The 283,597-nt window shown below is 43.2% G+C and overlaps 6 protein-coding genes across 16 annotated transcripts; 2 read left to right on the top strand and 4 right to left on the bottom strand.

Moving 5' to 3' along the window:
• Positions 1–5,370: 5,370 nt before the first annotated feature.
• Positions 5,371–19,382, bottom strand: ASB16 (ankyrin repeat and SOCS box containing 16). Its single transcript, XM_083145483.1, has 5 exons — positions 19,073–19,382; positions 16,068–16,335; positions 9,557–10,049; positions 8,054–8,167; positions 5,371–5,669 (listed from the first exon to the last, which is right to left on the bottom strand). The coding sequence occupies exons 1-5, from the start codon at positions 19,380–19,382 to the stop codon at positions 5,484–5,486; spliced, it is 1,371 nt and encodes a 456-aa protein (XP_083001609.1). The 3' UTR covers positions 5,371–5,483.
• Positions 19,383–40,408: 21,026 nt separating this feature from the next.
• On the bottom strand, positions 40,409–52,278 carry HROB (homologous recombination factor with OB-fold). Its single transcript, XM_083147390.1, has 10 exons — positions 52,142–52,278; positions 50,870–50,923; positions 48,981–49,823; positions 47,844–47,927; positions 47,522–47,662; positions 46,922–47,030; positions 46,707–46,792; positions 45,627–45,728; positions 42,334–42,763; positions 40,409–41,079 (listed from the first exon to the last, which is right to left on the bottom strand). Exons 1-10 carry the CDS (start codon positions 52,142–52,144, stop codon positions 41,030–41,032), a joined length of 1,902 nt encoding a protein of 633 aa, XP_083003516.1. The 5' UTR covers positions 52,145–52,278; the 3' UTR covers positions 40,409–41,029.
• A 28,903-nt stretch (positions 52,279–81,181) lies between these two features.
• Positions 81,182–186,796, top strand: HDAC5 (histone deacetylase 5). 5 transcript variants are annotated; one of them, XM_083147382.1, is made up of 27 exons: positions 81,182–81,631; positions 124,607–124,774; positions 143,896–143,967; positions 151,709–151,974; positions 155,048–155,216; positions 155,324–155,435; positions 155,650–155,780; positions 159,248–159,379; positions 159,497–159,609; positions 160,350–160,451; positions 160,569–160,746; positions 161,014–161,204; positions 161,285–161,497; positions 166,313–166,445; positions 170,439–170,572; positions 170,848–170,968; positions 171,397–171,446; positions 171,621–171,728; positions 172,032–172,087; positions 172,368–172,455; positions 172,720–172,839; positions 172,927–173,024; positions 177,363–177,481; positions 178,719–178,852; positions 178,965–179,049; positions 181,239–181,386; positions 182,459–186,796. In XM_083147382.1, the coding sequence occupies exons 2-27, from the start codon at positions 124,726–124,728 to the stop codon at positions 182,496–182,498; spliced, it is 3,162 nt and encodes a 1,053-aa protein (XP_083003508.1). In that variant the 5' UTR covers positions 81,182–81,631; positions 124,607–124,725; the 3' UTR covers positions 182,499–186,796. The 5 variants fall into 5 exon arrangements, with proteins under 5 accessions (XP_083003508.1, XP_083003509.1, XP_083003506.1 ...); XM_083147383.1 differs by lacking the exon at positions 143,896–143,967 and having other exon boundaries at positions 81,183–81,631; XM_083147380.1 differs by lacking the exons at positions 81,182–81,631; positions 124,607–124,774 and having other exon boundaries at positions 143,524–143,967; positions 160,353–160,451.
• A 529-nt stretch (positions 186,797–187,325) lies between these two features.
• G6PC3 (glucose-6-phosphatase catalytic subunit 3) lies at positions 187,326–217,822 on the bottom strand. Of its 6 annotated transcripts, none has more exons than XM_083147389.1 (8): positions 217,802–217,822; positions 198,803–198,924; positions 197,917–198,134; positions 194,562–194,662; positions 194,334–194,412; positions 190,396–190,514; positions 188,166–188,307; positions 187,326–187,780 (listed from the first exon to the last, which is right to left on the bottom strand). In XM_083147389.1, the coding sequence occupies exons 3-8, from the start codon at positions 198,132–198,134 to the stop codon at positions 187,420–187,422; spliced, it is 1,020 nt and encodes a 339-aa protein (XP_083003515.1). In that variant the 5' UTR covers positions 198,803–198,924; positions 217,802–217,822; the 3' UTR covers positions 187,326–187,419. The 6 variants fall into 6 exon arrangements, with proteins under 6 accessions (XP_083003515.1, XP_083003510.1, XP_083003514.1 ...); XM_083147384.1 differs by lacking the exon at positions 217,802–217,822 and adding an exon at positions 208,691–208,842; XM_083147388.1 differs by lacking the exon at positions 217,802–217,822 and adding an exon at positions 208,705–208,833.
• Positions 217,823–229,737: 11,915 nt separating this feature from the next.
• Positions 229,738–241,026, top strand: LSM12 (LSM12 homolog). Its single transcript, XM_083147377.1, has 5 exons — positions 229,738–229,991; positions 235,577–235,710; positions 238,190–238,299; positions 239,672–239,798; positions 240,331–241,026. The coding sequence occupies exons 1-5, from the start codon at positions 229,871–229,873 to the stop codon at positions 240,421–240,423; spliced, it is 585 nt and encodes a 194-aa protein (XP_083003503.1). The 5' UTR covers positions 229,738–229,870; the 3' UTR covers positions 240,424–241,026.
• Positions 241,027–270,806: 29,780 nt separating this feature from the next.
• LOC146007098 (uncharacterized) lies at positions 270,807–275,958 on the bottom strand. 2 transcript variants are annotated; one of them, XM_083145482.1, is made up of 2 exons: positions 275,861–275,958; positions 270,807–272,227 (listed from the first exon to the last, which is right to left on the bottom strand). In XM_083145482.1, the coding sequence occupies exon 2, from the start codon at positions 272,157–272,159 to the stop codon at positions 271,065–271,067; it is 1,095 nt and encodes a 364-aa protein (XP_083001608.1). In that variant the 5' UTR covers positions 272,160–272,227; positions 275,861–275,958; the 3' UTR covers positions 270,807–271,064. The 2 variants fall into 2 exon arrangements, with proteins under 2 accessions (XP_083001608.1, XP_083001607.1); XM_083145481.1 differs by lacking the exon at positions 275,861–275,958 and adding an exon at positions 275,432–275,565.
• Between the last annotated feature and the right edge of the window lie 7,639 nt (positions 275,959–283,597).

Genomic DNA, 283,597 nt, shown 5'->3' with positions numbered 1-283,597 from the left:
TCCACCTTTTGACTGTCGACCTAGCTTGTGTCGACCTTGACCGATGTCGACCTAGACCCATGTCGACCTTCCTGCCTGTCGACCTAGTGGTGTTGACCCAATGCTTGTCGACCTAGTTGGTGTAGACCTAATGACCGTATCCCATGTCAACATAGACCTCCAATAGGTGTAACACATTCCCTTACAAAAATCACGAAAAACTTGTTGACTTTTTTTTATTGTGTCGACCATTGGCATGCCAACCTTGTGCATTTGTGTCAACCTTTCGTTGTTGACCTACCGATTGTCAACCTTTTTATGTGTCGACCAATAGTGGTTGATTTATTGACTGACGACCTATCAACCGGAACCAGTCGTTCCATAGCATTTATGCTCTTGCACATCAGGCAGAGGAACTGGACGGCTCACCCACTTCTTCTCCAGATGTGCAAGAGCACAGAATGACATCCTGACTCAGTAATTTTGGCTGAATATAATTATACTTAACTTGAGCTTGTGAATGCTGTTTGAAAACAAGTGCAAAAAGCATAATTAATGTATAGCGCTAAATATACAAGGCTGGATTGAAAAGTAATGCCTCCGTGGCTACATTTTTTTTATTTGTGAACACATTTGAACACTTATTTGTACATTATAACACAGTTTATCCTCTATGTAATGTGCTATTCACTTTTCAACGTAGTCCCCATCCCTTTCCACGCATGTGCGTCAACCTTTGAAGAGTTGGGCAAAAACTCATCGGAGAAGAAAGCTAATGGTTGTTGTCGACACCAGGACAAAACAGCAGCTTTCACCTCCTCCTCAGAGTTGAACAGTTGACCTTTCTGGTCACAAGGTCGAGGCTGTACAACGGGTGTGGCAATAACTCCTTGAACTGCAGGTTCTGCAACCCTCTTCCCAAAGATTGTCAACACTTTAACTCTGATGTGAAAGCTGCCGTTTGGTCCTGGTGTATACAACAACCACTAACTTTCTTCTCCGACAGGTTTGCCCAACTCATCAAGCGTTGGCGCACATGCGTGGAAAAGGATGGGGACTAAGTTGAAAAGTGAATATTGCATTACATAGAGGATAAGCTGAGTTATCGTATACAAAAAAGTGTTCAAATGTGTTCACAAATGAAAAAAAATTATAGCCATAGAGACATTATTTTTCAATCCATCCTCGTGCGGCACTCCACGGACTTGAAAAAGTATTTTTAGTGATACATCAAAAGGTAGGATAACGTTTCAAGACCACTAGGGTCTTTTCATCAGGTCCAGAAAGACATAAGTGGTATACAGACAACAAACAATGGCCCTTATTCTGGTTGGTGCGGTAATATCCGCGTGCGTTCGTGCCGCCGATGTTTTGTGTCTGCTCATGTGCAGAGGCGTCTCTGCGCATGTGCGAGCGGGGCGTACGGCCAAATCCCGCATGAAATGTGAACACTCCGAACAGGGGGTGGAGAGGGGCGTGAAGGGCTATTTGGGCTCATTACCATATGCATACGCCCCGCGTTTCATGGGCGTTCCCATGCAAACGCTGGGCGTACGTATGGTAATGCGGCCGTGACGCATGTGTAGGGGGCGGACATATGACATCGCCGGATGTCAGCTGCCCGCCCAGATCCCTGCTTTTGCACGGAAAAATGTCCGTGTGGTCTGAGGTTGCGGGAGCTGGTGGACCACTCGGTCCTGCGTTCGATGGTCTGCGACCATCGAATGATGGGGGAGGTTCCCTGAGATGGAGGAGGCGTATTCCATGAAAAATACACGTGCGGTCCGTTCGGCCAGCTTCTTACCGCGTACGGACGGAGTTGGCGATCCGTATGGAAGGCGGGGTTTCGCACGCACGGTCCTGGCCGCATATTCGGATCTGGCCGCACCGATCAGAATAAGGGCCAATGAGAGAATGTGACCACAATAAGACAAATTAAAAAAATTAATCTAATAAACAATATATACACTTATTAGATTAATTTTTATTAGGTACATTTTTTTAATTAGTCTTTTTGTGGTCACATTCTCTCATGCACCCTGCTTTAACCTATAGTGCATAGCTTATGTTAACCATTTCCCTAGATGATTAGTGACAGGTGTGTTGGTAACTGCTCACCTATAAAAGCACAGTCTGCTGTGAGCTTTAGACCAGATAGCATGCCTGGAATCAAGCATTGATGTGAAAGCTATGTGCATTGTAGCCATTTTGAGCGATAGTGTTAAGACCTGCAGAAAAGTGGGGTCCCGTAAAGGGGGCTGCAGGCTTAAATGCATTGATCAATTCATGAACCAAATCTCCACTATTTATTATCAGTTAATTTAGTGTGTGCAGAGCCCCTACAATGTCTGATTAAACAATGTGGCTGAAATGCATACACAACTGTCATTGTTCTAATGTTGTGAATATAACAAAGTTAAAAGACTGGTATTCCGTTCCCACTTATTGTCCACTAAAATTTTAGTGCTAACCCTATGTATTTGGGCCTGAATTTAGATTTTTTTTCAATACTCCTTGAACAAGTATTTCAAAAAAGAATTTCTATTACAATGGGGCTTATTATATTCAAATATCGGGCATCGCGATAGGGTTGAATGTGGCCCATCATTTGCAAATGCTCTTATGTTTATGGTTGAGAATGAGGACTTTTTTTCAGATCCTTTATTGGCAAATAAGATTGTTCAATACTTTAGCTTTATAGAGGATGTGTTGATTTTGTGGAGTAGTACTGAAGATTAATATTCTAAGCTTACCGAATCCCACTATTGTAGCAATAGCCCTGTAAAATTCCCATACTGTATTAGTAATGAAGTTGAAAATTATTTGGATGTGACTATTTCTGTAATGCGGTGAGATTTCACATTAGATTTTGACTATATAGTCAAAATCGGATGCAGATCGCACAGGATTTTTTACCGTGCGAACCCGATGCATCACAGCACAAAAGAAACCCAGATAGACAGGGCAGCAATGGCTATATAGTGCAAATCTAATGCAGATTGTATGAATTGTATGTAAAAATTACAGAGATAGTAAAGATTGCATAGCACTCAAATCTTAAGTCGAATAGCAAGGGAATCTCACCTACACACCATAAAGGATAACAAATTTTATACAACTTTATTTACAATACATACAGACTGTAATATTTTTACTGGCACTGGCTTTTTGCACATTATATATAGCACATAGGACACATCCCACAACCTATGCACTTTCTCCTGACTAACTAAGTTGGAAATTGCGAGGGCGGGAGGGGGGGGGTTGGCAGAAGTTTTGCCTAGGGTGCCAAGAAACCTTGCACCTGCCCTGGGTCTTCCCAAGAACAGACTCACCACTGCAATTTATTTTGAATGCTGCTGCTAGGCTGATCTTCCTAGCAAGACGTTCATCGTCTGCTGATCCGCTCTGCCAGTCCCACCATTGGTTGCCCATATTCTACTGTATTCAATGTAAAATACTTCTACTCACATATAAAGCTATTAACCATACTACACCAACATACAACTTTTTACTTATCTCTAAATATCTCCCAACTCGACCACTCAGCTCTGCAGAAGATCTGTGTCAGTCTTCTATATGGATCACTAGCTCCCATCTGCTATTACAGGACTTTCATTGGGCTGCCCCCACCCATGGAATGCCCTTCCACACACAAGACTCCACTAGCCTCCAAACTTCCAAGCGTTCCATGAAAACTCAGGCAAGCCTATCAAATTTAGGTACTGCACACATAACTCTCAGAGGCACTAATGTATTATTTAACTTCCTTCTGGCCTTGTAACTTTGTGGGACTGCTCTGCTATTACTGATGCCTGTCCTTGTGTTTCACTCCTATGTCCCTAAAGATTGTAAGCTTGCAGCAGGGCCCTCCTACCTCCACGTCTGTCTGTTTTTACCCAGTTTGTTTATCACTGTCTACAATTGTAAAGTGCAACAGAATCTGCTGCGCTATATAAGAAACTTACAGATAGTGGTAGATGCTCAAATTAGTTCAGTAAAACTTTTCAGGGGCATGCAAGGGAGGGGTTAATACTTAGTAAGTAACAAGACATTGGTTCCCCCGACACACTGAATAGTTTTAGCAACCAAACTTGAACACTACATGATAATAGAATTCAGAGATATTGGTTACATACACCTGCGCAGGTATATGTAACCAATACCTCTGAATTCTATTATCATGTAGTGTTCAAGATTGGTTGCTAAAACTATTCAGTGAGCTGGGGGAACCAATGTCTTGTTACTTACTATATAAGAAACTGTAAATAAATAACTAAACTGTTAAATTGTTTTGTCTATTACTAGGTAACAGGGGTGCATGCTGATAATGTTGTTTTCACTGCGACTTGACTGTGGTAGGAAGCTGCACATTAAATAACTGTTACAATTCTGTACAAAACTGTTACAAATCTGTTTCATAGAGGTCTGGGCTTTTCTTTTATTCTTCACCAGTTAAGCATGAAAAATGTATTGAGTTGATGTAAAGTGTGACATTTGCATTTGGAAGCTGTTGCTGTGAACCCACAACAAGTGGTCAAACGAGCTCTCAATGCAATAGGGTGCAATAACAAAATCCATCATAGCGGGAACCTTAGGGGTGGCCATATCAGTTCCGAAACCGCATTCTTTCCACAGATCAACCTGTACTAGAGTAACCTGTACCAGAGTAATGGAAAGAAACAAGTATAGGGAATACTTGGAATGGCTTATGATAGCATCCCACATAATCTGTCAAAGGTTGTGGAGGATGTGTTCCTGCATGGCTTCCATTGGCAGTGGGTCACTTGGGTTTCTTGTTGATGTGACAGAAGAAGGAAGCAGCCGGATGAATTCGGAAGTGTTTAGAGATATTGGGGTATATTTACTAAAGAGTGGGTTTATAAAATTGGAGAAGTTACCCATAGCAACCAATGAGGCAAAAGGATTATTGACAAAGTATTACAAATAAACATTATATTTATGATTCCGCTAATCTGTCCAATTACACAAGCCTGTGAAAAGGACTGTATATAAAAATGGCAATCCCTAAATATTTCATAAGATATTTTAAATTGAAGCTGAAAGTCTGCACTTTAATTGTCCATTGTTAAATTTTAAATCAATTAAGGTGTATTACAGAGCCAATATTAGGAAAATTGTCTCAGTATCAAACTATATAGAACTACAGTAGCTGTATGTGTATGTATATAACCCTAATTACCTTGTGTGGCGGTGCTCCTCACTGTAGTTTTTTTGTACTTTATTTTTCACTTAGATCTTCTCAATACCATAATAAATTAATTTAACGCTACAACAAGAATACTATTGTTGTGTCAGTATTCAAAAGTCACTAACAGATTTGTGAAGTACTCTTTATTTTATAAACTGCACAATTCATGTTTAATTAATACGAAATGAAAAATGAATAATCTCACGCTGGTTTCCCATTAGACTTTGTCCAGCAGATATATAGAGTGGAATCACAGAGTACAAAACACTACTGCATCTATGCTTAACCCTGTTCAGTGGATGAGACCCTCTGGATGTAGTAGGAGGTAGGTCATGAGTGCAGGTGGTAATCCCAGATTTGATATTTTATGAAGACATTGTCCACTGTATTGACTCCTCACAGCACATCGGGCAAGGTGCTGAAGACGACGAGGTTGATTTGTAACTTGCAGTACGGACTCATAAAAGCTGCAATGTTCCTACAAATAGAAAATAATAATCAACTGTAAAATACAAGAGTTTCTTCATTACATTATTTGATGCAAAGTTTCCAACACTTCCAAAACTATCATTAGTTAAGCTGTGAATATCTTGCTACTTTTGTAGAACTAAGTTGGAAAAGATAAATGTGCCTATAAACCGCCTAATAAATAGTGTCACCTCACACAAAAACCAATGCAAATCAATATAAAAACAGATCACAGGGGTGCCCACAGGCAATAATAAAACTGACCAATGTTCTCTGAGTAAACAATAGGTTTGTTTGTGTACCCAATAAAATAGAGAAAGAGAGACACACAATAGTGTAAAACGAAATATAATAAAAACATAAATGCTAACAATTCAAGACTCTATTTTGATGGAGCTTGTACCAAAAGAAATGGTCAACTTAGTAGGCAGACAGAAGCGCATAGAAACATAGAATTTGATAGCAGATAAGAACCATTTGGCCCATCTAGTCTGCCCCTTTTTTATCCTTCAGGTAATCTCAACCCTTTTTGATCCTTATTTCTTTGTATGGATCTTCATATGCCTATACCAAGCATGTTTAAATTGTTCTATTGTCTTAGCCTCTACCACCTCTGATGGGAGGCTATTCAATTTATCCACTACCCTTTCTGTGAAGTAATTTTTTCTAACATTTCCCCTGAACCTACCTCCCTCCAGTTTCAGTGCATGTCCTTGTGTTCTATTACTTTTTTTCCTAGGAAGAAAAATTCCCTCCTGTACTATGTTAAAACCCTTGATATATTTGAAGATTTCTATCATGTCCCCCCTTTCCCTTCTCTGCTCCAAACTATACATGTTAAGATCTTTTAGTCTTTCCAGGTAAGTTTTGTGATGTAGGCCATTCACCATTTTAGTTGCCCTTCTTTGTACAGTCTCTAATGTATTTAAATCCTTCTGAAGCTATGGTCTCCAGAACTGGACACAGTATTCCAGAGGCTGTACCAATGACCCATAAAGTGGCATTATTACTTTTTCTGCTACTGATTCCTCTCCCTATGCAACCAAGCATCTGACTATCCTTCCTCATTGCTTTGCTACATTGCTTTCCTGCCATTAAGTCACTTGAAATAGTGACTCCTAGATCTCTTTCCTCCTAAGTAGTTTCCATTTGAGTACCCTTGATACTATATTGTGCCTTTGGGTTTTTGAGTCCCAAGTGCATAATTTAGCATTTTTTTAGCATTAAACTGTAGTTGCCATGCTCTTGACCAATTCTCAAGTTTACCTAGATCATCCGTCATTTGATTTACCCCTCCTGGTGTGTCTACTCTGTTGCATATATTTGTGTCATCTGCAAAAATGCATACTTTCCCTTCAATACCATTTGCAATGTCACTAACTAAGATATTAAAGAGCACTGGTCCAAGTACAGATCCCTGGGGTACTCAACTGGTAACATGTCCCTACATAGAATGCACTCCATTTACTACAACTGTCTGTTTCCTATCCTGCAACCAGCCAGCGGACTACTGGCTCCAGCAATCCTTTGCCATTCTAACTACCAGAACCAGCCTGAAAGGACCGAATATCGTCTTAAACCAGTTTCATCCAACACCAAGTGGCAAGCCCCACTCCTACTCTACTCAAAAGGGACTTTGGACATATCAAGGGAAATTCTATTCCATCAGGATCCATTCTCCCCTCAATTGAGCAAGGTGGACGGTAACTATAAGCTCGCTCTGGTCACAGAGGCGGTCCTATTACACATTTCCAGGCATTATGGAACGGACAGCTATTACAGTGTATCCGAGTTCTGCTACTGCACCCATGCATTTTTATCTCCATTAGTATATGCATTATATGTGTGGCCATGTGGCCTATTTAATTGTGCCTATTCTTTTAAAAATATATTTTAATATAAAATTGTGAAGTCAATCCAACTGGTAATTGGTTTTTATTTTCACCAGCGCTGCAAAATTTGTTTTCTCGTTTTGTATATTCTCAGGTTTGACACACCTGATCCTATTGCAGCTGCTTCCGAGCAAAGCAGGTCACACCTTGCGCCCCTAGGGGACTCCTCCCTTGCTATTTCAGCGAGTAGAGGGACCCAATCCTTTTTTCATTATAGCCAATAAGAACCTGTTTTGAAATCCGGGTAAATCCGGACCTGCACATCTCTAGTTGTAGGTGATATTATCTATGTCTATTACCATATGAGCCAGGTGTCTTAACATTTGCAGCAAAATCATTCTAGCCTCTTAAGTCTGGGTAAAGTATTGACAAACTCTGCAGTAGTGGTAATCAACAGTTAAACAGCTACTGGTGGAAAAGTCCTTTAATATTAGTTACCAATGGAACTGAATAGTAACAATAATGAAGTGACTTGAAGAAGATAATAAGATGTATTTCTTACCTCCCATATATCAGTGGGCACAGATTCCACCCAAACATCTCCAGATGGGATTCGGTCATATGAATTGAGAAGGATCTCAAAGGCCAGGGGTGAAGCAGCACAGAACCGCCACATCTGGGGGTAGTTAATACATATGTAAAATGTATCCATTAAATAATTTCACTTCATAGAACTCTTCTTGAAAAGGGAACTCTGGGCACAAGGGGACACACAAAACTGGTATGTTCTGTTATTTCAGTTGCCACATATAGGCTAGAACCCATGTCACGGAAGGTATGTTCATTGTAGTCTCAAAACTGGATTACTTATCTCAGTCACTCTAGGGTTACACCCCCCATGTCATTGCCAAACACTTTATAGCTACTTGCAGGAGAAATGAACCCTTGCCAGGCCTAATTTTAATGAACCATAGTACTAGATTTTTCCTGTTATCTCCTCTTCAGGATCTCCCTTCATGGACAATTTTGTGGCACTTTTATGGTACAAAAAAAAGTAAGAAAGAATATATATGATTATAAGTGAGGCTGATGGTACAAGAGGGAGCACTCTGTCATGCTGAGAGCAAGTCTGGATTAAGGGCCTAATGGGCCTGCAGCTGAGAATGTTCAAGGGCCTTTTATGAGAAGAGGAGGAAGTGAGGCCAATGCCCTGTAGGAATGTAGACCCCCATACACTATATATAAGTTGTTTGATTTAACAAATTTATCTGAACAATTGTTTTTGTCCATTTTCCAGCGTTTTGGGAGCAGATGGTTGATTTTTTTTTTTTTTTTTTTTTTAGGAAAAGATTTACAAAATAAAGAACAAGGGCACCCATTGGATCATAATGTATGAGAATAAAAACAATCACAGTAAAGCTGTGTACACACGGAGCAATATGATCGCTGGCAATACATTGCTAGCAATATATTGCTCAGCAATCATACTGCTCAGTGTCCTGTTTACATCAGCGACCAAGAGATGGTCGCTGATGTAAATGTCACACTGCCGGGAGAAGAAGCAGGGGAAGTCGCTGGTCGGAGGAGCATGCTCCTCCGACCAGCGATCATTCAGGGGCTGAAAACGGGAGCGTGCACCTGGCGATTTATCGCCGGTGCACACTCCAATCGCTGACAATATGGTCACTCAGCAACCATATTGCCAGCGATTTATGCACATGTGTACACAGTTTATAACTGATATATGGATGTACTCCACTTAATCTATGAACCATTAACTCTCTGCCACACATACATATAAAAAGAAGCATTTTTAGAGTACAGATTTCACCATTATGAACTACAAAAGAACCCAGAGTAACCCAGTCTCCTAGATTACAAAAATTCTCCATAGGCAATGCACCAATATGACATCATAGACTGGCAGATACACCATACTGAGATTTAAACAAGTCTGTACCATTTTCTGACCATGTGATCTGATCTAAATAAATAAATGATTTATTATTTTATATTAACATTAATGTACTGGTTCAGATGGAATACTTATATTTCTCACACTTACCTTGACACTAGGGGGGGTGGAGCCATGATTCAATAGTGTCTGTATCAATTGGTGAGGCTGACACTCAGGATAATCGCTGCACACCTGCAGAGCACAATCCAGGGGGGTGAAACCAGCACTATTTGTCACGTTAACAGATGCCCCGTGGTCCAGAAGCATTTGCACTAACCCCAGATGGCAGTTAGAGCTGGCATTGTGCAGGGGTCCATGACCTTTTTTCCCTGGAGTGTCAGGATTGCCTCCTGCCTTCAAGAGCATCTCTGCCACCCTCAAAATTGGGCCAAAGTACTGTGGGGAATCGGAAGCAGCACATGCTGCATTGAGAGGTGTCTCTCCCTCACGGTTACGTGCACAGGGGTCAGCCCCTAGGCTCAAGTATAGCGCCACATGTTCTTCCAGGCGATGTACCGATGCCACATGAAGTGGAGTGGCGCGAGTGTAATGGCAGGGAAGATTGACAAGAGCACCAAATTCCAAAAGCTCCTTCACACATCTAAAACAGCAGATAAAGAAAGCTGAAACATTTTTGAGATGCATTAGAGAGATATATATACAGCTTATTACATTTTGTTGTATTATCTCATCAAAATATACAGTAGATATAAGACAATTATATATAATAAATACAGCATATGTGCACTGTACTTAAAATACAGTAAAAGGCAATTTTCTATTTTTTGCAGGCTTCATAAGCAGGCCATGCTTCCATCAGGACTAACCTGCTAATAGACTTTAGTGCATCATAATCAGGCTCTGATTCACAAATAAAATGGGTCAATGCCACCAAGGTAGCTGATGTTCCCCTTGGCATTAGCCACCAGGATTGTGCACTGTGCCCTTCTACGCAATGGCATAATATATAGAGTCTTAAAAAATAGTTACTGCAAGTTTAGATCAAGGGCTGAAGCAAAGCTTTATGTTGCATGGGGCAAATATTCTGCTTGGCCCCTTATCCCCTATATATAGTATAACCCTTGGCTTGCTAGAATACAGTTGGCAACATTGTATAAAGGGTAATATGTTTGATGGGCGAGAGCAAAACTCATTATTAGTCCTTTGACATTAAGGTGTCAGCAACTGCTGCATTCACTTTGTTTCTGGCTTGTCTTTACTTTTAAATGGGGCATGCAGGCTCCACTGAATGAGCCCCATAGTACAGAGAGCATAATTTGCCGCCATATACCAAGTCGTACATTGCAAGGTGCAGGTTTACTTTTTCATCTTTAAAAATTATACTGATGCAGAACAGTATTGAATAGGAGAAATCTCCCAACTCTTTCTCCATGGAAAGACATGATCCTTATTGTTAGATTATGTGTATTTCTTTGCAACAAAATACTTTAAGTTGAAGTACAAATGTAATTCTATTTGCAAAAAAAAAAAGAATAAACCTTAAGACTGGTTTCCAATGTTTGAACATTTTTACTAATAAGAAAATGTGTTGTCATCTGTATAAGTATAATTGAACCATGTTTGTGTATGCGTGTGTATTTGTGTGTTTGTGTATGAATATTCCTCGATAACTCTCGAACCCTTTAACTAATCGTCTTCAAAATTTGCACACTACCTTATTATGTCAAGGGATGATCTAAGTTTGAAGATGGGGTTAATCGGATGAGCCCTAAGGGTGCTGTTATAAGGGTCCATGCTACTGTATTTCTGTTGTTCTCATGTATTGTGATATGCCGTTGGAAAGATTAAGATTTCCTGAATACAACACAATAAACAGACTCTCTTAAGTGGACCCTTAAAGGACTATAAGGGTCCATTAAATGAAAAATATTTTCACTTTACAAAACTTTTGACAAACTGAAATTAATAAGTGACTCATGGGCAGAGTGGTCTGTGAATCGAACACCGTAGATATCATTGTGAAATCCATGTGAGATCGATCCTCAGTCAGTTATTTTTTCTCTTGATTGTTTGCTTATTCATTGAGAGTTTTCGTGATCTTCTTTACCTGCTGCAGCAGCTCCTGCTCTGCTGTGGTTGGAAAGGGAAGGTGGATAGTTGGAGACTTGCTCCGGCTGCTGCAGCAACTTCTGCTCTGCTGTGGTTGGGAAAGGAAGGTAAGATAGTTGGAGACCTGCTCTGGCTACTGCAGAAGCTTCTGCCCTGCTGTGGTTGGGAAGGGAAGATAGATAGTTGGAGACTTGCTCTGGTTGCTGCTGCTGCAGCAGCTTCTGCTCTGCTGTGGTTGGGAAGGGAAGATGGATAGTTGGAGACTTGGTCTGGCTGCTGCAGCAGCTTCTGCCCTGCTGTGGTTGGAAAGGGAAGGTGAATAGTTGGAGACTTGCTGTGCCTGCTGCAACAGCTTCTGCCCTGCTGTAGTTGGGTAGGGTAGGTAGGTGGATAGTTGGATACTTGCTGTACCTGCTGCAGCAGCTTCTGCTCTGCTGTGGTTGGGTAGGGGGATAGCTAGAGACCTGCTCTGGCTACTGCAACTGCTTTTGTCCTGCTGTGGTTGGGACGGGTAGGTTGGACAAGAATTGCATAAGCATAAACTTTCGCCCATCTGTCGGACAGGCCTTACTATAGCGTACTATATGTAACAGTTTTTTTCTTCTTTCTTTGTTTCAAGCCATTAATAATAATGTAGCCACCAAAAGTGGAGAGTGAGCAGTAGATTACATGGTGAGTCTTTTCTGGAGATAATACTTCCTGAAGCAGGGGTGTGTAATAAGTGGCCCTCCACCTGCTGTTGAACTAAACACCTGCAACAGTTTTAGCATGGACAAATAGCAAAACTATGTCAGGGCATGCTGGAATATATAGTTCTACAGCAGCTGGAGGTCCACATATTTTTTAACCCTAGAGGCATAATGCAGAATTGTATATCAGGATCTTTTTGACACCATAACTTTGGGGTTTTCATATTTTCACACCAGGCATGAGCTTTTACAATGGCATGTATCCAATGAATGCCAGAGGTTATCTAGAGAAGATTTATATGGTGTTCAATCAGCATAATGCTTAGTAAATATGTGATTTGAAACCCATTCTGATGCCGATGCCTGAGCCATCACATGCTCATGAAGCTAAACTGATACCCCTTTCACATCGAAAATGCCATGTCGCACCCAGGATTTGGACACAGGTCCTCTTGGGAGAAACCTGACATTTGGCGAAGCTCCCCGCAGCGACCCAGGAATATGCTGGGTCGCTGATGTCATTGGGGGGCAGCCAGGGCCGGTGCAAGGCACCGGAGCACCCCAGGCGAGTCGGGGTGGGGGCGCCCCGGTGGCGGGGGCAGGGGATACCTGTTGCGCCGTCTGGGGAGCGGGCAGGGGGGCCCATTCTGACGTCTGACAGGAGCCTGCAGTGGTGTCCTTGCCGCGCGGGTACCTGCGGCGCTGTGTATAAAGCTGGCGGCTGCGGGGGGGTCCCTGCAGTGAATAAGAAATAACTAGCGCTATGCAGGGGCACAGGAAGCGCTTCTGTTTTGAAAACACTAGCTGCACGCTGATTGGCTGAATCTCAGCCAATCAGCGTGCGGCCAGGGTTTTCAAACCCGGCAGCACTTCCCGCGTCGCCGCATAGCCCGGCGAATAGCGCTAGTTATTTTTTATTCACTGCAGAACCCCACACCGCCACCAGCTTTATAGACAGTGCCGCAGGTACCCGCGCGGCAAGAACACCACTGCAGGCTCCTGTCAGAAGCCGGCATGGACCCCCCTGCCCGCTCCCCAGACGGCGCAGCAGGTACCCCCTTTGCACGGGGGCGAGGGGCGAACTGCCGCCCTCCAGTGGGGGGCAGCAGCGCATGATCGAGGGGCGAGGAGGAGGCAAGCTTAGAGCTGACACTGCCTCCTCCCTATAATGTGAATGGGACCCTGGTCGCTTGACCCGGGTTACCTGTTCTCACTACCTAGCAACCTGGGTCCAATCTGGGAAAAACCCTTATTTTAACTCAGACTGCCGGGTTGCTGCACCGGGATTTTTCAAAATGTCCTTTCACAACACACAGTGACCCGGGCCAGACCTGGGTCTAATACAGCATAGCTGATAGTACATTTTGGATGCACGCCGCTCAGTACTGCAAGAGGTGCTACGACTTGCAGTCTAGTTCTGTGATTTGTGCTCTATAAATATGTTTATCCTTTTCAAACAGCAGTTCCTTACAGCCTGCAGAACCTCTCTTTGTGACAGTTCCAGGAATAGTGGAGGCTGAGAGGGCCCTTCCTAGGAAGGAGACTGGGAGCAAGGAAAGGTAAGGAGCCCAGGACAAGGAGCTGTATAATACAGTAATTTTGCTGGAGCTGAGTGGTGTACGCAGTACTTGCAAGAGCAGCAAGGTCCTTTTGACCTTGTTGGGTGTTGCCCTATTGTTGTTGGGTGGAAAGGGGACCCCATAGCAGTTCATCCGTGGCAGTACAAAAAGTATGTGCAGCACATACTTTTTGTACTGTGCGATGCCCGGGGGAGCGTGCATCGCATTGCGCTATCGCACCGTGTATGGGCACCTTTACTCTTTTGACCAAACTAAATGAATCCAGAAAAACTACTTTAAGCATCATGTACTTTCTGCAGAGGTTCCAAGGTAGATGAAATGAAGGCATAAGGATTAGGTTCAAATCCCACAGAACCACGAAAGAACTTTGGTGAGCACAGTTTCAGTGAAGTGAACAAGCAGAAGACTGCTGAGGCTTGAAAATAGAGTGGGTGGAAAGAAAGAAGTGTGGAAGCAAAGGGAAGTAGACAAGTGGCCCAATAGTTGGAGAGAGGGGAAGGGTGAAGAGGTTTTTTTATTATTATTTTTAGAGGGAGAGACATAAGATCACAACTGAAGTCAGAAATGGTGAAATAGGTATAATCGTTTCCAGGGGACATGGTAGGATATTAAGCAATAGAGTTGGGAGGAAGTAGGGTTTGGGTTTCAGAGGAGAGGACAATGAGCTCAGACACTGAAACATTAGAGATAGAACTGAAGGTGACAAGGTGGATTGAAGAGAATGATGGCAGTGGATGGAATACCAAGTGAAATTTCCTGATGGATGTTGTATATTTCTCCTTAATAGGAAATGGTGGAATCATTAGAGCTGCAAAATAAAAGTTTGTGGTGGAGGAGGACAGAGAAGAGATATGGTGATAGCACAGAAGTGGCAAGAATTGTAGGAGATATAAGAGATTGGGTAACTGATGTAGATTTGCTTGATGATAGTAAAAGCTTAATAATAGGAAGACCAGATACATTTGATGAAGTTAAAGTGGATGTAGCTAGGCATTTGGCAGATCTGGAGCTCATTTGCTGGAAGTGAATAAGGAGGTTATGATGGCTTGGGGTTTGGGTCGCCAAGATGCTGTGAAACCGCTGGGGCTGCTTTGTCAAGTACTGAGGAGCCCAGACAAAAAGACAGAAAGAAGTCTGAAATAGACATAGGAGAATATGGTCAAGGCTATCAATGCTGCAGTGTGAACATTACTTAGGGTGTCCACAGACGCATCGATCCCGGCGTGCATTCTGTGCTTAACTAGCACACATAGCATCGCATCGTATGCCTTGTGCATGCGATGCGATGCTATGCGATAAAAAGCTAGTACAAAAAGTATGTGCAGCACATACTTTTTGTAGTGTGCGATGAGGTGCCGCAGGAGCGCGCACCCCATCGCATAGCATCGCACCGCCAGGATCGGTGCGTGTGTGGGCACCATTAGGGTGGAGGTGAGGGAAAAAGGAATAAAGTAAGGAAGAAGGAATGGTGTATAACAGGACGACAAAGCTTGGAAATGTCACAGAAATAGGAGAACAAAAGTCCAGGGAGTGTCCATTATGGAGCATGGAAGTTGGCACATTGGGTGTCCATAGTGACTTGTAAATTCCCAAGAATAACAGCGGGAATGTTATGTAAGAATAAATACAATTGAGGCTAAAAAAAGTCACCAAATATGACCATAGATTTAAAACAGCAATACCTTTAAGTGCAAGATATGCCTAGTACTTTAGTTCATTGTTGGAAAATCATATGCATAACATAGGGCCTTATTTTGGTTCATTCTTTCTGACAAAATCCTTCTTAGATGGACAAAACCATGTGCACTGCAGGGGGGCAAATGTAACATGTGCAGAGAAAATTAGATTTGGGTGAGTTATTTTGTTTCTGTGCAGGGTAAACACTGGCTGCTTTATTTTTACACTGCAATATAGATCTCACTTTGAAGTAAAACCCACCCAAATCTAACTCTCTGCACAAGTAACATCTGCCCCCCTGCAGTGCACATGGTTTTGTCCATCTAAGAAGGATTTTGTCAGAAAGAGTGAACCAAAATAAGGCCCATAATACTGTATTAAACTGTCAAGTATATGTTATGCATACAAAGCATTTTCTTTACCTACCTGACACTGAGTCCTGATTCTGCTAAAGTTTAAGAAAGGTAAATCCCATCAAACCCATCAGTAAGCAAACAATATAAGCACAAATTCTGCAAATTCCAACAAAGGTTTTAGCTGCAGCAGAATACGATTCTTTAAGGATTCATATTTAGCCAACACTCTCCCACAATGAGTACTTACACCAGTGTTTCCACTGTGGTACAGAGGTGGAGCGGTGCCAGACCATCTTCGCTCTGTAGATTGGGATCTGCTCCACGGCTCAGCAACAGTTGGGTACACTCAGCATGGTGCCCCTCGCAGGAGTCATGCAGTGCTCCTCGGCCACCCACTATGGAATTGGGATTAGCTCCATGGGATATTAAGTGCCGTACACAGTCAGAGTAGCCCCGGCCAGCAGTGATACGCAAGGGAGTGGTGTGAGACTTTTTAGGCATTAATGACCAGAGTCCTGAGAAAAACAAATATGTTTTTTTTTTTTACATATTGGATGTAGTTTAGGATCAGGTACCAAGAGTTAGCAATGTCAACATATCAATTTCTAGTCAGCAGATTCACTGTATAACTACCGTGACTTCCGGTGTCCCAAGTAATATTTTTAGCTTTGTGGTGGGGAAACTATATACACTGGTCACAGGGTGAAACCAACTAACCAATAAAAGATATAGATGTGTTGAGTATAACTTCAGATTGGGATAAACAAACACATGATAGGCTGAAAAACAGGATAGGCTACAATCATTTCATTTCTGTGTCAGAGAATCATTAGGTATGGTTTCTGCTGTAAAAGACTGAGAAAATGTTTCATTCACAGATTCATGTCATTCCATCAGAGGACATACTGTATAATGATGGCATATAATTATACAGGCATCTTGTGTAGGCATAGAGACAGAGATCTGGATGGCAACAGTTTGTCACTCAGCTTTCTGACACAATCCTAGATATAGTCATTCAAACATCTGCTCATTTTCCAATATAGACAGAATAGGGTACTTGAGGAGGTTGCCCAGCACCAACAGCAACATTACCAGCATGGTGGCACTACAGTATTTTTAACACATTTCAGGTGCATGAAGTATTTACACATTATACTTTTCAATAATTTTGTCAGCATATCATATTATTAATATTATTGGTAGGCCCCCCCACCCCCCCACCCCCACCCCCCACTAATTATTTGCGCCGGAGCCCCCTAAAGTCCTTAATCCCAAACACTGGAAAATGCACAATGGTCCCACAGACAAATTAGTTAAATCTGTTTGATTTAATAAAGTTATACAAACAATTGTTCTGTCCATTTTTGCAGAATTTGGGAGCAAATGGTTAGTTGTCATTTGCTCCCATACATTACCAGATCTTTGTTTCCACCAGCAGATTGTACAGATACATCTTTAGGTGTGTACCCAGCTTATATCTTCATAACCTTCATTTGCCTTCTGTGTGATCACCATCCCAACTCATCCAAAAAAGAACATGTAAGTGACTCTTCCCATCTCATTTCATATCTTGGCAATGGCATCAGCTGCCCTTCGTTGTCTCTATCACCTTCTGCTGCTTTTGTCATCATCATCCTCAACCTTGGAATACCAGACAAACTTCAAATATGCTCCCTCTGTAGGAAATCATGCTATGCTACAGATCTCCAACACAGCAGAAAGCTCCAATGAAAGCCATTATTGTGGGGAAAATTTTACTATTTCCCAACATTCATCTCCCATCTTTTAGTCCAAAATGTACGTTCGCATTTTTTTTCACATGTTTTTTTTTCGCATGGACATAATTCTAGATTCAGGAACTTTCCAGTCCTATTGCCCATAGCTGTCACATCAATCACAAGATTGACACCACAAAACAGTAAAACTGTGACAAATGCTTTTTTAACAAATTATATTTTGTCTTGCAAAATAAAATGCTGATTTTGCATGACCTTACTTATCAATCAACACCAGCTCACCCAATACCTCCCATCAGATCAGACCCCCTAGATCAGTGGTTCCCAACCTCAGTCCTCAAGTACCCCCAACAGTTCACATTTTCCAGGTCTCCACACAGAATCGTAAGTGACATAATTAGCTCCACCTGTGGATATTTTAAAATGTGTCAATGAATAATGAGTGCACCTGCTAGGTGACCTTGAAAATGTGCTCTGTTGGTGGTACTTGAGGACAAAGGTTGGCAACCACTGCCCTAGATACTGCCAAATCTGATACAAACAAATCCATATACCACCCTGTAAAAACTGTGCATTCAGATGGAAGCAGAACTGACATAAGCACTATGGGAGATTTCTCAAACACTTTTATATTGACCCTTAATATCTTTTTGCCCTGGATAAAAGGTGGAATTTGTTTTGTGACATATGTCGCTATAGTGATTAGAACAAGAGCAGATTCCATCCTGGTTTTGCCTGATACTGATCACTTTTCATTAAAATACATTCATATCTGAATTTCACAACTACAGTATCTTTTGTCTTACCCTTGTCTGAATTAGAACAATTCAGGGCTTATGAAGGTTCTATTACATAGCCGACTATACTTGGCAGGATAACGTGTCTGATGGGTTATCCTGCCAAGGGTTATTGGGCAGCACAGACAGTGTGATGTTTTGAACTGAGGTTATGGGTTTGATTCCCACCATGGCCGTAACTATGTAGAATTAGTATATTCTCCCTGTGTTTCTATGGGTTTTCTCCAACAATCCAAAAATATCATATGCATTGAACTTCGAAGAAAACCTTCTATTGTTATAACAATAATTGTTAAGTAATAGCAGGTATTAGACTTGTGCATGACTTGCTACTGCAGTGTTTAGCTGCACATTACTGATTCATTTGAAAGCCAAAGATGGCTAATTATCCTGCATCTTCAGCCTGACCATTCTCACATCCATCACCTCATCTGACTTCCACACACAAAAAGAATATTGTTATGTTTTCAATACTTTCTTGAAAGCCAAATAAATCTCTTAATAATAAAAAAAAACTCATGGCCAAGCACTTACTAACATTTCCCTATAAAACCCTTATTTTACTTTATCAGTTCCCTCCTCAATGTCTGGATATTTTCCAGTCACCTTGCAGCTGCAGCTGGCCTGTTGTCTGTCAGTCCTGGTCAGGACAACAGCTGCTCAAGCATGCTTAGTTCTCATTCTAGAATTTGATATCACCAAACAGACCCTCTCACCCATTTCCGGAGACCACTGTAGTTCTTCACTAATTGTCTCCACCACAACTTCTGCTGAGCCATCTTCTTTGAATATCCTCCTGATCCTTTCAAAGTCTCCTGTATATAGTGCATTATGGATGACAGCATCTCTGCAGTATTGGCGTCTTCGGTTGGCAGGGGGGTTCAAAGGCTGGCTTTTTGGCAGGAATCTGCGGGTGAGACACTGCCTGTTCACAGCCCTTCTCCGATCCTCATTCTCCAGCTGTTCTCTCTGCCTTTGTAGGGATCGTAGGGTGGCAGCTGTGAAGGGAAAAGTCTCTCTAGACATATTATAGGGAGTTTTATCTTCACCTTAACAGCACTAGAATTGAAAGGCTCATCCCACAGTGCAAGCAAGGGGAGTGATGTCCTATTTATAACCCCTGGGTTTCTGCTACTCCACATGGTAAACATATTCTTGCAGTGTCACTTTCCAGCATATAATTATGCGGTTGCTTGTCCTTAACATGTCCCCTCCCTGACATAAAAAATGTGAAACAAAATATATTGCGTTAACTGGCACTACATACGAACATGAGCAATCAAAGCAAATTCTATAACCTTTGTTTGATGCAAGGCTCCTTTGATGCACCAGAATATTCAGGATGAGAATATGAACAAAAACTTCATCCCATACATATAAACACAGAAAGGGGGCACTTATCCTGCGTACTGTACTTGTGCAGCTATTGTGTATATACCTTTGGTCTCACGTGGACCAAATAGTGTGAATGTGCTAATTAAGGGTAAAGGAGAAGAGTGCTCATGGAATAAATACACACCCTGCTGGGCTCCAAAAGGAATGAGCTGGGCAGTGTTCCCTCTGGACCTTAAAAGTGCAATTCTGGCTTACAATTATGACTACATAGTTAAAATCATTTAGAAAGTTAGCCAACTTCTCACTGTTTTCCCAGCTTGTGATACCGATGTGCTGCCCCGTGAGTTCGGTATCGCTTAGATAAATAGACTGTGAAGGTAAGACAATTTTGACTACGTCGGTTTTTATGTATTTGGCCATAGGCCATATAGCACATAGTCAAAATCGCAAGTAAGGATAGTCAAGATTGTATGCTTCGGAGTCAGGACTCTGGGGAGTTCAAGGGAAATTGCATATTCAAAATTGTACATAGCCAAAATGGCGCCATGTGTACACAGCTTTAGTTGGGTCACATGTGCAAAGCCAAGGGGGTGAGTGACTGTGCTGACCATCCCTGCCCTGGGCCAAGGCAGATTTCATTTTGTCCCCACCCCATGTGGCATAATGCCACAATTCTCGGGCACATGGGAAGTGATTAAGCAACAATGATATTTGTGAATCACAGCATTACAATGCAAGGAGGGGGGGGGGGGGCAGGGTTCTGACTGTCGTAAGGAAGGAGGGTTTCTAGGTACTCAGAACTTTCCCACCCCCATACTCCGCTGGGCAGCATTCCCACAGCCTCCATACAGCTCCAGAACCTGACACTGCGCACATACAGTTAGTGCTTGCCAGCTCTTCTTTTTTGTTGTTCTTACCTGTAGTCAGGACAGCGTGTTGCATTATCAATTTACTCTATGTGCAAAGCCAAGGGGTGAGTGACTGCGCTGAATATCCCTCTCTCAGACTCTAACACAGCTTTTACAAAAACTCACAATATGTTGCCAGCATTGTATGGGAAGGATGGAGGTGGGTACTGTATGGAAACATTGCTATCTAGTGCACTCTACTACTGTTTTCTCTTTAAATCAAGTGAGGTACAGATGGCTGGATCAGGTTGTCAGCCCTATACACCTCCACTATCCTAAGGGAATTGAACATGGAAATATGGCATGTGTCAGTTCATTTTAAGGTTACAAAATCAATCAGACCATTGTTCCCTATAATAAAAAAACAGATGGCATATCCCCAAGCATAATGGTGCGTACACACAGGGGCGATTATAGCAAATATCGCTGGAAATATGGTCGCTGAGCGACCATATTGCCAGTGATTGGGAGTGTGCACCAGCGATAAATCGCCGGGTGCGCGCTCTTGTTTTCAGCCCCTGAATGGTCGCTGGCGACTTCCCCTGCCTCTTGTGACATTTTCATCTGTGACCATCTCTGGTCGCAGATGAAAACGGGACACTGAGCAATATGATTGCTGAGCAATATATTGCTAGCAATATATTGCCAGCGATCATATTGCCCCATGTGTACGCACCTTAAGTGATTGACTCCCGCACTTTTGCTTCCTGGTTCATCACTTGAAAAGTGTTCACTAGTAAGATACTTCCCAAATAACATTTTTAGCCAGCTTACTGCATATTTAAACACAGCTACTACTTTTACTCATATAATCCAATAAGGCCTTGGCTATCATTATATATATATATATATGTATATATATATATATATATATATATATATATATATATATAGATATAGATATAGATATATAGATATACTTAAGCACTTTACTTACTGATGCAGTTATGGCAGGCAGCACTGAGCAAGAACTATGCGATGCGCTGTTACCCTCATCTCCTCGAGTACCGATTCTATATACCCTACCTAAAATCCACAAGACCCTCGTATCTCCCCCAGGGTGCCCCATCATATCAGCATGTGGATCCCTGTTCCAAATAACATCAGTCTACCTGGATGCCCTGCTGCAACCCTGCATAAAGAATAACCCTGGATTCATCCTGGATATTGTGCAGTGTTGACATTTCCAGCCTGTACACTATTATCCCCAACAACGATGGCATTGCTGCAGTAGGCAACCTGATTACAGACAGTCCTTTATATTGTGGTCCCGACGTATTGATCTTTCTAAAATTGCTTGAGATGATTCTGACACACAACTATTTCTTATATGATGGACAATTCTACCTACAGGCATCTGGCTGTGCGATGGGATCGAATGTGGCCTCATCGTATGCCAATGCCTATATGTTGAACTCAGAGAAAGAAATCTTCTTTAAGGATGAGAATATATCAAGGAATATATCGTTTTATGCACGTTTTTTTTTTTTTTAATTTAAAATTCTTTATTTGGTTTTGTATATAAAAAAGACAAAAAATACAGTAAAAAAGACATAAATAATATCACAAACATACACATACAATTCATAATACATACATTGACATAACTAACGTACATTTAGACAGTAACAATTACAGGTCATTAATCAATTACAATACACTGTTCCACGGCGCATAATCCCCCCGACATTCTTTATAGATACAGACCACTTTTTATCATTAATTAGTTAAATGTTCTTATTTCCCACTCCCTTTTTTTTTTTTTTTTTTTTTTTCCTTCCCTTTCTTTTTTTTTTTTTTTAATTAGGCATTGATCCATGCAACACTTTATTATCAAGTCGATTTCTAACCCTATATATACCAAATTTAATAGTATACTTTTTCAAGTGCATTTACTTATAAAGAAAACTTTATTTATATATTTAAATTTATACCAGGTTTTATAATGTACTTTCCAAGTACATTTTACTTGTGAAGAGGACTTTATTTATATATTTAAATGTTATATTTTTTAGTGTTTTAGTTGTGTATACATTCATTTCTATTAATTTATTTTAATTTATTAATCTGTGCCTTTATTGTGTGAGAGCTTTCTCAAGCCTTTATCATATAGGATTTTTTTTTTTTTTTGTGTAACTATATTATTAGTGAGCATATATTATTTTCCCATTTCACACTTCCTCCCCCCTCCCACTTTCTTTACCCCTTTTCTTATGTTGAATGAATCAGTGCCCATCATATTGCTGTTCTTCTTCTTCGTCATTTATTTTATGCAGTCTGGAGTTCCGCCATCTATCCCATTTATCATGGAACCTAGTCATCGTGTTTCTTGTATAATGCATATAGTTCTCGTGCCTAATCACCTCTCTCACCAGGGCTCTCCATTTTACTATATCTGGTTGATTTGTTGCGAACCAAGTGCGCGCAATGATCACTTTTGCCAGAGTCGTCAAAGTAATAATATACTGATATAATTGTGTTACATTGCTTCCCCCTAACTCCAGTCCGAAAAGGCATACCCTGGGGCCACACTGTACTATATTTGGGACAGTTAGTCTAATATCATTCCATACCTCCTCCCAGAACTTATGTACTTTAGAGCATTCCCATATCAGGTGCCAGAACCCTGCTCCTTCCATGGTGCATTTTGGGCATCTAGTATCATCCCTTATACCTGCCCTATGCAGCATCATTGGGGTACGATATACCCTATGGAGGACATAAAAATGTATTTGCTGGTATCTAATGCTACATGTGGCATGTTTAATTGACCCCAGTATGCTTTTCCAATTTTCTGTTGACAGATGACCTATATCCATTTCCCATTTATTTTTTAATCTTTCCAATATCTCGGAGTGTTGGTTTGAATTAATATTAGCATATAATTTTGAAACCTGCGATCTCCTGTTCATAGTTTGTAACATTTTCTTAATGGGAGATGTATAGATCTCTAGAGTGTAACCTCCAAATTGCTTATATATGGCATGTCGCAGCTGAAGGTATCTAAAAAATTGTTTATTTGGTATATTAAATTCAATACTTAATTGACTAAATGGCTTGAATTGATCATTGTCATACAATTGTCCCATTTCCACTATACCACTTTTTTTCCATATATTATCTACTGATATTTTTACAAGCTCTTTATATTTCCCATTAAACCATATGGGGCATTGGGCTTCCATTCCCGTCCATTCCCACATCTCATGCACCTGTCTCCAGATCATTACCAGCTGTCGAAACAGTGGATGAATCCCTTTTAAGGGGCATCCAGACAGCAGGAAGTGAACTGGGGATTCCCACTGACCCAGCTGTTCTTCAAAGAGGGCCTGGGTGGTTTGATCTAATTTATTATTAACCCACCCCTGAGCGTATGTTAATTGTGAGGCCATGTAATAATTCCTAAAATTTGGCATAGATAATCCTCCTTTTTCTTTTGGTTTATAAAGGGTTCTAATTGCGACACGAGCTTGTTTATCTTTCCAGATAAATGAAAGTATGGTTTTTTCTATATTTGTGAAAACTGCCTTGGGGATATACATAGGTGAGTTTTGACAGACATATAAGTATTTTGGCTGCACTGCCATCTTAATCATGTTTATACGCCCAGTAACTGTAATTGGGAGTTTTTTCCATATATGTGCTTTTTCCTTAAACCAAGCTGTAATTGGCTCTAAATTTAACTGAGTAAACATATGCATTTTTGGGGTTATCCAAATGCCCAAATACTTAAATTTAAGGGTCCATTTCAACTGGTACGAGTCGAGGTACTCCTCAGGTATCTTCCCTGATATTGGGAGCATGCTCGACTTGTCCCAGTTAATGCGTAACCCTGATGCTCTCCCGAAGCCTTTTACTTGATCTAACATTGTTTGGAGAGACTTCCCTGGTTCTTGTAAGAAAATTAACATGTCATCGGCATAAAGTGCTATAACATCTATCCTTTCGCCTATCGAGATTCCCCTAATGTCTGGGTCTGACCTTATTTTGCATGCCAATGGCTCAATTGCCATGGCAAACAGGGCGGGGGATAGCGGGCATCCCTGCCGAGTTCCTCTCCTAAGTTCAAAGGATTCCGAGACATATCCGTTTACCGACATCCTTGCATGTGGGGATGTATACAACATCTGGACATATTTAACGAATCGGGGTCCAAATCCCAGTTTCCGTAGAACTGCCCATAGGTAGTCCCAGTCTACCGTATCGAAGGCCTTGGCTGCGTCCAGAGACACAACCAAGGCCTCCGTCTCCCCGTTCTGCTCCCCTTGTAGGTGACAGTACAGACGACGCAGATTTTGGGTAGTAGTTCTACCTGGCATAAAACCAGCCTGATCCAAATGTATTATGGACTCGATTACCTTATTTAATCTTATAGCTATTATCTTGGTCAGTATCTTTGCATCTGTGTTTAATAGCGATATTGGCCTATATGAATCTGGAGAGGAGGGGTCCTTTTCCTTCTTCAATATCAGAATAATAACTGCTTCCAGCATTGTGGGGGGCAGGGAGCCCCATTCTAGCAGTGAGTTAAATAGATCTGTCAAATATGGGACAAAAAAATCTGCATACTTTTTATATATTTCTGTGGGAATACCATCCCTCCCCGGTGCTTTCGCAGCGGGAAGGGAGGAGATGGCCTCCGCCACTTCCTCTTTAGTATATGGAGCTTCCAGCATATCCGCATCTTCTATCGTTAAAGAGGGCATTGTGATGTACTTTAGATATTCCTGAAGTTCCACATATGTACATTTCTCTCCAGATCCATATAGGTCAGCATAGTACTTGCGGAATACTTCTACTATCTCTTTCCCTGTGTAGCATATGTTACCCTGCTGGTTTTTAATGCTAGAGATTACATTACAGTTTTTTTCATCTTTAGCAAGATAGGCTAGTTGACTGCCCCCTATTTCCGATTGGTAATATTGACTATGTCTGCTAAATTGCATTTTCCTCTTGGATTTATTAAACAGGTATTCCACCCACTCCTCTTTTGCATCTATCATTTCTGTCTTATTGCCTAGTGTTCTAAAATTAATATAGATAGCTTCTAATTGCTGGAATTTAGTTTCTAGATCTTTCTCTTTTTTTCTACTGTTTCTCTTAATTTCTGATATTTTTTTAATACAGGATCCTCTTAACACAGCTTTCAGAGTATCATGGCGTATCCCTAGGTTATAATGCATCTTATTGTCTTCCATAAAGTTTTCCCATTCTGACTGCATTTCTTTATTTTTGTCTATTACCTCTAACCAATATGGATTTAATTTCCATGTTGTTTTACCCCGCTCCTGATTCAGATCAATAGTAAGGCATATAGGGGAATGATCCGATATTCCTTTAGATAGATGTTCTACTTTAATTATGGCCGGGGCAAGGGAGGGAGATATCAGAAATAGGTCTATTCTGGAGAAGGTATTATGCGTCGGGGAATAGCATGTGAACTGGAGGACATCTGGATTCCTGACCCTCCATATGTCTACTAGGCCCATTTCTTGTGTTAATTTCGAAAATGCGGTCATTTGGATTTTATCTGGAGGTTTCATTTGACTTCTATTGGCTTTCCACCTATCAAGTTCATTACTCATTATATTGTTATAGTCACCCATGCATATCACTGGCGTATCGGGGGATCCTGCGATAAATGACATTATCTGCCTCATTACCTCATTATTATAGGGAGGGGGAATATAAATTGCCAAAATGTATAGAGGTTTAAAATTTATGATAGCTTTTAAGAAAACAAATCTACCCTGGGGATCGATGACACTAGTTTCTATTTGGCATTTTATGGATTTTCTTATCAGCACCGTTACACCTCGAGCATTATTAGTAAATGTAGAATGGAGTGATGTACCCACCCATGATTTATTTAGGGTCTTAATTTTATCCCCGTGTAAGTGTGTTTCTAGGAGGCACACAACATCTGCTTTATATTTCCTGAGCTGAGACATCACTAGATTCCTTTTTATTTTATTGTTCAATCCCCTGACGTTCCAGCTCAGGAAACCTATCCCTTTTAACTGCTCAGCCATTTACTAGACACATAATACCTCCCTCCAGACATGGACTGATTTATCCCATTTGTGTCGGTCGCATCATGCGCCGTATTAACAATTTCTTTCAGTTGACCTGTTTTACACAAAAACATTTTTACATACAGATACAATACATATAACAACCCCTCCCCCATCCCTAACCCACCCTGTATAACCTCAACCCTTAAGGTATACCTATCTCCCATTACACTACACATATACCAAACTGTACTTTCCCTCAAGAGTAAAGGAACCTACTAGTTCCCATGGCTATATTAGCACATGGAGGCTCCACATTTGTATCCATGTCTACCCTAGTATATATATTCTTCTCTATTATTTCCTTTCTTTTCCCTTCTTTCTATCGGCAAAAAAAAAAAAAAAAATATTATAAATTATTAAAAGAAAGGAAGGGGAAAATTCTCAACTTTGAGCTATATTGAATTATATTTTGGCATACAATAATAACCATACTTGCTGGATGCATAATATTTCCTCCCATACAGTATCATATCACATATACAGAAAGGAAAAAAAAAAAAAAAAAAAAAAAAAAAATAATCTTGCCCCTTTTCTTTTTCCTTTCTTTCTATAGAGAGAACATATAGATTTTTAAAAGGATTAATGAGGGGGAAATTCTCCACTTTAAGCTGTATTAACTTGCATTTTAGGATACAATAATAGCCATACTTGCTGGAGACATGATATTTCCTCCCAAACAGTATCATATCGCATAGGCAAAAGGGGGGTGAGAAAAAAAAAAAGAAAAAAAGCCGTTTTTTTTCTATACAAACTTCCTCCCCCATCAGATTTTAATTTCGGGCATCAGACTTTCTTATATTTTTTCTCTCAAGCCAGTCCTCGGCATCTTTTGGATTTAGAAAAAAATGAATTTCATTTTCATAGATTACTCGCAATCTTGCTGGGAATACCATTGAGTATTTTATGTCCAGATCACGCATATGTCGCTTTATCTGTATAAAGCCGGCTCTACTTTTTTGTACGTCTGTAGCAAAGTCTGGGTAGAATGCGACTTTATGATTATCATGCATGATTGTACCCTTCTCTCTTGCCAGTCTCATGATGGTATCCCTGTCTCTATAATGCAATAGTCTGGCTATTAGGGTCCTAGCCGGAGCTCCTGGAGGTAGTGGTCTCAATGGTATCCTATGCGCTCTTTCAATGGCAAATTGCTGTGTAAATGCTTCTTTTGGGAATATTTTCATAAGCCACTGTTCGATAAATTTTTCTGGGTCGGGCCCCTCCGTCCTTTCCGGGAGTCCGACAATGCGGATATTATTCCGCCTGGCTCTCCCCTCCATATCCGACATCTTGGACTGGATGCTCACTATTTGTTGGGCAATGGTCTCTACCTTTTTTATTAAGGGAGCAGTAGTATCTTCTACTTGTGAGATACGGTGTTCTGTTTCTTGCACCCTTTCCCTGATATTTTGCATGTCTTGTCTCAACAAAGAAACATCTACTTGAACCTGGCCGATCTTTTCTGTTACACGTTGCTCTGAGGCATTAATTGCTTGTAAGATCTGTTGTGTCGATTGTGCTGGTTCTATGTTTGAGTCTTCCAGCTCTGTTCGAGAGGAAGGTGAGCTGGGGACACTCTGGGACGCCATTTTGGAGGTCTGGGTGTTGCGTGCGTATTTTTCAAGTTTGGCTGCCGCTGCGGCCTCAGCTGCGGTTTTTTTTACCATATTTCAAGAATAGACTAGATGGTTGGTGCAGAGTTTTGTACTTACTCTTTTTAGAGAATGAGGTGGAGGTGGAGATATTCAATTGGCAGTATTCTCTTGGTCTATTTAATGTATTGCACCATACTGCTAGTGGAACTTATATATGGTTCAGAATTTTTCATATACCATTAGATGCTCTGTGCCCTCTGTGACCTAGATATGTCCAGTAAAGAAGTTTCAGCTAATATGTACACAACAGTATACAACAGCTCTTTAAGGGTCAGGGTGCACAAACTTTAAGTTCCACACATCCATGAAGTGTAGTCGGTGTATGGCCAGGGGGCAATACTCCTCCTTATCCTCTATTGCAAGACAGGCAGGTCAAAGGAATACAGCCTAAATATGGGGCCTGGGTATATCGGGAAGAGATGTTTCAAGGCGTATGTACACAGCCGTATATATCAGCTTTTGGAGGTCAGGGTACGCACACTTTGAGTTGCACACATCCACAAGTACAGTCAGTGTATAACCAAGGAGCAGCAGTCCTCCCTATCTTTTACTGCAGTTAGACAAATCAGGGGCATGCAACCTGGGTGAGTAGCCTGGGTATATCAGATAGTGATGTTTTAACCAGTGTGTGCACAGCGGTATACAGCAGCTCTTTAAGGTCGGAATGCGCACACTTTAGGTTCCATACATCCACAAAAAATGCAGTCACTGTGTAGCCGGGGAGCAATAGTCCTCCTTATCCTCTGCTGCAGATAAATAAATCAGAGGTATGCCCATCAGTATCCTTATAAGCAGAGACCCATGTAAAATGCACAATGTGCTCTTCTCACCTCTGCAGCACGTCCACTGCACTGACCGTCAGAGGATCCAGTCCCCACTCGTACCTCCTCTCCTACTCCTGCCCTCCACCTCGTGCGGCTAACGGCAGGGATCACAGGCAGCGTTCTACTACCTCAGCGGCTGCTCTGTCCCTCCGTCACCGCCGCGTGTATTCGTCCGGCCGGAAGTACAATTTGCGTCGCCGGATACTCGGGTCCGTCTCTCTCTTTATTCCCCGCACTCAGGGCTGGATCGCTGGTTCCCAGCGTCTTCCCCGCCCGCCAGCCTCCTCTCAAACGGCCGCCGTACCGCTCCACACAACAGCGCCAGCAACACTCTAGCAGGTACCCGCACTTTCTGGTTTCTCCGGTGGGGGAATCGTCTTTGTTTTCTAGGGCTCAGGATATCATCCTAGGATGGGCTGTGGGAGCTGCAGCTTAGCGTGTGCAGCTGCTACTCCATGTTCCTCCAGGCCACGCCTCCCTCATCGTTTTATGCACGTTACATCGATGACCTGTTCCTAATATGGTCAGGGTACAAGGAACAATTTCAATCGATCATGGAATCACATAATGCCTCCAACAGCCCCATCAAGTTCACCTACACCACAGATGCAACATCAGTGAGCTTTCTGGACGTCAAAGTAACAGTGCAAGATGGTAAAATACATACCTCTCTCCATAAAAAAATCTACTGATCGCAATACTATCTCCATGCTTCCAGTTTCCACCCTAAACCTTTCAAATATGGTTTACCCTATTCTCAATTAATCAGAGCCAAGCGCATTTACAGTGACCATGTGATAGCTGAAGCTTACATCGACAATATGATAAGAGGTTTTCTAGCAAGAGGGTATGTGAGGTTATCAGACTCACAGTAAGACTGTAATTATGATATTTTATTATGTGTAGTGATTAATATACTTTTTAGTCCGTCTGTACCCTATTTTTCTCAGTATATGTCTCTATTCCCCATATGTGTGTGTATTTCCAGAACTATAGTATTAGCCTGTATATCATATAGTATTAAGGCCCCCATACACTATGCAATTTGGGCACGATTTCACCCGATTCGGATGAATCGGGCCATGAAATCGGCCCTAAACGCATGTTTAAACATCCCCTCCGATCAGAGTCGGGCAGTCGGACCGGCTGCACATAAGATTTCCCAAATCTTATGTGCAGCCTCCGGGAAGCAGGGTCAGTGGACGGGGGACACTGCGAGGGCAGTGAGAGAGGCGGGCAGTAACAGCGAGCGGGGGACACCGGAGAGCCGGGCAGAGTCAGCGGCGGCAGATGCTGGGGACCTGCAGGGGGGGGGGAGCCGGACATGGTACGCTGTCAAAAAGGCAGCGCATGGGGGGCACTGGAGAGCCGGGCAGGGGACACAGAGGCAGCGTGCGGGGGTACGCCGGTGAACCGACGAGGGAGCTGGGCAGGAGGTTCGGGGACTCACTCTGCAGCTGCAAGGATAAAAACAAATACAAATAAATGGGCAGCCAGTGATTGGCTGAGAGCTCTCTCAGCCAATTGCTGATTGGCTGAGAGCTCTCTCAGCCAATTGCTGATTGGCTGAGAGCTCTCTCAGCCAATTGCTGATTGGCTGAGAGAGCTCTCAGCCAATCACTGTCTGCCCATTCATTTGTAATGGTTTTATATTTTTCCTCCCTTGCAGAGTGAGTTGTTCACGATCCTCCAGGCCCAGCTCCCTCGTCGATTCACCGGCGTACCCCCGCGCGCTGCCTCTGTGTCCCCTGCCCGGCTCTCCAGCGCCCGCTGCCTATTTGACAGCTTACCATGCCCACCCCCCCCCCCCCTGCAGGTCCCCAGCATCTGCCGCGCTGACTCTGCCCGGCTCTCCCCCTGCCCGCATCTCCCACTGCAGCTCCCCGGGAGTTGCATATGATAAATCGCATGGCGATTTATCATATGCAAAACTTGGCACATCAAGTGCCTAATCGTGTGTTCCCCTCCCGGGGAGCTGCCGGGGAAAATCAGGTCCGACTTGTCCCTAGGACAAGTCGGGCTAATGTATGGGGGCCCTTACACTGTATATCAGATGCTGTTATGCTGTATGGTCATACAGGAAATATCCAGGGGAAAAGTGTATAATTTCACCAAAAGGTGATCACTCCACAGGGGGTAATCAGGACATAACCCAATTACCTTGTGATTGTTCCTTTTTATTTGCACTTCTTTGTGCATCTCTGAACTTAAGCAGACATGATGGAGCCTGACCCAGCAGGTGGGCAGCAGAAGATTGACAGCTGATGGAGGAAGGAGGTGTAAACCTGATGCTTGAATCCACCAATCAAAAACTTGGGCAAACCCACGGATGGTTTTGCACAGGCTTAAAATGGCTTGCACAGGCCAGCTCCTGTTGTTGGTCACTGTCCTAGGCTAAGAGGTAATACTCTGCCTAGGTATCTTGGACCGCATCATCTGCCCTGGGTGGGCCCTACTACGCTCTGGTGTGGAGCGTCTGGTGCTGTGTGGACTTATACAGGTTTCCTGCACTATCACAGCTGTGTGGAATACGTGATAGGGTTGCGAGGGGGATCCCTGTGGAATTTGAAGGACTAATCTGCTATCACGGCTGTGTGGATAAGTGATAGTTTTGTGATTTAGAACTGTGATGCTTCCAGGATATCGTTTATATGCTCCATTTTGCCTCGTGTTCCTGTTTTTATCTATTTGTGTGTGCTGTGGAAAATAAAACGTTATTTTGGTTTCATCTGCTCGGTGTCTAAATGATTGGGGAACCCCGGTAACCTCACAGGGTATAAACGACCAGCGTTATTAAAGGCCAAAACCAGAACCATGCAGGTTCCCAGAATACAACTTCTTCAACAGAATACCAGCAAGAATAAACAGGGCCAAGCTTCCATGGGTTAATCACTACAATACAGCAAGCTCACTCATCAGCAAAACCGTCAAAAGAGACTGGCCAATCATACAATCGGACAGGATGCTTAATCTAATTGACACCGATATCATGCCCTGCTATACACGGGGACGCAACATACGTGATTGGGTGGTGGAAACAGATAAACTACAAACACCAATCCAAAACTAACTTTCTAACACAAAGGGTGTTTCAAATGTCTAAACTGCCTAACCTGCAGATCTCTACGCACGGGTGACAGCTTCTGTCATCCCCACAGCGGCAAGAAATACTTCATCAGACACCGTGTAACCTGTACCACAAAGTTTCTAGTCTACTTACATACCCCTGTGGCATGAGTTATGTAGGGAAAACTGACAGAACCCTGCGGGAACGAATGGCAGGACACCGCTCTGCTATAAAAGCTGCCATTGAAGACAGATCCAGCGATCAACCTGTAGCCCGACACTTCATGCTACGAGGACATGGGATATCCACACTACGTTATATGATCATTGATCACATCCCAGCAAACGCAAGGAGAGGCAATCGCTCACTACAGTTGTTACGCTGTGAGACACAATGGATCCAGCGCCTGGCCACCCTGGCAACCAGAGGCTTGAATGAATACTAGGAACTACACTGCTTCCTCTAAAAACAGTTTCCCTGTTGAACTCGCTTTGTACCTGCATCGTAGGTACAATTACCGGCAAGACTTATGCTTGGATGAGACTTGATTCCATTTATTGACGTATTTATGTCACGGAGAACTGTTGTAGCATCGGACATTTAGTAATCTGTACCTGTGTGTGCACCACAAGATTTGCACATTGCATTAACCTATTTCATTGTTGCTCTCTGCACGGATCTACTATTTCAGTACTGTTCCGACTATTGTTGCCATTTGCTAACATGTATATAATGTATATCCTGTAATATATTATGTATAGCTACATTTTCTCATATTTTTCTTATTTATACACTCCCATACACTTAACATGTCTGTGTTTACTTATGTGGGCCACACCCCCTTGCACTAGTCCACACCTTCCACTGAACTGTCAATCAACACTGTACCTGAATCACCTGTATGACATCACTAATTGGGCGCCCACAATCCTCTCCCGCACTTTTTTCTGTTCACATGATGTTGTTTTTAACTATTTATAGACCTCATGTATTGTACATCACTTGTAACCTGAAGAAGTGAATAAACTTAGAAACGTTGATCCCGCATCTGCCGACTCACGTTATTATCTGATTGCCGCCTCCATGTGAGCTATATATATATATATATATATATATATATATATATATATATATATATATGGTACTTGTGACTTATCTGGGCGCCCGATTTTCTTCATCGCACCTAAAAATCGCGTCAAATCGCATTGCATACAATCAGACTGCATGCGATGCGATTTGCCGCGATTTTAATATGTGAAGGCACCCAGATGCCTGTTTAATATGTGAAATGGCCCCCCAGACCCCATTTTTAATTGTATACCCACCCTGATGGCTAAATGCCCCCCATTGTTACCGCCACCCCACTATCAACACCAACCCGAAGCTTGGCGAGCGCAGCGAACCCGCGAGGGGCGGCGGTACGCGTCCTCCGACCTTTTCATACCCCCACTATCCACGTCAGCTTGGAGTTGATTTTATATAGTGTGGCGAGCGCAGCGAGCCCGAAGCGTGGCGAGCGGACGCGGATACCTGTGAAGCCCTCGAGGGGACGCGTATAGCTGTGAAGGTATCCACGTCCGCTCACCACGCTTTGGGCTCGATATATATATAAAATCAACTCCACGCTGACGTGGATAGTGGGGGTATGAAAAGGTTGGAGGACGCGTTGCGCTCGCCACGCTTCGGGTTGGCGTTGATAGTGGGGTGGCTTTAACAATGGGGGTCATTTAGCCATCAGGGTGGGTATACAATTAAAAATGGGGTCTGGGGGGCCATTTCACATATGAAACAGGCATCTGGGTGCCTGTACATATTAAAATCGCATCAAATCGCATCGCATGCAATACAATAGCATACAATGCAATGCGATTTTCTCTTCAAGGGAATTTCAAGGGAAATTGCGTCAAATCGCATGCTTAGGGTACTGGCATACAATTTCAACATCGGGCGCCCAGATAAGTCACAAGTACTATATATATATATATATATATATATAATATATACACTTAACATCGGCACTCACCTTTCCTAGTTTTGGGGTGCCCTATGGCTTGTGACCACATTGTTTAAACAGACATTGTAGGGGCTCTGCACACACTAAATTAACTGATAATAAATAGTGGAGATTTGGTTCATGAATTGATCAATGCATTTAAGCCTGCAGCCCCCTTCTAGGGACCCCACTTTTCTGCAGGTCCTAACACTATCGCTGAAAATGGCTACAATACACATAGCTATCACATCAATGTTTGATTCCAGGCATGCTATCTGGTCTGAAGCTCACAGCACACTTTGCTTTTATAGGTGAGCAGCTACCAACACACCTGTCACTAATCATCTAGGGAAATGGTTAACATAAGCTATGGAATCTTAGTTAAAAACAGGGTGCATGAGAGAATGTAACCACAATAAGACTAATTAAAAAAATTAATCCAATAAACAATATATACACTTAACATCGGCACTCACCTTTCCTAGTTTTGGGGTGCCCTAGGGCTTGTGACCACATTGTTTAAACAGACATTGTAGGGGCTCTAGAGCACACACTAAATTAACTGATAATAAATAGTGGAGAATTGAGTCAGTCAGTTAATTAGGTTCCCCAGTAGCTCCGTCCTTTGCAAATGCCTATATGTGGCAGGTAGAGAAATCACTCTTTCTCGACAATGTTAGCGTGAACTCCTGCATGGATCTATACGTGCGATATATAGATGACCTGCTTCCTGCTTTGGAGAGGTCCCCTAGCTCCGCTAGCACAATAGGTGGCCACACAAAATAACTCTGTCCATCCCATTAAGCTCTCCCTGACTACCAACAGTAATACCATACCATTTTTGGATATATCCATCTCTATCACCGATGGGCATCTCCACACATCCCTCTTCGTGAAACCAACAGATCGCAATACCCTGTTGAGACACGACAGTTTTCACCCCTGCAACACTGTCAAAAGTCTGCCCTATTCCCAATTTCTTAGGGTTTGCAGAAAAACAGATACTACCATGGAGACAGAGAAACAACTCGACATCATGGTTAAAAAATTTTAGGAGAGAGGATACCCCACGAGTGAATTGTTGCAGGCTAAATCTAAAGCATTGTCACAAAACCGCAACAACCTCATAGCCAAGAGTAGTCCTAAAATTAAACCACCCAGCATATCATGGGTTAACGACTACAGCTCTACCAGTCTGGTCACTTCCCGCAAAGCAAAACAGTGGTGGGAAATAGTTAAGACTGACCCAGACTTACCCATTTTTAAAAATACTAAACTCATGCCCAGTTACAAGCGTGGCCCCAACTTGAGGGACTTACTCATCAAGACGGAAATCACCAATTTCGATGTACAGACACGGACCATTAGGCCAGGCAAAACAGGTTTCTATAGGTGCTTGAAATGCACCACGTGCAGCTATCTTGTCACTTGCCCGGAGATAGCCCATCCATTCTCGGGAAAGAAATTTAAGATAAAATGGCCCCTAACATGCACTACCAATTACGTCATCTATGTAGGCTCAATTACGTTGGTAAAACCGACTGTGCTTTCAAAGTCCGAATGGCACAACACCGTAGTGCCATTAGGGCCGCGCTTGTGTCTGGGAAGAGCGAACAACCGGTCGCCCAGCATTTTGCCCGGGCAAAACATAACATGGCCATGCTACGCTACAAAATTGTAGACCACATCCCTGCCTCAATACGTGGGGGAGACAGATCCAAAAAACTACTCCAATTGGAGTCTCAGTGGATTTTTAAACTAGACACACTGGCACCCAAAGGCCTGAATGAGTCCTTGGGGCTTCATAATATTCTCTGATTTTGTTATCAGAATTCATTTTAAGCCACCCCTTGCAGTTCCTTTGACAGATGACACCCTGTTTTGCTGCCACTACATTTACACATTTGGTGCTGTTTGAGCACATCTGGTAGCTGGTATATATCCAGCACCCGATTGGGTCTATTCTTGCCCACAGTATTGACATCCCGCAGTCCATTCATGCAGCTACACTTTACAACCTTGTTGGCAGTGCTGTCGGCACACCAAGGGTTTAAGCCAAACATGCGACACATGAAGCCAGAGCTTTACCTAGCTAGTAAAGCCAAGTTTTTAAACCTATACTCTTTTCTCTTTTTTCTCATTCCACTCATCATGTCCACCACTAGATGTCAGCACTGCATTACTTGTTGTTTTATCACTTGTGTGCCGTTTTTTTCACTAATGTTTGCATCCTGGATGCTATTTGCACAAAACTGACATGCCATTCCATGTATGCAATATATGTTTTTTATTCTTTGTATGTGTGCACTAATGCCTTGTATGCCCTCCACAGCCCGCCCCACGTGACCGCAGGTCAGCCCCGCTCTGATGCGCCTGAGGGATGACACTGTTAGTCACGGTGACGTCATCGAGGTGCGATCGATCCCGGAAGCCAGCCCAGCGGTCCCCGTGTGTGAGCGCAAGCTGCAGGAGGTGGTAAGTACCTGAGCCTTTATTGTTACACCATTTAATTGTCCTGACGAAGGGGGAGACCCCGAAACGTTGGCGTTGTATGACTGAATAAACCAGTCCACTTTTCACCATTTGAGAGTCTCTGAGTGCCCTTTCCTTCAGTGCATATATATATATATATATATATATATATATAGCATATATATATATATATATATATAGCATATATATATATAGCGCATATATATATATATATATATATATATATATATATATATATAGCGCATATATATATATATATATATATAGCATATATATATATATATAGCCCTTTTTAGGGTGTGTTTTGTTGTTAAGAATAATAATTTGATTTATATACCGCTCGTTCTCCAACAGGAATGAACAAATAGAATGAATGGAATACAGTAGAGAACAATGAAGTACATAAAAGCTTTTCATAAACAATACTTTATGGAATTACAGGAATGTCTTGAGTCTGTTTTTGAAGGATTCTAGAGTGGGGGTCTCTTGTATTGTGTGGGGAAGTGAGTTCCATAGAGTCGAAACCGTGTGGCTAAAAGCTCAACCCCCTGATGAATTATGGGAGTTTCTAGGTACTGCAAAAAGTCCTTCATCTAAACATCAAAGTAATCAGTGGGACAGTATGGAATCAGAAGCTGCGTCAGGTACTATGGGCCTTGGTCATGTAGGGCTTTGAAACTCAGTAAGTTCAGGATCTTCTTTATCTTTTGGGCCACTTTTGGTAACACGGTCTCCAGAAGAAAAGTTTAAGCAAGAGGAAACACCCAAGGGACCACCAACCAGATCTCTGGTTCTGGTACGGTAGTCCTATACCATGTAATTAAGTTTGAATACCATCAAGTCAATGTCTGGTTTCCCCCACTGGACAACTAGACCCGGACATATGCAAGCAGTGCCGGTTGAGATAGTCCACCTTTCAATTGTGTATTCTTGGGATGATAACTGTAGTGAGACTCTAAAGAGTTGTTTCAACCTACCTCAAACTTCTGGCCATCATCTTCATAATTGTAACACTTCTTGATGGCTCAGGAAAGCCCCCCATCGGCGGGTCTGTACAACACCCCCCGAACAGTGGGTCTGCAACCCCCCTCCCCCCCAGATCAGCAGGTCTGCACCGCCCCAACCCCATGATCAGCGGGTCTGACCGTCCAGCCCCCCACCCCCCGCGAGCAGTGGGTCTACCCGCACAACCCCCGCCCCCGAGCAGTGGGTCTGTCCACACCCTCCCCGGATCAGCGGGTATGCACACACCGCCCACCCTCTACCCCCCAGGATCAGCGGGGGTCTGCCCACACAACTCCCCCCTGGCTCAGCGGGTCTGAGCGCAGGGGGGTGCAGCCAGACCCGATGCTCATGGGGTGGGTGCGGGCGTAGCCCCTTACGAAGGTGTGAAGAGCGCCCAGAGGGCGCGATGAATCACCTAGTATAATTATAATTAGCAAAAGCTGCTTGTGCAGCTGGGAAACCAGCAAGTCACACATCAGATGATGTTTTATCCGGCGGGCACTCTCTAGATCACTAGTTTGAGGTTTTCCTTTTCTTTTGAGGTACATTTCTCATAACAGAAAGGATAGAGGGGGAAAAAAAAAAAAGGAAAAGTTATCAGCGCCAAGGGATATTGGTATTTCTTTTCCAACTCTCCAGATCACGTTGGTGCTGCGAAGCTGGTGTTGAGAGAAATACCTTTCTGCAGACTGCAGTCTACACACCTACAAAGCTGGCCTCGACCTCACACCCCTGGGGGAAAGCGGAAGTCATTATGCAAAAGTCTGTACTTTAGCCTGAATCTCTCTCTCTAAGCAGCATCCCAGTCTCACCCACAGTTCCTGTGACTACACTATGGTCTGTTTTATTCCTGAACTTGGTGGTGTGATAGCCACCGCCATTTTGCTGTGGTTCACTGTTACGGAAACTGGTCTGCTTTACATTCTTTGCTGATCTCCTGCTGCTGGATTATAACCATGGATATCTTCTTACAGAGTATACTTCGCAAGTTCTTACAGAGTATAACTTAGCAAGTTAACTGCCACATATTTGGCTACCCTTTCTCTTTATTGTCTACCTGAGCAATGTATCAGAAAATTCTAAGGATCTGTCTCTAAATTATATTTCTATAATTCCGGTTATCCCAGAGGCTGATTATACTGTACTTTGGACTTAGGTCTTCCGATCTGAGACATCTTGTGTCGTCAAACCTGGATGTTGTTCTGATGCCAAAGTTCCCTCATTGGTTCCTCCTCTGTCTTTGTTGAAGATTTTACAATCCCAGGACTTACTATGTACATTTGCTGGATGCTTCATTGTTTATTCAGGATCACCTGGTTTGGACCTGGTTTTATGTTTTTCTGTGTTGGGGAGCTGAACTTTGGGCGCACTAATAACTATCGATTCACCACCTTAGTATTGGAGACTCCTCATTCATCTCTGGGTATCCCTTTTTTCTTTTTTTCTGATGGCTGTGGTATATATTTATTCTATGTTTTTCTATTATTATACTACTATTTTCCTTGATTAGAAGAGTACATCATCCGATCTCTTGTAATTCTCATTAATGCCTAATGTATGCCATTTATTCTTTGTCTGAAGCAATAAGCAGAGTCCAATTTACTTACTTTGGGTTTTTCAGTACACATTGATACGAAATATTATTCTAATGTATGTCAGACTGATGTCACTTATTATGTGGGAAGGAACTTTATGTCCTTTACTATGAGTCCTAACCTACTCTAGTTGGAGCTATTATTTTACCCCAGGTAGTTATTTTTATCTTTCATTGGAGGTTTATTTTATTTTGGGTTATCTACTGTTTGACCACAGGCTAGTTTTCTAGTTTTTATTTTCTTTATAATGGCGGGGGGTTTTCAAATGGTGCCTTCGGTTAATCAAGTTACCATAATTCTGCAATAACATTATTATATCACAATGCACACAAGATTGAGTGCCATGTGAATTTGTCAAAATTGGAGTGAAAAGTGCCAAGCAAACATTTTTATTCATCATAATGACCTGTAATGTTTACTTTATATAGGAAATATCTTTTTTTTTACACATTTTTTTATTTGAATTCATATAACAAATGTGAGCGACGCTGGCCTTTTTAGCGGATATCTTTCACATCTCTCACAGATCTGTTGGCAATCATATTTTGCGCCTCTCTCACAGAGATGCTGACCTTTTTGGCGGATATTTTTGGGCATCTCCCACAGAGATGGCAAACAAAGGGTTAATGAGAAAAAAATTACACGTATAGTACAATAGCTATTTTGACGGATTAAAGTATATTTTGCATTTTTTTAAATGTTTATTACAAATATGCTGCAATTGTGTAGTTAAAAGTGATATTGAACATTGCCAATTATATCTTACCCAAACAAAAAAGAGCTACAATTTGTCTGACTTCAAAGAGCTGTTTTGTGTCTAACTTTGAAACTTGGCTTGTTGCATGTTTAATATGGCCAAAACATCTGGATCTATCTTTACATATTTGGAGCTGAATGCTTCAGACTTTTAATTGCCCAACTTTGGAAAAATAAATAAATAAAATAATAATAAAAAAAAAAATAAAAAAAAAAAAATCGGGCTTTCCACAAAAACAGACCAAAATCAGCTGCCATTGCAATTCGACCTCTGTATGGATTACACAAAGTAATGTTAAATGATAAACTCTCAAATCTTAAAAAAGATACAACTTAAGAAGGTGCACAAGTATTCAACTTTATTCATTAGGGGAATTAATGATTTCAATTAAATATAGACTAGACCAAGATGCTCTGTTTAAATTAGAAAATGAAATACAAAAATATCAGTACAAAGTTTTGGTAAATTCATTTTTCATTCCAAGTACTGAGCGGGTAACATTCACTTTCACCACTAGAACAGAAAATGGTTCTTCTCTATGAAGGCAACCAGATAGGGTAGTCTGAAAGTGTTATTCAAGTGAGCTGGTAACAGGCAATTTGCTAACAAGTGTGCTTTGTAGGAGACATTTAATGTGAAGCTACCAAGTGTGCTTTGTAGGAGACATTTAATGTGAAGCTACTGAGAAAGGGTATAGTTATTCTGGACCAGGTTTAGTGCCACATGGGCCACCTTTTGCTCATTTCAGCTCACAACCACCAGGGGGTGCAAGTTAAGATGCAGGCGCAGGAAGACGATCCCACAATTGAATAACTCCATTGGGCACCATCTGCTGGTTCTGGGCACACTGACAATCACATTCCTCCTTAGTGATAACAGCGGATGCATAGAAAGTGCACGGATGAGGATATAAAATGCATAGTGCGAGATCTGAAAATTGAGTCTTAAGTGCAAAATGGACATGTCAGTGCCCAGGGTCCTCTGGAAGGTCACACAACAGACCGTCAAGGTCATCTGCAAAAAAAAAAGTAAAAATAAAAAATGCATTGCAAGAAGATTTTGAAAGTTAACATTTGTGGAATATTAAAAAGGCAATATGTGATAGTTGATAGAATCAGCTGGAGCAGGGGATTGGCGAGTCAACAGATTAGATCAGTAGTTGCCAGGCTTTTGAATCATTGAATCACCTCACACTAGAGCACAGATGCAGAACCATTGACCCTCCAGATGTATAGTTCAACAACAGCTGGAGGGCCAGTTTCCCCATCCCTGCACTAGAGTATCAGGACTTTTTTTCACAGCACCCTTAGACAAAAAGTTTCTTATTGTAAACTTCAGAAAAATATATTAAAGTAAATACTGTTTGTGTCATTGTCAGATTCAGTTATATGTGGAAGGACAGAATTTGCTTCTGTCTGTCCACATAGTTTATGATGGGAAGTCACAAGCACTGGTTTTGCCTATTGCATGGACAATAAATAAATGTAATTTGTCATGGACCACCAACCCAGTGCACCCTTGTAACTATTTCAAGGAATGGAAGGCTTTATACTTTCTGCGCACTATTTAAGCTGAGAAGTCCCTAGCTGCCCTCTGCTGGCCAAAGAGAAGAGTAACACCCAATCTTTTGGAATTCACAGAAAAAACACAAGGTCTGCAGGAATGGGGCATAGGACTCTCAGTTAATATGTAAAATAAATCTGGACCCGTTTAGGGAATATGTTCACCAGATAAAAAACTTTTATTACATTAAAAAATCATACACAATAGAAATGCAAGTGCAAATCAACATTGTAAAGTGCAAATGCAAAAAAAAGACAAGTATAGCACGTACATTTAATAAGCTTATACCATTTGACGGGGATAAAATCAACAATTATCTCACCATAAGAGGTGGGTGCGGTGGGCTAGGTGCTCAAAAAGATGGTGGGTCCCGGGGAGCAGTATGATGCGCCACCGCACAAGCTTTGGTAAAGGTTATTGGAGATGTATCCTCCCGTCAGCGTGTTGGCATCCAGAATAACATGTTTCAGAGGTAACTCCTTCTTCAGATGTTCAGATCCACATCTGAAGGAGTTACCTCTGAAACATGTTAGAGAGTCCTATGCGCCATTCCTGCTCACCCTTGTAACTACCCTAGGGTGCCTGACATGGCACACAGTTTAAAAACCACTGGATTAGGTTATGATTGTGTTGAGTTTGGTGGAAAATATTGTATGCTGCTGAAAAGAAGAATGCTGCTGGAAAATATATAGTTCATTCACTCACCCATATCCCAGTCTGAGGAAGACACTGTGGAATCTGGAATTACTGGTTGTGCAGTGCAGGATTCTGGGAAAGATCGTGCTGGTTGGAGAAATGTTGCTTGTGCTTTTCTGGATGATGGGCAAGATGATGCTAATTGGGGTAATCTTGGCTGTGCTGTTCTGGCTGATGGGCAAGATGATGCTGGTTGGGGGAATCTTGGCTGTGCTGTTCTGGCTGATGGGCAAGATGAAGCTGGTTGGGGGAATATTGGCTGTGCAGTGCTGGCTGATGTGCAAGATGAAGCTGGTTGAGGAAATCTTGGCTGTGCAGTGCTGGACAGTGCTGTCTGGGAGACACTGGGCTGCGTCGTGCTGGATAAGGGATGATGTGGTGATTGGATTTGGTTGCCATTTACATCTACTACCTCTTGGGGCATTAATGAGACAGGCACCTGCATTTGATCAGAAATATTAATTCATACAAAATTAGTTAATGGCTAGACAAGCAGCTTCCGCCTACAAACAAACATAGTAGCCCATTCAGAGAATACAACATATACATATTTAATTATTTTGTCAATAAAATTATTCTACGTACTTAAGTCTATAGAATTTACAAAGCGTATTTACAAACTGTATGAAACACTCAGTACATGATTTCTTGTTGTTCCTAAATAATTTTTTATTGCACAAATATAGAATAAACTATCAAATAAATAACTTTTTAATAGTTTAACATACACAGTGATATGAAAAACAGGGTTCTAGACTGCACACCCTGATTGTAATGAGAGGTGATACCTTGCAGAAATTCAATAATTGGCAATGTGCAGGAGCCCACCATGAACTCAGTCGCTAAATACTGTCAACTAAATAAATGATTTGGCAATTAATTTCTGTGTAGACGATATGTACTATTTAATTGAACTGAAAAACTTGAGTTGCAACTTCTAATAAAACAATGTAAAGGCCACGGGGATCGCAGCGCTGTGTGTATCACAGTCACCAATGCACTTGGGGATGCAGCAATACTCAGCTTCTCCTTCTTGTATAAGCCTGCCCCAAGGCTCTTTCAGCAGAGTGAAGTGTCGGCCCACCTGGACAGTTAGCTAGGGTCCTCCAAGCTTCTAATTATTATTGGTCTAAAACTAGGACCTATTTTGTAATAGTATTTTTTTTTGCAATAGTATTTTGATAGCGCTCTCTTTCATAGAGTTTACTATGAAATTAATAAAACCAAAACGCACTTCTACATTTAAAAGGTGAACGTAGTTCTGACAGACCATACTACAAACACATGAAAAGCACAGGAATATTTATACGGGGAAGAAACAGTCATTTACATGCATTTTGTTAAGCATTATATTTCCTTTATATTCTATCACCGAGAGGAGCAGATTTATTTACAACACTCATGGGGCCTGATCCTGGTTCACTCGCAAAAGCAAATTCTCTCTCTAATGGACAAAACCATGTGCACTGCAAGTGGGGCAGATGTAACATATGCAGAGACAGGTAGATGTGGGTGTTGTTTTATTTCTGTGCAGACTAAATAATGGCTGCTTTAGTTTTACATTGCAATATAAATATCAGTTTGAAGTACAATCCCCACCCAAATCTAACACTCTCATAGAAACATATCATTTGATGGCAGATCAGAACCATTTGGCCCATCTAGTCTGCCCCTTTTTTTTTACCCTTCAGGTAATCTCAACCTTTTTGATCCTTAATTCTTTGTAAGGATTTTCATATGCCTATCCCAAGCATGTTTAAATTGTTCTACTGTCTTAGCCTCTACCACCTCTGATGGGAGGGTATTCCACTTATCCACTACCCTTTCTGTGAAGTAATTCTTTCTAACATTTCCCCTGAACCTACCTCCCTCCAGTTTCAGTGCATGTCCTTGTGTTCTATTACTTCTTTTCCTTTGAAGAAATTTCCCTCCTGTACTATGTTAAAACCCTTGATATATTTGAAGATTTCTATCATGTCCCCCCTTTCCCTTCTCTGCTCCAAACTATACATGTTAAGATCTTTTATGGGATTCTCAAGGTAGTCACAAGGATATGTGAAAAATAAAAGATAGAATACAAACTTCTCCTTGTGTAATACTGTTAACTTGTAAGGTATTTTAAGAAAACAATTATTTCTTTCATAGGGTAAAAAATATATATATTATATATATATATATATATATATATATATTAGACTCTTCCATTACTTTCTGCGGTTGGGACTGGCTCTGAGTGTGGACAGAAGGGATTCCTCTTTGGATTGTCGGGGCCCCGTCTTATCCTCTAAACATCTTAGGAACCCTGACCTCTAAAACTTTTGAAGCTAAGTGTACCCACCTTCTACGTTTTATGTAACTTTTTGCTGTGATTAAAGATATCTAAATACTTTACACAGTGCTTCCTTTGTGTATATCATTATCTAGTGATATTGCATGAGGAAGTTGGGAGAAAGCAAAAAGACTGGAAAAAGATCCATCAGATATGCAGTTTTACAAGCGACCGCTTGTGAGTAATTGGTTTAGTGGGTTCCCCCCAAACCCTTCATTTTCTGAAATAAGACACCTTTTGGAGTACAATCTTGTTCAATGCCTGTTTAAATATATAAGCCTGTGAGTGCATTTGAAAGGGGGATAGATCCCTGGAAAAAAAAAAATATATATATATATTTTTTACCCTATGAAAGAAATAATTGTTTTCTTAAAAGACCATACAAGTTAACAGTATTACATGAGGAGAAGTGTGTATTCTCTCTTATTTTTCATATATCCTTGTGACTACCTTGAGAATCCCAGGAAGGAACCACTGTATGAACACATTTACAGGGGAGTATTCCTAAGGATCATTAAATAATTGAAGCGCTATTGTTTTAAGTGAGATAATTGTGTGCATGCTCTAGAAATTCTTATTGGGTTAGGTGATACCCTTTTTCTCATAGAAACATAAGCGATTCACATCTGGCGCAGACGACCTTTAGTCCAACCCTCTTCATATCCAGATGTATGAAGTGTCGTTATGGGGGAGAAGGCGTATCTGCGCACTGATACCGCTTCTCCCCCATGTATGAAGTGAGTAGCGAGATCCCGTGCATGCCCAGTACAGCCAGCCAGGGTGAAGGAGACAGTGTGAACTGCCACGCTGTGTCCTCGAGGGGACATTAATACATCTTGTCGATGTCCCTTCCTGCTTTGCAGGAAGTGTTATAGAGGTGCGCCAATATAATACATCTGCCCCAGTTTAAGAAACAAACATTAAAGTGAAAAAAGACAGTGTAATTTTTTCATCTCCTCATTTTATTTCTTACCCCGGATGTCCCACCTTCCTCTGTAGGGGCGTAGATTTTTACTAGGTTGCTTGGGGTCACATTAAGATAATGGTTGCGATGTGATGGAGAAAAAACTCCAACCTGTGAATCATTAAAGCAAAAATATGCACGTTGGACTAGTATGATGTATGCTTTGTATCTTTTACAGGGTTTAATTATTCAATGATTAATATAGATTATAATATACAGATGACAATGTATGATAATGCAGGGGCTTTAAAAAATTAGGTTTCTGTTTTGGATTTTTTATTAACTCTGACACAATGCATGGTTGTTGCCTTGAGAGAAGTGCAACATATCCGCTGAAAAATGCACGGGGGAGGAGGGGGGGGGGGGGGGGGAGGGGCGGGGGGACGCACGCAATACTTAATTTAATTGACTTCAGATCATTTGCTGGTAACTAAAAGGGATTTATATTCCTCGACTACGGCCATGGCAATTTTTGTGGATATTTTGCACATCGCTCACAGCAACATTGTCACTGAGAGGGTTCAATTCAGATTGCTATACCGTAGGACCAAGAAAGTAGAGTGACCGCCAGCAACGAGCACTGAGAAAATATCCTGCAGCAGTCACAAAGCGTAAGGCTAACCAACGTGTAATTACTGCCAAAGGGCATACATAGGCAATTAGGGATATTGTACTCCAAGTAATAAACTGTGGAGGTGAGGGTTAGGGCAACCATTGGGTAAAACATATACATCCTGTTTCATGTGGCAGCAGCCTGTGGATGTAACATATATAGAAAATAGGACAAAATTATTTCTATAAACATTGGAAGAAAAGTCTATTTACCAATGAACACTACTAGGACTGGCTGTGGCGGTGTAGAACCAAGCTGGTATAATCTGTTGAGATTTCCAACTTTACAATAATTTCACTGGGAGTATTGTTGGGTTGTTGGACTAGCTCATCCGAACAAAATATATTCATTTTACTTTTCAGCAAATCAATGCAAGGTTTTACCTTTTACGGAACATATATTGGCTATATTTGGCATGGGCAGAGGAAAGGAAGCAATATGTGCAGGCCTTACAGAAACAGATAAATGCGGTATACCTGCTGCAGTAGGAGAACACTACCAATCTTCAGCTCACTCTCTCGCTCTTCTAATAACATATGATGTACAGTGCCTTGAATCTCCCCTAGAGAAAGCCAGAGACATTTGTACTTTAATTGGAATGACCGGAAAATACTATGTGAGAGATGTACTAGGCTTAGGTGAGCAGTGGAAACAAAGTGAGGGAAACAAAGAAAGCACTTCTCCACATTACCTGTTGGGTCCCTGAAGACAGCACTAGCATCTCCATTAGCTGGGGTTAGGCTCTTGAGAGCCACCGCCATTCGTGGTACTTTATTCCTTGGAAGTTGCTTCAGAGCTGCCTGGAAATATTGAAGGGAAAAAGGAAAGGTGCACTGTAAAACAGTCTTCCTCTTAAGACATATACAGTATGGACTCATTTGGGAGTTGCACTAAAGTTCAATTGGTGGACGGATTTTGCCTTTTTTTTTTGGGGGGGGGTGCATATGTTCCATAGCCGAGTACACGTAACCTGTAGCAACTACAGGCGGCTCAGAATTGTATGCATCTTGGCTGCATGTAGACTTGCAGCTGAGTGGGTGTAACCTAGCAACAACTGGGCATTAGAATGTAAGGATATGCTCCCTGTGGGCTATTCAATGTTGAGCTATATCCATCGAATTTCAGATGGAATGCTTACATCATGTTTATTGCTTGTGAAAACAATGGGTAGGGGAGCTGCAGCACCAAAGACACGTTCAGCACTTATTACTGGCATCAAAAGCTATTGCTGACTTCCATACTACTTTGAATCAGAACCCTAGAATGTACGAGTAAGTACTGCTATTTTTACCTTGCGCAGAACCATGACCACACTGTATGTTCTCAGGAAGCTGGTGGGGTCATTGTCATCCAATAAACAATCCGCTTTCATACTGGCCCAAGGACCCCTGATAAACTCTTCTGCCAATGGCTGCTGGGAGGATGTGTCTTCCTGCAAATAAAACAGCCTAATTCATGGTGGTTCAGACCATAGTAATTCAAATTGGGGAGGATAATGGCTGTGGAGATATTGAGAGGGAGTATCATAATAAGGAAGATAAAGCTGGAGGTTGAACATAACAAAGAATAATAAACAAGCTGTCAAATTCTAGTTCTGTGAAACAGAAACGTACCTTGCTGCGGAGCTTAGCACACGCCCCGTGATTTGGCGTGTGAGGAGTGGAAATTAGGATCTCATCAATCCCTCTGCTACTGCCCTAGGAACAGATAAACACAGAAGGTTTTATTATTCAGTGTAAAAAGTTCTTTAATTATAATGTACCCAAATCACAAAGCATATAAAGATATTTACCAGTACCTGCCTATACATCATTAACCAGCAGATGGCAGAATAGATTACCTTTTTTTTAGGTGCAATCTTTAAATGAACGTCACTGAATTGACTTGGCTGTATGTGTATTTATACTAAAAAAACAGTCGCTGTGAGTGACGCTGGCATTTTTAGCAGATACTTTGAGGATCTGTCACAGCAACGTTGGCACTCAAAGGATTAAAAATATCAGAGTTTAGATCCAGCAGTCTCATTACACGCTGACTGACTCTTTATAGTGGGTCTGTATTCTGAATCCCATAGCCAAGTTTGATTTATCACTATGCAGAGGAAAATCAGTTCTAGAATGCATGGCTGGTGGTCTCCATTATAAACATGCAATCACACCAGCTGTCCCTAATTGAATACAGATTCACCAAACAACAGAACATTGTAACTAGTCTCAGTTATAAGGAAAGAAAAACCCTCATTTTATAATCCATGTAGCAGGCGATTTTCCTTCAGAGAGGACCTATAATCTACAAATAGTGGAAGATGACATTTTGTGTCCCATCAATACTCATTAAATGTCACAAATTTAATGTCAGCATTCCAAAAGGTACATAATTATAGTGTTCATTCTAGCACCCGCTATCTTTGAAAACCTCTGCAGTTCCTGTTCCCTGCCTGGGGTGTTGCTCTCTGCTGTGGTGTTTCTAGCACAGGTCTGGTTTGTATATCAGTGCTGATATACAGACCACACTGTGCTAGAAGCACTACAGCAGACAGCGACACCCCAGGCAGGGAAGAAGAACTACAGGGGTTTTCAAAGATAGCGGTTGCTAAAATGAACACTATAATTATTTCTATTTATTGACTTATCCTAATATTTATTTTGCCACTGCATTTTTTTGTGATATGTCCACCTGGCTAATGTCCTACCGCTGAGTTAGAACTGAGCCAGAGTTCTGTATAAAAAAAAGGAAGAAAAAAAAGGCACCTGCTGTGGCAGTAGGCCAGCTGGCCCAGGAAATCTCCTCTCTTTGGGTGATGGCGTCTCCCACAACAACTTCTTTGGAGTCTTATTTGCTGCAGTCATTAATTGTAGAAGATGATTGGTTACCACAGGAGTCTGTAAAGTGCTGGGTGGGTGTGAGTGAGGAGAGGACAAGGGAGTTCTTGGCAACGGGTGGGTATTGTTAATTGGATTCTGCCATGAATTTGATGGCACTGATGGACTGGCTGGTGTATTGCAATGTGGATAGGTAAAAGTAGATGGGTAGGAACGAATTCCAGCTCTCATAGGTGTAACAGGCTGTTTTTCAACAGAAGGCCTTATGCAGGTTTTCTTGGCAGAGGGCTCTGATAATGGATTCTGTACCCTTCCCCCACTGCTTAGTTCAAAACTGGAAGCTGTAGGGGAGCTAGCACTGCAATTGTAATACCGTGGTTGTGGGGGATTTCCCCTTGTACACTGCCTAGCTTCCAGATCTTGAAAGAAGCCATTTCTAGAAGGACGCAATTGTAAAGAGGAAGAGTCATTTGAGTACGTGCTGTTCTTTTGTGAAGTCTGATTTATAGGCCTCAGCAACAGTTGTGGTTCTGGGGATTGGCTCTGCTCTTCTGATATCGAAGCTTCCAACTCACTGTATGCAGATAACAATTCTTCATCATCCACATCCTGGACCAGTGGAGGTGTTCTTATTGCTTCCTGCACTGATAATGGCTTTGGATCATGGGAATAGTTTCCTGCTGCCTCTGAGTTTTCAGTAGTGTTTTTTTTTGTTTTAGGTTCGTGAACAGCAAGCTTGGACTCTGTACCCTCCAGTACAGATAGAAACTCCTACAATCAAAATAAATCCACATTAGTTTACAGAATCTCTCTATTAAAGGAGGATTAAAGGCCCCCTTACACTTGTGAGATTTTGTCAGATTCGACGCAATTCAGATGGATTGGGCCAAATTATCTGACAAAATCTGATGTGCCTGTTGCTGTAGGACCCAATGCACATTCCTGTGAGCATTGGGTCTAACCAAGAGATTGATCCTCCTGCACATAGGATAAATCTCAAGTCAATCAGGTCCAACTTGTCCCTCAGACAAGTTGGACAATTGTAAAGGCCCCCTTACACCTAAAACTGAAAAGACTTGATTTAAAAATATTAAATGGTGTCCGGCATTCATGCTGTCCAATAGGTCCCTGGACCTCCTTCTCAACCTCGGTCCTCAATTACCCCCAACAGTGCACGGTTTCCATATCTCCACACAGAATCACAAGTGAAATAATTAGCTCCACCTGTGGATCTTTTCAAATATGTCAGCGAGTAATGAGTGCACCTGCTGAACTGTTGGGGGGACTTAAGGACAGAGGCTGAGAACCACTGCTTTAGAGCAGTGGCTCTCAACCTCGGTCCTCAGGGACCCCCAACAGTGCACGTTTTGCAGGTCTCCTCCCAAAATCATAGGTGAAATAATTAGCTCCACCTGTGATCTTTTAAAATGTGCCAGTGAGTAATTAGTGCACCTGTGTATCTGTGAGGTGACCTGGAAAACGTGCACCGTTGGGGGTCCGAGGACCGAGTTTAAGAACCACTTCTCTAGAGTATGTCCGTCTGTGCCAGCTCACTTTTACACACTTCTGCTAGCCGTGGTGGACAACACACAATGACTAGCTGGAAAAAGACTGGATAATAAGTAGCAGGGAGACATATTGCTCTGCTGCTATACTGGCCTTTTCCCCAAACAGACAGTATTTTGTCCATGGACAAACACATCATTAAACCTTTCCAACACAGTAAGACCAATTATTGTCTTGCAAATCTTCCTGGTTTATACATCACACAGATCACTAGCCCAGGGATAATGGGTTAAAGACAATGACATGCTTACCTCATCTTCAAAGTCTTCCAATCCAGAGCAGAAGAGGTTGCGGAAACCTAAAGCCTAGGAAGAGAAATGTTTAACATATAAGAAAGACATGTATAGCAGAGGAAGCCTTACTCTGTGGAAGTAGACAGCAGAAAGGTGGCAGAAATGAGGTAGGATAGTACAGCAGATTGATAAAAATGGCTCTAAGGGGGGTAGAATCAATGCATCAGGATTAAGGGCTTTGGAGACGTAGGGTGGGATGTTAAGATGAAAGTACACCAGTCAGTTAAAATGGAACTATAAATGCAAACTGGGACCACTATGACGTCATTAGATTGACAGTGTCTAGGTCAACACACAATAGGTTGACATGCTTTATGTCAACAATGGGCAAACGTCGACATGAGTTTTTCATGATTTTTTTTTTTTTTTTTTTTACTGACTTGTTCGTACTTAATCATCCCAGTGGGCGTCGAGGGGGAATATAGAAGTGTGCCGAGTGCAGAGAGGCACTGTGCCCAAAGCATGGCGAGCACAGCGGTACACCGACCCGGTGTCCATGTCGACAGACACCAAAAACCATAGAAAACTTGTGTCAACCACTCATGTGGCAATTTCATGTCATCCATTTACTTGTGTTGACCTATTGCCTGTCGACTTAGTGACCCCTACCCCGGGAGCATTGCTGATGCATACTTCATTTTTCAATAAATTAGAGAAAAGCATTTTAAGGTGAATAAACCCCCACCGTAGTTATTAGAATAGGAAATGATATGGAAGAAACAGTATATTAATATGCCATGAAAAAGACAAAAGATATTATGAAATAACTTATGAGTGTTCATAGATTTATCTGGAGATTGATGTTGGAAGTATTTGGGACAATTATTTAGGGAAAGACAGTAACAGGGGCCACTAGTGCAAGAGTGGGAAGAGAAGGAGCAATCAATTGCCAGAACCAGTACTGAACAAGGATTAAGCACTATTAGGTTATGGGTGAATGATTAGATCATAAAAGAACATTTAGATGAAGTACCACGTACAATTTATTTCAGTTCTAGTTAAAAGTATGTGGGTCAATCGTAACAAAAACAGCATTAGAGGGACTAATTGTAAAAGGTGATCTTAAGACAGATACAGCATAAAAGCAGATGTAGGAAAAGCTGTTTAATTGCAGGCTATGCTATGCTGGTTCCTCTTCATAACTAGACCTCATACAACACACATATAAAATGGAGTTACAACAGTACGTGGTAAGTCCTGACAAATATAGGAAAACAAGACCCAAATCACCATGTAACGCGAGGAACAGACGCCACGGCTTCTTAAACCGCACAGCCGGACAGTTCAATTCACTCTGCGAATGGGACAACGATCCCGGGTGCACATTTCCGGCGTTTGAAACGCACAATCTTTGCACATTTCCGGCATTTGGAACGCACGTATCTCTCGCAGTGCTGCCAAAATGCTGCCCAGCCCTCCTGACTGCTACGCCCAGTTATCCTAATGTGCCACGGATGGTGTAACTGTACTGTTCTGTGTATGCTGTTATAAATGCGAGGCTGTTGTTTATATTCACTTATCAGGCGTCCTATTTAAATTTTTATATTTTAATAGATTGTATTATACTTACCTCTCTTTTTCGTATACAGTAAACTGATCTTTAGGAAGTCTTGTGAAAGGTAATTATACTTGAACGTAAGCAATGTTCTTGCAGGTGAAATATGGAAATGTAATATTACACCATACCCTCCAACATGACCTATTCCATTAGGTACACAATGCTCTGTTCCAGGACTTCCCTCTTATATGATTGCCCTCACCTGTGTTGACACACCTTTTTTTTTTTTTATAAATGAACTAGTTCAACACAGGTGACAGCAATCATAAATTAAGAGGGAAGTCCAGGAACAGAGCATTTTGGGCCAGATGTATCAAGCTTCAAAAAGTGATTAGGTGGAGAGTAATAAACAACCAGCCAATCAGCTACTACTTGTCATTATTCAAACCCAGCCTGTAACATGACAGGTAGGAGCTGATTGGCTGGCTGTTTATCACTCTCCATTTTATCACTTTTTGGAGCTTGATACATCTGGCCCTTTGTACCTAATGGAGAGAGTCATGTTGCACGGGTAAGGAATAGGTACACTGTGTGGCATAAGGTGAATTGGACCTCCGCCTGAAAGTGGTCGGCAGCCATGCCATAGAGCAGGGATTCCCAATCTTTTTCAAATCACGGCGCCCTAGAGTATCAGAATTTTTCCACGGCACCCCTAGGCCCAAAATATATATATATATATATATATATATATATATATATAGACAAAGAAATTCTGCGCAACACTTTAAATATCAATGGCTTCACGTCTGTAAAAATCAATAGCTCAATATATATGCAGTGCAGCTCACTCCAAAAGAGGCTAGTCGGGCCTCAGGTATAGTGAAAATGTAGACAAAGGGAAGAAGGAGCGCACACATGAGCTGGATATAAAATATTTACTAGAAAGAAATAAACATATAAGCTCAAAGCATATAAAAATAGATAAAGCCAGCATGAGAATAGTCACCGACAATATAGCATGCTGAAAGGTACGGGATCTGGGGACTCCAGGCAATTCCGACCACGATGTAACCAGCAGCAAAAGTTCTCACATATATGGGATGTTTATGGCACGGGATCTGGGGACTCCAGCAACTTCCGACCAATGATGGGCAGATGGGTGACACAGTTCAAGGCAAGGCACGCTGAAAGACCGGGACCTGGGGACTCCAGACTCTCCGACCACGATGAAGCAGCGGCAGCGGCGGCGTTCTCAGCACGGCACAGAACAGACAGACACGAGTCAGCAGCGGTGATAGGATACGTCAGGAAAGGCACGCCCCAACGAAACGCGTTGGGGCGTGCCTTTCCTGACGTATCCTATCACCGCTGCTGACTCGTGTCTGTCTGTTCTGTGCCGTGCTGAGAACGCCGCCGCTGCCGCTGCTTCATCGTGGTCGGAGAGTCTGGAGTCCCCAGGTCCCGGTCTTTCAGCGTGCCTTGCCTTGAACTGTGTCACCCATCTGCCCATCATTGGTCGGAAGTTGCTGGAGTCCCCAGATCCCGTGCCATAAACATCCCATATATGTGAGAACTTTTGCTGCTGGTTACATCGTGGTCGGAATTGCCTGGAGTCCCCAGATCCCGTACCTTTCAGCATGCTATATTGTCGGTGACTATTCTCATGCTGGCTTTATCTATTTTTATATGCTTTGAGCTTATATGTTTATTTCTTTCTAGTAAATATTTTATATCCAGCTCATGTGTGCGCTCCTTCTTCCCTTTGTCTACATATATATATATATATATATATATATCTAGAAGACACAGAGAACAAAGGGGCGCTCCATGGTGCATGTAAACGATATTTAATAGAGTATACACACTCCAACACAGATAAAAGCAGTTGCTCGTACCATTTAAAAAACTGCTGTGGGCTGGTTACCACAAGATGTTAACAAATACCCGGGGCACACAGCTCCTGATGAAATGCTCACCACCACCGATGGGAGGGATACCGCACACGCTGGATTGCGCTGCCGGGACTCCTACGTCCAGCGATTGGAATGGGGCTGAAAACGGGAGTGCGCACCCGGCGATTTATCGCCGGGGCACACTCCCATCACTGGAAATATGGTTGCCAGTGACCATATTTCCAGCGATTTCAGCCCCTATCGCCCCCGTGTGTACACAGCTTTAGGAGCATAACTGCACAATAGACTGAAAACATTTCAGTCTTAAGAAAGGGTGTGCCCTACATTTCCACCCAACTAACACCCCAGGGACTTAATATATTGTTCCCTTTTTTATATACCCGTTTCTATATTATGTATGCTATTTTATTTTTAATTGTTAATTGGAGCTTGAATGTTATATATATCTTTTTACTTTGATATAATATATATGTGTATGCTTCATATTTCTCATCTCCTCTTATTCCTGGGTCAGTGATGACACGCAGGGCGGGGTAATGGTGCATCGAAGGGCGGGAAAGGAGGCAGCGCTTGGAGCTGACATCGCTGCCTCCACCATACTTTGAAGGGGACCCAGGTCTCTTGACCTAGGTTCACAGTCCATCATGCTGGCCAGTACCCCTTTAAGAACCCGGGAGCAACCCTGGTAGATACCAGAGTTGAAATGCCGGGACATGGCTCCTGGAAGTTTGGCCTGGGACCCTTTCCGGGACATGGCTCCTGGTAGTTTGGCCTGGGACCCTGGGTTGTTCCAGGGGCCAATCTGGGGAAAAAAACTGGTGTAAATGCGGTATAAGACAGCTTCCAGAGACAGTATACTTCTGCTTTTGTCAAAATAATATCCTGCATTTGAATCTCCCCATTATGCTTTTTTCCCACTTCCCCTTCATGTTGTGTGCCCCATCCCACACAGACTTTACCCTCTTGTGTCCCTCCAGCCCATACACCCATATCTCTGGCCTCAGCCCACACAAGTGTTTCTCCAGCTACAGAATGCTGTAAAAACAAGGTGAATAAATCTTCAAACCAGGTGAATAAATACCTGCTTACTTTGGCCCCAGCCCACACAATGGTCTACCCAGCTACCACACTTATCCTTTAATATCTTCTGGTTGCCCGCTGATGTCTTCTGGCTGCCCTCTGCTGCAGCTCCTCTGTATTATGCAGAGCTGCATAATGTCATGTTACACATGGTGTCGCAATGTACAAAAAAAATCCTTTGTTGCTCCAGCCACCGATCTTGCATTAAAGCTACAACACAATAAAGCTACAGCCTGACAATTGTTCATTAGAATTTAGATGTAAAGCCTGCCCAAATTTCCCATGTTTTTTTTAGATGCCCTAAGCTTTTGCTCCACTGTCTGTGCCTATGGCTGGAATGTAAATTATAACCTCCAGGTGGACCATACACAGTGGGTGCATCTCAAAGAAAGTCCAGTAATCATGAATGGGAGCAATGAATGTGAATGGAGGAGACAGTGGTGGAACTTGTGAGTGGTGGGCCCAGGTGCAAAAATATGCTTTGGGACCAGACCAAGTTCACAATATTATAAATGACAGGGAGACCATAAAGAGGAGAGGCACAGTGAGTGAAAGAGGCAGTGGGTGATGCAAGAGAGAAGGTGACAGGAAGTGGACAACAGGGAAAAGGGACATGCAACAGGTGAAGGAGAGACGTAATGAGTGATGCCAGGGAGAGGTAGACAAAGAGCGGAAGTGGTTGACACTAGGTAAAGGCAGTGAGTCAGTAGGTGACAGGGAGAGGATGTTGGAGAGAATGCTACAGAGAGACAGTGGATGACACCAGGGAGAAGGGCGACAGATAGAAGCAGTGGTTGATGTTAGGGACGAAACAGATGGTGGCAGAGAGAGGTAGGGATGGCCATCAGTGCAGTCACCATCGATGGTTGCCATTGATGGCAATTCTGCACCCAGCCATCGATAGTCAGAATCTATGTGATGGATAACCATCGATAGTTTTCGCTATCGATTGTTATCCATCACCTTTCACTGAATGGCCGGAGGACCAATCAAAATGTGGGGGCAGGGCTTCTGGGTGTTGGGGGTGGAGCTATGCTCCGTTTCCGGGACCTTGAAGAAAAAAAAACATTGTTTCTACTATGCCATCTCCCCAATCGATGGCAAAAGTATTCAACATCGGCCATAAACCATTGATGATTTTGAATCATCGATGTTCAATGGCCATCCCTAGAGAGATTCAGTGGTTGATGCTGGGAAGAGACAGTCGGGGACACCGGGGAGAGGGTGACAGGGAGTGGGTGACTTAGAGAGGTAGTGGGTTGCTCTAGTGTGAAGGTGACTAGCAGCAGGTGAAGGAATGAAACAGTGGGTGATGCTAGGGAGAGGGCGATGGAGAGAGGCAGTTGGTGAGACCAGGGAGAGGGTGACTGGGAGAAGCAGTGGGTAAGGCAAGGGAGAGGGTGATGGAGAGAGGCAGTGGATAACACTTTGACTATTTGTGTATTGAGTGGGTGTGAAGGAGAGAGAGGCAGTTTGTGATGGCAGGTAGAGGGTAATAGGCAGCAGATGATGGAGTGAGGCAGTGGGTGAAGCCAAGTACTAACAGTAATGCCCCTATGCTGCTTCATTGCCTCTTCCTGCCAACCTAAGTAACATCCGCAGCAAGTGGGTGGAACCAACTGCTTTGGGAACCACTGCTTTAAGGGCCTGATTCAGACTTGTTTGCTAGTGACACATCGCTAGCAAACCATCGATTGATTAATCGGTGGTCATCCATTATATAGTATGCTGCCGATGACCACTTGCAACATCGCAATCAATGTCAACCATCTATGGCAACCACTCTGATGGCCATCTCTAATAAGTCAAATGTCTATGGGAAGAGAGGAGAATGAGGAGCAGATCCTCAGCCACCAATATCCATGAACAGCTGCAACCTGTTATCCAGGAGAAGGGGGACACAAAATGGTGTTTTATTAATCAACTTATTGGGTATGTTGAAGGGGTTTAATCTCTGCAACGTTTATTAATAAAACACGGTTTCTTCACATCTGAAGCATCAGTGTGGAGCTGCCTTGTTCCATCACAGAAACATAAATACATGCAGACCATTATAAAGCCTTTCTACATATTCTAATCAATCACAATACTCTTTAGTGGGGTAGTGGGGTTCCTTGCTCTGTACTTTGAAGTTTCCGGTGATAGTACAGGGCTTTCTACTGTCATAAGGTAGCACTAGTGTCCTCTGCAGGTTACACTATGTAGCATTTAATATTCTGACATAATCATATGTAAATGTTCAAGCTTGGCTAAATTCAAATGCGGTATTTGATAGTGTGAAAGCCAGTCCCTGTACTGTGAGTCAGACTCTGCAGTGAGTCACTGAACATCCGACCGTCAGACCTCTGCTCAGGACATGAGGGGAATGTGTAATGCAGACATTGTCATTGTCTGTAGCTCTGCACAAGGCATTCGTTTTACATTTACCTTAACTGCAGTTTGAATGCAGCAAACACCTCTCTCTATAAAGATCATATAATAATAGGCATGTCTGTGCCTCACAATGCACACAGGCTTTCGATATCACTGCTAGTAAGGATAGCCGTATCATAGGTCAACAGTGTCTAGGTTGACACCATTGTGGTGATATGCACTAGGTCAACACTAAACATGAAGAAGTAATTAACTGCGCTTATATAGTGGGGTACGTGTACCTTTGCGCGGGCTGACATGAAAGAATCCACACAACAGAAATAATTTGAAAAAGTATAAATTTTTATATATACTGTATAATATTTAGTAATGACCGGTCATCAATCGAAGAATTAACAGAAATGACAGAAATGGCCAAAACCATGTGCACTGCAGGTGGGGCAGATGTAAGATGTGCAGAGAGAATTAGATTTGGGTGTTATTTTGTTTATGTGCAGGGAAAATACTGGCTACTTTATTTTTACACTGCAATATAGATCTCACTTTGAAGTAAAACATACCTCCCAACTTTTGAAGCTGGGAGGTCGGGACGTTCCGAAAAGGGGGCGCAGCCTCGAGAAAAGGGGGCGTGGCCTCACGGGGTGGCGCGAGCTCCGGCCACGCCCCCGTTTTCGCCGCTCGTCAGTGCTGAATAGACGCTGTGCGCATGCGCACAGCGTCTATTCTCAGCAAGCTGGGGGGGCTCCCAACTGTCCCCCCCACCGCGGGACAATGGCGGCCCCGGGCGGGACGCGGGAATGTCCCCGAATATCGGGACGTTCCCGCGGTAAGCGTGACAGTTGGGAGGTATGAGTAAAACCCCACCCAAATCTAATTCTCTCTGCACAAGTAACATCTGCCTCCCTGCAGTGCACATGGTTTTGTCCATTTGAGAAGGAATTTCTTGTGAGTGAACCAGAATAAGGGCCATAATGCAATAAGTGCTGCTGTTGATTAAATTAAAAGGTGGATCTAACCAGTACTATATGGCAATTATATGGAAAGATATTAAAAACTCTGATGAAAAAAATAATAGTACTGTCTGCAATAAATCCCCAATGTCAATACCGTGTTGTATTGGTATATGCTTTGCCTTTAATAGGAAGCTAGTGGTGGTGAACCTGAAATTCCATGGAGTATTTGGCCTCTGAATGCCGTAAATAATAAAACTATTTTGAAAAGGATAGGGGGTTGTGCAATTACTATGGTGCTATTCTCTGGACAGGTGACAAAAGGGAGAAAAGGAGGGTTTAAAAATGTGGGTGTGGTATAGGGGTCCGACAGTCGGGATCCTGACAGTCATTATCCCGACATCGTGATCCCGACTGGCCGGACCCAGACAGCATGGCGAGCGCAACAAAGCCCCTTGCGGCCTCGCTACATTCGCCACGCTGCGGGCACGGTGGCTTGCTACGCGAGCCACCTATTCTATTCTCCCTCTATGGGGGTCGGGGACCCCCACAAGGGAAAATAGCCGACGGCCGTCGTGAACCCGGCTGTCGGTGTTTTGACAGTCGGGATCCCAACGTCAAGATCCCGACTGTCGGAACCAGGGGTTAATGTGAGGGGGAACTGGGTGGAACTGAGTTCCAACACCTCTAATGGTGAGGTGGAACATTTTAACCTCCACATTGGCCCTGCGCAGTAATTCTCACAGGAAAGCATTCTAGTTTGCAGGGGATGCCAGAAATCCTACCACTGGCCCTGTCTTTGTAGGAATGGGAGGTATAATTAGGTGACATAGAGAAATGAGTTCCCCCACCTCTGCTTGACCACATTCAGCACTGGTCAGGACCCCGTCCGGCACCCTTTGATATATATAATCCGCTGGTCTCATCTGGAGGCTCTAGAGCGGAGGTCAGCGCCGGGGGAGAGGGGGAGCCGCTGCTGTCACATTTATCTGCTGGTCAGTGCTGGAGCTGGGACCAGCGCCGGGGGAGCAGCTGCAATCAACTGTAGACTCTGGAGCGCCGGGGAGAGAGGGGGAGCCGCTTGTGTCACATCCAGCGCTCGGGACGGCGCTGGGCAGTAGCAAGCAATTTATCCCCCGCTGGTCTTACGTTCAGCGCGGGGCTAGGGCTAGCGCTGTGGGAGAGGGGGATCCGTCAATCTCCCACTAGTCTCTTGATTAGCGTCGGGGCTGGGGCTTTAGGGGGGGGGGAGGGGGAGACGACACCTATTGCAGTGCCTTAGTGACAGTCAGGGACATGCTTTCTGTTTCTGGCTATATGAAAGCACGCCCCTGTCACTGAGGCAGCGCCACTGTGCCCAATCACATCTGCCTCAGTGACAGGGGCGTGCTTTCATATAGCCAGAAACAGAAAGCATGTCCCTGACTGTCACTGAGGCAAAAGCCTGTAATGCTTTTTCTAATGGGCATTGACAGCAGCTAGTTGTTCCCGCCCCCTACCCGCCCCATAGTTCAGAACTTTAACATTGACACCCGGAGGCACCGCTCTTGGTGCCTCTGTAACCAATTATAATAGTCATTTTACCACTTTTTTTTCTAATATAAAGCATATGCTTATGACACATATGTGTCATAAGTATTTTCTTTGTATGATTTTATTAATCATTAATGACAGGGGAGGCTCTGCCTCCCCTGACTGCACGTCCCTGTATATATTCCAAAAAATATTCAGGGCACTCACCAGATAGCAGTAAACCAATGCTTTTTTATTCCATCATAGTCAGAGAAAATAAGCCAACCTTTCGGACCTGTTTAGGCCCTTAATCATGGCAGTCCAATTCCCACACAGAAATGCAATGCATCAGTTGTAACTGTGAGTGCATTGGACATATGTCTACATATATATATATATATATTAGGGCGGAGTGAAAAAACTGAAATTGAGAAATTCAAAATCAGCTAGTGTGGAAAAGTTGTGACTTGACTTGAATAAGAAACGTGTCAACATCTTCTGTTCTGGCAAGAGGCCTAAAGTTTCACTTTTTTGGTGAAAATGACGAAAACTATGAAGATGCTCCGATCTAGTTAAAATTAGGTCAGGATGTCTTAGAGTGGTTCATTAATATACTTTAGCATAGTAAAAGAGAGTATGAGATTGTCCTAGTGCAAAGTGAATGACTTTGGTGGGAGAAAAAATCCCTAATAATTGAACCATTTTCATGGTCACAATTGTGAATATTGTGTGTTTTCTCCTGAACGTGTTTATAATAGAAGAAGCACAAATACTCTAAATGGAATTTCGGTGACACTGTGTGAAATATAACACTGCATAATAGCCCTTAATCAGAGCTGATCCCAGTACAAATTTGTTCTCAAAATGGGCAAAACAAATGCTGCGTTGCAGGTAGGGCAGATGTAACGTGCTGAGAGAGTTAAATTTGGGTGGGGTGTGTTGAAACTGAAATCTAAATTACAGTGTAAGAATAATGCAGCCGGTATTTACCTTGCACAGAAACAAAATAACTCACACAAATCTAAAGGTGGCCATACATCTACAGATCGATTGTCAGATTGGGCCGGTTGGAACAAACAGCTGGTAATATCTGAATGACAGTTTTCAGCATTTCAAAGCAAATGGTCAACTGTCATTTGCTCTCATCTTTTACCAGGATTTTGTTCCAACCAGACAGATCGGACAATAAATCTGTAGATGTATGGCCACCTTAAATCTCTCTGCACATGTTACATCTGCCCCACCTGCAGTCCAGCATTTTTTTGCCCATTTTGAGAACAAATTTGTACTGCGATCAGGTCTGATTAAGGGCCACTATGCAGTGTTATATTTCACACAGTGTCACTGAACTACATGAAATTGGATTTATGCTGCTCTCTTTGCAGTGCATTTACAAATATAGACAATCCGGTGTATATAAATAAGAAATAACTGTTGCAGCCTGTTATTGAAAAACAGTAACTGTTACAATTATACCCCTTTCACATCGCACTTTTAAAATGGTAAATTGCCGTTTTTTTCCCTTTTTAAAACGTTTAAGCCTGCACTGTGAATGCACCACAGCCGATTTACCGTTTAAAGTTAACTGGCATTTCGAACCGTGTAAAAAGCAGAGTCCTACACGGTTCCTTGCCGTTTTTTGTGCAATGTGAATGTGTACAATGCTATGCATTCACAGTGCAGACTTAAACGTTTTAAAAAGGGAAAAAAAAACGGCAATTTACCGTTTTAAAAGTGCGATGTGAAAGGGGTATAAACCGGTATTTAAAACGGTAATCTGCGGCAATGTTAAGGCTCTGACCCGTTTTAATTACCGTTTTAAATACCGGTTTTTAAAACGTGTCGGCGATGTGAAAGTGGTATAAGTATTGCAAGTAACAGTGTAAACTGTCTAATGTATCATTTTACATATCACTTCTGTTTATTGACAGAAAAACAGTGTTGCATCCTCTATACTGGGAACATGATTGGGCTGCATTACAGCATATAATTATGCCAAAGATAAGCCAATAACTGTTAAATACTTTGAAGTGTATTATGATGTAATAAATTGTAAGCTTTCAGCAGGGCCCTCTAACCCCCAAGTCTGTCTGTCATTACCCAGTTTGTTTTATCACTGTCTACTATTGTAAAGCGCAACGGAATCTGCTGAGCTATATAAGAAACTGTAAATAAGTAAATAAACAAATACATCTAATGTTTAGGGGAAAAAAAACAAGAACATTGATTAAAAAAATAACAGGTTAATCATTCTATGAGTGGTGTCCAGCAGTACATATATGCCAATCACTGTGTTAACAGCAGTGTGGGCACCTGGGCAAAGCAATGCACTGGGGCCCTTACCCATTCTCCCCTCCTAGGGGTGGGGGTTGGTATCAGCAGCAGCTTTGATGTCCCATGGGTGGCAGGGGGTGCTCTATCTTCCATTCAACATGTAGGACCTGGAGCAGTAACTTCTGCTAATTACTCCTTTACTGCACAGGTGGTGGGAGGGTGAACACTAACGTGTGGAAGGGGGCACTGAGCTGTATGAAGGGTCCCTTGTAAATGACTTCCAGGGAGGTAGGGGGTGTTTTATACACAGGGGACGGTTGGATAATGGAGTGGGCTTAATATTCGTCATTTTCCGGTGGAAGTGCAGCTTGTTTGACTGCAGATATCTCCATTATCTGGAAATAGATTTCTTAGCCTAGTATAAAAACCTAGAGTCCCAACTTTCAGGAGGTGCTGGGAACTTGGGTATCAGAGATCAGGAGCCAGAGCAATCCATTGACAAAAATATAAAACTACACCAGACGTTTGGAGCTTGAGCAGGGACCGGCTGCTTGAAGGATGATATCTCTGGTTCTGGGCATGATAGAGATAAGCCGCTAGTGTCAGAGAGAACCTGAGAAATATGACTGGAAATTGTAATTAACAGGTCGGATGTGGACTGCTGCTTTGAAGTTGGATATCTGCAGTTCCCCAGGGCCGATTTTCAAAATTCTGGTATCCCTGGAAAAAGGGGATCCTCAGCTATCAACATAGAGCCCTTATACGCCTTGAGCAAGTGCCCATTAAGCCCATACAAAAAGACGGCCCTGCTAGGCAGGATTGATCAGCAATACTTATTACAGCATAATGCACTTTAATGTATTTAACTGTTAATATATTGGCTTATCTTTGGCATAATTATATGCTGTAATGCAGCTGCAGGTGGGGCAGATGTAACATGTGCAGAGGGAGTTAATGTGGCCATACATCTACAGATTTATTGTCCGATCTGCCAAAAACTGTCATTCAGATATTACCAGGTATTTGTTCCAACCAGCCAGATCTGACAATCGATCTGTAGATGTATGGCCACCTTTAGATTTGTGTTGAGTTATTTTGTTTCTGTGCAGGGTAAATACCTGCTGCATTATTTTTACACTGCAATTTAGATTTCAGTTTCAACACACCCCACCCAAATTTAACTCTCTCCGCACGTTACATCTGCCCCACCTGCAATGCAGCATTGGTTTTGCCCATTTTGAAAACAAATTTGTGCTGCGATCAGGTCTGATTAAGGGCCATTATGCAGTGTTATATTTCACCCAGTGTCACTGAAATTCCATTTAGAGTATTTGTGCTTCTTCTCTTATAAACACGTTCAGGAGAAAACACACAATATTCACAATTGTGACCATGAAAATGGGTCAATTATTAGGGTTTTTTCTCCCGCCAGTCAGTCACTTTGCACTAGGACAAGCTCGTACTGTTTTTTTACTATGCTAAAGTATATTAATGAACCACTCTAAGACATCCTGACATAATTATAACTAGATTGGAGCATCTTCATAGGTTTCGTTATTTTCACCTAAAAAGTGAAACTTTAGGCCTCTTGCCAGAACAGAAGATGTTGACTCAGATCAAAATGCTTTTGCACGTTTCTTATTCAGGTCAAGTCACAACTTTCCCACACTAGCCGATTTTGAATTTCTCAATTTCAGTTTTTTCACTCCGCCCTAATATATATATATATATATGGATCTTGACAAAGGTCCTAGAGGTGGACCGAAACGTCGACCCTTTGTGATTGCCATGCTGCCTGATTATCTATATGTGACTCTGCTATAAGACTGGTGAGTGTCTCCAACACAATCTGTATATGACTTTTGGACCTACCATTTGGCCCTCTATGGAATGGCACCCCAGCTATTTTGACTACAATGATACGAAGAATATATATATATATATATATATATATAATTAGCAGGGCTGGTGCAAGGCACCGGAGCGCCCCCAGGCGAGTCGGGGTGGGGGCGCCCCGGTGCCGGGGGGTACCTGTGTAAAAAACTTGCATCCCCGGCGCCTGTACCATTTGGGAGCCTTACACCCTTCCGATACAGCAGCTTTGGCAACACTGAATGCAGGACCGAGTGGTCCACCAGCTCCCGCAACCTCAGACCACACGGACATTTTTCCGTGCAAAAGCAGGGATCTGGGCGGGCAGCTGACATCCGGCGATTTCATATGTCCGCCCCCTACACGTGCGTCACGGCCGCATTACCATACGTACGCCCAGCGTTTGCATGGGAACGCCCATGAAAACGCGGGGCGTATGCATATGGTAATGAGCCCAAATAGCCCTTCACGCCCCTCTCCACCCCCTGTTCGGAGTGTTCACATTTCATGCAGGATTTTGCCGTACGCCCCGCTCGCACATGCGCAGAGACGCCTCTGCACATGCGCAGACACAAAACATCGGCGGCACGAACGCACGCGGATATTACCGCACCAACCAGAATAAGGGCCATAGTGAGGGTGCAAAAAAGTAAAAGAACAAAACAGAGAGAGGGTTATAAGACACTATTCAGTTCTAGCACTTCATTTAGTCCATCCGGATGGAGACAGTTCAGTTTAAAAGTCCAATAGACTTCTTGTCGACAAAGTGTTTTGTACCTGTTTCCCCATTTTAAAGAGTGGGGGATATGTTCAAGCCCTGTTATCTGGAGGTCTTTGGGATTTTTTTCCTGTACATGTAGAAAATGCCTAGAGACACTATGGGGGAAATTTACTAAAGGAAATTTGTAAAAAAAATAGGTATATTTGTATCCAGAAATACACTTATTTTTGACATTTACTATCCCGAAAATATGGCAATTCATATTTGTATTGATGTGCTATCGATACGAATACGGATTGCCGTATTTTCGGGATAGTAAATGTCAAAAATAAGTGTATTTCTGGATACAAATACACCTATTTTTTTACAAATTTCCTTTAGTAAATTTCCCCCTATGACATAGAAGGCCCTTAAGGACATTCCGACGATGCTCAATGAAACGTACTTTCAAAGGGCGTTTCTTAAACCACACATATCTTAAACCACAGGTGCAGGTTAAGAGATAAATTACGTAACTGGTGTCACAATTAATGAAATTTTTAATAGGTATTGACTAATTGTCTTAAGTGATCTTGGTGGTCTTTTTTGCAGTATGCTGACACATTATGCAATGATTTTTGCCATATTTGTGGATACCAGGAGGTCTGGAAATTAACCAAGGGTTTACAGTAATAGTACTAACAATTTCTCCAGTGTTTTTCCTTTTCAGATTGCTCGGAGCCAAAATAGACTACAGGGACAAGTTCTTTTTGTATATAACTGAAGGTCTATTTGGTAAAAGGACCTTAAGGATTCTGTCCTGTTTGAGGATGTTATAATTTTTATTAATTATCTGTTTGATTTGTGCATGAGCGTTATTATATTTGCAGATAAAAGCCACCTCATAGGCTAGGGGGTCTGGGTATCCTCTGGATTTAAATGAGGAGATCATATCGGAGGCTTGAAGATTGAAGGTTTCTAGTGAGGTGCAATTGTGGCATATCCGCATAAGTTGCCCCCAAGGTATGTTCACCTTCCAAGATTGGTGGTGTGAACTGTTAAAATGTAAATAGGACTGTGTGTCAACAGATTTGGTGAAGTTGGCCGTGGTGATTTTGGAATCTACTATGTGTAGGGAAATATCCAGAAAATCAATGTGAATGGGATCAAAGTGAAAAGTGAAAGATAAATTAAATAAATTATTATTAAGTGTGGTGACGAAGTGTTGTGCTGAAAGGTGATCACCATCCCAAATAAAAAATAGATCATCAATATACCGGCTATAGAACACCAGGTTCGCACCAAAGCCACCGCCCCACACATGGGTGTCCTCAAACTCACCTGCCTCGTATTTATAGCTACTAATCCTTCACATGTACCATTGTATTAACCACAGATAAATAAGTGCGGGTATCTGCACAAGTCATCACACACTAATCACAGCCCACTATCTGGCACTATAAACATCGGGATACGTGTTTCACAATCAAAGCTTCTTCAAGCCAACCAGGAGACAGTCTTCCTGTTGGCATATTTATTAGGGTGGCCACCAATCATTTACTTTACTATCATTCAGCCAATGCTAGTGTAAGTTGTCCGGCATTTAGTTAGGCTTATTTCTGCCCTTCCTGTGCCGCTGGCTCCAGTGACATCATCGTGCCGGTCATATGACCGGCGTCCCATGTCATACGTGGAGTCATGTGGTCCGTTTGGACCAATCATACTGGTTCATTATCGTCAGTCCGGAAGTGTGCTCCCAGAGGTATGGATCCTGTATCAAGCATACAATATAACACCCGGGTTTATTCGGCTCATAAGATCATTTAGGCTTAACTTTAGAAATTAATATTGATAGTCTGAGGTTAGTCATAAGTAATGCCTCCCCTCTGTTCATTATTCTGCATAAAAAAGATGGGTAAAATATGTTGCCATTTAATATAATATATGTCAGACCCTGTCCGTTATGGCTTACAATGTTTTTAATATGAAAAATGCTTTGTGAAGATATAATGTTATTCTACCTAATGTGTGGAGATTGAAAAAAAGATATATTTATATGTTATATAACCAGTGTCTGTCCTGATTTTATAGTGCGTGACAAAAGGTGTGGTGCTCAAAATAGAACTAATGAAAAAGTAAACAAAAACATACGTGAAAGTCTATGACACTGTGTCCTTTTTTGGGGGTATAATGGTACAAAAATAAATTAATGTTGTGAAAGTATGTGACTGTGGTTGTGGTGAGTATATAAAAAAAATGGAAATTGTGACATATTATATATGCAAACTGCGGATGTGAGATACATGAAACAGTATGTTCTAAAGAAGTTTATGTATAACTAAAAGTGAGATGGGTGGCAAGTGATATATATTATATAGGCATGTGGGGAATCCATATTCCATTGTAATATACTTATGATTGATCGATTTGGTCATCCATTCATCAATTTGGGGTTACTGATTCATGTTGAGGGTACATATATCTCTTGAGACACACAAGAACGGGTATGGTGCCAGTCGCACTGGAAATGATGTCTGATACAGATTGTGACCCCTTTAAAATGTATTTGTTATATGGGTTTGATATTTACCCTTTAATGCATGTTAATATGTAAGGGGGTGCTACCACGGACACAAAGCAAGGCAATTGAAGAAAAAAGGATGGAATGTCCCTGAGTGGTATACAGAAGGGAGTTTTACATAAAATATAACCTTTATTAGTTTATTTCAATAAAATGTTGCGAAATATTGACATACAATAACAATACAAAAAATGACAAGACAGTGTGTTTTAAAAAGGATACTTAGATCCTCGCACAGTGGTTCCCCGCTGCACTTGCCTCCCAAATATGTTTTACTTATATGAAACAGTCAGCATTATAATTGTATACAAATAAAGGATGTTATGTATCTTAACTGCACCGCATCTTATTATTGGCTTATATTCGCCTTAAAGGGGATTTATACAGAGAAAAGGGGATGCAGTATGAGCAGTTAGATACGCGGACACATTCATTCAGTTTGGTATATAATTTGATGGACAAAAGATATATGATGGCGCTGAATACTGCGATCCCTCCAGACGGCTGATCACAGGGTACGGAACTCACTTTCCGACCTTGCGTCAGTTGCCGCTCCGGGAGGGGATCGTTAGCCGCGACCACCGCTAGTTGTCAAGTGGGGGTTCGGGGTGTGTGTGTTTGACACCTCCGATACTCTCCTCGCTCTGGGAACAGACGTGATGGGCGCCACAACCACCGTTGTTCTGTAGACACGGAGCCATTGTCTACTGGCGTCCGTGTTTTACGCTGCTGGTTTAAACTAAACAGAAATCAAAATACATTTCGTCAGGACCAAACGAAGCTTGTTTGCGAAGCGTACACAGACCATTGCACCCACAGTGTGTGCATTCCCCCTGCCTCCCTTCCCCCATGAAATGTATTTTGATTTCTGTTTAGTTTAAACCATCAGCGTAAAACATGGACACCAGTCGACACTGGGTCCGTGTCTACAGAACAACAGTGGTTGTGGCGCCCATCACGTCTGTTCCCAGAGCGAGGAGAGTATCGGAGGTGTCAAACACACACACACCCCGAACCCCCGCTTGACAACTAGCAGTGGTAGCGGCTAACGATCACCTCCCGGAGCGGCAACTGACGCAAGGTCGGAAAGTGAGTTCCGTACCCTGTGATCGGCCGCCTGGAGGGTTCACAGTATTCAGCGCCATCATATATCTTTTGTCCATCAAATTATATACCAAACTGAATGAATGTGTCAGCTTATCTAACTGCTCATACTGCATCCCCTTTTCTCTTGAAATATGAGACAACCGTCTTCTGTATAAATCCCCTTTAAGGCGAATATAAGCCAATAATAAGAGGCGGTGCAGCTAAGATACATAACATCATTTATTTGTATACAATTATAACGCTGACTGTTTCATATAAGTAAAACATATTTGGGAGGCGAGTGCAGCAGGGAACCACTGTGCGAGGATCTAAGTATCTTTTTAAAACACACTGTCTTGTCATTTTTTGTATTGTTATTGTATGTCAATATTTTGCAACATTTTATTGAAATAAACTAATAAAGGTTATATTTTATGTAAAACTCCCTTCTGTGCACCACTCAGGGACATTCCATCCTTTTTTCTTCAATTACATATATCTCTTAGAAGGTCAAGGTAAGTATTGTTAGGGATCAGGGTAAATATCTGGTCGCCAGTTCAATAAGGGTTAGTGAATCAAATTCCTTTGAAAGTCTGTGGGAATCATCTGGAGTTTGTCAATATGGTACTCAATAGGTAACTATAGATGTTACATTAGGGATCCATTGATACTGTGGATACTCTGGACCCCTTTGTTGCCCTCCCAATTTTCACTTGTGAACCCCTCCGTCTGGATCCCTCCAGTGGCGTACTCCCATCCAGCCACTTGTGTTAGAAGACGTAAGTCCAAGGTATTGTGGGACTTTAGCCTGTTTCCACCTCCAGCGGCTGTTAATACTCTGCATTACTAGTGAGGATCTCATCCCAATTTCAACTGGCGAACCCCTCCTTCTGGACTCCTCCAGTGGCATAATTCAATCCAGCCATTTGTGTGAGAGGACGCAAGTCCTAGGCATTGTGGGACCTCTGCCTGTTTCCACCTCCAGCAGCTGCCATCAATACTCTGCACCACCAGTGAGGGCTTCATCCACATGGGGAGTGGAGTTCACCAACCAAATGGTAACAATTAACACATGGTAAAGTGCACTTACCTGGGACCAGTTCCAACACTGGCCTTATCAGCTTCCCCATGTCTTCCTGAAATGCGAGATTGTTTTTAGCCCATTAATATCATTATTTTCCTTTTTATATTATTATTTTTTTATATTTTAAGAGATAAGACCAAACCTAAATGTAGGGAAACCCCACTGTGGAATTTAATTTGATGTTTACTATAAATTTGGGAAAACACTGGGTATATCCTTATAATATTATAGACAGCTGGTATATACTTAAAATAAGGAAGGAGAGGTCCAGGTGCAATTTGAGCTGTTAATTAATGAAATGGATGGATCTTATGTCCATTAGTCCAGTTCGTGACCTCAGGTTTTCAAAACAAATACAGTTAAACAAAATCTATTAAAATGAATTAACTAAAGAATTTAGCCAAGCCACAGTGTCTATACATTTTGTTTTGTCTATTTTCAGACTGATCACTGGTGCTTCCACTGATTGGGTGTAATATTTAATTATTGGATTATTTATTGGAGGTCTTTGTTTTATGTTGATCCAAGTAATCTGGGTGGAAATGGTAATTAAATGGTTCAATTTAATAGTAACCTCATACTTTTGGGTTTAAATATTTTAAAAGGAATAAATTCTACATCATTTTAGATTATGCCAGTATATTGTATTTGTATTTTTGGTTTCTTCCTGCCTCAAATACATTTATAACAAGTAGATTGTATATTTCATAAGGATAGTATTTGGTACTTATAGGGTTTCAAGTATTTAGATGAATGTTTTCAAGCGTTCCCTGAAAACTCACCTCTTCAGGCAAGCTTATCATATTCCGGAACCTCCACATAACCTCATATCTAATTGCATTCCAACAATCTGATAGGACTGTCATAATATAGATTCCTATCCTTAAGGGGGTTATTCAATCCCCACTGCTGTTTCCAACAGGGGAAATAGCAGAGGTCGCCTATTCAATTATTCAATGTTGTCTTTTCCAAACGGCATAGAAGCGGCATCTCGACAGAACGGACCCGACTTTAAAAGCTGTAGGGCCCGTTTTGCCGAGAACATGGCCGTACCTTGACAATCCACGGCCGTTTTGGGGGCCACGCCCCCTTTTTACCAATTGGCAGGCGGGACATGGAATCATGCCTGCCGATAAACATGTGAGCAGGCCGAGAAAAGTCCAGGGTTGCGACTGTCGGGACATCCCGACAGTCGGGATCCGGGTTTAAATACCCCCTATATATCCCTCCTATTATCCTATAGATTGTAAACTTGCAAGCAGGGCCCTCCTACCTCTATGTCAGTCTGTTTGTATTATCACTGTTGTTTCCAATTGTAAAGTGCAACGGAGATAGATTGCTTCATATAATTCTTTGGATTATTTTGTAATTGAAGTCGAGTTCCAAGAGTTCTTAGAATTAGATCTGGAGGATTCTGAGTTTTTGAGCCAAAAAATGAGCCATAGATAGATACCGTAGTTCCTGGAATAGGAAAGCGTGCTATTAATGGGGTAGTGAAAGTGAGCACTATGTCATAAGGAAATAGCTAAATATTCTAACAGCCCAGAGCATTGTTCACACATTAAATAATAGGGTCCAATCTAGCTTTAGCAGCAATAGTAAATGTAGAGATCATTTGAGACAAGACTGGACTGGCAACATAATTTTTTGGGTCCAGTACATAGATATCTCTGCAGCCCCCCTTCCATCAACTATTGTTAACACACACACACACACACAGACATACACACACACACACACACACACACACACATATATATTGTAACAGGATTGCCGTTCAGACAGGACACAGTAGGCAGGTTCTGGTATTTGGGCATGTATTTAATGGCATACATGCCACAACTCCACTTTACAGCAACATAAGGATTATACAAACAAACAACAGCATTTGTCCAAGCAGCGCTTCTTGCGCATGGTGGCTCCGGGCACTGGCAGTCCAAGTCCCTGGCACTATAACACTTGTCCCTGCTCACTGGCTCCTATCAAGCCTCAGTACAATGTGCACCACACCGAACAAGGTTTAAATCCCTTTCCCTTCTCCTGCAATCAGCCCAGTTCCCACCTGTGGCTGTGCAGGTCTGTAAACCTGGACTGGAGTTGTAAATTTGGGAGCGCACCCATCTATCCCCCAAACACACATCAGAGACCCATTGCTGGCTTTGCAGTGAATCAGTTTCTGTTACCTGTCTGCAAAACACTCTCTCTGATGCTGGATGGCTCCTTAACCCTTTACAGGGCAGCTGTGACCAGCAAAAAACATCACTCTCTGGTGAAACTAACCCTATTTCACCACAATATATATCGGGATCCTGATGTCGGTATGAAGACCATTGGAATCCCCATGGAGAGGGTGCCAGGATGCTGAAGGAACTCACCACAGGCTACTGCTGTCATAAGTGTGCCCAGCGGGGTGCTCAATGGCAGCAGAACAGTTGGAACATGCATGGAAGGGACAGAACAGCATCATGCACTGTGATGTCAGCAGCGATAGAGTGGACACTGTGGAAAAACTATTAGTAGGTGCTGTAGCCCCCGTTTTTTATGCCCCTGTTCCTCAGGGCAGTGGCCTGCAGTTGAATTCCCCACAGAAATTATAATTTTTAAGTAGTTTCAAAGTACACTTTGCAGCTGAGCCTGTGCATCTAAGCACATGCTGCCTAATACTGTGTTTTTGAGCAATCCGCATCTTATCAATTCTGTTGATTTAAATCCCTTTTACCCTTTAAATACTTCTTAAAATAAATATTAGCTTCTAAATATAAATAGTAGGCATTTTATTTAATGTGCAAAAATGAAGGAAATAACTTGAAATCCTAGGACTCCTTGAAATCATGGACAGATAGCAAATTTTTGCATTAAATATTTACTATCTTGCTATTTTAGTTGTGATTACTGTTCTAAGCGAATGTTCTAATATGTTTTCAAGTTGCCAATTCTGCGACTGTTGAACACTATCTTTCCCTAGGAACACAGCCCTCCACTCTCCTCCTCTCTTACATTCCCTCTTTTTCCAGCAGGACTGGGCATTTCATGACAGAGAAAAATACTGCTCATGTAACCATGGAAACCAGCTCTCGGACTCAGCAAGTTCCCAGAACCTTCTGTGGTGGGATAGACAAGAGTGAGTGAAAATAGTATAAGAGGAAAGTAGGGAAATGCTACATAAAAAGAGCAGTAACAAAAAGATTTGTGAAATATGCATCAAGTATCAGTTCTTTAGACATTGCAATAATCAAATTGTATCTGTTTTATACTGTTTAACAATTCTCATAATACTCATAACACTCTATTCCATCGAAAGCTGTAACCAATGTGTTTAAATCAGGAATGTCCAACGTTGGCCCTCCAGATGTTGTGAAACTACACATCACAGCATGCTTTGCAATAGTTTTAGCATTCTCTAATAGCAAAACTGTGGCAAAGCATGCTGGGCTGTGTAGTTTCACAACATCTGGAGGGCCAACATTGGACATGCCTGGTTTAAATGATGCCAGCTGCGGTGCGCAATATGGTGTTCTGGTTAGGATTTTGAGTGGAGGCCATACTCCTTTGTCATTCTGCATGCAGGACCGACTAAAGAATGTCACTGATTAAGCACTGGAGTGCGCATCATCAGCACCATAGGGGTACATTTATTAAGATGGGAGTTCTATTGAAGATGGGATGTTATCTATAGCCACCAATCAGATTATACTTCTTATTTATTTAGCACCTTCTAGAAGATAATAAATATAATCTGATTGGTTGCTATGGGCAACATGCCATCTTCAATATAATTCCTATGTTAGTAAATTGATCCCTATGCTGCTGATCATGTACACTCCCCCTTTTTTTTTGCCAGCCAAAATGGCAATAGTTTGACAATCTGTATTCAATCATGGGCATTTCATTTTTGCTCATACCTTTGATGAAAACGTATGATTTTATCCTTCGGGATATTTAGATTTTGTCCTTCGGCAAAATCATTACGAATATCAGCCTGTGTACCCAGCTTAAGTGTAATCATGTTATAATGTTTTGGGCTATACTCTATCTGCAAATTGCAATTTCATCTGTGAACTAGTAAACTGATTTAAAAAAAGACAAATTGTCTGAGACAATGCTGTTTTTTTTTTCTCTAGGTCTAAATAGGTCTTAATACCCAGGGCCAAATGTAATAGGGAGTGAGAAGCAGAAAGAGGGAGATTTTAGGGGAGTGTTCTACTACCAACTATAATCTCCTTGAAACTAGTTTTCAAAAGTAGGCAAGTATGCCTCCACCATGGTCCTGCACAGAAAAACATCACCCATGTCAATAGATGATGCAGCCACATCCCCCATCCCCCTTCCTCAGGTCCTAGTGGCTTCATGGTTTTCCTTCACCTGCGGTCCACCCCTCCTGACAGGGCCGGACTGGGACCAGAAATCGGCCCTGGCATTTTGAACACACACGCCAATCTGCAGGAGGCGGGACCCTATGGAAAGGAGGCGTGGCATCAGAAAAAGGAGGTGTTACCCATTACACATTATGAAACACACCGTAATGCCCATTACAGAATATTACACAATCCATTATGCCCATTACATATTATGGAACACGAAGAGGTATATATATATATATATATATATATATATATATATATATATAAAAGAGAAGAATGAAGCGCACCAATCAGCAATACATTTATGACATTTTTGCTTGTATAATGCTGACATACATAGGGTTAAAAGTAGAAAGCTTGCCATGTGGACAGAGCAATACAGCCGGACCAGGCGCCGATGGAAAACCACCGCAGGCAGTGATCAGTTGCAGATGGAGCGCATCAGGTACGGAGCAGTCAGCCGGGAGCTTCCACAGGTACAACACGGACCAGACCAGGACGTCACCACGTCGGAGCCAGGTAACCACGCCCAACGCGTTTCGTCACAGCTAAGGACTTCTTTCACAATTGGAGAAAGAAGGGCACTCAGGGACTAGATGCTGGTGAACGTCCTACGTTCACCAGCATCTAGTCCCTGAGTGCCCTTCTTTCTCCAATTGTGTATATATATATATATATATATATATATATATATATATATACTACCCCAATAGTGTTCTTTTTAGGCGCCCTAGAGTTATTCAAAAGAACCATACATGTAATTTAAACATATAAAAATATTTGTTAAAACATAAATTTCTTAAAACAGGTTCTTCATATCATTTTCTTATCATAGAAGTACAATCTTTGGTTTACAGATGAAATCAGATACCCATAAACTGATTGGGAGGGTCCACATACCATGCTGGATATTTGAATAACGCATGGTATGTGGACCCTCCCAATCAGTTTATGGCTCCATTTGCCCAGTGGAGAAATGAGCACACCATTTCTATAGGAGTACGGTACGATTGAGCAGGACTCCAGCACTTCTAAGTATACACCTTTATTGTCCTTTTCCAATTTATTGGTACACATATAGTAATCTAATTTTAACTGTTTTATTAATATATAATTTAATTATCCATTCTTGTTGATTTTTAATACAGTTTTTTTTTATTATTTCCATTGTAATATCCTATTGATCCTTATACTTACAGCGCGCCACACGCCCTCTGATGAAGTGTTCCACGAAACGTGTTAGAGCGTGGCTACGGTGACGCTCGCTGTCCTGCTTTCAAGCTGTCCTCCCGCGGTCTGTTCCCGCTTAGGCTCCTGGCACGCTGTGTATCCTCTTCTGGGAAAGCAGCATGGGCTGTGCTCCTGACGGCGCCCCGGACTTCCGTTGGACCTGCTTTGGCCTGGTAACATTTATGTTAAACCATGTGGTATCCAGCCCACACTGTTGAAATATTTGGTACGAGCAACCTTTGACCATATACCTTTTGCTGTATGCTTTTATCGGAATAAAACTGTTTTATGCACTATGGAGCGCCCCTCTGTTTATCTATTTCCTACAGACATCTTTTACTCCTGAGGATCCCGGGAGTCATCTTTGGAGGGAGCAGCAGTCTTAATTTAATTGGGACTTGGTGCCTTCAGCCCTGTGATCAGAGGCTTTCTTTGCTGGACTAAGTATTACTAGCGCTATATATCCACCCCTTGTGTGTGTATATATATATATATATATATATATATATATATACACCTCTTCTTGTTTATACCCTTTTAGGGGGTGACACCCCTTCCGTTGGAGCAGCTTGACACAACACCCCATTAGGCGCCCATTCTATTCTGAGCTACACAAACTCAAGTATACCCCCCTGTTCTTGCACATTATGGAACACACCTTCTAATAATAGCCATCCTCTCCTTAGTCATTGGGAAGAAGCACTATCTGGCAGCCTGGCAGGAGTCGTACTCAGGACAAAAGGAGCGCAGGACACTCACCAGCACTCTCACAGCAGGCAGCCCAGGACAGATCCGCGTGATGACTGTGGCTACCTCTGCTCTGCGCTCTGCCATACAGCTTCTCCCGCCCAATGTGGTTTTGTTGCGGTGAGAGCCATACAGGAGAGGCGCTCTCCCCACTCTGCATTCTCCGCTGCTGCCGTCTGACCCTGTCACACAGGTAGCGGATCTTCAGAATTTCCCTTTGCGCATGTGAGCGAGATGCACATTAGCAGCATGTACCATGAGGCCGGGCCCTGTCTATCCACACCACAGCCCTTGGCGCGCTTCTGACGTTATGAAGTTCCCTCGTCATGATGTGGCCAGCCCCTCAGCTCCCCCCACATACACTGCTCAGACTGGAGGGGGGCGGATCAGATGTGCGGTGGTCGTGTCATGAGGTCAATATGCAAATGACGCGGCCACCCGGCGCGATGCAGAAAATCGTCCCACAAGGCCATCGGCACTTCTGGTATTTGCAAGAAGAGCCAGATAGCCAGTCCGGCCCTGCCTCCTGATACTCACATGAGTTCCACCACCTCTCCTGGACCACTTTAAACCTTGCCTGGGTGTATTAGGTTAAGGCCCCCATCCCACTAGTGCGATTTGGTCACTTTTCGTCCAATTCCAAGCTCTTGGAACAAAGTTACCATATCGCATGCATTTTCCTTGGATCGGGTCACAGATCATCTTTTATTTATTGCAGCCTGTAGCCATGAATGGAATTGCATACCATGTATTGTATGTGATCCTGCCGTCTTGCAGCTGCCGGGTGAGTTAGTAGGGTAGAGCATGTGATACCTCGCACTAGTAAATGGGGGACCTTATACTGAAAGAGGTGACACAAAGCAGGGCAGTTGTGCTGAGTCCTGGGTGCCACATGGTGCCTGCTGTATACAACACTGCCGATCACAGGGGGAACCAGCCAGCACATATATTACATACATAATAACATGAAGCAGAGGCGTACCTAGATATTCGTAGGCCCCATAGCAAAAGTTTGTAAGGGCCCCCTATTTAGCAACTGATGGTGATAAATATATGTAAAACATATTACTTAGACAGCTAAGACGGGCCCCCTTCAGCTCTGGGCCCCATAGCAGCTGCACCCCTTGCACCTATGGTAGTGTGTTAAGCAGTCCTCTTTTACACTCCATGATTAGTGCTGCAACTGCCGCCAACTTAGTGGGGATACGGACACTATAGAGGTCAACATACATTAGCTCAACAGTGCTTATGTCAACACATGAAATAGGTCCATATGGCAAAGGTTGACAGGGTCAGAAGGTCAACACAAGCATTAAGTCAACAATGGGAAGGTTGGCAGTCAAAAGGACAACATGAGTTTTTAAAAAATTTTAAGCTGACCTGTATTTCATCCACTAGGACAGTGGTTCCCAACCCTGGTCCTCAAGTACCCCCAACAGTGCACGTTTTCCAGGTCACCCAGCAGGTGCACTCATTATTCAGGCACATTTGAAAAGATCACAGGTGGAGCTAATTATAGCACTTGTGATTCTGTGTGGAGATCTGCAAAACATGCACTGTTGGGGGTACTTGAGGACCAGGGTTGGGAACCACTGCAGTAGGACATGGAGGGATAATATAATAGTGCCCTAGGCATGACGAGTGGTCGTGTACACTGTTACAGTGTCCATGTCGACTAACGTCGAAATTCAGGACAAAAAAAGTGAAAAACTAATGTTGAACTTCTCATTTTTGGCCTACTGCTTGTGTCGACTTCGGACCTGTCGACCTTAGCTATGTTGACCTATTTCACGTGTCTACCTAAGCCCTGTCGACCTATAGTGCCTTTTTTGCGGATGACACATAGGTATGCAACAGGGTAGACACCAGGAGGGGTAAAACAAATGATTGATGATCTATGTAGATTAGAGGAATGGTCAAGAGCATGGCAACTACAGTTTAATGCCAAAAATCATGCACTTGGGACTCAAAAAAGACTAAATATAGTATAAATGGCACTATAATGGCAACTACTGAGGAAGAGAGGGATCTAGGTGTCACTATTTCAGGGGACTTAAAAGCAGGTAGGCAATGTAACAAAGCAATGACGAAGGCAAGTCAGATGCTTGGTTGCATAGGGAGAGGTATCAGCAGTAGAAAGAAAGAAGTAATAATGCCACTGTATAGGTCATTGGTACGACCTCATCTAGAGTATTGTGTTCAGTTCTGGAGGCCATATCTCCAGAAGGATATAAATACATTAGAGCAGGGGTTCCCAATCTTTTTGTAATCACGGCACCCTAGTGTATCAGAATTTTTCCAAGGCACCCCATGGCCCCAAAATATATATATCAAATTAAGTAGATTGTGTTTTTATGTGCTTCTTAGGTTCAGTTATGTGGTAAAGGGCAGGATTTGGCTCTGATTGTACACATTTTATGATTGGCAGCCACCAGCACTGGTTTTCTCCAAAAATAATTGATCATAAATAACTTGAATTGGTCCTGGACGACCAACCCGAGGCACCCCTGCAAGTGTCCCGAGGCAACCCAGGGAGCCTAGGCGCACAGTTTGGGAACCACTGCATTAGAGACTGTACAAAGAAGGGCAACTAAAATGGTGCATGGCCTACATCACAAAACGTACCAGGAAAGACTAAAAGATCTTAATATGTATACTTTGTAGCAGAGAAGGGAAAGTGGGGACATGATAGAAACTTTCAAATATATCAAGGGTTTTAACAAGGTACAGGTGGGAGACATTATTCACAGGAAGAGGAGCAACAGAACACGAGGACATGCACTGAAACTAGAGGGAGGAAGATTCAGGGGAAATTTGAGGAAGAATTACTTCACAGAAAGAGTAGTAGATAAGTGGAATAGTCTACCCTCAGAGGTGGTAGAGGCAAATACAGTAGTACAATTTAAACATGCTTGGGATAGGCATATTGATATCCTTACAAAAAATAAGGATCAAATAAGGTTTGAGGTAACATGTTTACAAAAGGGGCAGACTAGATGGGCCAAGTGGTTCTTATCTGCCCTCAAATTCTGTGTTTCTAATGTCTGTCGACCTTCATTCAGTTGACCCTAAGACCCATACCCAACTAAGGTTCATATTTGCTGGGAGACAGCTAATCTACAAGTATGTTATACAGTGTGAAAGAAACCAAAGTACCCAGGTGAATGCCACACAAGCGGGTATGGTATAAGTCCCCGACAGTCGGGATTCCGACGGTCATTTCTCCATCATCGGAATCCCAACTTCAGTGGGCTCGCCACCTATTCTATTCTCCCTCTGTGGGGGTCATGGTCCACCAAGAGGGGAAATAGTCCCAGAGATTCTGACTGTCGTGATCCTAACAGTCTGGATTCTGATGTCGGAGAAACAACCATTGGTCAGCCATCTGGCACCCACACAAGCAGGTGATAATATACAAATGCCGGTACTTATGTATTATCTGGGCTCCCATGTTAAATGCACCCCATTTTTTCATACCCCTACTATCCAACTACGCATGGAGTTGATTTTAGTGTGGCGAGCACAGCGAGCCACCATGCCCGAAGCGTGGTGAGCGCAGCGAGCCCCGCGAGGAGACGCGGTCTCATAAGAAAAATGGGAGCCCAGATATTACATAAGTACCCAAATGCCTTATGCCACACAATTTCTAAAGAGCTACAGAATATGCTTGTGTTATATAAAGTAATAAGGAAACAAAATACAATTAAAATTATGGTACTTGTTTCCTATCTGGGCGCCCAGGTTTTCTACGTACGGCACCGTAATGAAATCGGATCGCATCGCATCGGATTCGATACTCGATGATGTACGATGGCATACAATGCTATCCGATCCGATCCGATTTCATTTTAAATCGGATCGCATCGCATGTGGTGACGCGATCAACCCCGATTTTTACATTGGAATCAATGTTAAATGGTCCCTGAGACCCGATTTTACATTGATTTCAATGTAATAACCCCGCAAACCCACGATTTGTATAGGAAACCCCCCCTGATGGTTTAAAATGCGCCTCCATTGTTAACGCCACCCCAGTATTGACGTCAACCCGAAGCGTGGCGAGCGCAGCGAGCCCCGCGAGGGGCGGCGGTACGCGTCCTCCGACTTTTTCATACCCCCACTAGCCACGTCGGCGTGGAGTTGAGAATAGAATAGTGTGGCGAGCGCAGCGAGCCACCAAGCCCGAAGCGTGGCGAGGGGACGCGGATACCTGTGAAGCCCGCGAGGGGACACGGATACCTGTGAAGTATCCCCTCGCGGGGTTCGCTGCGCTCGCCACGCTTCGGGCTCGGTGGCTCGCTGCGCTCGCCACACTATTCTATTCTCAACTCCACGCCGATGTGGATAGTGGGGGTATGAAAAAGTCGGAGGACGCGTACCGCTGCGCTCGCCACGCTTCGGGTTGACGTCAATACTGGGGTGGCGTTAACAATGGAGGCGCATTTTAAACCATCAGGGGGGGTTTCCTATATATCCTATGGGCCAACCATAAAAGCGGGAACGAAATCGGATCGCATCGCATCGTTCAATATCGTGTATGTGCATTTGTGGTATCCGATGCGATGCGATCCGATTTTTATACGGAGAATAGCATGGTGCGCAATTAACGTAGCGGGCGCCCAGATAGGAAACAAGTACCAAAATTATTTATGAGTAATTTACCCCTTGGTATTGTATTTGTCAAGTAAATGAGAAAAGCAGTTTAATATTATTATCCAGTAAAATATTTCAGGATGGATTTCGGAGTGCTTAGGTTTTGAAAAGTTGTTCTCTGTATATTTGCATTCACATTTGCATTACACATAATGCATTCCAGGAAGGAAGTGCAGCAGCTTTTAGTGACATATTGTGACAACAAACTACCCCATCATGCATCGCAAATCATACATAGAACTTGTAGATGAGCTATTGGGGAGGCGGCTGCTTTAAAAGAAATGCAGCATTCCAGTAGCCACGCCCCTCATTTACAAGTCACGTCCTTTCTATGACAGAAGCTATTTTTAGTCCGGCGAGTCACGTGACTAGGGTGACGTCACTGAATGTTGTTGTTGGTGGAGAGACTACTAGAACGAAAGGGAGAGACTGCAAGAAAGAAAAAGAGAGAGAGACGTCACTAAAGGGGTGAGGAACAGAGCTGTAGACTGAGTTTAGGGGTAGTAGCCAATCTTCTGCTAGAAGACAGATGACAGCCTGATGTATGTGACTCTGACACTCCCCCTAGAGAGACAGCAGATGAGACGGGAGAGACATCCATGCACTGAAAGAGACAAGAGCATCCATCCACCGAGACAGTCAAGAGACATCACTTATAGAAATCAGAGTCAGTGTCTGCAAAAATACTCACCTAATGAGAGAAACCAAGAGCACCAAGCCACTGAAAGAGTCTACAGATATCTCAAGCACCAGGCTCTTATAAAATCGCTGTACCCTGGTGCTCTGACCCTGCAAAGAGAGCACAGGTAACACCTGTTAAGAGTTAGTACATTGTTGTTGTTGTTGTTATTATTATTATTCTTCATGTATGTCATTATTATTGTAATAGTAAGTCAGTGTTTATTTTCATTCTTTGCTCTTATTGTGAAATATGCCTCCATACAGTGTATGTGGAACATATTGATCAGTATTAATCACAAATATTTAGTAGATATGGACATTTGTACAGGTTTTAGGGATATATATATATATATATATATATATATATATATATATATATATATTTATGGACTGGATTATATATGAGTTGATAGGGTTTCTACATATAGTTATCTTAGCAGAGGGTTATGCTGTAAAGATGCTTTGCTGTATGATCAGTGCATGAATGATGTATAGGATGTTATTAATGCAGGAAGTTATGTCACTGGAGATGGGGTATTGCAGGTTTACAGTGTGATCTGTGTATAGGGGTATTATAATGAGGCATAAATTAGTGTGCTGTGTGGACAAGGAGCAGGATACATTTGGTGGTAAAGTGAACATGGCATACAGTATGCTTTAGCTTTTACATCCAAATAGAAAGCATGACTACTATTCTAATTACAAAGCATTATAATGTGTAATATGGTTGAAGAGGTATTAATGAATTTGTAAGGTTAGTTATATTAATGTTAACTAGGAAACAAATACTGTATTTACATGTGTTAGACTCAATGACATGGCTAGAACTGAGGCTTCAGCATACTAAATGCTTTTGAGCTATTAACGCGAACACCTTAGCAACACACCATTTTGTGTGCTGAACCAATACTTGTGAGAATACAGCCTATTCATTAAATACACTTCTTGTTTGTTGGCTCAGATATGTCCCTAATTCACAGTTAGTAAGTGCAATATTGGCTCATATTTCAACATGGCTGCCTCCACAGTATGTAAAGTTTAATGTCTGCATGGTGATGATGGGAAAATCACTGGGCTGAAAATGTTTGCATACACATTGAGCGTTTTTCACCCGGTTTAGCGATTTTCTCCCGTGGTAGACTTTCCACAGCGGGATGTTATGGAAAGCCTTCCACTCCATCTCATATCTGTTGGTAATACCAGCAGATGAGTGGTTGGGACATGGATGATGCAGGAGCACACAACAGCACTGACCACCATTCATCGCTGCCCCGTACATACTGAGGAGCTTTTAAAGTCACCTGGTGTGTGTATGGGCCTTAACACAAACACACAGACATTCTAGGGTTAATTTTTTTGTTGGAAAACAATTTATCTACCAGTATATTTTGGAACTTGCTTTCACTTCTGCAAAATGTTCCGTTCCGAAGCCAACTCCTATCATATTAAATATTTTCCTTTACCTGTGGTTATGTAATTGTTTAAGTACATGCTGAAGTGTTACAATATTTTGTTATATGTTGAAAGTTAGAGTCTCAGTCTAGACATCATTAAAATCAGCAATTGTTTTACTTATGGATGTTCCACGATAACTCTTGAACGCTTCAACTAATCGTCTTCAAACTTTGCACACTACCTTATCATCTTAAGGGACAAGCCCTTAAGGGTGCTGTCATAAGGGTCCATGCTATTTCTGTTGTTTTCATGCATTGGGAAGCTTATAACTTTCTGAATACAACACATTAAACAGACTCCCTTAAGTGGACCCTTAAAGGCCTTTAAGGGTCCATTAAATGAAAAACATTTTCACTTTACAAAACATTTGACAAACTGAAATTACTGTATTTTTTTCGCACCCAAAAAAAGTGGGGGGAAAAGTGTGTGCCTCTTATGGAGCGAATACTACAAAAAAAGTGCAAAAAACTCCTGGATGCTGCTGCTGCTGCACCAGCATCTCAGGAGCTGAAACAGAACCCGCTCCCCCCCTCCCCTGGTACTTGTCAGCAGCTTACAGAGGTCCGGGCAGCGGGGATCATGCAGTGTGCTGTGGGGTCCATACGGCGAATGGGATATCATTAGTGGGGTCCCTGCGCCAGATGCAAACTAGTAGCGCTACTAGTTCCCATCTGCCGCAGGAAACCCGCCGATGATATCCCATTCGCCCAACGGACCCCACAGCACAAGGCATGATCCCCATTTCCCGGACCTCTGTGAGCTGCTGACAATTACCAGGGGAGGGAGGGGAGGGAGGGGGGGGGGGGGAGCTGGCAGCGGGCATACAAGTACCAGGGGAGGGGGGGGGGGGAGCGGGCATACAAGTACAAGGGGAGGGGGGAGTGGGCATTACACTATTTGGTTCACAATATTTTTTTCCCTGTTTTCCTCCTCTAAAACAAGGTGCGTCTTATGGTCAGGTGCGTCTTATAGAGGGAAAAATACAGTAATAAGCAGGGCTATTTTTCAGCAGGCTCCAGCAGGAACTGAGGCCCTTATTCTAGTTCACTCTACTGACAAAATATTTCTTAGATGGAAAAAACCATGTGCACTGGAGGTGAGGCAGGTGTTACTTGTGCAGAGATAATTAGATTTGGGTGGGGTTTTACACCTGCCTCACCTGCAGTGCACATGGTTTTGTCCATCTAAGAAATATTTTGTCAGAAAGAGTGAACTAGAATAAGGGCCTCAGTTCCTGCTGGAGCCTGCTAAAAAATAGCCCTAGTAATAAGCGACTCATGGGCAGAGTGGTCTGTGAATCAAACACTGTAGATATCGTTGTGAAATCCATGTGAGATCGATCCCCAATCAGTTATTTTTTCCCTTAATTGTTTTCTTATTAAGGGTTTTCGGGGTCTTCTGTAGCGGCTGCAGCAGCTCCTGCCCTGCTGTGGTTGGGAAGGGAAGGTGAATATATGGAGACCTGCTCTGGCTGCTGCAGCAGCATCTGCCCTGCTGTGGTTGGGAAGGTGAATAGTTGGAGACCTGCTCTGGTTGCTGCAGCAGCTTTTGCTCTGCTGTGGTTGGGAAGGGTAGGTGGATTGGATAGTTGGAGACTTGCACTGGCTGGTGCAGCATCTTCTGCCCTGCTGTGGTTGGGAAGGTGAATAATTGGAGACCTGCTCTGGTTGCTGCAGCGGCTTCTGCTCTGCTGTGGTTGGGAAGGAATGGTGGATAGTTGGAGACCTGCACTGGCTGCTGCTGCAGCTTTTGCTCTTTTGTGGTTGGGAAGGGTAGGTGCATAGCTGGAGAGAGCACAGCAATAGAGATGCTATAATCGCAAACAAGAATTGCGTAAGGGGGCCCTTCCTTCTACTGGAGTTTGCAACAGAATATGGGGGGGTTCTATTGAGTGTAGGGTGATGTGTGGGAGAGAAATCTTGCCAGATTGTGTCTATTGTAACAATGGAATGCATAGGAATTCAGGTTGGGTTACAGACCATAGCAACAAAGTAGTAAAGATTCAGAAAGTTAATCATTTTAACTTTGGTAAGAGATTTTTTTTTCCCTGCAGATCACCTAAACAATTGCAGCAAGCACCCTCCAAAAACTTGTCACCTGTAGAGATTCAGGGAGTAAACCAGTAGATGGACAAGCCCAGTGGCGTAACTATAGCTCCGCAGCCCCCGCGGTGGCGGGGAGGCGCAGAGAAAGTGTGGGCGCCGGCCCCGGGGGTCTGCGGGGCTATAGTTACCTGCTGCTGTCTGCCGGTACCTGCTGTCACGGTCCCGTCTCTCCCAGTGCCGGCTCCTGCTGCTATAATGAAAACTGACACTTAGAAAATGGCTGCCCCCAAACTGCAGACAGTTTTCTGTCTGCAGTACTTTTCATTATAGCAGCAGGAGCCGGCGCCTGGAGAGACGGGACCGTGACCGCAGATGCGGCCGGGCAGGTACGGGCATGGGGGGGGGGGGGGGGGGGGGCGCCAAATTAGGTAGTGACGCCACAGGACAAGCCCATTGAAAATTTAGGTTATCCCATAGCAGAGTAATACTGCTTTCACATTGCAGAAATGGGTAATGACACGGTATACTTAAATGGGACTTTAAAACGGGTCTGAGCCTTGAGACCTTTCACATTGCAGGTGAAAACCGTTTTAAAAATCATTTAATACCATTCAAACATTTAACCCGTTTAACCCCCAAGGGACATGTTTCAAGCCATTGAAATAGAGCCATTCACACTGCCTAAAAAACGGCTTTAAAACGTGTAGGACTCTGCTTTTTAACTGTGTTGAAATACCAGTTAACTTTAACCGGTAAATCAACTTTGACACTTTCACATTGCAGCCGTAAACGTTTTAAAATGGGAAAAAAACGGCAATATACCGTTTTAAAAGTGCGATGTGAAAGGGGTATAAGAGGAGATGGATTGCAAGACAATTTGTAGCTCTTTGTGCAGAGGTCCAAAACAAGACAGGTAAGGCAAACAATTGGGTGGATAGAACAAAGTAGAGGCCGGAGGCTGGGAGGAAATACTGAGAAGTGTGGTCTGGGAAGCTACATTTCCTAAGCTATACAACGTGGGCAACTATTGGAAGTACAGCAAGCAACAGCTTACCTAAGGTGGGAGGCTAAATAATGCATCTTAATTTCCGAGAAACCACAATCACAATTCTTGGTAGCCATACGTATGTTGCAAAGCTAGTTCTAGGCATTATGGGCCTAATTCAGACCTGATTGCTGGGCTGCTACTTTTCAGAGCTTAGGGATCAGTTAATCGCTGACGCGCTTGAGTGAAAACCCGACCATGTGCATGGCTGCGAATAACATCACAGCCGTGCGAAAAGATCAAATCCACTCGCAGTCACTCCACAATCGTATGTTCCCTCCATCCCTTGTGTTTGTAGTGGCTGAGTAGCAAAAGACTTACTCCGCACTGCAATAGATCATGCCATATTGGGGTCAAGGGATGGAACGATGTGTTGTACTCTGCGCAAGACTATACCGAAAAAAATACTATACTACTTAAAGTATTTTAAATAATAACAGTTTTATTTTTTGAAAAATATAGCAGTTCAAAATCAATATAAAAATTCAATAGACATTTAACTAATACCGGTATACACACTGGGGGATGGTTTGACAATACAAGACAAACATACACAAAACATCGATTTTCATGCACAGGGGTAAAATACCTCCTTTTTAAAGTGATGTGTGCAAATGTCCTTTAGGGGTTACTCGTTTTCCCTTTTGGGGTGGCTTTAAACTTAGGTCCTTTTGTGCACAAAGTTCAAATTGTATCCATAAGGTGGTTGCTTACCAGGATGGCTGAGGGTCTGCCGGCATATATATATATGTAGATGTATAGATGTATCTGGAACAGTTTGGATCCCATTGGACCTGTGCAGGTTACCACGCAGTCCATCTGGGAAGTCTGCCGGCAGACCCTCAGCCATCCTGGTAAGCAACCACCTTATGGATACAATTTGAACTTTGTGCACAAAAGGACCTAAGTTTAAACCCACCCCAAAAGGGAAAACGAATAACCCCTAAAGGACATTTGCACACATCACTTTAAAAAGGAGGTATTTTACCCCTGTGCTTGAAAATCGATGTTTTATGTATGTTTGTCTTGTATTGTCAAAGCATCCCCCTGTGTGTATACCGGTATTAGTTAAATGTCTATTGAATTTTTATATTGATTTTGAACTGCTATATTTTTCAAAAAATACAACTGTTATTATTTAAAATACTTTAAGTAGTATAGTATTTTTTTCGGCATATGTATAGTCTTGCGCAGAGTACAACACATCGTTCCATCCCTTGACCCCTATACAAGGTATTTGTAGTATACCTCTACTCAGCAACAACTACACATATCGGCTGTAGCGCAGACCTCTACCCCCCTTTTTTCCACATGCCATATTGGGGCCATCAATGACACCAGAGGTCCTCCCACAAAACGCCTGGATGCAGGTCTGAATTAGACCCTATATCCCTTCAGACAAAACATCTAAACCAGGTATGGGTCTAAGCCAGCACAGTATCTGGGATACTTACTGGCAATGTGCGGAAAAGACAGAGGAGCCTAGACAGAAGATTAATTTTGAGGACCACAATCTGTCCGAAACACATAATTATATTACTACACCATAGAAATAGATCTGCATTAATACTAGAAAGGACAACAGGGTGATTTTATTTATAAAGAGTCATAGTTATGGGTTAGGAGAAAGATATAGATAATGAATTTTGTGTGTCCAAAGTTATTATTATGTTGGGTCAGGATTGTAAAGCAGCAGGTATTCAGTTATCAATTTTATACCCCATATCTTTCCATGGGCACAATTCAGAATGAGTTATATTTTTGCGGAACGTTGCAAAATTACAAGTTCTGGCGGAATTTTGCACTTGCATCAATGAAGTTCGCACACAATACCGGCTGCCCCTAGCTGTGAAGCCGGCCGTCCAATTCTTTGTCATAATGACTGCGCAAGATGTCACCCAGCATCCGCGGGTACCCTGCTGCAAGGTGCGGCCACACCCGCATTGTCAAGATAACACTCTGGAATGGTCAGTCACTGCTCTTTGAATGTGCGGTCACCACCCTAGCATTACACTACCAGGATTTATAGTTGAAGGATTTCATTACAGTTATGGATGATGTCATTATAGATAATGTATTTGGTATGTTGTCATTAGGTTTAAGGGAGTTACAGAGTCGGTCATTAAGACGTCATTAGGGTTATGATGTCATTAGGGTTACAGGAGTTATGCTGGCACGATGTCATTAGGGTTACAGGAGTTATGCTGGCATGATGTCATTAGGATGACAGGAGTTATGCAGGCATGATGTCATTAGGGTTACAGGAGTTATGCAGGCATGATGTCATTAGGGTTACATGAGTTATGCAGGCATGATGTCATTAGAGTTACAGGAGTTATGCAGGCATGATGTCATTAGGGTAACAGAAGTTATGGAAGCCATACGTATGTTGCAAAGCTAGTTCTAGGCATTATGGGCCTAATTCAGACCTGATTGCTGGGCTGCTACTTTTCAGAGCTTAGGGATCAGTTAATCGCTGACGCGCTTGAGTGAAAACCCGACCATGTGCATGGCTGCGAATAACATCACAGCCGTGCGAAAAGATCAAATCCACTCGCAGTCACTCCACAATCGTATGTTCCCTCCATCCCTTGTGTTTGTAGTGGCTGAGTAGCCAAAGACTTACTCCGCACTGCAATAGATCATGCCATATTGGGGTCAAGGGATGGAACGATGTGTTGTACTCTGCGCAAGACTATACCGAAAAAAATACTATACTACTTAAAGTATTTTAAATAATAACAGTTTTATTTTTTGAAAAATATAGCAGTTCAAAATCAATATAAAAATTCAATAGACATTTAACTAATACCGGTATACACACTGGGGGATGGTTTGACAATACAAGACAAACATACATAAAACATCGATTTTCATGCACAGGGGTAAAATACCTCCTTTTTAAAGTGATGTGTGCAAATGTCCTTTAGGGGTTATTCGTTTTCCCTTTTGGGGTGGCTTTAAACTTAGGTCCTTTTGTGCACAAAGTTCAAATTGTATCCATAAGGTGGTTGCTTACCAGGATGGCTGAGGGTCTGCCGGCATATATATATGTAGATGTATAGATGTATCTGGAACAGTTTGGATCCCATTGGACCTGTGCAGGTTACCACGCAGTCCATCTGGGAAGTCTGCCGGCAGACCCTCAGCCATCCTGGTAAGCAACCACCTTATGGATACAATTTGAACTTTGTGCACAAAAGGACCTAAGTTTAAACCCACCCCAAAAGGGAAAACGAATAACCCCTAAAGGACATTTGCACACATCACTTTAAAAAGGAGGTATTTTACCCCTGTGCTTGAAAATCGATGTTTTATGTATGTTTGTCTTGTATTGTCAAAGCATCCCCCTGTGTGTATACCGGTATTAGTTAAATGTCTATTGAATTTTTATATTGATTTTGAACTGCTATATTTTTCAAAAAATACAACTGTTATTATTTAAAATACTTTAAGTAGTATAGTATTTTTTTCGGCATATGTATAGTCTTGCGCAGAGTACAACACATCGTTCCATCCCTTGACCCCTATACAAGGTATTTGTAGTATACCTCTACTCAGCAGCAACTACACATATCGGCTGTAGCGCAGACCTCTACCCCCCTTTTTTCCACATGCCATATTGGGGCCATCAATGACACCAGAGGTCCTCCCACAAAACGCCTGGATGCAGGTCTGAATTAGACCCTATATCCCTTCAGACAAAACATCTAAACCAGGTATGGGTCTAAGCCAGCACAGTATCTGGGATACTTACTGGCAATGTGCGGAAAAGACAGAGGAGCCTAGACAGAAGATTAATTTTGAGGACCACAATCTGTCCGAAACACATAATTATATTACTACACCATAGAAATAGATCTGCATTAATACTAGAAAGGACAACAGGGTGATTTTATTTATAAAGAGTCATAGTTATGGGTTAGGAGAAAGATATAGATAATGAATTTTGTGTGTCCAAAGTTATTATTATGTTGGGTCAGGATTGTAAAGCAGCAGGTATTCAGATATCAATTTTATACCCCATATCTTTCCATGGGCACAATTCAGAATGAGTTATATTTTTGCGGAACGTTGCAAAATTACAAGTTCTGGCGGAATTTTGCACTTGCATCAATGAAGTTCGCACACAATACCGGCTGCCCCTAGCTGTGAAGCCGGCCGTCCAATTCTTTGTCATAATGACTGCGCAAGATGTCACCCAGCATCCGCGGGTACCCTGCTGCAAGGTGCGGCCACACCCGCATTGTCAAGATAACACTCTGGAATGGTCAGTCACTGCTCTTTGAATGTGCGGTCACCACCCTAGCATTACACTACCAGGATTTATAGTTGAAGGATTTCATTACAGTTATGGATGATGTCATTATAGATAATGTATTTGGTATGTTGTCATTAGGTTTAAGGGAGTTACAGAGTCGGTCATTAAGACGTCATTAGGGTTATGATGTCATTAGGGTTACAGGAGTTATGCTGGCACGATGTCATTAGGGTTACAGGAGTTATGCTGGCATGATGTCATTAGGATGACAGGAGTTATGCAGGCATGATGTCATTAGGGTTACAGGAGTTATGCAGGCATGATGTCATTAGGGTTACATGAGTTATGCAGGCATGATGTCATTAGAGTTACAGGAGTTATGCAGGCATGATGTCATTAGGGTAACAGAAGTTATGGAAGCATAATGTCGCTAAAGTTACCGGAATTATGCAGGCATGATGTCATTAGCGTTATCGGAGTTATGTAGGTATGATGTCAACCTCCAAGTCTGTCTGTTGTTACCCAGTCTGTTTTATCACTGTCTACTATTGTAAAGCGCAACAAAATCTGCTGCGCTATATAAGAAACTGGAAATAAATGAATAAATAAATTAGGGTTTCAGGAGTTATACAGGTTGAGTATCCCGTATCCGAGTATCCGTTATCCGAATTATTCCGAAAACCATACATTCCAGAAAGTGAAATTTTTTTTTTTTTTTGCTAAAAACTCACTGGGGACATATGTAACAGCACTACTGAGGACATGATATGTATCTGGCACTATATATGTGCAAGAAAATGATTGCTTGGCATTCAAATTCAATATCTGAGATAGTACACAAATTTTGTTTCATGTTTTGAAACCTTGTTTTTTGAACAAATAAAATATATTTGTGTGTATTTTATGTGGTAATAAAATATATTTGTGTGTATTTTATGTGTTTATACAGCATACATGCAAGATACTTCAAAATACATAATTGAAATATTAAAATATTCCGAAATACGGAATAATCCGTTATCCAAAATTCTCCTGGTCCCGAGCATTTTGGATACGGGATACTCAACCTGTATAGACACTGTCATTCGGGTTACTAGAGTTACTTAAGCATGATGTCATTAGGGTTACAGGAGTTATGCAGGCATGATGTCATTAAAGTTACAGGAGTTATGCTGGCATGATGTCATTAGGGTTACAGGAGTTATGCAGGCATGATGTCATTAAAGTTACAGGAGTTATGCTGGCAGGATGTCATTAGGGTTACAGGAGTTATGCAGACATGATGTCATTAGGGTTACAGGAGTTATGCAGGCATGATGTCATTAGGGTTACAGGAGTTATGCAGGCATGATGTCATTAGGGTTACAGGAGTTATGCAGGCATGATGTCATTAGGGTTACTGGAGTTATGCAGGCATGATGTCATTAGGATGACAGTAGTTATGCAGGCATGATGTCATTAGGATGACAGGAGTTATGCAGGCATGATGTCATTAGGGTTACTGGAGGTATGCAGGCATGATGTCATTAGGATGACAGGAGTTATGCAGGCATGATGTCATTAGGGTGACAGGAGTTATGCAGTCATGATGTCATTAGGGTTACAGGAGTTATGCAGGCATGATGTCATTAGCGTTATCGGAGTTATGTAGGTATGATGTCAACCTCCAAGTCTGTCTGTTGTTACCCAGTCTGTTTTATCACTGTCTACTATTGTAAAGCGCAACGAAATCTGCTGCGCTATATAAGAAACTGGAAATAAATGAATAAATAAATTAGGGTTTCAGGAGTTATACAGGTTGAGTATCCCGTATCCGAGTATCCGTTATCCGAATTATTCCGAAAACCATACATTCCAGAAAGTGAAATTTTTTTTTTTTGCTAAAAACTCACTGGGGACATATGTAACAGCACTACTGAGGACATGATATGTATCTGGCACTATATATGTGCAAGAAAATGATTGCTTGGCATTCAAATTCAATATCTGAGATAGTACACAAATTTTGTTTCATGTTTTGAAACCTTGTTTTTTGAACAAATAAAATATATTTGTGTGTATTTTATGTGGTAATAAAATATATTTGTGTGTATTTTATGTGTTTATACAGCATACATGCAAGATACTTCAAAATACATAATTGAAATATTAAAATATTCCGAAATACGGAATAATCCGTTATCCAAAATTCTCCTGGTCCCGAGCATTTTGGATACGGGATACTCAACCTGTATAGACACTGTCATTCGGGTTACTAGAGTTACTTAAGCATGATGTCATTAGGGTTACAGGAGTTATGCAGGCATGATGTCATTAAAGTTACAGGAGTTATGCTGGCATGATGTCATTAGGGTTACAGGAGTTATGCAGGCATGATGTCATTAAAGTTACAGGAGTTATGCTGGCAGGATGTCATTAGGGTTACAGGAGTTATGCAGACATGATGTCATTAGGGTTACAGGAGTTATGCAGGCATGATGTCATTAGGGTTACAGGAGTTATGCAGGCATGATGTCATTAGGGTTACAGGAGTTATGCAGGCATGATGTCATTAGGGTTACTGGAGTTATGCAGGCATGATGTCATTAGGATGACAGTAGTTATGCAGGCATGATGTCATTAGGATGACAGGAGTTATGCAGGCATGATGTCATTAGGGTTACTTGAGGTATGCAGGCATGATGTCATTAGGATGACAGGAGTTATGCAGGCATGATGTCATTAGGGTTACTGGAGGTATGCAGGCATGATGTCATTAGGATGACAGGAGTTATGCAGGCATGATGTCATTAGGGTGACAGGAGTTATGCAGGCATGATGTCATTAGGGTTACAGGAGTTATGCAGGCATGATGTCATTAGGATGACAGGAGTTATGCAGGCATGTTGTCATTTACTATTGTAAAGCGCAACGGAATCTGCTGCGCTATATAAGAAACTGCAAATAAATAAATTAGGGTGACAGGAGTTATGTATGATGTCATTGGGGTTACTGGAGAAATGTCGGCATTATATTGTTGGGATTACAGAAGTTTAACAGGACTTATCAGTTTTCGAGAAGTTAGGAAACGTTAGGAAGGACTCTGCAATATGTTATTTAATACAATTTATATAATAATTTAAATAACAATTTATTCTCAATAGTTATTCATGGCTAGTTATAGCAGTTGTTTAAAAGTAGTCTTCCTCAAAACTAGACTTTTTGAAGGGTTTAGGCAATTTGATATTGTTCCATTTTTTTATGTATACATGACCTATATTGGTGATGTCATTAGTGTTATGGATGCTGTTATTGTTGTTTAAAATTTAAAATGTGTTACTATTCCTAGAACCTGCTTTCAGGTTTTGTGTCTGAGAAACTCTGTGAAGAAGTGCACAAGCCTTCCATACTGGGTAAACTTTATTTGTTGATTGTTGGAACAACATGTTGCCTCTGTAGGGGAAGTATTATGAATATTTAATATGAAATTAGAAAACATATTAAAAATGTTTCAACCTTTTATTCTACTTGATTAAATAGTTTTTTGGGTACTTGTTTCCTAGCACGGCGCCCATCGTATGCCATTGCATACCACTAATTAAGGTATGCGATGGGATGCGATGGGACCCGATTTTCGGGTCATAAGACCCGCACTGTACAATTTTTATATCGCGTCGGATCGCATGCCATTACAATGGCATGCGATGCAATTTTTAATTGAACAGGCACCCTGATGGGTGATAGCTATGTTAAATGCACCCCCATTGTTAACGTAACCCCCACTATCAACGCCAACCCGAAGTGTGGCGAGCGCAGTGAGCCCGCGAGGGGCGGCGGTACGCGTCCTCTGACTTTTTCATCCACGTCGGCATGGAGTTGATATTATATAGTGTGGCGAGCGTAGCGAGGCGAGCGCAGCGAGCCCCGCAAGGGGACGCGGAATACATGTGAAGTAATACTCGTCCCCTCGCTGCGCTCTCCACGCTTCGGGCTCGGTGGCTCGCTGCGCTCGCCACACTATATAAGGTCAACTCCACGCCGACGTGGGGGTATGAAAAGGTTGGAGGACACGTACAGCTGCGCTCGCCACGCTTCGGGTTGGCGTTCATAGTGGGGGTGGCGTTAACAATGGGGGTGCATTTAACATAGTAATCACCCATCAGGGTGCCTGTACAATTAAAAAGTCAGGTCTGATCGCATCGAAACGATGGCATAAGATGCAAATCGTGGGCGCCGTGCTAGGAAACAAGTACTGTTTTTTGTTTTACCATTGCTGAGCTAACATACACAAAAACTAAATGATCATATTGGCAAAATGGTTGAAATCATTTAATATTATATTTGTTTTAATGTAATGTTTGTGATGTACTTTGGACTTTCCATAATACAGTATAATGTTGTTTTATATTTTTGTTTGCTGCTATATGTATTCTAATGCATCTAGTTCTGACCATTCATTCTAGGAATAAGTGCTGGTGGCCACTATTCTTTGGGTTTACAAATTACAATTATAGATCTCTGTTTAATCTTTATGAGCCAATGGGTTAATTATCTTTGTGGGTAACTGTGCCTATCTGCCACCACTATCAGGGCGAGGCGACGCAGGAAGCATTAACAATGAGATGTATGAACATCCCTAATGCCGGAAGGTATGCACTCCTTAGATCTACAGTGTCTAGGTTGACAGTCAAAAGGTCGGCATAAGTTTTGGAAAAAAATTGCGCCGACATGTGCTGACAGGCGGTATTTCATACCCTACCATCCACTACGACGTGGTGGGAGAATATAATAGTGTGCCAAGCGCAGTGAGGCACCACGCACGAAGCATGGCAAACGCATCGAGCCATATGAGGGGACATGGTACACTTAGGTGTCCATACCGACCTATGTTGACATTTTGAATGTTGACCTTTTGACCATGTTGACAATATGACAGCCGGCCTTTTGACTTTCAAACTTTGACCCTGTCAACCTTTTGACCCTGTCGACTTTTTGACTGTTGACTAAAAGTGGTCGACCTTTTGACTGTAGACCTAGACATTGTTGATCTAATATATAAAAACCATGCTGGAGAGGGTGAGTGACAACTTCCCCCTCTGGCGATTCTCACCAGACCTCCCACAGTGCATCAGCCTAATGTTGATGCCCTGTGTCTCTCCTATTAGCTTGCGATCTCCCATCCCATACAGCCCAAAGCAAGCAGATGCAGCAGCTAGCTAGTGACACTGACTGTTCATACATTGCCCCGCACATCAGTGTACCATCTTAAAGTCAGCACCACTGATATATACATTTGCCATCTCTGCAGTAATACATGGGCCAGTAGTGGTATCAGCTTACATAGCATGCGCATGAGATAATGATAAGATTAGCATATTATGTTTTCTCTTTCAATGGTCCTGGTGACACAGCTCAACATTGGGATGTAGGAGGGTCCGTAGGAGCCAGGCACCTATCCTAAAGCTTTTGGAGGGTAGGCTCCTCCCTTCTGCATCCCAGACTCCTCAGTTCATGTTAGGTGCCCACTGGAGTGGGTGCTATTCTAAAGGGCTGCTGGAGCAGCCGAAGGATTAGAGTTAGTTAGGAGTTTTTTATTTTATTAATTTTTACACTAGCTAGGTAGGCACAGTGTGAGGATTCTCACTGAATCCTCACACTGACAGCGCAGCAGGAGCTGACAGAAGCGCGTCCTGTCAGCTCACTGTGCACGGGGAAGACGCATCCCAGACTCCTCAGTTCATGTTAGGTGCCCACTGGAGTGGGTGCTATTCTAAAGGGCTGCTGGAGCAGCCGAAGGATTAGAGTTAGTTAGGAGTTTTTTATTTTATTAATTTTTACACTAGCTAGGTAGGCACAGTGTGAGGATTCTCACTGAATCCTCACACTGACAGCGCAGCAGGAGCTGACAGAAGCGCGTCCTGTCAGCTCACTGTGCACGGGGAAGACGCTGTCTGGTCTCCCTGTGCAGCGCTTACAGCTTCTATTAAGAAGCTGCCTGGGCTCCGGAGCGCTCTGAAACCGGCTTCACGCTAGGTGGGGATCATGGGGGACAGGCGCTCCGTGATGGCGGCGGCCATTTTCTGCGGAGCTTACACACTGAGCTCCTATATGAGAGGACAGCAGTGTGTTACAGGCATGTTCCAAGTGGTCCCCAGCAGAGGGGGAGACACTGGAACTTGGAGATCCTGCAGTGGGAGCGGCTGTCTGGGGGTGGTTGGCGCCAAAAGCCACAGACCCCGCAGCAGCAGGGACTTGGTCTCTTCCCTCACTCTGTTTTGGCGCCATTCAGAACGCTTGCAGCGGAGCTGAGCTGGCTGACAGATCCTGGCAGAGTGATTGGATTTCCTGGGCATCCTTTTCCCCACTGTGAACGCTTCAGACAGATAAGTGACTGAGTACATTGGCTCTGTATAAAACGCCTGTACATTTTGCGCTGTGACTGTGTTAATTTTACATCATGTCTGAGCAACAGTCTGTGGCTTTGGGGGAGGGAGCCCTTAATGCATTGAGCGCCTGCAGTGTTTGTACACTGAATTTTGTCCCTGAGCAGATGGCCAAGGGGGGCTTGTGTATTACTTGCGCTGCTGTGAGACCCATGGGGAGTGAACCCCAGAGGGTAGAGCAATCGGAACCTGCGTGGGCCAGTGCCCTGGGCAGGTCTGTTAATGCCTTAGTGCAATTGCTGGACAGGCAGAGCGATGTGTTGGTAGCTTCCCCGAGACCTATGTCATCATCTTATTCAGTGCCATTGCTTGTTGCTGAAGAGGAGGGAGAGTACACAGACATCCCCTGGGATCAGGGTGATGACTCTGAGGATTCCTCTGCCTCAGGGGTGGAGGATTTGATTACTGCTGTTAAACAGGCTTTGAACTTGTCTGTGGAGGATAAAACTTCTGCAAAAGGTGTTTTTAAAAGGCAGCTTAAGGAAACTGTTACCTTTCCTGCGGATGAAGGTTTACAGGATTTATTGGAAGGGGCTTGGAAAACGCCTGATAAAAGGCTGCAGATGCCTAAGAGATTTTTAAGTCTATACCCCATGCCTGAGGCTCATGCAGACCTCTGGGAAAAAGTTCCGGTGGTAGATGCTTCTGTGGCACGGCTTTCTAAAGCCACGGTGCTACCTGTCCAGGGGGGGGGGGGCAGCCTTTAAGGACCCCGTCGACAAGAAGCTGGAAGGTAACCTCAACCTCAAGGCAATATTTGAGGGGGTAGGCTACACTTTACGCCCTCTTATAGCATCAGCCTGGGTCTCGAAGGCCATGATTGTGTGGGCCAATGACCTGTGTACAATATTACATGCTGATCCATGTGTGTTGCTGCTTGCTGAGAAGCTTAAAGCAGCTGCGGAGTATGTGCTTGAGGCTGAGGAGGAAGCTCTCAAAATGGCTTCCAGAGTTTCCACAGTGTCCGTCAATGCCAGGAGAGTGCTTTGGCTTAAAACCTGGGAGGCGGATAATGAATCAAAAAAGGCCTTAGAGGCATTAGCTTTTAAAGGAAAGCTGTTGTTTGGTTCAGAGCTGGAAGAAATTATTAAGCAGGCCACGGGAGGCAAAAGTACCTTTCTGCCGGCTCCTGCAGCTAAGCAGGCCTCAAGGTTTTCTGCTTTTAGGCCATCCTTTCGGCCCTCCCCTAGAGGGGGTGCGTCCTTTCGAGGACAGTCTTTTAGGGGAAAGTTTCAGTCCTCCAGGGGCAAGGCCCCAAAGTCAAAGTTTGGTTCCTTTCATAAGAAACCAAGCACCAAAGGAGAGGACAAGCCCTCTGCATGACTACCTGGGGAATACCCCAGCGGTGGTCAAGGTGGGGGGGCGTCTGAGATGGTTCAGGGCTGCGTCGGCATTGTTGGACCGGGATTCCTGGGTGCTAGACATTGTATCCCAGGGTTACAGAATTCACTTCAAAGGTCTTCCTCCGAGAAGATTCATTCCTACACCACTGCCAAAGGAGTTGCAGCTCCGTGTTGCTCTTTTGGCGGCGGCTCAATCTCTCTTAGAGAAAGGGGTGGTTATTCCGGTCCCTCGAGCAGAGTGGAAGAAAGGCTTTTCTTCCACTCTGTTTTTGGCGCCCAAGCCAGAAGGGTCTTTCAGACCAATCTTAAATCTAAAGTCCTTGAATCTCCATCTGTGGGTAGACCATTTCAAGATGGAATCTCTACGGTCTGTGCTGCTTAGCCTGGACAAGGGAGAATTTTTGGCGTCCATGGATGTCCAGGACGCATATCTTCATGTGCCAATCCATCCAGAACATCAGGCTCTCTTGAAGTTTGTGATAGGAGACCTGCATTTGCAATTCCAGGCGTTGCCCTTTGGTCTGGCCATAGCACCAAGGGTATTCACCAAAATAATGTCAGTAATGGCGGCGGCCCTCCGACTGAGGGGAATCACTGTGATTCCGTATTTGGACGACCTGCTGTTCAAAGCAGAGTCGGCGGAAAAGTTGCAGAGTCACTTGGCAGAAGCCATCAGGCTCACGGTTGGCTTTTAAATTTACAAAAGTCTCAGTTGGTGCCGTCACAGAGACTCCAGTTCCTGGGAGTTGTCCTGGATACCCATCTACATCGGGTATTCCTACTAGAGACAAAGGCCAGGGACCTGGCCTCCTTGGTGCGGGAGATCCTGGCGTCTCAGAGCCCATGGAGGTTTGGAGGTGTCTCAAACTGTTGGGGAAAATGGTGGCGACTTTCGAGACGCTACAGTTCGCCAGGTTCCACTCTCGAGTGTTCCAGTGGAACATCCTGACATCTTGGTCAGGGAATACTCAGACCATGAAGTCAGAGCACATAGTGTTGTCTCCAGAGACACGGTCTTCCCTGCATTGGTGGATGGAGGTGGGTTCCCTTCAGTGGGGTCGGTCTCTGCAGTCCTGGGACTGGCTGGTAGTCACTACCGACGCCAGTCTCAGGGGCTGGGGGGCAGTGGTCTTGGACCTGCGCCTCCAGGGCTTATGGACCTCGGAGGAGTCTGCCTTGCCGATCAATATCCTGGAACTGCGGGCTGTGTGGAAAGTGATATCTCTGGCAGGAGAAAGATTGCAGGGTCTTCCTTTAAGGATTCAGACCGACAACGCCACGGTTGTGGCGTACCTGAATCATCAGGGAGGCACACACAGCAAGCTGGCCATGTGGGAGGTTTCTCGGATCTTCTTGTGGGTGGAACAGAATGTTCCAGCGTTGTCAGCGATATTCATCCCGGGGGTGGAGAATATCAAGGCCGATTTCCTGAGAAGGGAGGAGCTGCTAGAAGGGGAATGGAGCCTGAACCCACAGGTGTTTCATCAGATTACACTGAAGTGGGGAACTCCGGAGGTGGACCTGATGGCATCGAGGTTAAATCATCAGGTGCACAGGTTCTATGCCAGGACAAGAGATCCACTGGCCGAAGCAGTGGATGCAATGACTATTCCCTGGGAGGGGAATCTGCTTTATGCCTTTCCGCCGTTTCCAATGCTGGCGAGAGTATTGAAAAGAATCCAGTCCTAAGGAATTCCGGTGATTCTAGTAGCCCCGGATTGACCAAGTACTGGTCCTGGTACTCGAGGCTTCAGAGATTGTCTGTGGACTCGTGGTGTCTACCTCTGAGGTCAGATCTGTTAAACCAAGGGCCGTTCTTACACATGGATTCAGCTCGGCTATATTTGACGGCTTGGCTATTGAAACTGCCATCTTGAAGAACAAGGGTTTCTCGGAGGCTGTGGTTAACACCATGGTAAAAGCTAGGAAGTCAGTGTCTTCAGCAAACTATTATAGGGTCTGGAAGACCTATATTAGGTGGTGTGAAAGGCAGAAGTCGCATACTTTGCGGTTTTGACTTTCAAGATTGCTGGAGTTTTTGCAGGATGGTTTTTCATCTGGGTTAAGCCTTCAATCACTCAAGGTACAGATATCGGCCTTGTCGATTTATTTCCAGAAAAGGATAGCTTTGCTACTGGAGGTGCAGACTTTCCTGCAGGGGGTTTCACGATTGAAACCTCCCTACAAGCAACCAATGGCTCCATGGGATTTATCGCTGGTACTGGAGTGTCTTCAAAAGGCGCCCTTTGAGCCACTGAGGTCGGCTGACCTTAAGTTCCTTACATGGAAGCTTGTGTTTTTGTTGGCTGTTGCGTCAGCAAAGAGAGTATCAGAGTTGGGAGCGTTGTCATGCAAGTCTCCTTTTCTTATTTTTTATGATGACAGGGCTGTTCTTCGAACAGTACCCCAATTTTTGCCAAAAGTAGTCTCTACTTTTCATCTGAATCAGGAGATAGTTCTGCCTGTGTTTCAACCCCCAGAGGGTTCAAGAAAAAGGGACAAAGTGAGGAATTTGGATGTTGTGTGCGCCTTGCGCATTTATGTGGACAGGGTGAAGGGTGTCAGGAAGACTGACACTTTGCTAGTCTTGTATGATGTGCACAAGATTGGTTGGCCTGCCTCTAAGCAGACCATTGCTAGGTGGTTGCGTTCTGTCATTGCCTTTGCATATACTAAGGTTGGTAGGCCTGTGCCGGCCAGGATTAATGCGCATACCACCAGGTCGGTCGCCACCTCTTGGGCGGATTGACATGAGGCCACAGCTGAGCAGGTTTGCAGGGCCGCCACTTGGTCATCTGTTCACACTTTTGCCAAATTCTATAGGTTCGGAGGACGCATCATTCGGGCGATGAGGGCTGCAGACCTGAGCGTACCCACCCAAAGGACCGGCTCTGGAACGTCCCAATGTTGAGCTGTGTCACCAGGACCATTGAAAGAGAAAAAGGGATTTTTGTAAGAACTTACCGTTCGAATCCCTTTCTCTGATATTGACCTGGTGACACAGCGATCCCTCCCTTACGCTCAGTAAGTATGCCAGTGTTCATGATGTTTAATGTTATATATGGTTGAAAAGTTATTTTTGAAATTGTGCATATAATATGTGCAGGCGTTTGTACTGAGTTAATGTATTCCAGTGGCTTTGAAAGATTGAACTGAGGAGTCTGGGATGCAGAAGGGAGGAGCCTACCCTCCAAAAGCTTTAGGATAGGTGCCTGGCTCCTACGGACCCTCCTACATCCCAATGTTGAGCTGTGTCACCAGGACCATATCAGAGAAAGGGATTCGTACGGTAAGTTCTTACAAAAATCCCTTTATAGGGTTGCGATTATATTTGCAGTGCTTTCCCTTTGCCATTCCTATGTTGACTTGACACTCCATGTATTACCTGAAGGATGGAGGGGAAAAGTTAACGTTAACGCCACCCCACGACAAACGCCAACCCGAAGCGTGGCGAGCGCAGCGGTATGCGTCCTACGACCTTTTCATACCCCCACTATCGGCGTGGAGTTAATTTTATATAGTGTGGCGAGCGCAGCGAGCCTCCGAGCCCAAAGAGTGGTGAGCGCAGCAGGCCCCGCGAGGGGACGCGTAATACGTCTGAAGTAATGCGCGTTCGCTCGCCACGTTTCGGGCTCGGTGGCTCGCTGCGCTCGCCACACTATATAAAATCAACTACACGCTACATGATAGGAGACCTGCATTTGCAATTCCAGGCGTTGCCCTTTGGTCTGGCCATAGCACCAAGGGTATTCACCAAAATAATGTCAGTAATGGCGGCGGCCCTCCGACTGAGGGGAATCACTGTGATTCCGTATTTGGACGACCTGCTGTTCAAAGCAGAGTCGGCGGAAAAATTGCAGAGTCACTTGGCAGAAGCCATCAGGCTCACGGTTGGCTTTTAAATTTACAAAAGTCTCAGTTGGTGCCGTCACAGAGACTCCAGTTCCTGGGAGTTGTCCTGGATACCCATCTACATCGGGTATTCCTACTAGAGACAAAGGCCAGGGACCTGGCCTCCTTGGTGCGGGAGATCCTGGCGTCTCAGAGCCCATGGAGGTTTGGAGGTGTCTCAAACTGTTGGGGAAAATGGTGGCGACTTTCGAGACGCTACAGTTCGCCAGGTTCCACTCTCGAGTGTTCCAGTGGAACATCCTGACATCTTGGTCAGGGAATACTCAGACCATGAAGTCAGAGCACATAGTGTTGTCTCCAGAGACACGGTCTTCCCTGCATTGGTGGATGGAGGTGGGTTCCCTTCAGTGGGGTCGGTCTCTGCAGTCCTGGGACTGGCTGGTAGTCACTACCGACGCCAGTCTCAGGGGCTGGGGGGCAGTGGTCTTGGACCTGCGCCTCCAGGGCTTATGGACCTCGGAGGAGTCTGCCTTGCCGATCAATATCCTGGAACTGCGGGCTGTGTGGAAAGTGATATCTCTGGCAGGAGAAAGATTGCAGGGTCTTCCTTTAAGGATTCAGACCGACAACGCCACGGTTGTGGCGTACCTGAATCATCAGGGAGGCACACACAGCAAGCTGGCCATGTGGGAGGTTTCTCGGATCTTCTTGTGGGTGGAACAGAATGTTCCAGCGTTGTCAGCGATATTCATCCCGGGGGTGGAGAATATCAAGGCCGATTTCCTGAGAAGGGAGGAGCTGCTAGAAGGGGAATGGAGCCTGAACCCACAGGTGTTTCATCAGATTACACTGAAGTGGGGAACTCCGGAGGTGGACCTGATGGCATCGAGGTTAAATCATCAGGTGCACAGGTTCTATGCCAGGACAAGAGATCCACTGGCCGAAGCAGTGGATGCAATGACTATTCCCTGGGAGGGGAATCTGCTTTATGCCTTTCCGCCGTTTCCAATGCTGGCGAGAGTATTGAAAAGAATCCAGTCCTAAGGAATTCCGGTGATTCTAGTAGCCCCGGATTGACCAAGTACTGGTCCTGGTACTCGAGGCTTCAGAGATTGTCTGTGGACTCGTGGTGTCTACCTCTGAGGTCAGATCTGTTAAACCAAGGGCCGTTCTTACACATGGATTCAGCTCGGCTATATTTGACGGCTTGGCTATTGAAACCGCCATCTTGAAGAACAAGGGTTTCTCGGAGGCTGTGGTTAACACCATGGTAAAAGCTAGGAAGTCAGTGTCTTCAGCAAACTATTATAGGGTCTGGAAGACCTATATTAGGTGGTGTGAAAGGCAGAAGTCGCATACATCGCGGTTTCGACTTTCAAGATTGCTGGAGTTTTTGCAGGATGGTTTTTCGTCTGGATTAAGCCTTCAATCACTCAAGGTACAGATATCGGCCTTGTCGATTTATTTCCAGAAAAGGATAGCTTTGCTACTGGAGGTGCAGACTTTCCTGCAGGGGGTTTCACGATTGAAACCTCCCTACAAGCAACCAATGGCTCCATGGGATTTATCGCTGGTACTGGAGTGTCTTCAAAAGGCGCCCTTTGAGCCACTGAGGTCAGCTGACCTTAAGTTCCTTACATGGAAGCTTGTATTTTTGTTGGCTGTTGCGTCAGCAAAGAGAGTATCAGAGTTGGGAGCGTTGTCATGCAAGTCTCCTTTTCTTATTTTTTATGATGACAGGGCTGTTCTTCGAACAGTACCCCAATTTTTGCCAAAAGTAGTCTCTACTTTTCATCTGAATCAGGAGATAGTTCTGCCTGTGTTTCAACCCCCAGAGGGTTCAAGAAAAAGGGACAAAGTGAGGAATTTGGATGTTGTGCGCGCCTTGCGCATTTATGTGGACAGGGTGAAGGGTGTCAGGAAGACTGACACTTTGCTAGTCTTGTATGATGTGCACAAGATTGGTTGGCCTGCCTCTAAGCAGACCATTGCTAGGTGGTTGCGTTCTGTCATTGCCTTTGCATATACTAAGGTTGGTAGGCCTGTGCCGGCCAGGATTAATGCGCATACCACCAGGTCGGTCGCCACCTCTTGGGCGGATTGACATGAGGCCACAGCTGAGCAGGTTTGCAGGGCCGCCACTTGGTCATCTGTTCACACTTTTGCCAAATTCTATAGGTTCGGAGGACGCATCATTCGGGCGACGAGGGCTGCACACCTGAGCGTACCCACCCAAAGGACCGGCTCTGGAACGTCCCAATGTTGAGCTGTGTCACCAGGACCATTGAAAGAGAAAAAGGGATGGTACTTGTGAGTTATCCGGGCTCCCGATTTTTTGATTGTATGCCTTAAGTTAAGGCATACAATCCGATGCGATGCGATACGATATCGCATCGCATCGCATCGCATCCGACCATCGGATGCGATGACCCGATTTTTCCATAGGAATCAATGTTAAAATGATTCCTATGGAAAAAGGGGTCCTTTTCATACCCCTACTATCCAAGTGGGCATGGAGTTGGATATAAACCTGTGGCGAGCGTAGCGAGCCACCGAGCCCGAAGCGTGGCGAGCGAAGCGAGCCCCGCGAGGGGACGGTATTCCGTGTCCCCTCGCGGGGCTCGCTACGCTCGCCACGCTTCGGGCTCGGTGGCTCGCTACGCTCGCCACAGGTTTATATCCAACTCCATGCCCACTTGGATAGTAGGGGTATGAAAAGGACCCCTTTTTCCCATTGAATTCCATGTTAAAATGGACTCAGTCCATTTTAACATTGATTCCTATGGAAAAATCGGGTCATCGCATCGCATCGCATCCGATGGTCGCATGCGATGCGATGCGATGTCCCGATCCGACCCGATTTTAAAATCGGACGCCCGGATAACTCACAAGTACCAAAAATACTTAGCAGCATGTATAACAGTGATCGGTCCGGTCCTCCCCCATAAAGGTCATTGGTACGACAAGCCTGTTTCGGTGCTGAGAGGCACCTTAGTCATATATTGTATATATATATACAATCCTTTTTAACCAGCACTCCAATAATGTGTACAATGGGTCAGGTGCACATCAAAAGCTGTAATAAGTGTGCACTGAAGAAGGCACACTGACAATACCAGAAATGGTGATAAAATAAATAAGCTGTATTGGGCATAGCAGACAAAGTCTCAGCTACATCGAGCGCTTTCGGGGATTTCCCCCGTCCTCAGGATAACAGCCCACAATCTGTGATTGCTGCTGTTCCGTGATTGTGGGCTGTTATCCTGAGGACGTGGGAAATCCCCGAAAGCGCTCGATGTAGCTGAGACTTTGTCTGCTATGCCCAATACAGCTTATTTATTTTATCACCATTTCTGGTATTGTCAATGTGCCCTCTTCATTGGACACACACATATATATATATATATATATATATATATATATATATATATATATATATATTACCACAAGAAAAGTCCAATTAGCGCGCAAGTCCTAATCCTTTCAGTGGAATTCAAGTCAGTCCTTTAGCTTTGGGGGAGAAGGAGATAATTTCCCAGCACTTTAGGTCAGATGTACAACCGGCTGCTTCCTCTTAATTACCCTTGCGGGCACCTGGATTCTCAGGTAAACGGTATTTCTAGGAGAGGAAAGAGGAGCGCTCCAAATAGTGCTTTATCTTTTTATTTCAATCACAAAAATAAAATCATCCACAGGTACATTGTAAATGGTGTCACGTACCACAATAGACGGTTAGGCACAACCGCGGGTGATAAACAGCATGAACTGGGGCTGTCTCCGACAGCAAACAGATTGGCAAACGGGTGCTCTCACCACTCTCACATCCACCACGAAGTTCAGACCGACGCCAGGCCACGCCCCTACGCGTTTCGTCACGAGGACTTCGTCAGAGGGCTGGTCCTGGCGTCGGTCAGCAACCCCTTTATAGCCTGGATACAGCCTGAGTCACCTTCTAATGACTAACAAGCTGTTGCAGCTGATATCAATTAAAAGTGCCTGTGCATAGTGTTACATAGTAAAAAGAAGGTTTCTTAACCCCAAACAAAAAAGTGCTTACATCAATATAAAAACTGTTTTACAGGCAGTTACTACAATATAAAGCACTAATTTAAAAAAATCTATATAAAAACAGCAATATATATAAAACATGAAAAAACATCGGAAATTATCGGAAAACATCGGTGGCATATTTAGTTGATTTTTATAAATTTTGCGATAGGTAGTCCTGAACTTGGTCGAATTCTCAGACATTTAGAGGACAGGAAGATGAGATAACTTTAAAAATGATGATGAATTTCTTCTTATGATGCACAAAATGCACATAAACTGGAATCAATGATATATACAAATGGGAATTTAAATATGATTGTTCAAGTAGAAAAATACAAATATCATAGAAAAATACAGATATTATAGAAAAAATACATATGAAAAAGTACAAAAGTACAAATATACAAATATATAAAAATACAAAAAACACACAAATATACAAAAATATCAAAACAGACAACTCTACAGTAATGCGGACAAAAGGATGTCAGGTTATAATTTTCTCAAACTCCTAGAGTATTCCCTGAAAAAGGCAGACGGGCAATTAGTAAAAAATGATATGTATTAAATGACCCTTAGCAGCGATGTATTTTAAAGAACCAATTACAGCGGCATTTCTTTAAGAAGAAAATATTAAAATATGGTATATTGGGTATTCAACATTCACATAGACGCAAATCCTATATAAATAATATTATAACCTCTAAACCATAAGAACTTTAAAACAGAAGAAAAAGCAGCATGATAACTATAAAGGAATAATTGCCTTAATTAGCACAAGTTTTCTCTCACAATAAACATACAAAAGGGGACATCTTTCAAAGAAGGGATGTTAGTCTTGGAAAAGAATAATTAACTTAGGAAGGGGGTAATTTCCACTCCTTCATTTAAACCAATTGGGCACAAGGTGTTTAGTGTGACAATCCAAAAGGTTTCTCTTTTTGCCAGTAAAACATCTCTGTTACCTTTTCTAATATCCAGGGTAACATGTTCTAATCCAAAGAAAGACATCCCCGTCGGGTTACTGTTTTGACAGGTTTTGAAATGCCTAGGCACACTATGGTTATCCACTTTGTTTTTTATATTTCTGTAGTGCTCTAGGATTCTTATTTTCAAGCTTCTCTTGGTTTTACCTATGTAAAGTTTCCCACATCTACATTGTAGCACATAAACAACATAGGTGGTGTTACAATTGATAAAACCTTTTACCTCAATTTTTTTATTGTTCCTGTCATTAAATGTTTTGAGTCCCGATTGTGCATGAGAACACATTTTACATTTTCCACAGCTGAAAAAGCCCTGTGGTTTTGAACAATTAAAAATTCCTGGTGTTTCATTAGTCAATACGGGCAACATACTAGGTGCCAATTTGTTTTTCAATGTATTGGCCCTTCTGAACACTAATTCAGGTTGAGATGTTACTTTATCCTTTAATATTGGATCCATTTGAATTAGATACCAATATTTGTTCAAAGTCCTACGAACTGTCTTATTTTCTGTGTTATACTGTGTTACAAATGGACAATAAGGTGCATTTCCTTTATCGCTGTTGCTTGGGATCTTATATTCCAAGAGTTTATTTCTCTCAAGAGTTTTAGCTCTCTCCATAGCGTCAGCGATAATGGATTCTGGATATCCCTTCTCTCTGAAGCGTTGTATATAAACCTCAGATTGTTTCATAAATGTACTCATGCTGCTGCAATTTCTGCGTAACCTATACAATTGAGAGTATGGAAGGTTCACTTTCCATTTATTATAATGGCAGCTCTTAAAATCAAGATAATTATTGCTGTCAACTGGTTTGAAATATGTACTAGTTTCCACATTTGTGGATGTGGAACTCACCAGTTTTAAATCAAGAAAATCCATTTCTTTACTCTCAAATTTTGAAGTGAAACTCAAATTAAATTCCACATTATGAATAAAGGTTACAAACTCATTAAAAACCTCTTCTGTGCCACTCCAAATTACTATAATATCGTCTATATAACGCTTATAAAGCGCTATATAGTCAATATAGGGGTTATTTGTATATATATGGGATGATTCCCATTCCCCCAGGAACAGATTTGCGTACCCCGGTGCGCAAATCGTCCCCATCGCTGTCCCGTTCAATTGGATATAATAATCCCCCAAAAAAGAAAAATAGTTATGCTGCAATACAAAAAGAAGGCAGTCACAGATAAATGTTGTTTTTTCAACTGAAACTTCAGTATCTCTGCTTAGCACTGTCCTTATACATTCCACCCCTTTTGAATGGGGTATCGATGTGTATAAGGAATTAACATCGATTGTCCCCCACTTATATTCGGGTTCCCAATCGATGTTATTAACCTGTTGCAGCATAGCTGTGGAGTCTTTAAGAAAAGAAGTGAGTTTAGGTACATATTTTTTCAGGTGACAGTCGACATACTCTGACACACGCGATGTCAGGGAGTCGATTCCTGACACGATAGGACGTCCAGGCGGGGGGTTCTGGCCTTTATGGATTTTGGGTAAATGGTAAATTATTGCAACCCTTGGTTGGTCATTCCAGAGGTAGTCATATTCCTCTCGGGATAGTAGTTTTTTAGTTCTACCTTGGTCTAATAAGGATTTCAATTCTAGCAGAAATGTATCGGTGGGATCTTTCGATAATTTCTTATAGGATAATTCATCCCCCAATAAACGGTACATTTCTGCAGTATAATCCACCCTATCCATTATGACCAGGCCCCCTCCTTTGTCTGCCTGTTTTAGTACAATGCTATCGTCTTCCATAAGTTCTTTTAGAGCGATAGTTTCACTCTTACTTAGATTTTTATCTTTTAAATTGACTCCATCTTTAATTTTTTCAAAGTCGCTTCTAACCAGTTTTTCAAAGAGTTCCAAATTAGGTCCCCTGGATTCTATGGGATAATAGGTGCTAGGATTTTTGAGCCCTGTGGGATTATTTTCTCTGGTATTGTCCCAATTTTTTAAGACTGCGCCTGTTTTCAAATCATTTTTTAAGAAATGTCTTTTTAAAGTCATTTTCCGAATATACAAGCTTAAGTCTGTAAATAAGGAGAATTTATTAACCCCTGTAGAGGGTGCGAAGGACAAGCCTTTAGACAAAAGGGAAGTTTGGGAGTTAGAGAGTGTAATTTTAGATATATTGAAAATACCTTTAATGTTAGGTATCTCTAATTCAACGTTCTTTTTTTGAAAAATGGAATTTTTTCCCCTCCCTCTTTTCCCCCTTCTTCTCTTGTCCTTTTTCCCCATTTTGGGGGTGAGGGACAATCTTCCCCTCCTTCTATTCTCCACCTGTTTATTTTGGGGCGAGCACCTAAAAAAACAGGTGGAGAATAGAAGGAGGGGAAGATTGTCCCTCACCCCCAAAATGGGGAAAAAGGACAAGAGAAGAAGGGGGAAAAGAGGGAGGGGAAAAAATTCCATTTTTCAAAAAAAGAACGTTGAATTAGAGATACCTAACATTAAAGGTATTTTCAATATATCTAAAATTACACTCTCTAACTCCCAAACTTCCCTTTTGTCTAAAGGCTTGTCCTTCGCACCCTCTACAGGGGTTAATAAATTCTCCTTATTTACAGACTTAAGATTGTATATTCGGAAAATGACTTTAAAAAGACATTTCTTAAAAAATGATTTGAAAACAGGCGCAGTCTTAAAAAATTGGGACAATACCAGAGAAAATAATCCCACAGGGCTCAAAAATCCTAGCACCTATTATCCCATAGAATCCAGGGGACCTAATTTGGAACTCTTTGAAAAACTGGTTAGAAGCGACTTTGAAAAAATTAAAGATGGAGTCAATTTAAAAGATAAAAATCTAAGTAAGAGTGAAACTATCGCTCTAAAAGAACTTATGGAAGACGATAGCATTGTACTAAAACAGGCAGACAAAGGAGGGGGCCTGGTCATAATGGATAGGGTGGATTATACTGCAGAAATGTACCGTTTATTGGGGGATGAATTATCCTATAAGAAATTATCGAAAGATCCCACCGATACATTTCTGCTAGAATTGAAATCCTTATTAGACCAAGGTAGAACTAAAAAACTACTATCCCGAGAGGAATATGACTACCTCTGGAATGACCAACCAAGGGTTGCAATAATTTACCATTTACCCAAAATCCATAAAGGCCAGAACCCCCCGCCTGGACGTCCTATCGTGTCAGGAATCGACTCCCTGACATCGCGTGTGTCAGAGTATGTCGACTGTCACCTGAAAAAATATGTACCTAAACTCACTTCTTTTCTTAAAGACTCCACAGCTATGCTGCAACAGGTTAATAACATCGATTGGGAACCCGAATATAAGTGGGGGACAATCGATGTTAATTCCTTATACACATCGATACCCCATTCAAAAGGGGTGGAATGTATAAGGACAGTGCTAAGCAGAGATACTGAAGTTTCAGTTGAAAAAACAACATTTATCTGTGACTGCCTTCTTTTTGTATTGCAGCATAACTATTTTTCTTTTTTGGGGGATTATTATATCCAATTGAACGGGACAGCGATGGGGACGATTTGCGCACCGGGGTACGCAAATCTGTTCCTGGGGGAATGGGAATCATCCCATATATATATACAAATAACCCCTATATTGACTATATAGCGCTTTATAAGCGTTATATAGACGATATTATAGTAATTTGGAGTGGCACAGAAGAGGTTTTTAATGAGTTTGTAACCTTTATTCATAATGTGGAATTTAATTTGAGTTTCACTTCAAAATTTGAGAGTAAAGAAATGGATTTTCTTGATTTAAAACTGGTGAGTTCCACATCCACAAATGTGGAAACTAGTACATATTTCAAACCAGTTGACAGCAATAATTATCTTGATTTTAAGAGCTGCCATTATAATAAATGGAAAGTGAACCTTCCATACTCTCAATTGTATAGGTTACGCAGAAATTGCAGCAGCATGAGTACATTTATGAAACAATCTGAGGTTTATATACAACGCTTCAGAGAGAAGGGATATCCAGAATCCATTATCGCTGACGCTATGGAGAGAGCTAAAACTCTTGAGAGAAATAAACTCTTGGAATATAAGATCCCAAGCAACAGCGATAAAGGAAATGCACCTTATTGTCCATTTGTAACACAGTATAACACAGAAAATAAGACAGTTCGTAGGACTTTGAACAAATATTGGTATCTAATTCAAATGGATCCAATATTAAAGGATAAAGTAACATCTCAACCTGAATTAGTGTTCAGAAGGGCCAATACATTGAAAAACAAATTGGCACCTAGTATGTTGCCCGTATTGACTAATGAAACACCAGGAATTTTTAATTGTTCAAAACCACAGGGCTTTTTCAGCTGTGGAAAATGTAAAATGTGTTCTCATGCACAATCGGGACTCAAAACATTTAATGACAGGAACAATAAAAAAATTGAGGTAAAAGGTTTTATCAATTGTAACACCACCTATGTTGTTTATGTGCTACAATGTAGATGTGGGAAACTTTACATAGGTAAAACCAAGAGAAGCTTGAAAATAAGAATCCTAGAGCACTACAGAAATATAAAAAACAAAGTGGATAACCATAGTGTGCCTAGGCATTTCAAAACCTGTCAAAACAGTAACCCGACGGGGATGTCTTTCTTTGGATTAGAACATGTTACCCTGGATATTAGAAAAGGTAACAGAGATGTTTTACTGGCAAAAAGAGAAACCTTTTGGATTGTCACACTAAACACCTTGTGCCCAATTGGTTTAAATGAAGGAGTGGAAATTACCCCCTTCCTAAGTTAATTATTCTTTTCCAAGACTAACATCCCTTCTTTGAAAGATGTCCCCTTTTGTATGTTTATTGTGAGAGAAAACTTGTGCTAATTAAGGCAATTATTCCTTTATAGTTATCATGCTGCTTTTTCTTCTGTTTTAAAGTTCTTATGGTTTAGAGGTTATAATATTATTTATATAGGATTTGCGTCTATGTGAATGTTGAATACCCAATATACCATATTTTAATATTTTCTTCTTAAAGAAATGCCGCTGTAATTGGTTCTTTAAAATACATCGCTGCTAAGGGTCATTTAATACATATCATTTTTTACTAATTGCCCGTCTGCCTTTTTCAGGGAATACTCTAGGAGTTTGAGAAAATTATAACCTGACATCCTTTTGTCCGCATTACTGTAGAGTTGTCTGTTTTGATATTTTTGTATATTTGTGTGTTTTTTGTATTTTTATATATTTGTATATTTGTACTTTTGTACTTTTTCATATGTATTTTTTCTATAATATCTGTATTTTTCTATGATATTTGTATTTTTCTACTTGAACAATCATATTTAAATTCCCATTTGTATATATCATTGATTCCAGTTTATGTGCATTTTGTGCATCATAAGAAGAAATTCATCATCATTTTTAAAGTTATCTCATCTTCCTGTCCTCTAAATGTCTGAGAATTCGACCAAGTTCAGGACTACCTATCGCAAAATTTATAAAAATCAACTAAATATGCCACCGATGTTTTCCGATAATTTCCGATGTTTTTTCATGTTTTATATATATTGCTGTTTTTATATAGATTTTTTTAAATTAGTGCTTTATATTGTAGTAACTGCCTGTAAAACAGTTTTTATATTGATGTAAGCACTTTTTTGTTTGGGGTTAAGAAACCTTCTTTTTACTATGTAACACTATGCACAGGCACTTTTAATTGATATCAGCTGCAACAGCTTGTTAGTCATTAGAAGGTGACTCAGGCTGTATCCAGGCTATAAAGGGGTTGCTGACCGACGCCAGGACCAGCCCTCTGACGAAGTCCTCGTGACGAAACGCGTAGGGGCGTGGCCTGGCGTCGGTCTGAACTTCGTGGTGGATGTGAGAGTGGTGAGAGCACCCGTTTGCCAATCTGTTTGCTGTCGGAGACAGCCCCAGTTCATGCTGTTTATCACCCGCGGTTGTGCCTAACCGTCTATTGTGGTACGTGACACCATTTACAATGTACCTGTGGATGATTTTATTTTTGTGATTGAAATAAAAAGATAAAGCACTATTTGGAGCGCTCCTCTTTCCTCTCCTAGAAATATATATATATATATATATATATATATATAGAAGATCAAGATGTGCAGCACTCCAGTCAGAATCATACGAAAATCAGCTTTATTAGAAACAACGTTTCAATATCGGGTCAACCTGATGACAATATCGACCCGATATTGAAACGTTGTTTCTAATAAAGCTGATTTTCGTATGATTCTGACTGGAGTGCTGCACATCTTGATCTTCTATCTAATACCCCCCGGTGCGGGCACCCACACAGCAACTCTAACGGAGGAAGTGCTTGGCATTCTGCGCTATATATATATATATATATATATATATATATATATATATATATATATAGCAAGCAGATAATCCGGCACTCAGGAATGCTCAAAAAGAGCTTAGAGCAGTAAGGACGAATGCTACGGTGCCTTCCTAGGTTGGTCCTGGAAAGGGGTCACCAAATGCAAGGAAAAGAACGAGGCGGCACTCTGCAGGCTGTAAATATATATATATATATATATCGAGAAAAAGAAGGCCACACAATGCGCTCAGTGAATTTAGTTAAGCAGCAACCCTGAGGGGGTCCCCTGTTAGATAGGACCCAGTATAGAAATAGAGAGAAAAGGGGTTTTCAGGGTGCGCTAGGACCTTTCAATTATTTAAGACAGTATGGTTTAAAATAGGAAAAATTTAATAAACATTTGCTCACAGAGCATAGCAGTATAAACAAAGGTCGAATTGATACACTTTACAATGTATAAAATGACATAAACACAATTCAGGTCAACAGTCGAAATGCGCCCAATAGGCCCAACGCGTTTCGTCGTGAACACGACTTCCTCAGGGGCACAATACAACAGTAGGCAACGATGGTCACACAGTCAATGGTTTAGGGTTTGGACACCAACCAAATATAGAAATTTCACAAAGAAGAGATGTCCTTAGGTGATTATAACATAATGTCCACCAGCTTGTTTACAGATGGATAAACAAATAGAGAAACCATTCAAAGTTATACGGCTATAATGACCACTTTCAATTGTAGATAGATAAGGGGAATTAGTAGCCCAATGGAAAGATGTGTACTGCTCAGGAAAAGTGAATAGAGTGCACTCTATGATGTCCACCACCTTTAAATATACTAAGGTAGACACAACAATTAAAACTTGTTAAAAGACATAATTTATTTTCCAGACACAAGCTTCATATTTCATATCTTCCAAAAGACATATACCCGACGCGTTTCGTCATACAAATGACTTCATCAGGGGAAAGATTTTCCAAAGCGAGCCCTGCGTGGGGACATGGAATACATGTAACGTAATCCGCGTCCTCTCGCCGCGCTTCGGGCTCGGTGGCTCACCACTCTATATAAAATCAACTCCACGCCGACGTGGATAGTGGGGGAATGAAAAGGGCGGAGGACGCGTTCCGCTGTGCTTGCCATGCTTCAGGGTGGCGTGGATAGTGGGGTGGTGCATTAAACCTATTTTGGGGACATACAATCATATTATTGTATAGCTAATATAATGGCATTGCACACCCTATAAAATCGCATGCGATTTTGTGGGACATGCGATGCGATGGCCCGGGGCTGACAGAGCAGTGAATAAATTACACTTTCCCTACGGTGCCGTACGTAGCAAAACTGGGCTGCATGATAATACTGAAAATTGGACAACATGTAATTCAAAAGATGTGCTAGCTACTTATTAAAGAAAAATAAATTTGTTATCACCAGGTGGCAATGTGGCTATACAAATCACTTGAAGATCACTACTCGTTACCTGAGAATGGGTCATTAGCCACTAGTATGAAACATCTTTCCAACCTTTATCACTGATCCATACCTCATGGTTGTAAGATTTTTTTTTATAATTTGGTGTAACGGGAGAGTTTTATTACAGCATCATGTGCTGACTATTCCACCTGAAATGTTATATTTTGATATAAAGCAGTGGTTCCCAAACTTTGTTAGTATTAGGACAGACTGAGGATGCGATACCCGAGTACAGTTATCTAACAGTCCCGGTAGCCTCCTGCGGACTAAGGCTTCGCCAATAACAGCCACGTTTGTGGGGTCAGATTAGTTCCGACCCCAGACTGGTGCCACCAAGGGTACAAGGCTGCCCACAGGAGGTTGAAAACACTGCAAGAAGAGGGCAGTCATGCGAACACAAACAGTCTACCTCTACAGAGTTACAGACCCTATGGGTGCAACAATGCACAGATAGAACCTGGGACTAACACTATACCCAAATAAACAAATGCAACATTGCAAGAAGATGGCAATACCCAAAAACACAAATTGCCTGCCCGGCTATTGCCAGAAGAAGATGGCTGCCGCGTCCCTGAGCCTCCGGCGCAAGTCTGCACAACGGAGCAAGTGGACAACGGTGACGAGGAGGACCGGCGAAGCCACCTCCTGACAGTTAGGGTTCCAACTGGAAACTATTTTTGACCATAGATTACAGTGGGCAGGACTGCAGCTGCCTGCCTATATGCTCCACACCTCCCATTTCTCCCATCTTGCTCTATGCCATCTCAATCCATTCCCTCAGTGCCTGTTCTGTGAGAAGCCACAGAATTTGGGTGGGCACTGCAGCAGGACTGAGAGTAATGTCAGACCCCTTGCAGTAGCATCAACAGTGATTGGAATCATGACATTCTTGAGGAGGTGGGGAGGAGGAGAATTATTAGGTTAGGTTATAAATTAAAGTTTAAAAATAAAAGAGGCATAGGGAGGGGTACATAGGCGAATATAGGGGGTGGTCAGGGGGTGCACCGGACCACCCATTAGACTGCCCGGCGTCTGTACCTTTAAATATTTAATCACCGCCGCGGCCCGTTTTTGACACAAAAAACATGGCCACGGGAGGGCTGCGCGCATGCCCGATTGCACGCAGCTCCTCCCATTGTCCTTTGCGGAGTGTGAGCAGTGCACCCTGGGCTGGATGGCTCCCTCCGTGTCCTCCTCCACTTGCTGCTGCTGCGGCTTAGCGTGTATGTGCAGCAGCAGCCAGCAGGATCTGGGTCACGTGGCGGCAGCGGGGAATGACAGTCCCGTCCTGAGACTGTCTCTGTCTGCTCCTGACTCCAACCTCTGGGCGCCGGGTGGTAAATGCAGTGCAGTGAGTGACTGTCTCACTGTGATGTCTGTGCATTATGTATGCCATGCCCTGCCTGCTGTTTACTGGGCACTCTGCAATGGTCTAAAAAACAAAAACAAACGCAGTAATCTGTCCCACTGGGCAGTGCCCCCCCTCCTGCTTCGCCACACGCAAATCTATTATTTTTAGTCTGGGACCACCCATTACCATATTTCTAGATTCGCCTATGGGAGGGGATTTTATAGGTTATTAATTGGGAGGTAAATATATTATACATTTAGAGAAGGGGTTTAGGAGTGAGAGAGGTGAAGGAATATCCCCTCAAACCCCATCCCTATGCTTCTCTCTCTTTCATTTATTTTCATTTATAATTTTAATTATACATTAACCTTCCTTAATAATTCTCCACCTCCTCACCCCCTCCTCCCCAAGAATGTCGTTGTACAATGATGATGTAAATGTAACTAGGGTGGTGCGGACGGTGTTCAGCACATCTGTCCTGCAACCACCCCGGATTGCCTGAATTTGTAAGTGTTGCAGCACTGCCTGTTGTAATATATAATAGAGGTGTGTGTGGGATTCTCTCTCCTATGTGCTCCATGTCATATAATGGGGCAGTACGGATGGAGTAATGGTTAACATTGAGCACTGAGGTCATGGGTTCGATTCTCACCATGGCGCTAACTGTGCAGAGTCTGTATATTCTCCCCGTACTTGTGTGGGATTCCTCCGGGTACTCCCGTTTCCTCCCACAATCCAAAAATATACTGGTAGTCTAATTGTCTCCCAACAAAATGAACCCTAGAGTGTCTCTATGTACATGTGTATGTGGTAGAGAATATCGATAGTAAGCGCCACTGGGGTAGTAACTTCCTTATATCATGCAGTGTTCATGTAAATCTTTTTAAAGAGAGGGAAAGCTAAGGCTACAAAAATTATCTCAGACCCTAGTCACCCATGCTATTCTCTTTTCTCCATGTTGCCTTCTGGGAAACGTTATAGGTGCTTGAGCTGCCGTACTAGTCGGTTGCGGAACAGTTTTTTCCCATCTGTTGTATTGTGTTTGAATTGTAGTATGTGATATGTTGAGTATTTCCTTATCTCTTGTCTCCTTTCATTTTGAATTTCACTTATGCATTTTTAATGTTTTAAGTGACAATAAATTATTATTATTATTATTATTATTATTATTATTATTATTATTATTATTATGTAGTATCCCTGTTCAGGCCACGTAGGTTCTTGTTCTCGGGCAAGAGAGAGGTGTTTCGTAATGGAAGACGGACCACAAATATACCGGAATGCTTTCTTTTATTTTCTCTGCAGCAACAGGCAAAGTGCAGATTTCAATTGCAGTAAAGGTGACACATACACAACAATTCACCACCAAGCAGGGTGTACACACGACAATAATACTGCAGGCTGTGCTTCTATAATCCAGCCTGATGGTTCGTAACGGTGCTGCTCGACTCTTGACCCCACTGGGCCCTTACGGAATATCTCAAGCCAATGCTAGAGGCGCTACAGTACCGTTACCAAACACCGGGACACTGCGCTTGAACGCACAGGAAGGCTATAATGTACCTTACACTTTATAGCGTTAGCACAAACAAAAAAAACAATTATCACCGCAATGGGTGTAATACTGGCCTAGATGTTACCGGTAACACTAATTAACTCAGAATCAAATTACAGTACTTAAGTCGGCTGACTCTTATTAGGTCGCTAGGCAATAGATCCTTAGATCACGGGTTGGGGAACAAGGGAGTTATCACAGTTTAGTTGAACGGTTACTCCAACGGGAGGTCATGTGTACTAGGAGGGATAAGTTAATGGGATGCCAGTCAAAGTCCCAGTATGGTAAGGAGGCCTCCGGGCCCTTATAGTGGTTCGTGTTTCCTTAACGGTGAGGGAAGTGGGAGGGGCCTTAACGATGATTCCTCCCTGTGGATGGTGTGTAGGGGCAACACTGGCCGCAATGGCAGACTCACGGTTGGTGGAGCTGGGGTCACTGTTCTGCACCTGCCGTGCCGATGGACGCTGCTGCTTCCTCTCACTGTGGCTGGAGTGCGTCAGGCGCCACTGTTGCTGCTGCTGGGGATGTGCTGGTGGGCACTGCTGCTGGGCTCTGTGGTGCTGCTGGGTTCTATAGTGCTGCTGGGTTCTATAGTGCTGCTGGGCTCTGTAGTGCTGTTGGGCTCAGCTGCTGCTGGGCTCTGCAGCTGTCCCTTCTCTCTCTTCTTCTGCACCCCTCACACATACTTCCTGCTTCACACACATGAGTCCTCACTGCCCACTTCCTGTTCCTGTGTCTCTGCCTATCTAAGGCAGCTCCGGCCTGTCACTCAATGGCCATCCCCGCCTCTCCCTAAGGCCGGGTTAACCCCTTTCATGCTGGGGTTCCTGTTGTCTGAGAATTGCGCAATTGGGGGTATTACATTCAGACTTCCTACTGGAGCACAGGAGACGTTATGTAGTTCCGCAGCCAGGCACATCAAAGGCAGCAACTTAGCTGCTCCAAGTGAGGGGGGGTGGGGGGGCTTTACCTGCATAATGTGTATAAGGGGCTCTATCTTGTATAATGGCCCTTATTCAGATCTGATCACAGTACAAATTTGTTCTCAAAATGGGCAAAACCATATGCACTGCAGGTGGGGTAGATGTAACATGTGCAGAGAGAGTTATATTTGGGTGAGTTATTTTGTTTCTGTGCAGGGTAAATACTGACTGCATTATTTTTACACTGCAATTTAGATTTCAGTTTCCACAAACCCCACCCAAATCTAACTCTATCTGCACCTGTTACATCTACCCCTCCTGCAGTGCACATGGTTTTACCCATTTTGAGAACAAATTTGTACTGTGATCAGATCTGAATAAGGGCAAAATGATATTCTATAGTGTATTAGTGCTCATTCTAGCACCCTGCATCTTTCAAAACCTGTGCAGTTCCTTCCTCTTCCCTGGTTGCAGTGTTGCTGTCAGCTTTGGTGTTTCTAGCACAGTATTGTCTGTATTTCAGCACTGATATGCAGACTAGACCTGTGCTAGAAGCACCACAGAAGAAAAAGCAACACCCCAGGCAGGGAACAGGAACTGCATGGGTTTTGAAAGATGCAGGGTGCTAGAATGACACTATGTATAAGGAACTCTTCTGCAATTTAACATGTAGAAGGGTTCTTCTGTGGTGTAATTTGTATAAGGGGCTCTACTATATGTCATACCATGTATAAGGGGTACTGCTGTGTTGCAAAATATGTATAAAGGGTACTACTGTGTGGTATAACATGAATTGGTACTGTTAGCGATGAAGCGGCACCATCTACCCATGTAGCCACACCCCTATATTTTGGTGTGCACCAAATTCATGCACTGTTCCCATTTTGATAATGGGGAAGAGGGGGCACTAGTTTACTTCCAGGGCACCAAAATGTCTAGTTACAATTTTGGTGACTTATAAACTATTCCACGGGGTAGACACTTGGCATATCGGACGTAACAGACCCTGTGTAAGAGCGTCTGTATATATCAGCAAGCTGCTTGGGATTCAGATGACAATGTCTAGGTCAAGTCAGTAAGTCATCATGGTCAAAGAAGCAAGGGTCAACATGGCTGTGGTCAACGCATGAAAAGGTTGTGGGATGAATTTGTTTTACTTCTTCATACTTTACATCCATGTGGAGTACAATTTAGACCGGTAACCCTGGCTCAAAGCATGGTGAGCAAAGTGAGCCATACAAGGGGATGCAGTACACTAATTGTGGGTACTAATTGTGGGTACTAATTGTGGGTACTAATTGTGCAAGCACATACTTTTTGTACTTAGTTTTCATCAAATTGCATCAAATTGCATGCACAACGGATGAACATGCAATGCAATGCAATGTGATCTGTGCTAGTACAGCACGCCCACAAAGCAGCGTGTATGGGCAGCTTTAGGGTTCAGAGTGGAAGGCACCGGGTGATTATTACATTCATTCAGCAGAGGAGTGCAGGGCGTGTTGAATGGGCCAGATTCATATGTTTTGATCACATGCTGTGAATGAACCACATACAGGATACAAACTGAATTGTATTTGTTTGTTTTTATCTTTTGTATACAAAATATTATAAAGGTAAAACCTGTTATAAATAAATATCATTTACATGATATGCATATTAGTATATCATAAGCGGCGCACTCTGTACCCTCTCTTTGTTCATATATATATAGTATATGATATTGGAGGACCCGTCACTCAGGTCTTACCGCACCTGTTGCTGGTACTTGCTCTGATGCCTCCTTGCTGTAGGATGTCGTCCTTCTTCAGAATATATAAACTATAATGAAGTGGCACTCAGAGACTTCTGATATTAATGAAGCATGTGGATAGTTTTAATCCAAAATGATCGATGTTTCGGGGTACGAGGATCCTGTCTTCAGGATACAGATGGCTTTGGCATGGTATTCGTGCAACCGTAGTTTGTGATTGAATCTATATGATTTTAATTTTCCATTGAAAGTCGTTGTACTTCATTGTTGCTATGAATGACAGGCCTTTACTTAAAACCCCCATTTCTTCCTCCTATAATGTTCTTTGTGAAAGGTTGAAAACGATGTGTTCTTCCTGCTGTCGGTTTTCTTTTTTGAGGTGCCTGATGTACTGGCCACCTTTTCTAGTAGAGTGTCCCCTTGTTGGGAGCGGCTTTTAACCCCTAAAGAGGGTTTCCTGCTATTGGAGATGTCCTCAGCTTCACTTTGTGTTGATGCACCATCGCTGGACGTGTCAGTTTATCCCCAATATTTTTTACCTCTGGGTTTTCTGTATCACCATTTCCTATCCAGCCAGTGTTTATATTACTTTACTATTTATACTATGCAACAGAGCAGTGAGAATACATTTTTAATTTGTATCATTTGGACTTCTGGCACAAGTACTTCCATTTGCAGCATATACTCAATAGTATAAGCACTAATTTAACTCATAGAAACTCTGCACCCAGCAAGTATAACATGAACAATCCAAAGTGTGAATATTAGTTCTGCATATTGAAATATGTAAGACCCAGGATTCATCACACTGATGATCTCCACCATCACACCTGGCCAGTCGCCCAATTCTCCTTATACTCTCAATTCAGCTGATGGGACACCTTGCAGAGGCCAAGTTTTTGTGGAGTTTCAAGCAGATGGATCCAAATGAGTTTCCTGCCTCCTTCTCTAACTGGGCCATGACATTCACTTTAACTCTGCTCCACATGGCAGGAAAGTTGTCCTCGATGGCAACATACACTGGTTGGCCACAGAACTCTTCATCTTCCATGGTCCATCTCCTGCACTGAAATTCTTCCCAAGAAGAGTGGTTATTATCAAGAAGCATTTTGCAGTCTGTCAGTGCTGATTATATACATTTCTGTGCCTTGACTTTTCAAGAACTTTAGTCAGAGATTACAGTTCCCAATCAGATAGTGAGATTGTGTCTACTCTACCTATGCACTGCACATCTGGGAACTTATTGCTCAACCCTCATTTGTTAAACGGGATACGGTCATTAGGTCTACACCAACTAGGTCGACAAGCATTGGGTCGACCCCACTAGGTCAACAGGCAGCAAGGTCGACATGGGTTTAGGTTGACATGTGTCTAGGTCGACTTGGGCTTAGGTTGACAGGTAATTAGGTTGACATAAGCATTAGGTCGACACGGGCTAGGTCGATAGTCAAAAGGTCGACATGGTTTTTTTCATTGTTTTTTTGAGCCGACATGTGCCGACAGGCGGTATTTCATGCCCTACCATCCACTATGGTGTGGTGGGAGAGTAAAATAGTGTGCCAAGCGTATTGAGGCACCGTGCCCGAAGCATTGCGAATGAAATGGTGCAGTTCAAACTGTGTCCATGTTGACTGTGTCAACATTTGGGTAAAAAACCCGTGAAAAACCCCATGTCGACCTTTTGACTGTCAACCTTGCCCATGTCGACCTAATGCTTGTGTCAACCTAATGTCCTGTTGACCTAGACACATGTCGACATTGCTGCCTGTTGACCTAGTGGTGTCGACCCAATGCTTGTCGACCTAGTTGGTCTAACAACCCACACCCTGTTAAACTGACCAACTGCAGCAAAGTGTTTCTGGTTTGGTCAGACTGATGTCGTCTCTCAGACATTTCAATTAGAGGATTGGAATTACATATGCTTAATGCTTGTCTACACACGGTTGGAATCAGGACCTGTGTGCAGACTACAGGTGGGCCCTATCTTCTTCACATAGCAGTAGACTTTGGCACTGTGCCAGAACCTACGACGCATGCGCAGGTCTCTGGAAACATGGCACCAGCCATGTTCCGGATACAAAATCCCCACAGGCATTTTGCCGGTGATAAGTAATAAAACATGGGTGAAGTGTGTGCACCAATTCTTGAAACGCCAATGGTTGGAATAAATGCACTAAATCTGGTACAAGAGAGACGCGGCAATAAAAAGTGTAAAATGCAAAGGCATTAATCCAGTGTACTCTAAAGGTTCCCATATGGAATGACCGCATACGATACACCGTATGGCTGCAGACATTTTGCATATGATATATCATATGCAATCTCAGTCAAGCCTGCCTAAAGGTGCCCATACACGCACCGATCCCGGTGGTGCGATATGTGCTTTGAGGTGCGCGCTCCCACGGCACCTCATCGCACAGTACAAAAAGTATGTGCTGTACCATTTATATAAATATAAATGCAATCCCTATCACATCTCCCCTCTTACCCCAAGCCTTGTAATCTTCTGTTCCCCCATTTTTTCTCTCTCTCCATAACCCACAGATCCTCTGTCAACCACTGCCTCTCTTTCTTTGTTGCATTATTTTTTTCTTTCCATACTCTCTTTTTCTTACCCCCTGCCCCTCTCCACTTTACATTTATATTAATACTGATCCAGCACCAGAATGTTTGTCTTCCCTGTGTGTAGGCGCTGTATGTACTCTATGTAAAAAATATTGGCACTGCACTGCTTTGTGTAAAGGTTACCCAACTAAAAATACTGAGTGTAGGTCAGTGGCATAAAACATACAATTCAAGTGAAGCATGATCCCAACACTGGTATGTGTATGTATGAGAGAAAAAACTCTGGGATTTGTATTTTTCATCGTTTTCTATGGACCTAAAATCATGAACTTTGAAAATGCCAGAAGAGATAGAGATACATAGCAGAACAAACGCTGTGGCTTACATTTGTGAGTGTATATCTATTTTTATGCACTACTGACGTGTATGCAGCCGCGTTGCAGAGACTGGCGATAATATATCATTGCCTCCCTGTTTGCGTATGTCACAGTCAGGGAAATTTTTTCATCTACATTATTTTTGTGCCCGACTGTTGTCAGCTTGTTTTTCACTATATCATTGTCTGGGCGTATGCTCTGTTCCTATCATTGGGACTCTTCCATGTTCTTTCTTTTCACATCTCTCACTATTCCTCTTTCTGCCTGTTTCTGTTGCATGTCCATTCATGATTCATTCTGTGTACTCCATTCATACTTTTGTCTCCCTCCCTCCTGTCTTTTCTCTCTCTCTCCATTCATACAGCTCTCTCCCTCCCACACTCTCTGCGTTTTCTGAATCTTAATGACTGTGCTGGTGCTGAGGGTCACAGACGCATGGAGACGTGATCTCCAAGCAGTATGGGGGTGCAGGCAGCCTTAACCCTCCGCTGCTAGATGAATACAAAAACGTTGTAGAGGGACAGTGCAATTCCTTCTCTTCCTATTGTTTTAGATCATTTTCCGCTATGAGATAGCTAACAAAATGAAACAAACACATAGTATTAGGTGCTTAAATTGCTATATTGTGTGTGTGTGTGTGTGTGTGTGTGTGTGTGTGTGTGTATATATATATATATATATATATATATTAGTCCTGCCCCCTCCTACTGCAGTAAACCTTAGAACTGCACTCTCCATATACAATTCCCTTATAACCCTTTCAGTTGTTTCAGTATATAACCTCTCCCTGTATCTCCTCCTGTTACTCTTATCATGGCTCTCTATAACTTTTGCTATTAGTAGATATACTGTAGTTTATAACATCTCCTTATAACTCTCCCTAGTACTTCATATTATCTTTAATTCTTTATAATACACTATATTACTCCTCTTATTCATATAACCTCTCCTAATAGCTTGCGCTGTTACTCCATTTAACTATCTATAACAGAGGCTCCCAGACTCGGTCCTCACGGACCAGGTTTTAAGTATATCCATACTTGGCCTCAGGTGACTTAATTGGTACCTCATCCATTTTGATTCAGCCATCTATCTTTTAAACCTGGACTGAGTTTGGAAACCACTGGTCTATGGTTACACTATAGTTACACTTGTTAACATTCCCATTGTGCTTTTGTCTACTTTACATTATGCTTGTAATTCATTCTGGTGATGTATACCTACAGTACAGTATACTATAAAAAGGATAATTGCTGCTGCTTGTCCCTTGCATGATACTGTTATTCTGACTTTATTTTTCTTTAAATTACAGCAACACAAGCCTTGTGATGTGCCTAGTGGACCGATTCTGCTAACGCTGCCCTCTTTGTCTCACCCTGAAAAAAGTGCTGGGGATTGTAAATCCAGGGTGGGGGTTCTTGTCCCCTCTTCATGTCTGTCCAGCCTTTGGACATTGGAATGAACCTTCCAACCCAGTCAGGTAAGTGTTCCGTGGGATGTAATTAATGGTAAATGAATAGTAAAGGGCTAGACTTACATCATTGTTGTTGTTGTTATTATTATTATTATTATTATTATTATTATTATAAGTAGTAGTAGTAGTTTTATATAATACTTACCAACATGTTGCTCAGTGCTATACATTCTGGAGACGAGTAGATCAACCCCTTTCTGTTGATCATTGCCATTATCTTCCTCCTCTGCATTCTATTCTTGTTTACAGGTAGACTTAAGCTGGGCACACACTACGCAATTTGTACCCAGCTGTTATGTTAGCCCAGCAGGCCAAAATATCAGATCCTGAGTATACACCAGAAAGAGTAATACAGAGCAGAACAACTTGTTGCTCCATCCTTCACTTACATATAACTAGGTTACTAGCATTACATTACTAGAATTCCAGAACTTTGTGGGCCCCATAGAAACATTGTGAGCAAGCTTCAGGTGGGCCCCTTACAGCTCTGTGCGCCATAGCACTCCCTGCACCTATGGTAGCAGCTGCTGGGTACTGCATCTCAAGATTGCATTACCAAGCAGCAAAAATCTAGGATTTTGCTGCTTGAAAATTTTCCTGATTCCACTATCCCCATAGAGGATTGTGTAGCTGTGAGTTAAGGCTGGAGAAGTTTCTGATTTTCATTAACCCTTTGATTATTGGCTTGAAGCAGTGAAGGACCTATTGTGTGGTAAAAATAGGCTCATTTACCATCTACCAAAAAGGAATATATTAACAATTTGTTAGAAATTATGAATTGTTTGTTAAATACAAATTGTTACTAAGAATTTAACAGCTTTGTGAATGACACTTGAATGACTTAGCTTATTAGAATCCGCTGTGTTACTGTAGTAGTATGGTCTCTAGAGGTATTTATCATAGTGAGATGGAAGGAGCACAGAAAAGGAGCTAGAATTGCTTATCTGATGTGTAATAAGATCTTTCTGTTGTTCTTCAGGCAGAGGGTTCCTTATTTTACAGAGAGACTGTCCACTCTAACATAATGATGGGTTTACTTGAGGTCTAGGGCACATACATGTTTTCTTGAGCTTTGAACCACATTTGATGTACCTCCAGAGACACAGGAAGATGTACTAAGCTTTAAAAGTGATAAAGTGGCGAGTGATAAAGTACCAACCAATCAGCTCCTACATGTAATGTTACAGGCTGTGTTTAAAAAATGCCAGGAGTTGGTAGCTTAGTAATTTATAAGTGTTGAAGGCTTAGTACATCTGGCCCACAGCATGACATAGAGAGCACTGCGTCTGTGGACACGATACACAGATCAGTGGATGTTTCTCATACACTCTTTGATAGGTCACATTTACATTGCGAGAGAAGTCACCTTTATGTGCAAGTATAAAAAAGCATTCCATCATTCTGTGTTCTGTTCTCTTGGAATAGATAATACTACTCTGTATTCAAATGTGTCTTGAAAGTTGTTCAGCCCACTGTTCTATCCTTGCTCACAGGCAAAACCCTCGCCATGTCACGGCTCTCCCACCTTACAAGTGCTTCTAAGCGGAAAGAACAAACTTAGCTCCAAAGCGAGTATAGAGCATTATTTGGGACAACTCTTAGTCACCCACATTTGTATACAGAACTCTCTGTGCTTTCTTTGTGAAGTTGGACTAAGTATGTGCAATTAGTTTCTTATTATACTTGTCTTGCATAATGCCTAAGTATATCAAAACAAATCCTTCCAAGTCATAATATATCAAAATGCATTACACCAACAGATAGCTGCCCGCTAAGGGTGAGCACTTTCCACGTGACTAGGGTTCCCTGCTAGTGTAACAGCCGTGGGAAGGTCAGTAATGAGTCTTACCATCAAATGAAAGGCCTACTTTCATGTTAATTGGCCCCTCTACTCAGAAAGGTTGGGTGAGATGTTAGCATGTACACTATAGTTGCTTGCCAGTATATTCCAATGTAGTATGGTTAATGAAAAGGCTGGACAAACACACATTACCCTATGTGCATTTTCATTGTATAACTCCTCTTCTTTGCATTATTTTCCTCTGTAAGGATAGATTAGGCCTCACCATATACAAAACTTGCAGAGATGATCTAGGTGCAGCCTTATTATTGTCGCTTTGTATTCAGATCTGTATAACCCAAGAGGCATTTTAGGTTTGCACAAATGCTTGAGCATGCCTAACATGTGAGCATTCAGTAGCCATGTCTATACATTTGCAGACATATTTATATTACCCCATATCATTTGTAAAAGATAATTCTGGTGCTATGCAGCAGTAACTGAAGAGCTGTATTAAAACTTCATTGATAAAAGCTAACATCTAGCAGTTCTGCTTTCCTCCACTAGATGCCGATGTTGAGTACATAAAGAAAATAAAAACACGTTTTCCTACAGAATGAGCTCATCCCAGGAATATAGACACATCTGTGATTACTGCAGGTCCCTTCCCTATGCTGTTACGTCTGGTTCTTTCAGTATTATGCATCTGCTTCCTAGATTTCAGTATGAGTCAGGTTTAAAGGGATCTAGTATAATAACATATGTTCAAACAGAGACGAACACTGAAACAAATGTAAACTGAATGTAAACATGCAAATAAAACTGTACATATGGGATTACGTCGTAACAGTATCGTTATCTTGCGCTAATACCCAGGGACAAAGAAATGTTTGCTGACACAACGTGTATATATAGAGATACTGTAACATTTGCTGTTAAAGGGCAGTATCAGTTTTGCATGTCTTTGTTTTTGTGATACATCTGACAGCTGTGAATATTGGAGATAAGAATGACATGATACGGTACTCGCTGCAAATCCTCTAAAGTCTTTGTTTGATAAGTATAGGGTGCGAATGCAGTACTTGCAAGGGGAGGGGGTCCATATATTTATTAGCAGTTTCTTATATAGCGCAGCATAGTCTGTTGGGCTTTACAATAGGACACAGTGATACAACATACCGGGTATTTACAGTCAATGGTAAGAGGGCCCTACTCCAGGGCCATCTTAACAGCATTATGGGCCCCCGGGCAAAGCAGTCCAGCGGGGCCCCTCCCTACACAACCTTGTGGGTGCCACTGTACTGTATGTATGTGTGTATATATATGTATATGTTCATACAGGGGCGGATCCAGGAGAAAATGACAGGGGGGCACCATCAGGGCCGTCTTAACAGCAGTGTGGGCCCCTGGGTAAAGCAATGCACTGGGGCCCTTACCCATTCTCCCCTCCTAGGGGTGGGGGGTGCTATTAGCAGCAGCTTTGATGTCCCACGGGTGGCAAGGGCTGCTCTAGCTTCCATTCAACATGTATGACCTGGAGCAGTAACTTCTGCTAATTACTCCTTTACTGCACAGGTGGTGGGAGGGAGAACACTAACGTGTGGAAGGGGGCACTGAGCTGAATGACGGGTCCCTTGTAAATGACTTCCAGGGAGGTAGTGATAGGGTATAGTTTTATACACAGGGGAGGGTTGGATAATGGAGTGGGCTTAATATTCGCCATTTTCCGGTGGATGGGCAGCTTGTTTGACTGCAGATATCGGCAATTATCTGTAAATAGATTTCTTAGCCTTCAATAGTATAAAAACCTAGAGTCCCAACTTTCAGGAGGTGCTGGGAACTTGGGTATCAGAGATCAGGAGCCAGAGCAATCCATTGACAAAACTATAAAACTGTACACCAGACGTTTGGAGCTGGAGCAGGGACCGGCTGCTGTAAGCCTAATATCTCTGGTTCTGAAAAAGATAGAGACAAGCCGCTAGTGTTGACAGAAAGGGGAGAGTCCCAGCTTTTGGACTATGCTCTCAGAAAAACCAAGTCAGAGAGAACCTGAGAAATATGACTGGGAAGTAAATGAGTAATTAGCAGAAGTTAATGTGGACTGCTGCTTTGAAGTTGGATATCTCCAGTTCCCCAAGGCCGATTTTCAAAATTCTGGTATCCCTGGAAAAAGGGGATCCTCAGCTATCAGAAAAGGGCCCTTATACACCTGGGGCCCCTGGGCAAGTGCCCATTAAGCCCATACGAAAAGACGGCCCTGCCCTACTCGCAAGCTTACAGTCTAAAAGGAAATAGGCATTGATACAAAAGGATAGATATTCAAAAGGTGGACTACTTCTTAAGCTGGGTGGTGGGCTTAGGGAAAAGGCAGTCAGGGGTACTTGTCGGTACACAAATAGTCGCAGTGGGAAGGTTCACAGGGTGGTGGTGCGGGAGTCTGGCGCACCGCTAACCTGTGAGTGGTGGGTGGTCCTCCTCGGTGTCCTAGATGTCCCTCAAAAGATCCTTCTGCCAGCCGCGGCTTGGTTGGCCAGTGACCCCACAACCAGCCCGGCTCCACAGGGCTCACAGGGACGCAACTTCCAGGATGGGGTAGCGTGAGATACCTTGTAAGTTGGCTGTAGTAGGTGCCGGTATAGTAAGTATATCGACCCTATATGGGTCTTCTTCATGGAGAGTGTCTTATTTATTTAGCATCTTCTAGAAGATAATAGATAGTATCTGATTGGTTGCCCATTGCAACATCCCATGCAAAAAAGAATGCCCATCTTAGTAAATTTACCCCATGAGCTATTTGCTCCTGCATAGAAAGCCTTGTAATTCTAACAATATAAAGTTATGTGTTATGTTATATTAATCACTTATTTTCCACCCCAAAAAACGCTCAGAAATTGTTGTGTTGTGTTATCCAACATGACTTAATTAAATTAACATGTGCAAAAATTTTTTTTCAAACATCGCAACATTCGATAATCCCCACTAGTAAGGCCCCCCCCCCCCCCCCCCCCCAAGTCAAGAGCATTTTCTGGGTTCAGGGTCAAAAAGCTCTGTGCGTGCACGGCATGGGTAAAGTATTACCTCCTTTTTCTGGTAGTGTTTGTTGTTTGTAAGTAAATCTCCCTAACTAATGAGAGGAGTTCTCACTGGGCTCACAGTGTAGCAACAGCTAGCAAATTGCAATTGTAATTTATGCATTGCTGTGAAATGTAGCCATTAAACAATGATAGCTATTCTTGTGACCAGTATACAACACAGGTAACCTATTGGTGTTTAACATCGAGCTCCTTCCTTTTGACCAATGGAAAATCGTCGCTCCCTTTAATGACGAGTATACAAAGTAGAGTGGTGTGAATTGTAGCAGTCATATACTTAATGAAAAGAAAAGCATCTTAGCCCTTGTTTTGCAGCTGTGATACATCCACTGTTTTTATTGGTTTCTTTTTTTTTTTTCATTAGTCATTACATTTATTTAATGTTGTTTGCTGTATGACATTTAATGTTGACCTCCAATGTGCATATTTTTACTATCTATGTATGATAATATTTATTTTTAGGACTGCCCTTGGACTATGTTTTGTCTGTAGCATACTGAAACATTATGTCCTATATTATACTATATGGATTGTTATTTTTTTCCTAGTTGTATCCTTTATATTTGTTGGACACTTCCTCATTGCCCTTTATATATACATTCTCTACTAGATTGTTAAAGATTCTGTATTAATTGTAGCTTAAAACCAATATTACCTCTGTGTAGATAAGTCTCCTGGATATGAAAAGGTCAAAAGTGTAAGTGGGCCTGATTCGGATGTGGACGAAGGTGCTTTTACTGTTATATGGAAAGCACTGATAGCAATAATGTGGTAATGTAACAAGAGGTGTCTGAGAAATGGGCTAAGAAATCAGCCCAAATCGGGTGCTTGTGATGTCCCCTCAGGTCTGATGTACGTCCTGTGCGCATCAGACCTGAGTTGGAGGTCCGACCTCAGACCCTTCTCCCATCCCATGTGAAAGAACCCCATGTTACATAGGTACATAGTAGGTAAGGTTGAAAAAAGACTTGCGTCTAGGGTGGCCAATCCCGGGATCGGCGGGATCCCGGGATTTGGCCCCCAAAACGCCGGGATTTCAATCCCGGGATTGGAATTTCCAATCCCGGGATTTCGGGATTAAACTGCGCATGCGCAGTTTAATGCCGGGCAGCGTCTGAGCACTCAGACGCTGCCCGGCTTCCCCATACCCCGCAGTGCGCAGCGTGACGAGGTCACGCTGCGAGGTCACGCTGCGCAGGGCACACGGCACAGCCGCACATCCACGGCTTCCCGCCCGCCCAGCGCTCCCGGCCACCCAGCGCTGACGGACACCCGCCCGCCCACCCAGCGCTGACGGCCGGCCACCCGCCCACCCAGCGCTGACGGCCGGCCACCCACCCAGCGCTGACGGCCGGCCACCCGCCCTCCCACCCAGCACTCACGGCCGGCCACCCGCCCTCCCACCCAGCACTCACGGCCGGCCACCCGCCCGCCCACCCAGCGCTAAAGGGCACCCAGCGCTCCGTAACAACCACCCACCCAAAGATTCCTGACAACCACCAACCCCCCCACCCACCGGTCCCTGACAACCAACCACCCACCCCCCCCACCCACCCAGCGGTCCCTGACACCCACCCAGCGCTCGGGCGGCCAGGGTGTTTTTTATTATTAGGGACGCCAATCCCGGGATCCCGGGAATCCCGGGATTGAGCATTTTTCAATCCCGAATCCCGGGATTGAAAAAATGCCCCGGGATTGGCATCCCTACTTGCGTCCATCTAGTTCAACCTATTTATGCTGTATATTATGTTATTATATTTTAAAGACAGATTATGTTACTTATTTATAACCCTGTGATGTATTGAATGCAACCCTGCTGCCTGGGAAGGTCCAGGGCGACTCACTGGGAATCAGCTGGCCATACACTACTGCTAGAAATCGCAGTAGTGTATGGCCAGCTTAAGCTGCATTCTAGGACACCGTCTCGAATCCTTCTCCAACACCATCAGCTGGCTGCGTGACCGATGGGGTTACCCAAACAGGCTATCGCAAGACCTACCAAGAGGCCAGGAAATCTTTGTCCTCTGAACAAGATCCTGGCCTTGTCTCTTTCCCGCAACACACCTCAGTTTGGAAAAACTGAGGCCTGCGCCGCACGCTCTCTGTCCCAAAATGGGTGTTTTTTGGGGGGGAAATAAGCACAAATACTGTGACAGGAGCTGGTTGATTGGTAATTTCTCTCTCTTATTATTTATTTATTAACAGTTTCTTATATAGCGCATACATATTCCACAGCGCTTTACAGAGAGAATAATTGAACATTCACATCAGTCCCTGCCCCAGTGGAGCTTACAATCTATATTCCCTACCGCAAGTACATGCACACACAGACATTCTCTTGCCAAAGCTTATTAAATAGACCCCCATGTCAGATGGGGTTTTCCTTGACACGATCGCAACTGATCCAACAGTGTCAGAGAAGCCTAACGGCAGCTGCTAGAAGCTGATCTTCCGACAGCAGCCGACTTAGGCCATCCAGCCAGCCCTTCAGTTGCCACGACAACCTCCCTTCTGCCGGTCGGCTTACAGAATCTTTCTGTGGCCGAGCTCCTGGAGTTCAGGGCAACCGTCTATGGCACCCCTGATCGTGTTCAGCAGTACCAACACTTGCTCCTTGTTGTAATTCACCATCCCCCCCCCCCCCCCCACACACACACACCTCCCTTGCAGAATAGTGACAGCAGAGATGGGTGATCCTCAGGATTTCCAACCTCTGCCTGGTGACTGCACTTTATGCGAATTAAGTAGCTCTGTACAGATAAGAAAAAAAAAAAAAAACATATATACAGACACACACACATACACAAAATGTAAAAGCCTTGATTTTGGTCCATGAACAATTAGAATTGTTTATGGTCAATGAGATAAATACCAGCGCTTGTTTCTGCCAGTCATACAATATGTGGACAAACAGAAGGGAATCAATCCTCCTCATCACCACATAACTGAACATAAGGATGACATAGAGACACAATTTACTTAATTTAATATGTTTTTCAAAAATTCTTAATAATAAACTTTTGGCTTTGGAGTTCCTTGAAAAAAAAAGACTATTAACTATCCTATTCTCTGTTGTCTGACAGTGGCAGCTAGATGGAGTCCAAAGTGAGTCAAAAAACGCGAAGGTGGTCTCTCCACACCACTTGGCTGGTAGAAGGTCGGAGTCTGACTCTGACCTTCTACCAGCCAAGTTGTTTGGAGAGACCACCTTCGTTTTTTGACTCACTTTGGATTACAATATTAACATATATTGGATATAACGCCGCAAGATTTTGAGGAGGACTGCTGCAATGCTATCCCAAGGGATTAACATCCTCTAGCGGCGCTGGGTAAATATAAGTCCAGTGGCCATATTAAATGCTACAAACCGTCTTCTCCACCACATTTCCCTAAACAGAATAAAAAAGCCAAAGATCAAAGATGGGATATACCACTTTCCCACCCGGCAAACCTATGGTCTAGGTCCCTTTTATACAGTGTTTTATTCACACATACCCCAATTTTATTTTATATTTTACCATTATGTACGTTTTATCTATGGTTCTTAGTTGTGATATGACCTATAACCATTGTTAATAAATGTATTTGTCCTTTTGTCACCAAACAAGCGCCACTTCTTTGTTTATATTTGGTTCTTTTTGTGGCAATCCCACTGCTAAGTGGCTGCTATTGACAGAGCATCTCTGGTAGCGCCTGTTCACGCTACCTTGGTAGCACTTCTCTTCGGCAAATAAATGTATGACAGCAGGTTATTTATTTAGTTTGTGTGTGTTTGTGTGTGTGTGTGTGTGTGTGTTTGTGTGTTGTGATGGGTGGGTGGGATGGTGGTACCCCTACAGTGGAATGTAAAAGGTTTTGTCCCTTTCAGACTTTTTATATTTTGTCATATTTGACACACAATTGTTTTAGATCCTCCAACCCAATTTGATATAACACATCCTGAGTAAAGACACAATACAGTTTTGAAATTACCATTTCATTTATTGAAGGAAAAAAGTTATAAGTACAAACTGGCCTTGTGTCAAATATTAATTGCCCCCTTAATTACTCCTTCAACCAATGAACCAAATTGAATTGATAATTGGGTTCAGTTAAATTAGACACAGTCAGGCTTGATTACTGACAGCCCTTTTGAATTTAAACAACATTGAAACAGAACTTTTGTGAAACTGACTAAAAGATCCAACAAGCAGCACAGTTTGCTACTATAAAATTAATTTCAGAAGCGGTGGAAAAGGTTCCAAAGCAGTTTCTAAGGCTCTGGGACTCCGATGAACCACATTGAGAGCCATGGTGGCATCGGGGTCAGGGACACCCAATAGCTCTATCTCGTGCCCCTCCAAAAGGGGGGGAGGGGTCTTAACAGAAAGGGTGTGTGGTCTTGTCGAAGTCTCCGATTTACTAGTGGTCTTGTCGAAGTCTCCGATCTACTAGGGTGTTGACTCACTGGAAGCCCCCTGACCACATCACTCTGGGGGCAAGCCCATCATTCCCATATGTCTTCAATTTTGATTTTACAAATGAGAAATGTTCTAAGATATTATCCAATAATAATTCCCATTATTTTAGCATCATCATTTTAAAATAAAGTGAATAATATTTTTATATAACTCATAAGACACTAACTATATATATATATATATATATATATATATATATATATATATATATATATATATATATATATATATATATATATATATATATATATATATATATATACATACATACCATACAACTAGGAAAATTATTTATTTATTTCTTAATAAGGTGTAGGATTGCCAATGGCATGCAAGGTGGTCTGAATTCTCCTTGGAGTGGACAGATATAAGTCCTGGATGGACAACAATTGAATCTTGAACCATTCTTTCTGCAAAACTTGTTCAAATTCCCAGAGAGATGTTGGAGGCAGATAATGTGAATGAACCTTGTTCTTCAAAACTGGCCATACGTGCTTTAGTGATAGTGAGGTTAGCCATATGGGGCGGGAGGGTGGCAGGGAAGTTGATACACCTTGTCTGCATACAGAGAATACCACAGTTGGATGATTCAAGCTGTATGAATTGGTGCCTGATCATCTTGGTACAGGCATCACTTGCCTGAAACAATGTCTGCACCTTGGGAAGAACCTGGTCAGCCAAAATGTCTACATAGTCTATGACAATGACTGAACTGTGCATGGTCATAATGTGACAGAATGCCATGATATGGTTGTCAAAATCATCACCGACCCCTCACCATGTTGCACTTTTGGCTCCAGACTGTCCTATTGTATGCTTATCTCTGTGTTCTCTACATGTAAACTCATCCTGAGGTGGCAATCCTAGTTGTGGAACATGGAAATTCAGCTCAGCAGTCACTTATGCAGCGGTTCTCTTCTTATTCTTAACCACAATCATGCTCAATGCACTTCTGTCTCTGGCACTCAATATACACCTTCACCCACACTAGTGTTTAGCTGATGATGTTTTCTGGAAACAGTATATGTCATCATTACCTATGATACAGTTCCTTGCACTATACCAAATAAACTGTCTACTGTAGTCACAGACGCAACCACTAGGCGGGCACCAACAATTTGCCTATCTGTGAGCTCAGACATGATTAACTAACGCCAATAACAATGTCGACAGAGCAACTGAGATCTCCAATCGCCTAAACAGGTTTCTCATACAGGAAGCACAAACTGCTGAGAAGCCATGTAAGTTGAAAACGCACGTCTGACGCACGCAGTGCTGTCGGCGTGCTGTTTCTATATTTATGTCTAACCTCTATGTGTGTGTGTGACATGTGTGTTCCAAATCTTTATTTCATATTGCATACACACCCAAACACTAGGGTTAATTTATTTTGTTTGTAGACAGTTATATGTAATATTAGTACATCTGGCCCTTATAGCCCACAATAAGGATCAAACCAGGCCTGGAAAAGTTCTATGAAAATGAGATTACCAAGGGTCTATACTTTGAAGGTTTCTAATGGAGATTGCTTCCAACTAGTGGCAATCAAGAATTTAGCAGCATTGAACACATGGCTACATAGTTTGGGCTCTTCTTATGTTTTATCTCCCTTATGTGGGGCATAGAAAGTATGGGCTGTGTTTTATATCCTGAGCAGTCTTCAGTTACTGTGTTCATCTTTTTATTTTTGTTTTATATCCTGAGCAGTCTTCAGTTACTGTGTTCATCTTTTTATTTTTGTATTTTATTGTGCACTCACCACTGAATATGAATGTGATCATACACATCTGTTGGACATGGATTAAATATTGCATGCAACAGACAGACTACTAGTACTGAGAAAGCAAATAGTTGTCACCATACGCGGCAAATGCAATACTTAGACTGTGGCATGCCATAATGTGTACGCATAGGACCTTATTCTGATTGAGTCGGGCGGCTGCGTGTTCGGTTGGATGGCCAATGTATTGTGTTTGCGCATGTGCAGAGGCGTTTCTGCGCATGTGCGAACACCTCCCGTGTCTGAACACGGCGTGAATTCAGTGCAGAAAAGGATCGTAAGGACCCATCCGAGCAGGGGGTGGAGAGGGGCGTGAAGGGCTGTTTGGGCTCATTAACGTATGCGAACGCCCCGCGTTTCATGGGCGTTCCCGTGAAAACGCTGGGCGTATGTATGGTAATCCGGCCATGACGCACGTGTGGGGGTCGGACAGCTGACATAGTCGGATGTTAGCTGGCCGCCCATATCCCTGATTTCACACGGAAAAATGTCAGAGTGGTCTGGAGCACTTGGGGCTGCCTGACCGCTCGGTCCATCATTCGATGGTCGGCGACCATCGCAGAATGGGGGAGGTTCCCACAGATGGGGGAGGTGTTCACATGAAATATCCACTCGCGGTCCATTCGCTCTGCGTTTTACCGCATTCAGACGATCTGTGCGATCCTTATGGTAGGCTGGGCTAAGAACACTTGGTGGCCGTCCAAAATACAAATCCGACCGAGTCAACTAGAATAAGGGCCATAATGATAACGCTACAGTGCACTGCATTACACAATCCACATGCCGATGGTGTGGGGCAGCGATGGTGGCATCCCTAATGCCCTACTCCACTGCCATAAAGCACCTGTCGAACACCCCTAGTTATGGCCCTGTTGCCAACTTTACCCATTTTTTTAATAATAACTTTTATTGATATATTATCATGTAGATCAGATCCTTCCACACAAAACAAAGAATATAACAGTATACCTATAAAGCAGGCATGTCTAAACTAGGGAAGAGGATGCGGTGTGCTCCCTAGGAGGCACAGACAGGCGCTAACAAGGGTGCTTTGCTAAGAGCTGCCACTTAACAATGGGGTTGTCAGCCCCAATAAACCAAGAGCAACAAGAAAAAAGAAGAAGTGGCGCTGGTTTGATGAAAGGTTACACAAATATTTAATAACATTTATTGTTATGCAATTGTATGATATGTTTTTTTTAAACTGTTATTAAATATTTGTGTAACCTTTCATCAAACCAGTGCCACTTCTTCTTTTTTCATGTCTAAACTATGGCCCTCCAGCTGTTGTGAAACTACAAGTCCCATCATGCCTTGCCACAGTTTTGCTATTAGGGAATGCTAAAACTATGGCAAGGCATGCTGGGATGTGTAGTTTCACAACAGCTGGAGGGCCACAGTTTGGACATGCCTGCTATAATGGAATGTAGACAACATTTAATAAGTTAAGGAAATGCAACATGTAGAGATCAACTCGGATCTAGAATGGTATGACCCCCATCTAAAACAGACCTTCCTTTTTAATGGAAGTAGCAGTCCAATCCATTTTGAGAGAGGGTGGAGATGACTCAGTCCGCTGTGATAATGCGGCATCTGCAATTTTGGACATCAATATTTTATTGCCTTTAGAGACATGAGAAGAGGCTTTTTTAGGGGAACATCCCCAAAATACCCAGGGGGAGATTCTCTAAACAAGAAATGCGGTAAAAAACGTTTTTTACCGCATTTTGGGATGCTCTAAGCATCCCCCGCCGGGTTAACGCGGCGGGGGGCATCGCCAGAAAAATCTGGCGATGCCCCATAGAAGCCAATGGGCTTCTACCGCATCCCTCCGCCGCCCCGCAACGACCCCCCCGCCGCCCCGCACGGACACCCGCCGCCCTGCATCGCCCCCTCCCCCCTCACCTGTGTCCGGGCAGCACAGCGCAGTGCTGCCCGGACCTGTGACCTCCTCCCTGCACTGATCCTCTTCCGGGTACAGGGAGGAGGAGAGCCCGGAGCAGCAGCAGCAGCAGCGCCGGGTGTGTGAGGGAGGGGGGAGCCGCCGGGACCTGCTGGGACCCGGCGACTCTCACCGCAAAGGACAGCTCTTAACGCAAGAGCTGTCCTTTGCTATAATTATCGCATATGTTAGAACATATGCGATAATTATAAATGCGATGGGCGGCGAAGGGGGGCGGAGATTCTTAGAGAATCTCCCCCCCCCAGTCAGGAGATACATTTATTGTTCATTGAAGCGTGTGGTTAATGTAATGTTGACTGGTTCCAAAACTCCATTATTTTACCCATTTTAACACTTTGGCATAATATTTTGAGGGCTCCACTAATATTGTTTACAACCCAGCCTGATTTCCATTAATCCAATAAACTGTATCGTTCTCTATCCTTAAAATGGCTGCCTCTAAAATGGAAGTGACAGTTGTTACAGTAATTAATAGTAACCGTGTGGATACACGTCATGTCTAAGTAAAGGCCTGTTGAATTTTGTAGTGTTTTATTTGTACCCGTTTAAACATCTTACACTGCAGGTTAGTTAGCTGTATATTCCTATAAGCAAGATGTATACTATTATTTATCGTAACCCTGTTCCGAAAGTGCGAGCAGGTCACACTTGGCTTTAATGACATGTTTGTAGAATGAGATCCCAGCTATATATACTTGCACTGTGTCTAATAATAAATACATCTTACTATTTATGTGGGGAATTCAGAGTGACATCTTAATGACACTGTGCAGATCAGTGCTCTGTGTATTTTACCTATCTGCTAGACTGTATTTCTCAATGTGTAAAAATAGATACATGTTTTTTATACTGTGGAACATTATACGGTATCTACACAGAGACTATATTCAATATTTTTTTGATCTTGTGTTACATGATTAAATTATATATATATATATATATTCCAAATGGTCCGACACTCCATATGCTGCTCCCGGTGCCCTCCACTGACTGTAGTGAGTCAATATGCAGGTAGATAAATAGCGGAACTCGGCAGGCTTACTTGGTGATATAAAAATCCTTTATTGCGCCCAACGGCGTTTCGGGGATCTCTCCCCCGTCTTCAGGGGCTTGTGGCCACAAGCCCCTGAAAACGGGGGAGAGATCCCCGAAACGCCGTTGGGCGCAATAAAGGATTTTTATATCACCAAAACTAGAAAGGTAAAGCAATGTAAGTAGTAAAATGGTACATGCAAAAGCATGAGGGCGGAGGAAGGCTTTGTTTTTACTGTGTATAAGCGCAACGGAATCTGCTGCGCTATATAAGAAACTGTAAATAAATAAATAAATATAGAATTACAGTCCTGTGTCAAATGAAAATGCCTAATACCCCTTTTACACCAGAGGTTGGACCCGGGATATTGCCGCTCCAGTCCGGGGCAGGGCATGGTGTAAATGGGCTGAAAAAAAATAACACGGGTACTGTTCCCCGGGAATCTGACCCGGCAAATGTTCAGGGTCGGACACAGGGCTTATCCGGGGCTCAGGTTGGTGTAAATGGTCATTATCCCGGTTATTTGGTGGGTAGAGGGGCGCGAAGAGCTGATTGGTGCTTCTGCGGCTCTGGCAGATCATGTCATCTGCTGGAGACCCGCACAGGGCACATGTAGCAGCGCAGCAGAAGCGTTACCACGCTCTAGACCTCTATTGTGCTCTCCTCCTCCAAGTGTGAAGCAAGTAGCACAGGGTGAGAAGCTGCTTCAAACTCTCAATTGCTGAAAAGTACAGCACAAACTGCAACACAGCTACTCCGTCTGCCATCTTTGCTGCAATGCTGGGAGCAGAACCCACCCCCTCCCTTTTCCCTTTCTTGTGACCTCATCTCAAACAGCCCAAAGGTCAATTTTTAATGACACCAGCAAGGAAAGACAGGGCTGATCCGTTTTCAGTGTGAAAGGGCCTTAGCCGGGAATAACCCAGATTGAATTGCAGTGTAAATGGGGTCTGAGGCAGGGCATGCCCTGGCAATTTCCCGTGTTCGATTTCCCGGGTCCTACCCGGTATTCTGGTGTAAAAGTGGTATTAGAGAGTTGTGAAAATAAAGGTGTGTATAGAACACATGTATCCCAACCTAAATTAGCCTTATACACCATTTCCACACAAAAACCCTTGTCACAGGTGCTGCTTAAAGCCTTGTACACACCGTAGGCTGGACCCAGTTAGTGTTGGGTGCCAGTGCCGTGATCCAGCTCTTCGTGGGCTTTTATCGTGACCCATGTAGGATGACCCTGGTCATTGGCTTACAATGCAGCCACCCTGAATACTTCCCAGGTTCAACCCTGGTACCTTGCTCTGTATTTGAACCTGTTGAATTGAACAAGAATTAGTCATTTGTGCTATTAAATTGAAATAATTTACGGACAGAATTCTTTACTTTTGGCTAGTCATCACATTGGGTTTATCTAAAGTTTCTTTTGGAGCCCATTTTCTGAATTACCCTTTCATCCAACTCAACTGTTTACCCACTATTTTCACACAAACTACTGAATACTATAAACTGCTCACATCCTTGGATGGAGATCCTGGCCCCTCCTACCCCTGCAATGGCAGCAAAACACCTCTGCTTTGAGAAACATGCTGTTGTCACCACCCATAGGCAAACGCAGGGGGGGGGGGGGGAGGGGCGGGGTTCTGGTTGCCCGGAAACCCCCCTGCTCTTGGCAAGTGCCTTAAATTGTAACTGTGCCTATTGTACCGGATTCTTCTACCACATATACTGTATGTGTGGATCTGAGCCCTCAAACATCACAGGTGTCAGGTGGAAGAGACAGGAGCCTTACCATGAAGTGGGAGATTGTGAATGTAGAAAGTGCAGTACTGTTTCTATTATGTTTGTGTATTTATTTATTTATTATATTTTTAACCTTTTCCTGACCACTTATCTTATTTAAATGTTTGAAAGAGCCTATACTATAGACCATCTCTACTGTTAAATATGAATACTGTATTCCATACAGTATCCAGTGTATAAAAAGACCAATTTTCGGGGCTGTTACCGCTCCCCCAGACTACTGTACTTGCTCTTGTGGGATATTTTGGATTACATTTGGAAACCCCCCTCTAAAAATCCTGCGTTTTCCACTGCCACCTCCTCCATGACTGACAGTCTGGTGCCTACTGCATCAGCCAGTGCAGACTTATACTGAACATGCGCAATAAAACTCTGGTAAAAACTCTAAGTACTGAACATCAGTACTTTTCTGCATGCACTGCAAATAAATATGAACCAGAATCAGGCTCATTATTAGCTCCCCATGTGGCAGATGTATTAATCTTTGGAGACTGATAAAATGGAGAGAGATAAACATCCAACCAATCAACTCCTAACTGTCATTTTCCAAACCCAGTCTGTAACATAGAAGTTAGGAGATGAATGGCTGGTTGTTTATCACTCTCCACTTTATTGGCATCCCAGGCTTAGTACATCGCTGCGGTATATGTACATTGCTATCACTCTTTGCTTTTAATACCCTATTTCAGTGGTCAGGGCCGCCAAGAGAATCCTGGGCCCCGGTACAACAACTTCCTGGGGCCCCCACGGAGGGAGCTCCCCGCACACTCTGCAGACCTGTTGTTATGCCACTGCTTCCAAGGTGGATACAGGGACAAAAATATACACCGTAATGCCTATTACACATGTCACATACCCATTACATATTTTACCACAGGCCATAATGCTCATTACATGTTATTCCACACACCGTAATGCTCATTGCATATTAGGGGGTCAACATGCTCGTTGCCATGGGATTTACCTGCTCTGCCAGGGGTTAACATTCTCTGCCAGGGGTTAACATTCTCTGCCAGGGGTTAACTTGCTCTTTGCCATGGGATTAACCTGCTCTGCCAGGGGTTAACATGCTCATTGCCATGGAGTTACATGCTCTGCCATAGGTTGCATTCTTTGCCAGGGGTTAACATTCTTCCAGGGGTTACATGCTGACTCCCAGCAGCATGGAGGGAGCCAGCAGACACAGAGCAACCAGCCACCCCCCTTCCACCTTGGAACACAGGGCCTTATTTTGGTTCATTCTTTCTGACAAAATCCTTCTTAGATGGACAAAACCATGTGCACTGCAGGGGGAGCAGATTTAACATGTGCAGAGAGAATTAGATTTGGGTGAGTAATTTTGTTTCTGTGCAGGGAAAATACCGACTGCTTTATTTTTACACTGCAATATAGATCTCACTTTGAAGTAAAACCCCACCCAAATCTAATTCTCTCTGCACATGTTACATCTTCCCCACCTGCAGTGCACATGGTTTTGCCCATCTAAGAAGGATTTTGTCAGAAAGAATGAACCAAAATAAGGCCCACAGTGACCTGGACATGGGTGGGGAACCAGGTCTGGGATTGCTGGAATGGAGACATGGCACTGGCACCTGCTGCTGCTGGTAGCGGTTGGGATGGGAATGTGGGGAGCGGGGTGGGCTGGATTCTGCGGTGGTACTCCTGTGGGAGTTGGTCTCTCTCTGACCCAGTTCCTCCTGGCACCCAGGGACTACCTACCCTAAGTATCCTTCTGTCGCCGAGCCATGGTAAACTCCCAAGTCATGTGGCTGGCTCTCAGTAGGCCCTGGAGTCTGAGAGCGGAACTACACAGAATTACCTCTGTGATGCTGCTGCCTCCACACTGGCCCACATCTGCACTTCCAATGCTGCTGCTGAACAGCTGATTCAGACGCACTCAGACCCGGCGCACTCACCACCAAATTAAAAAAACTGTGTCCAAACCGTGGCCCCCCTGACTGGCTCGGGCCTGGGTAAACTGTACCTGCTCCCCCCCCCATCTCGGCACCCCTGTCAGTGGTTCCCAAACTTTTTTGAATCCCGGCACCCAATCACGGCAGAAAAAAAATATTAAATTAAGTGCATTGTATTTATATGTCAGTTATCTGGTGAGGGACAGAATTTGCTTCTGTTTGACCACATATGTTATGATTGTCAGCCACAATCAATGGTTTTGCCTGGTACATTGACCATAAATAATATGAATTGATCTTGGTCCACCAACCCAAGGCACCCCTGCAAGTGTCCTGAGGCACCCCAGGGTGCCTAGGCACACAGTTTGGGAACCACTGCCCTATTTACTAAAGTTCCATTTCATGCCAAGATCCGCAGTCCCTGCAATGTTTAGATAACCTTTTCCATCCATCTCCACACATCTTCCTATGACACAGTAACACTCTTGCAAGTATTATTTCTACATCCCTGCTCCCTCTGTACTTACACCATTCCCAGCAAGCTCTCTGTGCAGTGCTTGCACATTATTTTCTAGCCAGTTCACACAGTTTGTGGCTCAGTCTTATTTCCTGCATGCATTTTCTCATTATTTTCTACTTTTTAGAGTTGAATACTTTTTTTGCTAACTCTTCTAGTCATTCTCTGCCTCATAGTCGCTTTTATAATTTGCTTTGTAGCCCACACTAACTTTTTTGCCGTTTATTAGTGCACTTTTTTTTCTGTGATTGCTCATATTGCACTGCATTTCTCTTTGTGTCTCTGTCTAGTGTGACACTAGGCTCTGTTATTCCTGAGCAGTCCTTATCCCCCCCAGCTCTCTCTCCTTTCTCCCTCTCCCTCGTTCTGTCTCTCCTGTCTATTTATATCTGACTCCTCCTCTCCTGTTCTATTTCAGTCGCTCTGCTGCAGAACCTTCCACTTGCAGCCCAACGTTCACTAGGCAGAAGGGGGAGGGCAGGGTACAGGCCTAACTAAACCTCCTAACACCTCTGGCACTGCCACCCATCAACCCGCTGACACCTCTCGCTCTTTGGATTTGAATTATCTGATCTCCATAGGTGCTGTGACCCTGTATTAAAGAAGAACAAGAAGTAGAAGAGTTGTTGGGAGTAGGGTGTTCTTTCTTGAGAAGAGGGGAGGGGAGGTCGGCTGATTGTTGGTAGCTGGCAGCAGAGGGGGGTCTGGGAATGTTGCTGGTTCCCAGAGCCCTGGCGCTGCCTGAAATGCTGCAGACTATTTATGAGACAGAGCCCTGTGTGTCCTCTGCAGATGGTGTTAAGGGGCGAGAGCCAGCGTTGGAGCTCCTCAGCCGGGCACAGGGGCACGCAATGCCCACTGCAGGTGAGAAGCATTTCCTTTATCCACTTATTCCATACGGAACTTCATGTCTGCCATCCATCCAGATATCATTACTCCTCTCAGTATATGATTACTGCTCCGCATATTTTTGAAGGGACCCTGCTCTCTACCTTACTTTATGTTTTTTAATGAACTTCTATTACAATACACCTAAAACATTAACCCATACTGATACTGCACCTACTGTGCACCTGTGTCCTGCACTTTTTTCCATCTCCATTGTTTCTCTACTTTTACATTGACCTTTACCCTTATTCTTGAGATCTTTTCTTTCTGCACCCCGTGCCCAATCTATCTTGCCTGCATCTCACTGGCTTACTACGCGTGCTTTTCTCATATTCTCACCTTGCTGAATCCTTCTGTACCTTTCGCCTCTGGAATGATAACAGTGGGACATTTATGCTGCACAACCCCTTGTATTAGCCTGCTTAGCTTTCACGTATATTTATTTGCTGTGGCCTCACTCAGATAGCACCTTCTACCTTATAGTTGGTATTTATTGTTATAGTCTTATCTTAATGCTCTCTCCTATGTTCTTTAAACTGTAAAGTTTAAAGTGTGTGTCCCCCACTTCCTCCTAATGCGCAGACATCAAGACAGATACATTAGATACATAGAAACATAGACGTAAAGGGAACAAACCTTTTACCTCCTTATATACAGTCAGCAGGTAGCATGTCCGTCATCTACTAATATATAGAAGAGCAAGTATATATTACATACTAATATACAGATATTAGGTAACATTCTTATTTCCTAATACTCAGGAAGCTGGGTGCATACTCGTCACCTTCTGAATGCACAGACATCAATAACACACCACTTATTTTCTTATACACAGAGCAGGGTGTATACATAGCATCTCCTAATACACAGAGCATGGTATATACCTCTCTCATCTCCTAATACACATAGCAGGGTGTATACATAGCATCTCCTTATACACAGAGCAGGGTACATACCTCTCATCTCCTAATACACTGAACAGGGTGTATACCTATCATCTCCAAACACACAGAACAGGGTGTATACCTATCATCTCCTAATACACAGAGCAGGTTACATACCTCTCATCTGCTAATACACAGAGCATGGTGCAGACCTGTTAACTTCTAATACACAGACATCAGGGCACATGTCTGTCAACTTCTAATACAAAGACATGAGGGCACATAAATGGCATCTCCTAATATACAGAGCAGGCTGCAAAATACCAGACATCACTACACATACCTATTATGTCCTAATATACAGAGCATGGTGCATGCATACCTGTCACCACCTAATACACAGAGCAAGGTGTATAGCTGTTATTAACTAATACACACACATCAGGGCAGATTCCTGTCATATCCTAATGCACAAACAGGGTACATACCTGTCACCTCCTAATACACAGACATCAGTGCACATACCGCTCATCTCCTAATTCACAGAGCACGGTGAATATCTGTCATCAACTAATACACAGACATCAGGAAACATACGTCTCCTAATACATGCATATGAGAGTAGAAACCTCTTACCTCCAAAAAGCACAGACATTTGTACAAATACCTCTTATCTCCTAATACACAGGACAGCACAATGCATTCCTGTCACCAACTAACACACAGACATTAGGAGACATACCTCTCATATATACAGAAAAGAAGGTGCACATCTCTCATCTCTTAATAGAAGTTTTAAGTGTGTATATGTATTGCCTCCTAATATACAAACAACAGGGATACTTCTATTACACAGACATCAGACTGTATACGTCTCATCCTAATACACTGACATCAGAGTGTATATGTTTCATCCTTATACACAGGCATCGGGATGTTTATCTCTCCTCATCATACGCAGACATCAGGGTTTATATGTGCCCTAATACACAGTCATAAATGTGCATACCTCCCATTTCCTAATATACTGACTATGGGCACATATGTCTCATCTTTTAACATACATACACCAGAATACAAACTTCTCCTTTCCACAATCTCTGTAAGCATACCTCTCATCTGCTAATATGCAGACATCAGGGTGCATAGTTGTTCTCTTTAAAAGCAGCGCATTCCTCTATTTCCTAACACGCAGGCATTAGTGCACACACCTCCCACCTCTTCATGCACAACATTACGAGCAGAAATACAATTATCTGTGTGTGTGTGTGTGTGTGTGTGTGTGTGCCTTTCTAAAATGCTTAAAAATTCACCCATACATGCACAATGAAACACATGTGTATTAGATTCAGTGTGCGGTTTTTAACAATCTATATATAATTCCAGCTGTGTATTTTTAGCTCTACTGATGTCTGAGCACAGAAGGAATGCTGCATAGACGATGCCTCCACTAACCCCCTCCTCTCTTATGTGTGTGTGTGTTTGTGTGTCTATGTATGTATGTATGTATGCATGTAAGTGCGTGTGTGTATCTGTGTGTGTGTATATATATATATATATATATGTGTGTGTGTGTATATATACATATATATAATATATACACACACACACACCGCACACACACACATATATATATATATATATATATATATATATATATACACACAAACACATGTATCATGTATATACAAACGGTACATACTCAGTATGTCTGCTTAATGTGTTTGTATCGCTGTTCGCTACATGTGTCTGCCATTTTATAAATAGTATAAAAGTAGCTTATCACTTGACTTGTGGGGAAAGAAACACTGTTACATATTTACATGTAATACATTTACAGCAGCTCTCATTAATTCAATAACACCAATAACATTTATGGGCTGATTATGTTCAGGGTCTTGCAGTGACGCACCATTATAAGCAGCTTGCTGTCAGGTAAACAAGCATGTTCCTTCTGTTTATTGTAACCCATTATTCAAATGATAATTTGTGTTTTGCGTTTGCACACATCTGCCTGCGTATACAGATACAGTATAGAATGCAGGTGTATTATATTTATGCCATCATATACTCACAGCCTCATGCCCAACATACTGTATACAATACCTCTATACCTGTCTTCACTCCCTCCTCATCCTTTTCCAGTGTCAATATTTCTTACACTCCCTATGCAGCTGTTTTCTCTGTCTATATTTAGCTCTGTTTTTCAGAGTGATCACAATGAAAGTGGTAAAAGGTGATTAGCACGCACCCTGCAGGCTCTCTGCCTTCCTTGTATCTCCCCCTCCCTCTCTTTCACACTTCCACTTTCTCTGTTTCTCCCATCCCTTGTGTCTCTTCTTTCCTCCATCTCCCTTATACTATAATTCTCTTCTTTCCCTATTCATAACTGCATATCAGATTTTCTCTGACCATGCCATTGCCCATGATTTCTAATTTGATCTTTCCCCTTTTGTCTCTCTCTTTCACATCATTCTTAAAGTATTCCTGTCACCTAGACATAGCGGAGGCAGCCATTTTGTGGGTTGGACCAAAATGCAGCCAAAATGCAGCCAATTAACTTATTAGAAACTAGTGCGCTCACTGACGCCCTGAAATGTTACTGATTCCTAGTAAGTTGATAGGCCCACAAAATGGCTGCCTCCACTGTGTTCCTATATTGTTTGTACTCAAAATGGCCACCTCCACTGTTTGTTTGATTGTTTGTTTTTTGATGACTGTTATTTTAGTCCACAAAATTGCTGAGTGTTGATGACCAACACTATATTATATTGTTCATAACTTCAAAGAAGCATACAGAGTGAATACAGCTATGCTTCTGATGGGTGATTTATCATATGCAAGTGAACATAATGGCATGACCAAAGAGATCTATTGAATAAATTAGAGAGAAGCTGTCACTCTCCCATGTCTGACAAAGCTATTCAATTGTTGCTCCTTTCAGGTGCGATCGGCTGCCATCGCTGACATTTCAGCTTGCGCCCCCTAAGCTGGCGAGGTGATATGAGCAAAAAGTGCCCTGTCTCAGTGCTCAAACGGGACTTTGCACATTGTGCCAGTTAATTTATTTGGGTTTAGCCAGTTTCCACGGCGTATCCATAATGAGTGCAATCAGTGGCATAACCAGGATCAATTGAATATAGATACGATTTACTACAAATGAAAACCTTACAGTTACAGTTTAACAGGTGTACATATCACAGTTGCATTTAATTTTAAACTCACTTTAGGTATACACTTAGAAAGATGACACTATTTGTATACTGAACATGAGATGTGGGACTGTGCAGTTATCCTTACAGTATGAGTAAAGACAGACACTGTGACAAAACCATACTTGCCTACCGAAAATCGGGTGTGTCTCCTCCCTCCGGACCCACGGAAAAGTGGACAAGTCTCCCGGGATGGCGGCCACGTTGATGCATGTGGATGTGGCCATGATGATGCAACAGTAATGGCCATGCCCACTTGTGGACTTATTTCAGTAGCCCCACCCAGGCTCTGCCTCTTTTCACTGCATGGCTGCCAGCCCCGCCCCCTATATCCTAGAGCTGGCTGCACTCAAAAGCATCAAAGTGGGCAACCCTGTACTAAACATTGTATCAAGCAAAAAGCTAATGAGCCATGGTACTGTTCTGCTGCCAGGTGTGTTTCATAGGGTCAATAGTGTATAGATTGACCTCAAAAGGTTGACATGAACAAGGTTGACATGGGAATAAGGTTAACAGAGAAATGGTTGACACATGAAAAGGTTGACATGAGTTTGTACATTTGGGGTTCACGTGCTAAAAGTGTATCAGGTGACCTTGCATGGCTCATTTCACCAGCCATGTTTCGGGTCAGGTGACTTGCTACACTACAGCTGTGCTTGGCACACTTTTAAGCTCCCATTTGTATTCCACATGAATGGTAAAGTATGAAAAAGTTAAAACGTATCCATTATTACCAATTTTTTTTTGTGCCGCCATATTTTACTATGTTGACCTATTGACTGTTGATCTAATGTTGACCCAAAGTCCGGGGCATACAGATTAAAAAGTTGTATTACAATATTACTTTCATATACTGTATATCTGTGTTTCCAAACAACTATGTTTGCCATATCAGTTACACTAGAGCCTCACTTCAGTGCTCTGTGTTGTAGTTGACATTGTGATGCTAAGATGTGCTACATCTGTGAGGATCGCAGTTTACTAAGCACCAGATAAGCCGCCCATCCGAGCACCCGACAATTCCCTTCTTTAACATGTGGGGGGATGTGTAATGAGAACACATCCCCTCGCGTGCCTCCGCAGCAGGAGAAATCATTCAATGGGCACTGACCATCGAATGATATCTCCTGCCATCGCAAATAAAAGCCAAAGACTTTCCCATACCCATGGGAACAGCCACGGTTTTCATGGGGATGCTTATAAAGTGCTTTCATTAGCAACCCCAGTCCCACCGTCATCCGCCACCGGGCCACCCTGATTGTTGAGAACGGCTCGGCGAATATTCAAATCATTGAAGCTGTTTGCAAAGGGGACCTGCGCATGTGCATAATATACCATGCGCATGTGCAGAGCCCCAAACATCGGACCAGGGCCGAATTTGGCCCCGTCCGATTAAACCAGAATAAAGGCCATTGACCAAATAATTCTTACTTTGTACTTGTCTGTGCCGGGATATGTATAATGTATAACATCTTATTGGCTATAGGCGTTCCTAGCCATGATCACTTCATTTCCGGCTTGCCATTGTCAACAAAGTTTCAAAGATAAATTCAGTGGGTGCTCTCGCCCTAAATACAAATACAAATAAACATGTATACTGTGACTTGTGGGGGTTATTCAGATCTGATCGCATGAATTCGCAAGTTGGGAGATTATGAAAGGACTGCATATGGGTACAGCTGGTAGTGTGCATGGCTTGAGGCTATACTGCGATAAAATCCAGCACATTTTTTAATCGTTGTTTGACAAAGGTCCTGGGTTACGCACAAACTGCACACACTGGAGAAAATCATTGGATGGTGAGCATCTTCCGCATGGATTTGCTGCTAAACGCCATTCAGCATAATTTTTGCAAGCCATCCACTAGCCATGCACAGCAAGGGCAGGATCTCACACTGGCTGAGCGGCGATTACCTGATAGCGTGGCTATGCAAATTAGCAGGTGAACAATCAGGTCTGAATATCCCCCGGTATTCAGGATACAGGACAAGTGTAGAAGTACTCAGCATTCGGTCAGTATAGAATAGCCTCTTTAAGGGCCAAATTCTCTAAGCTTCAAAAGTGATAAAGTGATAAACAGCCAGCCAATCAGCTCCTGCCTGATATTTTTCAAACACAGGGCGAGATTCTATATAGCAGAGATACGGTAAAAACCCCATTTTCGGGGTTTCTACCGCATCTCTATATGCTATATTGTGCCTCCGCAGTGTCAGCGCTGCGGAGGGAATCGCCAGCAAAAGCTGGCGATTCCCTGCAGAAGCCTATGGGCTTCTTACCGCAGCGCTGTTTGAGGGATCCGTCACGGATCCCTCCCAGCGTGCCCTGTGGCCGGCGCCGGGGTCTGCGCATGCGCAGATGGACTCCTGGGTCACAGACCCGGAAGTCCAGCACCGGCACCGCATCGCAAGGGACAGCTCTTACCGCAAGAGCTGTCCCTTGCGTTAATAACGGCATATGTTACAGCATATGCCGTTATTAAAAATGCGATGTCCGGCGAAGGGGGGCCGCGGATGTTATAACATCCCGCCCACAGTCTGTGACATGGAAGGTAGGAGATGATTGGCTGGCTGTTTATCACTTTCCATTTTAATACTTTTGAAGCTTAGAGAATCTGGCCCCATGGGAGAAACATGTCAAACCTTAAAGAAAGCAGAGGAAGGTAAAGTACCAGCAAATAATCCCATCATTTTTAAAACATAGCTTGTAACGTGGCAGTTAGAAATTGATTGGATGGTACTCCATCCACTTTATATCTCTCCTACTGTAGGTTTTGATAAATATTGCCCTAAATGTTTGGACACATTGGGGCAAATGTATTAAGCCTGGTAAAGTTATAAAGTAGAAGGTGATAAAGCACCAGCTAATCAACTCCTAATTTTTCAAACACAGCTGATTGGCTGGTGCGTTATTACCTTCCACTTTATCACTTTACCAGGCTTAATACATCTGCCCCATTGTTTATAAGGCAGTCTGCAAACTGGACTGTTAGTATGGGTACATGCTAGAAAGATCCATGGCACAATATGTAATTTCCGGCCAAATCAGAACGACACATCGGTTGGATCATTCAGTGTGTATATGCAATTAAATCTGTTGTTTTGCACTGCTGAGTTAGAGTTCCCATGATTCTCTGCAGCCAGTGGTGTTTAATAAATACATAGAGAACAGTTCTGCTACTCTGTGTATAACTGCATAGGACATCCCAGGTTAGCGCTGGATAAAACACATCTGTTTACAATGACAAATAATGAAATTGGAGGCACATTGTTGTAGGTAGGTCTGCTTGACATAGCACCCTCTGTACTATGTTAGCTCTTTTTCATGGATTCTTGTTCAATCACCAGCACCTTCATTACCCAGCCATCAAGTTCCTACGTATATGGGAACAAGACAACCTGTGGTAACATCATTGTATTGATGCCAGTTCCTCAATCTCTGTTTATCTGCCAACTGTGCTACTAAGAAGTCATTATTCTTATGTCTTATCAAGTGTAGCATTGTTATTTACATTTCATTAGTCAGCAAATAATTACAGCTCATTAAGCATTTTACTGTCATTAACTTACTGTGTTCTCCACTATCACCTTCTCTAACCATCTGCCTGTAATTTCTTCCCAACAGTGGAGGTCACCCCTCACCTCTCTGCAGCAGTGCCCTCTCCGAATAGCCTCCCCCCAAGTCCCGGGGAGCTGAGGCAAGAGCAGCGGGCAGCTAGTGGTCCTGGAGTGCCGATGGACCCTGCCAATCGGGAGCAACAGCTGCAGCAGCAGCTTCTTCTCCTGAAACAGCAGCAACAGCTCCAGAAGCAGCTTCTTTTTGCCGAATTCCAGAAGCAACATGAGAACCTGACAAGACAGCATGAGGTCCAAATCCAGAAACACCTCAAGGTGGGAAATACAGTTCTACATATCCAGCACTACTTACACTTTTACAAGCACTACCTCGCTACTTCCACTTTTCTCCATTGATAACCCATCTATCTGAAGCTACAGTACAGCGACACGTCCTTTTCTTTTTTACGTTATTTTGCTATCTTGCCCCTAGGACAGCCTACACTAATCTGTTCCCAACTGCCACTCTAACAGTTACAGTTTGTTTTACTAATTAGATGGTTCTGCTCAGCTCCAATACCAATCCTGCCATTGCCACACACCATAGCAACTTTCTCTTTTCCCAAACCATACTTGTATCTCTTATTACCATAGACAACAATCCAATCCACTCTTACCAACACTTAATGCTTCTGGTCAACCTTCATGCAGATATCTTCAGGACAAATCTGCTATTTTTGCACCTTCTTGGGCTTAATATGAGGGGATATACTGCTAATTTGCAAGCTATTAAAAGAGTGCAAGTTCATTGTTACCATCTAATAAGGCCAAGATCTTTGTGAGAGTTTAACATTATCTTGAAGTGCTTTACTAGACTATTATTGTTATTATTAATAATAACAATAATAATAATAATAATAATAATAATAATAATAATAAAGTAATAATAATCATCATCATAAAAGTAATAATAATTGCTTTGTTTAAAATGTATTCCATATCATGGATAGAGATATTGTAAACATGTTTATTTATATATTATTATAGTATATTTATATGGCGCCACAAGGGTTCCACAGCGCCTAACAATATATAAATGAGCAACAACAAGAAAAATAAGAAATGTAAGAAAAGTATGGAACAATTAAACATTTGCCCAGTTTATGTGATTTTGGGGGTTTTTAAAATATAACTGTCAAAGATACAACCTCCATGACTAGAATCCCATGAAAAGAATCCCTTTTTAAGGCATAAAGTGCAGTGTTTTTTTCCTCAAAATGTCATTAGAACTACAAATGGAATCAGTAGATTTTAGGCCAAGATCTGCATGCCTCTGCCAGACGGCTGAAACTTGGCTGTTGGTGTCCATCAACAAGTGTTCTCCAACTTTAGGCATTACCGTAAACAGCTCAATGTTGTTATTTGCACTAGGGGAGGCTTTACCTAATATCAATAGTGTCAGTGCCAATAAGTTAGAAACCTCCTTTTTTTGTGTGTTAAAAGTAAAGCACTGTTTCTTCCAAAACTCGGTGGGAAAATAAAAAAGATGCATCTTGCCACTCTGTTTACTCCTGAAATGTCACTCATGGCATGTGTGGTTTATTAATTTCCATGAAGGGTGCCAATAATTCTGGAACTAACTGTAATGAAATATGTGGAGTGGCAGACTAGTCTACGCTGTAACCATTGTTGCATCTTTCCTATTTGTATATCCAGGCTCATGCAGCCACCAGCAGCAGTTTGCTCCTGCCTCCAGCTGCCATCAGCAATGTGTACTCACATCTTCAGTGCCACATATGCTTTTGTTTATTTTAGTACTTTGTACTGCAATGTCTGAATGTTCATTGCCATAGTCTCTATTCCTCCCATTTTGCCATAAATGTATCTGCCCCTTGTTGTCCCTCATTTTCTATCTTTGCCTTGTTACATTAGACTCCTCTTATTTCACCATAGACATATTCTCCCACTGTATTCCTCTCTCTGTTTGGTACAGTGTTACAATAGATACTGTCTCCATTGTCAGAGAGAATATCCCACCATATTCCGATCCCTACCACCTGACCTTTGTGGTATTTATGCAACTGCAAAGCACAATTCTTTCACACCCTGAATTGTTGTAATCTATCTACAATAGAGAGGAGGGCTCAGATTTTAATACACTGTAGACAAATCATGTTTTCGTCCATATAGCATTTATACAATGAAGACTGCTCATCCCTGCCAACTATCACTAACATCTGATTCTGCTCAACTTCTGCATCCAAGTTAACAATGGGGCAGATGGAGCTGCCATCCCAAGCCTCCACATAAAATAGTCCCATCATATTGACAGTATGATGATCACCTAATAGACACCAGCTGGTCACATGGTTGGCCATAAATCATGAGTATTCAAATTTCATTTCTACTTTACACACTTGTGTTTTGAATTGTACCTATTTGCACTCCATACTCTGTAATGTTAATTGCATTTTTTCCTCCTATGGTAATGTGTAAAAAGTTTAGTCAGTACCACAAACAAATTCACCTAAAGTATGCACATACAGAATTTAGGTATATTGTACTTATTTTCTCTGATAGCACCCCACATTATAAAAGTAGAAAGTTATAACAAAAAATAGAGCGTTACTATATACCAATTTCTCCTCATACACTTTTGCTACAGTCGTGGCCAAACTGCACTTTTTGGAGGAACGAGTTTCTTTTTTGCCCATACTTGAATCTTAGTTGCAATGCATTGTAATAAAACCGCTTTGCTAGACTGCACTGATTAATTTGTTGTGGCACTTATAGATCTGACTTATAGTAGTACGTTGTAGGAAGTGTTACGATGCAGCAGTTGTGTTTTTTGTTTTCTCACACCAAGTTCCGTTGTCTTTCATATATAGAGTTTGTTGCATCACATTGCCACTGGTTGTTGTATTTGGCTCCAACAGTGGGATCCCGGCAGTCAGTATCCCTACATCGGGATCCCGGCTGCCGGTGCTCCGACAGGGGGGCAAGTGCAAAGAATCCCCTTGCAGGCTCGCTATGCTCCACATGGGAGAACAGCCCTGTGAGTTGGGATCCCCCTTGTCAGAGCACTGGCCACTCAGGTACAGGTTAGAGCGGAAAAGAAGGTCTCTGAGCAGACCGAATCACACCGGACCTCACTTGCGTCATGTTTCTTTTACCACATGGCACAACGAGGCTAGGTGTATGAGGCTTTTTAGCTGTTAATCTCTTCTCTAAAAAAAGATTGGCAACTTTTTGTCTAAAAAAACGTATATCCAAAATATAGACGTTTGAACAGAAAATGGTGTAAAATTGGTAAAGTCATTACATAGAGACACTTTTAATTATTCTTACATCCTCCAGTTTTTTTTTTTTTTTTTTCAATACCCTTATCCTGCTTGCCTCCCACATGTAGCAGCAACAGGAGATCTTGGCAGCCAAGAGGCAGCAGGAACTGGAGCAACAAAGAAAACGAGAGCGGCAGAGACAGGAGGAGGCCGAAAAACAGAGGCTGGAGCAGCAGCTCCTGATACTGAGGAACAAAGAGAAGAGCAAAGAGAGTAAGGGAGAGTGGAGAGACAGAGGTGAAGGGGGGATTTGGCTAAAATGGGGGTTACAGGTTTCATGTTTGTGCCGTGGTGTTCTTTAACCTGTTGTCTTTTGTTCCCTTTGTCTTTTGTGTCCTTCCAAGGTGCCATAGCCAGCACAGAGGTTAAACTGAAGCTACAGGAATTTCTGCTCAGCAAATCGAAGGAGGTACCAGGGAGTGCCAACCATTCCATTCTACAGCACCCCAAGTGTTGGTGAGATGGTTACTGTTGTTCTTTGCTTCATTTTGTTCACCCAAATCCCACAAATCTGCACTTTTTATAAACCTCCTATACAAACCAGCTGTTTGCTTTCCATCTATGTTCCTTCCAGTCTGACGTCACTGCTTCTGATATGCTTTATTTCCTTTCATATTCTCTGTCTTTCCTCAACATGCCTCCAATCTCTTCTATACATCTGTCTTTCCAGGGGCACCCACCATACCTCACTGGACCATAGCTCCCCCCCTCAGGTTGGGTCACCAGCTACACCCCCCTCTTACAAGCTGCCTCTTCTGGGAACCTGTGATGGGCGAGATGACTTTCCCCTCCGCAAGACAGGTAACTAATCTAGGACGTAGATGGTGTTAAATTTTATGCTTTTCTCTGTTACTTATTTAATTTTATAGTTGAATCCAGTGGTTCCAAAACTTTTTTGAATCAAGGCACCCTGGAGTATCAGAATTGTTTTCATGGCACCCCTAGGTCTAAAGCTTCTCATTGAGAAAGTCAGGAATAAATATTAATTTAAGTAAATTGTGTCTATGTCATCCTTAGGGACAATTATGTGGTTATAGACAGGATTCACTTCTGTTTGTACACAATGCAGCGATTACAAATAGCTTGTATTGGTCATGGACCACCAATCCGGGCCACCCCTGCAAGTCCCCCAAGGTGCCACGGTACACAGTTTCGGAACCTCTGGTTTAATCAAAGTTTATATATAGGCCCTGATTCTGGTTGGCTCACAAAGCATTGATAGTTTGCTGCTTTGTGAACCATGTAATGCCGCCTGCCAGTCTTGCGAATGCCTGCTACTCCCTGAAATTCCCTGCAGCACTGCAAATGGATTTTCCGTGTGATAAACATCCATGCACAGGCTTGCGTGTGGGCCCAAAATCCTTCGATGGTCACCGACCATCAAATGACTTCTGTAGCGCTCCCTAATCTAAGTCACTTTCTGGTGATTAGCAACACCCTGCTCTGAGAACAGGATGGGCAGCTGACATCCAGTGACATCAGCCGCCCTCACCCGGAAGGCAGGTGGCCACTTCCGTTTGCATGGGGATGCCCAGTGGTTTCTTGGGTGCACCCAGCATTTTTGTTCGCATGGGGACGCCCAGTGGTTCCCATGGGGACGCCCAGTGGTTTCTTGGGTGCCCCCAGCATTTTTGTGGGTACGCTCAGGAAACGCCTGCGCCCTGCCCGCCTCCACCCGGTGCAAACACCTCGGGGACTATGCAAGTCTCCGAGGGCGCCCACAGTGAAGACTTGCACATGTGCATATTCGCTTATGCGCATGCGCAGATCTTTACCATCGAACTGGCAGTACGAGCATACGAGGGAGTTTGCAAACTAAACAGAAAGCATGCACAAATAGCCAATCAGTCTGCTCTTCAGCCCATCAACACATCAGTGCAAGATGTTGTACCATAGACTGTGCTTCCCTCAACTACTGTATTTATGGTATAAAGTATATTGAAAGAATTTTCTTAAACAATATAAAATGGGAGGGGGGAAAGGAGGGAAGACCAAAGGAATGGGGCAACAGCAATCCTATCATAGAGCATACCCACAGTATCAGGAATATATAGGCCTGGCATACAAAGTTATCCATGAAACTGCTATCAGAGGAATGACCATATGCCCTCAAAAAACAAATAATTACAGTATATATAACAACATAGAAATCATTTAGATATTAAAAACAAAAACAAGACGATAGGATTTACCACTAAGCACATGAGGCACATGCCTATGGGCGGCACCTGCTGGGAGTGGCAAGGCAACCCCCCTTCTCGCGGGAGGGGGGGAGTTGAGGGGGGGTCTGCGAATAGCGGGAGAGGGGGTCGCAAGGGATCCGCAAATCGTGGGGGGGGGGTCGGTCCATGAGCCACTGGAGGGGGGGTAGCGCGCGGGGGGGGGGGGGGGGCCCGCAATACGCACGGGGGGCACAATGTTGTGCCTATGGGCGGCCTATCACTTCAATCTGTCCCTGACGATAGTATATATTGCCTGAGATAGAATCAAGTCCTCCTCTAACCTTTCAAATCAGGGCTAATTTTGTACATTTAAAAAATACATGGAGCAGGTTGCCTTCCATCTGGCATCTCCTCCAGCATAGACCTGAAGTGGATGGGAATATTCTCCTCAAATGCAGCGGTACCATGTACTAGGGAATATAAGTTTTAGTGTATTTTTCCCTATGTCTAAGACTAAATCAGCCCGAAATTTCTCCCAGCTATCCTGACCCAGTTGTTCCCTAAAATCATGTTCACAATTCACCCCATGAGCATCTAGGTGGTTAATTGTGGAAAATAGGCCCCTAGCAATTGATTGGAGGACACCTAGAAACTCTATGGTACATCTAGATGAGGACCCGCCCTCCTAATCAGAATGAGACAGATGTGAAGTCTACATAGTTGCAAATATTAGAAGAAACATCATGAGGGAATCCAATATCTATTTTATAGGTCCGCAAAAGATGGAGAGGAGCATAGCAGGGCACACGCCACTATTTAATAGCATCATAAATTACCCCTCTAACATCTCCTGGGGCACAAATCACACAGCCTTGAGTCACCATTTTCCTGTATCACAAATCCTCCTCATTTTCCCCATTGTTTCCTTCAAGTGGCACAGAGGGGTAGATGTATGAAGCAGTGATATGGTGAGAAGTGATAAAGTGCCTGGTACTTTATCACAGGCCAATCAACTATTAACTGTCCCTTTTTAAACCCAGCCTGTAACTTAACAGCCCGGAGCTGATTGGATGGTGATAAAGTATCAGGCACTTTAAAGGCCCCCATACACTAGGGCGACTTGTCCTTAGGACAAGTCGCCCCCGACTTCCCCCTGAGCTTCCCCGGCTGCTCCCCGGGGGAGCTTGATTAGATTGGCACTTGATGTGCCATTTTTTACATGTGATAAATCGTCTCGATTTATCACATGTAAAAAACCCGGGGAGCAGGGGGGGGGGGGGGGGGCTACAGAGGTGGGAGCAAGGGGGCTGGTAACGCTGCGGGGACAGCGTCTGTGTCCCCCGCTGCTGGGGACGCTGCGGGGACAGCGTCTGTGTCCCCCGCTGCTGGTAACGCTGCGGGGACAGCGTCTGTGTCCCCCGCTGCTGGTAACGCTGCGGGGACAGCGTCTGTGTCCCCCGCTGCTGGGGAAGCTGCGGGGGACACAGGCGGCATAGAGCCGGGCAGGGGGAGCCGGCGGGAGCTGTCAGTGCTAGAAAAAAAAAGCCTATACAATGAATGGGCAGCCTGTGATTGGCTGAGCGCTCTCTCAGCCAATTGCTGACTGGCTGAGAGAGCGCTCAGCCAATCACAGGCCGCCCATGCATTGTATGGGCTTTTTTTTTTATTCAATACTGACAGCTCCCGCCGGCTCCCTCTGCGCGGCTCTATGCCGCCTGTGTCCCCCGCAGCGTCCCCAGCCCCCCCTGCTCCCTCTACCGCCTCGCCGCCCCACTAGGTCCCAAGTCGGGTGGTCGGACGTGCAGCAGGTCCGACCACCCGACGCAGATCCGATGCGCACGGGACCGCGCATCGGATCTGAGGGGACATCAAAACTAGCCGATTTTGGTCCGATTTCGGCCAGATCCGACTGATCTGGCTGAAATCTGACCAAAATCGGCTAGTGTATGGGGGCCTTATCACTTCTCCTCGCTTATCACTGCTTCATACATTTAACCCACAGAGTGATAACAGCATCACTGTATTGCACACACAGCCTCAGGGAGATTGGCAGATACCCCTATTTCAAGGAGTTTCACTGACAGTCATGCTTGTCTGTCCTTTCAGCCTCTGAACCAAATTTAAAGGTTCGCTCGCGGTTAAAGCAGAAAGTTGCCGAAAGACGTAGTAGTCCCCTTCTCCGAAGGAAGGATGGAACAGTCATCAGTGCGTTCAAGAAGAGAGCTATTGAGATTCAGGGTATGCATCCATTCTCCGTCCCTCTTTGTCTTTTCTAATTCATTTCTCAGTCCTCAATAACTGTCATGTCTTACCTCAAAAATGTTCCTCATTGATGTATTGTAAATCTTCTTGCAGTTTCCTCTGTATGTAATAGTGCCCCAGGATCAGGACCCAGCTCCCCAAACAGCTCAAATAGTGCCATCTGTGAAAATGGGCTGACTGGGAGTGTGCCGAATATTGTTAGTGAGGTAAGTGAAAGCTTCTTTGGATAAATAAAAAAAATTTTTTTGATACAATAAAATACTGTTCCAAGGTGGTCTAAAGGTATGAAGTATGACAGGTCTTGTAAGTAATTTTTGTGTTTGGAGAGGGAATGGGTAAATGAGTATGCGCCACAAATAGAGTTAAAGGATTGGTCAGTGATACTGTACTGCAGAGCCGTAACTAGACTTTTTGGTACCCTGTGTTAGAAAGAGAATTGGAGCCACCATTTTTCCGATAGACACATAAGGTGCATGCCCTTATGGGGAAGGGGCATGACAAAACTGGACCCAGAGGTAGCGCATGCTATGATGCCATTTTCCATATTATAGAATATGGCAGATTGGATTTGGACACAAATCTTTTTTATACCATATTTATGCAATTTCACTGAGAGCTCTTTTTTTTGTCCAGTTAAAATACTCTTTAGTACTGTAAATAACACATTTAACTTCGGAGGGAACCAGCTACTAGATGGTTCGATTAGTCTTTCGCCACAGGATTCCAACTCATAATCCATTGCATTCCAGTCACTTTTCTCATTGAGCCAGTCAGGAGATGCCAGGCCTCATAAAGGAGGGAAGTGAAAGTAAATCAAATATATTATTGACAAGTGTTCACAACAGCTCCCCTCATCCTGTCACTCAGTGTACTGTGATACTCTCTGCACCACCCTAGTTACGGCCCCGGTGCTCTGTTTCATACTTACCTGCATTTTCATTTTCAGCAGAGAATTCTTACCTTGGAAGGAGTGGGAGGGCCTTTAGGTCTATATACGTCTCCGTCATTACCCAATATCTGCCTGCAGGGAAGCGCCAGCAACCTCACTGTGAGTATCTGTTCCATAGGACCAGACTGAGAGGTTGTTGTATGATCATGATACATCTTAAAGGATGTTGTAGGCAATAGTGTATGATGTTGTATTAACTTTGGATTCTCCCTTCAGGGCCAGTTCAGCTCCCAGGAGGGGATAGATCGCCAAAGCTTACGGCCAGGTGGTCCTTTCTTAAGCACAACAGCACTTCCCACCCTGGATGGAGGGGAGATAAGTCTGGGGGCTCCTTCCCTCCTACAGCATGTACTGCTATTGGAGCAAGCGAGACAGCAGAGTGCCCTCATAACAGGTTGATATTTTTTGCCCAGATATATTTGACTTTCTCATTTGCCCCTTTTGTGTGTAATTTCCCATCATTTATTTAACATGCATCTTTTCCCACTTCGATTCTGCTCCTTTAAATTAATAACCATCCAAATGTTTTCAATGTAGTGTTATTCACAAGTCCTTATCATTCACTTGTTTTTATAAATTGCTTTGTTCCCTGTATCTTAATACCTTGTTTATTTCAGTCAGCCCAATGTCTCGTCTAACATATATTCTAATTATGTCTCAGTCCCGCTGCATGGTCAGTCCCCCCTGGTGGGGGGAGAACGTGTGTCCAGTTCCCTACGCTTGGTCACAAAGGGCCCTCGACATCGTCCTCTGAGCCGCACACAGTCCTCCCCTCTCCCACAGAGCCCTCAGGCCCTCCAGCAACTGGTCCTGCAGCACCAGCACTATCTTGACCAACAACAGCTCAGCAAGGTATTTGGCTTTGTCTAGAAGCATACCTTTCATTTAATTTCCAAGTGCATATATTTCTGATACAAACTTTATTGTTCCAGACTGTGGAAGGTATACGCCAGCCACCTACTCATCCAGAGGAAACAGAAGAGGAGCTGACAGAACAGGATGGGGGGGATCGGAGCCGTGCTATTTTCACTCTGGATGGTGGAACAGAGAGTGAAGGAACACAAGAGGAGGAAGAAGGAGTAGAAGATGAAGGGGATGATAGTGAAGAGGGACGGACCAATGGTTCAGAGCATGCATTTAAAAAGGTGGGGATAGTTCAAGGAGGATACAGCTCAAACAAAAAAAATATAAGCTTTATTGGGAAGCAAGGTTGGACAAGCTTGCTAGACTTCTATAAAGGGATGGATGGCCTATTAACTCTTTAGTAGATAGATGTGCCTCCTTGGCTGAGGCAAAATTAAGTATTAACAGAAGACTGCAATGAAACAGTGCCCCTAGTGGCTGAATGATCTTGGAAAAAAGATGAACCAGTGGAGGGAGCTATTTTATGACTATTCCAAATCACTAGAAGCCAGTGACATCACTGAGACATGGAGCACGTTGCACTGTTAGCGAATTCATAGCTTGTACTGTTCTACCTAGAAAACAGCTGCTACAGATACACTAAAACCAGGTTACACATTCCTTCAAATACAGAAATATTTGTTTTGTTTGGCAAACGTGTGTTCAGGCATATCATTTTATAAAGCAAGCAATGCACTATTATAAAATCCAAAATGGCAATGAACCAATGTGTATAAAGATATGTATAGAGTGTGGAGGGTGCTGAACATGATCCACTTATTATTAATCGCATTTGCAATTCGACCTATGTGCGATATTTGTGCCCAGGATCGCATTGTAATATGCAATAGTGCCAGGACAATGTATCAGTATGCACCGGGACACAGGCTCTGAAAGGAGTCCTCCCTGGACTGTGCTCAATGTGGAAGCAGGGCTATTGCGCATGTGTGGTTCCACAGCGTCCATTTTCAGGAGGGCTCTGGGGTACCTTTCTGCCAGGGAGGGTTTGGTGTAGCCCATAGGCTACAGCAATCAACCGCCATCTTCAATTGGCTGTAGCTGAAGGGGTGTACCCTGTACCCCAGTGGGCATGTCCGGCCCTGCATTCAAGTGATTCTAAATATTTGCAGCTAACCCCCAGTATGTTGATGAAAAGCATTTGAGGGACTGTTGGTCAATAGAAGTTTTTTCAGAGAAAATAAAAGTGAGACGAATTTTGCAGAATACCAGTTAAATAGGCTCACAGCACCTTTCAATGATCAAAACTGAGGCACACCAAAAAGCACCATTTGAAGTGAATTGAGTTACTGTATAGCGATTTGTACCTAATCAGAGCTTTTGCATGTTAACCGCAGCAAAGAGTATTTCAGCCTATACAGCTTCTGCGTGTGCTTGTAATACAGTAGTAGGCAGCCAGTCATTGAGAAATTGAGATAGTTCTCATTGAGAACAATAACAGCACAGATGAGTAGGAAGATTGTGGCTTCTATATATACAAAATGTAAATCTTATATTTCCTACACACATCCTCAAGTGTTGTTTTTTTTTGTAACGGTGGTTGAACAGATGTAAACCTAAGGAGAACAAAGATGATAAAATGGGACAAGGAAATTGGTATTTCATGGAATGTTCTGCGGTTGTAGGGCAGGATGTGGAATGTTCTGCAGTTGTAAGTCATGTGGAGGAAAGTTGTGCATTTAGAGAGAAGGAGGAGCAATGTATGTTCTGTGGTTGCAGGGCTGAAGGTGGATTGAGCTGTGGTTGCAGCTGGACTGGAATAGGAACGCTCTGCAGTGGCATGGCTAGTAGAGGAGAAATGTTTGGCAGTTTTATGGCTAGGGGAGGAATGTTCTGCAGTTTTATGGCTATAGGAAGAGTGTTCTTTAGTTGCAGGGCTAGTGGAGTAATGTTCGGCATGTTACAGGTGTTGGAAGGTTTGTAGTTCAAGTGCTGGAGTAGGAATGTTCTGCATTTGGAGAAAAGGAGAAGTGTTCTGCAATTGTAGGGCAAAAAGGTTATTGTTCTGCTCCAGGGCATGAGACATCATCAGCTTGAGAAGAGAGGGGGCTTGGAAAGCTAGACTGAAGGAAAAGATGTTTGCAGTGTGTACCCTCAGTGATTTGATGTAAGAACACAGTTCATTGATGAGGAGAGCAGAGTATGAGTCATTCATTAATGACTCACCCCCTCCCCTCCTTCCTGTGAGTCAGACTGCACTAACACTCTCCTCCTCCCTCTTGACCTGCTGTAAAATGCAATGGGGGGGCTGCAGGCTGAAAACAAAAGCGGAGAGCGATTATAAGTGAACATAGTCATTGGCAGCATTATTTTTATCAATGAAACATGCAAATGTACAGTGCTGCAGGCATACAGATAATACGTTTTTATTACAAAGTGCATGCAAATGTACATCATAAGGAATGGATATAGCAGCCCAGTCTGTGTTCAGTTTATATACTGACATTTGACTATACAATGTGGTATGTGCTGCCATAGTATTCTGCTCTGTGATCCAACAAAATGCTGCAGTCTCATGTATCTACCCACTATACATAATTACCAAATTTGGATCTATCACCGTCATGAGGGAAGTTATAGGGTGTACTTCATGCCTCAGTGAATTGATGATGTGAATATTGATTGGGGCTGTCTCATTTGTGTGCAGGATACATGTCCGTTTTAAATTTTAATTTCTAGTGAGCAGAACACTTGAATTCCGCTGAAAGAGGTGAGGAGCAGCGTTAGCTTTTTGTCATATAGGGTGATATGCCTTTTTGCACTTTTAAACTGTATTTTGTTTTGCACATGAAATAATATGTAATTAAAATGTATAAATGTAATGAAATAAAGACAGACCTGATGCTGACCTACTTTCCTGACTTCTTTAAACATACATGGGGTTCCAATAGGTTTTTATTTTTTTATTTTAATTATTTTGAGCCTTATAAATAAATACGAGGATGCCTGAATAGTGCCTGGCATTGGCACAGTACAGTAAGGCAAAGTGGGAGTGGCCTATACATGCATATTATGGACCAATAGCTGTATCTCCACCTACTCTGCTGCTTTTTGTCCCAATACCTTGTCTAGTTTTTATACCTTACACCGATGAACTGGTTGTCAAACTAGGTACTATCCAATCGTTATCTACCTTTTGCCTGATATATTATTATTAATTAGCCATAATAGTGGGACGCAGTACATTTGCATTTATGTATAATCATATAAAGGAAAGAACATCTAATAAGGCAGACTGGGAAAGTTTCTCTGATTGATCAGTTTGTGCATTATTTGATCATAGTGATAATATGTGTCATTTATAAAGAGCTGGGCCATTTACTAGACCCCCTAAGCCTCAGTCTAGGGCCTTTATTACAATAAAGGTGCATACACACTGAGCGATATTCCTGGGGGTGGACGACTTTCGAAAGTCTTCCACCCCGTCGTTCATCTGCTGGTAATACGGCCGGTGATACTGTGGGAGCCTGCATCAGCGCTCTATGCTCATTGCCAGGCCATACACACTGGGTGACTTTTGAGCTGAAATGCCCACAGTGTATGGCCTTATCATAGTTTAACAAAAAGAAGGGGATATGTGGTCTTTCCTGGGATGTTAACCAGGCTTTGCTGTTATAGTGTACATATCATACTTGCTTATGTGGGAGGTGAAGGGTACATGGATAACACTTGAGTCATCGAGGCCCCGCCGCTGCTATACAGAGATGCAATCCTCAACATTAGTGGGGCACAATAATATGATTCAGCATGAGATTCATTGTCAAGCCACCTGGACTGCCCATTTCAATCAGGAATTGTGGGAGACTTGCCATCTCATCCCAGGGTCTGACAGAGCCTCCTGAGATCTGGTAGTCTCTTGAAGAGTGGGTAAGTATGGTGATATGTATACCGTAGTGTGGATGAATAATAACACAGTACCGGTCTCTGTCTCAGGCAGCAAAGGCCAGTAATAAGAACAGTAATACAAACGTCCTATTACTTCGACATTCGCATTTTGGGCAAAATAAGCCCCACCCCAAGTCTGCCCAACTTTCACCCAGATCCACCATTTTAGTGGTCTGAGATTTGGGGCTATCACACCAAAATCATTTTGAAGGCAAAGTGTAGGAAGTATATAGAGCAGAATAGAAGACATGTCTGTCTTTCACAGTTTGTTATTTTGAGTAGCTGGCTTTGCAGCTGGCAGTCTGTTGCTCTTAAATACTTATTTTCCTCCAACAAACTTTTATAATTTGTTAAGGCTCATATTGTGAATGGCAAAACCACAGCAAATAACTGTTTTGTGAAACATGTATGTGCAGTTGCACTTGGCTTTACCTGGCAATGCAATTACAGCAGGCCACTAAGTTGAGGTCTGCAGGAAAACAAAGTTTTGCAACAACTGGTTGTACAGATCTGAGACACTCTTGCTAAATGATTTTTACTTCTTCACCAACAGTGAAGTCACAGAGATCAGTGCTCATCTCTATAATTTGCACTTTCTGTTTTTCATTTCTAGGTCACTTCTATGTATGTACCAACGATTCCATTGTCTCTTTCTTCTCATTACTAATTTAACCCATAAATGAAACTAAACGGTTTTAAAAATTAACAATAAATATTAATAAAGGGCTAGTCATAAAGAGCTCATTTAGAATATCCTATTGGCTATGCTGTGAACATTCCGATCATCTGATTGGATAATAAATATGGAATACGTGGTCAAGAATTAAACTGAGATTATATGTAAGGTAATCAGACCTTAGTCAAGCACACCTTAGAAGGTAGAACTTCTTCATAGCCAAGTAAAAAAAAAAAAAGACCTACTGTAAAATAGGGAACCAGGCAGTATGTATAAAGCATTTTCACAATTGTAATGATGCTGGAATATTTCCAGTACACAGTGTTGATAAACTTAGAACAACTCTTTAGAGGTAAATAGATGTAGACTAATTTCCCAGTTGTCTCTATATGTGTGTGTCCATACAGAAGTGATCTCCATTCTGATATACATGTTGTCTATTATAACTTCTTATAACAAACTTCTCTCTGTTCCCCAGCTGTTCCCAGACACCCTCCCTCTGTACCAAGGTTCCCTTCCTCATTCGGCGTTAAGTCGTACACAGTCGTCTCCTGCAGCTCCGCTCACTTCCTGCAGTACAGAGACGCGGCGCAGAGTCCTCAGCACCACGGGTATTTATTTATTTATTTATTTGCAGTTTCTTATATAGCGCAGCAGATTCCGTTGCGCTTTACAATAGTAAACAGTGATAAAACAAACTGGGTAACAACAGACAGACATGGAGGTAGGAGGGCCCTGCTGCAAGCTTACAATCTGAGAACATACTGAATATAACTTACATAATGAATATTATATCACTAGTAGGGTATGTTAACCAGGTTCCCCTGTAGTTTATATCACTAACGACTACAAGATGGGGAGGGTAAATATCAAACCGCCTTTGTCTCATTTGTTATTTATGCATACGTATTTCCCTCACACATTAATAAGTCTATTCGGTACTTGTGAGTTATCCGGGCGTCCGATTTTTAAATCGGGTCGGATCGGGACATCGCATCGCATCGCATGCGACCATCGGATGCGATGCGATGCGATGCGGAATACCGTCCCCTCGCGGGGCTCGCTTCGCTCGCCACGCTTCGGGCTCGGTGGCTCGCTACGCTCGCCACAGGTTTATATCCAACTCCATGCCCACTTGGATAGTAGGGGTATGAAAAGGACCCCTTTTTCCCATTGAATTCCATGTTAAAATGGATTCAGTCCATTTTAACATTGATTCCTATGGAAAAATCGGGTCATCGCATCCGATGGTCGCATGCGATGCGATGCGATGCGATGCGATATCGTATCGCATCGCATCTGATTGTATGCCTTAACTTAAGGCATACAATCAAAAAATCGGACGCCCAGATAACTCACAAGTACCGTCTATTCTTCCCAAATCACCCAGACATATACAATGTGTGCGAGTAACATAATGAACATTGGAAAAATTGCCCACATTTGTTTAAACGTTATATCAGTGAATTGGTGTCTCTCACTTTTCACGTACCTACAAAGCAAAAGTATCTTATTCTAGTTCTATGTAAACTGTTGAGGTTATTTTATAATGGCTTGATAGAACATAGGGTTGATTCACCCCAAGTCACACATTATAGTGAAGTAGTATGCCATCTTTAGGTTGACAGTGTCTAGGTGAACAGTCTAAAGGTCGACCACTATTGGTCGACACATGAATAAAGGTCTACATAGTCAAAGGTTGACGCAAGCAAAATATTGACATGGAATAAGGTCCACATGAGTTTTTCATGATTTTTTTTTTTACAAAAACTGACTTGTTTATACTTTACCGTCTTAGTGTGCATAGAGGGAGAATATAATAGTGTGCCAAGCGTTTCATTGTGTCGACATTTTGACCATGTTGAACTATTGCATGGCGACTTTTGTATGTGTTGATCTGCCTGTCGACCAATGGTGGTCTACCTATTGAGTGTCTTTGAGTGAATGCGGCTTGCATAGGGTACATTATTAGCTGTATGTGACTGCATATGTCACTATAGGACTGATAGGGAGTATTGGTAGAAATCTGCAGTAGTCACAACTGTCTCCCGCACAGGTTCCTAGTGCTTTAGGCCACAGAAACATACACAAGGGAGGTGCGAATTGCATGAATAGAAATTATGGTATTAAATAGATATTCTCAATAGGACAATAAGTGTAGTAGATGCCCAATCTGCCTTTTCATTAACCTAGATACCCTGTGATATGCAGTATTGTTATTTGTAAAAATATTTTACATAGTCATTTTGATATTATTCTATCTACCATGTTTGTAGTTGGCCTGATATACTGCACCTTGTAATAGATAATGGGTATAGTTACCAGTCCCGCTTCTCAGAGAGTCAGTCCCATCTGTGACCATATATTATGGTTATTAAAAGTATTTCTCCCTGGTGTGCTTTTGGCAGTCTTCTCCTTGTGGGGTATAAGTGCCCCCCTTTCCTTATATCCAACAGGACTCCACACTCCCAGGCTTAGATGTTAAATATGTCCATATATCTGTCACAGTCTCTGTTAGTCAAATGACTATAGTTCTTTGCAATATCAGCGGTTCCTGGCAATTAGATAAGAGGCTTACATATGCGTTTCTCCGCCTCTTGTATGTCGGCGGCTTCCTCAGATATCTGAGGAAGCCGCCGACATACAAGAGGCGGAGAAACGCGTATGTAAGCCTCTTATCTAATTGCCAGGAACCGCTGATATTGCAAAGAACTATAGTCATTTGACTAACAGAGACTGTGACAGATATATGGACATATTTAACATCTAAGCCTGGGAGTGTGGAGTCCTGTTGGATATAAGGAAAGGGGGGCACTTATACCCCACAAGGAGAAGACTGCCAAAAGCACACCAGGGAGAAATACTTTTAATAACCATAATATATGGTCACAGATGGGACTGACTCTCTGAGAAGCGGGACTGGTAACTATACCCATTGCCTCATATACAGTAAAAAAGCCTAAATTACCAAAGCCTCATTAGCTATTAACATAGCCTCATAATGAATTTAGTTATATGTTATATGTAGTTTGTCTTGTCTGTCTATTTTTATTAAGAAGTGCACTTCAAATTAATTGTTTTATGCTGTATAGAAAATAAATTTGTAATTTTGAATATATACCTATTGTGTTTATTGTTCTGGGTGTAGCTGCGCCTCCTATAAACAGAAGTTGGTGGTCTCACCAATCTTCTACCCCCAAAAAAGTTCTCCATCAGAGGATCACAAAAACCTCTGAATATAGGGGGCAGCATTCTAGACCCAGATTAAATCCTCCCTCTTTGAAAAGGATATACAAAAAACTGATATCATCAGCGCTTCTGTGTGGCGTATTGTCACAAAACCCTATCCTAGATTTGTAATAGATAAGATGAACTAGGTCATCATTATCAAGCCCTGATACTATAATGGGATTTGTATAGGATTATATTTTTTTATTATTCTTTGTAATTCAGAAGTTTTGCTTAAGATAACTGAAATATCGATATCATAACTCCCTGTTTTATACAGATATCTTTCAGCTAGGTTTAGACATATTTTATATACACTTTTAGGGGTATATATATATATATATATACACTAAAGTGCATATTTAGAGTAGTAGAGACCAATCACATTATACTTATCATTTATCTAGCACCATCTAGGACAGGGGCGGGGAACCTCAGGCCCGGGGGCCATATGTGGCCCCCGTAGCTGGTCTGAGTGGCATGCCCACCCGCCCGGCGGCTTTGCCGGGAGTCAAGTACAGGAGAATTCTCGCGAGAGGTTGGTAGTTCTCATGAGATTCCTCTTAATCAACAGCAGTCAGAGACTGTCGGTCCTATTCAGCGACAGCCGCCGGAGTGTGGGAAGGCTGCAGCAGGACATTTTGTTAGAGACATTTTTACATATGGCCCCCGAAGGATTTTTTCCCCATACAAACGGCCCTTGGCACAAAAAAGGTTTCCCACCCCTGATCTAGGAGATTATAATTCAAATCTGATTGTTTGCTTTGGACACCATCTCCACTTTTTAAACCCACACTTTAGAAAATATACCTCTTGATGTATTATAAACCAGCTAAATTCACTAGAAAAGCTAATGATTTTACTCTGTTATGTTAGCAGTACAGAAACCGTATACGAGTTAACATCTGGTGTTTCACACCACCCGTTACTTAGGCTACAGAATAGCCTGTTTCAGACATAAACGATATACTGTATATGACTTTGACATTAGAATTAATTTAACTATACAAAAAAAAGAAACATATATTTCTTAGTTCCCATGACATTTACCCGACGTCCTGACTGTTAAAACACCGACAGACGGGTTCCCGACGGCCACCGGCTATTCTCCCTTGTGGGGGTCCACGACCCCCATAGAGGGAGAATAGAAGATGAGATGTGGGGATCACTGGTCAGGATGAAATATCGTGGCGAGCGCAGCGAGCCTGCAAGGGGCTTTGTTGCGCTCGCCATGCTGTCTGAGTCTGGCCAGTCAGGATCCCGACGTCTGGCTAATGACTGTCAGGATTCCGACTGTTGGAACCCTATACCACACCTGACAGTCCCTACCCACATTCACTTTCTTCTGACCTGTCCTACTTTTTCCTGTTACCCAGGCTTAGTCTATGACACTTTGATGCTGAAACACCAGTGTACGTGTGGGGACACCAATAACCACCCAGAGCATGCTGGGAGGATACAGAGTATCTGGTCCCGCCTGCAGGAGACTGGTCTACTGGGCAAATGTCAGGTAATTTCTTGGGGTATATGACCATGTGTTAACTATATGTTAAATTGTTTATATGTGTGTGAATGGGTTACACTTGTCAGTCACACAAGAGATTTGAACAGAATGGGTCAATGAGGGAACTTATGTAAATAGTAGAATGTGCGTAAATGCTGAGCCATGTTTGGATGTCTGCACAAAAGACTTGTATATATGGCTGAAACTGAGTATTTGAAGGGATATCTTAGGGGCGGTCTTCAGGGTGAGATACAAAGAGTGACATGATGTCCCTGTCACAGCGCGTGCGGGGCAGGAAGGCCACGCTGGACGAGATTCAGACGGTACATGCTGAGCACCACACCCTGTTGTACGGGACCAGCCCACAGAGCCGCCACAAACTGGAGAGCAAGAACCTACTGGGTGAGGGGTAAAACACAGGGTGGTATAGTTGCTGGGGACACTGAAGTAGACAGCAGGAAACTTGGCATAGGGATACTGGGCAATTTATTAAAACAAATCTTTGGGAGTAAGTGAGCAACTAATGAAAAGGGGGGTTAAGTGGCAGAACAGATTGTTGTGTTTGGGTAGTTGGCTGGGGGTGGGCATGATACAGAGAAAGGGCTGATGGGAATTTTTATGGTAATATAAGTTAAATTAATTTTAATGAAAGGAGCAGAAAAACAATAGAAATAATATACTGTATGCATATATTTATATCATTTATACATTTTATAGAGAGGGGTAAGCAATAGGATAGCTAGTATATGTTTAGAACTTACTAATGGAGGGAGACATTTTTGCTCTATCCTAAAACTCCCTTCATTCCTTCCTATGTAACCTACCTGTAGGACCTCTCTCTCAGAAGTTGTACTCTGTGCTGCCCTGTGGTGGGATTGGGGTAAGTCATCAGACACAGCTTTCCTGTAGACTCATTTCTTCTGTTAGATTTTATGTTGATGTTTCATCCTGACCAGTGATCCCCACATCTCATCTTCACCTTTATCAAGCTTCACCTTAATACTCTTTAGTGTCCTCCATTTGTATATAGTACACATTATCTTTTGTGTAACAGGTAGACAGCGACACTGTGTGGAATGAACTCCACTCACCGGCAGCAGTGAGAACGGCTGTAGGCTCCCTCCTGGAACTGGCAGTTCAGGTGGCATCTGGAGAACTCAAAGTGAGTCGCTATGCGCAATGTAGTGACAATGTGGAAGATTTTCTAAGATGGGATGTTGCTATGGGTAACCAATATCATTATTATTATTCTATCATTATATTGCAAAAGGTGCTAAATAAATAAGAAGCAGATTCTGATTGGTTGCCCTTAGCAACATCCCATCGGAAATAGAACGGCCATCTTAGTAAATTTACCCCATTATGTCATTGAAGATGTATTTCTCAATGTATACCAGCTAACTTCAAAACTCTTTCATTCCTTTAATCCAGTGGTTCTTATTCTTTGTAACTTTAACCTCCATAGAATGGATTTGCAGTTATCCGTCCTCCAGGACATCATGCAGAGGAATCAGTTGCTATGTGAGTATGATGATAAGACATCTAGATATGATGGCCTTGCCTCAGTAATTAGAGACTCATTCATCATGTGTGTCTGCCCTCATAATTTTTTTTAAACTTATTTATGTATCCAATGGGGGTTCTCTCTACTGTTCCATTTTGTTTCTTTGGGTATAGTTATGTTTTTTTTGTTCATTAAATGGTAGCTATGCCTTCATCTTCCTCTCTGTATGACCATTCCTTTCCTTCTGTTCTGCAAGGGCCCTGTCACTAACCGTCTCCTTGTCCCCTTTTCCTTTAGGGGTTTCTGTTTTTTTAACTCTGTAGCTATCGCAGCCAAACTACTTCGGCAGAAAATGAACGTGGGTCGCATTCTGATAGTGGACTGGGTATGTTACTGAGAACTGTGGATCAGTGTGACATGTATATGACAGACTATTAGGTACTTATATGTTAGTTAGGCGCCCACTATAGTTACTACGCTCATACCCCCACTATCCAAGTCGGCATGGAGTTGATTTTATATAGTGTGGCGAGCCCGAAGCGTGGCGAGGGGACGCGTAAAACTAAGCAAATAGCTTAGTGGGCGCCCAACTAACATATAAGTACCGACTATTAGCAATAAGTCTATGATCTATCTATTCCTCTTATAGGATATACACCACGGTAATGGAACCCAGCAAGCCTTCTACAGTGACCCCAATGTTCTCTATATATCACTCCACCGTTATGATGATGGCAACTTTTTCCCTGGCAGTGGCTCTCCAGAGGAGGTGGGTTAAGGAGGAGGTCTGTTGTGTCTCTAGAAGGTAAGTTGATGGAACCAATAGGTAACTTTACAATGTTTCTCTATTTCACAGGTGGGTGCTGGTTGTGGAGTGGGCTTTAATGTGAACATTGCATGGACAGGAGGCGTGGAACCTCCAGTTGGCGATGCTGAATACCTGGCTGCTTTTAGGTATTGTGGAGATAATTACATGTTTTCTTGCAAGGCATTATTAATGTCTTTACCTCATAAAGGGCCTTATTTTGGTTCATTCTTTCTGACAAAATCCTTCTTAGATGGACAAAACCATGTGCACTGCAGGGGGGGGGGGCAGATGTAACATGTGCAGAGAGAATTAGATTTGGGTGAGTAATTTTGTTTCTGTGCAGGGAAAATACTGACTGCTTTATTTTTACACTGCAATATAGATCTCACTGAAGTAAAACCCCACCTAAATCTAATTCTCTCTGCACATGTTACATTTGCCCCACCTGCAGTGCACATGGTTTTGCCCATCTAAGAAGGATTTTGTCAGAAAGAATGAACCAAAATAAGGCCCAAAGTGTCTGCAAAACTGTAAAAACATTATAAGTATAAACAGTGAGTATTATACAATGTAAATACATCAACACACAGCAATACACAGATAGACTAGGTAGGCTGAGGGCATGGGTATTGGGCAGGGCAACTTGCTGTGACTTATACGGAAAGCGCTAGTAAGTCACAAGGAGGGAAAGCACTTGTACCAATGTAATGAGGAGCATACAATAACGGAATGCCTGAAGGGTACTTTGAGTCCTTTGACAAGGAGCAAAGGTGTCAAGGGTAGTACTAAGAGGCTAATAAAAGGAAAGAGCTTATATACTAAGTGGAGGGAGAAGAGTTGGGGGTAACTGTAAAGAAGAGCAAGTCATTCAGGGAATCAGTGGTGTAGGAGGTGAAGGAATGATTGAGAAATTTATATGCAAGGGTTAGAAGTTTGGACTGTACTCTGAGGAAAATAGAAAGCCAGTGCAACGAAAGACACAGAGGAAAATGAGACAAAAGTAATTGTTCGTAATAGATTGAGTTGAGTTATGGTAGTCGAGGAGCTAAATAATGAGTGAGTGGATGAGAGTTTTGCCAGGGGTGAAATAGCATATTTTGTTGTTGCAGAGGTAAAAACAGAATTGAGAAAATTTGAAATATAATGGGTGAAAGAGAAAGAACCATGGATGGCACCCAGGCAGTGGATTTGAAGGACAATAGGGTTGGAGACTCTGGGCCCTATTCTAGTTCACTCTTTCTGACAAAATCCTTCTTTAATGGACAAAACCATGTGCACTGCAGGTGGGGCAGATGTAACTTGTGCAGAGAGAATTCGATTTGGGTGGAGTTTTCCTTCAAAGTGAGATCTATATTGCAGTGTAAAAATAAAGCAGCCAGTATTTACCCTGCACAGAAACAAAATGACTCACCCAAATCTAATTCTCTCTGCACATTTTACATCTGCCCCCCCTGCAGTGCACATGGTTTTGTCCATCTAGGAAGGATTTTGTCAGAAAGAGTGAACTAGAATAAGTCCCTCTATCAGCAGAAAGAGAGGAGGAGTGACAAGTGGGAAGTAGAAGGGGCTAAAAAATGACAGTTGTATTATGCAATTAATAAGAGAAAGCACTGGACATCCTTTATTCTGGGTTGAGAAAAAAGTGGGCTAATGACGAAAGCTTGGTGGACAATGAAAGTTAGAGGAATGCTAGGCAGGGGACATGGTATCAGAGTTTGAAGCAGAAAAGACAGTCCTGTAGACTGATGGAGTGGATAGTTTGGAGAAGCAAGTGCAGTGTCAAAGGCAGCTGACAGGTCTAAGAGAATGAGTTTGGTTGTGACAAGGTTATTTGGCGACCATGGCTGAAACATATTATTTAGTGGCCTCAAAAGACCATCAATTCTGGTGCACAGCTGCACAAGATATCTGTAATAAAAAAAAATGATTCTTCACTGTTGATAGTAAAAAAATAGAACAACATTTTTCTGTCCAGTTGTTATGAATCTAGATGTCACAACATACATTTATGAAGTATATCCTAAAGAGTCCCTTTAAACACTTTCTATTGTTTGGGTTTACCTATAAATTGATTCATTGCTCTGTATATTCGTCTTATGTTCTGCCAGCTCTCCAAAGATGCTACTAACTAATACCCCTTTTACACCAAAATCCTGGATCCGACCCAGTATTTGGAACACGGCTCCAATCCAGGTCGGATCCGGGATTTTTCCCGTTTACACTGCGGTGGTGACCCACAGTCTAAATGGGTGTGGCGCTTGAAGGTGACATCCCCAAGCACCGGGACCGCGATCGCCCCACCAGGACCGCCGTACTGGGGGCAAGCCCAGCACCAAGGTAAGCTGCTGGGCTGCCCTCAGCCTCCATGCACCATTACCCCCCTTGTCCCCAAGGTGAATGGATGCAGCACACGGGCACAGTACAGCAGCGGAGGCTGTGTGCATCCCCGCCCAACCTCCATACTGACTGCAGAACGCTGCAGTCTGGAGGTTGGGCTCCCCCATTGCTGTAAACAGGAGCCGGGTTTGATTCCCACCATGGCTCTAAATGTGAGGAGTTTGTATATTCTCCCCATACTTGCATGGGTTTCCTCCGGGTATTCCAGTTTCATCCCACAATCCCAAAATATATTGGTATTTAATAGTTTAATTGGCTCCTAACAAAATTAATCCTAGAATGAATGTAAGTGTGTGTGTGTACAGGAATCGGTCGGGAATATAGATTGTAAGCTCCACTGGGGCAAGGACTGATGTGAATGTTCAAATATTCTCTGTAAAGCGCTGCGGAATATGTGCATGCTATATAAATAACTGGTAATAAATAAATAAATTATGTTGATGACTGTTTTATCTCTTCTAATGAATATCCGTTGCAAACAGAGGTGTCATTCAATCTCATTTTGTCTGCATTGAAATCTATTGAGCTCCTTATAGGGTTTGGAACCGATTGAGGCCCTTATTCTGATTGACGCGGACTTTACCGCGTACTTACGGATCGCGTCTTTATGGCGTCTGCGCATGCGTGGAGAACGCTACGCGCATGTGCCACGCCTTGACTCGGTACCAGTTCGGCCAAATCCCGTCCAAAACTGTTCACCGCTATCAGTCGTGAAATAGGGGCGTATTATGGGCGTCATGCGGAATGACACATGGGCGTAGTTTCAAAGTGGGCAAAACGGGGCGGAAACATGGGCGGACACGGGGGAGTACACTTATGTTGGGGGGCGTACATTCGGAAACCACTCCGAATGCACGCGATCAAAAAGGGCAGAAATGTGCGGTGTCCACAAGTGTACTATTGCTTTGCGGACACCACTCGTTCATGCGGTAGGCGAACGTACGCCTAATGACTACAACCATTAACACCTGAACCCAATAGAATCGACTCCTTTACTCATTACTCACTAATAGGACGCTTGTCAGTGCTTTAATTGAAACCATTGCTGCTTCAAGGAACCCGTACTAAACACCCACATATGCTGTACTTGTCAGACACTTTCAAACTGCTAACAATGGACATGACAGAATATTAATACTAGCAATACACATGTGTATTCGACATGTTCCAAATAAGCAGTTTTTTATGAGGATAGGTAATTGAATAAGTGGGTCATGTGATGTATAGCAGAAGATACTTCATAGTGGGTTGTTTGGCGTAAATACTCCGCTTACGTGCGGTAGCACCGCTTGGCTCCCGTTCGGATGCGGTATTCCCGAGCATACTCTGTAATACTCTGTAATACCGTGCCGAATCGGAGTGTTTCTCCCGCACACGCATGCTTTGTATGTCGTCCGTAAACACGCCCTGTTCTTAAAGAGTGAGTCCGTCCGAATGCGGAGGACCCGTGGGCGTTTCTACGGACGATGGCCGCACGCGGCAAAACACCGTGGCGTGCGGACCGCACCGTAAGAATGCGGGAATATCCGCACCGATCAGAATAAGGGCCTGAGTAAGGGCTCAAGCTCACAGCAGTCTGACCTGCACTACTTTGACAGGTGTTTAATTTACCAATCGGTGAATGCAGCTTAAGCAGATCTCAAAATAGTGACTTATTGGTATGTGTATCATATTATCTGTGTGTAAACTTTCAGTCAAGTGCACGCTGTTCATGACATGCACCACAAGCACGTCATAAAGGGTATTCATTCTCCAAAGAGTTCAGACTTAGGTGGACTTGTTTCTTCTAAAGAGGGTACTTACCGGCCATAAGTATATTATTATCATGATTTTATGCACAGTACATGGTATTTGTGCTAGGTGGTACATTTTATTTTGGTTTTTAAAGACTATTAAATTTGAGGAATTATGAGCTATCCTATTTAAAGTGTTAACCAGGCAGATGATATCATTTAACTGTGCAACATTTAGGTCATTTTTGTAATTTATAATAGAAAATAGGGGATAATAAAAACCTATTATAAAATTACTTTCTTATTCAGATCCCAACCATTGCTGTAACTATCTTTTCTGCTCTTTTCCTGCAGAATGGTGGTCATGCCTATAGCCCGGGAGTTCTCTCCAGACTTTGTCCTTGTCTCAGCTGGGTTTGATGCAGTAGAGGGACACCAAAGCCCTCTTGGAGGCTACTCGGTGACAGCAAAATGTACGATCTTTACTACTGTGTTTTTTCTCTACAAATCAAATTCTACCTTATTTTAAATATGTGCATAGGAAGCATAGAAAAAAACATATGAACCAGCCAATGCATCTAGTTTAAGTGTAATGCCTACTTCAGTGATTATAAATGATGTTAAGTTTACCATTCTTGCTTTGCTCTTATTTTTAAACACCTCGTCATCTTGTAGTTCTAGTCTGTGATCGGCAACTCCCACCTATTATTTATGAGGGATGGAATGTGGGGAGGGAGAGTTATGGTCTTCTATTGAGGGCCAAGTTATGATGCCAAACTCTGAGGAATGTTCTCCAGCCATAATCTTTTGGCTACGAACCTTAGCGGTGGCACATTGTCATGCTGAAAGAGCTCAATCATGTAAACAAGTGCAGATGATGACGCATTATGGTAACCATTGTGAAAACACCTCTCTCGATAGTGGAGTCACTCTGGCCCTAGTTCATTCCTTGTTAGACTGTGACATCAATTGCATCAAGGGGTTTTCTCCACATGTTTAATTGTCCATATGCCCTAAGGAATTGGAATCTCAACTCCTTTCGGACCAGGCTTCACATTTTCATCATTTTGTGTGCAGTGGCAGTGTTTGGGTGCCGGACGACTCACCGACAGTCGGGATTCCGACAGTCATTACCCCGATGTCGGTATCCCGACTGCTCCCTCGTGGGGGTCTACTACCCCCAGAGAGGGAGAATAAAATAGGTGGCGAGTGCAGCGAGCCACTGTGCCTGCAGTGTGGCGAACGCAGTGAGCACGCAAGGGGCTTCGTTGCGCTCCCCCTGCTGTGCAGTCAGGATTCCGACGTCGGGCTAATGGCTGTCGGAATACCGACTGTCGGTGTGTTATACCACACCCCAGTGTTAAACATGGTGCTTTACAATCATGTTTTAATGCCGACACTGTTAATATACTCTAAATAACACTGCAATGTTGGCATTGTCCTGACGATATCATGCTGTCGACATAGTGACTCTTGACAGCATGACGATCAACTAAGTAACTACTTTCCATTTAGCAAATTACCAATGATCATTCTGTATTATTATTGGCTGCTACTGTAATTTTGAAGTCACATGTCTAGAAAAGCAGACCCCACATGCCAGGCATCATCTGTGAAATTGAAGAGTGTATAGGGAGCATTACTGTCTTTTCTGCACTTTCCATTTTTTATTAGTCTTTTAACAAAGTTCTGGTTCTGTGCTCAATACAGGTTTTGGACACCTCACCATGCAGTTAATGTCTCTGGCTGGAGGAAGGGTCGTCATGGCTTTAGAAGGAGGACATGACTTAACTGCTATCTGTGATGCCTCAGAGGCTTGTGTATCAGCTCTTCTAGGTATTGAGGTAAGGACAGGCAGGGCAGAATTCCTTCAGTAGGGGTCGGAGGATGGTGGATGTTTCTGCAGTGCTTTTTTTTACTTGTTGCCTCCACCTAACTTTCTTTCTTGATCCATAGCCCACAGTCTTTGATAACAACGTTCTACAGCAGCGGCCCAGTGACAATGCAGTGACCACTCTAGAGAGAGTCATCGATATACAAAGTGAGTGAGCAAATGGCTATTGATGGTATTCCGTATTGTGTGATGAGTAATGTATAGCAGAGATGTTACAAATTTGATGAGAGGCTCTTATACTTGATAGATAAGGTAGTATGATGCGTGGATGGAGTAGAACAGCAAGACTTTGGAAATAGACAAGCACTGGAATGGAGGACTAACAAAGTATGGTTAGGATGTAAGATAATCAGTAGAAATAATTCTACTTATGGCAGGAGCCAAGTGTTGTAGGGTGCGTGAAGGGAAGCTGTTTTTAGCCATTTCAAAGGAAGATAGTTTATGTTGTGATAAAAAAAAGTAATATACTATGCCTACAACTTCTCATTTTCAAGATTACAGTGTTAACATTGAATATTTGGTGAATAGAAGAAAAACAGGGAAAAAATAAAGATGTTGAGGGAGGAAAAACAGGACATATTTATATATCAGAAGTGCAGCTGCTGTGAGGAGGGCTCCCTTGCCTATCACAGTTGTATGTGTTATATACCTTTTTCACAATTGGTAGATACATAGGGGCCCTTGACAACGTTTGCCTTTAGGTCTACATATACTTATGCCCCTAGACCTGCTTTTTGTAATGTGGTATAAAATGAACTGAATTACATTTTAGTGCTACATAATATGAACTGGGCACTGTAATGTAGCACATTATGAACTAAAGTGTGAAATAACAGGAGCTGGGAGCACTGTAACAAGGCATAATAAGAACTGGGGGGCACTGTATATCATAATGTGAGTTGGGGTACTGTATTACGTGATGTGTACTGGCAGCCCTACAAAGGGACCTAATGTGAACTAGGATACTATGGGGCATAAAAGTAACCAAGGCACTAATGTGGTTCAGAAAATGAACTTTGGTACTATTATGGTGCAGAAAATTAACAACTGATGCGGAGAGGTGTAATAGTAGAAGCACTGATACAGATGATCCTTCACAATGCTGCTGTGGGGCCAACAAAGTTCTGGCTATGCCCCTGTATGAAACCATATTATGGGAAACCTGGGAAACAATAAAAATACAGAAAACTGCACTAACAGGACTGGGAGAAAGACTCACAGACTGACACAATAGGAATAGAGAGGGACACATACAACTGGGAGTCATGCAGGCAGGACTAGAAATCAGACACACTGGCTACTTAGAGACATATATATTGACAGGACTGGGTAATGTGTAAAGATAAAATGAGAAAGTCATTAATATTCCATAATGAAGCACCCCCACTTAATTTCTTTAAAGAGTTTGGTCTTGAATAATTCTTACTGTTTTACAAATATATATATCATTCATCACAACGTGCCTAAACACAGGTAATTTGTATTCAACAGGACTGCGGTGAATGCATAATACAAATCACCGCTGATCCAATCACACACGACGTTGAACCACTGCCGACGTACGTTTCACTATTATCTTCATCATTGTACTAGGACTCGCAGACAGACTTACTGGACTGGAAGACAGACTGACAAATACACTGACACTACTAGTTCTATTTCCCTGTGGATCAGGGAGCTCCTGTACTCCCTGCAGTGCCCTGAGCTTTTTTGAGCGACAGTTAATTGATGTAGTATAAGAACTGCATATTATAATTTTAAAGTTGCTCTTTCACATGAGCACCTTTTCTTTCTGTAAGTAAAGTTCTACTTTACTTTTTATAACCTACACAAATATTCCATATCAACAGCATCCATAACATTTGTGTTGGCAGATTCTTGGCAACAGGCTCCCCACCCGAGTACAAACCTAAATGTGTGATTAGAAGATGGCTAGAAGAGATGTATAATTTATGAATTCTGTAATCTGAGGGAAGAAATGTAATTAGATCTTTGTAAAATCTGGGTAGACGAGGATATCAAGGGTGTTATTCAATCCCGAACGAATTTCCTTGCCAGGCAAAATATCTGCAATTATTCGCCAATTAGTATTCAATCACCGTCCATTTTTAAGTCCATTTTCGTCTATGCCATGGCACTTTTTAAATGAGAAGTTCTTTGGTTGATCAGTATTGGTATTAGCAGGAAAAATATGCAAGAAGCATTCGTTATAGTGTGATATGTACTGTAGTAAGGTGAGCATGTATGTTAGGTTCTATAAAAGTCACAGACAAACTTCCCACTGTGATCAGTGCCCAAATGGTGTTGTGAAAATCATTGTACTGTGTCTCCCACAGGCAAACACTGGAGCTCATTAAAAAGCATTGCTCTAGGCCACTCTCTCTTGGAAGCACAGCGTGGAGAGATGGAGGAGGCAGAAACCGTTAGCGCGATGGCATCACTATCAGTAGATACAGAGCAGAGCAATACAGACTGTATCTCCAGGTAATGTTAGTCACCACTTCAGGCAGTGTATATGGATATGTGTATTGTTCTGTGTAGAAGTTTTAGTAATAACATAACATATGTATATACTTGAGGGTGGTGAAAGTCCATGTGGATCAATTATTTTGTACCTAAATTGATTGCTCTGTATATTTATATCTTAGGATGTCATGAATATTTGTTCAGTAAAAACATATGGATGTCTCTAAAGCTGGGTACACACCTAAAGAATTATGTGTCTGATCTGTCTGGTGTGAACAAAGACCTGGGAGCATATGACAATTAACCATTTGCTCCTAGAGGCTGGAAAGTTGTTTAAATCTGATTTAATAAACTTTCCAAACAATAGTTTTTGTCTATTTGCCAGCATTTGGCAGCAAATTGTTTATTGTCATATATTCACATACATTACGAAATTTTTGTTCTCACTTGGCAAATTGGAGAGATAATTCATTAGGCATGTACCCAGCTTAAAATATCTTGATTTGCCACTTCACAATTTTAATATACAAATTAGGGTGTGAATGCAGCGGTAGTCAGGTGAACCTCAGCTAAAAGGGTTTATATCCAAACATTACAGAATAATGTCATCATTAGTTTTGGGTAGAGCAATGTAGCAAAAATAAATAAGAACTGTTCTTCCCTCCAAGCCACTCTCCTCTGGGTGTTTCAGTGAGTGATTAAACTCTTAGTTACGTTGTCAAGTAGTTTTCCCTTTTGAGCTACCCATTTATCTCACTCATTCACTCCAATGGGAGGCAGACAGGAAGGGGACTTTTTTATAGGAATTTAAACGCAACTTGCTTAAAGCAGGGACTGTATTGTTTCATCAGGTTCTTCCAGAATGAACATGTATCTTTATTGGTGTTTATTTTAAATTAAAAAAACACACAAATATAAGCATTAATATATATTTCACTAAAACTGTATATTTATTATACCTTGTATGTTATCTAAGGGGAGGGTGGGTATTTGATAATGTTGATGCTCCAATAGAGGTTGGAAAACAACCATTTGATTAATCAATCAGTACAGTCTGGCAAATACTAATTTCACCTCTGTGTCCTTGCAGACCATTGGAAGAGCCCATGGAGGATGAGCCAGTGCCCTGATCTCCCCTCCCTTGGACTCCAGACACCACAATCCTTTTTTTATTTTCCTTTCTTAGTTTTTGTTATGGTGATCGGTTTATTTTTTCTATTAAAACCAAGAAACTTTAAAAAAAAAACACAAGAAAAAAAATATCACAAGAAAAGTAAATGAAATCAGATGTCCTGTGTCCCAGGGGGTTAGACTAGCACACCCACCCTCCCTATTCCTGGGAACCCTTTCTCTAGCTTACACCCCAATTTTGCTGCTGAGCCTGGTCTCCCATGAACACTAAATGCTACTGCCAATGTCTCATTGATCTGTGCCTCATACACCACTAATACACACATGGGCTCCTTACACTACTGCCACATGTCTTAGATTGCACTTGTCAGCTACAGTACACAAAGAATGGATATCAGACATTTTGTGTGCAGAAACAATGTTACTGACAATACAACCACAGGACTTTGTTGGTTTTGGTGAAACTTATTGTCTGTGAATATTGGTTCATCCCACAAAATGGCTGCCTCCACTAGATGTATAGAACAAGTGCACATAACTTTTCTAAAAAAAATTTCAATCCCTACATTCACCATCCCAAAAGTTCTTGCAGTTTAAGGATATTTCTCACTTTTATTAATGATTTAGTGCCAACAAAATAGTAGGAAAATGAATTATAATGAAAACAGTAAAAACTATAATGCAAGGGAAGAGATGGTCAGCTCATTTCAGGACAAAGGTCTGTTTACCACAGTTTTGTTTCTACTACAGCTATTTAGCTGCCTCATTGGCTTGCAGAATACTGCTGCTTAAACACAGGTTGCTTTGTCATTAGGCTTAAGGTTAATGTGAATTAATATTACTGATAATGTGAAATGCCTAGTTCAGTGATTAGAAAGGAAATTAGATATGGAAGTACTTTTTGTACATAAAGGTTATGTGCAGGGTCAAACAATAGCCATATTCTTTATGTAGTACCAATAATAACCAGACTATTATAGTACAACTAATTATGAAGTTATTTTAATTGTATGAAGGGTACAGAAGGAATTAGAGCTTTCTGTATCCTTCAACTCATATAATAAAGCGCTGCATATACACATGGAAAATGTTACTAAATAAGCCATTTGGTCAATCTTGAGATTGAAACATGGCAGCCATTTTGTTGGTCTGCTCATTAGAATACTTCATGTTTATATGTTTCAGCTAGGCTAGTCGACTGAGAAAATTCCCATTGTCTCCAGTTCTGTCTCATTCATATGCTGCAGTTTTGTTCCTCTAAACCAGATTATGACTTTCTTAAATCCCACCAAGAAACTGGGGGCATAACACAAACACAGGCTGGGGCCAGCAGAGAATCAGCACTTCCTATTATTTATTATTTTATTGTACTAGGGTTAAAACATAGATTATTACAAAGGCTGACTACGGGTTTGCCATCACAGTAATAATATAATATTTCAATTATAGGGAATAAATATCTAAAGCTTTCTTGAGGAAAAAGAAAGGATTACCTTGGCTGATCGTTATTGGTTTAAAACTGTTTATGGTGGATGTCACTCACACAACTTGCTTGAAGGTTTAGGTTCAGTTACAGTATAGGGATATGGCACTAATTAGTATAAACATTAACATTTTAAAAGTATAGCCTATAACCTGCACAGAATAGAAACAGCCATTTTGTGGGATGAACCAATGCGCAAATATGTGGGCTGATTCTTAGTCATACTGGTAGATCTGTCTTTGCCAGCATAAAGAACTGCTCCACTGAGTGCAGGCAGTGCCATTGTGAGCATGTATTAAAAGCTCTGTATAATTCGTGCAAATGGGAGAGTCTGTTTGTGACGGATCTCTTGCACCCAGCATGGGACTGTACTAATGATGATAGTTGCGACGGCTGGTTCATTGCTTTTGCCCATAAAATGGCTCCAGAATATTTAATTAAAAAGAAAAACTTGCCAACTGGTAAATGAATAACATGCTCCTACATAGAAAAAGAATAATGATTCTGTCTTTGATAAATGTCCCATTGTAAGTATGTATGTGTGTATATGTGCATTTTATTCATATGTACCACTTAGCTGTCACAAAGATGAACGTAACATTGTATGTGCATCCAGTTAATGTGAGCATATACACACACAACACATACATGTAGAAATTGGATAGGCTATCCTACCAAGGACCAAATTCAATATATTTCACATGTCTGCTGAGTGATTTCACAATTTTGTAAGCTAAGTTTTGTAATATTTTAGATATTTAATGTTCCCATTTGTTTTAAAAGTAATTTTGCCTTTCCCTAATCATATATTATGTTAATAATGACATTGACTGCTATGCAAGTCGGTCCCTTTATAACAGAAGTATGCAGCCTTGGGATGGATAGAGATGTTGGTGCATGCTGGTAGTTGCAGTTCAGGAATACCTTGTGTCAGGATCTGCGTTATGCTCATGTGTTGGATATAATGCTTCTGTTAAAAAGGTTAAAACTAAACAGAATCACACAAGTCACGCACAGAAAGAAAATCAATTGGCAAATGGGTTTATGTTTAATATGTTGAGATCTGTTAATACAGAAGCCATTTCCTACGATGGCACTACTTAAACAATCATTTAAATGTCAAATTATCAATAATTTAACTATAGTAAAAGAGCACATGCCAGACACGGAGGCAGCCATTGTGTGAGTTGAACCACATCATTACTTCAATACTTCAATAGGAAACAGTGACATCACTGAGGCTCTCCATGATGACTGGTTCCTAGCTGCACATGTGCTCTTAATACGGTTTCACCATGAGGTAGGTGACTCACCAGCTTGTATGTCCGCTTCTACAATGTTGCTTACATATATTGAGTTGTATGTATACTAGACATTGCATGAATGCATAGGAAAGCCAATAATCAACTGCAAATTATAAAATTATTATAAAAATGGCAGTTATTAGTTACCAGTAACATATTTCATATTTGACACAACAGACATATAATATTTAGAAATAAAATTTAATATGGCTATGATGCCAATTACTTTTTTAAACAGAAAAACCCCTCTCGTTAATTTGGAAGAAGCCGTTTAAACATGTGGTTCCCTTCTTCTGGATACTGTTTGTGACTTCTACTCTAGCTATTAAGACACAGCAGAGGGATATGGTTCCAGTCCAAGGCCTGGACTATGAAATAACAATAAGCTTCCCCAAACATGAAGTAGCACTTACATATATGCAGATATTGCAGGTTCAGGAAACGTTTACATTGTACACATTGGTGAATGCCCTTTAATCGTAATTAAGACGATATTTTATATATCATGTAGAATATAAAACAAGAGAAATTCTTGCCTACCTGGAGACAGCCATTTCATCTACCAGTTAATTAGGGAACCAATGACATCACAGGAATGAGGCATCAAGTTGCTGCCTTTACTTTGAGTAGGGGTCTGGTGCACATTAAATGAAAGCAAGATCAGTTTGACAATTACTGCTAAGTACAGTAGTGTCACTATAAAATTGGCAACCCTATGAGACTTTCCGGAAACACTGTTGACCAACAAAATGATTTGTACTATATAAAAATAATATTTAAATGATATTTCTGCTTAAATACCAAGTACTGTTATTTATCACATACATAGCAACACAAATTAAATCAGGACATGTATAGTTAAGCTCTAAGTAGAACATGCACTTTATTCTAGCAATTTATATTGTCATCATAAACCTGCACTTAAGAGTACTCACCCATTTTGTAGTACCTGGAGGCTCAGTCTGGTATTCTAAGAATTTTTTTTAAATAAATTAATTCAAGGAGGTAAAAACTAATTTACCTCTAAGTTAAACAAAGGCTCCATTAAGAGATTCTCAACATATTAAAAAAAAATGAGCATTCGTCTCAAACATTGTTTACAGTTTCTTTGTTATTACAAAAGCCAGAACGTTTCAGGGGGACAAAATGGGATCAGGTGTGGGGGGTGGGTGGGTCCACCTTTTAAAATGATGTCTTAAGGCTTAAACCCCTCTCTCACCATCACATGCAGTGGACTTGTGCAACTGTCTCGTAATTTGTTGTGTAAATAAATATATATATTTTTTTCTAAATTAATAAAAAATAACTCACATGTTGTTCGGCAGTATTATGTGCAGAGTTGGGAGCTCTGGGTGGACCCCCATGAAAGGCTGGTCCACTGTAAACTCCTTTTTGTGTGTCTCTATGTCTCCCTCACATGCTGTGGGTATGAATTTTCATCTGAGTATTTTGTAATATGTCCTGTTTGTCCTTGTATAAATAAAAATGTGCTCAGACTTGCAGGAACCTCTGTGGATGTCTGATTTTGGGGGCTTTTCAAACATTTTGTTCACCATAAAGCTATTGTGGGTTGTCAGCATGGACACAACACATTTCAGTAGTTGTAGCCAGTGTCGGACTGGCTCATGAAGGGCACAACTGTGGGATGCAATGTTAGGGCCCATGCTTTATGGGTGCGGGCAGTTATCATTGACTGAGGCCAGTATCCATAGAAACTTGGACAATCATTAGAGACCACATATCTGACCCTCTAGTAACAATGTATAATTCAAGTGCCCTGTCTGGAACCTGACATGAGAGCAAGAAGTGTGACCACCTGGAATTACACTGTAACCCTGTGGGCCAGTCTGACCCTGGGTGTAAAAATTTGAGGGGTGTCCATTTACCTTGTATTAGGAATACACTCCTTGGCAAAGATTAAGGTCAAACTATCCATAGATTTATTTTTTCAAAACAGGACTTGCAGAAGGTAATGTAGGTGGGTTTAGAACAACCTGTAGCCAATAATATTGACAACGGCATCAATAAATTTCTCAGTGTTGAATTGAGGATAAAACTAGTACATTTTTAATGAATGTTTCACATCAACAAAAACAAATGAAATGGAACAGGAAAATTCTTCAACAGATCCAGTCAGTCTCTCTTCTGCATGTTACCAGACTGAACCCGCCATTCTATATATGGGACAAGAATAATGACCACTAGGGGGCAGAGAGAATGGCGCAAAAAGTTTAAGAGGTAGTAGAGTAAAGGAGGGGATATAGGAAGCGGAAGTGATTGCTGGAGTCTCAAAATGAGGAAAGTGAGTAGCAGAAAAATGACTTTTTCACGTCGCCCTGAAGTGAGTGCACTCAGGCTGTGCAGCAATTGACAGTTCAGGGCAAATCCCAATCCTAGTGCGTTCCCTGCACTCCTTGTCACAGAGGAAAAGGGTCTTGTCTCTGTCCGTAACCATTCTGGTTTTAAGCACCATTTGTTTGCTAGATGAATAGACCTAACATCACAAGAGACACAAAAAGGGATCATATTCAGAAGAGCACAACACTTGTAGGCCATTGTCATTAATCACCTTAGAAATTTACCAACATTGCAAGAGAGAAGTTTTATCAGTAGTAGACAGTTGATCTATACCCTCCAACATGACCCATTCCATTAGGTACAAAATGCTCTGCTCCCGGACTTCCCTCTTACTGTCTGATTGCCGTCACCTGTGTTCAACCAGTTAATGGATGAGAAGCGTGTTTCAACACAGGTGATGGCAATCCTACAAGTAAGAGGGAAGTCGAGGACCAGAGCATTTTGTACCTAATGGAATGTTGGAAGGATATGTAGATCCTGACCACTTACTGTGTATTAGAGTAATCCTGACAGTTACTCACCATGAAAGGTCCATCCCGACTGCATTCATTCCCCAGTAAACAAGAAGTGCCCCGAACAGAAGAAACAGAGAAACCAGTGCAAAAAATCCAAAACCATGGCCATGGGGAACAGTACGTGGCAAGATGTATCCTAATAGCACCCCTAGGTGAACAGATAACATTTCATATGCTTTATTACAGTTAAAACAGAGATATCCTCCAACCCCTGGTTCAGCTAGAGCTGGGGCAGCCAACTCCAGTCCTTGAGAGCTACCAACAGTTAATGTTTTCCAGATCTCCTCACAGAATCACAAGTGAAGTAATTCGCTCCACCTGTGGATCTTTGAAAAATTTTCAGCTAGTAATGAGTGCACCTGTGCAGCAGCTGGGGCGACTGGAAAATGTGAACTATTGGTAGGTCTCGAGGACCGTAGTTGACTACCACTGAGCTAGGGTGAGTCCCAGGCATGTCCAAACTATGGCCCGCCAGCTGTTGTGAAACTACAAGTCCCATCATTCCTTGCCACAGTGTTGTTATTAGGGAATGCTAAAACTATGGCAAGGCATGCTGGGATGTGTAGTTTCACAACAGCTGGAGGGCCACAGTTTGGACATGCCTGAGCTCGATCCTACATAAATGCTCCTGGTAATTAAAGCTGTCCAGACACTGGTTAAGAAGTAAGAAACTTTTATGCACAGAAAATAAATACAGTGGGGTAAATTTACTAAGATGGGAGTTCTAAAGAAGATGTAATGTTGCCCATAGCAACCAATCAGATCCAATCTATTATCCTCTAGAATGTGCTAAATAAATAAGTAGAATCTGGTTGCTATGGGCAACATCCCATCTTTAATATAACTCCCATCTTAGCAAATGTACCCAATTGTGACTGATTCTGAGATAGAAGCAAATCATTAAAAAAAATTAACTTTGTATTTGGAACAAACCATGTTGCACTGCAAGCGGTTCAAATACATTTATTGTTTGCAGGTAAATACTGCCTGCTTTTGCATTTAGTCCACATATGAGGGGCAGCTTCTTTTGAAATGTACACTTCAATTAATATCTGTGTACATAGATATTTTTGGAGCTGATATTGGAAAAACGGTCAGTTATTACATTACTTTATTTTTTAAGAAAAAAATTATTTGATACATTGCTTTTAGCTTCATCATTTAGAATAGCATTCTTCATCACTCTCTCCTGTCATTCTTGTCTCCATGTTAATGTCCTTCACATACTGTAGATATTAGGAGCACAGGGGCATACTGTATGTATTTTTACTTCAAATCATGTTAATACGTCAGTTTCTGCATGACTTAAGTATCCTGTTATGAAGCAACAGCCAATTGCAGGAGCTATCACAGAAATCTGCAAGAGCTAATTAACACTTCAGACCACAGTCCCCATTATTCTCAATGAGGACTGTGATCTGACTAAATATGTACTAACTGTAAAAAGCATCGCTTTACAGAACTTGGTCTCCTCAGATAGCGGCATACTTGCCTACTCTCTCCAGAAATATCCTGGAGGATCTTGAAAATCGGGTCGCCCTCCTTGCCCCCGAGAGAGAGAGAGGGAAAAGGGTAGTGGCAAGTTCCCCTACGCCGTAAGGACCTGGGGAGGAGAGGGGGCGGGGAGAGGAGGAACAAGGTAAGAACAAGAGACCCAAATGGACCAACACGTGCTCGCCACGCTTTGGGCACGGAGGGTTTGTTCCTTCACTATCCATGCCACCACTGGTTGCATTCAATAACCAGGTGGCAAGCAAAGCTGAGCGAGCCACTATGCCCGAAGCGTGGCGAGCGAAACAAGCCCTTGTTCTTACCTTTCGCCTCCTTTCCCCACCCCCTCTCCTCCCCAGGTTCTTATGGCGAAGGGGAACTAGCCACAACTGAGGGAAAAGTCAGCCGCAGACCACTCAAAATGCCCCTCGGCCACCCTCATACAGCGCACAAAAGTGGGACAGAGCAACAATGACGTAATGGTGGAGCCACTGTTAAGGTGAGGGAAGAGGTCAGGAATCATTGTCGTAGCACAGAGATTTCCTGGCCTCTGCGATGGGTGGCTTGCCTGGCACCATGGGTGGGAGAGAGATCCGATTCTGCATCCTAGTATGCAGGTCAGTGCAATCACAGCTGCTTCTATGGAAGGATATCATTTACAGTGATAGTGTCTTATCAAAAAGCTACCCCAACAACTCTCACCTAGGTATACACAGTAATAGGGATTTATATAACATTATCTCACCAGCTAAGATCCCAGCCAGCACCTGGTGAGGGAAATGTGCCAAGATAAACACTCTGGAAACTGCAATTCCCACCATCAGCAGAATGTACAGGACAAGTGGAAGAAACCGTTGCACGACTCTGTAATAACAACACTTATTTATTTATTGTTTCTTATATAGCGCAGCAGATTCCGTTGCGCTGTACAATAGTAGACAGTGATAAGACAAACTGGGTAACAGACAGATGTGGAGGTAGGAGGGCCCTGCTGCAAGCTTACAATCTATAGGATATATATATATATATATATATATATATATAGTAGTAGGAGAGTGCCGGCACTCGACTCCTCCAGATGATTGTGCCAGGTGCCCTCGCTGCTGGAATCGCCGCGGCGGTGCCAGAATTACATAGAATGATGTGGCGCGGCACTCTGGTCTGGTGTAGACAAATCACAACACGTAGCCGATGGTATCGGTTGACGTTTCAGCCTTTATTTTGGCTTTTCTCAAAACAGCTTACATGGATTGAGAAAAGCCAAAATAAAGGCTGAAACGTCAACCGATACCATCGGCTACGTGTTGTGATTTTTGTCTACACCAGACCAGAGTGCCGCGCCACATCATTATATATATATATATATATATATATAGGGTAGTCTTTAGCATATGGCATCCAGAGTCGTTAAATCTTAAGCTACACATACATGGTCCGTTTAACGGATCCGTTTCTGACTTAAATAGTACACATCGCATCGCATGCCTTGTGCATGCAGTGTGCACGCAATGCGATCCGATGCGATGTGTAGCTAGTACAAAAAGTATGTGCAGCACATACTTTTTGTACCGTACTATGTGATGCGCGGGAGCGCGCATCGCATAGTACAGAACGGAGCCGCCGCAAAACGGAGCGTGTATGGGCTCCTGTAGGCTGACTATATACAGTGAGGAAAAAGAAAGTTGCTTCACCAGTGCCCATTATTTAATTAATTAAAAACATTTTTTGTTATCTACAAACTGAAGATTATGTGGTTATAAACTGGATATAATCCTAGAAATCATGGTAAAAGTTTGTTAGAAGTTAATTGAAGTAAATTAATAGTCTATATGTAGTAAACTGCACCTCTGAGAACATCAGGTTTACTATTTTCTGGCCATGTTACTGCGGGCTAATTGATTCACTGGGGCTATTCAATTATAGCCTAAATCAACCCACAGACTGCAGCAAACACATATAACTGCTTGAGCCTAATATACTCAAACAGAAATCTGCATTAAATCACCTGAACGGGAATTGCCTTGGTCTCCTGTGCCGAGCTGCAAATGTGTTTCTGTTGTTTCTGTTGTGCTTCCCTGTTTCAGCTGTGGTTAAAGATCAAGTGATTGGGTACTTATGTATTATCTGGACTCCCATGTTAAATGCACCCCATTTTTTCATACCCCTACTATCCAACTACGCATGGAGGTGATTTTATATAGTGTGGCGAGCCACCGTGCCCGAAGCGTGGCGAGCGCAGCGAGCCCCACGAGGGGACACGGTCTCATAAGAAAACCGGGAGCCCAGATATTACATAAGTACCAGTGATTGTTATGCAACCGCTTGTTCAATTTTATCCCTGATCTCCTTTAAAACCCAGCCTAATTTCATGGGTTGCCTTTGCTGTGATAATAACATAACATATTTTCTCTGAATTCCATACCCGGGACTCAAACTATCATCCTCGTGTACTATAGTCACACAGCTACCTACAGGCAGGGTATAAAGTGGTCATGCAGAGGTGGGGGAACTCATTTCTCTATGCCACCTAAATCCCCCCCCCCCCCCCCCCCATTAGGCAGAGACAGGGCCAGTGGTAGGGTTTTTGGCATCCCCTTGTAAACTAGAATGCGTTTCTGTGAGAATTATTGTGGAGGTTAAAATGTTCCACCTCACCATTAGAGGTGGTGGAACTCAGTTCCACCCAGTTCCCCCTCACTTTGACCCCTGCCTACAGATGTGTCCACTATTGCTGCAGTGGCACCAAACATTTCTTCTTGGTGCAACTTGGCTTAAGCAGAACATCCTTTTCATTTAAAAGTGAAACGTGATGCAACATAACACAAAACTGCAATGATATCTGTGACATCTGAATCTGGCAATTAAATACAATGTGATTTTGGAATTGGCCATTGGAAAGGCGTATGAACTAATGGTGTCAAACTGCGACTGCAACAGCGATAATTTTACCTTTAACATCCATGAGGTAAAATGTGTGCTATTGGCCTACCGGTGTGCAGTTTGTGCAGCGGTTCATCACAACCCAAGGAATTCAGAAAAATAAATATTATTAACACAAATTGTAAAATGGCATATAAAGTTTTCTGAAGATAGGAAAATCCGTAAATCTGCAAATAATCCAATCAATCATTTGTCTGGTTTAACCACTGATAAGATGCCTGTATTGTGGCCTTTCTTGGTGGCCAGATTTACAGATCTTAATAGTATTGCAGAGTAGGCCCCCATACATTAGTCCGACTTGTCCTATGGACAAGTCGGACCTGATTTCCCCCTGCAGCTCCCCGGGAGGGACACACACGATTAGGCACTGATGTGCCAAGTTTTGCAAATGATACATCGCATGCGATGTATCATTTGCAACTCCGGGGAGCTACAAGGTGGAGGGAGCAGGGGGGCAAGGGACATCCATGTGGCGGGTGGAGGATGCTGCAAGGTGGCTGGGGGGCGCTGCTAGTAGCCCAGAGGCAGCGGACGCTGTGGGGGACACAGGCGGCAGTAACGTAGAGGCAGGCAGGGGGAGCCGGGAGCTGTCAGCGCTGGAGAAAAAAAAAGCCCATACAATGAATGGGCGGACTGTGATTGGCTGAGCGCTCTCTCAGCCAATTGCTGACTGGCTGAGAGAGCGCTCAGCCAATCACAGTCTGCCCATTCATTGTATGGGCTTTTTTTTTCTCCAGCACTGACAGCTCCCGGCTCCCCCTGCCTGCCTTTACGTTACTGCCGCCTGTGTCCCCCGCAGCGTCTGTGTCCCCCTTCCTACACCGGACGGAGCATTGACAGCTCCCTGCTCCAGCTCCCCCTGCCCATCTCCCTCGCCAGCATCCGCCGCCTGTGTCCCCTGCCCGGCTGCACATAAGATTTAGCAAAACTTATGTGCAGCCAGTCCGACCTCCCGACTCTGACCCGATGCGCACGGGACCGCGCATTGGGTCGGACCGGGTGTCTATACCTGCGATTTGGCCCGATTTCACTGCCCGATCCATCTGAATCGGGTGAAATCGGGACCAAATCGCAGAGTGTATGGGGGCCTTTAAGGCCCCCATACACTCTGCGATTAATTAGTATTTCTTTTCTGTCTAGTCAAAACAACTGGAACTTATTAAAGTATTTAATTGCGACTTTATTTTGGTAATTTTTCGCAGATGCAGTTTCACTTTTATTTATGTCAAAATGGCACCAGCAGAAAATGACAAAAAAATGGATGAAAATGGTTGCAATTTCGGTGGAAACATGTGGATCAGTGAGTAATTCGCCAATACACATGGTTTTAGACCGTGACGGATTTTTTGACTTACCGAAATATCATCACTTTGATTGAATAGGTCAAATTTAAATTCAACATAAAAATGTCGAAAAGTGAAGTCGAAAAAACTGCATTTAATTGAATACCCCCTAAAAGTACAATAACAGCTTCGACATCTCTTTTTACACAGTGCAACTGTATTTTCCCCAATTCCGAACTTAAAAATATATAATTCTATTTGTTTAAAAAGATATTGGTCATCGGCTTTGCCTCTTGAATTGCCACCAGAACTGTGCCAGTTCCTGCACTTCGCAGGTTATTATATAAGGGTGATCATGTATATTGTGACAAATGTGCAAATAATTTACCCTGACATCTACCATTAAATAGTTTAAGAGACTTTTCATTAGGCTTTCTTCTATAAATAAAGACTATCTTACCTTTGGGAATGGTTAATAAAGTACATCATTATGGGCATCAGAGCAGCTCCTGTAATCATGCAGTGACCTGAAGGGCTTCCTGAAAAAATTAATTTGGCATTAGTGGCCACACAGAAGTCAATATTAGCACTTACTATGGCTCAATGCCATCATGTAGTAAGCTTGAAGCATACTTCATATCTAGAAAGGGCTATATTTTTTGTAAAATTGCCTGTTTTAGGTACTTACCAGGACCTGTCTCACAAGTGGAAGGGAACTGCTTCAGATTGTGGTCATCATATAGGCCTGATTCATTGACCCACCAAAATGGGCGCTCTCCAAAAAGAAACCTGAGAGAAGATTAAGCAACTGAGTATAGGTTATACCAATGTGTCATTACACCCATTTTTCCACCACAATCTCGAGTCATTCCCAGGATTTTAGATTCGGGACTTGGGGCAGGTCTCCATTGATATGTCCCCGTATCCACTGCCCTGTTTTCACAGGTTTTTGACACAGGAAACCTGGGAAAGCAGGGCAGCGGGCGGACAGAAACCGGTTGCCAGGCAGCGGGAGGCACCTGCACAATGGCAGCCTCCCCTGCCTTGGTTGATAATCCCTTTACCCAGGATTTTTACCTCATCCCCATTTCCACTGAAAAAATCCCAGGTACTACTGTAGATGTGCTTTTATGTGCAAAAAACGGGGATTTTAGGTCAGTAGAATAGGGGTAAATGATTGCAACCAAATCTTTTTATAAAATAATGCTCAATAGCCAGAGGCAGCTTCTACCTGTTTTTTGGATGGGGGCTGATGCTACCTATGCCCAAGGAGAAGGTGGAGGAGAGGAGATAGGTGGGTCCCGGTAACAGTAAGGCACAAATCCCTGGCGTCTGCCGTCTATGAACTGTATCGTCTGCAGCTTATGGACTGCATTAAAGGAAGCATGGTCTCTGATAATCACACTTTTCCTGTCCTGCGGGGAACTTGAAGGCAGCATTTCTAATAGGAATTCACTTCCAGTCACAGTTTAGCCAGTGCAATAACACACTGCAACTTGATCCCTGCAGTGGTGGAGTTTATGGGGGAAGGGTTTGCTGCAGTCTTGTAGCCAATAGGTAAAATATGCAACTGCATATACAAAACAGTTGTATTGAAGACAAATTAGGGAATAGGGAAGACGTTTCCTGCTTCAAGGGCTTAGCAGTACACATTTTTAGCTTTTCAATTACCCCCAGATATTAACACCCGTACATATTCAAAGGCAGGGGTCAGAGCAGCAGCATAATATTGGTCAAATAGTCTCCATGGCAAAATAAATAAACAACCTGATGATGTAATGAGTATATACTGTAAACATTACGATAATTAACATACAAGGTCCCTTGCAACTCTGCTACTGTCAGGCTTTTTGCCAAAAATGTGTCTTAATCATACTTGCCTACTTTTTAAAATGGATTTCAGGGAGATTCCATACCTCCCAACTTGTGACCTGCCGCGCCGAAGGCGCGGCCGACCCTGAATGGGGGGGGGCCAAAACAAAGTGGGCGTGGCCTATTAGGCATGATCATGTCCCCATTGGGGACAGACTCGCACTGTGCGGTCTGGATTTTTAGCTGGGAGGAGGGCTTTGCAGGGAATCGGGGGACTGTCGCCTAAAATGGGAGCCTCCTGCAAAATCCAGGAGTGTCGGCAACCTACTATCAGCCTAAATACACACACACACACACACACACCAGTGTTAGGCTATACACACACAGTGCATTCACACACAATGACACACACATACACACACAGTGCCAGGTTTAATAGATACACCCATAGGTCACCTACATACACACATTAAAGTCAGTGCCAAGCTAAAAAAAACACAAAAAACAAACAGATCACATGACATAGCTGCCTACACACAGGACCAGCCAGCATGGAGCTTCTGTGGCAGAACAACATCATGTACTACTGTACTACTAACCTGGGAACGGAGCACTCCTGCTCCTCCCCCAGCCTCTCCTCCGAGCTCCCAGCTGGCAGGTCTGTCAGTTTCCACACCAGCAGCCTTCTATGCTGGTCCCCGTCTCTCCCCCTCCTGTGTCTCCAGCATGCAGCAGCAGCAGCAGCAGCTCTCAGAAGAGGCAGAGGGGAAGAGGTCAGAGGGGCGGGCTTCACTCACTGCTGCACGGAGTCTCCCAGCTTGCCGACAGCTAGCAGGCTCTCACACTGATGTTGCGACGCGTAGTACTTCCAAGCCCCGACCACATCGCGCCGGACTAGCGCATGCGCAGTCCGTTGTTTTTGCTCAGCTTTGAAATTCCGGGGGATTGGGGAGGCTTAGCGGGGGACCGGGAGAATGGTGTCTAAAGCGGGAGGCTCCCGCAAATTGCGGGAGAGTCGGCAAGTATGGTCTTAATCCCAATACAATATGTCTAGGATGTATCAGGAGACCGTGCTGATTAATCTAACATGTGACACTTGTATATTGTGTCACCGAGCCTGTATACGGTACTTAAATAAAAAAAAGCCATGGCTGCAACAATGGTGCACTTTTTATACAAAGACTCTGTTGCACATATCAGATTTATCATCACAGTCTGCTGGTGCATCCATTGCGTTTCGACTAAGATGCATTTTTGGCAAAATAGACGCATGACACAAGAAATTTTTCATGTGACGTAGCATACCAAGAGGGGCTGTTTGGCGAGACTGCATCAATCATGTATGAGAAAATATCTGTAAGTTCCTCCTTGCTTTCATGTTTGTTTCATATCTGTTCATTTTTGCCACTTGGATTGTTATAATAATAATTTGTATTATCTTTGAAAGTCTCATTGATGCTTCTTTTATCATGGGCAGAATTTATTTTCTCATTCTCCTATATTGAGGGGAGGGGGAGTAGGTAAGTACTGCAGTTTTGAGAGGAGGGTTTCTTGGGATTCCAAGATTGGAAATACGGCATACACGGCATGGAGATTCAGTGCCATTGTCCATATTAGGCAGATGCCTAATTTCTATTGGTCTGGTGCATATTAAGTTATCTTTCATTTCTATTGGTCTGGTGCATATTAAGTTAACGAATATCCATTGGAAGTGGGTTAATCCTTGAGTGGTTTGGTTTAGTGTTGGGTGCTGGCAGGTGACCCCCCCCCCCTGCTTGTGTATGGGCCCCAGTATGCAGATTACTTAAATGTTCTATTCCTCTCTATAGACCCGAGCTTATGTTTATCCTGTTGGCACTTACCCCTATTGGTCTCCTTATTTTGTTTCATGAACCTGAAAGGTGCCTTTTATCCTTCTACCTATTGACTCTCTGTATAGTGATAATGATGTAGTCACCCCAATTCATTTTTTGTTTCTAATATATTACTCACTTACCCTACTGAATATTGAGACAACTACTTTTTATTTCCGACATTATGTTGTTATATGGTTTTCTATTTTATTTGTCTTTTCTACTCTACTCTCTTCTCTCTTAACGGGCACCAATTAGATACGTTTGGCATGTTTCCGTTTTATCCTGTTTGTTTTAATAATGTGGGTGTAAGGTGTTAAGTGTTCAAAAAGCAATTAAAAACAATGTCATACTAATGCATACACATTTGTAGCTCACCACTTAAAGATAAGATTCAGCCACTCGCTTATGATGCCTAACCACAGAACAGTCACTCCCAGTTTGCGCTGAAGAGCATATGCCAGGGGGAAGTACAGGAGAAATATGGAGCCCGGGTCTCCGAGATAGGTCACCCAGAGCCACAATTCATCAGAACCAGGGAGATGTTCCTGTAGGTAACCAGCCAACGCAACACCAGCAATGTGTACTTCATCCATCTGCAATAGAGCACAGACTATTGGCACTGATGTGTTAAATAAAGTATCTGTCATCACTAATTTATGGTCTGGGATTAAACAATAAATTGATCAAATATTCTTTGCATATAACATGAACACCTTTTCATTTACTTTTTTACTGCCTCCTCCCTCACCTGTTAGTCCTGTCCTAGTGCAGTTACAGTATTTTGTATCCAACCCCTCCAGGATGTACAAGAGTAATTAAACAGAAGCAATACTAAGGCCAGTATCCAATGCAGCGGGCGAACTGTGACAGCTCGCAGGGCTGCCTGCTCACTGGCATAGCTCGCAGGGTCAGTATTCAACTGACCCCCTGCATATGCCCATTCCCCCTCACTCCGTTTTTGGAGCGAGGGGGTATAGGCGTATACAGCCGCTAAAACAGCAAGACTCGCAGCTAAATGCAGTAGGCTCCCTGCATTAACCGCGACCCTCTCTGTTTATTGGAATCCTCGCTGTCCTCTGACAGCGTGGATTCCCCTGGAACATTGAATCGAGTGAGCGGCCGGCGTGGGGGTTAAACAGCAAGGATCGCGTATTTTCTGAAGTCCTTGTCGTTTAACCCCCTCGATGGCTGCATTGAATACGGGCGAAAGTCTACAGGAATTTATTTGACTGTTATTTAACTGTAACTGTGCATGCTGTACCTGGACTCAAGAACTTGCCAAATGCTTGACACAAACGTTCCTTGAAATATGCAGTAATATCAACGAATTCAGTGAAAAAATCCTTCTGCTCCTCATATAAAGCACAGAGCTGGTGGAATGTCCTAGAAAATAAAGATGACAGAAAGACACTTTTTTTTTTGCTATTCTTCATACAATGCTGTATGTATATAACACTTATGCAGCCCACACACGCATCGATTTTAGAATGCGTTTTGTACTTTTAAAGTACAAAACGCATCGTGCGTACAATTATCGGGGTGTATTAGTGCGGCGTGTGCGACGCGATGCTGTGCTATGCGCGTTCCCGGGGGCCGATTTTAGATGTCCAAAAAAGTATGTGCAGCAGGTACTTTTTTGGACATTATCGCATAGCATCGGGCTCAGCATTATACAGGCATACGAGCCGATGCTATACGACGTTTTTTTTTTTGGGGGGGGGGAATAATTACATACAAATTGTTATCAACAACTTTATTGCAGGTTTAAAACATGTGAACTCGAACAAAATAAAGGTCAGAAAAAGCCAGTGAAAAAATGTGCTTAAATCGCACAGCATCGCATCGCAGACAGCAAAATAACCATCACATCGGGTCATGCTTAATTCTGGCAGTAAAATTGTAAAGAACCATTGTACATCCAAAAACGCATAGCACTGAAATCGGTGCGTGTGTGGGCACCTTTAATTTCCAGTCAAAAATCTTTGTCATGGCATAAAGACAGTGCAGGTCTGTTTCTGAATCTGACTCAATGCTGTTCATGTAAGTTGTTTTGTGACTGCGCATGTGTCTAAACCCCTAAAGTCACTGGATGAATATGTCCCATGGTGACTTTGCAAGTTAGAGAAGATATTAGAAAACATGGCTGCTGCGCCAGGATGCTAAAGGGAGTGCAAGTAAGCCAAGGTGGTGCCCGACAAGGCTTAGGGGACCGAAGTCCAAACGGCAGGAAGGTCAGGGGGCAGGCAGGTATGTCTCTGTATCCATAGGCACGCCAAGGATCGCCCCTAAAAATGCAATTTCTCATCCCTTTAGCGGATTTAATAATTATTAAATATTAGGGGCCTGATTCATGGTGTGAATATGGCCTAATCTAACAAACTGCACATCCACCTCAGAACAATATGCATCTTTGTTTCTGTCCGTCAATTAAATGGGTGTTTCTGGGAGTAAACCGAGCATAAACATGGGAGAGAACCTTCATATGAGCGTTTTACCAGACCCTATAATCTGAGTTGTGCATATGCTAAAAAAGAATAAGTAAGCTGTTAAAAGAACCTGCTACAAGCTGTAAACCCTTTGAGCACATGTGAGTGCAACCATGAAATATAAAATTGATCCAATCTTTCCCTACAATATTTGCACTATGTTGTTCCTTTCTGTGTCATTACAGATTGTAATATAAAAGGGAGGTATTGGTTTATATCTTTTATATAAAGAAAAGGTGCTTGGATAGTGTTTTGTAATCGCCACTGTGTCACACGATTGTTTTCTTTGCACTGTATTTTAACTTTTGAGTCCTTGGCGAAGGCTTGATAGTGTGTACACAGGCTGATCTAAAATAGCATAGACGCGCAGTACCAGCAAAAACTTTTTTGTGTTGCATATGCTAAGGAAAAATCGATTTTATTTTGGTCTTACCTTTTACACTTAACATAGGATAGGTGTGCCAATGACAATGATGAAAGCTGCTCTAAAATAATGGAAAAGGTGGGGTAGTGTGATGCACATGGATAAGGATACACAAATACCCCTTTCACATCACACAACTAACACGGGTCCGACCCGGGTCACTGTGCATGTGAAAGAGTCTTTTGAAAACCCGACCTGGGTTAAATTAAGGATTAATCCTGGGTCAGGACTGGGTTGCTGTGTAATGTGATCAGGTAACACAGGTCGAGCAACCTAGGTCCTGTTCACACTAAAGGGAGGAGACAGCATCAGCTTCAAGCACTGCCTCCCCCACCCTCCAATGAGGCGCAGTTGCTCACCGATGAAGCCAGCGACCTGACTTATTGCCAGGTCACTGTGGGGAGCTTCACCTCACTCATGCTGGGGTGCGACCTGGCATTTGCGATGTGAAAGGGGTAATAGTCAAAGTATTCTGTTTGTAATCCATTCACATTAAGAATGCAGCCAAAGTTGTACCTGCGCACTACTCGGAGTCACGTCTTATATGTACTTTTTTTTTCTTTTCAAACTCAGCACATTTCCTATTCAGTATTTTGCTATACAATGGCCTCCCTTGCCCTGCTGCTCCCATTAACCAGTGCAAGTAACTAATCTATTACAGATGATGCCATCAAAAGCAACCTGTTTGGGAAACATGCCAGAAAGATAGAAAACTTTACAGATTCCCACTGTACATTCCAAGGTGTTCATAGAGGCCCTTATTCAGATCGATTCGGTCGGGCACAAATTTGCATTGAGACCGATCTTTTGCGTATGCGCAGCAGCATTTCTGCGCATGGGTATACGTTGGGAGCGTGGGGTGATAGCAGGGGGTGGAGAGGGGCGTGGGATGATAGCCTCTATCATGGAGAAAAACTCTCTCATGGAGCATCCAGGTAGCAAGATATGGAGACTACAAAGGAAAAAGGCAATGCAGGAGCTCAGAGTAATGGTGTATAGAAGCTACAAGTAACATAAGCAGATCAACTGAAAAGCATTACTTGCTATAGACGTACACGTGGACATTGAAGCATACAACTCACAATGTAAAAAACTGCTGTGACTTGATAATAGGTATTCATTCATTTATTGCAATACAGATTTGTCCTTATACACCAAGCTTCAATACGCCATGCGCCAAGTGAGCTGCATCCGTTGGTATACTGTAACAACTTCTTTAGATTTGAGACTTATTTACACTGCATACACAGCGAACACTACTCAATCTGTAACAAAAATGGTAGGCTCCAACTTTAACCGCACATAAATTAGTGTAAATATGTACAAAGTTGCAGATGAAGCACAATGTAAATCGGCGTAAAAAAAGGTGCGGACACTGCATCATAGCTCTTCGTATACAGAAATAGACTCATTCACACACAGATGTACAAGTGTCCCATATTAAATGAATAATATATTAATAGTGCAGTCTGGTTTTGCGGTTTTGTCCCATCCGATTGTTTCATTTGTGCAACTAAGATGAACATTCGAGTGAAAAGGCTGCTTGGCTGATTAATACTGAACATGAGGTTCCTCGGTGTGAGGTATTTGATTCCTTGTCTATTTTATAGATTGCAAGCTCATAACCTTTATAATAATACCCCAAGATCTGTCCGGTCTCCAACACGCATGAACATTGGGAACCAGGGCACACGCCAGTGGAGTGCACTGCCTATCCAGCAGCTTCCAGTTGGGGAAATGGGACTGAACCTAGTCGGAGAGGCGAATATGTCAGGCCACCGGGAATGGGTAAGTATGGGAGCAGGCAGGAGTAGCATAGAGTGAGTGCTAATGTACTGAGGTGGAACAGGGAAGACTGTGGTGATCCTGAATGTCCTTTATTGTTCTGTATAATAAGTCTGTCCCCTCCAACTGCTTCCAATAGCAACAGAACAAACCTAACCAGTAATGACAGGACCACTTTGGCCGGGGTAAGTATAAAACTGAGATGGTGTGGGACAGAGAAGTTAGACCATCATACAGCTGAAACTGGGACAGTATGACTCATAGGGCAGTATTCAATGCCCTCTTTCAGCATGTGTAGCGAATCCTGTTTAGGATTCGCTGCACATTCGCCGCATTCCGGAGGGCTGGAGCATTCTCTGCCAGCCCTCCTTGTCTACCTGTTCAACGTCGCAGGGAGCCGGGGAACGGCGGCAGGCAGATGGAAGCCTCCCTGCCTGCGTCGGAATGTGTGGGGGGGGGGGGGGGAGGAGGGCTCCCAGGGACACAAAGCTGCCCCCCCCCCCCCCGGGAGAGCTGACAGGGGACGCGGGTAGGGAGCCGCTGCACTGGTCCCGCTCGTGCATATGTAATGAGCGGGACCAGTGTGCAGTGAATATTTAATGAGCAGCTCCTGGCCCCCTGCTGGCGAATGTGTAAAAAAATAAATTAAATATATATTGCAGCAAGCACATGAATAAAAACAGCATGCCCCTTCACAGAATACAATTTCTGATTCTTTCATCGAGCAGTGAACATTGAATAGGGTGAATCAGATTTTCAGTGAAAAAGATTCACCGCAATGAGTGAAAACAGCCCGATTCGCCGAAACTAACGGTGAATCGGGAGCATTGAATACTGCCCCAAGTCTAATGGCTGTGAGGATAAGCAGTGGTCTACCTGCTCTGGCCCAGTGGGAAATTAGAATGAACTAGAGAACATTACACACGTCTTGTTACCTTTCTTATTAAAAACCCTCAAAGATAAGATAACCACTACATATTTATTAGGGGGGTCTATTATTTTACTATTAATAAACTAGGGTCATAGCATACAAAATAAATAAGTAAAGCAATGTATAAGGTGCTGAAACCTTGTGTTAAAGAATCACACTCAATCGAGATCAAGACTTACCAGCCTTACCATAAGACTTAAAAGAGGTAATACAATTGGGATATCATACACATTACATAAAGTAATGAAAGGTTATTTAAAAGATGGCATAAAACTGTATTGCACATTTATGTATGAAAACCAGAGGTGTATCTATAATCGGTGCAGTGTGCACAGTGCACCTGGCCCCTGGGGTCACTTGTTGCAACCATTTATTCTTATGTTTCCAAAGTCCTGCATCGGTACCGGTATCTGGACTCATCATAGATTGACTCTAGATTTGCAGTCATTAGGTCGACCACTAATGGTCAGCAGTGGAGGGGTCAACACCTTTAAATGGTCGACAGTGACAAAAGGTCGACACATGCAAAAGGTCGACATATACATGGCCGACACTGAAAAGGTCGACATGCGTCTCATGTTTTTTTGTTTGTTTGTTTCGACTGACTTGGTTCATTCTTTACCATCCACTAGGGCGTGGAGAGAGAATAGAATAGTGCGCCCTGAAGCATGGCGAGCGCAGCAAACTATGTGAAGGACGCGGTACACTTATACGATGTTTATGTCGATATATTGACCTTGAACCTGTCCACCATTTAAATGTGTTGACCTACCCACTGTCGACCATTAGTGGCTATCGACCTAGAGTCAATCTATCATTAGATCTATACCATAACCTCAGTAGCAGCACTGCTAAAATGTGCATGAAAATGGAGCGTCAGCCAGGAAAATGGCCATTGCACCACTTCCTCAAAGACCTGCAGAGTAGACTCTAGCACAACGCTCAGCCTCACACACTTTGCATACAAATATACTATCTGTTAGAGAGGATGGGAGCCGGAGGGAGATGCACACAGGCCCCTTGCCCACTTACAACACCCTTGATAAAATAATTATTCTTTAATGCCTGAATATGTATCCAAAATGTATATCTTGAGCGAGAGTTTCCCTTAGTTTAGAAAAAGTAAGTATAATCAGATGAGTCATAAATGTAATATATATCACTAGTCTTAAGGCAAGTCCAACGGATGGGCAAAAGTTTATGCTCATGACATTCTTGTACCACCTACCCTTCTCAACCACAACAGGGCAAAAGCTGCTGCAGCAGCAAGAGCAGGTATACAACAATCCACCTACCCTACACAACCACAGCAGAGCAGAAGCGACTGCAGTAGCCAGCGCAAGTCTCCAACTATTCACCTTCCCTTTCCAACCACAGCAGGGCAGAAGCTGCTGCAGCAGCCGGAGCAGGTCTCTAACTATCCATCTTTCCTTCCTAACCTCAGCAGGGCAGAAGCTGCTGCAGCAGCCACAGTAAGTCTCCAACAATCCACCTAAACTTCCTAACCTCAGCAGGGCAGAAGCTGCTGCAGCAGCCACAGCAAGTCTCCAACTATCCATCTCCCCTTTCCAACCACAGTAGTGCGGGAGCTGCAGCAGCAGCCAGAGCAAGTCTCCAACTATCCACCTACCCTTGCCAACCACAGCAGGGCAGGAGCTGCTGCAGCCGGTACAGAAGATACCGAAAACCCTAAATGAATAAGCAAACAATCAAGAGAAAAAAATAACTGACCGAGGATTGATCTCACATGGATTTCACGAGTCGCTTATTCATTTAAGTTTGTCAAAAGTTTTGTAAAATGAAAATATTTTTCATTTAATGGACCCTTATAGGATTTTAAGGGTCCACTTAAGGGAGTCTGTTTATTGGCCCTTATTCAGATCTGATCGCCGTACATATTTGTTCTCAAATTGGGCAAAACCAGGTGCATTGCAGGTGGGGCAGATGTAACATGTGAAGATTTAGATTTTTGTGAGTTATTTTGTTTCTGTGCAGGGTAAATACTGGCTGCATTATTTTTACACTGAAATTTAGATTTCAGTTTCAACACACCCCACCCAAATTTAACTCTCTCTGCACATGTTATATCTGCCGCACATGGTTTTGTCCATTTCGAGAACAAATTTGTACTGTGATCAGATCTGAATAAGGGCCATTGTGTTGCATTAAGAAAGTATCACAATTCATGAAAACAACATAAATAGCATGGACCCTTATGACAGCACCCTTAAGGGCTCATCTGATTAAACCCATCTTTGAACTTAGATCATCCCTTAAGATGATAAGGAAGTTTGAAGATGATTAGTTAAAGCATTTGAAAGTTATAATGGAGCATTCATATACACACACAAATCATTCAATTATACTTATGTAGATGTGAGGGGGAGTGGTATAGGGTTCCGACAGTCGGGATCCCGATGGTCAATATCCCAACTGGCCGGACCCAGACAGCATGGGGAGTGCAAGAAAGCCCCTTGCGTGGACCCCAACGAGGAAGAATAGCCAGTGGCCGTCGGGCCACTGTGTGTCAGTTTTGACTGTCAGAATCCCGATGTCGTGTAAATGACAGTTGGGATCCCGACTGTTGGGACCCCGTCTGGCACCCGATGTGAGTTGGACATGGGTATATACTGTATTTTCAAACATATTAAAGTGGAGAAGATTAAAATAAGTGTTTGGGGTATATTGAGGAGGAAGAAGGAGTAAACTTTGAAGGGGATCTATCAAAGTCCAAAATAGTTGGTCCTCAGGTGTTCAAAAAGGTTCTGAAGCTGTTATATTCCTTCAGATCATGCAGTGTAATGGTGCCTAGTCTGAAGATCTATTCTGTTTTTTTGGGGGGGAAACAGGGCATAACGCCCAAAGGTCCAAATTTTCAAGGGACAGGTCCATTCTTTTTGTGACTATCCCGTTTTTACCACCCGCAAGCAGAAGTGTCCTTGAGTGTTGGTGAAGTTGGTGTGTTCCAAGACACTCACTGCTCTGCTGGGAATAGATACTTTTCACATGCACACAGCATGTGTTCACGTGGACTGAGCTGTAGGTGGGAATAGCAGCATCACTAGACATTTCCCCACAATGAGAAAAACAGGAGGTGTGGCTCATGATCGCGTTGCCGCAAACCCACACGCCCATTGCCAAGGCCAATGTGCCCTGCAGAATGTTGGAAGGTATGAACTAGGAATTATTCATATCAAAGCCTTTGCGATGTCTAGAATCATCACTATCACAAACTTGGTTAATTCTGCATGTTGTCTTCACTCTGTAGTATTCTCAGTTCCCCAGCCTTGCTTCATACAGACTGCATCTGGTACACTCCTTCAGTGAGAGACTGTGTTTATTGCACACCTGTGGAAACTTCAGCCTGCTGGTGAGCCTACAGATCATCTGATAACTGTTTGCTGAAGTTAGGCCAGTTCACCTATTGCTTCCAAGCCGCATCTGGTCATCTGCCATTGCCTGGCTTGCCAGCCACTCCCAGTCATCTGCCACTCCCGGTTTCCCAGCTGCATCCGGTCATCTGCCGCTACCTGACTTCCCAGCCACTGGCAGTCTGCCACTAGTGGCTTCCTAGCTGCATCTGGTTATTTGCCACTGCTCAGCTTTCTTGCCACTGCCAGTCATCTGTTGCTGCCCAGCTTCCAAAGAGCATCAGGCCATCTCCCACTGCCTAGCATGTCATCCGCTGCCAGTCATCTGCCACTCCTGGCCTCCAAGCCACATCCGGTCATATGCCACTACTCGGCTTCCAAGCTGCTTCCAGTCTCAGCTGCGGTCCGGTTTCCAGACAACATCTAGTTCTCTGCTGCTATGCAGCTTCCAAACTGCCACTTCATACCTCCCAACATGACCCTCTCCAGGAGGGACAGAATGCTGTTTCTGGACTTTGCTCTTAATTAATGACTGCCATCACCTGTTTTAAACAGGTTAATGGACAAGAAAGGCATTTCACCACAGGTGATGGTAATCATAAATTAAGTGGAAAGTCCAGAAACAGAGCAATGTGTCCCTCCTGGAGAGGGTCATGTTGGGAGGTATGCACTGGGACCTACAGCCACTATCTGGTACACAGACACTCTCCAGTTTCCGGGCACAATTATCTTTCCAGATTCTGTGTGCTTTTCTGTGATGACTCTAAATACAGCCACCATCCGGTGTTCAGCTATTTATACCAGCTGCCACAGCTAACTTGCCACACCCTGCAAACTAGTCGCTAATCTGCAGCTGGGTCACTATATGGAAACCAGGGCCTCCAATTTTCTGAAATCGCCAGATGGGTTATTTCTAGTTTGCGTTTCTATAAATCCAGTCCAGGCCGATTAGGCACACCTTTGTTATTAGTTCTGGCTTTGTTCAGTAATTGCCACTGACTCATTCCTTAGTTAACAACTGTATTGGAGTTCTCCAGTTATTGCCCAGATAGATTACAGCGTCCTTGTGTGATCTGGATTGTTATGGTTTTACCCCCATCCCTGTTTTTTCCAGATGACAGCTGTGACAGACACCCTCCTGGATGGAACCTTCCTGCAGGACGCAAGTTCGGTGTTCCTATCACAGCTCTAGTTTTGAGCTAATCCTGTGATATCCTCTTAGATATCATCCCAGTGCCAGCAGAAGAAAAAACTGTGTAAACAGTGATGACCTATTACAAAAGGGGTCTAGCCTGAGATTTGGTGAAAATGGGAATTACTTATAAAATGTGGTCCTCAACACCACAACTAGGGATGGACACTGGAAGCCCACCATCAAATTATGGCTGGGCATCCGCCATCAATACTTTCAATGCGATAGTCACTGACCATCGCAACAAAAAAATTAAAATTCATGATTTGCTCATGCACAATAAAGCCCTTTTTTGCACATGCCGAAACATCTTCAGCGTGGCTGATTGGGAGGCAGTACCATCGGAACACTATTGAATGTTTACCATTTGATGGCGGCAAACATCAGAATGCTGCCATCGAATTGTAAAACATTGATGGTTGTAAAACATTGACGCAATGCCTTGCATACATGGCAAGGCAAAAACGCCCAGTGTGTATGCACCTTTATACTATCACCTACTCCCTACAACAGCACCTAACCATCTATTTCTGTCACCTTGCAATATTTTTCAGTGGTATGTGTCCTGCATTATCTTGTACTGTAATACACTATTTTCTTATTTGCAACGTTTAACAAACGCTTGGGGTGCCAATTAAAGATAATAAAAATAATTCCTAATGTAGGCGACGACGTTGTAATTGGCATGTCATAACCTGCGAACTACAAAAACACATATGGGCTTCCATACGCTGTCACCAAATGCAGAGACCACCAGCGGTCCGCACCAGCTAAAAAGCCGCAGGGTGCCACTGCCTTTTGCGAAGGGGAACTTCTTCGAGGTAAACACGGAACACGCAGTAGTACTACCTAGCAGCGTGATCTGTGCTGACGATGGCGAGCCTAGCCGTATACACTCCCTGAACGTCACTTAGCAACGCAGGCTACGCCTCCGCCACGTGACCCACCTCTAGCTCTTACCGGTATCGCCATACCTGCCGGTTGGTCCGCCAGGCAGAAATCTCGCGCAGGGTTTGAATGATACTTTTCCCCTCCCTCGCGTCCGAGTTGATAGACACGTGGCTTCCCCGCCCCAATCCCTGCTTCGTTAGCTGCTACCTATGCTGCGCCGGCTTCCACCCCGCCTCCTCCTCTCCATGCGTGACATCAAAAACGCATCACATGATGAGAGCGAGGCTACAGTTGGTGGGAGGGGTTTCGAAGTTCAGGACTCAGGACGGAGGATAAAGTTTCACACGTTTACTGTGCTGCAGCTGCTGCTAGGGCAATTATTTCTGTCATAGCTATGGCGGCTAATAATGTAGATAGGATCTACCCCGTTTTAATAATATTAATAAAAATAATGAATACATAACGTAAAAGTACTAGTATTGTTTCATCAAACTTATTTCTACTTTTTTTCTCTGTACAAGTAAAGTTTAAGAAATGTGACTCTGTATCCATCTTGGCACTGGTATAAGGGTTATATACAACTTTACAAGTGCCCACATACATTTTTCCTACACGCGATACAAGTCATGTAATATACTGTATAATGCATGAGCTCCAAATGATTCGGTAGTGCTGGGAATATTTTTTTGTGTTAAATCTGAAACAGTGCGCAAGCAGCTTCTGCTGATTAAAATAATATGCGGCTTACCTATATTTAGTGTGTGACTGCCACCATAGGGATGGATGCACAGCCCATTGTCTTAGTGACATAACTATATAGTGTGCAGGGGATACCCAATAGCAGTTGCATCCCCTGCACCCTCTATAGTTACGCCACCGCATACCAGAAACAGACCAAGTGCAAAAATTGACACTGTAATGCCCTTTACACATAATGCCATGCACATTAATGCCCATTACACATAATGCCACACACCATAATGCCCATCACACATAATGATACATATAGTAATGCCCATTCCACATAATGCCACTTACCATAATGCTCATTCCACATCATGCAACCCACTGTAATGTCCAGTACTAATTGTACCATACAATGTAATGCCTACTACACATTACACTACACACCGTAATGCCTATTACATATTATGCCACATAAATGAAGCTTACCTACATGCTCGTTGCTAGGGGTTACATACTTCTTGCAAGGGGTTTCATTCTCATTGCCATGAGGGATTACATGCTCATTGCCAGGGGGAATTACATGCTCCTTGCTAGGGAGTTACATGCTCATTGCCAAGGGGACTTACATGCTTGTTGCCAAGGGGACTTATATGGTCGTTGCCAGGGTGGGGAGGGGATACATGTTCATTGCACAGGGGGTTAACTTCTAAAAGCAATCTTCATTCCTCCTAGGTTGAACACTGGCTGCAGCTGGCTCCTGCTCAGCGTGGAACACTGGCAGGCAGAACATGCTGGATACAGAGTGGTGACTTGACTCTGAGTGGGCGGGAGTCCAGGTGGTAGGGTTACCACCTTTTTATTGAGAGATTCCTGGACAGTGGCCCGTCCCTTGACCCACCCACAGCCCACCCATTGACCTGACCCCAGCCCCACCCCTTGACCCTCCTTATCATGTTGTTTATTTAACCTTTGCATCAATTCTATTCTTGATTTTGCACACAGTAATGCCACTTACATGTTACGTCACACACACACGTATTGCCCATTACACATTACGCCACACATTATGCCAGGGCTCAACAATTTTTTTCAAAAGAGCCAGGATGAAAGTGTAGGAAATAATACTGTTAATAAAAATTAATAAAGAAAATAAGGTGTGCATCCAATTCCTGCAACTACTTTTGTTTCTCTCCTCTTTGTACAGTTATGAATGGTTGTTTCCAATAGCATCTCCGCAAACCAAACATTATAATATTGCGGATAATTGGCCCAGAACGTATAGGCCCTAATTTAGAAGTGTGCAGACCCTTCCTTCCCTCCTGTCCTCTCCCCTCTCTTGGAATGAAAGTGCAAGAGCCAGACAAACTAAAAACAAGGACAGAGCGCGTAGAAGATTTACAATGTAATGCCTATTACACATCACACACCCATTACATATTATACAACATGCCACATGCCCATTACACATTATGCCACACTATAATGGCCATTACACATGCCACATGCTGTAATGCCCAATACAAATTATACCAAGCACTGTAATGCCCATTACATGATATGCCCTACACTGTAATGCCCATTACATACAATATCACATGTAGTTATGCCTATTACATATTATGCCACATACGTTTTGCTTACCTACATGCCCGTTGCTACGGGTTTCATGCTCGATGCCAGGGGTTTCAAGCTCTATGCCAGGGGTTGCATGCTCTGGGCCGAGTAGGAGGGCCCTGCTAGGGCAGCAGAGTCCAGGGGGGCAACTTAGGGGAGGGATCTCATGATCTATGTAGGTGTTGCATGCTCTAGGCTGTGTAGGAGGTTCCTGCTAGGGCACAGCAGCAAGGGCCAGGGGGGCAACGTAGACAGCCACAGCCACTGTCCGTCTGACACAGTGGCAGCTAAAGGGGGTAAGGAGGGGGGCAACACACGGAACTGACTGAAGCCCGAAGCACAGGCACAGCACACTGCGCGACGCAAGCCCGAGCCCCAGCTGAGCCGCCCCCTCCCCCAGCATCGCATACTAGTGGTTGTCACTGGGGATGCCAGTCTTTAGGAGGTGCCTGTGCAGACCCGGCAACCCCCGTGCCCACGCCTATGACTGCCACTGTATCCTTATTTTAAAAAAATTAAACATTTTCCTGGAAATCACTGTAATATAGACTTTCATATACAGATACAGTCATGGTCGCACACAGAATATAGGCCTACCGGGGGCGTGGCTTGGACAGCCTAGAGGAAGGCAGCAATCCCCCGGAGCTCCTGCTGAATATCCTTTTAACTATCCTTTTACACTCTTAACAACGGCCCTAATATTGGTGGCGACTGTGGGATAACCTGCCTGAACACTTGTAGTGCTGGTCGGTGTGCAGAGACGAATCCTCTCCGTCAATCCGGCTGTCACATCCTAAGTGTCCTGCTGCTTCACCGGAGCCCGTGAGCGGGGGATCTGCAGGCCGAGTTTCCCTGCGCCGGACGAAGTATCCTCCTGAACGGCGCCCTGTTTGAGGTGTTTTGGCGGATGGGAAGAGGTGTGGGCTGGAGAAACTCCCAGCAAATTTTGCGGAGATAGCGGGAAGCGGTCTCGGCCGAGACACGCTGCCGCGGACCGCACTGGGAGAACCGGCGCCATCTTGCCCTGTCCATCGGAGTGCTGAGCAGTGTAAAAGGCTGCCTGAATACTGCTGGTGGTGAGTGGCGGTGGGACACGGAGTGACTGTTAAATCTCCCCTTAACTGCACGATTTCCAGGGGAACCCCTCGATATCCTAATAATATATTTGTGGACTCCCTAGATCGCACAACAGTGCCAAAATGGAATACTTCTCTGCACAAATAATTCAGGCTGTATATGCTTCATCTGCCAGACTCTCTCGCTACTTAGACGATGTACAAAGGGGTGTCCCTCTACCACATGTTCCCCATGGCTGCGAGTTGGAGGCTGTGGGGGATATTCCTACTTCTAACACCCTTCTGGATTATCCTGAGGCACCTCTGAAAATACCACTGAACTTGTACTCTTATCTGGTTCCATATAACATTGTGACCAACTGGTGCATAGCTCCTGGGGACGGTGCCGATGGGAAATTTCGCTTTCATCCTTCTTCTGTTTTAATAATGATTGCACGATGCTCCTGGTCTCTGACTTTTTCGAATCCCAGACAATCCTCAAATAACCCCCACGAGAAAGATAATCCATGCCGGTCGATGGTATTATACCCTCAAGGAACTAAAAACTGGCCAGACTAATGAATCCCTATAAACTGTAATGTGGACTCTGTTCATATTCATTCATATTAGCTCTTCTGCTAACCATTCTTACGGTTTACTATTATATAAGCTCTCTTCTGATGTTCTATATTTTTGCTATCCGTCACTTTTCTTCTTATATTAGATCCGATGCAAGAGATGCCAGTATGTTATATTTACATGATCCTGCTGAATACTTATTTAAAGTGTCATATAGGCTTTCTCTTTATAACCAGTCGCCATATCCTGATGTTGAACTAATTTATTAGGAGCCACTTATATTTGCAAAAGCTAGACTTGTACTAGTTATAATACTTGGTTCTTATGCCCCGGTTAAATATCCGTTTAATATCCTGTAACTAGGGGTGGGTGGGGAAGGGAGGGGGGGGGGGGGGTTTAGTTAGCGTAGTTATTATAGGTAGTTAGGGGGGGGGCGTGGTTAAGGGATCCAGGTACACCTAGGTTGGGGCTGGGTAGTACAGGGTGGGGGGTTATAAGGGAGGTTTGTTTTGGGTCGTTTGGGTGGGTTTATTTAGTTATATTTTCTGTTTCTCCGGATAGACCAGACATATGTTACTGAACTGTACACTCCACTCCGACACCATATCCTACCCTGGACAGGGATGATGGTGTCTTGGCGATCTTATACATAGGCAATGTTCGAATTCTGCCATTCTGCAGTGTGACATTTTTTATTTGTTTGGTGCCCAAATGGTGCCTTTGGGCACTAGTAATTATTACATCCTGCATTGGAATGTCTTAAATTGCTATGTTCGTATACAATACCCTTGTTTTACTGATAGATACCTGATACTGACTATATACTGATTTGAATCATTGTCACTGTCCTTGCCCACCTTGCTATATGCATATTCCAGGCCATTGCCTTATGATTTGAGGAACCTACTGTCTGTGTCTATAATGTCCTCTGTCTGTAATGGGAACTTGTTATACAATAAATAAATTTCAATAAAAATCATTGAATTTAAAAAAGAATATAGGCCTACCACATGATTTTAATCAGCATAAGGCTAGACACTGCTTGTGCATCCTATTTGCTCCGTGTTGCAAATAAAACACTATTTTTTTAATTAAAAAGATGCGCAGTGCTTCCGAGTCACACCTTGTAGGATAGATGTACTTGGACATATCTGTGGGTGTAAAATAGGAATTCATTTTTGTTAGTTCAGCAGCTGTTACTAATATGCACTCCTTACCAGAAATAAAACACCCTGAGCCACTTACAATTATAATACTCCTATGGACAAATTAACCTTCGAACATTTTCAAAGACGGATAGTGAGATGGATAGCTACTCGTTATTATTACTGACAAGCCATTACCTGCATGTTTGAATTTCAGCTTTTGTTTTACCAATCTTTCATTTTAAATTTTTTCAAAAAGTTTCTTTGCACTGCATTAATAACAGTATGTTTACTGTTTTTTTTATATACCAACAATTATAGCAAGTAAATGTTTTTACAACCAGTAGTCATCCAGCAGTTATACCATTTGTTAATCCCTCCCTTATTACAACAATCAGGATCCTTCACACACACTGGTGGCATTCACTAAATTCTCAGATACACTGTTTCATTCTGTCAAGTGTAGCAACAATTGACATATTGTATTTTATTTTGTATCAACAACACTGTGCCTGCATAATACTGTATCACTCTGTTACTAGTACATCACACTAGAGATAGGTTATTGAGTGCTCTCTCCCATCCCAACCAGTTCCTAATAAATCTGTTGTATATTTTATAAGTGAAAAAGACAAAGAAACTGCACTCCACTTATTCAGAATATATATATATATATTTATATATATATATATATATATATATATATATATATATATATATATATATAGACGGCTTGGGGGATGGCGGCACTCGGCAATGAACAGACTCCACACGGGTTTATATATATATAAATAGTCCAGAGGGCTGAGCACAACCGAAAACTGTATATAATTTACCCGGTGCCAGCTGTAAGCCCTATGCAGGGCTGATATAGAATACTCACGCTGCCTGGTCAAGCAGCAACAGCAGCACCCGGGTTCAGTAAACATCAGGCAGCAGGATTTAGCAGCAACGTTTTGATTTTATTATTAAAATCGTCATCAGCCATGCCTGATGACGATTTTAATAATAAAATCGAATAAGTGGAGTGCAGGGGCGGATCCAGGAAAAAATGACAGGGGGGGCACCATGATAGGGGAGGGGGGGGGGGGGGGGTGATAGTGGTGCCAATGTGCCCTGTCAGAGAGTGGAGAGTGAGATAGAGGAGGAGAGCAGAGAGATGGTGGGAATGGGATTATAAATAGACCCTGGCCTTTTAAGTACATAAGCCCACCTTGGCATGAAACATGAAGGGAGCAGTTGTGCGCGCACGGTTTGAAAAAGGGGGCATGGCCTCGTGAAAAGGGGGGTGTCCTCAAGTGTAGTGTATTACACCATAGACCACTTCTACACATTATGCAACAAAATAGCATACGCAATTATAGGAAATGAGCCCAAGGAAATGAGCCCAAATTGGTGTAATGTACCATAGCATATACCACTTCAACACATTATTCTACACAAAATTCACATAATGCCACATGATTTGAGCCAGTGCTCGAAGTGGAAATTTTAAAGAGGGGGTATGGAAAAATAAAGGTTGCAGTTATCCAAAAAGGGGGCGTGGCTACTAGAAAGGGGCGTGTCTTTAAGTAAGTAAGTGACAGCAGAATAGAGAGAGAGAGAGGGGGACAGATAGAGTGGCAGCGGGGACACAGGGAAAGAGAGAGCGTAAAAGCAGGGACAGAGACAGTGACAGCAGGGTCATGAAAATAGGGAGTGACAGAAGGGACAGGAAGCGTGGCAGTGGGGACAAAGGGACAGGAAGAGTGACAGCGGGGACAAAGGGGCAGGGACACAGAGACCGCAGGGACAGTGACGGAATGTACAGGGAGAGTGACAGCATAGACAGAGAGAAGGACAGCAGGGACAGAAAGAGGGACAGCATTGATTCGACATCACCCTAGTACTTCATCACTACACCCCTACGGGCCACACTACATCACTATGCTGCATGCCCCTACTTGCCACACTAAATCGCCATGCTACATCACCACGCTACTGTATATCCCCCTACTCAAGGCACTAAATCATTATGCTATATCTCCTACACACTGTACTACATCACTAGTACCCCTTTTACACCAGAGGTTGGACCCGGGATATTGCCTCTCCAGTCCGGGGCAGGGCATGGTGTAAATGGGCTGAAAAAAAATAACACGGGTACTGTTCCCCGGGAATCTGACCCGGCAAATGTTCAGGGTCGGACACGGGGCTTATCCGGGGCTCAGGGTGGTGTAAATAGTCATTATCCGGGTTATTTGGAGGGTAGAGGGGCGCGAAGAGCTGATTGGTGCTTCTGCAGCTCTGGCAGATGATGTCATCTGCTGGAGACCCGCACAGGGCGCATGTAGCAGCGCAGCAGCAGCGTTACCACGCTCTGTGCTGCAAGCACACTCCACACTGCGGCTGGAGCAGTGGTAGAGCACGGAAGAGCCGGTGACACTGTGCTGAGCCGATGACATCTCCGCGCAGACAGCCTGGGCCCGGCCTACACGCCGCTGGGAGAAAGGTGACAGTCGGGCAGGGAACTGTCAATGGAGCTGACGCCCGCCGGCTCCTGGGTAGCGCTCCAGCAATCTGTGTCCTCCTCCCCCGGGTCACCGCGCTATGAGCCTGGCGGCGGTTGTTCCCTGACAGGTGACCCGGCCACAGGGAGGGGGGCGCTTGCTCTCTCTCTGCCTCCTCGTCCTGTACTGACTTGGCTGCCATATTCTGACACAGAGAATAAGCCGAAATTCACATTGTGACACAGAGAATAAGCCAAAATTCACATTGTGACACAGAGAATAGGCCAAAATTCACATTGTGACACAGAGAATAGGCCAAAATTCACATTGTGACACAGAGAATAGGCCAAAATTCACATTCTGACACAGAGAATAGGCCAAAATTCACATTCTGACAGAGGCAATGAGTAAAAATTCACATTCTGACCCACGGTACCAGATAACACACATGCCCCACAGTGCCAGATAACACACATGCCCCCATGGTACCAGATAACACACATGCCCCACAGTGCCAGATAACACACATGCCCCCACGGTGCCAGATAACACACATGCCCCCACGGTGCCAGATAACACACCTGCCCCCACGGTGCCAGATAACACACATGCCCCCACGGTGCCAGATAACACACATGCCCCCACGGTGCCAGACAACACACATGCCCTCACGGTGCCAGATAACACACATGCCCCCACGGTGCCAGATAACACACATGCCCTCACGGTGCCAGACAACACACATGCCCTCACGGTGCCAGATAACACACATGCCCCCACGGTGCCAGATAATACATATGCCCCACAGTGCCAGATAACACATATGCCCTCACGGTGCCAGATAACACACATGCCCCCACGGTGCCAGATAATACATATGCCCCACAGTGCCAGATAACACATATGCCCCCACTGTGCCAGATAATACATATGCCCCACAGTGCCAGATAACACATATGTCCCCATAAGATAACACACATGCCCCCACGGTGCCAGATAACACACAGAAAAAAAGCATCTTACCGCTGACAGGCACATGGAGGGTTACTTCATGCACTAGCACTGCTCCCTGATGCTGGTAACTGCAGGCCGCTCTGCCCCCTCACAGCAGCCGCTCGCCTCCCTCTGCCACCTCACAGCATGTAGCCACACTCCCTTCCTCCCTGCCTTTTCCCACCTCCGCGGCCGCGGCCAAACCCCTCATCCCTGCACTGTGCGGGTGCGCGGTGACGTCACATGTGCACCCGCGCAATGCACTATTGGGAACGCTGAAGCCAGGAGAGGCTTCAGAAGAAAATGTGCAGTTTTACCCAGATTTTCTTCTGAAGCCTCTCCTGGCTTCAGCATTCGGATCGGGGGGCAGGAGGACCGGCGGCAACTTAAAAGAGAAAAAAAAAAAGTGTCAGAAATGACAGGGGGGGGGGGGGGCACGTGCCTGGGTGCCCCCCCCTAAATCCGCCAGTGTATATATGTATATATATGGTATGGGGGGGACGCGGCACTCGGGACTGGAATCAATAATCACACGTAGCCGAAATCCTCGTTTAACGTTTCAGCCTTTTAATAGGCTTTTGTCAAAACAGCTTACATAAAAAATCTACAAACACTCACCTCTATAAGTAAGGCTGTATCACCAATCTGTGAAGGGACAGCGGCCATTGGTAGACGCCCCCTCTGGGCGAACTCTGATTATCTCACTGTCGGAGCTAGGGTTGCCGTGGCAACTTGTCAACTGTGTCTACATATGTGTAGTCAATAAAGTTTGACATGAAGAAAAAAGATACAAAATAACGTGAATTACAATATAAAATACAATACAAAAATAGTTCCCGCCGCTGTCACTACAAGACGCGTGATAAAACTTCATATAAACCAAAACCAAATTCAATAATATACAGTGCTATAACCAAACTGACAGCGGACTAAACTTGTGTGTTATGCTTCTCAATTAAATATACTAAATATAATGTGCTCTTAGCAGATAATGCTTATGCTCTTTCTATTTAGTCTACATATATACACTCATGACATATAATTTATTGTATTATTATAATGAATTTTAGGATGTCTCCTGTTATAATATCGTTATTAATTTAGTATAAGTACCCAAAGGAATGTGACCAACTCTCATTGTTTTCTTTATCGAGTCAATTAATTTGATTTCATTTTATTTTTAGTTTTAGTTTACAGGAAACAGTGGAGGCCTAGCTGCTCATTTAACCCTTTTGGCGCTAGGGTGTCCAATTTAAAAAATCCACCTCGTTTCCAATTGTAAAAGTTTCTTGCCCCGGTCACCCCCTCTGTTGAGAGGGGGACCTGGTCAATTATCATGTACCTGACAGAGGCTAGGGGATGCTTGGCTTTTGCAAAATGTCGGGCTAGGGGCTGTTCACTCGTGCCCTTTTTGATTGCTGCCCGTATTTAGAGGTTGTTTTGTCTTTCCTATGTATTTGAGCCCACAAGGACAGGTGGCCATGTAGACTACAAAGGTCGACATACAGTACAATTTATTAGACTTTTGATTTTGAACAAAAGGGGTAAAAATATTTGCGGACAAGGATGGCAAATTGTTCAAAATCAAAAGTCTAATAAATTGTATGTCGACCTTTGTAGTCTACATGGCCACCTGCTCTTGTGGGCTCAAATACATAGGGAAGACAAAACGACCTCTAAAAATAAGAATGCTGGAGCATAGTAGAAATATTAAGAACAAAATAACAAATCACAGTCTACCTAGACATTTCTTAAAATATCATAATAGCGATCCCAGCCTCCTAAAAATAAAAGGACTTGAACATGTTGCAGCCGATAAAAGGGGTGGCGATCGTGAAAAACAACTGACTAAGCGAGAAACATATTGGATAATAACAATAAATACCGTGATAGCCCAAGGCTTAAATGAAAACTATGAGATTACACCCTTCATACAAGATGCCTAGTATAGATGAGAGTTGAATCCATCCTGTATCCTAAATCTATGAATTAAAAATGTTCTTGATGCTATGTTTTTTTAAAATATGGTTTGAAAGTGCCTAAAATTGTCCAAAGTTGCCTAAAACTGTCAAAATGAATCGAGAAGAATTGTATTCAACAATGTAAATGATGAATAATAGCGCATCGATAATGAGGTAACAAATTACTATGTAATAAGCGGTATAGAAATGGGACTATGAGACCATCAAGTAATTTACCTCCATTTTATTATTTGGTAGGAATATGCATTGTAGCATCCTTGATCCAAATTGGATGATCGGTGCTGCTAAATAACTACATTGCTAATACCTCTGTTTTCATTCAGTTCGTCATTATATGTGCACGATTGCATGTTGAATTTTCAAAAGTAGCGCTACTATGAATACTGAGAATATAATTTAGCGGCGGAGGATGTTTTAATATATCCTTTTATCTTTGTTTTTATGTCCTTTTCTTATATCTATATTGTAATTGTTTATAATGTTATATTCTGTGTACACCTGTATTGGTAAGAATCTGTTAATTATAACATCATACCGTTTGGTTGAAAAACCCTGATACTACCAAGCATTGTCCTAGCACATTCACAGAGTGAACAAGGGGTGGCACCAGCATGAGTGTTAGGCGCCGTCCCAGGCACCGCCGCCGTCCTAATCCATCAGCAGCATCTGCGCTGCTAGGACGGCGGCCATCTTCCTGGGACGCGTCACTGGAAGGCTTCGGGGACATTGCTAGGCAACGCCCAGAACTTCCGCCGTGGCCGTCTCTGCAGGGGGAAGACTCTGCAGGACGGACCGGATGTGACGTCACGCAGGGGGCGGCAAATTCAAAATATAAGCCGGCGTCTCTCTCAAACAGACGCCGGTTATAGCGTTCAGTCAGTCCATGCCTGAGTGTGTTCCTGGTGCCTATCGGAAGCCTTCTGTTGTTCCACGCCTGTCCTGCCTTGCCTGGTTTGGTCCCGCTGTGCCTGGGATTCAGCTTCTGCCTCGCTGTACACTCATCAGCCCAAGAGATCTGCAACTGCCTCTGGGACTCTGTCATCTTCTCAGATAAGTCAGGGGTTACCCTGTCTTTCTCCTTATGCAGTTTTGACACACGGTGCCACTGGGCATTATTGTCATTTCTTTATATAACATCTCATTAGCATTGTTGCCATTCTCTTTATATAATATCTCTTTCGCATTGTTGCCATCTTCTTTATTTAACATCTCCTTAGCATTGTTGCCATTTTATTATATAACATCTCATTAGCATTGTTGCCATTTCATTATATTATATCTCATATACACTGCTGCCAGTCAGGGTCTCCTGCTCAGCCTTATCACTTCTTTGGGCTTCTGGGAGTTCCCCGGTATAGGGATTTAGCTAGCTGTTCCCCTTGTTCTCTCCTGGCCTCGGCGGACGTGTTGTCATTTCCTAAGACCTGCCTGTAGCGGAGTGGGGCGGACCTAATTCGGCCTTCAGCCGAGACGGGCCCAGGTGAAGCCTAGCACCGCACACGTCCGTCGATTCCAGTCAGAGGCAACGGAGTTAGGGTACCGTGGATACTCCCAGAATCCTTACATTATAACCGGCCACCCACGATCCCCCAGCTGTTCTGGAGGATCTCCTTGTACTCAGTTGTTGTGCCCGGGTGTCTTGTGTTTTTTCATCCGTCATGGATCCCTCTGCAGGGGGTCCAGCTCAAGTACTCTCAGATCAGGTTCGTCTCCTCACGCAGCAGATGGTGGAGTTGTCCCTACGTGTAGAGACACAGGAGGAGGTTAGGAGAGTAGTCCCGGGTAGTGCTCAACCCATCAAAGAACCTAAGATGAATCTTCCCGATCGATTTTCAGGCGATCGGAAATTGTTTTTTTAATTTTAGGGAGAGTTGCAAACTATATTTCCGTCTCCGGCCCGTTTCCTCAGGCTCAGAAATGCAGAGGGTCGGGTTGGTTGTCTCCCTACTCCAAGGGGATCCACAAACATGGGCCTTTGGTTTAGGGGCGGACAGTCCTGAGCTTAGTTCTGTGCATACTTTTTTCACAGCTATGGGGGTGCTTTATGATGATCCTGATAAAGCAGCCTCCGCCGAGGCTCACATTCGGGCTTTGAAACAAGGTCGCCGTACTGCAGAGGCCTACTGCTCCGAATTCCGACGCTACGCTGGGGATACCACTTGGAATGACCCTGCGCTGCAGAGCCAATTCCGTCTTGGCCTAGCAGATCAGGTAAAAGATTTCCTGGTACAGTATCCGGCGGCAGCCTCTCTCGATGAGTTGATGCAGTTGGTGGTCCGCATTGATAGACGCATCAGGGAGAGGCGCTCTGAGCGAGAGTTACCCTCCTATCCTCTTGCCGAGACAGGAGGTGACCTGGCGGGCGGGTCTGAAGAACCAATGCAAATTGGTGCATTTCGCCTATCGAACCAGGAGAAGGCCCGTCGTCGCTCCCTAGGTTTATATTTGTATTGTGGGGGTAAAGGGCACCTTGTGGGCACATGTCCAGAGCGTCCGGGAAACGCCAGGGCCTAGGGGTTAGGGGAGGAATCCTTTTAGGCCAGTCCCGTTTGTCTCCCAATAATTCTCTTCTCTTATGTATTTGTTTGGGTCTCGGGGTTCAACGGTGGGAATCCCAGGCCTTTGTGGATAGTGGGGCAGCCGGGAATTTCATCGATTCTCGCCTGGTTCAGGATCTTGCCATTCCATTAGTCTCTCTTCCCTCTGAGTTGTCTGTTTTTGGCTTGGATGGCAGTCTCCTTCGCAAGGGGCTTATTTCACATCGCACTGTGCCCTTAGACCTAAGCATAGGCTCCACCCACTCCGAGAGGTTAGAATTCCTTGTTATTCACAGTCCCTTAGCTCCTGTGGTGTTGGGGTTACCGTGGTTAAGGTTACATAACCCTTATTTCGATTGGCGGACTGGGGAGCTGTTGCGGTGGGGTGTAACATGCACTGACTCCTGCCTGCACCTCCCTGTCAGGGTTTCTAGTCTCGCCAATTCCCTGCTCCCTGCTCCGTATGTTTCTTTTTCTGATGTCTTTTCCAAGAAAGAGGCGGAGACCTTACCTCCCCATCGACCTTATGACTGTGCCATCAGTCTCCTTCCTCAGGCTAAGTTACCCAAGGGTCGTTTGTATGCATTGTCCTTACCCGAAGCTAAAGCCATGGAGGAGTATATAGCCGACAACTTGAAAAAGGACTTTATTCGTCCCTCAAAATCTCCGGTGGGGGCGGGGTTTTTCTTTGTCGGTAAAAAAGATGGTACCTTACGTCCGTGTATTGATTACAGAAAGCTTAACCTAATCTCTGTAAAGAACTCTTATCCGTTGCCTTTGATTTCCGTCTTCTTTGATCAATTACGTTCTGCCACGGTTTTTTCTAAGATAGATCTCCGAGGCGCGTATAATTTGATTAGAATCAAAGCGGGGGATGAGTGGAAGACCGCTTTTAACACCCACACTGGTCATTATGAATACCTTGTGATGCCCTTTGGGCTGGCCAATGCCCCTGCAGTCTTTCAAGACTTTATTAATGACGTCCTTCGGGACTTTTTGGGGATTTTTGTGGTCGTTTATCTGGACGATATTTTGATTTTTTCTTCTTCTTTGGAGCAACATAGGGTACATGTTAAAAGGGTTTTACAGAGACTCAGAGAAAACTGTCTTTATGCGAAACTCGAAAAGTGTGAGTTCGAGGTCCAGAGTATTTCTTTCCTTGGCTAGGTTCAGGCTATCCTGGATTGGGTGCAGCCCACCACTCTGAAAGCAGTCCAGAGGTTTTTGGGGTTCGCGAACTACTATCGCAGGTTCATTCCTGCGTTCTCAGATATAGTCGCACCCATCGTTGCACTCACCAAGAAGGGGGCAGATCCTGCTCTCTGGTCCACAGAAGTCCACAATTCTTTTCGTCTTCTCAAAGAGGCCTTTGTATCTGCCCGGATCCTACGTCATCCAGATCCTGACCGCCCTTTTATTTTAGAGGTAGATGCCTCCGAAATTGGCATAGGGGCTGTGTTATCACAGGTAGATTCTAAGGATGGTCTATTACACCCTTGTTCCTTCCATTCACGTAAGTTCTCGTCCGCGGAGTGTAATTACGATGTGGGGAACAGGGAACTTCTGGCTATTAAATGCGCTCTGGAAGAATGGCGGCACTGGTTGGAGGGAGCCAAATTTCAGGTGACCATTTTTACTGATCATAAAAACTTCTCTTATCTTCAGGATGCCAAGAGACTAAATGCCCGTCAGGCAAGGTGGGCGTTATTCTTTGCTCGGTTTAATTTTCGCATCACCTTTAGGCCAGGTTCCCGAAATGTCAAGGCGGACGCCTTGTCCAGGAGTTTTGTGGGTCTTCAGAACAAGGAATCAGCGCTGGAGACCATTATTCCCGCTTCTAGGATTTATGTTGGTATTGCGCAAACTCTTTTAGATAAAGTCCTGCGGGCACAAACAGAGGCACCTGACCTTAGGGAGATTGTTTGTCCCCTCCAGACTCCGAGGGAAGGTTCTTGCTGAGTTTCATACGGTCAAGACCGCAGGCCATCCTGGTTGTTCTAAGACATTGGATTTAATTTCTCGTTCTATATGGTGGCCATCAATGAGAGGGGATGTGGAATCTTTTGTCAAGTCTTGCGAGGTTTGTGCCAAAAACAAGTCCCTCCGCACCCCCCCCCATGGGTCAACTTCTTCCTTTATCTTGTCCGGAGAGGCCATGGACCCATATCTCCATGGATTTTATTGTAGATTTGCCTTCTTCCTCTGGTCATGATACCATCTGGGTGGTTGTGGACCGTTTCAGCAAAATGGCGCATTTTGTTCCCCTGGTCGGTCTCCCTTCCGCTCAGAAACTAGCTGCATTATTCTTGCTGCATATATTTCGCCTCCATGGCCTCCCCACGGATATTGTCTCGGATAGGGGTGAGCAGTTTGTCGCCAGGTTTTGGAAGTTCCTCTGTGCAGCTTTAGGCATCAGTCTCAGTCCATCTTCTGGGTATCATCCCCAGTCGAATGGACAGACTGAAAGAGTCAATCAAAACCTCGAGCAATCTTTAAGATGTTATGTTTCCAAGTGTCAGAACAATTGGTCGGAGCATCTGCCTTTCGCAGAGTTTGCATATAATAATGCATGGCATTCTGCTTCGAGAATGTCTCCTTTTTTCTGTGTCTCTGGTCAACATCCCAGAGCCAATTCTTTTGATCCCGGATCTTCCGGGGGTGGTTCTTGGTTATCTCAGAGGAGGCTTATTTGGAGCAAGGTTCATAAGGCTCTTCTTGCTTCTTCGGCTTCTGCCAAACGATTCTCTGATCGTAACAGGAGGCCTTGCTCTTTTAGAGTGGGAGACTGGGTTTTTCTTTTCACCCGGAACATTAAGATTTGCCAGGTCTCTCAGAAACTTGGGCCCCGCTTAATTGGTCCTTTTAGAATCATCGGTCAAATCAACCCCGTGGCTTTTAAGCTCCAACTGCCCCGGGCCATGAAAATTCACAATACGTTCCATTGCTCTCTTTTTAAGCAGGCATCTCAGCCCAGGCGCAAGGGACCTGCACCTATCCTTGTCCAAGGTCACAAGGAGTTCATTATTGAAAAGATTCTTAATTCCAAGGTGACTCGTAATCAGCTCTAATTTTTGGTTCATTGGAAAGGGTATGGCCCGGAGGAGAGATCCTGGATCCCGGACCACGAGCTCCACGCTCCTATCCTCAAGAAGAAATTTTTTGAAGAATTTCCCCATAAACCCAGAGTTTGGGGTCCCTTGACCCCTCCTCAAGGGGGGGGGGGGGGTACTGTTAGGCGCCGTCCCAGGCACCGCCGCCGTCCTAATCCATCAGCCATCACGTCACGCAGGGGGCGGCAAATTCAAAATATAAGCCGGCGTCTCTCTCAAACAGACGCCGGTTATAGCGTTCAGTCAGTCTATGCCTGAGTGTGTTCCTGGTCCTGGTGCCTATCGGAAGCCTTCTGTTGTTCCACGCCTGTCCTGCCTTGCCTGGTTTGGTCCCGCTGTGCCTGGGATTCAGCTTCTGCCTCGCTGTACACTCATCAGCCCAAGAGATCTGCAACTGCCTCTGGGACTCCGTCATCTTCTCAGATAAGTCAGGGGTTACCCTGTCTTTCTCCTTATGCAGTTTTGACACACGGTGTCACTGGGCATTATTGTCATTTCTTTATATAACATCTCATTAGCATTGTTGCCATTCTCTTTATATAACATCTCCTTAGCATTGTTGCCATTTTATTATATAACATCTCATTAGCATTGTTGCCATTTCATTATATTATATCTCATATACACTGCTGCCAGTCAGGGTCTCCTGCTCAGCCTTATCACTTCTTTGGGCTTCTGGGAGTTCCCCGGTATAGGGATTTAGCTAGCTGTTCCCCTTGTTCTCTCCTGGCCTCGGCGGACGTGTTGTCATTTCCTAAGACCTGCCTGTAGCGGAGTGAGGCGGAACTAATTCGCCCTTCAGCCGAGACGGGCCCAGGTGAAGCCTAGCACCGCACACGTCCGTCGATTCCAGTCAGAGGCAATGGAGTTAGGGTACCGGGGATACTCCCAGAATCCTTACAATGAGATACTAATGCTGGGAAGCTGATTGGAGCCCATGTTCATTAAGAGTTCCCTTCCACGTCACACTGGCCACCTCACTGACGAAGACTCTGACGAAACGCGTAGGGGCGTGGCCAACGTGACGTGACCCAAGCCCCTGGTATCCAGCACACGCTATCAGCCTAACCTGCAGCGACCGGAGACGCTGGCATTCCCCGAGCCTGCTAGCAGAAAGGTCCCGTGAGTTTCAACCACACTGTAGCGGTGATAAAGATCTTGTGTTTGCTGCTTTGCCAGTGGAAATGTATTGAATCTAGTCAGTGGCGTAACTATAAATTTTGCTCCCCCCAGCCAAAATATTTTCAGGCGCCCCCCCACATACTGTCCCTTATACATTAGGCAATACGTCTTAGTGTCACTTATACTATATGATACACACTATAATTCCACTCACACTATACACCCCACACCATAATGTACCTTACACTATACACTCTATGGTTAGGGTTATAGGATGTGGTGTGTGTATGTGTATGGTTAGGGTTATAGGTTGCGGGGTGTGTGTATGGTTAGGGTTATAGGCTGCGGTGTGTGTGTGTATGGTTAGGGTTATTGGCTGCGGTGTGTGTGTGTATGGTTATGGTTATAGGCTGTGGGGTGTGTGTGTGTATGGTTAGGGTGATAGGCTGTGGTGTGTGTGTATGGTTTGGGTTATTGGCTGCGGTGTGTGTGTGTATGGTTATGGTTATAGGCTGCGGTGTGTGTGTGTATGGTTAGGGTTATAGGCTGTGGTGTGTGTGTGTGTATGGTTAGGGTTATTGGCTGCGGTGTGTGTGTGTATGGTTATGGTTATAGGCTGTGGGGTGTGTGTATGTATGGTTAGGGTTATAGGCTGTGGTGTGTGTGTGTGTATGGTTAGGGTTATTGGCTGCGGTGTGTGTGTGTATGGTTATGGTTATAGGCTGCGGTGTGTGTGTGTATGGTTAGGGTTATAGGCTGTGGTGTGTGTGTGTGTATGGTTAGGGTTATTGGCTGCGGTGTGTGTGTGTATGGTTATGGTTATAGGCTGCGGGGTGTGTGTATGTATGGTTAGGGTTATAGGCTGTGGTGTGTGTGTGTATGGTTAGGGTTATTGACTGCGGTGTGTGTGTGTATGGTTATGGTTATAGGCTGCGGTGTGTGTGTGTGTATGGTTAGGGTTATAGGCTGTGGTGTGTGTGTGTGTATGGTTAGGGTTATTGGCTGCAGTGTATGTGTGTATGGTTATGGTTATAGGCTGCGGGGTGTGTGTATGGTTAGGGTTATAGGCTGTGGTGTGTGTGTGTATGGTTAGGGTTATTGACTGCGGTGTGTGTGTGTATGGTTATGGTTATAGGCTGCGGTGTGTGTGTGTGTATGGTTAGGGTTATAGGCTGTGGTGTGTGTGTGTGTATGGTTAGGGTTATTGGCTGCGGTGTGTGTTTGTATGGTTATGGTTATAGGCTGCGGGGTGTGTGTATGTATGGTTAGGGTTATAGGCTGTGGTGTGTGTGTGTGTGTGTATGGTTAGGGTTATTGGCTGCGGTGTGTGTGTGTATGGTTATGGTTATAGGCTGCGGTGTGTGTGTGTATGGTTAGGGTTATAGGCTGTGGTGTGTGTGTGTATGGTTAGGGTTATTGGCTGCGGTGTGTGTGTGTGTATGGTTATGGGCTGCGGTGTGTGTGTGTATGGTTAGGGTGATAGGCTGTGGTGTGTGTGTGTATGGTTAGGGTTATTGGCTGCGGTGTGTGTGTGTATGGTTATGGTTATAGGCTGCGGTGTGTGTGTATGGTTAGGGTGATAGGCTGTGGTGTGTGTGTGTGTGTGTATGGTTAGGGTTATAGGCTGCAGGGGGGGGTAGGTGTACACACTCACATGCAAACTTGCTGCAGGTGTATTGGTGCAGTTATTATACTTATCTGCTCCTGCAGAGGTCTCTCTGCTGGCTTGAAGTCTGCACAGCCGTGCAGCCTGGAGCAGGAGGGTTCTATTAGGCAGGGCAGGCAATGAAATAGCGCTGCAGGCGCTATGTGGAGACACCGTAGGGCAGAGAGTGACAGCTCCCCCAGCATAATGTTACAGCGGGCTCCGTCTCCTCAGCTCCCCCGGCATAATGACACAGCGCGGACTCAGTGCGGGCACAGCATCTGAGTGACAGCGCAGTTAGCCCCTCAGCGCTCCGTTACCAGCCAATTGTAGCGCTGCTTGTGGGGGATCCCAGCGCTGTAGTGACTACAGCGCTGGGACCCCCCACAAGCAGCGCTACAATTGGCTGGTAACGGAGCGCTGAGGGGCTAACTGCGCTGTCACTCAGAGATGTGACAGCGCAGGACCGCCTATACCTGAGGATGGTGGCTGCAGGGATCAAACAGCCTGCGGGCTGCTGCTGGCGTTGCCATGGAGAAGGTTGCCGAGCGCACCTCTCCAAAACCTGCGCCCCTGTGGCCCCGGCTCCCCCCCGCCACCGCGGGGGGTGCCTACCGCTAGTTACGCCACTGAATCTAGTGGTAACCAGCCCACTCCAGACGAGTAACTCGGTACGAGTTGTGTACATAGAGTGTCCACTTGTTTTATGTTTATGTTTAAAAATTAAAAATGATATTGCACTATTGCGCGCCCCCTGTCCTTCTCTCTCTTTTTAGAAATTTCCCTGGTGCCTTGGATAGGGCATTACTTTGACAGCGGAGAACAGCGGTCAAAAAGGAGGACAAGTGCAAACTTTTTAAATCTGCTATCTGGAGAGCAGAAAACCATGAAAAGGGCTGATCCCTCTCTGGATCCTTTATCAAGGTGTATGCCTCTATTAATATCAGAACCTATATTTATACTACAAAGTGTCCAATCAATAGTGTCCGTTTTTCTCGCGAATCTGTGGGTGTAGGTGATGTCGGACACTATTGATTGGACCCTTTGTAGTATAAATATAGGTCCTGATGTTAATAGAGGCATACACCTTGATAAAGGATCCAGAGAGGGATCCGAAACGCATTGGTGGACACGGGCCCAGCAGACGCCAAGGAGAGGATATTACCATCAGACTTTGGAAGCACCTGCGTGACCCGGGATCCGTATGTGACCTTTCATATGCCTGTCTGAACTGTTTTTCATTTAACAGTTCTGATCCATCTGGTAATTACCTTTCCCAGAGCCTATGCTACAGTCCCGTGTATCTGTATGCCTATTCAGATGTGTGTAAAAACCTTTTAAAAGAAATTGTATCTGTTGTATTTACTTGTTTTTGGAAATTAAAATACAGTTTTATGCGATATTTCATATTTATATCTTCACATATATCATCTCTGTGACTTGGTGATACGGAGTCGACCTTGTGAGGATAAAGGAAAGGAATTGCATTGGGAAAAAACCCCTGAGAAGGGAAGTGTTTCATGCATATTATATAAACGCTGGTGGAGGGACTATTTCTACTTTTTTTTGCATAGAATCTGAAGATGTCTTCAGTGTGAAAGCTGCTATAAATGTTCTATCAGCCTGGAACTGTAGGCTATAACTGTTTTTTTTTTTTTTAGTAGAAGGAAAAGTCACTATCACCCACTGAATCACCATATATCCATTATTATTAGAAGCAAGCATGTTTATTGTCCATCATCATTCATTATCCCCTTGCCTTCTTGGCCAATGCCTGTCTGTGTCATTTGCAAGTGGTACCATAAGCTTGTCACATTAAACAACTTAATTTATTTAATTTAACCTCTAAACCTCTAACCTCTAGTAAAATAGTAATCATGTTTACTTATTATAAAATAAACACATGCAAGGATAATATGGCTGAACATTCATTCCTTGTGTAGGTCTAGGAATGTCATCTGCAGAACCCTTTTCAATAAAGTTTATGCAAATGAATCCCTTTTTCAAAATGGCGATGTCAGGCGCAAGCACGGAAGTGCTTGTTAGAGACAACTCAGTCCATACAGTGTGACAAGAAGCAGGGTCCTGAGTGAAGATGGCGGCATCACTCCCGGTCAAAGTAAAATGAGCGCCACCTCCAATATGGCAGAGCTAATCAGAGTACCGCGGGATGAGGTGTGGTAACAGAGCGTCACTAAGGTAATTTCCCGGCAGCACCCGCGGTTACGCTGACTTTAAGGTTGCGCGCTGAGGTCGGGGCAGTAAAGCACGTCACGCAGGCCGGCTGGAAGATGGCGGCTCCGGGGGAATATTTCAGCGTTGGCTCCCAAGTCTCTTGCCTGACCTGCCAGGAGACACGGCTGCAAGGGGAGGTGGTGGCCTTCGACTACCAGAGCAAGATGCTGGCTCTCAGTATCCTTTCCAACGAGAATGGCCCGAAGGGTGAAGGGACGCTACCCAGCAAGGTGCTGCCAGCGTGCAGCCGGCAGGTGGAGAGAGGCTGGGGTATCGCGGGTGCCGCGGGAGTCCTCCATTCATTCCGCTTGTGTTGGCTGACCGTTAATGGTAATAGATGATGGGAGACCCTGGCTACTGGCAGAGCTGCTGGTAACGTTGGGACCGCAGGCTGACCGTGTCAGGAGGGGAGGAGGGCTCTATGTCCATTGCCACGGGCACCCCTCTTCTTTTGAAGGAGATGGTTGATCGGAAAAGCGTTTGTTCTCTCTCTCTCTCTCTCCCCTTTTTACCTAGATAATATTGTTATGGTAGTGCTGACATGGCCATATAGGGTGTAAGGGGAAACTTGCAATGGCAGCAGATGTGCTATTCTGTAATGGCACATTGCATCAGTGCCAGGGACTTAATTTTCTTGGTGCATGACTGGAAAAGATGTAATGCTAGCCATACAGTGCATGATACTCGTTCAGATATGGACGATGCACATCTGTTCTGATTATGCAGTGTATGTACATACTGTATATGATCGTTCATTCAATGTTGTTAAATGGCAGAACAATTGTCCTTGCCGTCATCAGCTGATTCTTTGGCAATAACTGTCATGCCTGATTTGTGTACCCCCCCCCCCCCCCCCCTCCTTCTTTTTTTTTTTTTATATCTTGAACATGACATCTTGTGTGGGTAGATTTGCATGTCAGCGGTTCAAGGCACCCTACCTGTCTGGGGTTACTTATACCTATGGCTCAGCAGATATGGTTACATCAATTTCCTGAGATACTAATTAACGCATGTGGCCAATCATGGAAATGCCTACATCCTGGACCTTGTTCTGGAACATCTGATATGTTATTCTGGTGGTTCTGTGTATGCCAGCCATTCATTTTGCTCATTGGACTAGGTCAGATGTAGGTTTGAGTCAACTGATTATATAATCTGAAATGGTGGAACATTTAAAGCATATTTATGCCTTTATAGGCTAGCAATATCATTCATTTAAAGCATATTTATGCCTTTATAGTCTAGCAATATCATTCATTGTAATGGGAAGATGTACTAAGCCATGGAGAGAGAGAGAGAGTTCCAGCCAGCAGTCTCCAGTCATTTTTCAAACAGCCTGAACATGGAGCTGATTGGCGGATACATTATCCCTCTCCACTTTATCACTTTCCAAGGCTTATTGCATTTCTCCCTAGATATGGTCAGAATAAATGCCTGATACCCAGCAGATATTGTGGCTGAGCTCTGTTTATGGCAACCCAATATCTGAGTTCCTCCCTTGTAGTTACTCTTCAGGGAAGGAGCTCCAATATTGGGTGGCCATAAACTTTTCACCGTTCCTCCACTGGGGAATTGTCCAATGGTCTATCCTGGTGGTGTATAATCTGCTTGAAGCGGCTGACATGCAACTCTAAAATATTGCTTTGGATGTACATACTGGTTGATGTGGAATGTGTGACCAAGCCAGAATTGCCTTGTGGCATGCATGACTTATGCTAGGTACACACCAGAATGATCATGATCGTGAGCAAATTGTACAATGGTCACATGATCTGCACCCAGCAGAATGGATCTTTTACAAATCCTGACTGCAGTAGGTATGATCTCCAAAACAACCAAACCACCAGCGGGGACGTGCATTGGATCAGAATTGGATCTAAAATGTGCCCTATATATACCCCTTTTCTACTAGCCTAAATATCCCGGGTTTTCAGGCAGGTGAAAACGCTCCCTGACCCAGGTCTTGAGACCCGGCATTTCTACCCATGTAGCGGGATCTAAAATGTGCCCTATATATACCCCTTTTCTACTAGCCTAAATATCCCGGGTTTTCAGGCAGGTGAAAACGCTCCCTGACCCAGGTCTTGAGACCCGGCATTTCTACCCATGTAGCGACCAGGCTTGAACACGGGTTCAACCTGGGCCCCTGTGTATTGTAACCGGGGTCGATGCGACCCTGGTCCCGTTCACTACAGTGCAAAAGCCGGACCTGGGAGATGCTCTCATCTCCCAGCACCTCCCCGACCCCCACCTCCCGATGACCTCACCCAACCGGCATTATGCCAGGTGGGGACTCTATTGTGAATGGTTTCGCAAGCCGGGTCGCACCCAGGTTGTAGCCGGGTACAAAATCCCGGGTGCGACTCGGCTTGTAGATGTAAAAGGGGTATAACATACAATCTGTCAATTTACGAGATTGAGGCAAAATCGTTCTGGTGTGTACCCTTCATAAGCCATTTTTTTGGAATGGACACACACATAGGTGTCTATTAGCTGTGTTTAATTCACCAATGTCACTTATCACAGCAGCTTCCACACTTTACAGCTGACAGAATTTGCAGAAAAGTGCTTGATGCCTCATGAGGTAGTGAGCAATTTTTAGAGAATTCGGGCTGTGCCTGAAGGGTTCAAGATATGGTGCTGTTGCCAGCATTTAAACGCAACAGCACCATCTGCAATAGGATCGACCCCAATACACTATACAGAGATGAACAAGGGCAATTTGTTTTTATTTTTCTTAAAATAAGAAACATACCATGTAGCCAAGTACTCATCTTGATTAAGTTTTTTGTATGCAAACTGTGTACAAGGCTAGATGCAGTCAGTGCCAAGTTGCATCCCACCTGTATGAATACATCCTGGCACTGTGATTTGTGAGGAGTAAAGTCTTATGGTGTGTATACATGGTACAATGTGCTATTTGATTTTGACTATATATAGTCAAAATTGATTAGAATATCAAATGTGTTTTTAACCTTTGATGCCGATGTGTGCCCCCCTTCAGCTCAGATTGAATAGGCAATAGTCTAATAGCCAAATACAGTGCAACAAAACTATATTGTACCGATCTGTAATATATAGTCAAAATTTAATGCATGTATTTGGCTTGCCATGTAATTCCATCGAATAGTAATGTTATCGTACCATGTGTACACCTCATAACCTGTCTTGTTTGGCCCAATTTGTATTTTGTCCTGATCAGTCTTTGCATATAGTCAAAATTTAATGCATGTATTTGGCTTGCCATGTAATTCCATCGAATAGTAATGTTATCGTACCATGTGTACACCTCATAACCTGTCTTGTTTGGCCCAATTTGTATTTTGTCCTGATCAGTCTTTGCATTATGTATTTTTCTACATTCTCATTGTTTTGCTAAGGGAACGGAGAAGTGTTGTGGTGTGTGTGTGTGTGTGTGTGTGTGTGTGTGTGTTTTTTTTTTTTTTAGTTCTGTGTGCATCTAAAGCCCCATACACACTGGACTATTTAAAATAAAAAATGAAGTCTCATTGACGAAACGCGTTGGATACTGCCTGCTGACTCCTCCAATAGATAAGTTATGTTTTTATAATAAAAAAAAAGGTTTTTACAAAAGTATTTCATTTATCTCCTTTTTTCCTGCTTTTTATTTAGCGATATCATATGTAGGCAATTTATAAAGGATCACATTTTTTACCTTGTATTTTTTCTGTGTAATATACTCACTGTTTGTTTCTATTAAATTTGCATAGTGCACTTTCTGTGTATATAAAATAAATATTCCTCTATGGATAAAAAAAACACTGCTTTTGTTCAGGTATTTTTAGTCGCTTACACCTCTATTAATTGCTTTCTATTTCTTTGTTATACGACCCTTACCAAGGTGTTGATTCTTAGAGGATAGCTGACACCTTTTTGAAGTAAGGGAATACTTGTACGTTGTCTTCACCTAACCCACTAAATAGGGTTTTATCAGTTCAGGACACAGGTGGCGCCCTACATCTTTTTCTTTGGAGAAACCCAGGTGACACCACTGAACGATATTGTTCAGTGTACCTTCAATATAGTTTGCCCAGGCCTTCAAAGAAAAACACTACTGGAGCATATTGGCTAGTGTGTGTATGTGGCTTAAAGCTTTGGTTGTGCTATAACACACCGGCAGTTGTGATTCCGACAGTCATAAGCTCAACTGCAGACTGACAGCAGGGGGAGTGCAGAGAAGCCCCTTGCGGGCTCACCATGCTGCAGGCACAGCAGGGTCGTGAACCCCCACAAGGGAGAATAGCCGCAGTCAGGATTCCGACATCGTTGTAATGACTTTTGAATCCCGACTGCCGGTCAGTCATCTGGCACCCAATGCTTTCACTGAATGTTATTGAATAATTTCCGTTTGTGCCGAGTCAATATTATGTCTCTAATAACGTGCAGTTTCAAATTTTGGTTCATCTAGATCTGCATACAATTCCAGACCTAAAGAAAATGTAGTAACTATAAGAAATGGCAATTCTGTTTTGTTTTTATCTAATCTAGTTATGCCCAGAGTTTGACTCCTATTTGTAGAATGTGAACAGATTGAGACTGCCATATGATCTTTTTATGCCTGGAGCTGTGTAAATTGCAGTTCAGGTTGCTGTTTCAGATTCTAGTTTATATTTTCAGTTCAGTAGTGTTCCCCTTCTTCTCAGGGACATCACTGTACAATAAAGGCAGGTATTCAATGCGGCCGGCCAGGGGGTTAAACGGCGAGGATTGCAGAAAACCAGCGATCCTCGCTGTTTAACCTCCGTGCCGGCCGCTTGCTCTATTCAATGTTCTGGGGAAATCCTCGCCGTCACAGGATGGCGAGATATCCCCAAAACAGCGAGACCCACGGCTAATGCAGAAAACTCGCTGTATTTAGCCGCGAGTCTCGCTGGTTCAGGAACCGCATACACCAATTCCCCCTCGCTCAAAAAATGGAGCGAGGGGGAATTGGCGTATGAGGAGGGCTGCGTCGAATACTGACAGGGTGAGTGGTGACAGTGAGCAGGAAGCTCTGCTCGCTGTCGCCACTCGCCCACAGCATTGAATACCCCCCCCATAGTCTTTACTCTGTGTGCTCAACAGTTACCAGCACCAGATATCATTAATAAGTGCCGGGTTTTGAGCTGTCTAGTGTGTACAGGGCTTTGCTGAAGTCTACATCAAACTAATCTTATGTTACGTGTGTGTGTGTGTGCGCGCACGTGCATGCTACAGTTTAGTCTACCATATGGTAATTCAATGTGGAAATGTGTGAACACATTGAATGATATTGGTAATTGATAGCATTCAGTGGCGGGACCCACTGAATATGCAGGTCATTGGCTATATAGCCAAAATCAACCCTGAACTTCAATAGATGGAAAGGGTTGTTTAGAGGATATTTTGAAAGATATCGCTCAAAAAACATCTTGTGCATGGGGAGTTATTGACACTATCACATTATGTGGCTTGTAAACACAGTGGGCCAAATGTAATGGGGTGAGAGTTTCACAAAGTGAGAGATTTTGGGAGAGTTCCCCCCCCCCCTTTTTTTTTTTAAAGCAGCAATCAATTACACTGCAAAACCAGGTTGGTTTTGTCATGTAGTTGATTGCTGCTTTAAAAAACATGGGAAAACTCTCCCAAAATCTCTCACTTTCTGAAACTATCACCCTATTACATTTGGCCCAGTGTGTGTGTGTTGAACAGCACTTAATATGAATTTGAGTTTTTTTCTTCATATACAGCTATTATGTACTTTCCTCAACCTCGCCATCCAGAGTGCCCATCTTCTAGTGGAAAACCCAACCATGCTGATATTCTCCTGCTCAACTTGCAGTATGTGTCTGATGTTAAGGTTTTAAATAATCGCACACAGACACCACCTCCTCTAGCTTCCCTTAACATCAACAAGGTAGGTGTGATTTCTCCTTAAATGTTTGGTGATATTAATTCATATTTAAGAAAAATAGAGTGTCTCCCCATCCTGGCCTCCCATTAATGCACACCACTATTTTCAATTGACGAATCCCTTTTTTCACATAACGTGGAAGAGAATCTTGTTTGTAAAGCTGGATACACACTGAAGCGACGTGTACCCAGCCAGTATGCTTGCCTGATGCATTTTAACCTGGGTACCATTAAGCGTATTATTGAGACGCTAATGATCTTGTCAGGTTTAATATGCAGCACATCAAACCTGGTGTCATCGCTAGTGATCATGGGCACGTGCATATACACACTGCGTGCAAGATGCGCAATATCATCCAATCCTGCAGATAGGACCGGCCTGTAGCTCAGCAGGTGGCTGTCATTTTTTCCACCTCCTCCCCACACCAGAGCATGCCCTACGGCAGCTATTCAATTTTTTTGTGCCGAAGCGTGTTAACATTTCAGCTTTACTTGTTTAAATAAGCAAAAAATTACTTGTCTGAGCAGTCGAACAAGGCTTTGCGCCCAGTAGTTATCCATTTTTTTGCAGTTAAACCCAACATTAATGAACCCAGTCGGCATGATTAAAAAAAAAACATTTGAATATCACCCATGAGCTGGGACTTAAGAAATCAGGCGCAATATAATAATTCAGTGGGATGCTCACTCTTTTTCACCCAGTGTCAGACCCTAACATCCTATAATACGCAAAGCCTTTTTGTGTATGTTTTCCCTTTGCCATGTGAGGAGAAGTTAACAAATACTGACTTTACATCTCCATAGTAGAAGGAAAAAAATATGTAGGTTCTGCATAAATACAGATTTTGGTAATGAAATGTAACCAGCCCAAAGAGAAACACATTTGGTAGTAAAATGGTTAAAGTGCAACATCACCAAGTATAAAAATACTAGGCAGTTTATGATGTATGTATTTTGCAAATGGTGTGTGTGAGACGGGCATTTTGAACCCATATTTGAAGGCAGCAACCTGCAGGCTTACAATGCATTCTTTACTGTGTCTGCATGGGGATGTGGCCATAATCCCAGCAGTCAGGTTGCCAGCGTTCAGTATACCATCAACGGCATCCCAACTGCCTTTGGCTATTACAAAGGAGAGGGGTAAGGGGAGAGGGCTAGGTTACTAGTGGAGCCCGGCAGGATTCTCTGTATCGTGATGAGGGAGTTGGTGTTGACCGCTAGTGTCCCCACCTCCAGAATATGGAATGTACCCCGCTGCATGTCGTGGCAGGACTGTCAATCTGCAGTCGAAGAATAGCTGCGCTCAAAATGGTATGTTTTCCTTTATCTAGTATACCTAGGGGAGAAGTCAAGCCAGCTCATTGCACAAACTTCTGCAGGTTCAAATGTCATCCAAGGTCTGTAAAGGATGTAGACAGATTGCTGTGTAGACTTTGTCGATGGCTATTGTTAATAGCCAAACAACTCTGGTAATGTTTGTTAAATTAAGGAAAGGCCTGGTTTTGTAAACTAGTTTTATCGTGCATATGATACGTGCTATAGAGCATTTTTACTCACTATAAGCTGTTTTCAAACATGCGACGATCCAGTGCCCCTTTTGCAGTGGAGTTTATTTTATAAAGTGTGGCGAGTGGACGCGGAATACATGTAAAGTAATCCGCGTCCCCTCGCTGCGCTTGCCACACTTTATAAAATCAGCTCCACGCCGACGTGGATAGTGGGTGTATGGAAAGGTCGGGAGGTTGAGGGGCACTTAACATTTGCTCCCACCAGTTCTGAGCATGCACAGGCTACCTGTCTTCAGAGATGTACACAAACCAAAATTAGAGGAACTGCAGTAGCTTCTTATATGGCATATATTTTGTCCAATAGAAATTCATAGTGCTTTGATTTTTATTTTTTATATAGTTATTTCCTGTTATACGTTAGAAATGGATATCCTAAACTGAATGTAAAATCACTACTTAAAATTGTAGAACATACTGTAGATTTCAAAATTCCAGTTTTGGCAAATGTGCGCTTTGATCAGCGATAAAGAATGTCCTTAATCAATTTAATATTGAATACAAAATCTACCATTACCCCCTTTTTTATTTTTGGGTATCAAAATTGGGTTGTTTAGTTTCACGGCGACAGCATGGCCGCCCGCTATTTCCGGGTTCGGCACTCTGGAAAACTTTCTAAAATAAAGTCCATGCCAAAGTGAATAGTTCATACCCCCACTATCCACATTGGCATGGAGTTGATTTTAGATAGCATGACGAGCGTAGCACGCCACCGAGCCCGTAGTGTGGGCGAAGCAAGCCCCACAAGGGGACACAGACGCTGCTGCGACTGACGCTGCCGCCGTGAAACTAAACAAGTACCCAAAATTGACTAGAAAGGATGTAGGCACCACTCTGTTTTGTTGGAGCAATACATGTATAGAAAGTCTACTAGCTGCCACATACCTAAAGAGATTTGCACACAATTTCTTTCTGCAGCTGGCAAGCAGAGCTCGATTGGAGAAGGAGGAAAAAATGAGCCAGGCTTATGCCATTAGTGCTGGAGTTTCTGTGGATGGACAACAGCTATTCCAGACTATACATAAAACGTAAGTCTTACATTCGCATCTTGTCCTGCTTATTTTAACTTAAAAAAAAAAAAAAAAAGCATTAACTGTAATCTCTGCATCCGGACTATATTTACTCATTTGCTCTCTCCCCCCTGCACTTCCTTCAGCCCCAGTTGCATCTCTCTTCCCCTCCTCTCCTGTCTTTTTCCCTCTTTTCCCACACTTTCCCTCTTTCCTCCTCCCTCTCTCTCCCCTTTTCTATATGCCTGGCACAGACTCTTGCTCTCTCCATGACACCCTCTTGTTTTCTCTCACTGACATACCCTCTCCCTGACACTCACTCTTGCTCCTCTCACAATTTTCCATGAAGGCCTCTCTCTCCCTGCCCACCCCTTTTTTTTTTTTTTTTTTTTAGTTCCCTTTTTTTTTTTTTTTTTTTTTTTTTGCTCTCCTTCCCCAATACCCTCTTGGCTCTTGCTTTGACCCACTTTTTTTTTTTAACTGAGCGTGATCAGATACATAAATCTATACAGTGGAAAGTATAAATGTTATTGTATGTTTTAATGTGCTGATTACAGTTCTTACCATAACATATATATTTGCTTTATGGGTCACCAACCAATTCAGTAACTTCATTTTTGTTAAATATAAAGTTTTATTTTTTATTTTCGGAAGGTCACAAAGCATAAATACAAATCTACCTTGATTTTTTTTTTTTTTTTTTTTTTTAACACCTTTTTCAAGCATCTACAGAGCACGGTGGGCAAACCTAAAAAAAAACATCCAGTGTAGACGGACTGCTTTTAAGTTGACTGGAATACAGTTGTATGCAAAAGAGCATCTCTGACTGTATAGTTTAAACGAAAGGCCCCCATAAACTGGGACGATTTTGGGGGAGGGGGGGGAGGAGGAGACCTTACATATATTACATAAAGACATTACATGCGTTCCACATGAACAGCAATTATTATTGCTGTTCATGTGCATCCTTTTATGGCTTAACAGCCTACCCATCCTTTTACTTCCAGGCAGGTAACCTTTATGTACATAGCACATGTCCATTGGTGGTTCCGTCAACCTGACAGAGGGTTGGGTGTACTCCAACAATCTCCAGTCACCAGATCTCAATAAACCGTTTTGGGACTTATTGAAATGGGAGACTCGCAGCATGAATTTGCAGCCACTGTATTATGCCATCATGACTGCATGGATCCAAATAGCTAAGGAATACCTAACCACTACTACAATGGTGTACCTAATTAAGTAGCCTCCTAAGTGTTTTTTTTTTTTTTTTTTTTTCAGTGAAGATATCTGCCCATATAGTTAGTGTGCATTTCTTTTGTCTTAGTGTGTCATTCTATATTGACTTGTATATAAATGGTCAATGTCACTATATGTATTCTCTCCTCAGGATAAAGGACTGTAAATGGCAAGAGAAAAATATAATAGTTATGGAGGAAGTAGTTATCTTGCCCCCGTACCAGGTTGAAAATTGCAAAGGAAAAGAGGGCAGTGCACTAAGCCATGTTCGGAAAATAGTGAGTGCTGCATTTTTATTCTGAGATTCACTTTTACATTATTTTTTTTTCCCTACGTTCAACTATTACGGTTATCTATTTAATCACTTTCCTTCTCCCCAAACCCTCTTAAGGGATTATTCAATCTTGGGTTTCAAGCGCCGTAACGTTTCGACAGTCGGAATCCTGGCCCGGCTCGACCGTTTCTCTGCCTGTCAAACGGCAAAAATAGGGCACGCCAGTGAAAACGGCCATGGATTGTTGAGATACGGACAGAATTCGACAATCCACGACCGTTTCCGAGAAAACAGACCTGACTGAAAGTTGTATATATTTTGTAGAGATCTGCCTTCAATGCTGTTGGAAACGGCAGCTTTGAATAGGCGGCAGGCGCTATTTCCCCTGTCACAAATTGGGCCTGGGATTGAATATCCCCCTTAACCAGACGTTAATATCACTTGGCAAATCAGCTTGTGTGTGTACTTTAGATAAGATTGTAAGTGGTTTTCGTGTGTTGCAAATCCTCTTGTATTAAACGTGTTTATCTTTCTAGGTTGAGAAACACTTTAGAGATGTGGAAAGTCAGAAGGGGGTGCAGAGAAACCCAATCCAGCCATCACAGAAAGAGACCAGCACGTCCTCCTGAGCCCTCTGATAAGTCAGCCGAGCTTGTCCCCAAGCTGTGCTCTTCGCCCCACTGTGGTGGGATTCCTGTGAAGAGCACAAGAGGAGGGGGTAGATGACATAGGGATGGGGCAAGAAGGGGGGGTTCAATTTGGGGTGGGAATGGGTAGCTTTTATTTCTGGACTAATCTCTCTCAACCCCTTCTTACAATGGCCACTCTCCATTCCTGGTTATTTACCGAAGGGGTTGAGGAGATGCTGAACAATAGAAGACCCCATGGGCTCCATATTAAAAAAATAAAAAGAAATTTTTTTTTTTTTTTTTTTTTTTAATCCCTACAAATTTCAAATTCAGAGTTTTTCCTGGCATTGCATTTCTTCCACAACAGGATTTTTTTTTTTTTTCCCTCTTTCCTTTCTTTTTTATTTGTGTAAAAGTTATGTTTGTCATCTGTTGTTGCTGGAGGAAATCTTCAACCATTTCTCAGCCAGCGGGCCAAGGCAGTGCTTGGCATGTCTCCCACTGGCTGTGAAGGGGTTATAAAATTGCCTGTAAAAAGAACAAAACAAACTGTAAAAAAAAACATATAAAAAACAATAAAAAAAATAAAACCGAAAAAACTAAAGTAAATGTGGTCTTGTGATACTTCAGACTGTATAGTTCTATGGGGATGCAGTTAAAATCCCGGTGGTCGGGATCCCGGCATTCAAAATCCCGACGCCGAAATCCCGACACATTCTCCCTCCGTGGGTGTCCACGACACCCCTGGAGGGAGAATAAATTAGTGTGCCTAGCGTAGCGAGGCACCGGGCCCGCTGCATGGCGAGCGCAGCGAGCCCGCAAGGGGGGGCGATCCACGTCCCCCCCCCCCTTGTTGGGATTTTGGCTGTTGAGATTCTGAACGCCGGGATCCCGACCGCCGGGATTCAGTACTGAATCCGTTCTATGCAATACAAGGTACCATGTTCCTGACAGTGCTAACTATAAAATTTTGCATAAGTTCATACTTCTCATTTAAATTTTAAGGTGCCCACACACTAGAAAGTTCTGTGATCTATGTGTGCATAAATTAGCCTTCAAATCTTTTGTCCGTCCTGGACAAAAGATTTCAGGCAAGCGCACATCTTTACCAAAGATTTTTTCTTAAGATCCCATGTGCGGTCCTATGGATCTTTTTTGTAAAATTTTCTGATCTTACATGCAGCATGTAAGATCAGAAGATTTAGCAAAAGTTCCACAGGAGCGCGCATCGGACCGATATCTGACAATTTTCGACTGATTATCAGATGTATAGGTTGGTACGACCTCATCTACAGTACTGTGTTCAGTTCTGGAGGCCATATCTCCAGAAGGATATAAATACATTAGAGACTGTACAAAGAAGGGCAACTAAAATGGTGCATGGCCTACATCACAAAACGTACCATGAAAGACTAAAATATCTTAATATGTATACTTTGGAGCAGAGAAGGGAAAAGAGGCACATGATAGAAACTTTCAAATATATCAAAGGCTTTAACAAGGTAGAGGTCGGAGACATTCTTCACAGGAAGAGGAGGAGCAGAACAAGAGGACATGCACTGAAAGATTCAGGGGAAATTTGAGGAAGAATTACTTTACAGAAAAAAGTAGTAGATAAGTGGAATAGCCTCCCATCAGAGGTGGTAGAGGCAAACCCAGTAGTACAATTTAAACATGCTTGGGATAGGCATATTGATATCCTTACAAAAAAATTAAATAAGGATAAAATATGGTTTGAGGTAACATGTTTAAAAAAGGGGCAGACTAGATTGGCCAAGTGGTTCTTATCTGCCGTCAAATTCTAGGTTTCTATATTGGCCGACTTTATTGGAAATCGGCCAATCGGCAAAAAACATTCTAGTGTGTGGGCACCTTTTTTTTTAGATATTTTCCGTGACTGCTTGAAGGCATTAATTAGCTAACTATGATTGATACAGGGTATTTAGCTAATTTCAGAGTTGCAGATATTTCAGTGGAGTGTATTTGGCACGATTTCTCATATCAATATAGCTCTAGGCAAAAAAAAAAAAAAAACACATTTATATGCAAAGACCATAAATAAACAAAAATGTAATATCGCAAAGTATATCATTGCACAAATAACTGCTAGTGCCCAAGATGACTGCCTTGCCTTTTAACATGCTTCTGAAAACAGCCTACATTCAACACAACTGATCCCCAGATCATAAGTCTCCTGGGACTTACCTTTTTAACCTGTACTAACCTACATGGACATCTCTCCAATATGAATGGATTGCATTCCTTCATGGAGAATACACATTGGATTGAAACCCTGCATGGAGAACACCTTCAGATTGGCTTTGCATAGTATATAGGGTGGCTTATCCCAGGATCGTTGGGATCCCGTAATTTGGGCCTAAGAACACTGGGATTTGAATCTCTAATGATGGTCATCTAGCCACTCCCTTAGACATCATTCACCCCTTTTTTCTGAGCAATGCAAGAAATAACTGATTTCTTGCATTAAACTAAAGGCCCATACACACTAGAATATTTTCAGCTGAAAATCTCCTAGTGTGTAAGCCCCAGAGATTGCTGACTAGCGGTGATGCCCGCTCATCGGTTGGAAGGTGGTTCATCTGCTGGATTTACCAGCAGATGTAGCGATGATGGATGATTTTTCATCCAACATTGCTATGTGTGTACACCGCCAGGCTAAAAGATTAGCTACTTTCAGCCTCCCCGCCCCCTCGCCTGTCATACTCACGCTGCAGGATTGGTCCACTCCGCCTCATCTGTCTGTCAGGCTGGATGCTGCAGTTCCCTGCTTCCCCCCGCTTGCCTCATCCTGCCGTCCACTGTGCTTGTCCCAGCTCTGCCGCCCGTACCAGACATATTTGTAGCTGACGCTCCACCCTGCTCCCTCTGTCCTGCTCCATACAGAGCACAAATATCCACCAATGTTTTCCTTTTTAAGCCAGTAATATGTATATTTCTGGCACCAATGATATTCATAAGGCAGTAAAATAATATATATTTTTTTAATTTATTTCAGTTACATGCCAGCAATCTATATATCACTGGCACCAATGATTACTGAATTTATTAGCCAGAACTATATACCCAGCTGTCTCAGAGCAGGTTCATGCTACGGCTATTTCAAATGATGCGCCGGCTCGTGACTCCTGAGCCAATCCGAGCCGGCAACCAATCCAGGCACTGCCAGGCCGAGAGCTTTAATTGGCAAACACTAACAGATAGACCTGCTCTGAAACATCTGGGATTCCCACTGCTCTGCCTCGGCTGTCTCCTTTACCACGGAGTGCAGTGCACAGAGTAACTTCCCCTGGTAAAGATCAAGAAAGCCCTAGCAATGAGCATGTAGGTAAGTGGCATAATATGTAATGGGAATTACTGTGTGTGGCATAATGGGCATTATGGAGTCTGGCACTGGGGCAAATTTCGAATTAGGTGTGGTATTGTGTGGCCCACATTATTCTTTTCATGGGTGTGTGGGATAGGCCATCAATTTAAAGCTTGCAGGGGGGCTCCAAACACCCTAGCGCACACCCTGGCTGTGACATGAGGGGGGTAGAGGCGGGGTAGTGAGTTTCACTACCTCTCCAGGACCACTACCTGCACTGCTCTCTACCTGGATGGCTGCAAATGAAATTGTAGCCCTGCACATGGGTGGAATTTCCCTGTGTGGGGCAGTGTAGGGTGGGGTTTAACTGATTGCTGGGCTTCGAATATATGCCGCCCAGTGATTAGTTTTGAATCCGGACCCAAGAACAGAAATGCACTAAATACAATGGCCTCTGCTTCCACCCTTGTTAATCAAACCCAGCCCATTATGTAAAAAGCCTTTTAATGAAAGCTTTTCAGGTTTGCTCTTTATGGAAAATAGTCTTTTGAAATTAAAATCTAGTGTGTATGGGCCTTAACATACAATATATTCAAGGAGGTGCAGCAAATCTGGATCTTTGTGACATTGTGTATTTTCTGAAGATCCATTTTCACTAGCCCATTACTATAACAAAGTTGTGATGACATGCGAATGATATCCCTGTGTGTGTATATGACAACACAGTAAGCTCATTGGTTGACAACTATGTGAATGAGCTCAAGAAAATGGTGGTCTAGACTTGAATGATAATGGAAGACTAGCCTGGTAGAAGATAAAACTATAGCATAATTAAGAGAATCGATCCACACTCACTCATAAGAAAACCGTTCCTGTCCAATAAGCTGATGGTAAAAAACAGTAGGCCCTCTCGCCTATTCTGTACAATGGCCCATAAACACCGAAAGCTGCACACTTACCATTTTATCTGCTTTCGGCTCAAAGGCTGCCAAGTCTGTTTGTCACGCTGATGCATGCTCCGGCATAATCTACGGCCAACGCAGGTCATTTGCTGGTATTAGTCATCCACCCCCAGGAAAATCACTCAGTGTGTATGTGAATTTCCCCATCATCGCTGTGCATACATGCTGGGCAAAAACACCCAGTGTGTATGCACCTTAAGCCAGCCTGCCTACAGCCGGTCTCCCAGGCAAGTTGCCACAAGTTTGCAAACTACTTTTGCAGGTAAAGTATGCACCTTCTGGGTTGGCCTGATCTGCACCAGCAAAGCAGTGACCTAATTCTAAAGCGGTGTACACACACACTTCGATTTTCCCCTGTTTTCTATTCGATTTTGCTTATAGGAGCAAAATCGAATACACATCAAATGGTTTTTAGGACACTTTCGATCTGCTTTCGAATCGATGCGCGCTCCTGTTTTCCCAAAATCGAATAGAAAAATCTGTGCCGTCAAGGAAATCTCGAATTTGATCCAGTAAATCGAATGAGTACATTGTGCCTACATTGTGAAATCGAAGCGAATGCAAAAGTACAGATCTAATGCCAAATCGAATGGGATTATCTAATGCCATATCTAATAGAATATTGAATCTAACATCAAATCTAAAGCAAATCTAAGCGTGTGTACAGGGCTTGAGCCTGCTCTTGATGAAATTGTCTGAATGTTGCATACCATTATCTGTAAAATGGACCTTGGCCCTTATTCAGATCTGATCGCAGTACAAATTTGTTCTCAAAACGGGCAAAACCATGTGCACTGCAGGTTGCAGGTGGGGCAGATGTAACCTGTAAAGAGAGTTAGGGCCTTATTCTAGTTCACTCTTTCTGACAAATTCCTTCTTAAATGGACAAAACCATGTGCACTGCAGGGGGCATATGTAAAATGTGCAGAAATAATTAGATTTGGGTGAGTTATTTTGTTTCTGTGCAGGGTTTATTTTTACACTGCAATAAAGATCTCACTTTGAAGTAAAACCCCACTCAAATCCAATTCTCTCAGCACAAGTAACATCTGCCCCACCTGCAGTGCACATGGTTTTGTCCATCTAAGAAGGAATTTGTCAAAGAGTGAACCAAAATAACCCCCTTGATTCGTGTGAGTTATCTTGTTTCTGGGTAATTACTGGCTGAGTTCTTTTTACACTGCAGTTTAGATTTCAGTTTAACACACCACACCCAAATTTAATTCTCTCTGCACGTGTTACATCTTCCCCATCTGCAATGCACATGGTTTTGCCCATTTTGAGAACAAAATTGTACTTCGATCAGAACTGAATAAGGGCCCTTGCCTCAACCAAGCTTCTAATATGATGTATGGACCTGATAGGCCATGTATTTGCAAATATAAGGCATGATTCAGAGTTGATTGCAAATACCAAATATTTCTGAAATGGGCAAAATCATGTGCATTGCAGGCAGGGCAAATGGAATGGAGAGAGTAGTTCAGCACATATCGCTAGCAAATGCAGTGCACCAGTGATGAGAACAATGGCGATGACTAGATTTTGACTGCATGCAGTTAAGTTCTAGTCAGGTGAAAGCGACACAACGGGTTATACAGTTGATGAAAAAACTATGCCTGGTCTACAAAAGGACTTGTCAAAATGATGTCTTATGCAAATGGTGGGTAAAAACCTGAAACCATATATGCATCTGATCTTGTACATGACAGTTCAGGCTCTTCGTATTGTAAGCAAGAAGGTTTTACCAATGGTAGGTGAACAAGGCACTGATATGGGAAGCTTCTGATTTCAATAACAATAAAAATAAAAAAAGATGCTGCTTAAATGTGGTTATAGTGGACCACTAGAGATCTAATACAATATATACAGAGAAGAAGCAGCGCTAAGGAATTTTAGGAATTAAATAGATAGCATGGGATTGCCTGTACAAATTGCATAAGTATTATAATAGACAATAAAATAATCCATTCAATTAATTAACAAACAACCGTATTCAAAAGAAACCCTCCTTGGTTTGTTATTTTACTTCACTGGCTGGAATAAGTCCTCTTGTTTAGGTCAGCTGTGAAAATAGGACAAATGGCTTGGTAAAGTTTGTACAGTCTCACCACTCTGTATTTGATGGGTTTTCCGGCTTGGGTCCAATTGTCCTCACTAGGATGCAGTTGTGCAGTGATGGTTAGTGGTTGCTGGAGGAATATCAAGGACCTTGTTGAGCTTCTCAAAAAGGTGGTGGTATCCTTTAGTGCTAGGGTAGCCAACTCCAGTCCTCGAGAGCTACCAACAGTTTTCCAGGTCTCTAAACAGAATCACAAGTGAAGTAATTAGCTCCACCTGTGGATCATTTATAATGTGTCAGTCAGTAATGAGTGCACCTGTGCCCCAGCTAGGTGATCTCCAAAATGTGAACTGTTGGTAGCTCTCGAGGACTGGAGTTGGCTACCCCTGCTTTAGTGTATTGGAGCCAAAGTGGTTAGTACCAGATGTCCATATTAGTTGCTGCCATAATGAAGGGTGAGGAATACAGTCTACGCCAGGAGAGTATGCTAGGTGGAGGGTTCTTAAAGCGACACCGACGTGTTTTGCTGAATTATGTCCGCTTTTTCAAGGTGATGTTACTTGCCTTGCTGTCTGGGGTTTATTTATCTATATTCGATTAGTAACCTCCCACACCTGTGCAGGCAATCCCAATAATCAATAAGTTAATCAGACCAATTTCAACAGGTTGTTTGATGCAGTGTTGTTGTGTTTTTTATGCACATTGTGAGGTTGATCCTGTGATCTTAGACAAGGCATTGCAAAGTGCTGCTGTCAAGGCCGGTCTTGTACATGAGAACACTGGCCCTGAAACTGCAGATTATAGATATATCCAGCCGGCTATGGATCATTGGGTAGACAGCAGGATGGTCGACATGCATGAAGGTTGACATGACTGTAGGTTGGCAGGGTCATTAGGTCGACATGGGGTTTTTCACATTTTTTTGTCCTGAATTTCTACACAGTCGACATGGACATGGCGTGCCTCAGGACACTTGCAGTGGTGCCTTGGGTTAGTGGACCAGGATCAATTCATATTATTTATGGTCAATGTACCAGGCAAAATCAGTGCTTGTGGCTGCCAATCATAATATATGTGGACAAACAGAAGCAAATCCTGTCCCTCACCAGATAACTGTGACTAAGGGCCTTATTCTAGTTGACTCTTTCTGACAAAATCCTTCTTAGATGGACAAAACCATGTGCACTGCAGGAAGGCAGATGTAAAATCAAATTCTCTCTGCACAAGTTACATCTTCCCCACCTGCAGTGCACATGTTTTTGTCCATCTAAGAAGGATTTTGTCAGAAAGAGTCAACTAGAATAAGGCCCATAATCACAATGCACTTAATTTAAATTTCTCGATAAGAAGCATTTGGCCTAGGGGTGCCTTGAAAATATTTTGATGCTCTAGGGTGCTGTGATTCAAAAAAGTTTGGGAACCCCTGCCTTAGTGGATGGATTGTAGGGCATGTCGGCACAGGTCGGCTAAATTTTTTTTTTTTAAAACACCATGTTGACCCTGTCAACCTTCCTGCATGTCGACCTAATGCTTGTCAACCATCCTGCTGTAGACCTAGTGACCGTATCCAATCCAGCCTGCTGGATATTAATCAACGGGGCAATAGTGACGTGCTTGGCCATGCCGCATATCGCTATGCCCCTACACAGGAGTGGTGTAGGGGCATTTTCTAAGCTACCTAGTGAGATCGCTATGTGTGTGGTCAATGAACACACTTTTTACTCCAGATAGATGATCCTAAAGATATGCAGTGTTTGGTCTCCATAAGGACCGGATTTTTGTTATTTGTTTGTATGGTGCGACAAGGGTTCCACAGCGCCTAACAATACATAGATGAGCAAAAAACAAGAAATTATGAATTACAGTACATGGTAAATTAATATAGTTGCATCAGGGGGCAGGGCACTGATGCAATTATTAGAGCGAGAGACAGAGCTATATTCTAAGAAAAACACATGAGGAGAGAGGGACCTGCTCGTGAGTGCTTACATTCTTTCAGTTGGTCTCATGAATGAGAATGAATCCAGTAGGGCACTGTTTGGGATATTTTGGAATAGGAGGTTTTTCATCCTGAACGTGCAGCCTACATATCCCACAGGAAGTTTGGGGTGTTATGTCCTCCTGTTCCAGAATCATTATGTATTTAAAATCTTTATGTACAGTAAGTTTGAACAGTGACATTTTCAACACAAGTTACACATACTGAATTTTCACATAGACAAAATGGGGCAGATGTATTATTAAGCCTTAACAAGAGATAAATACAAGGGTGATAAAGAGAGATAAATGTCCAGCCAATCAGCTCCTTACTGACTTTTTTTCAAACACTGCCTGTAGCATGGTAGTTAGCAGGTGATTGGCTGGACGTGTATCTCTCCTGATCACCCTTGGATTTATCTCTTGTTAAAGCTTAATACATCTGCCCCAATGTTCCTTATTACAAAGGCCACTTCAGGATCTCCTTTTTCCTTGGGGATGTTATGTGACAAAATATACAAAGTACTGTAGTTTGTCTGCATGAGGTAAAGGCCCACATACACTATGCGATTTTGGTCCGATTTCATCCGATTTCGGCACTTGGTGCCGATAATCGGATGAAATCGGCCCAAAATCGTATGTGTGTGATGTCTGATCCGATGCGCGGTCCCGTGCGCATCGGACCGGATCAGGGAGGATCGGACGGTCTGTACATACGATCACGTCCGACCTCCCTGTATGCATATGCCTGCCACCTGACAGGCATATGCATGCAGACACCGGGCGGGCAGCGGGTCCCTGAGCACCGGCTGACTGACCTGGCCGGGCGGTGGTGCGTGCGGGCAGCGGCCAGCGGTGGTGGGGGGCGGGTGCGGTGAGCGCTGCTGACCTGGCCGGGCAGTGTACTTACTTACATAGCAGCAGCGGGGACAGGCAGCGCAGTGGCGGCTATTATATTTTTAAAATACTTGTCAAATGACCGGCCGCTCTCTGATTGGCCGGAGAGCTCTCAGCCAATCAGAGAGCGGCCGGTCATTTGACAAGTATTTTCAAAATATAATAGCCGCCACTGCGCTGCCCGTCCCTGCTGCTGCTATGTAAGTAAGTACACTGCCCGGCCAGGTCAGCAGCGCTCACCGCACCCGCCGCCCGCCCCCACCACCACCGCTGACCGCCCCCACCACCACCGCTGACCGACCCCACCACCGCAGCCGCCGCTGCCCGCCCCCGCCCCCACTACTGCCGCTGCCCGCCCCCACTACTCCTCACCGCCCTCCAGCTCTCCGGGTTTTTTTTAACATGGGATAAATCGCATGCGATTTATCCCATGTAAAATATGGCACATCAAATGCCAAATTGTATGTGAGCCTCCCGGGGAGCTGCCGGGCGGCTCGCAGGTAAATTGGGTCCGACTTGTCCCTAGGACAAGTCGGCCTAATGTATGGGGGCCTTAATGCCTCATCATCTGATGCTAGTCAATGCGGTGGCCTGTAGCTGTTCTCATTGCCCATAACCAGTTATTTGCATTGCACTCCTGCATTCTGTTGCCCTTACATACTGTTTAACATGCACATGATCTAAAGCAGGGGTGGTTGAAATTTTGTGAGCCAGGATCTACTTTTAGTTCATGTACTTAGCGGAGATCTACCATTGTCAATGGGCCTTATTCAGAGGTGGCCCATATACTGATATTTGCTCAATTGAGCAATTTTGTTTTGCTATTCCGCATGCATAAAAGTGCCAGAAAATCCTTACTATGCATGCATAAACCTAACTGTGCGATGGCGGTCACAGTTGCACATGGCATCGCTGCCAGTATAGATGGTGACAGCATATTTTTGCAGATATGAATACGTAATAATCAGCAACTGTGCGTACATAGCATCCACGGCTGAATCAGCCTCACGGGCACTATGCTTCCCACAACAGGTTTTGTTTTGCTCACCGCTCTTACACACATACGTCTTACATTCTCCGCCCCCATGTATACTGCACAAGAACACAAGCAATTGTTTTATTGAAAAAGATTAAATGGCGTTGGAGTTTATTAAAGACAACTTGCCAGATTATGCATTGTACTACACTGTTTGTGGAAGAGAAATTGGCCTTGTTATTGGATCGATTAATCAGTCAGCAGTTGATAACCAGGACATAAGCATGGTACCGAGTACTCAGGGTGGCATATATGCGGAACAGGAGGAGGCTGTGCTCTAGCAGCATCACCCAACAGCCTCTGTACCACCCATATCAGACAATAAAATCCCACACACTACTTCCAGGAGCCGCTCAGGATACACTTGGCGCTCTAAGGATCCAACAATATGTGCTAGTACAGAATGGTAAGCCCGGCATTACAGTCTGTGGGTGTGGGGCCAGACTGATATATACAGTAGCAGCTGCACAGGGCTCTTCACAGCACTCCGGTAACATAATGACATCAGGGGCACGCTGCACTACTGGGAGCTGGTGTTCTGAGACCTCCGTTATCAGTACAAGTGTATTTGCTATTTTTGACACCTACCTGATGCCAAAATACCACCTGGGCCCTATTTGACACTGACCTGGTGCCTAAATACCAACCGCTCATATACCAACTGAGTTTTTCTTTTTACTCAGACCTGGTGCCCATATACCACCTGGGGCCTTTTTGGACTCGAACCTTGTGCCCATATACCACCTGGGGCCATTTTGTTATTCCGACCTGGCACCCAAATACCACCTGGGGTCTTGTTTTTTAATTCTGACATGGCTCGCAAATACCACCTGGGGCTTTTTTTTTTTTACTCCGACCTAGCACCTATATACCACCTTGGGCCTTTTTTTTTTAATACCACCCTGATGCCTGATGACTACCTGAGGCCTTTTTTTACTCTGATCTGGCACTAGAGTACCACCTTGGATCTTTTTTTAATCTAACCTGGCACCTGAATATCAAATGGGTCCTTTGTTTGACACCGAGTAGCATAAATACTACCTGGAGCATTTTTTTGTTAATACCGACCTGGCATCCGAATACCACCTGGAGCATTTTTTACTCCCACCTAGCACCCATGTACCATCTGGGGCCTTTTCTGACACTGACCTGGTGCCCAATTGCCACCTGGGGCCTTTCTTGACACCGACCTGGGCCTTTGTTGACATCGGCTTGGCACACCAATACCACCTGGGTCGTTTTGTTTACACTGACCTGGCGTCCGAATACTACCCGAGACCTTTTTCTACACCAACCTGGGCCTTAAATGACATTGGCCTTGCGCCCAAATACCACCTTGGGCCTTATTTAACACTGGACCAGGGCCCGAACACCACTCTACATAGTCTCTTAATGCCCAGAGGGACGGCAGTCTTTCAGCCATGTGTCCCCAGAGGTTTCCTCCACAAGGGGTTTTTCCTCTCCTGAGTGCTAAGGACGATTATTCGTGAGTCATGAGGCTTCTACCATCTTGTACCTCTTATAGGACAAGTTTGTATGAAATATGGACTAATCTTTGTCCAGAATTCCATATTTTATAATGCAGAGTAAAAAAAAAAAAATTACATTTTAACTTGAAATTAAAGCTTGAATTTATTTTTTACATATATTTTGCTTAAAGTTGTCATAATTTAATTAATAAATGCTCTTAAAGGTGAAGAGTCAGAAGTGAGGCCTGGTGAGGTAAACGAGAGCAGAGATGGCTAGGTATAGTAATACAGTGCTGTAGAGACAGTGAATTAAATGGCGTGCTGTGAGATCTGCAGGCTAACTATCTAAAGAACTGAGGGGGTAATACAATCCCAATTGTATTATATTATAATTGTATTAGCAATAATTCTGGAGAAAAGATAAGAATTAGATTGATGCCTCTGGGTAATATGTAAGGATTGGTAGGGAGACATTGGACCTTATTCTGCCTTGTGAGTCCACCAGACGCTGCCCTGCGAATGCCAATACGTGAATGCCGACACACCGTGTTAGTATGGGCTGCCAATGGATGTATAACATAAACTTCCATTCGCATGCTGTGGGGGACCACCCACATCATATGATGGTTGCCGACCATCGAATGATGTGGAAGACATACGCATATCTAAGGTTACTCTGAAGGATCCGTAGATGTGCGTGGGCGAGCAGCTTACATTCGGTGATGTCAGCTGCTCACCCCCGGCACTAAGATCATCGGGTGATTTCCTTGGGAACGCCCAGCATTCCCATGGGTGCTAATATCCCCCGCCGTCCCACGCCCCCCGGCCGCAGCCTTGGGTGCATGCACCCAGCTAACAGTCTGTTCGCAGTGGCAGCACACACGCGGCATATGCAATGCGCAGAAATGCGGCTGCGTATACGTAAAACATAGAAGGTGCGAACCTACGGTCCTTGCGAACAGACCAGAATAACCCCCATTGTTTGTAATTCAGAAGAGAGAACCAGGTGAAGCAGCCATTTTGGGCTCACGACATGGTTTCAATGTGATGTAATACATTACATTACATAATAAGAGATATGCATAAGAAAAAAGTGAATAACAAGATACCCATTTCATAATGCAGAGGGCAAAAAATGGAGCGCGGCCTGGTGGCACCCTAATTTGCATATATCACACCCTCATTTTAGTAGGACATGCCCCCTTTTCAGACGCACGTGCGGCTCGGACATGCGAGTGTCCCTCTTTTAAAGATTAACAAGTTGGGAGGTATGAATTTTGAAAGCAGTGGAGTCTGATCACTGTGTATGATGAGGGAAGAGTAATTTCTGAAGATTTCCTGGCTTATGCAACAGACAACCTACGTTTTCCCATGGGTGCTGCAAGCCAGCCGATGGTGCTGGTGAAGATCCGATACTTCATTCTTAGATGCAGTTCAGATCAATAATGCAGCAGAAGGCATGAAACTACCTGCTGCAGTACAATATATCGCTATCGCTGTTGCTTCTATGTAAGCAGCAGCAAACTATAAGCACAACCATAACTGAATCAGATCGAGTGTCCAAATATATATATGAACCCAGTGGTCAAAGTGGGCCAGTATACAGCGGTATGTCATACCGGCACTTCTTCGACCACTGACACGGAAGTGACTTTTATTTAATAAAAAAGTGTGCAGCAGGAGGCAGTGAAAGTGGCCAGCCTGCTGCACTGCTGCCGACAGATGTATGGAGGCTGCCTGCTGAAGATTTCATCCGCCAGCACCCTCCCCCTGCAAGTGGTACCGCCAGTGGCGTAAGTACCGACGGTGCATGGGGTGCAGCTGTTGTGGGACCGGAGCCGTCTCGAGGGCCCGTTGCTCCCCTGCATCCAGTTTACACTGCACTACAGAAATGGCACCGGTGAACTGAGCCGCTCTCGCCAGCCCACACGCCTGAAATCTGAGGCGCTCTCTCCCCCTGGACGCTGCTGTAGAGTGGAGAGCGGAGCTGCTCTAACACACCTACCCCAGACGCCAGAGATGATCTGTGCAGCCCGCTCCCTGCCCAGCAGCCTTGACACCTCCATCCTCCAGCAGCTGCACCGTGTGTAAAGGGAAGCAGTGCTTGGCCTGCCTTCTGCTTCTGCACAGGGGTGACTACCCTGTGCTTCCAGTCTGGCGGGCATCCTTAATTCCCATTCAGATTTCTCTGCTGTCAGTCTCCCCTTCACCCTATGCCTGGGTCCATCCATGGGCCTTATTTATTAACACCCTGCAGCTCATTACCCCACAGATATGTAAGTGCCTGGTGAGCCCATTACCCACATACACCCCCCAGTGTGTGACACCCTGTGTATGTAAAAACTTTTGTAACCCCTACCCTGTTCCTCTGTGTATGACCCCCCCCAAACCTCCATCATCTCTGGTGTATGTCCCCATGTGTGTGACACCTTGCCCCCCTACATCCCCTGTGTGTGTTTGTGAAACCTTGTGTCCCACTTCTTACCTCTGTATGTGACTCGGTGTTGGACCTTCTTTATCCCCAAACCCTGTGCGTGACCCCGCCTGAAGCCCATTATTCCTGTGTGTGTGTGTCAAACCCTGCCCCCCCACATACTTCCTCTGTGTGTGTATTATGACACCTTATACCTGCCAAACATCCCCCTCCCGTGTATTACATTGTGTACCCTCCTAACCCTGTGTGAATGTTTTTCTGACAACTTTTATCCTCACACTACCCATGTGTCTGTCCCACTGTACCCCTGTGCGTGACCCCCCTGTAGCCCACTACCCATGTGTGTCACCCTGTACAAGGGGGCCCCTCTTAAAATGTTACTATGGGGCCCAATTAGTTCAAGTTACACCCCTGGGTGCCGCTCTCCCAGTAGTAGAAAGCAGCTGCACACTGCGCTTACATCCAGCACGGCCGTCTGTCACACACAACGGAGACGCGAGTGTCAAGAGCCACAAAAAGGATTCCATCTACCAGACCCTCAGCAAGCGATCCCTTGTGTCACACACAAGCAGAGACACAAGCGTCAGGAGCCGCTTCCAACACCCAAGTCTGGTAAGCTTTTATATTGAACCTGAGTCCCCCATCTTCCCAAAAGTACTCCCCACCCTGCTTCCCTCTCCCACCCTGCATTTCCACGGTCCCTGTCCCTGCATCCCCGCGGTCCCTGTCCCTGCCTCCCCCCTGTCCCTGCCTCCCCGCGGTTCCTGTCCCCCCGAATTTTGGCTCAATCTGTGTTGTATTATGTCGTTTTGCTCAATCCGTGTGGCAAAATGTGATATTTTTTTCTCAATCCATGTGACATAACATAAATTTTGGCGCAATCAGGGTGGCATGACGTGAATTTTGGCTCAATTTGTGTTGCATAATGTGAAATTTTACTCTGTCAGTGTGGCTTGATGTGAATTTTGGCTCAATCCGGATGTTATAATGAGATTTTTTTGGCTTATTCCATTTGATTTTTGCCTCATTGCATGTCGTATAAGGTGAATTTTGGCTCAGTCGGTGTGGCATAATTTTTAAGGGGCAAGTATAAGGGGGTCTACTATTGTGTTGCATAATGTATATACAAGGTATATAGTGTGGCACACTACACAGGACCACACCCCTTTAAAGTGGCCACACACCCTTTAAAGTGACCATACCCCTTTTACTGGAGCGCATGCCTTAGGCGCGCGCATGCCAAACTCCTTCACTTGTCCATACCCCCACTTTAAAATGTCCACTTCGTTCACTGTATGAACCTAGATGAATAGTCAGGTAAAAGTAAACAGTTAACAGTGGAGTGAACAAAAATGTTATGAGCCACAGAGTTTAAATATATACAGTGTAAATGGATGTAGATAATATACATGCAAATATACTCTGGTGTGGGGAGAGAATCTCAGGGTCCTTAAGGTGAGTTATCAAAGTTATTGTATTTATAGTTTAAGGACATTGATCACTTACTGGCACCCAATAATCCAGCTGTAACAAGGAAAACCATTTAGTTATCATAATGCAATGTACCAACATTTACTTTTACCAGAATTTGCTGTTTCCTGCAGTCAAGCAAGTAAACTCTGGTGTTTAGTTTTAGTGCACAATTTCAGTTCTTCTAACATCCCAGAACATCTTACTACTGAGCTGTAATATCATAATTTTACCACAAGGGGACATACAGTATTAAGTTTCACAGATCATGAACCAGACTATTTCATGTAAGGAGGATTTGACCTTTTCTACTAAGGGTGATTTCATAGAAGAACTGTATTATTAACCATGTTACAGACAAAAAAAGGAAACTACTTACTATATGGTACCAGATTTTATAATTAATACAGACAAACATGAAACATGCCCACTATTATCAAATGGAATGCTGAATTTGGCAGACGTATTGATACTGAATAAATGTACCTTTGATTCAATGCTTTAATCATAGAGGAGGGAAGAAGTAACAACAAAATCCAAGTCTATAAAATGGAACATAAGGCAACATGATGACATCAATAAAGAGTGCTGTGTGAATCATATAAGGGGGCACATTAAAATGGATAAATTGCAAACCGTTACCGCAAACTATGAAGACAATTAAATATTTAAACTGTTCGAAGGCACAGAACCCTTCAGAAGAACAATCAATTTTCAACTAACCAAACCTGATTAGAGACAAAGACGGGAAAATATTTATTAGAGATGAGCGTGTTCGGATTCGGGGAATCCGGACACCCCCGAACACCCCCCAATCCGAACGTGCTCTCGAGCCTGTTCGGGTATTCCCGCCCAGGCCCGGAGCGTGCCATTTCATCGCTTGCGAAATCCCGCAGTTCGATCTTGCGAGATCCGAACACTATCACTATATAAGGACGGCCGGGCGCCATGTTCACTCCAGTCTAGGAGATTAAAATCCCTTTAATTTTTTTTTTCTGTGTCTGCTGCTCTACTGCTGTGTGACTGTAAGCTAAAATGGTACTACAAGACTCACCTCACCTGTGTGCATACCGCACATTGGTGCTGCAAAAAATACGAAATATTTTTTTTTACAATAAGGGTTACTAATTTAATAATAATCCTTTTCAATTTTTTGGTGTCTGGTGCTGTGTGACTGTATCACACACTTCGATTTGCTTTTGATTTGATGTTAGATTCGATTTTCTATTAGATCTGGTATTAGATCTTTCCATTTGATTTAGCATTAGATCTGTACTTTTGCATTAGAAATCAAATTCGATATCGAATTCAATATACATTCATGGTACATTGTACACATTCGATTTACTAGATCGAATTTGATATTTCCTTGGCTGCACAGTAGATTTTTCTCTTCGATTTTGTCAAAACGGGAGCGCACAACGAATCGAATGCAGATCGAAAGTGACACAAAAACCATTTGATTTAGTTTAGGATTTGATTCGATTTTGCTTCTATAAGCAAAATCGAATTGAAAATCTGTAAAAATCGATGCATGTGTACAGGGCTTCACCTCACCTGTGTGCACGCCGGTGCTGCGAAATAATCGGTGCTGCAAAATAATCGGTGCTGCAAAATAAGCAATCTAATTGTTTTGGACAATAAGGGTTACTGGCTTAAATTCCTTAATAATAATTATTTTCAATTTTTCTGTGTCTGCTGCTGTGTGACTGTTAGCTGGGACAGGGTACTACACAAGTCTCACCTCACCAGTGTGTACTCTGAAAGAGTTTTTAGCGCAGCCGGGAACCTGGTCAGTGAGCAGTGTAGAAGGTTGCTTCTACAAAATGTGGAGAAGATGATGTTCATCAAAATGAATTGGATGAGAATGAGAATGACATCTTGCCTCTATAGAGCCAGCTTGTACAGGGAGAGGTGACTTGCTTCTTTTTATGTGGGGCCTAAACAAACCAATAATTTCAGCCACAGTCGTGTGACAGACCCTGTCACTGAAATGATTGGTTTGTTAAAGTGTGCATGTCCTATTTATGCAACATAAGGGTGGGTGGGAGGGCCCAAGGACAATTCCATCTTGCACCTCTCTTTTTACCATTATATGCTTTTTGGGACCTAGTTTTTCAAACTGCCATCCTGTCTGCCACTGCAGTGCCACTCCTAGATGAGCCATGTGTTTGTGCCGCACACTTGTGTGGCTTAGCATAGTTATCCAGCTTCCTCGGTGCAAACGTTTGCCCTAAAAACAATATTGTGAGGTTTTCAGAATAAACTGGAAATGAGTGGAAATTTATTTTATTGAGGTTAATAATAGTGTAGGAGAAAAAAAAACAAATTCTGCGGTTGTAGCAGTTTTTATGTTTTTTTTTTTTTTAAATCAGAACCCAAAACACGAAACACGAAACACAAAACACGAAAACACGAAAATTATGGCATTTTGGAACAGATCCAGGTCCAAAACACTGCTCAAGATACAGGCCCAAAACACGTTTCATGAAACACGAAAAGTGCCTGGTGCGCATCCCTAATATTTATCAGGATCCACAAATCCAATTAGCGATACTAATATTGTGCTCATGGACTTGGATAACAGGAATATTCCTTTAGGGGGTCCATCTGAAGAGCCAAGCAAACAAAGTAAAAGGATATGTAACTTGCAAAGGATCCATAATCAAAGGTAAAAAAAATACAATTGGTAAAACCTGCTCATTCCTGATACTGGATCAATCACTTGATCCATATTTGCCCTTATATATTGGTTTGAATTTGCTTTAGGATAGCCCTGAAACCCTTCCGGTTTTGGGCTTCTACATGTAGCAAATGATTTATCTGGTTACTCTTGTTTTAGGGCACATGTTTTTTCAGAGTTTGGATATCTTATTATAACCTTATTTATACTATCCGAAATAATTGAGGTATGTCGCAGATTTTACTCTTTACTCCTTGTGGGATTTCTACTTCCCTTGCTACTGTGTTTAGGTTCAAGAGAAAGGTTGTGGGGGGATATGCACTATGTGGAGCAGGAAAGGAATTAGGAAAGAATTATAGATTGGTATCTTACTGGGAATTATACTGACAATTAATTGTATGTAAAATGTATGACATTAACATCACACCTGAGCACTGACCCCCTTGGGCCTTGCGCTCTTTTTTGTGATGGTCAGTGGTGCACCCCCGAGTTATAAATATGTTAATTGGAGAACAAAAAAGAAAAAGAAACTCAGGTGGGGTGCACTCTAATCCCCACTATCATGAAGTTATTCAGAAAGTATTATATTTTTAATGAGTTTTTTTTATTTGTATTTTCTAATGCTTAGTGCAAAAATAATAATGATAAATTAGCAAAAAAAAATTGTGAGGTTTATTTTGTCCAAGGGAAAATATTAATAAATGAATTAATTTTATGTTCACTATTTTGCTTCTTTGTGATTTCACTGTAAAATTAATTAATTTATTTATATTTTCCCTTGGACAAAATAAACCTCACAATTTTTTTTAGCTAATTTATCATTATTACTTTTGCACTAAGCATTAAAAAATACAAATAAAAAAAACTCATAAAAAATATAATACTTTCTGAATAGCTTCATGATAGTGGGGATTAGAGTGCACCCCACCCGAGTTTCTTTTTCGTTCTCCAATTACTGTGTTTAGGTTCACTAATTCCACCCCCCTTTATTGCTACTATGTAAATGGTGACTGTGGACCCGATAGGGGTTCCCTCAGCCTCTTTAACAGAATGTTGGCTTCCACGGAAGCTCCAAGACTTACTTGATAGATTTTTTTACTATCTTGTGTCTCATTGTACTTGTTCTACCTGTTTTTATTTTCTTATTCCTCTCCTTCCCCTCCTCTCATCTGTTCCTCATCTGGCAGGGGAATCCGTAATCAGTCTTGGTATTTTTGGTGCCTTTTTTTTATTTTTTATCCCATAATGGCAAAGTTAAACTTATTCTCTATTAATGTTAAAAGTTTAAATATAGCAAAAAAACACTCTAGATTGTTGCATACAGACTCACTTCAAGGCAGGGTCCGTCCCATGCCTATCTTCTAAACACTTTTCAAAAAAATAAATCCAAAGGTGTGCCTATATTGTTCTCTAAACATTTACAGTTTTTTGATGTCCAAGAGGTCTCGATTGATGATGGTAGGGGTATTCTAGTGAAAGTAACTATTGTCACGCAGCGTTATTAATTTGTAAACCTCTAAATGCCTAATCAGGGACAGACCGTAGGTGAGATTTAATAGGATGAGAGATTCAGAAAGTGAGAGATTTGGTAAGAAATCTCCAGTTTTTTTAAAGCGGCAATCATTTAAACTGATAAACCAGTTTGATTTTGAAGTGTAAATGATTGCCGTTTTAAAAAAACTGGAGATTTCTCACCAAATCTCTCCCTTTCTGAATATCTCATCCCATTAAATCTCACCCCAAATTTCTACATCAGACTCTAGAATCGATTAAATCCCAAATTGAGGGTATCTTAGTGGTAGGTGGTGATTCTAATTGGGCAATGGAACATGCCTTGGACACCACCAGGTGTTCTATCAAAGAAGCGAAGAAATTTAGATCCATCCTCCACACATGTCAATTGGTTGTCTCTTGGAGACTTCTACACCTGGTGGGAGGGGAGACACCTTTTACTCTCCCCCACACAACATTGACTATTTTCGTGTTTCCTATTCCTGTTTAGACTTGCTGGTAAAGGCATCTATTGGTCAGATTACAGGGTCAGACCATGCTCCAATTACCCTAATGCTATTGTTAAACACCCCCAAACCTTGACACTGGAATTGGAGGCTTAATGAGAAATTGCTCTCTGATGCTTACTGCAAAGACAAACTCCTTGTTTATTTAGATCAGGGGTCCTCAAACTACGGCCCGCGGGCCAGATGCGGCCCGCTGAGGACTTTTATCCGGCCCGCCTGGCTGCCGCTGCCCAAGCGGCAATCACTCTCACTTGCCTCACTTGCTGGGAGGATGGACGCCGGGCAGGCTGGCTGGCAAATGGACGGGCGGGGGAGTGGCCTGGGACGTCAGGGGAAGCAGCAGTGTCTGCTGGTCCGTCCTGTCTCCCTGCATAAGCTTCTCCTATGCGTGTGACGTCATCACGTCACACGCTGCGGCTGCAGAGAGGAGAGTAGCTTACTGAATCCGGAGAGAGGAGCCGGACGAGAAGCCAGCAGGGAGGGAGCAGTGGCACTGACTGAGCAGACACTGACAGTGTCCCAGTCCGCACACAGTCTACTCTTGAATGTGTTCTTATTGTTAGAGGTGTGTTTTTTTATACTAACATATTTAAAATGATATATAATATATATATATGTGTATATATGTATGTATGTATGTATATATAGATACACACACACACACACACACACACACACACACACACACACACACACCACTCAGCATGCACCTGTACATCCCCTGTCTGTTGTGGTGGCTGCCGTTACTGTGTACAATTGTACACAGTAACGGCAGCCACCACAACAGACAGGGGCGGGGGATGTACAGTGCATGCTGCACAGTGTGTGTGTATATATATATATATATATATATATATATATATATATATATTCGATACAACCCTCCTGCGTTCGCCTTTCTGTTTGAAAAAAATGGCCATACACACCCAAGTCCGGCCCTCCAACAGTCTCAGGGACAGTGAACTGGCCCCCGATTTAAAAAGTTTGAGGACCCCTGATTTAGATTAATATATTGCCTCTAATGTCACTCTCGATGTTTCCCCAGTTACAATTTGGGAGGCCCATAAGTGCTATATTAGAAGGCACTGTATCCATTTGGGATCTTTTCTTAAACCCCCCCCCCCCCCCCCCGAAAACTGCACATAGGGACACTCTCCTGTCTAAAATTAAACTTTTAGAATTGAATCATAAGACCTCTGGGAGACTAGGTCTTCTCTGAAAACCCTCTCAATGATAATACCAAAAGAGCCTACAGATGGTGCAGCTATACCTACTATAGGTGGGGTAATAAACCTGGGAAGATGCTGGCAAGAGCTCTTCGGGAGCCAAAATCTTTGACCTATATTAAAAAAATTAAGGATACTTCTGGTACCGTACATGCCTCAGATGCAGCCATTGCAATCACCTTTCATGACTACTATTCTAGTTTATATATAATCTAAATCGCACCGACTGATAGAATTACACACAGACCAGCAATTCAGAAATACCTAGAAGATGTTGACTTTCCTTCCCTCGCTGAATCAACATTACCACCAGCTCTTCATTCCCCATTTATGGAGGCTGAATTACTAGATGCCATTAAATCCTCCCCTAATGGGAAAAGTACGGGGCATGATGGCTTTCCTATAACTTATTATAATCTATTTTAGGAGCGGTTGCTGCCTATGCGACTGAATTCATGCAATGCTATCTCACTCCAAACTCGGATCAATCTCTCCCAGCCCACATTACGGTAATCCCTAAAGAAGGGAAATACTCTTGCCTCCCCTCCAGTTATATACCCATATCCCTTCTTAATGTGTATCAAGCTTAACGCCAAACTTGTGACAAAAAGACTTAAAAATGTACTCCTGAGCCTCATTCACTCTGACCAGTTAGGCTTGGGGCCTTATTCTAGTTCACTCTTTCTGACAAAATCCTTCCTAGATGGACAAAACAATGTGCACTGCAGGGGGGCAGATGTTACTTGTGCAGAGAGAATTAGTTTGGGTTGGGTTTTACTTCAAAGTGAGATCTATATTGCAGTGTAAAAATAAAGCATTTAGTATTTACCCTGCACAGAAACAAAATAACTCACCCAAATCTAATTCTCTCTGCACAAGTTACATCAGCCCCACCTGCAGTGCACATGGTTTTGTCCATCTAAGTAGGATTTTGTCAGAAAGAGTGAACTAGAATAAGGCCCTTTTTACTTGGCCACGAAGCTAAGGATAACACGACCAAGGTCATTGACTTAATTTTTCATGCGCAATTGCATGAGAGCCCCATGATCCTCCTTTCGACAGACGCTGAAAAAGCATTCGACAAGAAAACTGAGTCTGAGTCCACATTTCTCCACAGAGTTCTACCCTTGTACAGAGCTCCGACTGCGCAGGTTAGTGTCAATGGTAACCTCTACACTCAGATCCACATTAATAATGGAATGAGGCAAGGTTGCCCCGTCTCCCCATTTTCGTGCTTTGTATGGAGGTTTTAGCGAGGGTGATTAGGGCAAATCCTGATATCTCAGAGTTGAGGGTCCACTCTCAAGAATACACTTGCACTTTTTTCGCTGATGATCTGTTAGCTACTATTACCAATCCACTCATTTCTCGCCCCAGTGTAATGTTGGAATTTCACTGTTTTCACTGTAATTTTAAAATTAGTTATCACAAATCAGTGGTAATGAATATTTTCCCCCGGATTCAGCTGTCTCTGCCATCTCCGATTCCTTTCCTTTTGAGTGGAGTACTTCTCACTTACAATATTTGGGTGTTCACATCCATCTCAAAATTGACTGAGTGTTCTCTCTGAACTTAACCCCTCTCCTTAATAATATCCAACAGGATTTGTCGCTAAGGCCACCAATGAAATTTTCTTTCTTCTTTTTTTTTCAATGGTATTTTTATTAGAGGTCAACAGGGGTCACAACTTAGTACAGAAAAAGTAACAAGATGGCCAAGGCTAATCAAGCATATAGTCAGCGAACCAACATGAATATGAAGAAAGGATATACATTATCATTTTATAGATGACCATCAACAAGGTATGTGCGACACCACAATAACTGGTTTTAGGATAAATTTGGCTACACAATAAAACACAATTAAAATAACTAGAGGTCATGGGGGTAACGGGATTAGGTGGAGGAGGCGAATGGTGTGGCTAGAACCATTCAGAGAAAAAAGGAGGAGAAAAGAGCAAGGAAAAGAAAAAAGTAAAACAGATAAGGAAGAAGGAAAGAAACAAAGGTTTTAGATGAAGTGGAAGATGCCCAAAAAGGATAACCAGGGACCCCAAATTTTGGCAAAGGATTTAGAGGAATGTCTGATAATACTTGTAATAAATTCCATTCGATGAACTGTCCAGACCCTGGATATGACAGAGGCAAGGGTGGGTGGAAGGGGCTGTTTCCAATCAGCTGCGAGTTGGCAAGTAGCTGCTGAAAGGATGTGTGTCTGATCAGTCTATTCTGGTGATGTGTAGCCCCAGGAATTGGTAATGATAACAGAAAAAAAATTGGGATCAGAGGGGAGAGAGAGTTGACGGAGAGAGGAGATAAAATTTCTAACTTCGGACAGCTCCACCAAATGTGAAAGAACGTTCCCTCCAGCCCACAACCGCGCCAGAATCTGTCCGAGGTCTCAGGGAACATTTTAGCTAGTCTGGAAGGGACTTAAGGTGGCCATACATCAGAAAGATATTGTACCCAATCATACAATCTCAATTGATTGTAAGATGGATTGTATGCAGATTGTGTGCACATCTTGTGTACACAATCATACAATCATGCAGCAGATTTATTGTATGACTGATTGTATGATGGATTGTATGCAGATTGTGTGCACATCTTGTGTACACAATCATACAGCAGATGGATTGTATGACTGATTGTATGATGGATTGGGAGTAGATTGTGTGTCCAAAAACCACCATGGACTGCCGGGGATTTCAAGGGAAATTGTACACAATCACGAGCGCAATCAATCTTTCTGATGTATGGCCAGCTTAAGTACCATCTGTAGAGAATCTTATAGGCATTTTTTTTTTTATTCTAACACAGTTGGAACTAGTAGCTGTTTTTTCTCTAATTTTGTCCCAATCCGCAGAGCCAATGCTCTCACCTAGATTCGGTTCCCAGGCTAGTTCATAGGGGTCACGAGCAGGGTGGGAGGAAAGAGATAGTTCTGAGTAAAGGAAGGAGATGAGGCCAGCAGTGGAATACAGATGTAAAGAGAAGGATTCAAATAGTGTTAAAGGGCGAGATGTTAGGAGGGAGCCTACAGTGTTGTGAAAGTTTCTAATCTGTAGGTATTGGAAAAAAAGTACCTGTGTACTATCACGGTGCCCATCGCATCGCAGACCATATCGCATACGATGGTATGCGATGCGATGCTCCACAATGTCATACAATTTTTAAATTGTATGGCATTGTATATGGCATACAATGCCATACAATGCGATGGGATGCGATTATAACTTGTATAAGCACCCTAATGGGTGCTTACAATGTTAAATACACCCCCACGCCACCCCACAATTATAAACGTGAACCCGAAGCATGGCAAGGGGACGTGCAGAACTTCACAGGTATACGTGTCCCCTCGCTGCGCTCGCCATGCTTCGGGCACTGTATAAAATCAACTCCATGCCGACGTGGATAGTGGGGGTATGAAAAGGTCTTAGGACGTGTACCGACGCCCCTGGCAGGATCGCTGCGCTCGCCACGCTCGCCACGCTTTGGGTTCACGTTTATACTTGGGGGGTGGCGTGGGGGTGCATTTAACATTGTAAGCACCCATTAGGGTGCTTATACAATTTAACATCGTATATGGGGCAAAATCGCATCGCATGCCATCGGGTGTATGGCATGCGATGCGATCAAAAATCGGGCGACTAATTAACGTGGGTGCCGTGCTAGTACAAAAGTACCGAAAAAAATGTTTTGTGGGAATATTTAGTTTGGATTGGAGATCGGAAAAAGGAGGAATGAGAGATCGGGGTTAAATTGCTCAGATATTTAACTCCCCCTTTCAACCAAGGTAGAAATGCTTGTGGTTTCAGGCCAGGCGTGAAGTCTCTATAATTAAATAAGGGTATGATTGGTGTTGGGGATGGGGATAATTTATATTTACGTGCCGCCTGATTTCCACACTGTACACCAGGACCAGTGAGTCCATCCTGGAGGGCACCGGGTCAGTACTATTTTGAATCATCCACTGTGAGTGCCGGCTCACAACAAGTATATACAGTATATATATATATATATATATATATATATATATATAATCACAGCGTCGAGGCGGCACACAAATCAGCAAAGATAGTAGGCACGGACCCTGTAGTAGGTCAACAGGTTGACCTACTACAGGGTCCGTGTCTGCTATCTTTGCTGATTTGTGTGCCGCCTCGACGCTGTGATTGTTTGGACCTGCTTTGGGCAGGATTGTGGCGTGCACCTGAACTTGTCTATGATAAGGAGTGCTACTTCAAAGTGTGATTATATATATATATATATATACATATATACATCTTTTCAATGGTCTGGACAAGCCTGTAGGATTCTCTTCACACATTGGTTATCGCGCTGCTATAATACTTCCTGCTTCGCCTCATTAGCGAGGCGAAGCAGGAGGGGAGACCGACAAAGATGTATTAACATCTTGTCCGCCGAAGCGGGGGAGCGCTAACTCCCCCCTCCGGCGATGTCCCCTCGTAGAGACAGCGCATCAGTTTACACTGATGCACTGTCCCCCGGCCAGCTGCACTGGGCATGCGCGGGATGTCGCTGCTCACGCGAGATCCCCAGCACAGCCCAGACCTAACAGCAGGACAGCGCTGTCCCTGCTTTTTAGATATGGATTCACCAGCCTGCTGCTGGCGAAGCCAAAAGCAGCAGTGGGCGGAATGGTCAGTGATGCTGACCATTCATACATTCGGCCTGCTATCATTTAGATAGCAGCGCCCCTGTGCATTACTGCATGCTGGCGCCATCATACATGGGGAGAAGCAGTATCAGTGCATATAACGTGCACTGATACCCTTCTCCCCCATATCGTCTGATCATACACCGGCCCACTAATTGCTATTACAGCGTGCACAGTGGGTGTCTCAGTCCTTGCACATTTGGCTGCACTGATGTACACAAATTAAGAAGTTTGTAGGCCAACAATTGTTGCTGCTTTGTGCGCATTTGTATATGACTTTTAGAATCATTCCACCTCTTTGAACACTTATATATTTTTTGTGATTATTCTCGCCTCTTTCTCTTGTCCTATAACGGGCAAATTATACCCCTTTCAAACATACGACTCTGCAATTACCCTGCATTTAGAGTACCGGTCATTTTGCCGGGAGCAGCCTGACTCCCTTTCACACTGAACAGCAAATTACCGGATTAAAATTTTCAACCCAGAAATTTGCTGAATAATACTATGTTCTCATTGCCGCCCCTGCAAAATCTTGGGTTTTTGTTCCTGGGTTTTTAGCGGGGCACAGAGCATCTCAGCACTACAGACCCCATTAATACTGCACCTTAGACCCGGGAAATTCCCATGTCTGCCCTGTTCACACTGCTTCCCCTGATCTGCCTGCCAACAAGTGTGTGGAATCTAATAGCAGCTTTGATTAGCTGTTGAAAAAGTATCTCTGATTGGCTGTTTAAAAAGCAGCTTTGAGCAATGCAATTAGCTTGCTGTTTTGCATCTTGTCATAAAAACCCGGATCTAGCCTGTTCACACTGCCATACACCTGTGTATTACCCAGGAATAACCCTGCAAAAACTCAGTGTGTAATTCCCGGGCATTACATCCGGGAATTTCACTCACACCCGTTCACACTGAGACAAGACACGGGAAATTACTGCTTGCCCTGGCAAAAACCCAGGTTTTTGCGGCAGCGAGAACGGGGTATAACATGGGTATTTATTCGGTGTAAAAGGGTCAACCTGGGTCGTAAATCCCAAATCCTTTACCCTGGTAAATTCCAGGGTCAGAGACCCAAGATTTACAACCACAGTTGACCCTTTCAAACCGAAAATCAAATTACCGGGTGAAGCAGGTTTACCCTATTTGTTCAGTGTGAAAGGGTCAACCCGGGTCTTAAATACCAGGTCACTGACCCTGTACTTTACCAGGGTAGGAGTCCTGGGATTTGCGACCTGGGGTGACCCTTTCACACTGCAGAAATACAGTGTAATTCAGCAAATTACCAGATTGACATTTAAACACAGTCATTTGCTGTTCAGTGTGAGAGGGGGTCAGACTGTACCCGTATAAATGTCCCGGCACTCAAAATGGCAGGTAATTGCTGAATCACATGTCTGAAAGTGGTATTACACAGAAAAAGGGTAGAACTGCTTCACCTGGTAATTTGGTTTTCTATGCGAAAGGGGTATTAGTAATATGCAACTTGAGAAAATACACTGACAGGAATAGTACATAAGAGTCAAGTTCCAGAATGTAGCAGGTCAAGTTTGCTGTAATGAATAATGGAGAGACCAGGAGTCAGTTGAATTCTGCTTTGTTTTGCTTTTGACCAGGAGTCAGCTTTGTTTCCAACTGAAGGACATACAGTATACTGTACAGGATATAGTAATCAATCTATTGCATAAACATTTATCCTCTTGAATATAGTATATTAATTTAATAAAGAGATGTGAGTTATTTTAGGTGGTTCAAGCTGGGCTAGATTTTATTTCCTTTAAGGCAGTGGTTCCCAACCTTTTTTCTCTCCCGTACCCCTTGATTCGGATTTTTATTGATGAGTACCCCCTCCTCTCAATTTAAAATATAGACAGTACTTACGAGTGGAGTGGAAGTGAGCGGTTTGCGTATCCTTATGCATGTCGTTATATTAAGGAGTAGCGGACAGGAATCGTGCCCTTCCGTGTCTGGCCGCTGGTTGTGTATTGTCTCCAGGGTTCCCACTTACACCTGTAGGATTAATGTCGCTGCTTCTTCCACCCATGTCAGTGCAGGGCAGATGATCGCTGATGTCTAAGGGCAGCATGGGTAGCTCCCAGTGGATTGCTGGTCAGGCAAAAGCCCAATGAGACGCTGATGACCCTGAAGACAGAACCATAAGTGACACAACATGGTTCTTCTCCATAGCAGTGGGTCTTCTTCCGCCATCAAAATACTTTTTCATCTTCCGCCATTACCAATATTATTTTCAAGTACCCCCAACTGGTCTGCAGAGTACCCCAGGTTGGGAACCACTGCTTTAAGGCATTGATGAAGGACTCTATAACTCACGAGCGTATATATGATACAGGGCTAGCTCCACATTTGACAAAAAAAAGGTCTAGATGGCTGGAATCACCCTATGCATCTTCTGAGAGTTCTCAATAATGTAGTTTATAATGATGTAATTACTTTCTGGCATACACAAGGGTGTGGATTTTTAGATATAATGGAGGAAATTTACTAAAGGAAATTTAAAAAAAAATAGGTGTATTTGTATCCAGAAATACAGTTATTTTTTACATTTACTATCCCGAAAATACGGCAATTTGTATTCGTATTGATAGCACATCAATACGAATACGAATTGCCGTATTTTCGGGATAGTAAATGTCAAAAATAAATGTATTTCTGGATACAAATACACCTATTTTTTACAAATTTCCTTTAGTTAATTCCCCCCAATGGGTGACATTTAATAGGATGCAAGTTTAAGTTACTTTTCAAAATCGCACCATATTGCACTTTTCAAAATCGCATATTTTTTCTGGAATACGCATTTTTTATGAGATGTAAAAACCGGCCAAAAATGTGCGAATTTGAGGAAATGTGTGAAATTGTCTTAGTAAAAAGAAAAAAATGGTGTGAGGTCCCCCTCCTGAGCATAACCAGCCCTGGGCTCATTGAGCCGGACCTGGTTCCAAAAATACGAGGGTCCCCCCGTATTTTTAAACCAGCACTGGGCTTCAACAGCTCGCGGTGTCATGCCAAGGTCTCCCGGCCGTACCATGAGCACCATGGCTAGTCAGTCTTGGATGGGGTACTTGGGGGCGGTGGGAACCCCCCCAATAAAGGGGTCCCCCCCCAGGCTTCACCCGTCCAGGGCTGAAGCCCGGGGCTGTCGCCGGCGTCCGTGGGCTGTGGACGCCGGCCTGATAGGGTTAAATCAATCATACATAACATTGCTTTATACAGGTGAACTACAAGTGCCAGCAGGCCTCCCCCACATTCTGGGACTTGGCGAACCACAAGTCCCAGCATGCGAGGCATTAATGGGCCGGCTGGTACTTGTAGTCCACCTGTAAAAAGAATGTTAAAATAAAACACACGCACAGAAAAGTACAACTTTATTACACACACCTCAATAAAATTGTAAAAAACTCATGTCAACCTTTTTCACGTTGACCTTTTGACAATGTTGACCTAGTGCATGTCACTTATTGCATGTCGACTTTTTGGTGTAGCCCTATTGACTATCTAGACATTGTAGATCATTGTACATGCACAGTAGCATTGCAATTGTTATATATGATGAGGTTATCTATATAGAACCTGTCTATGACCAGTGTAGATATATTTATGTCTGTTCTTTATTATTTTGGTTATAGTCAAAATGTAAAATATTGATAAAGCCGACGAGAAGGCGAAACGCGTCAGTGTTCCTGCCCCACATCATACATTTTGGACTGATTCGGACCAGCCTCACATGCTATTTGGACCTTCAGCTTTTATACCAAGGATTACAACAACCACTATATTTGACCACAGCTGCAGTGCACTCCCTTATTTCGGCCTTGTACATTCTGGCTTCGAGCCCCTCGGAGGAACAAGTCACGAGTAACAAGTCACCATGGTCTTCTAGGAACGGACAGCCCCAGTATTCTCCAGATGTGAGACCCTATTTGCATCCTATATACCAACATTTCCACCAATGGCCCTTTATTTTCAATGTATTAATACATTTGTTATATTTTAATGTAAAATCAGTCCAATCTTACTATTATTTTAATTGCTTTTTATTATCTGCTAATTGGTAAGCGCTGCTACCCCAAATCTTGCTTTAGAATTTAAAATAATACCATTGTATACATTTTTTATGCACCAGGTTAATTACATATTTTTATTACAATTTTCAGATTATATATACAAGGTTAGATACAGTACAATCGGTTTTTATTCATTTATTTGCTGTTATTACCATTTGCTGATTATTATATATGTTGACCTGTACTATATCTGCATATCTATATATTACAATGGTTTGATGTTTTGTATCATTATATATAACCTGTGCAAAAAAAAATATGCATAATAAAAATGTACATTATTATAAAAAAAATTTGAGTTATGTTTTAAATTATGTTCTTCATTTGTCCTGTGTTTCAAATGGACCATCTGGTTCATTCCAGTTTTTCTCTTGACTCTTCTTGCGGTTCCTTTCAGCCATTACAATGGCAGCAATGACAGTGACTAGAACAGTGATTGTAATCACCAAGACAGTGGCAGTTTCTGCAACACATAACTGGTTGTCCACTGAGACCAGGGCTGCACCAGAGAGCTGTGGTGGTCCTGCACAAGTAAGGTTGTCATAGTCATCTATGTGAAGATGCCTCACACTTGTGATCTTACCAAACACTCTCTGTAAATCACAGTCACACACCCATGGGTTACCAGACACTTGGATGTGTGTACTGGGAGTCTGAAGGTTGAGGAATGTCTTGAATTTGAGATGACTTAGCTGGTTTTCTGAGAGAGACAGAAGTCGTATTGAGTGCAGAGAGGTGAAGGATTCAACTGCTATGCTACTGATATTGTTATTGGAAAGATCCAGGAGTTCTAAGTTCTGTAGCATGAAAAAATAACCACCTCTTACAGAATCTAGTAGGTTGGACTGGAGGTGAAGATGACGAAGTCTGGAAAGTCCACGAAAGGCCCCCTGCTCTATAAAACTTAAGAAATTTCTACTTAGGTCTAATTTCTCTAGACTCTCCAAGTGTCTGAGACTTTCATAGTTAAGAGATGTTAACCTGTTAGAAGGGACCCTCAGTTCTCTCAAAGAGCCCAGGCCCTTGGAAAAGTCAAGAGGCAGATTACGGAGGAAGTTTCTAGAGAGATCCAAACGCTCCAGGAAGCTAAGAGATCGGAAAGCTCTTGCTGACACAACCTCAACATTGTTGTCTGACAGGAGAAGTATACGAAGTGACCACAAGGCTTGGAAGGAGGTAGGATCAAGGCGGCTGAGGTTGTTGTGACGAAGGTCAAGCATCCATGTACTGTGAGGAAGGTGGGGAGGTACTGTGAGGAGCTCCTGTTCCCTACACTCCACTAAATTAGAAGAGTCATAGCAAAGGCAAGATGAGGGGCAGGTTTGGGAAGGATTGACATCTGAAGTGAAGATCAGAAGCAACAGGGCCAATAGCGCGGCCATGATTGAGCACATTATAGAGAATCCATTTAACATTTACTTCTCATATCTTTAAAACTGTTAGGCAGTAATTCCTTCTCTGGTGACACCTGTATCTTCCAGTTCTAGAAGCAATAAAATGAAGCATTGTTACATTTACATTTCTTTTAAATTAAAACACATAAACAAATATCTACACTGGAGAAATGTATGTTGTAAAATAATGCAATATAACAATTATGCAATTCTGGTATGGTAAATTTAGTTTATATCAGAGGCAGAACTACCAATCGGTGCAGAAGGTGCAGTACACCAGGGCCCCTGAGGACTAAAGAGCCCACTGCTTCTCCTGTCACCCTCTTCCTGTCATCCACTGTTTCTCCCTGTCACACTCTGCATCCCCCTACCGCCCTCTGCCTCTCCCTGTCACCCAGTGCCGTGTTGCATATTGTGAACTTGGGTTGGGGTGGAGGAGGGGGACCTAAATTATATTTTGCACCTGGGCCCACAACCCACAAGTTCTGAACTGGTTTACATTCAACATGTCAATTATCAATATTCACAATATCAATACTGACAAAATGTGAACATTGCCATAATATTGATAGTGTGACTGTTGAAAGTGGGTATGACGACAATTACATTTTCCATTCACTTTTCATATCAGCCTTATCCTAACCCTAATCTAAGCATCTCACTACCTTAACAGTTACTTTGGGGGAAATTTACTAAAGGAAATTTGTAAAAAAAATAGGTGTATTTGTATCCAGAAATACACTGGTTTTTGACATTTACTATCCCAAAAATACGACAATTTGTATCCGCATTGATGTGCTATCAATACGAATACGAATTGCCGTATTTCTGGGATAGTAAATGTCAAAACTATGTGTATTTCTGGATACAAATACACCTATTTTTTACAAATTTCCTTTAGTAAATTTCCCCCTTTACCTCTAACACTAATTGCAGCCAAGACTTACCCTAGAACAGTGTGGTATAAATTGAATTCAACTAAACAATGCAATACATTGTTTAGTCATTAGCAAGATGCCAAGGGTGCAGGTGGGGGGGGGGGGGGGGGGGCTTTTCTTTGCAGTGGGTGTCTCTGACCCCTGTTACACTACTGTATATATGTACATTAGGCATCTGATTTTATTTTTCTCACTACCTCTCTTTTTTCACCTATGTAGATATATTATCTAGGTGAGTGTTTTTGAAACAGCTCACATTTTCCAGGTCTCCCGGCAGGTGCACAGGTGCACTTATTGATCACTGATACATTTTAAAAGAGCTACAGGTAGAGTTAATTGATCAAATCGTGATTCTGTGAGGAACCCTGAAAACATTAATTGTTTGTGGTCCAGAGTATCAAAATTGAGCGTGCGATCTGGGGTATTTTATATTATATATTAGCTAGCTATAGGTCAGATTTACCAAAGCTTGGAAAGATATATAGTATAGAGAGAAAAAGTACCAACCTATCAGTGGCTGTCATTTTTCAAACACAGATACAGTATCAAGCAGTGAAAAGCGTAGAGAAGTGATGAAGTTGCCCATATCAACCAATCAACTTCTACCTATTATTTTATAGAATGTTCTTGATAAATACTATCTCAAAGCTGATTGATTGCAATAGGCAACTTCTCCACTAGTCCCTTCCCCACTTGTCTCATTGCTGTGTACATCATCCCCACAGCATGGACAATTGGCAGTTATGAGCTTTAACTATCTCCAAGCTTAGGTGAATCGGCCCCAATAATCTGTTCTCTCTCTCTTGTTCTTAGTTATATGTTGGACTATCTGTATAAGACATCACTGGGCAGTCACTATATTTCATTTCGGTTGTCAACATTCACAATTTCAACAGTAAAAGTTTGATATTGATGATGTGGACATTGTTAAAATGCCAACAATATTAATGATTAGGGTTGAGGGTTAGAGTTATCTTTAGAGTTACTGTTAGGGTTGCAATGGAGGCATGTCAACAGCTAATAATGTTGACATACCATTGGTGTTGAAATGCTGAATGTCCACATTATGCAAATGTCCGTATTTTCATGTTGATGCAATAAAATTAATGTTTTCTTTCTCACTCTCTCCCATTGTGTTATCTCTATGCCTCCATCTCGCTTTAATGTTATGTTCTCTCTCTCTATCTCTCTCACTCTCTCTGCCCCCTTTAATTCCTTGTCTTCCATTTTGTTCGCTCTCTGTTGGCCATAGTAGGGTCTGTTCTCTCTTTATGTAGTTTCCTCTATAAATGATCCATTTCTTCTGACTCATTTGAATGGGAATGGCATGTCAGGTATGGGGCAGAACTTCTGTAAGTGTGACAAAAAACATCTATCACCATGTCTTTGGTGGCATAGAAATACCGGGCCTTTGCTATTGAAGGCAAAACCATCAAACATCGGAGGCAAATCATTGATGGTTGCTAGCCAGTCATGGTCGATTGTCAACCCTGTTTGGAATTAATCATTAAACCATTTCTAAACTATTTTCAAGTCTCTGCTCTCCTCTCTACTCTCAATCTGGGCCTGATTCGAAGTCACATGCGGTGCCGATATTTGTGCATTTGGTCAGTGTTTTTTTCAACGACACATGCTCCTAAGTCACTAAAAGTCACACAGTACATGTGTCCTATCGGGAGAAAGCTGCAGTTGCAACTGAGACACATGGAATCATCAATGTATTGGGAATGTATGGGCGCTCCTATGTGATAACTGGGAGGTGGCTATCCATACACAAATATGGCCCATATGGTGTGTCACTGAGCTGGCTGCAAACTCAGACGCTTAATCGCTCACATTGGAGGCCGTATTCTAACAGATGGACCCAAAGTAGAATCATTTGGTTTAAAGACATTTACATTTTTTTTGCAGTCCGTGGCACCCTCAGAGGCACACTTGTACACCAGGGCAGGGGAAAAGCTGATTAGCATTAGACTAAAATTGGATGTGACTATGAAAAAAAGTCTAAATTGATTGCAGCAGCATGTCATCCCGAATCATCTTCTCTATCTCTTGTCCGTAATTCTAGTTCTCTTTATTAGCCTTGTATTTATGTATTTGCCACTGTCTTCTTTCTTTTCTCCCTTCTCAGCATCTCTTCCTTCCCTTCTACCAATATTCCTGCTTCTCTTCCTCTTTCTCTTCTCTTCTATTTCTTCACCCCATTATCTTTTATCTCATCCTCTCTCAATTCGGTCTTCACTTCTCTCTTCCTCTTTCTTGTACCTTGCTATCCTCTCATCCATATGTGTGATGTGCATGAATGTGTGTCCTGCCTTCCCCTGCCTGTCATGTCTGTTTAGCTGAATCACATACCAGTGCTGACTGCTCCCCCAGTCCACTCTCCAATGCCTTGAGCTTGTAGATGTGGGTCAGATATGTGCCTTGAAACATAAGCCCTGCATAGAAATCAAATCCCAGTGCAGGATTATAAGGGTGGATTATGCCCATCACATCCCATCAGCTTTATGCCCATGCGCTGAACACTGACTCTCATTCTGTAACATCTGTCCTTTATGCTACAGAAATAGAATGCACAGTGTACAATTTGTGAGTCTTGTAATTAGTGTAATAGTTGGCTTTGTAGAGTCTCCTAATGAACTAGTTGTGGGTTTCTATCTGTGTTAACTGTTTTGTCTCTATCAGAGTGAACTATTTGCACCCTACATACAGAGTACAGCATTGTCTGTCTGCATGGCTGCACTCATACATACAGACACACAGGCAGATCTCATTTACACGTACCTTATATCCTCCTCAGTGTGCTCCCCAGCTCCAGTGTTTCTCAGTGATGAGTTTGATAGTTTGTGGTACCAGAAGTGAGACCTGGAACTTCCTTGTCTCTGATCCCCACAACACTGGCTGAGGCATAAAATATGCATGTTTCCCATATATTATTCATGTGTCTGCTCTTTCAGGCTGTATAGTATACAGTAATGTAATCACTGATACATCTAGCAGGTAAGCTGACTTGTTTATTACCACTAGTATCCTTAGCAGCAGCTTGCACCAAATGCTTGTTTGTATTTACGACCTGACGAGTGAAAGTGCTTTGTCAAACCAAGACCCCAGGGCCGGATTAAGCCTTCAGGGGGCCCGGGGCACTTTAGACAGGGGGACAATATTACAATGTCAATAAACAGAGTAAAGGCAGTATAAACTTGGTCAATGGGTAACTGCAGGGGGGGGGGGGGGGATTAATATAAACATAAATATATATATATATATATATATTTATATATAAAATACCACATGAAAGCCTGTGTTTGTCCCTTTGTACCTTACTCTGGTAGGAGCCCTGACATGCTCAGCGCTACCTGTGATTAAAAATCCTCCTATGATGAGGCTGCTGCTGTCCTTCATGGGCCTGAGAAGCATATGATGAGCTCCCCCAAGCAGAGCTCAGCACAAGCCTCTCAGCCTATGACCTCTTGTGCAAAATCTCATGAGACTTATGCTGGGTACACACCAGGACGACTAGGGCACGATTCTGTCAATTTAGATCCGATTCCGACCGGTTGTATGCAGATTGTGTGTATTATCGTGTGTTTTTGCCATTTATTTGATCCGATTCCGATCCAATGCGCGTTCACGCCGCTCGTTTGGTCGCATCTTTGGTCCTACGTGCTGCAGGTAGGATCCGTCAATCCCAGGCCGACCGACCGTCAATCGTATGCAGATCGTGAGTGTTTTTTGCCGCCTCCGTCGTCCGTCCGTCGGTGCGTCCGTCGTTTGATCCAGCCTATTTGAGTGGCATTTCCTAAACACTCCCCCGGCGCCATGTTTTTCCACATAGCAAACAGCGCTGGCGCAGCAGTTGGACTCTCCTTCTTGTCTCATCTCCCAGAACAACAACCTGGTATGTTTGCACTCCCAATGCTCTTCTATGCATGCCCACTGTTGCCACCAATGTATATAGTGTGTATAAAGCACTGGTTTGGCAACCGTGCACCCGACCATGTCACTTTTGTTTTTTTGGGTGGGCCCCATCTGTGTGTGTATACATATAACCAATGTCCACCATTGCAGTATTCCAAGCACTCCTCTCTGCTAGGCCCCATTCACCTGTGTGTGTGTGTGTGTGTGTGTGTGTGTTTGTGTATATATAGATATATATACATAAACCATTGTCCACCATTGCAGTATTCCATGCACTCCTCTCTGCTAGGCCCCATTCACCTGTGTGTGTGTGTTTGTGTATATATAGATATATATACATAAACCATTGTCCACCATTGCAGTATTCCATGCACTCCTCTCTGCTAGGCCCCATTCACCTGTGTGCGTGTGTTTGTGTATATATAGATATATATACATAAACCATTGTCCACCATTGCAGTATTCCATGCACTCCTCTCTGCTAGGCCCCATTCACCTGTGTGTGTGTGTGTTTGTGTATATATAGATATATATACATAAACCATTGTCCACCATTGCAGTATTCCATGCACTCCTCTCTGCTAGGCCCCATTCACCTGTGTGCGTGTGTTTGTGTATATATAGATATATATACATAAACCATTGTCCACCATTGCAGTATTCCATGCACTCCTCTCTGCTAGGCCCCATTCACCTGTGTGTGTGTGTGTTTGTGTATATATAGATATATATACATAAACCATTGTCCACCATTGCAGTATTCCATGCACTCCTCTCTGCTAGGCCCCATTCACCTGTGTGTGTGAATAGCAATCTGCACAATAAAATGTATAGTGGTTTTCATAAAAGTTTATTAACATTTTAAATACTTAAAACATAAGAACTAGGTAAACTGGTAACTATAACTATAAAAATTTAAATATGAAACAAAACATGGGTATAACTATAACAACTAAAATGGTTTTATCTTTTTACAGTCCCAATGTCCAACGCAAAGGAACAAGAGTTTCTTGAAGGGTTTATTGAAAAATATCGTTCACACGAATGCCTGTGGCGAACAAAATCCAAGGAGTATTCAAACAAAATGAAAAGAAACCAAGCCTTGGAGGAGTTGGCACGCTACAGTCTTCCATTTCACCCAGAGGCCAATGTTGAATGGGTGAGGAAACGCATCCAGAATATGCGCACGGTGTTCTTAAAGGAACACAAGAAGATGGAGGCTGCAAAGAAGTCTGGTGCTGGAGTCGACGAGATGTATCAAACATCGCTCTGGTACTATGACCGGTTGACATTCACCCTCAGCCAGGAGTCGATGAGGACAGGAGTAGTCCTTATGGTAGAACATGAAAACCAAGAAGTCACGGCGCAGGAGGAGGAGGAGAATTCGCAGTCTGCATCGGTGAGTCTATTTTTTTGGCTATCTAATTGATTCCTCCTGCCAATCCACAGCGCCCTCCCCATTAAAGTAGGCCATGTACTGTTCCCTCACCTGTTTGGCTCGTGCACTCCCTGTGTAGTGTTGTGTTGGGGTTTGCAAGGAGGATATCTGCACTACCTCCTCTGGCAGTTCTTGGTCTTCTTGGAGTGCTGTGCCTGTAGCCCTTTGCTGTGTGGCTTTTCTGCGGAGCAAATTGTGCAGGACACAGCACGCCGTGACAACCCAGTCAATTTTGTCCACCCTCAGGTTAATGGCAGTGTGGAAAATGCGAAACCGGCTTGCCAGGATGCCAAAAGCATTTTCCACAACACGCCGTGCCCTGGATAGCCTGTAGTTAAAGATCCTTTTGTCATGGTTCAACCCCCTTTGCGCATATGGCTTCATGACATGCTCGTGCAGGCCAAAAGCCTCGTCAGCCACAAAAACAAAGTTAAGCCCCTGTTTAGTTTCCTGGACAGACGGCAAGTGAAGGGTGTTCGCTATGAGCCTTTCGTAGAACTTTGTGTCCTTGAAAGTGCCACCATCCGATGCACGGCCATTCCTTCCTACATCCAGGAAGATAAACTCATAGTTCGCATTAACAACAGCCATTAGTACAATGCTAAAATAGCCCTTGTAATTAAAATAGTAGGAACCACTATTGATAGGCTGGGCTATGCGGACATGTTTGCCATCAATGGCTCCACCGCAATTTGGGAAGTTCCATCGCTGTTCAAACTCCTCTGCGATGACTTTCCATTCATTCACGCTGGTAGGGAACTGAAATTAGAAGTAAATAGAATTGATTAGTAAACATGTTCAATTTTTTTACAGCTTGGTGACTACCCACCTGCAACCCCAGACCTATCTGTCCTATCTGAGAATGCATGCACATCGAACGAAGTTCCTACTCCGGCACGCACTCCGCCACCCACCCTGGAACCCACTCCACCACTCCCCCGTGCCAAAAAAATGCGTGGCAAAGGAAAAAAAGGAGAAGCAGCGGCACATGAAGAATTTATGATGCGGGCACATCAAGTCCTGCAAAGAAACCCCGACAAACATGACAACTACTTCACTTATGTGGCAGAGTGTGTTCGCAACATGGCTCCTGACCAGCAACTTACTTTTGAAAAGTTATGCATGGAGTTGGTGTATAATGGCAGTTTAGGGTATCTCAACAGTGGCACTAAAATAGTTGGCATTGGTAGTGCACCAGACACACCACTGTCATTAGAATCACCAGTGCCTACTCCGCCTGCCACCGTAGCAGGCCAGTCGAGCACAATTCCAACACATACCCAGTCAACACCTACACAGCCTTCTAAACCCCCCCAGTACCGTCAATTCTACAGTTCTTTACTGATAGAAGATCCAGAGTGTCCTGTTTTTGAGGATCTGTCTTAAAAAATAGGCTACTTTATCATTTACCATCGACATGGTCTCAGCTGCAGGTATGTGATGGCCACTGCTCACATGGCGTATGGCGCACATCAATGGGGCCGGGACCATTGCATCTGCGCCATGCGCCATGTGGGCCGCAGCCTTTACATATCTGCAGCAGACATCCTCTGCCACACAAGGGCCACAGTGTGTATTTTTGTTTATTTATATGCTGCTACCTGTACCTGCATTACCAGAGGGAGAACAGGATTCTCCTCAATCTGGATAGCAAACTCCATTTATTGCCCTTTTTTCTTTGCCAATAGTATGGGGTACTGTGCGGCAGACATGGTCTCAGCTGCAGGTATGTGATGGCCACTGCTCACATGGCGTATGGCGCACATCAATGGGGCCGGGACCATTGCATCTGCGCCATGCGCCATGTGGGCCGCAGCCTTTACATATCTGCAGCAGACATCCTCTGCCACACAGTACCTTATCCCTACTGTTGTAAGGGCATGTTCCAGAAGTTACCAGAGTGTGTTTTTTTTGTTTATTTATATGCTGCTACCTGTACCTGCATTACCAGAGGGAGAACAGGATTCTCCTCAATCTGGATAGCAAACTCCATTTATTGCCCTTTTTTCTTTGCCAATAGTATGGGGTACTGTGCGGCAGACATGGTCTCAGCTGCAGGTATGTGATGGCCACTGCTCACATGGCGTATGGCGCACATCAATGGGGCCGGGACCATTGCATCTGCGCCATGCGCCATGTGGTCCGCAGCCTTTACATATCTGCAGCAGACATCCTCTGCCGCACAGTACCTTATCCCTACTGTTGTAAGGGCATGTTCCAGAAGTTACCAGAGTGTGTTTTTTTTGTTTATTTATATGCTGCTACCTGTACCTGCATTACCAGAGGGAGAACAGGATTATCCTCAATCTGGATAGCAAACTCCATTTATTGCCCTTTTGTCTTTGCCAATAGTATGGGGTACTGTGCGGCAGACATGGTCTCAGCTGCAGGTATGTGATGGCCACTGCTCACATGGCGTATGGCGCACATCAATGGGGCCGGGACCATTGCATCTGCGCCATGCGCCATGTGGTCCGCAGCCTTTACATATCTGCAGCAGACATCCTCTGCCGCACAGTACCTTATCCCTACTGTTGTAAGGGCATGTTCCAGAAGTTACCAGAGTGTGTTTTTTTTGTTTATTTATATGCTGCTACCTGTACCTGCATTACCAGAGGGAGAACAGGATTATCCTCAATCTGGATAGCAAACTCCATTTATTGCCCTTTTGTCTTTGCCAATAGTATGGGGTACTGTGCGGCAGACATGGTCTCAGCTGCAGGTATGTGATGGCCACTGCTCACATGGCGTATGGCGCACATCAATGGGGCCAGGACCATTGCATCTGCGCCATGCGGGCCGCAGCCTTTACATATCTGCAGCAGACATCCTCTGCCGCACAGTACCTTATCCCTACTGTTGTAAGGGCATGTTCCAGAAGTTACCAGAGTGTGTTTTTTTTGTTTATTTATATGCTGCTACCTGTACCTGCATTACCAGAGGGAGAACAGGATTATCCTCAATCTGGATAGCAAACTCCATTTATTGCCCTTTTGTCTTTGCCAATAGTATGGGGTACTGTGCGGCAGACATGGTCTCAGCTGCAGGTATGTGATGGCCACTGCTCACATGGCGTATGGCGCACATCAATGGGGCCGGGACCATTGCATCTGCGCCATGCGCCATGTGGGCCGCAGCCTTTACTTATCTGCGGCAGACATCCTCTGCCACACAGTAGCCCGTACTTATTGGGAAAGTTTAAACTGGGTCATACATACTTAAATCTTTATATATAGTGTGTGTTTTTGTACAATATCTTTTATATATGGTATTATAATATATTTGTGTTGACACAATCTATTTACTATTTTACATGTTTTAACCATGAAAGGCCTAAAAAACCTGTTTCTGTCCTAGGCCTAAATTATAAATAAAAATATTTTGTTTGCACAATAAAGTGTACAGTGTATATTTCATCCTTACCTTGCAATACTGGTACTGCAGCACCTTCACAATGGCTTTGCAGGTCTCCGGGATGATGAGGCCCAAAGCTTGCGGGGAGATGAGGGATCCAAACTTTAGGTCAGCAAGAGACCGTCCTGTCGCCAGAAACCTCAGGGTCACCACCAGCCGTTCCTCAGCAGGGATAGCCATGCGATACTTGGTATCCTGCTTCTCGATGTGGGGAGTCACCAGACGCAGCAATTCCTGGAATGTGGCATCATCCATCCTCAAGAAGTTACGAAAATCGTCTGGGTTATTCTCCCTGATGTCCCTGAGCAGTGGCATGTGCGAACGAGTCTGACGCTGAAGTAGCCACTGCTTTGTCCAGCATGATCTTTCTCTCCTGCGCTGGGCTCTCTGACGTCTGAGCTTCAACACTGCATAATAGAGCAGGTACTGTTGCTGGTGACTACCCATCACTGCATTCTCCATAGTGCAGGGTTAAAAGACACTTTGTAATGGCAGGCAAAACAAAGTAATGTGTAAATAGCTATGTCCAGCGTTCAGCAGGTATAAACCAAGCCTCACTAGTAACAAAGCAGAAATACACTGGTTTAAAATGGCTGCTGCTATTCCTATCCCCTCTGCTAGTCCAGCCCCTTCATTTAAATTTCAAAGGCCAATCTGACGACGGTCGCAGGTGTTCTTGCAAAAAAAACAAAAACCAGCGATCCGACCGTCTTAACGACCATCGCGGGCGCATCGGGATCGGATCTAGATCGTTCCGCCAAAAAACCACAATTTTTGCTAATCGTTTGCTGGGGACTGCCTGGGAGCTCCCGGGAAGTCCAAGGGAAATCGTTCCATGGTCGTCTATCGGTCGTGAACGACGGTGGTCGTCCTGGTGTGTACCCTACATTAGTCAACTCCCAGTAATGCATTGCACTTGTGCAGTCAGTGTGCCTTGGCTCCTGATTGTCACAGATATGCAAAGCTGCAGCATTACCCCACTCCCATGCACAAAACCTTAAGCTAAAAAAAAAAAAAACATGCCAGGGGGCAAAAAGAGGTGGAATGACAGGCGCTACTGAGGGTGCCTTGCTAAGAGCTGCCACTTGGAAAAGGGGTTGTCAGCCCCAATAAACCAAAACAAAAAGAGAGAAAAAGTGGCGCTGGTTTGATGAAAAGGTATACAAATGTTTAATAACAATTAAAAGTCATAGGTACAATTGCACAATATGAAAATAAAAATGAAAAAAAAAAAAACGGGTGAATATTAAATGATATATTAAATCTGGACCAGAGGCTGAAATGGTGGCATATATAATGGAAACAATCCCAATGGATCGAGGGGTGTGACAGTGGATGGAATAAGTCAAGGTGCCCAATGGGCTGATAGTTACCACACAGTGTCTCAGATGGTCCAATCCCAGGTGCAAAATTGCGAGGGTGTCCTCAATTAAATGCGTCAGTGGGGCCACAATAGGCAATGACCCGATGATGACGAGGGCTAAGGTTGTATATAGTACATAGGGGGAGGGGCCCTAAACTGCACACCCTGGACATATGAGGTGCTACCTGCTGAGACCTGTAGTGCAGCAAGCAGGAGGAGGAGTTTGCAGGTGCACACTAAATATAAATGCTAGACCTTTTAATATCTTTGCTATATTGCATTGGAGGTTATTAGCATAATGATGGCCATTATTATGGGCTTGTCCACCGCGTCCAGGTTACCTCAATAGGACAAGTCCCTAACACTACTCTGAGACAGGTCCAGGGCA

The sequence above is a fragment of the Crinia signifera genome, chromosome 6 (assembly GCF_055691185.1).
Source record: "Crinia signifera chromosome 6, ASM5569118v1, whole genome shotgun sequence".
NCBI classification, from domain to species: Eukaryota; Metazoa; Chordata; class Amphibia; order Anura; family Myobatrachidae; genus Crinia; species Crinia signifera.
The sequence above is the reverse complement of the archived record's forward strand: the minus strand, read 5'-3'. Positions and strand labels throughout refer to the sequence as shown.

Coding starts and splice junctions, on each gene's coding strand:
- HROB (XM_083147390.1), bottom strand. Junction 47,663..47,843: donor GTGCTAAGCTCCGCAGCAAG/GTACGTTTCTGT, acceptor TTTTATTTGCAG/GAAGACACATCCTCCCAGCA. Junction 46,793..46,921: donor TGTCTTCAGGGACCCAACAG/GTAATGTGGAGA, acceptor GGCTTTCTCTAG/GGGAGATTCAAGGCACTGTA.
- LOC146007098 (XM_083145482.1), bottom strand. CDS start 272,159: ATGTTAAATGGATTCTCTATAATGTGCTCAATCATGGCCGCGCTATTG.
- G6PC3 (XM_083147389.1), bottom strand. CDS start 198,134: ATGGATGAAGTACACATTGCTGGTGTTGCGTTGGCTGGTTACCTACAG. Junction 194,413..194,561: donor CACTTGTGAGACAGGTCCTG/GTAAGTACCTAA, acceptor TAATTTTTTCAG/GAAGCCCTTCAGGTCACTGC. Junction 187,781..188,165: donor GTCGGGATGGACCTTTCATG/GTGAGTAACTGT, acceptor TTGTGATGTTAG/GTCTATTCATCTAGCAAACA.
- HDAC5 (XM_083147378.1), top strand. CDS start 143,814: ATGTTGCTGGTTCCCAGAGCCCTGGCGCTGCCTGAAATGCTGCAGACT. Junction 155,436..155,649: donor CTACAGCACCCCAAGTGTTG/GTGAGATGGTTA, acceptor CTGTCTTTCCAG/GGGCACCCACCATACCTCAC. Junction 178,853..178,964: donor CAGCTCTTCTAGGTATTGAG/GTAAGGACAGGC, acceptor CTTGATCCATAG/CCCACAGTCTTTGATAACAA.
- ASB16 (XM_083145483.1), bottom strand. CDS start 19,382: ATGTCTAGAGAGACTTTTCCCTTCACAGCTGCCACCCTACGATCCCTA. Junction 16,336..19,072: donor ACAGTGGTCTCCGGAAATGG/GTGAGAGGGTCT, acceptor TGTTTTTCTCAG/GACTCTGGTCATTAATGCCT. Junction 8,168..9,556: donor CCACCCCCCCTAGTGTCAAG/GTAAGTGTGAGA, acceptor AACTACCCCCAG/ATGTGGCGGTTCTGTGCTGC.
- LSM12 (XM_083147377.1), top strand. CDS start 229,871: ATGGCGGCTCCGGGGGAATATTTCAGCGTTGGCTCCCAAGTCTCTTGC. Junction 229,992..235,576: donor GAGCAAGATGCTGGCTCTCA/GTATCCTTTCCA, acceptor CTCGCCATCCAG/AGTGCCCATCTTCTAGTGGA. Junction 238,300..239,671: donor TTCCAGACTATACATAAAAC/GTAAGTCTTACA, acceptor TTCTCTCCTCAG/GATAAAGGACTGTAAATGGC.